The sequence below is a fragment of the Heptranchias perlo genome, chromosome 16 (assembly GCF_035084215.1).
Source record: "Heptranchias perlo isolate sHepPer1 chromosome 16, sHepPer1.hap1, whole genome shotgun sequence".
In the NCBI taxonomy this organism is placed as follows: Eukaryota; Metazoa; Chordata; class Chondrichthyes; order Hexanchiformes; family Hexanchidae; genus Heptranchias; species Heptranchias perlo.
The window spans coordinates 40,584,043-40,786,087 of record NC_090340.1 but is presented as its reverse complement, the minus strand read 5'-3'; the positions used below and the strand labels follow the sequence as shown (position 1 = coordinate 40,786,087).

Here is a 202,045-nt window from a genome sequence, read left to right as displayed (position 1 = left end):
CTCCTTTATTTCATAGAAAGTTGAATGAATGGAGTCATGATCGGATTCATTTAGTTCAACTGAATTGTTTACTATTTACAATCCTTGAGGAAACAACAGCAATGCTAGCTTATCAACATCTTAACGACTGGCTTAGAAATTCGATTATGCTGATTTTTAGATACTAAGCGGGCATGTAAGTATCCAATATGGCAGGCAGGAAGCATGTGCTCTTGAGCCAGCAGTGCGCCGCCTGCCATATTGGATTGAGCTTCTTTATAGGCGTCCAGGGCGCATGCCAGAACTATCGAAAGCAATGAATAAAATATTTAAATAAGAGTCCTATGCTTGTTGCAGGACCCTTTTCTGAAATTGGGCCGCCCCAGTGCCTGACTGATTTTCACAATAGACAATAATATGTCTGTTCCTCAGCATGGATGTAGAACTACAGTGACAGTTGTCACACTGAACCTGACTTACTGTGGCTGGAATCCTTGATGCATGTAGTTGGACTGCATAAATGGATGCAGCTGGCTTTAGTTTGGAAGAAGTGACATACACCATTCTGCAACGGATCCAAAGACCATGAGGGAAGAATCCTAATTTCTGTCACTTTATTTATTCATACCTTTGAGACCTCAATACCATTTAAACAAATCATTGAGGAGGTACAAGACCTTCACTCAGGGGAGGGACACTTCCAAACACCATCTCTAGTGCACGATAGAGGTGAAAATAAGTTTTTGTAGGTGGGAGGAAAGCATTGGAATGGAGTATCATTATACGCTATTCAACGGATCAGTAGAATAAAGCTTCACCACTTTAATTCCTGACACGGTGAGCTCCTGATCTTTACTCATGATCTAATGGCAGTAGCAAACCAGCAACACACTTTCTCACAGGGAGGGATAAAGGGAATAAATGAGGATTAATCATCCCACACTGCTGCCCTACTGCCCTACATATCTTTAAGGCTAAATGAAGAACGGCAGAGGTTTGGAAGCAGGTTTCCAAGTAAAATTAATTAGGAAAGGTGAATGGTTGATGTTTCAGTGGTGTTACCTCCATCAGAACCTAAGCAGCTACTCTCTGTTCACCACTATGTCTGGTGATTTAAAGTGCCCCTGTCATGAAAAACTTTCAGAGTTTTTTTTAGGCGGTGGGTGGGGGGGTGCGCGAGGTTAGCTAGGCATTCATTTCAACACAATGACATCACACACAATAGTGCATATTGATGTCATTTAGATCATTGTGTTTGCAAACAAATGGAAATTTAGTTTATTTGACTTTTTTGTTAAATCAGAACAATTATCCTTTAAAACAAACATCTTCCCCAGTAAATTAAAGAATAGGATGTCCCAAGGAGCTTCACAACCAAATAATTACTTTTGGAGTGTTGTTAGAATTGACAAACAAACCGGCCAATTTGCACACAGCAAGTTCCCACAAACAGAAATGAAGGAACTGACCAGATAATCTGTTCTGGTGGTGTCGAGTGAGGGATAACTGTTGGCCAGGGCAGCAGGAAATTTCCTTTGTTCTTCTTTGAATAGTGCCATGGGATCTTTTACATCCACCTGAAGTAGTAGAGAGGGCCTCATCTGAAATGCAGCATTCCCTCAGTAGTGCAGTGGGGACTGAATCCACAACCTCTAACTCAGAAGTAAGAATGCTATCACTCAGCCAAGTTGACATCTGCGCATAGAAATAAATATCTTGTCACTGAAAGAACAATGGGGATTCAGACTGCTGCTAACAACTAGTTCTACTTTATCATAACTGCCAAATTTAAATACGGAAATGAACACCCACTGGTAGTGTGGTAATATTTTGATCAGAAAAGTGCTAACCCCCTCTAGTGAACAAGAGGAAGGAGTCCGGTCGATGAAGGTAACTGAGATTGCAACTATCCCGCAATACCATTATAACACATACAGGAGTCCCACCCTACTGAGGTCATGTGATAGAGTTATGTTTACTGTCAACAGGAAGATCTCCATTAGTGAGTGGAACTAGGACAAAAAAAAGTATGTTGTGAGAAAACAAAGGACGGCTGAAAGAGTCATGAAGAGATTAGAATTTTGTAAAACCTCTCTGAGTATCAAAGCGTATTGGAATCAATGTATGATTTGATACGAACCCACACATTTTCCCAACGTAAAGAATGGCATAAAAGTCAGGATTGCCATCAGTCCAGTTTTGGATAGTTGAGCTTTTGAGTAGTTTGTCTGGAAATTTCTAAAATGTTAACAGGTGAGAAGGGGAGGGGTGAATTTCCTCATTGTTTTCAGTGCATTAGTGCAGAAAATTGTTTCAGGCAGAAAAATCAGGTAGAAGCCGTTTCTGCCCTATGTGCGTCATTAAAGCTATTTTTCCTGTGACCTGCCCACAAATCCCGACTGACTTCGTTTCTGTATGTCAAAGTGAGGGCCAGTGGCACTGAAGCTCCTAGTTTTAGGATTCTACACTCCTAATGCACTCTGGGTAAGTTCGGCTGAGATTTAAACAGTGCACCTGATGCCAGGTTCAACTGATCAAGGTGGAAGAGAGCAGTTTCTGCGTCAGAAGAGTCTGGGGCATTTGAATACAGATTTCTGTAGCTGGGAAATTATTTTTATAGCGTTTTTTTTTTGCCATTCTGCCTATGGACACTGGGACTTTTGCTTCTGACTGCTTTTCACAGGGTCAGACCACCAGCAATTCTCATACCCCCTACCTGCTACCGCAGTGAGGGTTCTCAGGAGCAGATATGGCATTTCCTGTGTAAGAACGTAAGAAACATAAGAAATAGGAGCAGGAGTAGGCCATCCAGCCCCTCGAGCCTGCTCCGTCATTCAACAAGGTCATGGCTAATCTTCTACCTCAATGCCATTTTCCTGCACTATCCCCATATCCCTTGATGCCTTTAATATCTAGAAATCTATCGATCTCTGTTTTAAGCTGAATTTGTGCTTCTAACTCACTTGTTTTATTTCTTATGCCACGTCGTTCATATACAGAACTCTTATCTGGGTTAACTGTCCCCACCTTAACCATATGTCCTGCTGGTCTTTTTCTCACAATCGTTGATTTACAATATGGATTTTCCCTTCCCACCCCCTAAAACTTTCCCCACCCCCTATTTATCCGTTTCTTGAGGAAACAAGCATCAGTATGGTTTAATTGAAGGCCATTCTGCCTGTACAGCCTTCCCTGGCCCCAAAAAGTGGTCCCAGTGTCCTAGGAATTTGAAACCCTCCCTTCTACACCATCCTTCCAGCCACGAGTTGATATTCTTAATCTTTCCCTCCCTGTCTGGTCCAGCACATGGTGATGGGAGTAATCCAGATATTACTACCCCACGGCTTCTTCTCTCTAATCTAGAATTTAGCTCCTTGAAATCCCTACTTCTATCTATGTCATTGGTTCCCAGATGAACCATAACCTCGGGCTGCTTGCCCTTCCATTCTAGAACCTTTTGTATTCGCTCTGTGATGTCCTGAACCCTGGCACCTGAGAAGCAACTTATTACTCGAGACTCTGGATCACATCTACAAAAGAAACTATCTACCCCACTGACGACAGAGTCCTCCCACAATCAGCACTCGCCTTTTCTTAATATCTGTACAGTTTCCCCAAGGGTAACCATTCTCTTCTCAGTGCCTTGTAGTCATAGTTACCTCTGTGTCACCCTGTATGTCCACTTCACTGGCACCTAAACAGGTATGCCTCTTATATAAATTCAGCTCCACAGATGACCCCCTGTCTACCCTCACCTGTCGCTTCCTGTCCTGTCTGCCGATGGTCACCCAGTCTCTCAGACCAACTTCTCTACTCCAAGCAACCTGTGGGATGACCACCCACTGGAAGTTTTACCCCAGAAAACGTTCTCCCTCTCACGTTGCGGTGTGTACAGTTGACTGTCAAGCTGGGCATCTTTCTGCTCGAAGAGCGCAACCTTCATACAATTCATACATACGTATGCACCCTGCATGGTATGCAAATCCAGGCAGGTCCACATCATGCATGCCACACACATCACTGCAGACTGTGATCCTGCCATACCTAATTATATATTTAACCCAACAGATGTTTTAAGTTATTGTTTATTCAATTATTTCTATTTACTCACTCCAATTCATTATTTTTACTTAATATATTTAGAAAATCTCTTTCTGTTCAACCTCTAGAAGCCATTTTACAGTAAAAATTGTAAATTAGAGTTCAGATGAACAATTACTTAAAAAAATACTTAGCTCTTGTCACTATCACTCCTCACTTGCAGTTTCTTGTTTTTTTTGGTGGGTGGGAAAAACAATGCAGTAATAGATTGTTGGAGCTCTTACAATGACAAAGAAGGCAGTTGACTTACCTGCTAAAACTCCGACATGGTGGTGACACCGTGTGCAAATACTTGGTCTATGATACACTGTGGGTTAAAATGGTTAACCCCTGAAAACGGGCACGGGGACCGCAGTGCGCAATGAACCCACACCCTGTCGTTGAGATGCAGGCAGCACGTAACATTCGTGCTGCCTGCTAATCTACATGATAGCTGCACTGTGAGTGGCTGCACGCATCAGCAGGGGGCTCCAATATCAGGACTGGCTAGCACTACTTAAAGGCAGCCTGCACCCCTTAAAGGGGACGTAGTCTGTGGCTGCAGGAAATGGTGTGAAGCGATTCCTGTGCTGGAAGATATTAAGGAATGGCTGTGCCTGCGAGATAGCATGCACCAAGGTTCTCAGAAGTGCACTGGAGGCCTTGATGGAAGAGGTGGACAGCCGGAGGGCCATCCTATGTCCACAGAGGGATAGGATGACCTCCAAACACAGCTGAAGAGGCAGTGGGAGGCTGTGACGGACAAGATCTATGCCAGGAGCATTGCTCCACATACATGGATGCAGTGCAGGAAGAAGTTCAATCATTTGACACGAGTGGTCAAGATGAGTGCATTCAACTGTCATGTGGCATATCCTACCAACTGCAACACTAGCCTCATCCACTGCTCCACGCATGACACCTCCACCCCCTACTCCGTCACCCACCTACCAACTTAACTCTTTCAATCAGTATGCAATCCTGCAAATCAGATGCTGCATCTCACCCTTACACATTACCACTCTTGCAAGCCGCACACCCACAACTCACAGTTCCCACACGCTGGCAACTATTCAACCATGACAGCGACATCACCCAAACATCTTGCAGGACACTCACTGACACACTTCCCTCTGTTTTGCAGGAGAAGGTGGCACATAACAGGCAGCAGGAAAGACCTGGGGAGGACCGGCCGCCTACATGTTCTCACCTCCATGGAGGTGGCGATCATTGGGAGGTCCGTCGCTGCAGCCGTGGCCACAGGCAGTGCTGGTGGTATCAATGATGAGGGTGTCTGCATACCTGATCACCCTTCTCGCTTCCCACTTCTCCCTCAGCCCACAATCTTTTCTGACTCACGTGCTGCAGATGGTGTCAGCACGCACATCTTACTTTCTCCTCTCCCCTCACCACAACTCAACCCGTGTCCTGTTGTCATTTCAGATACCCAAGACCTGGAACCAGCACCGTCAGAAGGGGCAGAGGAAGACGATAGTGATGATGCAGACACACCATCACTTGATCTTACACTCGCAGCCACCAGCTCAGAGACTGATGCTGTGCATACTTTAGAGGCTAGGATAGAGGAGGGATTTGCACATGGTGAGACACCTGGCATAAATGCGCAGGAGCTGGGAGGGGGGAACAGATAGCGCAGGTGCCAACTCGCTGGAGGGCGAGGTCACATACTAGTTCTGCTGCCGAGGAGTCAGATGATAACTTTGATGGGCCAGGCTACAGAAGAAGGGTAATGGGCACACACAACCAAATGCTTGGTGCACTGGAAAAACTCAGAAAGCCTGTGCACAATGTCAAGGGGCATGGAGGAGTTAAGCTCCAACTTGGCACAGGGTTTTGCGCAGAACTTGGAGCCCATCCTTTCCCACATTGAAGGGTGGTCACCTCCATCAGTGCACCTGTGGAACCCACCATGATGCAGCGTCTGATGACCAATGTCTCAGCTTCCATTGCAGCACAAACAGCTTCCATTGCAGCACAAACAGATGCCATCAAAGGTCTGCATGCTTCATTTGGAGCTCAGACTGCTGCTTTGGAAGCACAGACAGCTGTTATCCTGTCACTGGGCACCACTTTGGAATGGGGCTTCCAGGGCATCGCAGCAGTCCATCAATCTGTTCTCCAGCAAATCACCAGGGTTGCTGAAGTGCCGCCCTGGGAGAGTGGCAGTGGCGTCATGGGAGATGAACCTGCTGTCCTCTCTCATGATTTCAGCATTCCTGCTCCCACCCCTGCCACTCTGCCAGTGTCCTTGCTGTTGCCTGTCAGCCGGCCAGGCCAAACTACTCCAGCCCAGGCCGAGATAGTGTAGTCTGCAGCAGGACCCTCCCGGCCCAGAGCTGCTCGAGGTCATCCTCCAAGGCCATCTGCAGTCTCCTCATTTGAAGGTCAGCAGCCTTCCACCACCCATGCTCCATCCACTGGGGATGCACCTCATGGGAGCACTAGGAAAGGTAAAGGCATACGAACGACAGGCACTAAAGGAATGCACAAGGGTGAATGGTATCATTTTGTTTGTTTTATTGCATATGTTAATTGATGAATTTGGATTTACATTTGGTGTTGGCTTTCATTTCTGCAATGAGCTGAGGGAGGAAGCAATGTGTAATCATAAGGAGGACAATTTGATGGTCATGTGGGAGTGGAAAGGTAACGAGTGTGGGACAGTTGGTGAATGGGGAGGTGTCCTTGAGGTTACTGGTATCTCTCAATTATAATCTGATCATGCAGAGCCCTGGCAAACAGGGCCTGTCTACCTTGGTGTGCTCGATGATGTTCTGTGTGGCAGCATGGCTCTCGTTGTACGCCTGCTGTGCACATGTATGTGCGTTGTGAACCAGAGTCATGAGCCACTTCATGAAGGGATAACCCTTGTCACCCAGTAGCCAACTTTTGACTTGTCATGATGGTTGAAATATAGGTGGCACATTGGATTGCCGCAGAATGAAGGAGTCATGACTGCTGCCAGGGTAGCGGGCATTGACCTGCATGATGCGCTGCCTGTGGTTGCACATTAAGGGAGTGGAATCCCTTTTTGTTCATGAATATGGCTGAGTTCAGATGTGGAGCACACATGGTTTAGTCAATGGCAACCGGTACCATGGGGAAACCTGCAATGCGAGCAAACCCTCGTGCTTGCTCCTGCTGCTTGTCGCTGGCAAGAGGGAATGAGATGAATCTATTTCTGAGTGTGTACAGAGCCTCAGTGACCTCCCTTAAACAGCAGTGCACTGCAAACTGCAAGATGTTGCTTATATCTCCAGCAACAGCCTGAAAGAAGCCAGAGCCGTAAAAATTAAGCACCATGGTTAGCTTGACAGCCACAGGCAATGCTGTCCTTGCCTTGTTCTCAGGCTTGCAGTTGTGGCTGCAGCACTTGACAAATCTCAGTCACGACCTCTTTCACGAACCGCAGCCATCGGATGCACTGGTCGTCGCTGAAGTTGAGGTAAGAGAATTGGTCCCTGAAGGCCGTCCTTCGATATGGCCTCTTGTTGTGTGCCCTGCACCTCTTCCTCCTCCTCCCTCTTCTAGCAGATTGTCCTGCTCTGCGTCGCCTCTCTGCATGCTCCCAGTCATGTTCAATTCCCAGAGGAAGCACTAGCAGGCCACCCTGTCTGGAAGCAATGTTGTTTAGCACACTATTTTAAATGCCGCTAACAGTACTGCAAGATTACCCAGACCACTCTCTATACAATGATGAAACTTTCTCCAAGTATAAGAAACATCCACAAACACCTACAATTGTACCAGCGGCCAGAATAACTAATCTAGCAACTAACCTGTAACTCCTGCATGATCCCTTTAAATGGCGCTGGTGGGGGCTCCTTCATGATAGATAGATTCCTGATTAACAAGGGAGCCAAAGGTTATAGTAGGTAGATGGGAAAATAGGGTTGAGGTCACAATCAGATCAGCCATGATCTTATCAAATGGCAAAGCAGGCTCGAGGGGCCGAATGGCCTACTCCTGCTCTTAATTCGTATGTTCGTATGCTCTTTAACTCCTGTTCAGCTGTGCAAGGTTTGGACAGTGAGTTGGCTGGAGCGGGGAGTTCAAAAATGGCGCCGGCTGCTTCAAATCAGCATTGCACACTGATTAATATCATACTTTCCCTACTTTACATGCTGGCAGGGTTCATTAGGTGTACGCGCGCAGCCACCTTTACCAAGGTGGCGTCTTGCGCACGTCACGTTGGAAGTGTGCGCGCGCACCTCGGATGCCATTTTCGGGGCTTAGGAGTCCGCGTAGCGCCTACACAACGGGCCCTAACTTGGCCCAATTTAGCGTCCACTGAGTCTCGCTGTATCCTAATCAGCAAATTCAAGTTTTAGGGAAAAATACCAGCATGCATCCACACTGCCTCCAACATTCCACTGACGTGGTGCTCTGACAGGAGGCCTGGCATGTATTGCTGTCCTGAGAGATAGAACTTCAGAAGTATCAGGTAGGTGGATTCCTGATGTCGCCATTCCACTGTGCTCCAGATCTGTGGCCCCACCGATCAGCAGTTTGCCTGGTCTAATGGCAGCAATCAGATTCTGAAAGCACCGAGATACAGCATTTGCCACAGTCCGCGAAGCAAGCTGTGCACTATTCTGTACCCTAGTGCCTCCAGAGCTGCAGTCTGTGCTTCCGTGGAGGCGGAGGCATTGACTGGTCCCTGGCTGCTTTTTATGTGGAGGTGTGCTGCAGATTCCAATGCAGCTGCCGTTTGTTCCATTGGTGCTTTTAAAGGTCAGCTGTAGACGCGAGAGTAACGTCTATCAGTTGCTATCCATCCTCGGAGATTGACCTTAAAGCCTGTACGTAGATATGATATTCTGAAAATATCCTTTTCAGGCGAGTATTCATGAGTTCTGGGTCCCATGAATCCGAAGCCAATGCCAGCCTTCTCCTCAGCCTCTGCTGAGAAGATGTTACTTCCTCACCCACTCCTCCAGTTCCCGCACAAAAGTATCTGAGCTGGTGCCTGGGAGTGAGGGAGCAACTGCGGCAAGTGGCTTGGGCAGAGGAAGATGGAGGAGGATGAAGTAACTTTAATTTGTGGGTGGCCTGGTCCTCAGCCTGCTCTTCATTATCATATTAAGCGACAAGGAAGAAATAACTTCTATGTTGCTCCTCCTGATCATCATCATAGAAACATAGATAGAAACATGGAAAATAGGAGCAGGAGTAGGCCATTCGAGCCTGCTCCACCATTCAATATGATCATGACTGATCCTCTATCTCAATACCATATTCCCGCTCTCTCCCCATACCCCTTGATGCCTTTTGTGTCTAGAAATCTATCTATCTCCTTCTTAAATATATTCAGTGACTTGGCCTCCACAGCCTTCTGTGGTAGAGAATTCCACAGGTTCACCACCCTCTGAGTGAAGAAATTTCTCCTCATCTCAGTCCTAAATGTCCTTCCCTGTATCCTGAGACTGTGACCCCTCATTCTGGACCCCCAAACCAGGGGAAACATCCTCCCTGCATTCAGTCTGTCTAGCCCTGTCAGAATTTTATATGTTTCAATGAGATCCCCTCTCATTGTTCTAAACTCTAGTGAATACAGGCTGAGTCGACCCAATCTCTCCTCATATGACAATCCTGCCATTCCAGGGATCAGTCTGGTGAACCTTCGTTGCACTCCCTCTATGACAAGTATATCCTTTCTTAGATAAGGAGACCAAAACTGCACACAATACTCCAGGTGTGGTCTCATCAAGGCCCCGAATAACTGCAGTAAGACATCCTTGCTCCTGTACTCAAATCCTCTTGCAATGAAGGCCAACATGCCATTTGCCTTCCTAACCACTTGCCGCACCTGCATGTTTGCTTTCAGTGACTGGTGTACAAGGACACCCAGGTCCCTTTGTACATCAACATTTCTCAATCTATCACCATTTAAATAATACTCTGCCTTTCTGTTTTCCTTCCGAAGTGGATAACTTCACATTTATCCACGTTATACTGCATCTGCCATGTATTTGCCCACTCACTCAACTTGTCTAAATCGCCTTGAAGCCTCTTTGCATCCTCCTCACAACTCACAATCCCACCTAGTTTTGTGTCGTCAGCAAACTTGGAAATATTACACTTGGTTCCCTCATCCAAATCATTAATATAAATATGAATAGCTGGGGCCCAAGCACTGATCCCTGCGGTACCCCAAGTTTTACACAAGATTTACACCAATAGTTACTCCAATGGGTGTGCAAATGAGCTGATTCAGGGAATCCTTGTGTAAATATGTATCCAGGCCTAGGTGCAAATCTTTTTTCTATGGCAAACTGGTGTAACTTATCGTGTGGAAATTCACACCCCAAAGGTCTGGATACTAAAAAAGTATTTTTTCCACTTATTGTATGATGGGTAAACGTTCATTATTAAGGTTTTTAATTGATTTTCGTCATCAAGCAAAGAAAATATCAGAGGGTAGATTTTCTGAGTCCTTGCCACCATGAGCAAGTATTAGAAAATTGCAGGCAGAAAATCAACCCTCAGACCTCAAGCCATGTAACTACAGCTGTCCCTGACCATGTCCCCAGCATGCTCAGTTTTAAATTTGGCAAAATGTGCTACCCGTATCCCTATTACTGTAGCAACTTTGTACGATTAAATCTTTGGGTGGTACACTGCAATATCCTTGTATTACTGCAATCCATTAACATGGAAGCACTGCCTTGCTTTTGTGTCAGGGTGTTTTATGATTAAAAAATGTGGGCTTTGTTTGGAACAAGTATGATACAGCTACGGTTGCTAATCAATTAGAGTGGATGTGTGATAATGGCCGTGCAGCATTCTACCATACTTTTGAATGTAGTTATAGAGATAAGTGTGAAAAAGAAAACCATTGACCTAAATGTAAATAGCCAAACAGGTTCTCCTGCTTCTCAAAATATCCATTTAGATGACTCATGATTCGGAATTTTTAACTATTTGGCCTTGGAAGGATTTCACTTTCATTTATATTAAAATGATGCTGTTAAGGTAAATTCATCTCACAAGTTATTAAATTCACACAACATACCCTGGATGTCAGCTCAACAAGCCAAGCACTGGGCACACGAGAAGTGGGCGATGATCATAGGTCAAATCTTTGGCTGGCTGTCTAGTTGGAACACAGGAGGTGGAACTTTCAACTTTGGTGGGGGTGTAAAACGGGCAATATCTGATCGGTCGGCCAATGGAAAGAAATTATCAGGCAAGGTACATAATGCACAGCTGATCCAATATTGCCCATTTCATGCCATCACCACAAGTTAAAATTACCCTCAGTGTGTTCAAACGTAAACGAAACAAATTTTGAGGCTAATGTTACTAATCACAAGATAAAGAGCAAGGAACACTTTAAGTAGCCTGTTTATTCCAAAGCTGTTTCTGATTTTTTAAACTAAATTGCCAAAGCAGTGTTTTCCCCCATGACCTTGAACAGCTGTCACTGTGGTCCAGAGTGGATGCTACCATGCCAATATCAACAAAAACCCTTTGTCTTTAAAGCGGGTCTGATTACTTGTGAGCTAACCTTACAGAGTTATTATATTAACAAAGAATCAGATTTATTTCTGTAATTGCAAGGTCTCAAATAAGGACAAGCTGATGATTTTATGAAATACTGCACTCCCTATCAGTACTCTGCAGAGGCAAATGCAACAAAGATTGCTCCTAAGAGATATGGCCAGACTCATGGCTTGAGTTCTGAGTCTAAATTTTCCAAGTCCTAGGATTAAGAATTCTACCAATGTGAGGATAACTCAACAGATTAAAAACCTGGATGTAATCCTGTTCCGTATCCACAAGACATAAGTCTAGATGACCAACTACTGGTATAGATGCAAATAATATTGCTCTATTAATACTGTTCTCTAAAGGTTTATTTGAATTTGTGAATACGTTGTTTGCAACCATGTCTAACTTAGCGTATTAATGAGGCAGAATAAGTCAGAATGAGTCAAAAGTCTCAATTTGACTTTATTAGCATAGGTTCATCACTTCTGCTGAAAGCACAATTAATTATCTTTTTTGTATTAGGTTTAATGCATAAGGTGCAGTTGAAACCAAAGACCTAATGTACTGTACACTATGAGAAAAGCATGTATTTTGCCTCCATCTCAGGTCCACAAACCAGCTATTAAAACTGTACCTCGATATTGGAGGTTTCTACAAACAACAATTCCAGGCTCACTCTCATTATGCCATCTGACTTTCTGGTTAATTAGAATATCATAAGATAGATAAGAATGACATAGGTTATAATCCCTCTTAGCTCATCCATCCAGAAAGAACCCGCAGGCCCCCATTAAAGTATCCAAATGTTTCTTAAATTATATCAGGGATATTGTCTCAACTGCTCAGTTCACTCCATGTGTTGATCATGTTTTGTATGAGGAAGAACTTCCTGACATCAGCCATTTCTCTAATTTCAATCTATGTCTCCTTGTCCTACTACCATGCTTTAATTTGAAATTGTGTTTTGGATATATATACTATCTTATCTGTCTCTACAAGGTCACCCCACAGTCACCACCTTTCAGAACCAAAATGCCCAAGTTGCTCCAATCTTTCCCAGTAATTTATTCTACTGATGCTAAGGATCAGTCTTATAGCTCTGCTCTGCACTGTCTTCAGGGATTGAGGATCTCCCTCATATTTCAGAGACCAGAATTGGACAGAAAGGGGGTATTTTGAGCGCCGGGCATCATTACCCTGCTGCCAGTACACAGCACGTGCCAAACAGTGCGGCACTGTAGCTCAGCAGCTGCAAACTGATGCAATATCAGGCGATTCAGGGGTTGACCCGGTCTGCAGAAAGGTAGATCTGGTGTCGGGGGAGGGGAGAGTGGTTGATCACGGAGGGAGGAGTCTGGGTCAACAGCAGCCCACATTTTTCTTGTGGAACCCGGAAGAGCACTCCTGCTTCTCCTGCCCCCACAAAAATTACTTGAAACTTATATTTTTGTTGCCTTATCTGCAGTAGTGCCCAGTAAAACTGGGTGGAGAATCAACGGTGTGCGCTCTCCCAAGTTGGCAGTCAAAATTGCAATCAGGATCTTATATACATCATAGGATTCCGTTTTGCATATTAAACAACCAACCGCCTAAAACATGCGGGCACTCGGGCCACTCCGGCCACTCAGCGGAAGACCTCTTTGCAGATGGCCATTTTCAGCCTGCTACTGCTCATTTACATCGGGCAACCTAAGTTATAATCTACCCTAAGGTATGATCTTGCCACAGCCCTGTAGGATTTAAGCATGACTTCCTTCAACTTGCACTCTACTGTTTTGGCAATATAATTCAGCATTTTGTTTCCTTTGATGATTGCTTCTCCAAAGCAATTGGATATATTGAGCATCAAATCTACGAAGACCTCTCAATCTCTTTCAACTTTACTCTTAACTGTTTTGACACCATTTATGGAATACTTATTTAGATTATTTTTTTACATTTGTCTGTATTGAATTCCATCTTCTATTGGTCTGTCCATTTACATTTTGGAGTTACTGGGATGCCTCCTCAGATACAGCTGCCTCTCCTGGTTTGGTATTGTCTGTAAATCTACAACAACAACTACTTGCATTTATATAGCGCCTTTAAGGCCGTAGGGCGCTTCACAGGAGCATAATCAGACAAAAATTGACACCGAGACAAAGGAGGAGGTACTAGGATGGGTGACTTAAAGCTTGGTCAAAGAGGTAGGTTTTAGGAGGGTCTTAAAGGAAGGGAGGAAGAGGCAGAGAGGTTTAGGGAGGGAATTCCAGAGCTTAATGCTTAGATGACTGCAGGCATGGCCTCCAATAGTGGGGTGAAGGAAGTGGGGGATGCATAAGAGGCCAGAAGTAGAAGAACACAGAATTCTCAGAGGGCTGGAGGAGAATTCTTGTAAGGCTGGAGAAGGTTACAGAGATCAGGAGGGGTGAGCCCAATTCTATGTAAAACTACAATGGAAATCTGAGTTTGCATTATGATTCTGAACATATATTAAAAAGGTAAGTTGTCATGACATTTCTAGGGCAATGTACCTGTAGGTAGTGCTGTGAGATTCACATTATATGATTGATTAACTTAATGGGACTCATCCTATTATGTGACAGCTTGCTATGCTCTCCTTCCCCTCACCAGGCATTGAAAACTGCAAAGTATTATAAGAATTAGCAATAACCCCCATTTGTAAATTTGCAAACCTTTGCCTTAGCATAATTTGCACACAACTGGCAGAAAACTTAAAACTAGCTGTCCACATAGAAAAGTTAATTGGCACCAAAGCTGAAAATAGAAGTGCAAATAATCATCAACGATTTTTAAATGGGCCATGATATGAACTGCATAAAACAGTAAGTTAATCTTTGTGAATTTGTTTGAACAGGATGAATTATTTCCTTTCCCCTCACATTAAAACAAACTACTGGCACCAATGTGCAAACTGGAAGCACGTAAAGCCATCAACAACAGGCTACGTTTATATAGCTCTGATAAGATCGTGAGTTGATCATTGTGACGCCATGAAATCTCCCAATTGACCCTTGCAAAATAAACTCATACTTTGCTCATCTGAAAGCCACCCTTGCTTCTCTGATGGAATTCCATTATTCCCCCCTCTACTGAAAAGAATATAAGTCCTGCTACCCATTCTCCTTGACAAGGTTCCCCCCAACTGATACAAAATTTGGCCCATCCTGAATATAACAGCCAGAAGATTGGTATTTACTTTGGATTGCTCCAGCAGAGAGCCAACGCTGATGCGCTGAGCCAAATGGCCTCCTTGTCTGCTGTAAATTTCTATAGCTCTGTTTTATGAAGCACCTTGGGATTGTTGTCACATTAACGGGTCTATATAAATTTAAGTTGTTGTTGTTGAACACAACACGGTGCATAATTCAGGAATTTAAAAGCAAACTCTGAGATTTAGACTATTTTTAACAACATAAAAAGAACAGCCCCAAAGCTGTGAGATTAACCATGGCTGAGCTTGTTGTTGTAGTGCACAGAAATTTCAGATAGAACAGAAGTATTCTACATGAAGATACTAATTGAGTTAGACCATGCATTGTAGTGCAAAAAATGTCTAGTACTGTTGCAAATAACAAATTCCAACACCTGAAAACTCTTTGCAAAAGTAAATTTGATCAAAAAAGTTTTGCTGAATCAAAGTTAGAAGTTTCAGTTTTATTTAAATGCTGCTCACATTGCAGTGTTAAGAGTGAATTTATTGTGCTGCACCCCTAATTGATGACTATAAAAGCTCAACAACAATAACAAGAAAAATGAATAGTATTTGCTGGCATTTCCAGACGTTGCTCTCTTATCTTAAATATTGCAAATTTACATAGCAGTATCTTAACACTGGGAAACATTTGGTCATCCAGCTGTCTTGATTCAGTTACTTATCTTCAAGACAAGCTATGACATTCTCTTTATACCATTCTCAAGACAGCCACACAGTCAAAATGTCATATCCTGTCTTTTCTCTTAACAGATGCAGACTGACTTGCTATATATTTCCAGCATTACCTATTCTTATTGCATATTTTCAACATTTGCAGTTCTGCCTTTTTATTTTATTTATCTTGCTATCCTAGGTCTATTTACATGTCCAAGAGACTACACAAGCAAAACGCCATTTTTTCCCTTTGCCATCCTAAAGTTGAGTCACACCACAATTTTGTTGAAATTAATGAAAATAAGCAGCTCTTGAAAACAAATCACAATTTATATCTGCTCTTTTCAAGATAATAAAGTAGAACATTTTCTGAACCATGTTACATTTCTGTGCTGCCCACTCTCCACAGCCTCAATGGAGACCTTATAATAACACAGCTCTGTAATTCAGCACCAGAAACAACTTTTCTTTAAATACATGATATGCATTATGGATTTTTTTCTGTTAACGATTTCCCTCTTCCTGAAGATGCTGTCTCCTTGCTGGGATATAGTTCCATGGGGACTAGGCATCCTTCAGTACTTTGCACAATTGGCCATTAGCCTTGTCAGTGACAAGTCAGCATCGGCAGCGGTGGGAGGCCAACTCCGATCCTGTCTGCATCTCATCACGATACACATATGCATTTCATGCAATGGTTACCAGAAAGCAACCAGCTGCAGGCACTATGGCTGATTTTGCCCCTCCTCCTACCCAGAGCTCAGGCCAATTTGCTGCCCCAGATAAGCTCAACTAAGACACTACAGGCTGTGGATCAGTGGTCTGTATGGCTCACTTACAGGCTGGATAAAAACTCTGTGCCATTGGGGGTGCCTTTAACCTGTAATTTTTACAAAATTTACTCTCTTGTCCAACATCCAGTCCTGGATGAGGCACAACTTCCTCCAGCTAAACATTAGGAAGACCAATGCCATTGTCTTTGACCCCCATCATAAACTCCGTACATTTACCCTCCCTGGCCACTGTCTCAGGCACTGAGATTATTTGCAACCTTGAATTTGACCTCGAGCAGAGCTTCTGTCCACATATTCTCTTCATCATAAAGTTCCCTTGCTTCTACTTCCATAACGTCACCTGCCTCTGCTCCTACCTCAGCCCATCTGCTGCTGAAAATCTCATCCATGCCTTTGTCACCTCCAGAATCACGGTTCCAAAGATCCCCTGGCTAGCCTCCCGTCCACCACCCTCCGTAAACTTCAGCCCATCCAAAACTCTGCTGCCCATATTCTATCTAACACCAAGTCCTGCTCTCCCAATTATTCCTATCCTCACTGACCCACATTGGCTGAGTCCCCAAAGCCTCAAATTGAAAATTCTCATCCTCATGCTTAAATCCCTTCATGGCCTCATCTCTCCTTGTCGCTATAGCCTTCTCCAGTGCTACAACCCCCTATCCACCCATCGCAAACTCTCCATTCCTCTAACTCCGGTCTCTTGTGCATCTCCCACCCCTTTCACATCTCCATTGGTGGCTGTGCTTTCAGCCACTTAGGACCCAAGCTCTGGAATTCCCTCCTAAAACTCTTCCACATCTTCACCAATCTCTCCTACTTTAAGACCCTCCTTAAAACCTGCCTCTGTTCAAGCTTTTGATCATCCTTCCTAACTGGCTTGGCATCCATTTTGTTGCTGACATGTCTGTGAAGCATCGCGGAAATTCTTTCTGCATTAAAGATACTGTATAAATGCAAGTTGTTGTTGTATTAAAATGTTTTTGGTCATTACATTCAATATGAAAATATCACTTTTGGTTAGTAACATCTTTTTCCAATATTTAATCATAATTTCAGCAGCAAGCCAAATTTTTGGGAATGTGTCTTTAATGAGAAAATTCACTTACGAGACCAACACGTCCAAAGATTTTAGCACTCCACTGAACCCCTCTGTTCTTTCATATCAGTGGATTACCAAAATCCATTGAAGTGGTGCCCTCTTAATTGAATGAAGTTATCAAATATGGAATGGCAGAACATGGAATGCAATGACCACTAAAGATTACAACAGCGAAGATCCAAGGAATCTATCTCTTTATCCTCTCTCACAAGGGTAATCCCTTAACCTAAATCAGCTTGTGACCCAGCAGATTTTGGGGAATCTGGTTCCCCTCTCCTCCTGATTTTTCCCTTTCCTTTTATTTTCTTCGAGAGGCACCTGACTCCTTTTGTGAGGCACTCATAGATATCTTGAATGGTCTGCCACTCTCCCCTTCCTCTACCTACCATTTGATCTATCGAATGCCACCTCTATCTTCCTGCTGTACAAAATGAATATCCAAGTGTTTCATGCTGCCTCATTCTGTTCTTTTCACCATCTGTATATTGCATTGTATTATTAGTCACTACCCATGGTAGATTTTTAAAAGTGAATAAAGGCTGGGTGTTCCACTGGCTGCCAATTTGTTTTATACTCTTTGTGACATTCTTCAGCTGTTGATAATCGCAAAAGAAAAACATGGAACTATAAATTGAAACTGCATAAATTGCAGATGATACAAAACTTGGAAGGGTAGTAAACAGTGAGCAGGATAGTGATAGACTTCAAGAGGAAATAGACATGCTGGTGGAATGGGCGGACACGTGGCAGATGAAATTTAACGCAGAAAAATGCGAAGTGATACATTTCGGCAAGAAGAACAAGGAGAGGCAATATAAATTAGAAGGCACAACTCTAAAAGGAGTACAGGAACAGAGAGATCTGGGGGTATATGTGCACAAATCGTTGAAGGTGGCAGGGCAGGTTGAGAAAGTGGTTAAAAAAGCATACAAAAGTATGGAAGTCAAAATGAACTTCATAAAACACTGATTCAGCCACAACTGGAGTATTGTATCCAATTCTGGGCACCGCACTTTAGGAAAGATGTGAAGGTCTTAGAGAGGGTGCAGAAGAGATTTACTAGAATGAATCTGGGGATGAGGGGCTTTGGTTACGTGGATAAACTGGAGAGACTGAGATTGTTCTCCTTGGAAGAGAGACGGTTGTGAGGAGATTTGATAGAGGTATTCATAATCATGAAGAGTCCAGACAGGGTAGATAGAGAGAAACTGTTCCCATTGGTGGAAGGGTCAAGAACCAGAGGACATAGATTTAAGGTGATTGGTAAAAGAACCAAAGGTGACATGAGGAAAAACTTTTTTACACAGCGAGTGGTTAGGATCTGGAATGCACTGCCAGAGGGGGTGGTGGAGGCAGGTTCAATCATGGCCTTCAAAAGGGAACTGGATAAGTACTTGAAAGGAAAAAAAATTGCAGGGCTACAGGCTAGGGCGGGGGAGTGGGACTAGCTGAATTGCACTTGCGTAGAGCCGGCACGGACCTAATTCTAGGGAATGTGGCCGGCCAAGTGGAAGAAGTGCTAGTAGGTGAGCACTTTGGTGACAGTGACCATAATTCAGTGAGATTTAAGGTGGTCATGGAAAAGGACAGGGAGGGGCCGGAAATAAAGGTTCTAAATTGGGAGAAGGCCGATTTTAATAGGATAAGGCAGGATCTGGCCAAAATGGACTGGGATCAGCTGCTTGTAGGAAAATCCGCATCGGAGCAATGGGAGTCTTTCAGAAGGGAGAGTGAGACCATACAATGGCAACATGTTCCCGTAAAGGTCAAGGGTGGTCCCAAGAACTCCAGGGAACCTTGGATGTCAGGGGATATACGAGAATGGATTAGGAAAAAAAGGAGGGCTTTTGGCAGATACAAAAGGCTAAGGACGGAGGAAGCCCTAGAGGAGTACAAAAAGTGCAGGGGGATACTTAAAAAGGAAATTAGGAGATCAAGGAGGGGCCATGAAAAAACACTGGCGAGCAAAATAAAAGAAAATCCTAAGATGTTTTATAAGTATATTAAGGGTAAGAGGATGACTAGGGAAAAAATAGGGCCCATTAGGGACAAAAATGGCAATCTGTGTGTGGAACCGGAAGATGTAGGAGGGGTTCTAAATGAATTTTTTGCATCTATTTTCACTATGGAGAAGGACGACGTAGACATAGAAATACGACAGGGGGACTGTGATATACTCGAACATATTAACATCGAGCGGGAGGAGGTATTGGCGGTTTTAGCAGGCCTAAAAATGGATAAATCCCCAGGCCCGGACGAAATGTATCCCAGGCTACTGTGTGAGGCAAAGGAGGAGATTGCGGGGGCTCTAACACATATATTCAGAACCTCTCTGGCCACAGGGGATGTGCCAGAGGACTGGAGAACCGCTAATGTAGTACCATTATTCAAGAAGGGGAGTAGGGAAAAACCAGGGAACTACAGGCCAGTGAGCCTAACATCAGTGGTAGGAAAATTATTGGAAAAAATTCTGAAGGACAAAATTAGTCTCCACTTGGAGAAGCAAGGATTAATCAGGGATAGTCAACATGGCTTTGTCAAGGGAAGATCATGTCTGACTAATTTGATTGAATTTTTTGAGGGGGTGACTAGGCATGTGGATGAGGGTAACGCAGTGGATGTGGTATACATGGATTTCAGTAAGGCCTTCGATAAAGTCCCGCACAGGAGACTGGTCAAGAAGGTACGAGCCCATGGAGTCCAGGGTGCCTTGGCACTTTGGATACAAAACTGGCTTAGTGGCAGAAGGCAGAGGGTGATGGTCGAAGGTTGTTTTTGTGACTGGAAGCCTGTGGCCAGTGGGGTACCACAGGGATCTGTGCTGGGGCCCTTGCTGTTTGTGGTCTACATTAACGACTTGGATATGAATGTAAAAGGTATGATCAGTAAGTTCGCTGATGATACAAAAATTGGTAGGGTGGTAAATAGCGAGGAGGATAGCCTCAGTCTGCAGGACGATACAGATGGGTTGGTCGGATGGGCGGAACAGTGGCAAATGGAATTTAACCCGGAAAAGTGCGAGGTGATGCACTTTGGAGGGACTAACAAGGCAAGGGAATACACAATGAATGGGAAGACCCTAGGCAAGACAGAGGGTCAGAGGGATCTTGGTGTGCAAGTTCACAGATCCCTGAAGGCGGCGGAACAGGTAGATAAGGTGGTAAAGAAGGAATATGGGATACTTGCCTTTATTAGCCGAGGCATAGAATATAAGAGCAAGGAGGTTATGATGGAGCTGTATAGGACACTGGTTAGGCCACAGCTGGAGTACTGTGTGCAGTTCTGGTCGCCGCACTACAGGAAGGATGTGATCGCTTTGGAGAGGGTGCAGAGGAGATTCACCAGGATGTTACCAGGGCTGGAGCGCTTCAGCTATGAAGAGAGACTGGGAAGATTGGGTTTGTTTTCCTTGGAGCAGAGGAGGCTGAGGGGGGACATGATTGAGGTGTACAAAATTATGAGGGGCACAGATAGGATGGATACTAAGGAGCTTTTTCCCTTCGTTGAGGGTTCTATAACAAGGGGGCATAGATTCAAGGTAAAAGGCGGGAGGTTTAGAGGGGATTTGAGAAAGAACTTTTTCACCCAGAGGGTGGTTGGAGTCTGGAACTCACTGCCTGAGAGGGTTGTGGAGGCAGGAACCCTCACAACATTCAAGAAGCATTTGGATGAGCACTTGAAATGCCATAGCATACAAGGCTACGGACCAAATGCTGGAATATGGGATTAGATTAGACTGGGCTTGATGGCCGGTGCGGACACGATGGGCCGAAGGGCCTCTATCCGTGCTGTATAACTCTATGACTCTATGGGCCGAATGGCCTCCTTCCATGCTGTAACCTTTCCATGATTCCATGGAACAACCTGATCCATTTCACAAGCCTCACAAATTATCAACTTGATCAGTGGAAAATTAAACCAGTCTTTTATTTCTGTTTGTTTATTAAGTAAATGTTAAAGGAGGTACTATTATCTATTGAAGTACAATGTAATCTAGACATCGTAATCTAGACTCACAGCCTACTTCTATTGAAATACGCATCGTGCAATCGAGATACACAGCCCACACTTGAAAACAAACAGTGGTTTTTGAATCATGTATATTTTTTGATTTTTGACGTCTTTGTGTTTCCGAATCAAAGGTCACTTTTAGTCTCAAAATAATATTTTGTACTGTAAATATGGTTTTGAATATTACAGCGTACGGAACAGAAGTAACATATTCCTATTTGCAGCACACTCTGACAAGGATCTATTGCTTCAGTGCTCCTGACGCATGCTGGGAATGCACATCGAGAAATTCAGCATCCCCGGCCTTTGATTTTCCGACCTTTAATTTTAATGGCCAGAAAATCATGGGCCAATGGGTGCAGACTTTCCTGAAATGTGCTCCAGGCATGTGCCAAGAGCACTGAAGCAGAAAATCCCAGCCTTTTTTCTTTGTCTGGCCAAGGAGCTGTCAATTAATCCCTTTTCCCAGAAACAAAAGACATCAAAGGGTACCTTTCACAAGTAAATGAAGCTGTCAATCACAATAGACTTCAAAGATCTAAGGCTGGTCTACTAGAACCTGTTTCCAACCAACCATACAGATAGTTAGCAGGAATGTTCCAGTGAAGTAATAACATTAAGAATTTTGTAACTAAAACATGAGCATATGAAGTACCTTTAAAAACTTTGCAGCTTTCTGCAGCCGGGTTGTGTTTAGGACCAAATGCACTGACTTAATGAATGCGCAGCATCCAGACTGAGTATGGCATTTACTTTAAAAGAACCTATTTTAAACTCAGAAATATCAAAAAGAAAAGGAAGAATAAATCAGCAATAAAGCACTCATTTTTGTCACGCTGGACAATGGCTTCTTGGGGACTATCTTCTTAAGTCCTGGCATCGGGCTTTCTTAAGGCAGCCACAAACAAGCAGAAGAGCAACATAAACAAGGAGAAGAGCAACATAAACAAGGCACATGCGATTAGTGGGATCATGGCGAAATGTGTTACCAGAAAGTTAAAACAATAATTCAGATGCTTGGACTGAGGGGAGTGTTGCAGTATAGCTCTGCCAAGATCTTAAACATCATAGTAGCCTGGTGAGTATTACATAACTTTGCCATTCAAAGATACATTAAAATGGTGGAAGAGGAGGCCCAACAGTACCCATTGGCAGAGGCGGACAGTGCTCTTCGGTCCTAAATCCTCCAAAGTGAATGTAGCTGAACTGGTGCTTGGCATTGTCAGACTGAGTGAAGCTGAGTGCAGTGAGTTGCTGGGGACATGGCGAACACTGGCTTCTGCTTTCTCCTCCTCATAGGGATCAATAGAACAGAAAAAAAAATGTTAGAATGCTGGCAGTTAGACAGTCCTTGAAACAAAGATTCAATGGCAAGATATTGTGAGTCATGTTGCTGTGGTGCATCGTATGCCTGTGTGCCAGTAAGTCATAGAATCATAGAGTTACGGCACAGAAGGAGGCCATTTGGCCCATCGTGTCCATGCCAGCCGAAATAGAGCTATCCAACTTAATCCCACTTTCCAGCACTTGGTTCGTAGCCCTGTAGATTACGGCACTTCAAGTGCACATCCAAGTGCTTTTTAAATGAGTTAAGGGTTTCTGCCTCTACCACCCTTTTAGGCAGTGAGTTCCACACCCTCACCACCCTCTGGGTGAAAAAATTTCTCTTCAGGTCCCCTCTAATCCTTCTACCAATTACTTTAAATCTATGCCCCCTGGTCACTGACCCCTCTGCTAATGGAAATAGGTCCTTCCTATCCACTCTATCTAGGCCCCTCATAAGTTTATACACCTCAATTAAATCTCCCCTCAGCCTCCTCTGTTCCAAAGAAAGCTACCCCAGCCTATCCAATCTTTCCTCATAGCTAAAATTCTCCAGTCCTGGCAACATCCTTGTAAATCTCCTCTGTACCCTCTCTAGTGCAATTACATCTTTCCTGTAATGTGATGACCAGAACTGTACGCAGTACTCAAGCTGTGGCCTAACTAGTGTTTTATACAGTTCGAGCATAACCTCTCTGCTCTTATATTCTATGCCTCGGCTAATAAAGGAAAGCATCCCATATGCCTTTTTAACCACCTTATCTACCTGTCCTGTTACCTTCAAGGATCTGTGGACATGTCCCTCTGTTCCTCTACACTTCTATGTACCCTTCAATACATTGCGTATTCCCTTGCCTTGTTTTGCCCTCCTCAAATGCATTACCTCACACTTCTCAGAATTAAATTCCATTTGCCACTTTTCTGCCCACCTGATCAGTCCATTGATATCTTCCTGCAGTCTACAGCTTTCCTCCTCACTATCAACCACACGGCCAATTTTTGTATCATCTGCAAACTTCTCAATCGTGCCCCTTACATTTTAGTCTAAATCATTAATATATACAACAAAAAGCAAGGGGCTTAGTACTGAACCCTGTGGAACCCCACTGGAAACAGCCTTCCAGTCACAAAAACACCTGTTGACCATTACCTTTTGCTTCCTGCCATTGAGCCAATTTTGAATCCCACTTGGCATTTTCCCTTGGATTCCATGGGCTTTTATTTTTCTGACCAGTCTGCCATATGGGACCTTGTCAAAAGCCTTGCTAAAATCCGTGTAGACTACATCAAACACGCTACCCTCATCAACCCTTCTTGTTACCTCCTCAAAAAATTCAATCAAGTTAGTCAGACACGACCTTCCCTGAGCAAATCCTTGCTGACTGTCCTTGATTAATCCGTGCCTTTCTAAATGACGATTTATACCGTCCCTCAGAATTGTTTCCAATAATTTATCCACCACCGAGATAAGGCTGACTGGCCTGTAATTACTCGGTCTATCCCTTTCTCCTTTTTTATGCAACGGTATGACATTAGCAGTTCTCCAATCCTCCGACACCACGCCTGTAGCCAGAGATTTGAAAATGATGGTCGGAGCTCCACTATTTCCTCCCTTCTCGTAACCGCCTGGGAAGTGAGTCAGTCAGAAGAGGAGAGTGCTGAGATTGAGGAAGGCCACCAAACTCACTCTCCCCAAATCATCCTCTCGGATCAGAATCTGGGGGGCTGAATTGTCATACTGAGTCAATACGCAAAAGTGAGGATGCTTCCCTAGTCTACTGTTTGTTCTACTTGTTGTATTCATCCTTTTTCTGTGAGCAGATACAAAGCATATATTTTGCTGGAATATGGGATTAGAGTAGACAGGGCTGATGACCGGCGCGGACACGATGGGCCTCTATCCGTGCTGTATAACTCTATGACTCTATATGTTGAAATTTTCAAGAATATAGACAGTGTCACCCTACATTCTGTGTGAGTCCATGAAAATAAAGCATGCAAGTAACTTGTGTTGACTGCGTGATTGGTGGTCCTGACTTGCACGATTTCTGTGCAACATTTCTGTGCCAGTAACAAACTCTGCTCTGCAGCAACATGGGCATATGCATGTATCAAAGAGCTGATAAGTTGCTGCAGTGCTTTGTCTGTTGCCTCAATGAAGCTATACCAAGTTGATAGTTAAGTCTTTATGTCATGTGTTGTATGTCCATTTAGTTAGAGTTGGCACATTCTGCATAGCCTTACTTCGAAATGATCTTTTTATTTGCTCCTATAATCTATAGACATGGGAGTCTGCATTCACTAGCTCTGCCACCTCCCCCCGGATATTTTGGACACAGGACCTGATAGGAAGCATCCTTTGCTGCCATCCTGGGCAGCACCTCGAGGGCAGCATCCTCAAATTGGGCAGTCCCACTCCTGTGTCTTCTGCCTGCCATAGAGCACCACATAACTTTGATTTTCAGTGCAGCTCCCCTTTAAATGTGAACAACTGATCCTTTAAGAGCTTCTGACTCTGAAAATCCCACGCACACATGTATTATGTGCTTGAGCCAATTTGTGCAGGGAGCATATTAAATGTATTTAAATGAGCTGACCTTGCGAATTGAAGTGAGGTCAGCTCTCCGTGCACAATGTTCGCACAATTCAATGCAGTCCTGCTGACACTATGAAGTGACTGCATAATCAGCTCCGATATGTCAAAGAGAAAATTAATCAATATGAACACAGATATTTGGAATGTAAGTCATTCTTTCTGAATAAACTAGCAACTGAAAACATATTTCCTCGCAAACAAGTTGAACAATTTAATGCATTAAAATAGTGGCTCCTTTAGTTTTAGCAGAAAATAAAGCAAAATTAATCTATCTCACCCTCTCATCTGTACTTAGGGGCTGATTTTCCTCTGCTTTGCAGCCAGAGGACACTTCTTTCTCAGGAACAAAATGGAGGAAAATAGGGCAGCCATCCTTGACACCAGGGGGATAATTTTAACCCCAAAGAACGGGTGGGTTGGGGCTGGGTGGGAGGTTAATTTAACAGCTTTTTGAAGCGTGACCGCAACCCAGCTCCAATACACCCACATCCGGGTTCAACATGGCGCATTTGGATGCGCGTGCGCAGCTGAAACCCAGAAGTCACGTCCCCAGTTAATGTCGGCGGGCGGATCATTAAAGAGGCAATTTACCTACTTGAAATACTTAAGGTAGACAATTTTTTATTGATTCTGAAGCTGAAACAAATTTTACTTCACCTGCACGGGTTTCCCATGGCTTCTGAAACTCGCCATTGAAACGGAGGCGAGATGCAGCCGAAGGTGATTTGGCCCTTTAAACCTGTGATTGACACGTATCAGCTCAGGTATTGCAGCTGTTTTATCAGTTCTCTCAGGCAAACATTTGGCTGAGAATTCTTTGTGTTGGGTCTCTATTCACTCTTCCAGCCTTCAATCAATTAAATTAAAGATTCAGAAAATAATCAATTGTTAACATCCTGAATTAATCTTGAGTATTTGCACAAGCTTATATTTTTAAAAATGATGACAAAATCTGAAATATTGGAACATTCTGCAGCCAAGTTACTTGAAAGAATTGTAACATTTTATAAGAAAGGGTTGATGAGGGTAGTGCGGTTGATGTGTATACGGACTTACAAAAGGCATTAGATAAAGTACTGCATAATAGACTTGTTAGCAAAATTAAAGCCCATGGGATTAAAGGGACAGTGGCAGTGTGGGTACAAAATTGGCTAGGGAACAGAAAGCAGAGAGTAGTGGTGAACGGTTGTTTTTCAGACTGGAGGGAAGTATACAGTGGTGTTCCCCGGGGGTCAGTATTAAGACCACTGCTCTTCTTGATATATATTAATGACCTGGACTTGGGTATAGAGGGTGTAATTTCAAAGTTTGCAAATGACACGAAACTCGGAAATATAGTAAATAATGTGGAGGATAGTAACAGACTTCAGGAGGACATAGACAGACTGGTGAAATGGGCAGACACATAGCAGATGAAATTTAATGTAGAGAAGTGTGAAGTGATGCATTTGGTAGGAAGAATGAGGAGAGGCAATGTAAACTGAATGGTACAATTTTGAAGGGGGTGCAGGAACAGAGAGATCCGGGGGGTGCACAACACAAATCTTTGACAAGTTGAGAAGGCTGTTAAAAAAGCATATGGGATCCTGGGCTTTATTAATAGAGGCATAGAGTACAAAAGCAAGGAAGTTATGATAAACCTTTATAAAACACTGGTTAGGCCTCAGCTGCAGTATTGTGTTCAATTCTGGGCACCACATTTTAGGAAAGATGTCAAAGCCTTAGGGAGGGTGCAGAAGAGATTTACTAGAATGGTGCCAAGGATGAGGGACTTCAGTTATGTGGAGAGACTGGAGGAGCTGGGGTTGTTCTCCTTAGAAAAGAGAAGGTTCAGGGGAGATTTGATAGAGATGTTCAAAATCATGAACAGTTTTGATAGAGTGAATAAAGAGAAAGTGTTTCCAGTGGCAGAAGGGTCAGTAGCCAGAGGACACAGATTTAAGGTGATCGGCAAAAGAGCTGGAGGTGACATGGGGAAACATTTTTTTATGTAGCGAGTTGTAATGATCTGGAATACACTGCCTGAAAGGGTGGTGGAAGCAGAGTCAACAGTAACTTTCAAAAGTGAATTGGATAAATACTTGAAGGGAAAAAAATTACATGGCTATGGAGAAAGAGCAGGGGAATGCGACTAATTGGATAGCTCTTTCAAAGAGCCGACACAGGCATGAAGAGCTGAATGGCCTCTTCCTGTGCTTTACCCACTATGATTTGAAGATACTATGAAGAACTTGGCTCTTTTGCTGACATAAAGTATAGCACTCCAAGTATGTTTCCAATTCTCATCCATTCTTTACCTTTGTGCTGTCCATCTCTTCCCTTCTTTTTCTGGCTTTCTCTCTCTCTCCATCTTTGGCAATAGGCTTTCCATATATATTTATTACAAACTCAGACTCCCACAACTATTTGGATTGTGTTTCTTCCCTTCCCACTTCCAGTAAATACTTCATCCCTTTTTCTAATTTTCTCCCTCTTTGCCATATCTGCTCTAATAAATCTACTTTCCATACCAGAGTTCCTAAAGGTCCTTCTTTTTCCTCAGCTGAGTCTTCCCTCAGCAGTGGTTGACAGGCCCTTTGATTGAATCAACCACATTTCCCATATGTAGCAGAAAATAACTGCCAGGGACATCCGTTATGCTTTTCATCTTTTAATGCTTATGCTAGGAAGTTCAAAATATGAATGTTACTTATATTGCACTGATCATCAAATCGCTTCTCTCCTTACTCCTGGCCTGAATCTGGAGCTCTACATGCCCTCCTCCCCGTGCAGCCTCAATGCAGACCGGCATGTACTGCAATGGGTGCAAGATGCTGGTGGCTTCCATTGACTCCCTGTTCAACTTCAATCTGCCTTCATGGTTCTCACCCTCTTCAGGTCTTTTCTTGTTTAATATTGATATATATTGTCTGCTGGCTTCTCTCCACCAATATACGGTCAGTAATAAAAAACCTAAAATTGTTTGTGAACATAAGGAAGTGTAGAGTACCGTAAAAATACAGCAAGTGTGTAACCTGCAAAGAGTAAACGTCCATGGAAATCCAGTATGGTGGAAACACACACAGAATCAACAGTAGAATTCTCAGAGCAATAGGCAACCCCAAAGAATGAATCCCAAATAACATGTAACACAGAAGCCAACCAAAAATGAACGAAAAAGTTCGTAAACAAATCTACTTGAATTACACTTATGGCTGGCGGCGGCTGTACGTGTCCTGCAAATAGCTCGGCAAACTTCCAACCTGCCATGGAAACTACCAATCGGCTGAGTTCTAGGGAAGCACCAAGACACCCCCTGCAGAAATTGGATAAATCTCAAGCTCCTGCCTCGTTGCCCCTTCCCCTACTTGTCCCTCTCTCCCCCTCACCTGCTTCTCTCCCTCTCCCCATCTCCTGCTCCATCTCTATTCCTCCCCTCTTTCATTTTCCCTTTCTCCTCTCTCTTACCATGCTCCTCTGCCCTCATCTCTCCCTCACTCCACCCTCCCTTCAACCTCTATCCATCCTCTCTCCGCTCCCCATTCCTCCCCCTCGCTGCCTCTCCTTTCCCTACCCTTCCTCTCTCCCTCACTCAGTCTGCCTTCACTGTTCTCACCCTCTCCCTTTCTCTCACTCCTCCCCTCCCTGTCTTGATTCAATTATCTCCCTTGGTTGACCTGAAAAGTTTAATTGGTTTTGCCTCTCCATGTGCAATGCCGTGGGAGATCAACTGGCAAAAACTACAACCAATGAAAATAAATCTCTCCCCTGCAGCACCACCATTGCATCATTTTCTACATCCCCCGGTTGAATAATAACTGTGGCCCCCACTGAACTGAGCAAAACAAAAACAAATCAAACCCCAGCCACTAAGCAAAAGTTGGGAACCAAGCCAATAAGTATATATCCGAGAACAACCCCCCAAAAAATGACCATAAGCTCAAATGCATCCACACAGCATAGGACCACAAACACAGAGCAGAAATTCCAAGATAGGACAACAAATCCTCTCCTCCCCACTAATGAACAGGAGTTCTGGCATAGGATCACAAACTCTCATTCACCCCCAACCACCCCCATCTCAGAAATTGCTGGTTAGGATTTAAACCAACATTCACCCCGAGACCCCTCCCCCCCGATGGCCGAGACCTGTTCCCCGGTAGCAGAGACCCCCCTGATGGCCGAAACCCCCCTGGTGGTTGAGAACCCCCAGGTGGCCGAGACCCCTCCGATGGCTGAGACCCACCCCAATGGCCGAGACCCCCCTGGCGCCAGAGACTCTCCCGATGGCCAAGGCCCCCCCCTCCGATGGCTGACACCCCTCTGAGGGCCGAGACCCTCCCCACCGATGGCTGAGACCCCCCCGAGATGATCGACCCCCTCACAATGTCTCCTACCCCACCTCTCCGATCTCAGACTTACCTAGCATCTGCTCCCCAGCTGCTTTCCCTCCTGACAGGCAGCCAGCCTGTTAATCTGACTGGCTATCGCGCAGGAAACTCAGAAACAAAAATAATTGCCTTCAATTGAGTTGCGATCGCAGATTCTGACGCACTCACTTCACTTGCGGGTTTCCCACGCGGAAATCTACCCACCCACTGAGTTCCCAGCTGCAAGTAAAAATCATACCCCAGGTCTCCACCTCCTTTGTGTTAATTGGGTACTCCAGAGGTTCCCCAAGGGGACGTGGAAGGCTTGTGCAGGCGCATGAATTGCGATGCCATGCTAATAAGACGGGAGTAACCCTATGTATCTTCGCTTCTCATTTTACTCAGTTTCCGATGCAGGAGGCCCAAACACAGGGTTGCCCACTGATAGTGGCCTTGCTCTTTGTGTCCAGCCTGCTCAGGTTGGAGGACCTGGGTGCAAACGTAAGGTGCACTCAGCATGACTTGTGCCCAGGTGGAGAGAAAATTGGCCCTGCTGTTTTTTCATCTTTTAATATATTTCATAGTATCATATCATAGTGGGTACAGCGCAGGAGGAGGCCATTCGGCCCAATGTGCTTGTGCCAGCTCTTTGAAAGAGCTATCCAATTAGTCCCGTTCCCCATCTCTTTTCCCATAGCCTTTAAATTTTTTCCCTTCAAGTATTTATATAATTCTCTTTTGAAAGTTACTATTGAATCTGCTTCCACCACCCTTTCAGGCAGTGCATTCCAGATCATTACAACTCGCTGCGCAAAAAAATGTTTCCTCATGTCGCATCTGGCTCTATTGTCGATCACCTTAAATCTGTGTCCTAGGATCACTGACCCTTCTGCCACTGAAAACAGTTTCTCCTTATTTACTCTATCAAAACTGTTCATGATTTTGAACACTTCTATCAAATCTCCCTTAACTTTCTCTGTTCTAAAAAGAACAACCCCAGCTTCTCCAGTCTCTCCAAATAACTGAAGTCCCTCAACTTCTCGAGGGCAATTAGGGATGGGCAATGAATGCTGGCCTCGCCAGTGACGCCCACATCCCGTGAACGAATAAAAAAAATCCCTGGTACTATTCTAGTAAATCTCTTCTGCACCCTCTTTAAGGCCTTGACATCCTTCCTAAAGTGTGGTGCCCAGAATTGAACACAACACTCCAGCTGAGGCCTAACCAGTGTCTTATAAAGGTTTATCATAACTTACATAAGAACATAAGAAATAGGAGCAGGAGTCGGCCAATCGGCCCCTCGAGCCTGCTCCGCCATTCAATAAGATCATGGCTGATCTGATCCTAACCTCAAATCTAAATTCATGTCCAATTTCCTGCCCGCTCCCCGTAACCCCTAATTCCCTTTACTTCTAGGAAACTGTCGATTTCCGTTTTAAATTTATTTATTTAATGATGTAGCTCAACTTTCTTGCTTTCATACTCGATAAAGGCGAGGATCCCATTTGCTTTTTTAACAGCCTTCTCAACTTGTCCTGACACCTTCAAAGATTTGTTTATGTGCATCCGCAGTTCTCTCTGTTCCTTCACCCCCTTTAAAATTGTACCATTTAGTTCATAGTGCCTCCCCTCATTCTTCCTATCAAAATGCATCACTTCACACTTCTCTGCATTAAATTTCATCTGCCATGTGTCTGCCCATTTCACCAGTCTATGTCCTCCTGAAGTCTTACTATACTCCACATTGTTTACTACATTTCCGAGTTTCGTGTCATCTGCAAACCTTGAAATTATACCCTCTATACCCAAGTCCAGGTCATTAATATATATCAAAAAGAGCAGTGGTCCTAATGCTGACCCCTGAGGAACACCTCTGTATAATTCCCTCCAGTGTGAAAAACAATCATTCACCACTACTCTCTGCTTTCTGTCTCAAAGTCAATTTTGTATCCATGCTGCCACTGTCCCTTTAATCCTGCTTTAATTTTGCTAATAAGTCTATTATGTGGTATTTTATCAAATGCCTTTTGAAAGTCCATATACACAACATCAACCCTCCGTTACTTCATCAAAGAACTCGATCAAGTTAGTCAAACACTATTTTCCTTTAACAAATCTGTGCTGACTTTCATTTCTGCGCCCATGCTTTTCCAAGTGCCAATTAATTTTGTCCCGGATTATTGTCTCGAAAAGTATCCTCAACACCACCGTTAGGCTGACTGGCCTGTAATGCCGGGTTTATCCATCTCCCCTTTTTTGAACAAGGGTGTAACATTTGCAATCCTCCAGTCCTCTGGCACCATTCCCATATCTAAGGAGGATTGGAAGATTGTGACCAGAGCCTCCGCGATTTCCACCCTTACTTCCCTCAGTTAACAAGGATGCATCCCATCTGGACTGGGTCACTTTTCTACTTTGAGTACTGTCAATCTTTTAAGTACCTATTTATCTATTTTTATCCTATCCAATATTGCTACTACCTCCTCCTTACTGCTACAATGGCAGCATCCTCTTCTCTAGTGAAGACCGATGTGAAGTATTCATTTAGTACCTCAGTCATGCACTCTGCCTCCACAAGACAATCTCCTTTTTTGTCCCTAATTGGTCCCACCCTTCCTTTGACTACACTTTTACTACTTATATGTTTATAAAAGACTTTTGATTTCCCTTTTATGTTAGTCGCCAATCTATTCTCATTCTGTCGCTTTGCCCCTCTTTTTTAGATCTCCTCTGCACTTTCTGTATTCAGCCTGGTTCTCTACTGAATTATGAACCTTACATTCGTCATAAGCCTCCTTTATCTGTTTCATTTTAATCTCTATATGTTTAGTCATCCAGGGAGCTCTAGCTTTGGATGCCCTTCCTTTCCCCCTCATAGGGATGTGTCTACACTGTACCTGAACCAACTCCGCCTTGAAGGCTATCCATTGTTCAATTACTGTTTTGCCTACCAATTTTTGATTCCAATCTACCTGGACAAGATCTCTTTTTAACTCACTGAAATTTGCCCTCCTCCAGTTAAGCATTTTCACATTTGATTGTTCCTGTTCCTGTTCCATAACCATTCTAGACCTAATTAAAAATGATCACTGTACCCCAAATGCTCCCCACTGAAACATGCTCCACCTGATCCATTTATTCTCTCCTTTCTTGAGCAGCTGGGAAAATTCCTCCTTGTATGTAATAGGTTTATATCCCTGACATAGTTGCCAATTGTTTACTTTTGGAGCGGGCAAAACGTTTTCTCAGCTCCTATTTGTGCTGTCCGCGCGATGGCGGATAATTTGACTATTTTCTGGGTCCCATAATGCACCCAGAATGTACAATGTTTTGAGAGTTCATCCCTGTAGTACCATTGACAGCAGTTTGACCAACATTGAGATCCCTATCAGTAGCTTGTGATTGGTGGAACATAAACCATTTTGCAAATTGTTTCAAAAAGGTCTGTTCTAGACATCACCGTGTCAGGTCAGTCTGATAAAATCACGCTGGCAAATTGGGTTCTCCAGCAATAGTTGAGATCCTAAATTTATGCCAACAGAGATTTGTGGCAGTATTCCCATTTTCAGGTGCTGGGCCTGAGTTCCTGGAGGGGTGGGGAAGGGAGGGACGCGTGTAGTAAACACAACTGAAATACCAAAGATTGGATTCATTTTTAAAACTGGTTTAGTCCTGCAATCTCACTATCTTTTATCTTGGAACATTTATATTAGAAAATTTCATAAGATTAGTTCTGCCTTAAAATGAAATTTAAACAAGATTTCCTGGAACCGCCACTGCCCCCACCCCCCGCCCACAGCTGGCTGTGACAACTTTCTTATTTTTGTAAATTTTATATTTTTCCCAGTTCCAACTATTGCGCTTTCACAACTAGAAAGATCATTAGCTAGTATGCAATGTGCATTTTTGAGACCTTCAGGGCATTAGGAAGTACTGATAATAACAATAGATCTGAATTATGATGACATATTAAAGCAATTATTTCATGTGGTATTCATAATTGAGCCTTGATTTCCCCAAAAAATGTTTGATATACCTACTGAGCAGCTTTACTTTACCTCGCAATGACTTCTCTGTTCCTTTGGTGCACGCTTATAACCTTCACTTTATTAACTATTGATCTACATTTTTCAAGGATGCAAATATTCTAAGCTCTTTGCAAGTGCAACAGAAGCGGCTCTTATGTAAATTTTGCAAACAATATGAAACAAAAATGTGTGAGCTGCGCTATCAATGTATCAATCTCTTAAAACCAGGCCAATGGATTTTTATCATCTGTACTCTTTACAGTAGTCTTTCATGAGGTTTAATGCGTGTAGGTGAAGCAAGTTCCAGCAGGTGCCACAAGTGTAGGTTACAATGGAACTTCAATTCTCACGTTTAATACTATGAGTGTCCAAGCTTAAACATGCAAAAATAACAGAAATGACTGATTGACAGTAGGAATGCTTTTAGAAGTTATGGTAAGCAGAAAAGGCTTGCTTTTGGGAATACTGGCTACTTGAGCTTTGCGAGGGTGTGTTCCGGGTGTCATACTATTGAGATGATTTACAAACGATATGGAGAAGGGTGCTTTTTGTAATGGCATGTGATTAGAATAACATTTAAAAGATTAGGGCAGTATACAAAAGAGAACTGGACCAATTAAATAAATCAGCTAAGGAAAGGTATTTGAATAGGAATGTGGAGCACTGTATAGAATTGAGTACATGCAGGTTGCGTGGGGGGGAATTGACCAAGATCAAAGTCCATCCTTTTACTTGCGCTCAAAGAAAAAAGAAAACACTTATTTTTTTTATTGCCACTTTGACTTTTCTCCTGGGATGCTCGCACCAGTGTCCAGGAAATTAATCATTAATTCCTGGAGACTCCAGGACAACCCTGAAGGGTTGGCGACCCTACCTGCCGTACGGATGTGGACTTGTGCTAGTACAAGCACACCTTGCTATCTTGAACAAGGCACAAGTCAGGAGTGTGATGGAATACTCTCCACTTGCCTGGATGAGTGCAGCTCCAACAACACTCAAGAAGCTCGACACCATCCAAGATAAAGCAGCCAGCTTGATTGGCACCCCATCCACCACCCTAAACATTCACTCCCTTCACCACCGGCGCACAGTGGCTGCAGTGTGTACCATCCACAAGAATGCATTGCAGCAACTCGCCAAGGCTTTTTCAACAGCACCTCCCAAACCCACGACCTCTACCACCTAGAAGGACAAGAGCAGCAGGCACATGGGAACAAGACCACCTGCACGTTCCCCTCCAAGTCACACACCATTCCGACTTGGAAATATATCGCCGTTCCTTCATCATCGTTGGGTCAAAATCCTGGAACTCCCTTCCTAACAGTACTGTGGGAGAACCGTCACCACATGGACTGCAGCGGTTCAAGAAGGCGGCTCACCACCACCTTCTCAAGGGCAATTAGGGATGGGCAATAAATGCAGGCCTCGCCAGCGATGCCCACATCCCATGAACGAATAAAATAAAAACGGTCATTCCACACCTAAGGCCAATGGAAGCTGAACGTGAGACTGTTGACCCCGGAGATCGTCGAGGAACTAAAGAGGGATTACACAGGTTGGAGGCCCATGAAACCCCTCTTCGGCTCCATGGTGCACTGGTGGGAAGCAATCAAGGCCAACATCAAGAGGTTCTTCATCCTCAAAGGTATTCAGAAGGCGAGAGAGAGACAGAGGGAAGTGTCACAGCTCCAGAAAAGAATGCAGGATCTACTCCAGCTGTGGTCGATGGGGGTCGACATTGAGGAGGAACTCAGAGAGGTGAAGGGCCAGCAAGCCTTGCTTTTCGCCTCCAAGTACTCAAAGATCATCTTCTGGACCAGAGTCGGCTTAGTGGAGCAGGGTGAGACGTGCTCGTGCTCCTTCTTCCAGAAGCTGCACAGAGGGACCTCTGTGATCAGCAGCCTGAAGGAGGAAGACAGCTTGGTCACGTCTGGGCAGGCTAACATACTGAGGATCAGCAAATCCTTTCATGCCGGGCTGTATGACGTACAGACAGCACGGCCTCCCAGTCCTTCCTGTGCTCTATAACGGAAGTCTTAGAGGACAGGAAGGACTGGAAGGCCGTGCTGTCTGTATGTCATACAGCCCGGCATACCAGTCGAGTTGTACTCGGCTCTGTGGGACTGGATAGGCCCAGACCTACTGGAAGCGTACGGGAGTTTGCTTCTGGCAGGCAGCATGTCAGAGTCCATGAGGAAAGGCGTCATCACCCTAATCTACAAGTGGAAGGGGGAGAGGGAAGAAATCAAAAATTGGCGACCCATTTCCTTGCTAAATGTCGACTACAAGATTCTGTTCAAGGCCATCGCCAACAGGCTCAAGTCTGCTCTGGAGCGGGTGATGCACCCGGATCAGACCTGTACTGTACCCAGCAGGAAGATCTCTGATAGCCTTGTGCTGCTCAGGGATACGATCGCCTATGTGCAGGACACTGGGGTGAACACCTGCCTCATCAGCCTGGACCAGGAGAATGCCTTCGACAGAATATCCCACACGTACATGATGGATGTGCTCTCCAAAATGGGTTATGGGGAGGGAACCCGTGATTGGATCCGACTGCTCTATGTGGACGTCTGTAGCAGAGTCCTAATCAATGGGTGATAATCAGAGAGCTTTCCAATCAGATCTGGAGTCAGGCAGGGCTGTCCTCTCTCTGTGGTCATATTCGTATGTTGTATCGAGCAGTTTGCCGTGTCCATCAGGAAGGACGCAGGGATCGGGGAGGGAATGACGATCCCAAGCAGTGGTGGCGCTCAGGTTAAGGCCTCCCTGTACATGGACGATGTCACTGTCTTCTGCTCCGACCAGCAGTCGGTCCACACACTGATGGGCATCTGTGACCGTTTCGAGCTGGTCTCGGGGGCCAGAGTGAACCGAAGTAAGAGCGAGGCCATTTTCTTTGGCAGGTGGGAGACCAGACCCTTTTTCCCTTTCACCGTTAGGTCCGACTACCTGAAGGTGTTGGGGATATAGTTTGGGGGGGGCCCGTGGCCTGCACAAAGAACTGGGAGGAGTAGATCGCCAAGACCAAACAGAAGCTTGGTATGTGGATGGGGCGAACCCTCTCCATAACCGGCAGGAACCTGGTGATAAGGTGTGAGGTACTCGTTGTATTGCTCTACGTGGCCCAGGTTCTGACCCATTCCCCACAATTCTGCCGTCACAGTCACCCAAGCTATCTTCCACTTTGTCTGGTGGTCCAAGGTAGAAAGCGTCTGCAGAGTCACCATGTACAAGCCCCCAGATAAAGGGGGGAAGAACGTCCCCAATGCCGTTCTTATCCTGTTGGCTACCTTTGTGTGTGGCTGCCTCAGGATGTGTGTAGAGCCCCATTATGCAAACACCAACGGCTCAATTTTAAAAGGGCGGCGGGATGGCAGCGGTGGGGTGGGGGGTCAATGGGCGCGTGGCAAACCCGACTAATAAAAACTTACCTTTCCCCACGCGATCGCGAATTAATTGGTGGCCATTAATCTTGTTTCCGGGTTTGCTGTCCGAAAGCTGCATAGTGAGCGGACTGTGCACCTGCATGACAGGCTGTCAGCTGCAGCGTCTAGATTTAAAGGGCCATTGCTCCAATCAATTTTAGTGGAACAAAGAGCCAGAAGACCCAATGGAGCAGCACAAGGGCAAGACTGCTCCAAGATTCAGTGATGCCTCACTTCAGCTGCTGCTGGCCGGGGTGAGGGAGAGGAGGGAACTATTTTACCCGGCTGACAGGAGGAAGCGCCCTGCCTCTGCCACCAAGGCCTGGCTCAAGGTGGCAGGGGAGGTCACCAGCAGGAGCAACATATCCCGCACCTGGGTCATGTTCAGGAAGCGCTTCGATGATCTAACTAGGTCAGCAAAAGTGACTACACCTACTGATTCTCCTGCATTCCGTGGTGCACATCAACCCCCATCCCCCCAACTCATTCTGCACTGCCAAGACTACACCACCACATCACTCCTCACACCCACTTAAAGCTCAACTATTATCCTCAACTTACCTGCACTTCCTGAGCACTTCCTCACCTCCCCATTTGTGACCCCACCACTACCACTGACCCCAATCCTCATCCAATGTGATGTCTCTGTCTCATACTCACCCTCTGATACACTTCTTTCACGGTCAACCTTACCCAAAGCAATGCATTCATTGGTTGGCCACTTCACTATCACTCACTCACACATCTGTACTTTCTCCCCTTCTAGAAGAGAGCGTAAAATGCACGCGAGTGGGCGAGGATTGGAGGGGGGGCCATAACAAATAGAGGTCCTCACAGACGCGAAGCTCAGCTGCACCCTCGAGTGCCTGTTCGTAGGGGATGCCGAGACTGGCACCCCACAAACATCTGGTGACACAACTTTAACATTCATCACACACAACATGAATTGATGTTAACAATGATTGGTATTTTGAACACCTCAGTATGCTCATTGCAACATGACACTTCTGTGATAATGCTTAATATTGCCTTCTGTTCTCTTATTGGCCCATCAACGACCACAGTGATGGCAGAGGGCGATTCCTCAGAGGAGCTCCCGGCCTTTGATGATGCACCGTCACATCTCAGCGAGCCATCCACCAGCGCAGATACTCACATCTCTTTTGGTCCTAGTATTCAGTTAGTTGGGTTGGCACCTGGTGACTCACCACACACAAGTGAGCATGAGCAGACACTGGTGGCAGGGGCAGCTGTGGAGAGTCCACGTTGGTGGGCGAACGCCTCTCCAGGCTCTGCTCAGCTGGACACAGATGCTGAACCCTGGAAGCTATCCTTTAAAAGGAGAATGATCGAAAGTCATAGGAATATAGGAACAGGTGTAGGCCTGCTCCTATGCCTGCTCCGCCATTTGATAAGATCATGGCTGATTTGTGATCTAACGCCATATAACTGTCTTTGGCCCATATCCTTTAATACCTTTGGTTGCCAAAAAGCTATCCATCTCAGATTTAAATTTAGCAATTGAGCTAGTATCAATTGCAGTTTGCAGAAGAGAGTTCCAAACTTCTACCACCCTTTGTGTGTAGAAATGTTTTCTAATCGCGCTCCTGAAAGGTCTGGCTCTAATTTTTAGACTGTGCCCCCAACTCCTAGAATCCCCAACCAGCGGAAATAGTTTCTCTCTATCCACCCTATCTGCTCCCCTTAATATCTTATAAACTTCGATCAGATCACCCCTTAACCTTCTAAACTCTAAGAGAATACAACCCCAATTTGTGTAATCTCTCCTCGTAACTTAATCCTTGAAGTCCGGGTATCATCTAGTAAACCTACGCTGCACTCCCTCCAAGGCCAATATGTCCTTCCGAAGGTGCGATGCCCAGAACTGCTCACAGTACTCCAGGTGCAGTCTAACCAGGGTTTTGTATAGCTGCAGCATAACTTTTGCCCCCTTGTACTCTAGTCCTCTAGATATAAAGGCCAGCATTCCATTATTGATTATTTTCTGCACCTGTTCATGACACTTCAATGATCTATGTACCTGTACCCCTAAGTCCCTTTGGACATCCACTGTTTTTAACTTTTTACCATTTAGAAAGGTAGAAAGGTCAGCAGCACATTTGCGAGGTACTGGAACAGGTGCCACACACACTCTCCACAATAGCGCAGAGGATGGGGAAGTCCAACTCCTGCATTAGTGGAATGGTGGCACGGGTACGGGAGAGAATCTCTGAGAAAGTGTCACAGGGACGTGACAGAATCTCTGAGATAGTGTCACAGGGACGTGAGCAACTGTCTGAGATAGTGTCGCAGGTAACTGCAGAAATGTCTGAGATAGGGTCACAGGTAAGTGCGGGAATGTCCTGCAATGGAGAGAAGGCTAGCCTCCATTCAACTTCAAGCACCGCTCACAAATTAGTCCATTCGGGCCCTGACAACGGCCGTTCGGACTCACAGTGAACAACATTTTGCTGCTTTAAACAGGCAGACAGAAACTTTACAACTGGGCTTTCAAGGCATCATACATGTCCTCCAAACTGTTCTACAGCAGGGTGGTAGGAGTGATGTGGGCTTGGTCCAGGAGAGGGATGACGGCGAAAGGGGACATGGAAGTGGGACGCCACTCAAAGCGCTCCCACGTCTCACCCGTTGCCCCTCTCTCAACCAGTACCTGCAATGCTGCCTCCTCTCCAGGAGGCCGAGTCCGCCCCTGCACAGGTGCAGGTGGAGCAGTCTTTGAAGCGGCCCTCACGGCCTCCAAAACCTAGAGGGTGTAGGCCTAAAACATCTAAGCAATCCGGCCGTGGACATGAGCAACCAGCCACGACCTCTGCTGCAGCCACAGGGGATGCTCGACGTAGAAGCGGTAGGAAGAGAAAGGCTAAGGATTTGTGATCATGAAGAGTATGCACAAGGGTGTCTGACAGACTATCATGTTTTTCATTTATATTTGTTTTTTGTTAAAGTCATATTAAAAGTTATCATTCTCACCACTACTTCCATGTCTTGCCCATTCTTGACTGGCTTTTGTGATAGCGCCCTTTCATGTGCTTCATCATGAATGGCGACACTTGATGCCACCCAGTGGGTCACTTTACAGTGGGTGTATGTGTAGTTGCAGGGCTGTTTTGTGCAGGGGTGGGGGTGCTGGTGTTGGCACTGGTCTTTCCAGGTAGTGTGAGGACTGGACTCTTCTCACTTTCTAATCTTATGAGAACCGTTCATATATGAGTGACTCCCTGGCCTCACGAGCGGCTAGGTGAGCCGCTGCTCTGCCCATGGGTTCGTCCTCCTCCTCCTCCTGCTCCTCCTCAATATTGATGGTGGATGAGGGGATGGGGTCTCCTCAACCGATACCCCTCCCTGTTGCACCATGTTGTGCAGGACATAAAGCAACCCACTTTCACTGGTGCATATTGAAGTGCTCCCTCAGAACAATCGAGGCACTGAAATCGTAACTTGTGCAGCCCTATCGCATGTTCAATTATAGACCTGGTGGCGATGCGGCTGTCGTTGTATCAACGCTGTTGCTCGCTGATGGGGTTCCTCAGAGATGTCATGAGCCACGTGTGCAGGGGGTATTCCTCGTCCCCGAGGAGCCAGCCCTTAAGGATGTTCGGTGTGTGGAAAAGGCCCGGGTTGTTGGATTCCCTCAGAATGAATGAATTGTGGCAGCTGTCAGGGAATCTGGCGCACATGTGAAGAAATCTTTTGCGGTGGTCACAAATGAGCTGAGCGTTGATGGAGTGATACCCGTTCCTGTTGATGAACTGTCCTGGCTCGTGTGGAGGTGCTCAGATTGCTATATGCATGCAATCGATTGCATCCTGTACACGTGGGAAGCCAGCCACAGAGTGGAATCCCACTGCCGTCTCCGTTTGGCTGAGGTTGTCCATGGGAAAGTTGACGTATTGCGAGGCCCTGCGAAACAAGCCGTTGGTGAACTGCCTTATGTACTTGGTGCAGACGACACGACTGAGAGACCCTGGCGATGTCGCCGGTGGCAACCTGGAATGATGTGGAGGCGAAGAAGTTGAGGGCAGTGGTCACTTTAACAACTCGGCGTGAAGGAGGCTGCAGATGTCTGCGACCACCTGGCGACTCACTCTCAGCCTCCAGATGCACTGCTCCTCAGAGAGGTCCAGGAAGCTGAGCCTCGGTCTGTGGACCCTCTGATGAAGGTAGTGTCTCCTGTGACGTCGCTCCCTCTGTTGTTCCCCTCTGTGCTCTTGTGCAGGTGCCTGTGGTGCAGCACTGTGTTATGGAGCGCCAAGTGACAGAAGTGCACGCCGTGCCTGGCGAGGATGGTGATGTTGTTCGTCCTCGGATATACTGGTGAATGCAGCCATCGCACTCCCCCATCCTGATGGTGTCAGTTTGAGGGGGTCCGAAAAGTTGGTTAGTATGTGTAGACAGAACAATTCTTAGCGTAAACCAAGAATTTTTAGTCCCCAGAGCTGACAAACAGGCACCAGGTTGTAGCCTGAATGGTGGTGAGAAAAGCCCTCCCAGTGCGGTTCTTCCAACACGCACGGAATCTCAGCGCCACCGCGAGCTGCCCTCAAGGCCGTGGCGGGGAGGAAACTGTCATCTACCTCCTGCTGGGCTGCACCTTCACACAGAGGGTCTGGAGAGAGATGCGTTGGTATCTGTCCCAGTTCATCCCCAACAGTTCAGTAACACAGGACGCTGTACTCTACGGGCTGTTCCCCGGGACACACAGCTGGACAGACAGCACCTGCAACTGGAAGACCAGCAACTCGGTGAAGGAAGCCCTTGGGTCTGCCCGAAACCTGCTGGTCTTCCAGCTGAAGGAGCTGTCCACGACCGAGTGTTGCCGACTGGCACATTCCAAGCAGGAGTACGCTCCAGGAGTACATGCTATGGGATGCACTATAGCACGGTGCGACCCATGCAAAGGCTATATGGGGAAAAGCCACCGTGTAAAGCCACCCCACTTTATATTGTATTGTACACCATGAATCATAAGGAATATACTGTGATGAATTGTAATAATTGTAACAATGATCGCATTGTGTACGATCTGTAATGTATGGGTTTGAATTGTACTGGCTTGAAATTGTGATATTTACATTGAACTGTGTGTATCTTTAAATTCTATGAAATAAAGTATAGTTTGAAATTTAAAAAAAAACCTAAGGCCAATATACCATTTGAGAGTTAAGTTTTCCACCAATACTTCCAGGGAGAGGGGAAAACTGTAGAGCAATTTGTGTTTCCATTGAGACTACAGGCACTTAACTGTGATTATGGTCCCAATGTTGTTGATCAGATCAGGGATTATCTATTTATAAAGGCTGGTCCTCCGCAATGAGATGGAAACTCAGAGAGACGGTCCACAATGAGCCTTGACGAATTGTTGGGAACAGTCTAGGCTCACTAGCAAGTGGAATCGGAAATGAAGATAAAGGATGTAGGAGCTAGGAATGAAGGAGTGAATGTGGTGGACAGAGAACAGGGCAGAAATGGCCCAAGGAAAATGGGAGCGGTGCTGGAGAACAAAAAGCTTTGTTTTGCATGTAACCAAAAGGGCCATTTTGTCTTAGACCCTTATCGCCTGGCAAGAGGAAAGAAGTACAGGAATTGCAGGAAGATTGGCCACTTCGTTATTTGCTGCACGACCAGGAAAGCAAAAGTGAGGAATCAATTTATATGGAATGGGCGAAAAGGGAAAAGAGTCAGCAGTGTTGCCAAGGAAAAAATAGCTCACAAGTTTTCTGTTCTTGAAGGAGGCCCAAACGACAACAGGCGTATCGACTCAAGTCCGTAACATCATGGTGCAAGCATATTGATCGATAACAGCACTTTGTGTAATCTAGCCAACAAATCCGTGTGGGAAACCTTGAAGGAGAACAGGTTTAGGTGCAGGATCAATAAGTGCATGAGGAAGCTGTTTGCCGATGGAATGGTGATGCCACTGAAAGTGCAAGGGACTTTCATGTGCGTGGTGCGGTTCCGCCAGGCACAATGTGAGGGTGAGTTTGTCATAACCGATGGCAAAGGCAGACTGTTATTGGGCCGGTAGACGGTGGAGGAATGAAATATATTACAGGTTGGACCATTGGGAGTCAATAATATGGCCACCGAGAGTACTGCTGTTAGTGAGATTCACTGGAAATGGGAAGCTGAAAGACTTCAAGTTAAGGCTACACATTGCAAGCCGTATTAAGGCAGTAGCTCAGACGTTGAGGAGGAGATCATTTAGGCTCCATGATAAGTTGGACACAAAGCTGGACCAGTTTTTAGCTGCTGACATCATTGAGCCAGTGGATGGCCCATGGTTTAGTCCTTGGGGGTAATATATTAGCATGGATAGATGATTGGTTAAAGGACAGAAAACAGAGAGTAGGGATAAACTCATATTGATAATTCTCAGGTTGGCAGGCTGTAACTAGTGGGGAGCTGCAAGGATCAGTGCTTGGGCCTCAGCTATATTATTGACTTAGATGAAGGGTCCAAGTGTAATGTATCCAAGTTTGCTGTCGATACAAAGCTAGGTGGGAAAGTAAGCTGTGAGGAGGACACAAGGAGTCTGCAAAGGGATATAGACAGATTACATGAGTGGGCAAGAAGGTGGCAGATGGAGTATAATGTGGTGAAATGTGAAATTATTCACTTTGGTAGGAAGAATAGAAAAACAGAATATTTTTTAAATGGTGAGAAACTATTCAATGTTGGCTTTCAGAGAGACTTGGGTGTCCTCGTACAAGAAACACAAAAAGTTAGTATGCAGGTACAGCAAGCAATTAGGAAAGCAAATGGCATGTTGGCCTTTATTGCAAGGGGGTTGGAGTGCAAGAGTAAGGAAGTCTTACTACAGTTGCACAGGGTTTTAGTGAGTACTGCGTACAATTTTGGTCTCCTTATCTAAAGAAAGATATAATACTTGCCTTGGAGGCGGTACAACAAAGGTTCACTCGATTAATTCCTGGGATGACAGGGTTGTCCTATGAGGAGAGGTTGAGTAGAATAGGCCTATTCTCTCTGGAGTTTAGAAGAATGAGAGGTGATCTCATTGAAACATATAAGATTATTAGGGGGCTTGACAGGGTAAATGCTGAGAGATTGTTTCCTCTGGCTGGAGAGTCTAGAACTAGGGGCATAGTCACAGGATAAGGGGTTGGCTATTCAAGACTGAGATGAGGAGGAATTTCTTCATGCAGAGAGCTGTGGATGCTGAGTCATTGAATATATTCAAGGCTGAGATGGATAGATTTTTGGACTCTAGGGGAATCAAGGGATATGGGGATTGGGCAGGAAAGTGGAGTTGATGTCGAAGATCAGCCATGATCTGATTGAATGGCAGAGCAGGCTCGAGGGGCCGTACGGCCTACTCCTATTCCTATTTCTTATGTTCTTGGTCATGGTACCCAAAGCTGATGGGGATGTTCGAGTATGCGTGGATATGCATCGTGCTATTGCTGCAATGAAAAGAGAATGTCATCCATTTCTGATACTGGAGGAGCTCATTGAGGGAGTTTACGGCAGTAACGTGTATTCAACACTTTGGCATGGTCAGGCAGGAAATCCGACAACTGTCCAGGACCTGTGTGGAACTCAGAGAGGTTAAGGTCTGCATGGAGATCACAGAGTAGATCAGGGTCAGCATGAAGCTCGTGCAGGGTTGGCATGGAGGTTGGAAAATAGTTCAGGGTCAGTACGGAGGATTGGAGACTATTACAGGGTCATCAAGGAGGCTGGTGACCAAAGTATTTAAGAGTCATCAATGAGGATGACCTAAGTGGTGGAATAGCTTGCCTCTGCTGCATGCAGTGCCACTATGTTGCCAATCCCAGTCTGAGTATCAGGAAAATGCACTGGAGAAGCAAGATTAGTATCGGTTCAAGCATTGAGGTGTGTTGATAACTGAAGAGATGTGATGCCAATCAGAATATCGGCAGATGAGAAGCAGCTGTTCCAACGCTTTTCCCATCGTTCCTGCTGTTAACTTCACAATCATTGACAGAGACGCCCCTGTCCTGGAAGTGGTTTCCTGACTTAGTTACAGGACTGTGCACAGTTCGGTGATGGCTTCCTTTTAGAATCATAGGGGTCGATTTTAACTACCCCGCCGGGCGGAAACCATGGGTGGGAGGGCAGTTAAAACGGAATGGGGGACTTACCCACTCCTTTCCTGCCCTGATCCAGCCAATTGCAATTTTAAATTGCAGGCGACAAGGACACTTGCCTTAAGCTGGCGGGGCCCTCTTTAAATATGCAGATCGAGCTCCAATGACGTTATCGGGGCCTGACCGCAATATTAACGTGAGGCCTGAGCGGGGGACCAGTGATGGCTTCCCCACCAGACCTAATCTGTTGGAACAGGGACCGGAGCCAAAAGAGGTCCAGCCCAGCAAGGTGAGTTTAAAAAAAAATGTTTTAATTTCAACGTGGATCAGGAGGAGCAGGGGGGCTCCCCCATTTCACCCCTGCCCCAGGATTCCTCCCCATCTCCCCAACCAGGATTCCCCTCGCTGATCACTTAGCTTGTGCAGGGGACTGTCCCCCTGGATCCCTTATGACAGCCCCCTACCACCAGATTTTAATGCCCTGGCTGCCGCTTTTTTCTGACTTTCCGGCTGTTTTGGTCAGGCGCTCGTTTTGCTGTGTTCCTGTCTGGGATTTAACATCAGGCCCACAGATTCTGCGTTCAGGTATAATTGTTTGGCCCTGAACCCAGAGGTAGTAGCATAACGGTGGGTCCTAACTGAGCATTACAACAACAAATTGAAAAACGTCCCAAGGTGCTTCATAGAGGTGTATTCATAAGAATGGATGCCAAACCAAAGAAGGAGATATTAGGAGGGATGAACAAAATTTTGGTGAAAGAGTGGGTTTTAAGAAGGGTATTAACGAAGAAGGTGAAGAGGTGGAGGGAATTCCAGAGCATGGGACCTAGGTGGTTGAAGGCACGGTTGCCAATGATGTGGCAATTGTAAACAATTTTACAACACCAAGTTATAGTCCAACAATTTTATTTTAAAATCCACAAGCTTTCGGAGGCTTCCTCCTTCCTCAGGTGAAAGTGGAACATTCACATTCACCTGAGGAAGGAGGAAGCCTCTGAAAGCTTGTGGATTTTAAAATAAAATTGTTGGACTATAACTTGGTGTTGTAAAATTGTTTACAATTGTCAACCCCAGTCCATCACCGGCATCTCCACACAATGATGTGGCAAGGGAGGGAGGCCGGTCGTAAGGCTGGAAGAGGTTACAGAGATAGGGAAAGACGAGGCCATGAAGGGATTTAAACATGAGGATGAGATTTGAGACATTAGGGGACTGAGTAGCTAATGTAGGTCAGCAAGAAAAGGAGTGATGGGTGAGCGGGACTTGGTGCGGGATAGGATAAGAACCACAGCAGAGATTTGGATGACATGCTTTACAAAGGTCGAGAAGCCAGTCAGGAGAGCACTGGAATACTCAAATCTGGAGGATGGCTGAGGATTTCAGCAGCAGAAGTGCTGAAGTAGGGGCAGAGGCACGCAACATTTTGGAGGTATAAGTAGGCAGTCTTTGTGATGGTGATGATATGGGGTCGGATGCTCAGCTTAGGGTCAAATAGAATGTCATGGTTGCGAATCGTCTGGCTTAGATTGAAACGGTAGCTGGGGAGGGAAATGTAACCGGTGGCAAGAGTATGGAGTTTGTGGCAGGGGCTAAAAACAATGGAAGCTGACCCTATGGCTGCAGATGATGTTGCCGAGAGGCCCCATGTAGATGAGGAAGAGGAGGGGGCCAAGGATAGATCCTTGGGGAACTCTGGAGATAACAGTCTGGGGCAGGAAGTTGCAAACACACCTGTCTGGCATGCCATCTCTGATCCTTCTTCTCCTCCAAAATCTATAAATAGAGAAGAATGCCCATGCAGGCAGCTCACTATGAAATATTCCTGGGAAACAGGGGGAGCTAACAGAGACAGTGCAGCTTTCAGAAGCTGATTGTAAATTCCTATGTGGCAAAACAGCTGGACAGCAAAGAAGAAGTAAAAGAATCATAGAATCATAGAAATGTTACAGCACAGAAGGAGGCCATTCGGCCCATCATGTCCGCGCCAGCTCAATGCAAGAGCAATCCAGCTAGTCCCACACCTCCGCCCTTTCCCTGTAGCCCTGCAATTTTTTTCCTTTCAAGTACTTATCCAGTTCCCTTTTGAAGGTCATGATTGAATCTGACTCCACCACCCCCTCAGGCAGTGCATTCCAGATCCTAACCACTCGCTGTGTAAAAAAGTTTTTCCCGCATGTCACCTTTAGTTCTTTTGCTAATCAACTTAAATCTATGCCCTCTGGTTCTTGACCCTTCCATCAATGGGAACAGTTTCTCTCTATCTACTCTGTCTTGATCCTTTATGATTGTGAATACCTCTATCAAATTTCCTCGCAACCATCTCTGTTCCAAGGAGAACAATCCCAGCCTCTCCACATAACTAAAGTCCCTCATCCCTGGAATCATTCTAGTAAATCTCTTCTGCACCCTCTCGAAGGCCTTCACATCTTTCCTGAAGTGCGGTGCTCAGAACTGGACACAATACTCCAGTTGTGGCCGAATCAGTGTTTTATAAAGGTTCATCATGACTTCTATATTTTTGTACTCTATGCCTCTATTTATAAAGCCCAGGATGCCGTATGCTTTTTTAACCGCTTTCTCAACCTGCCCTGACACCTTCAACGATTTGTGCACATATACCCCTAGATCTCTCTGTTCCTGTACCCCTCTAGTTTATATTGCCTATTCTTGTTCTTCCTACCAAAATATATCACTTCGCATTTTTCTGTGTTAAATTTCATCTGCCACGTGTCTGCCCATGCCACCAGCCTGTCCATATCCTCTTGAAGTCTATCGCTATCCTCCTCATTGTTTACTACCCTTCCAAGTTTTGTCTCATCTGAAAATTTTGAAATTGTGCCCTGTAACTCAAGTCCAAGTCATTAATATATATCAAGAAAAGCAGTGGTCCCAGCACTGACCCCTGGGGAACACCACTCCCTCCAGTACGAAAAACAACCGTTCACCCCAACTCTCTGTTTCCTGTCCCTCAACCAATTCTGTATCCATGTTGCTACTGCACCCTTTATTCCATGGGCCGCAATCTTGATGATAAGCCTACCATGCAGCACTTTATCAAACGCCTTTTGAAAGTCCACGTACACCACATCAACTGCATTACCCTCATCCACCCTCTCTATTACCTCATCAAAAAACTTTATAAGGTTAGTTAAACACGATTTGCCGTTAACAAATCCGTGCTAGCTTTCCCTAATCAATCCACCCTCGTCCAAGATAGAACAAAACACAGCATATACTGGCAACAGGTCCAAAGGAATCAGGGCACTTCAACAGCAAAGACCTAACATAAAGGAAACGGCCTCCCAGCAGTATACATTTTATATGATTGTTGAGTGTTTGGAACACTGGTCAGGCATTCCAGCCACATTATGGAGTCTAGTCCTAACTTAAATCTCTTTGGAGTCTTTAATGAGCCCAGCACACAACATGTGTGCAGTCCCTTTGTACTATAAGTACTCTGGCACATTCTGGTGTGCAGTGCACACAGGCGCTCAGCAGGCCTCAGGCCTCAGAAAGCCACATGGATGCTGGCACCCAAGTTGCAGAAGTGCTCCTAATGCTGATGATTGCATTATCAACCCATTTTTTTTTGAAAGGCTGGTAATGCACATGATCCAATATCCTGAGGTCATGTGACATTATCGACAGTCCTTCCAGGTCTGAATAGCTCACTTGATTATAACCCATTGCTCAGAAAAACATATAATTATATTATGTGAACAAAATATTTAGAAACTAAAAATATGAATAAAATACTAAATCTAATAAAGTTATGGTTAAGCTATCAACTGTCCCAATCTATGTGCAGTTTTTGGGAAATATAAGCGCAGGTTTCTATTCGATGGTATTTTCAGATTTAAAGAATTAACTCAACCTACTGAGTAAGAAGATCACACATATGGAGCACAATCTTGCCCTGATAAGCCACACAGTACAGTCCACATCAGCTGACACTAATTCTCTGCTGGAGCTGTCTGAGTGATCCTAATTAAACTACATGCCGCAAGCACAATGCCAGAGGAATGAATGGGCTCGTGTGTGCCTAGACAGCGCACATGGTACAAGTTCGATGCACATGCAATAAGCTTACATCAGTAGTAATTACTGAAGAAATCAGTGCATCTTAAGTTTTAACTTATTGAGTGCTGTACAACAGTACACCAAGCAGATTCAATAGTAATATGAGTTTAGAATTCAGAATTCTCTCTTTTCCTTAAAGTGTATTATGGATGCATGTTTCATGTATCCTCTGCTTTGTTTCTATTGCGATCTGTAATATTGGGGCTGACCTTCCTCTCCTGGCACTACTTGGGAGCAATTCATTCGGAGCGCACCGGGACTGCGTTCCACCACACTGATATCCTCAATGCTTGAACCTCTGGGGCTTCATTACCATATGATCAGCACATTTCAGGCTCACTAATGCTGCCTAAACTGTAAAGGCACCAGCAACATTAAAAGGGCAAGTTCAGTTAAAGCCCCATTGGAGAGTTGGAAAGATTTTGATTTTTGTAGGTAATGGGGCAGGATTTTGTCCTGGATGCACTTTCACGAAAAGTGTTCAGTTCTGAAATTAACACACACAAGCCAGAAGCTGCGATTTGCATCTCGGTGGTCTTCACATTGATTTAAACGTTCTATTCCCTGTGAATGAGTTTGTGCTGCGGTACCATGGTGGGATAGCAGCAGCACCCTAAGCAGCAGTCTGGGTGCCCTACAGCCCATCTTGGAAGGAGCTGGTAAGAGAATGCGACTGAGGTGCCAAGCAGTAGATGGTGGAACAAGGGAAACAGGTGTGGATATGAAGAATGATATTGCAGTAATTAGGAGGAGGACGCTGGGTTGACTCTGAAGCTTTTCTTTTTATTTCAGGTGGGATGAGCAGTTGAAGGGTCAGGGGCAGTAATTCTTGCCCTGTGACAGGGAAACAAATGGTTTTGACTCAGGCGTTGGCCAGGCAACAATTACTAAAGCAACAAGACAATTTTTAATTAAAAAATTAAAAAATAAAGCCCTTTTCGACAATACCAGTCTGTCCCTTAAGACAGATAGTGCCTAAGTGGGAGCTCAGGAAGCAGCCGTGCCAAGTTTTTATGGGGGCAGTCTGTCCGTGATCTGCTATTACAGGAAATCTGTGTGCAAAGTCCTCTGACACCCATTTGCATGTAATTTACCTTGCTGCATCCTCTTCAGGTGCAGACATCAAAAAAGCCAAAGAGAAAATTTGGATGCAGCATTATTACAAGCGTACGACAAAGGACAGGAAAAGACATGCTGGTCCATCAAGCCAGTCCTGTCTAATATGGTGGATCCTGCATACACCATTAACCCCACCCCCTCGCAGCCACACAATTTCCTGGAAGAGGCAAAAAAATAGAGAAAAGGCTTAAGCCAATTTAGGGAAAAACTTTGGAAAATTCCTCTGCAACCCCTGCGGGTAATCAAGCAAGCTCCAGGAGACTTGGTGACTGGTATTATTATTCCCACTAGATTTGAAGTAGGCTAACATGATGTCTATATTCAAAAAGGACAACAAAACAGACACAGGCAGCTACAAACCCATTATTCTTACTTCAATCCCATTTAAAATAATGGAATCAATTATCAGAAGTGAACTGAAGATTATACACTTCAAAAAAAGTACTTAATTGATTGTAAAATGCTTTGCCACTTCCTGAGGTCATGAAAGGCACTTTATAAATGCAAGCCTTTTTTTTCCCTTAATCTGTACAATAATAATCTAATACACCATAGCCAACTGTAATTTAGGAGGGAAAAATCCTGCCTGATCAACCTCCTTCATTTTTTTGAGGAAGTGACATCCCATGTGGGCTGTGGTAAGCACTATTACATGGTACATCTACACTTCCAAGAGGCATAGGTGTTGGTAGAAAAACCTGTTAGCTGCTGCTGCCTTGGATGCTTGATTTGAAGTAGCCATGCATTTACCACTGAGAAAAATGCAAAAACCTCTGAAGTATTGGCAGTTGTGGGTGAGTATATCAGACATTCTAGCATGAAGGTAGGATTTAAATCCCTGTCGTTTGTTATTTGAAAAGCCTGTACAGTTTTGAATGGCCTTGTAAAGGAATTACACATTTTCCAGGCATTAGTTATGGCCAAGGGCAGTGCTACTGCCAGATCGCTGTGTACTTTCTACCAGTTCCCAAGATTTACTTTCAGTTTTTCTCCCACCAGCTCTGGATAGAATAATGAGGTATACTGATGAAACTGTCTGATCTTCAAGTAACTTTTCTTTTGATATTGGATAAATCCAATTAGAGGCTAGCTGAACTCTGGATTGCTTTTTCCATATTCTTAAAGTACCTCTTTGATTGGCCGTGCCTAGCTCATGTCTGACTTTTTAAAAAAATAAGCCATCACCTCTCAGACACAGTGTGGTAACACTTGAGTTTCACATTCAACTGACATTAGGAGGGAGGCATTTGTAACTAAGAGATTTTCCCTTGTTGCAATTTAGTCCCCACTTGGCACTGAGGTAAATCTCTTGCCCCTTCTTTACCACCAGCAATGACCATGTCTAAATATTTCCAGAACAACACTGGTTGGTCATTTGAATAACAAAAGCTGTCGATGGGGTAAAATAAACCAAGCAGTTGGTCTGTTGCCTGCCAACAGGATTATCAGCCAGCAGCTTTAATTCTCTTCATCGCATTCATACTCAGTTGGAAAAATTTAAGTACTTGCTGACCACTTAATTCTTTCAGACTTTTTGAATTTCACAATAACTTCAGCTCTATTTCTGATATAAAAACTATTTCCTTCAATTAAGTTCACTTTAGAAATACAATTCAAAACAAACAAATATATTAACACATTAATTCAATCAATTACCACAGGAACTATTTCTTCCAGTGATCATGCATACTCAGAGGCTGAGAGCACTTTAACCATGATTTCCTACTGGGGACGGTAACCTTGATTTTCTGCTTGTTAGAACCTACTAGAAAACATTCAACTTTAAAAATTTCTTTTGTTTAGCACGAGTAGTGATTAAAAAACTGACGCCAGCTGTGATAGAAAGGGCGGAGAGCTGTGGTATAGTGTTATAAGTGCACTAAATGGATGGTGTAACCGGTGGTGAAGACAAGTATCTTCTCTTGTATCATTAGTTAACCCTCAGGAGTAGTGATTGTTAATTCTACCCATTTGGTAAGGAAGTTTTTTAAAAACTTCCTTACCAAAGTGCATCACCTCGCACTTTTCCGGGTTAAATGGAATTTAACCCGGAAAAGTGCGAGGTGATGCACTTTGGAGGGACTAACAAGGCAAGGGAATACACAATGAATGGGAGGACCCTAGGCAAGACAGAGGGTCAGAGGGATCTTGGTGTGCAAGTTCACAGATCCCTGAAGGCGGCGGAACAGGTAGATAAGGTGGTAAAGAAGGCATATGGGATACTTGCCTTTATTAGCCGAGGCATAGAATATAAGAGCAAGGAGGTTATGATGGAGCTGTATAAAACATTGGTTAGGCCACAGCTGGAGTACTGTGTGCAGTTCTGGTCGCCACACTACAGGAAGGATGTGATCGCTTTGGAGAGGGTGCAGAGGAGATTCACCAGGATGTTACCAGGGCTGGAGCGCTTCAGCTATGAAGAGAGACTGGGAAGATTGGGTTTGTTTTCCTTGGAGCAGAGGAGGCTGAGGGGGGACATGATTGAGGTGTACAAAATTATGAGGGGCACAGATAGGATGGATACTAAGGAGCTTTTTCCCTTCGTTGAGGGTACTATAACAAGGGGACATAGATTCAAGGTAAAAGGCGGGAGGTTTAGAGGGGATTTGAGAAGGAACTTTTTCACCCAGAGGGTGGTTGGAGTCTGGAACTCACTGCCTGAAAGGGTTGTGGAGGCAGGAACCCTCACAACATTCAAGAAGCATTTGGATGAGCACTTGAAATGCCATAGCATACAAGGCTACGGACCAAATGCTGGAATATGGGATTAGAGTAGACAGGGCTGATGGCCGGCGCGGACACGATGGGCCGAAGGGCCTCTATCCGTGCTGTATAACTCTATGACTCTATGACTCTAATAACTAATGCTTGTCATGTACCATTAACAGTAAATTCACTGCTGCCAACTATGGGGAAAACATCATATTAATTTGTTCTTGTTAACATGGAGCTGGAAATAATGCACATTGAAGTAAACAACCAGGGAGAAAATCGGGTGCTACAGCTGGCCTCAACAAATTAGGGAGAGGAAAATTAGCCAGGGATCAAACTCTGGGTCACTATCCAGCAACATCTACAGGAAGTGCATAGATGTGGGGTGTCTCAGCTGCAATGACTCCATCCTCCTCCTGGGCCACTCTCTCAGGCTGAACCAGACTGTTAACAACATGGGCATCCTATTTGACCCTGAGCTGAGCTTTCAATCCTATGTCCTCTCCATCATAAAGACCACCTACTTCCACCTCTGTAACATTGTCTGCCTCTGTCCCTACCTCAGTTTATCTGCCGCTGAAAGCCTCATTCATACCTTTGTCACCTCTGGACTCAGCTATTCCAATGCTCTCCTAGTTGGTCTCCCATCCTTCACCCTCCATAAGCTTCAGCTCATCCAAAACTCTCATCCATCACCCCTGTCCTTACTGACCTACATTGGCTCTTGGTTCCCCCAAAACATCAAATTTTAAAATCTCATCCTCGTTTAAATCCTTTCATAGCCTCACCCCTCCATAACTCTGTAACCTCTTCCAGCCATACAACCCCTCCAAACTCTCTGCTCCTCTGAGTCTTTTGCCTATCAGCCCCTTCACTGCACCATTGGCAGTTGTGCATTCATTCCCTCCCAAAACCCTTCCGCCTCTCCTCCTTTAAGGCCCTCCTTAAAACCCACTTCCTTGACTAAGATTTTGGCCACCCCTCCTAATATCTTCTTTTTGGCTTATATCTATTTTTTGATTGCGCTTCTGTGAGATGCCTTGGGATGTTTTTCTACAATAAAGGCACAACATAAATGTAAGTTGTTGCTGTGTGGAAGAATTAAGGCACTGGAAGTGAAGCCATATTTGTAGTAGCATGGGAAGACGTAGACAGGACTATTGGTGCAGTGAGCACATTTTCAGCTCGAGAGAAAGTCTCCTGTATGAGAGCTTGGCAAATGATTCTCACAGCTGGCATTAGGTTCTGTTCTGCAATCTCTTCAGGTTCTTCTGCAACTCTTGGTCTGCTAGCTGCATCCACAGCCTGCCTTCTCCAGAACCTCCAAAATGATGCCTCTTTGCAGGGCAAAGTTGTGCAGCATGGAGCACGCTACCATTATCCTTAAAACCTTAACTGGTCTGTATTTTAAGATGTTCTCAGATTATCCAGCCACTTGAAGTGCTGTTTCAAGATGCTAATAATGTGCTTCATGCTTACTTGGGTGGGTGTCATTATCCCTGTGTTAACTTACTACCCTAGTATATAGCAAAAGTGTTCATTTGGTGTCCTGGGATAGCAAACAAATGTCAGAGGCAAAGGCTTCATAGGATAGCCACCCTGATGTTTGCCTTTCTGGATCAAATATTGGTAGGACTATAAGAACATAAGAATATAAGAAATAGGAGCAGGAGTAGGCCACATGGCCCCTCGAGCCTGATCCACCATTCAATCAGATCATGGCTGATCTTCAACCTCAACTCCACTTACCTGCCCGATCCCCATATCCCTTGATTCCCCTAGAGTCCAGAAATCTGTCTATCTCGGCCTTGAATATATTCAATAACTCAGCATCCACAGCCTTCTTGGGTAGAGAATTCCAAAGATTCACAACCCTCTGAGTGAAGAAATTCCTCCACATCTCAGTCTTAAATGGCTGACCATTTATCCTGCAACTATGCCACCTAGTTCTAGACTCTCCAGGCAGGGGAAACAACCTCCCAGCATCTGCCCTGTCAAGCCCCCTCAGAATCTTACATGTTTCAATGAGATCACCTCTCATTCTTCTAAACTCCAGACAGTATAAGCCCATTCTACTCAACCTCTCCTCATAGGACAACCCTCTCATCCCAGGAATTAACCTAGTGAACCTTCGCTGCAGCGCCTCGAAGGCAAGTATATTCTTCCTTAGGTAAGGAGACCAAAACTGTACACAGTACTCCAGGTGAGGTCTCACTAAAGCCCTGTACAATTGTAGTAAGGCTTCCTTACTTTTGTACCCCTTGCAAAAAAGGCCAACATTCCATTTGGCTTTCTTAATTGCTTGCAGTACCTGCATGCTAAATTTTTGTGTTTCTTGTACAAGGACACTCAAGTCTCTCTGAACACCATCATTTAATAGTTTCTCACCATTTAAAAAATATTCGGTTTTTCTATTCTTCCTACCAAAGTGAATAACCTCACATTTCACCACATTGTACTCCATCTGCCACCTCTTGCCCACTCACTTAACCTGTCTATATCCCTTTGCAGACTCTTTGTGTCCTCCTCACAGCTTACTTTCCCACCTAGCTTTGTATCGTCAGCAAACTTGGATACATTACACTCAGTCCCTTCATCTCAGTCATTAATGTAGATTGTAAATAGCTGAGACCCAAACATCGATCCTTGCGGCTCCCCACTACTTATAGCCTGCCAGCCTGAAAATGACCTGTTTATCCCTACTCTCTGCTTTCTGTCCGTTAACCAATCCTCTATCCATGCTAATATGTTACCCCCAACCCCATGAATTCTTATCTTGTGTAACAACCTTTTACGTGGCACCTTATCGAATGCCTTTTGAAAATCCAAAAATACGACATCCACAGGTTCCCCTTTATCTACCCTGTTAGTTATATCCTCAAAAAACTCCAATACACTATTTCCTTTTCTTAAAACCATGTTGACTTTGCCTAATCATATTATGATGTTTTAAGTGCCCTGTTACCACTTCCTTCACAATGGATTCCAGCATTTTCCCGACAACTAGTGTCAGGCTAACTGGCCTGTAGTTCCCCGTTTTCTATCTCCCTCCTTTCGTGAATAGCGGGGTCACATTTGCTACCTTCCAATCCGCTGGGACCGTTCTAGAATCTAGGGAGTTTTGGAAGATCAAAACCAATGCATCCACTTTCTCTGCAGCCACTTCTTTTAGAACCCTTGGATATAGGCCATCAGGTCCAGGGGATTTATCAGCTTTTAGTCCCATTAGTTTCTCAAGTATTTTTTCTCTACTGATGTTAATTACTTTAAGTTCCTCACTCGCATTAAACCCTTGGTTCCCCACTATTTCTGGTATGTTTTTTGTGTCTTCTACTGTGAAGACAGATACAAAATATTTGTTTAATGCATCTTCCATTTCCTGATTCCTCATTATAATTTCTCCTGTCTCAGCCTCTAAGGGACCAACGTTTACTTTTGCTACTCTCTTCATTTTTACATACTTGTAGAAGCTCTGACAATCCGTTTTTATATTTCTTGCTAGTTTACTTTCATATTCTATTTTCTTTCTTTATCAATTTTTTTGGTCGTTCTTTCCTGGTTTCAAAAACTCTCCCAATCCTCAGAATTACTACTCTTCTTAGCAACGTTATAGGCCTCTTCTTTTAATCTAATACTATGCTTAACTTCTTTGGCTGGCCATGGGTGGATCACTTTTGCCATGGAGTTTTTATTTCTCAATGGAATCTTTATTTGTTGAAAATATTGAAATATTTCTTTAAATGTTTGCCATTGCTTTTCAACCGTCATACCCTTTAATTTGGTTTCCCAATCTACCTTAGCCAACTTGCCCCTCATACCTATGTAATTGGCCTTTATTTAAGTTTAAGACTCTAGTTTCTGACTTACGTATGTCACTCTCAAACTCAATGTGAAATTCTATCATATTATGATCACTCTTCTTCAGAGGATCTTTTACTGTGAGATTACTAATTAACCCTGTCTCATTACTTAATACAAGGTTTAAAATAGCCTGTTCCCCAGTTGGTTCCATGACGTATTGCTCTAGGAAACCATCTCGAATGCATTCCATGAACTCGTCCTCCAAACTACCTTTGCCAATTTGATTTGCCAGTCTATATGAAGATTAAAGTCCCCCACGATTACTGCATTACCTTTGTTACAAGCTCCTATTATTTCATGATTAATGCTACTATTAGGGGGCCTATAAATTACTCCCACCACTGCTTTCTGCCCCTTGTTATTTCTTATTTCCACCCATTCTGATTCTACTTCCTGATCTTCCGAGCCAAGATCCTTTCTCACCACTGTCCTTATGTCATCCTTTATTATTAGGGCTGCACCTTTTCCTTTTTCATTCTGCCTATCTTTTCTAAGTGTCATGTACCTTGGAATATTTAGTTCCCAACCTTGGTCACTTTGCAACCATGTCTCTGTAATGGCTATTAGATCAAACCCATTTATCTACACTTGTGCAATTATAAACTGCCTTAAAATTAAGGCATCATCACAGGTGCCTGGGAAGCAAGCCAATGGTTGAAAAACATGTTGCACATATAGAGTGGAATCCTTTTGGATTCATGCAAATGGTGGCACATAGGGTGATACTGGGGCCCTGTGCCATTCAGGAGTCATGCCACTTAGTTAAATTGCACTGCCCTGTCATGGTAATGACAGTTGTCTATGGGGATAAAATTGCTTGCTTGAGCAAACAAGGTATTGTCACTTGCTTTATACACCTATGTACTGCAGATTGATTAATGTGGTGATGTCACCAATGGTAACCTAGAATGATCTGGGCATAGAGGTTAAGGGCTTTTGTGGCCTTCACAGTCATTGGCATTGCCATATCCGTGGATATGTTTGGCTGCAGGTCACTTTGCAGTATGCAGAGTATTTAGTTACAGCCTCTCTTGTTAACTATAGTCGATATAGGCACTGCTTCTCTGACAAATGTAGTTATGTGTGCCAACATCTGTAAAGGGTACCAGCGAGTGGGTACAAAGTGCCTCTGATGCAGCCTGACCAGCCTTGCATTCTTCTTTTGGTCCTCCTCCTCTTCTTCCAAAAAATACAAGTACAAGGGATTCACATGGGGAAAATCATTGTGTTACGTTGATAAAGTGAGAACAGAAATGGCTCGAGCCCAATAATACAGGTATGGTAGCATAGTGGTTATGTTCTTTCATCGTCGCTGGGTCAAAATCCTGGAACTCCCTTCCTAACAGCATTGTGGGAGAACCTTCACCAAATGGACTGCAGCGGTTCAAGAAGGCGGCTCACCACCACCTTCTCGAGGGCAATTAGGGATGGGCAATAAATGCTGGCCTCACCAGCAACACCCACATCCCATGAACGAATAAAAAAAACTAGTAATCCAGAGGCCTGGACTAATAATCCGGAGTCATGAGTTCAAATCCCGCCACGGCAGCTGGGGAATTTAAGTTCAATTAATTAATAAAATCTGGAATTAAAATACTAGTATCAGTAATGGTGGCCATGAAACTACCGGATTGTCGTAAAAACCCATCTGGTTCACTAATGTCCTGGCCTATATGTGACTCCAGACACACAGCAATGTGGTTGATTCTTAATTGCTCTCTGAAATGGCCGAGCAAGCCACTCAGTTGTAAAATCTCGCTAAAAAAAGTCATAATAAGAATAAAACCGGACGGACCATCCGGCATTCGACCACTAGACACCGGACACGACAAAGGCAAACCAAGCCCAGTCGACCCTGCAAAGTCCTCCTCACTAACATCTGGGGACATGTGCCAAACTTGGGAGAGCTGTCCCACAGACTAGTCAAGCAACAGCCTGACATAGCCATACTCACAGAATCATACCTTTCAGCCAACGTCCCAGACTCTTCCATCACCATCCCCAGGTATGTCATGTCCTACCGGCAGGACAGACCGACCAGAGGTGGCGGTACAGTGATATACAGTCAGGAGGGAGTGGCCCTTGGAGTCCTCAACATTGACTCTGGACCCCATGAAATCTCACCACCTACCACCCTCCCTCAGCTGATGAATCAGTCCTCCTCCATGTTGAACACCACTTGGAGGAAGCACTGAGGGTAGCAAGGGCACAGAATATACTCTGGGTGGGGGACTTCAATGTCCATCACCAAGAGTGGCTCGGTAGCACCAATACTGACCGAGCTGGCCGAGTCCTGAAGGACACAGCTGCCAGACTGGGCCTGCGGCAGGTGGTGAGCGAACCAACACGAGGGAAAAACTTACTTGACCTCGTCCTCACCAATCTACCTGTCGCAAATGCATCTGTCCACGAGAGTATTGGTAGGAGTGACCACCACACAGTCCTTGTGGAGACGAAGTCCTGTCTTCGCCCTGAGGATACCATCCAACGTGTTGTGTGGCACTACCACCGTGCTAAATGGGATAGATTCAGAACAGATCTAGCAGCTCAAAACTGGGCATCCATGAGGTGCTGTGGGCCATCAGCAGCGGCAGAATTGTATTCCAGCACAATCTGTAACCTCATGGCCCAGCATATTCCTCACTCTACCATTATCAACCAGGAGATCAATCCTGGTTCAATGAGGAGTGTAGAAGAGCATGCCAGGAGCAGCACCAGGCGTACCTAAAAATGAGGTGCCAACCTGGTGAAGCTGGAACACAGGACTACATGCATGCTAAACAGCGGAAGCAACATGCTATGGACAGAGCTAAGCAATCCCATAACCAATGGATCAGATCAAAGCTCTGCAGTCCTGCCACATCCAGTCGTGAATGGTGGTGGACATTTAAACAACTAACGGGAGGAGGAGGCTTGTAAACATCCCCATCCTCAATGATGGCGGAGTCCAGCACGTAAGTGCAAAAGACAAGGCTGAAGTGTTTGCAACCATCTTCAGCCAGAAGTGCCGAGTGGATGATCCATCTCGGCCTCCTCCCAATATCCCCACCATCACAGAAGCCAGACTTCAGCCAATTTGATTCACTCCACGTGATATCAAGAAACGGCTAAGTGCACTGGATACAGCAAAGGCTATGGGCCCCGACAACATCCCGGCTGTAGTGCTGAAGGCTTGTGCTCCAGAACTAGCTGCGCCTCTAGCCAAGCTGTTCCAGTACAGCTACAACACTGGCATCTACCCGACAATGTGGAAAATTGCCCAGGTATGTCCTGTCCACAAAAAGCAGGACAAATCCAATCCGGCCAATTACCGCCCCATCAGACTACTCTCAATCATCAGCAAAGTGATGGAAGGTGTTGTTGACAGTGCTATCAAGCGGCACTTACTCACCAATAACTGATGCTCAGTTTGGGTTCCGCCAGGACCACTCGGCTCCAGACCTCATTACAGCCTTGGTCCAAACAAAGACAAAAGAGCTGAATTCCAGAGATGAGGTGAGAGTGACTGCCCTTGACATCAAGGCAGCATTTGACCGAGTGTGGCACCAAGGAGCCCTAGTAAAATTGAAGTCAATGGGAATCAGGGGGAAAACTCTCCAGTGGCTGGAGTCATACCTCGCACAAAGGAAGATGGTAGTGGTTGTTGGAGGCCAATCATCCCAGCCCCAGGACATTGCTGCATAGGTTCCTCAGGGCAGTGTCCAAGGCCCAACCATCTTCAGCTGCTTCATCAATGACCTTCCCTCCATCATAAGGTCAGAAATGGGGATGTTTGCTGATGATTGCACAGTGTTCAGTTCCATTCACAACCCCTCAAATAATGAAGCAGTCCGAGCCCGCATGCAGCAAGACCTGGACAACATCCAGGTTTGGGCTCATAAGTGGCAAGTAACATTCGCATCAGACAAGTGCCAGGCAATGATCATCTCCAACAAGAGAGAGTCCAACCACCTTCCCTTGACATTCAACGGCATTACCATTGCCGAATCCCCCACCATCAACATCCTGGGGGTCACCACTGACCAGAAACTTAACTGGACCAGCTATATAAATACTGTGTCTACAAGAGCAGGTCAGAGGCTGGGTATTCTGCGGCAAGTGACTCACCTCCTGACTCCCCAAAGCCTTTCCACCATCTACAAGGCACAAGTCAGGAGTGTGATGGAATACTTTCCACTTGCCTGGATGAGTGCAGCTCCAACAACACTCAAGAAGTTCGACACCATCCAGGACAAAGCAGCCCGCTCGATTGGCACCCCATCCACCACCCTAAACATTCACTCCCTTCACCACCGGCGCACAGTGGCTGCAGTGTGTACCATCCACAGGATTCACTGCAGCAACTTGCCAAGGCTTCTTCGACAGCACCTCCCAAACACGCGACTTCTACCACCTAGAAGGACAAGACCAGAAGGCACCTGGGAACAACACCACCTGCACGTTCCCCTCCAACTCACACACCATCCCGACTTGGAAGTATATCACCATTCCTTCATCGTCGCTGGGTCAAAATCCTGGAACTCCCTTCCTAACAGCACTGTGGGAGAACCTTCACCACACGGACTGCAGCGGTTCAAGAAGGCGGCTCACCACCACCTTCTCAAGGGTAATTAGGGATGGGCAATAAATGCTGGCCTCGCCAACGACGCCCACATCCTATGAATGAAAACAAAATTGCCCCAGAGGTACCCAAACACATAAGTGACAAGAAGAAACCAAAAGTAAACACAAGAAAAAGAGCTAACAGGCAAGTCGTAAATTTTCCTTGTAATCTTCAGACAGGTTGCTTAAAAACAATTTTGGTAGCAGCTCAGATCCTATTATATGAAGGCTTGTCTTATCGGAGCAAAGTGATGCAACAGCAATATCGTGGTTGGAACACCAGGAAATTGCATGAAGGATATTAATGTTATTGGAGACTCAGTTACGAATGAAAACTATCAAATCAGTAAGTGAATACTGGTGTAAACCTACATGGGGTGCTACGTGGAAAAAGAACATCAAGCTAGTTTTTCCCACTTTACACCCATTTTTGGGTGAAATCGATTGGAAAATCCAGACTATCAACTTTAAATCCCGTTAAATCTTTTAATAGTTTCCTTTTTAATGTACATGTATCTATTAATGGTTCTTCTTTGTTTTCCTCTGATATTCCTGCAATAGTTTTTTCACATTGTTCTGTAAATAGAGAGACGAAATATTTGTTAAGCATCTCTGCCATCCCTTTATTCTCGACTGTACAATTAATGACCTCATCCTTTCAAAAGCTGCCTTGTTGCTTTTGAAGTGCTTATAAAAACCAGTGTTTGACCCTTCATATTAATTACTGGTCTTTTTTCATAAACTCAGCCCTTTTAATCCCCCTTTTGCTTTTTTTCTATCTTTTGGTATGTCTCCTGTTTTGTTTAATGAATTAAGTTTTATTTTTATCACATGCCTCCTTTCTAAACTTGTCTGCCTGAAAATCTCTTATGCTGATGTTTTCTTATGCCTGCAGTCCTCTCTATAAAATGGCATAATGGTGTAATTTGACATTTAAGCCCCAATTTTTAATCTAGGGCATGAGTGTGACATGTGGGGGCCAGAGCGGGCAGGAAGTGCCCATGACATCACTTACTTGAGGCATGGGCCATTTTAACTCCCGGGCCTCATACCATGTTAGAGGACGGACTCCGGCCCAAACTCTACGAGGATCACTAGGTGGCTGGTGGATGGGAGTGGGATTTCGTGCTGCAGGAGGCCACCGCCAGGGACCTGAGGGAACTGTCCCTGGCACTAATGTAAGTGATCAAACTGGGGGGCAGGGTCCAGAGGTGATTGTGGTCGGTGGAGGGGGCGGGAAGCCGGGGCCAGGGGAGGCCCCAGCTTTCCTTATGAGGCCCAGAGGAACACTCTTTAAAAAAAATTAAAAATTCAAACTTACCCGGCTACTTCTAGTCATGGCACTGCTTGCTGCCAGGTTTCACTGGCACTTCAAGCACTGTGCGCAACCCAGGATTAAAATGGAGTGGGGATCTGAATGATGTCATCAGACTGAGACTTTTACATTTTAGTGAGGCTCCCACCTGCCTGGCGGGCCCCTTTCCTGATCAGTGCTGTTAAAATGGTGGCGGGCGGAAACGTGTCGGGAATGCAGCGGGAAGCACCCGTCCGTCATTTTAATCACCCGCCTGCCCTGTTCACGATGGGCTGGCAGGGTTAAAATCAGCCCTTTAGAATAAGAAGTTCTCACATCATTATTCTGGTCCACATCCATCACATAAACAATTGTATCATAATCTCCATAGTGGAATGTATGCTTTTGATTTCATGGAAGCTAGTTTTGAATATTCAGGTGGAAGAAGACTTGTCACATCCTATAAAGTTACTCAAGCATGAGGCTGGTGTGAGTTTGGGAAGAGAGCCGAGAGGGAAATTGCTTTTTGTATTTCTGCATTCATATCATTTTGAAATACTTTTAACTTTTAATTTTTAAAATGAACTTTGCAAACTTCTTCAAAACAGATCTGTCAAGTTTGATTGGCACCCCATCCACCACCTTAAACATTCACTCCCTTCACCACCGGCGCACTGTGGCTGCAGTGTGTACCATCCACAGGATGCACTGCAGCAACTCGCCAAGGCTTCTTCGACAGCACCTCCCAAACCCGCGACCTCTACCACCTAGAAGGACAAGGGCAGCAGGCAGATGGGAACAACACCACCTGCATGTTCCCCTCCAACTCACACACCATCCCGACTTGGAAATATATCGCCGTTCCTTCATCGTCGCAGGGTCAAAATCCTGGAACTCTCTTCCTAATAGCACTGTGGGAGAACCTTCACCACACAGAATGCAGCGGTTCAAGAAGGCGGCTCACCACCACCTTCTCAAGGGCAATTATGGATGAGCAATAAATGCTGGCCTCGCCAGCAATGCCCACATCCCATGAAAGAATTTTTTTAAAGTTTGTAATTTTTAAAAAAATCAGATATCAGAATTGCTGTAATAACCTTTCAAAGGATGAGTCATACTCCTTGTTACTTTGGGATTTGGTGTACACAGCTTTAATTATCTTTATCAGTCTCTATGCATCTCATTTGAAAAATGTATTGTTGTTTAAACACATTGGAGTTGATTTTCAACTTGCTTCTCAAAAACAATGGAAATAGAAATCGGGTGATTTCGATAATAGGCGGCTGATCTGTAACACCAGTTTTATGTCTGGGTAGAAAGTTGAAAATCTCCCCCTTTTAGTTTACTATAAGGATGAGAATATTTGGCAAGACATGCACTTATATTTTCCCTCACCCCAATGACAGAATTGACTGCTCTGCGCCCGATGCTGTTCTATTAGTCAGCGAGAGTTGGCAGCAGTCCTGCCATCATTTCCTCCTTAGGCATTGTTACCAACAAAGGTTTCATTCAGCAACCTAACTGAGAGCTGCTGGACCCTTGTAATTTTTAGTACGATTGAGTTCAAATAACAGTCGAGATCACATTTTTAACAAATGGCTTTTATATGGGACTGTAGAACCATTTCTGCCAGAAGATCTATGTATGACAAAACCATGAATCGGCCATTCTGTATATCTACCCATTATATGTTAAAGACGGTGAATGATTCCAAGATTTTAAAGGTATTGCACCGAGAGGGTATTGCCACTTAACGTTATGCAACTGCTCCAGTGTTCGGAATTTTCCCTTACCAGTCAGCTGCACCAAATAACGATTGTGCGAAACTACAGGAAACTAAAAATAATATATCACTGAGCTGTATCGCAGGTTTAGTCTTCTGGCTTCAAATTCAAAGAAAACATTAACATACCTACCTGTTCCTCAGATGTTTGGCAGCAGAAGAAATTACCGCGGCCAACATGCCTTTTCCCTGTCGCAACACGAAACCGTACGATCAGGTAAGTATAGCCTTCACTGTAGATTTATTTTAATTTAGTAGTTCAGAGCCAAATTGAATCATATCAAAAAGCTTTCACAAGACCCCGACATTGAACTATTGAACAGCATTGGAGCCAGCAGTGGGAAAGCTTAGAATCGAAACTGCGTGATCCATCTCAGCAATAGAAAAAGATGCAAAATATGACCAGCCCACGGCATCTTTATAGAATCATAGAAGTTTACAACATGGAAACAGGCCCTTCGGCCCAACATGTCCATGTCGCCCAGTTTATACCACTAAGCTAGTCCCAATTGCCTGCACTTGGCCCATATCCCTCTATACCCATCTTACCCATGTAACTGTCCAAATGCTTTTTAAAAGACAAAATTGTACCCACCTCTACTACTGCCTCTGGCAGCTCGTTCCAGACACTCACCACCCTTTGAGTGAAAAAATTGCCCCTCTGGACCCTTTTGTATCTCTCCCCTCTCACCTTAAATCTATGCCCCCTCGTTATAGACTCCCCTACCTTTGGGAAAAGATTTTGACTATCTACCTTATCTATGCCCCTCATTATTTTATAGACTTCTATAAGATCACCCCTAAACCTCCTACTCTCCAGGGAAAAAAGTCTCAGTCTATCCAACCTCTCCCTATAAGTCAAACTGACTTATAGGGAGAGGTTTTCACATCGTTCACCTGACGAAGGGGGAAGCCTCCGAAAGCTTGTGAATTTAAAATAAAATTGCTGGACTATAACTTGGTGTTGTAAAATTGTTTACAATTATAAGTCAAACCATCAAGTCCCGGTAGCATCCTAGTAAATCTTTTCTGCACTCTTTCTAGTTTAATAATATCCTTTCAATAATAGGGTGACCAGAACTGTACACAGTATTCCAATCTTTGTCACCTAAAATGAAAATCTGGCCACGGCCACCCTCAAACAGGAAAAAAGGAACCCCCCCCCCCCCACCGGGAATAAAATTGGACCTCCACCCCGCGTTCCCCCCGATACCTGCGGCCTCCCTCAAGCGCATAAAGTGCCGTGCTGAAACCACCATACTGAGGAGATGACCTGACCTTGAAACCACTCCACCACCCACCCCGCCCCATTGAGATCTTCTAATCTGGCAACTGCCTTTCTCCCACTGAGAAGGAAATCTGTCAGCACCCCACCCCCCACCCCAGAAGAAAATCTAACCTGTCAACCCCCATCCACCGAGCATATTTTTTGACCCCTCCCCCCAAAGTGAGTATGTTCCCCTTCCCTCGTTGAGAATACAATCAATCCCTTGCTCTGCACCCACAGAAAAGGAAATGTAACTTGACACTCTTCCCTCTCCCACACTGACTAGCAAATTGGCTCTGGAACCCATGCCTGTGTTTCTTTCGATGGTAGTCATGATGTGGAGATGCCGGTGATGGACTGGGGTTGTTTACAATTGTGTTTCTTTCAGAATTCGTATTGATATTCCACATCAATGGGACACTGCATCAGTAAATATTTTGTTGAGGAAATAAATGTGAAATTGGTCTATTTAAAGAGTTAAGAATACTATTAGAGACCTTGCAGCTGTAAAGGCAGGGATATCTGAGAAATGAATTTTTAAATTATTACATCCTACAGATCTTGTATTGAGTTTTTAATATATTTCCCCTGTAAAACAGAGGACGTGCGCTTTGAAATGAATTTGCCCACTAACGTCTCAAAATGATTACAATTTAGAAGCTTTCAGTTATCTCAGGTAGCTGCAGCCAGACATGCTGCTCATATTACACCCAGAAATTATGTCTCCACAACTTTAGAAACCAAAATAAATAATCTGGCTAACAGATTTGTGGTAACTTTGTGAATCGGGACTCACAATTCACATACATGCTTTTATAAACCAGAATAAAAAGTGGAGCTATATTGAGATACTGTTCAAGTAATTCAAATTGGAATTGATAGCAAACATTTGTCATTGGCCATTGGCTGCGCCACTTCCAAATTGCCACAATTCTCGCTGTGGTGCACTCCATTGAGTTCTCCGGCAAATTGTGACGTAAATTTGCCAACTTATTGGCATTAGGGGGCAAATGTGCTGTTCCAGGAAATTCCGGGTCTTTAACTCAGCCCAGTACTGTCAATCAATTTGTCTGTTTTCATCTCCATAAGCAAAATTTGTTTTGGTTAAATTTTAGACACAGAATTATCTTTTGTCAGAGTTTATCAGACCAGACTGATCATGCATTGATGAGGGCTAAAATGAACTAATGACCCATTAAATCAGGATTTTAGAAGCTTTCCCCGAGTGACTGTTAACAGTCTTGGATTAGGCCTGTAAAACAGGCTGCTTTCTCACCCTGAGGGAGGGATTAAGGTCTGCTGACTTGGTTCTTGTTGCTCGGGAGATGTGTGGAGCACAAAACACTCTTTTTCAAGTCATTGCACAAATTACTTTAAAGTATGGAAAAAGGTTCAAGCAAAAGACATTATATAATTTATAATTTTAGATTTTAGGGCTAAAAAATTTTAAAATGGTTTAAAAAATCAAGTTAAATCATATAATATGAATAAATTACTTGCCTCAAGGATATTTACTTAGAACCATAGAAGTTTATAACTCAGCAGGAAGCCATTCAGCTGGTTCTTCGCTACAGCAATGCAACAGGAATTCATTTCTCCGGCTATTGTGTGTGATCCATGAGAACATTTTTGGTATAAAGTTGGCTGCCATTAAAGGTTGATTCAGCATGTTGCTATGACATTGTGGGAATGGAATGTCCACTGTATCCTTCAATATACGCACTTCTCATGCAGAATCTGTGCAGAATGACTTCCTGTTCTTTTTCATGGTAAATAGCATTTGAGTTACTGAAATTTATATGAAATATTTTGAAATTCAGTGTTCTTCGAAAGCTCAAGACATGCAGGGGCCAATCAGTGTGTGGTGGACAGTCACTTCACCAACCCATAAGTGCCTCGCAGTACCTCACCTTGACCCTGTACACCAAAATGGCTAATCGATTTCCTGCATGTAGTTCTGGAGTGATTTTGAGGCCAACTTAAAGTTTCCTTAAGTAGTGGTTCAACTATGTAAAAGTTTTATTTTAAATTTATGCCTCAGAAAGAAGCACAGGTGGAGTGTAATAGATTATAAAGATAGATGGAGATCGGTCCTGGTGGACTGCCATACATTTTGTGTCCAAGCAAGTTTCCAGTGGGTGTAGCATCCGCCAGTAGTAGCTGCCACCAGAAAAAAGCAGGAGGTTCAAAATAATATTAAAATGAAGAGAATATGATGTCATTTGGACATTAATGCAAATTTCTGGCCTTTACCATGGAGACAGATCTGTTCTAAGTGTTTTCCATAGAAATTGGAAAGCAGAGATGCAGGACATTTAAAGGGCTGGCCTGCAATTTCCAGGTGTGTTTAAAAGTTGTTTATTTTTTGGACTTCAGAATTTTTTCTTCTTGTTCTCCATTCTGAATGTGAAAGTGATTTGTAGGAGTGCTTTTGATGCTCCAGCTTTTGAAAGCTACCTAACCCATTTGTACAGTAGGTGTTCTCCTATGAAACCCTCTTTATTTGGCTTACTTAGATGAACAGAAGGAGGAATAATGCATGGATGCTGGTCAAAGTACCATAATAGAAGAATTGTGCTCACCCGCCCTTACTCTTCCAAACAAATGTACAGACAAAGGCAGATATTCCTGGAATTGTCAGAACAGCAATGTTAGTGGAGGCAGTGGCAGAGTTGTTCATGCTGCAGGATGACAGCCAACCTTCAGAGCAGGCATGCCAATGCCTGTTGCTGTAAAGGCCACTGCAGGACTAATCTTTTTCAATTGGACTCTTTCCAGATTGCCATAGGGGGCATCAGCAATATGAGTCAATCTGCAGACCACACCAGTATAAATCAGGTAACTGATGCATTGTTTGCCAGGCCAAACAAGTTAATCACTTTCCCAATGCACAACAGGAAACAACAAAAGAGGGCAGACAGGAGTTCCAAACAGTGGTTTGTTTCCAGATTGCAGGACTTCCCAAAGCTAATCATTGATTTCACATATGCAACCCTGCATGCTTTTTCACAGGATAGTAGAGCCTTCATGAACTATAAGGACATTCACTCAATGGGGGTAATTTTAACTTTGGGCGATGGTGTAAATCGGGCGATATCAAATTGTCCGCCCATTATACACCCCATCCGATTTTCCCTTCCATTGACTACAATGGGAAAGGAAAATTCGGCATGGTGTATGGTGGGTGGCTAATTATCTATCACCCGTTTTACACCATCCCAAAGGGCATTAATGAACCAGTTGGGTTTTTATGAAGATCCGATGCCAGATTCTTATAAAACTGAATTCAAGTTCTCAAACTGGGATTTGAAATATGGTTTGCATTTACATCGGTCATTACATCCTGCCAAGCATCCTGACCCACTCGGTACAACAAACAATTCAGGGGCCCAGCAACGAGAAGAAAACTGCTTGCTTCACACAAGCAACTATATCGGGTGTTGTAAAGCCTGCCAAAGAGTTTCAGCACCATGGCTGAAAGTACGGGGCAGTCCATTTCTACCCTGTGTGATGTCATCTTGCATGGCATCAGCCATGAAGTGGGGATGTTTGCTGGTGATTGCAGTGTTCAACTCCATTCGCAACCCCTCAGATAATGAAGCAGTCTGTACCTACAAGCAGCAAGGTCTGGACAACGTCCAGGCTTGGGCTGATAAGTGGCAAGTAACATTCGCATCGCAAAAGTGCCAGGCAATGACCATCTCCAACAAGAGAGTCTAACCACCTCCCCATGGCATTCAACGGCATTACCATCGCCGAATTCCCCACCATCAACATCCTGGGGGTCACCATTGACCAGAAACTTAACTGGACCAGCCACATAAATACTGTGGTTACAAGAGCAGGTCAGAGGCTGGGTATTCTGCAGCGAGTGACTGACCTCCTGACTCCCCAAAGCCTTTCCACCATCTACAAGGCACAAGTTAGGAGTGTGATAGAATAGTCTCCACTTGCCTGGATGAGTGCAGCTCCAACAATACTCAAGAAACTCGACACCATTCCTCACTACCATTACCAACAAGCCAGGGGATCAATCCTGGTTCAATGAGGAGTGTAGAAGAGCATGCCAGGAGCAGCACCAGGCGTACCTAAAAATGAGGTGCCAACCTGGTGAAGCTACAACTCAGGACTACATGCCTGCTAAACAGCGGAAGCAACATGCTATAGACAGAGCTAAGCGATTCCACAACCAACGGATCAGATCAAAGCTCTGCAGTCCTGCCACATCCAGTCGTGAATGGTGGTGGACAATTAAACAGGAGGAGGAGGCTCTGTAAACATCCCCATCCTCAATGATGGCAGAGTCCAGCATGTGCCGAGTAGATGATCCATCTCGGCCTCCTCCCAATATCCCAACCATCACAGAAGCCAGTCTTCAGCCAATTCGATTCACGCCACGTGCTATCAAGAAATGGCTGAGTGCACTGGATACAGCAAAGACAACATCCCGGCTGTAGTGCTGAAGACTTGTGGTCCAGAACAAGCTGCGCCTCTAGCCAAGCTGTTCCAGTACAGCTACAACACTGGCATCTACCCGACAATGTGGAAAATTGCCCAGGTATGTCCTGTCCACAAAAAGGACAAATCCAATCCAGCCAATTACTGTCCCATCAGTCTACTCTCGATCATGAGCAAAGTGATGGAAGGTGTCGTCGACAGTGCTATCAAGCAGCACTTATTCACCAATAACCTGCTCACCGATGCTCAGTTTGGGTTCCGCCAGGACCACTCGGCTCCAGACCTCATTACAGCCTTGGTCCAAACATGGACAAACGAGTTGAATTCCAGAGGTGAGGTGAGAGTGACTGCCCTTGATATCAAGGCAGCATTTGACCAAGTGTGGCACCAAGGAGCCCTAGTAAAATTGAAGTCAATGGGAATCAGGGGGAAAACTCTCCAGTGGCTGGAGTCATATCTAGCACAAAGGAAGATGGTAGTGGTTGTTGGAGGCCAATCATCTCAGCCCCAGGACATTGCTGCAGGAGTTCCTCAGGGCAGTGTCCAAGGCCCAACCATCTTCAGCTGCTTCATCAATGACCTTCCCTCCATCATAAGGTCAGAAATGGGGATGTTCGCTGATGATTGCAGTGTTCAGTTCCATTCGCAACTCCTCAGATAATGAAGCAGTCCGTGCCCGCATGCAGCAAGACCTGGACAACATGCAGGCTTGGGCTGATAAGTGGCAAGTAACATTCGTGCCAGACAAGTGCCAGGCAATGACTATCTCCAACAAGAGAGTGTCTAACCATCTCCCCTTGACATTCAATGGCATTACCATCGCTGAATCCCCCACTATCAACATCCTGGGGGTCACCATTGACCAGAAACTTAACTGGACCAGCCATATAAATACTGTGTCTACAAGAGCAGGTCAGAGGCTGGGTATTCTGTGGCGAGTGACTCACCTCCTGATTCCCCAAAGCCTTTCCACCATCTACAAGGCACAAGTCAGGAGTGTGATGGAATACTCTCCACTTGCCTGGATGAGTGCAGCTCAAACAACACTCAAAGGCTCAACACCATCCAGGACAAAGCAGCCCACTTGATTGGCACCCCATCCACCACCTTAAACATTCACTCCCTTCACCACCGGCGCACCGTGGCTGCAGCTTGTACCACTGCAGCAACTTGCCAAGGCTTCTTCGACAGCACCTCCCAAACCCGCGACCTCTACCACCTAGAAGGACAAGGACGGCAGGCGCATGGGAACACCACCACCTGCACATTCCCCTCCAAGTCACACACCATCCTGACTGGGTCGCTGGGTCAAAATCCTGCACTGTGACAGTACCTTCACCACATGGATGCAGCGGTTCAAGAAGGCAGCTCACCACCACCTTCTCAAGAGCATTTAGGGATGGACAATAAATGCTGGCCTTGCCAACGGCATCCACATCCCATGAATGAATGAATAAAAAATCTCTGCAATCTACCTTGTGTGAGATATATAAGATAGCAAACAGTATGGTAAAAGTAAATCTTGAAAATTACTTCAAATTAAATTGTGAAAGTAGGACAAGGGATTGCAGGTTCAAACTAGTAAAAGGCAAATTTGGGACCGAGATCAAGGCGTTCATCTTCAAACAAAGAGTGATTAATGCATGAAATGTACTTCTGATAGAGTAGTGAAGGTGAAAACCCTGGAATCACTTAAGAACCAATTAGATGCTGCAGCGAGCAGAGTTTACGGTCAATCTGAATGGTTCAACTAAGATCAACCTATTGGCCTTCCTCGTTCGTAATTAACATGTGATCTTGTGAAAGGGACTGAAGGGTTCTCTTCATCCAGATCTATCTTTTCATCTTGTGAGAAATGATGGAGCAACAAGCTTTTATTTTATTTTTTAAAAAATAAGGCGTATCTCTCCTTTAAACTCCCTAGCAAAGAAAACTGAAAATTGAAACTCCAAGAAAAGATCTTTAAAATAAATTAAACTCATGACCCATGGATGTAATGTAATAGGCACATTCACTGATTGTGCTTTGAATACTGCAACCTAGCAAGCAGCACCACCCTGAGGAGAATATGTAATGCTACACTTGTTTCAAGTATTTGCTGCAAATCTCCATTACAGCAAGATGCAGTTTTAGCCAATATCAAGAACCATTTAGAGCTTGTTCTATGTATTTTTTTTATTTTGCTCTTCATTTCTCTTTGGGATTTCTATGTTGTCCACTATTCCTAAGTAATTTCAAGTGATTCATTTCCCAACCTAAAAATTACTTTAACACATGCATTCAAATTATTTTTATAATGTAACATATAAAACAAATGTTATAAACAGCACAGTGTATTACACTGAAGTCATTATTTTGGTTTGTTAGGCAGAACATAACTTAGTGGTGACTGTAACTCATGTAAATTTATTGTTCATGTTGCCCACCATTATATGGTGCCAGAAGTGCTGAAGACTGTGAACTGTACCTCAATAGAAGAACTGTTGGCAGAAGCTGAATGGAAGATTTAAACACATGAAAATAATTGTTCAAAGATTTTCACCACCTGAACAAATGCAAATGCAATGGCATGGACCTGTTGGGCCAAATGGCCTGTTTCTGTGCCGTACTTTCCATGTAATTTCCATGTAATTCTTGTAGAGAATTCCTTATTTCCTGTGATTCTTGGACACTGGACGAATAGTCAAGCAAAGAAAGTCACCCTCATTCATGGTAGTTTCGTTAATCAAAAGTAATTATTTAATGATGTTATCATTCATACGAGCATTCATGAAGCAAAATCAAACCATACACATGACTTTCCTCTATAAAATCCTGTTATACACTTAATAATTCACAACATTATTATGTCATGACTTAACAATTCATACACACATCAGGCAAATCATTAATACAGATACAACCTTTAAACCAAGGATTTTGCTCATCGAGGCCTGAAGGTTGATCAGCTCTTCAGTCCTTGAGGTCCTCTTCTTGCGTGATGTTCAACTGCAGTGTGCGTTCCTTGTGACTGCCGGGTGGTGAAGAGGTTGTTCTTCTCTCAAAGTCATCTTTTTATATATTTTTTTGTACCAATAGGACGTAGGATTGGGGAGGGTCATTCTTTTTGAACAATCGCTCCCTGTTGCGATGCCTCAATCATTAACAAACCTAAATGATTGACAGTCCAGACTTTGATCATGTGACCAGAGACTCCTTTGATGTAGAAAAGACCATGTGCTTGAACCATTGATTGTAAAAGGCCCCTTTACTATCTCTGTTTATGGCCTTTCATGTAGAGATAGCCCCTTTCAATTCTATGCACAGACATTCTTAATGGTCCTGATGTCTCCAATTTTGATTGCTTCAATGGCTTCAAATCCATTCCTTATACCATTTGACCATGTGCTGGATGCAATACTATTTGATGTTTTACAAATCCCAGTTCTTTTGAACAGATTACCAGATAGGAATGAGAGGCCCATGCTTTTTTCACATCTATCGTTGCTTTCCCAACCTAAAGCCTTTGATGTATGCCCTTGTTGCCTTTTCTTACATTACCCCCTGCTGTGTTGAAAAGCTTGTGTTTCCAAAAGCCTATATATTTTGAAAGCCTGACAACACTTTAAGCTCAATATTATCCATCTAACTTATTTATTTAATAATCTAGATATCCATACGCAGTACAATGTCTTCGATCCCGAAAGTCGTACTTCTCCAATGCCATTAGCATTTGAAGGAAAGCAGGATTTGTGAGAACAAAGTTTGCTACATTACTGTGATTGCAGGTTTTCAAATGTCTTTGTTTAAAAAGGGTACAGTTAACCCTTTCCTTCAAATGTCTTTTATTAAAGGGGTTTTGAACCCCACATTCTATGTAACTCCTAAATGGAAACCCAATGCAGAACTGGAAGAAGTTTAAGCAAAGATGGTTGATTACAATCTAGCTGGCGGTGTACAGAGAAAAGAACATAAGAAGTAGGAGCAGGAGTAGGCCATATGGCTCCTCGAGCCTACTCTGCCAGTCATTAAGATCATGGCTGATCTTCTACCTCAACCCCCTTGCAATAAAGGCTAACATACCATTTACCTTCCTAATTGCTTACTATACCTGCATGTTAACTTTCTGTGATTCATGTACAAGGACACCCAAATCCCTTTGACCACCAATATTTCTTTGACTCTCACCTTTTAAGAAATATTCTGCTTTTCTATTCTTCCTTCCAAAGTGGATAATTTGATATTTCCCCACATTATACTCCATCTGCTACCTTCTCGCCCACTCACTTGACCTGTCCATATCCCTTTGCAGTCTCTTTGCGTCCTCCCCACAGCTTACTTTCCCACCTAGCTTTGTATTGTCAGCAAACTTGGATACATTACACTCGGTCCCCTCATCTAAGTCATAGAATATACAAGTGAAGGCCTGAAGGTCACAAATGCTTCTTACTATAATCGGTGATGACAAGAAGTTCATGTAGATTCCGTGGGTGATAAAAAAGAACCTACATAAAGTTACAGAGAAATTTGAGAAATATTGTCAAGCAAGAAAAATTGCTTTCTCTGAAATAGATGTTTTTAATTCAATAAATTACAAGTGGGGAGTTGATTTTCCACTATATTACAGTGTTGAAGAATCTTGCCGACATTTGTTATTTTGGTGAACCGAAGGAGCCACTAACTTATGATAGAATTGTGTTGGAGTGAAAGGTGGATCCTGGCAAGGTAAGTTGGATAAAGAATGAAATGTATTGACAGCCTTCTGTACATCATTTGAAAATTACCAGTAACAGCACATACTATTTGGTAATGCATTGAAGAGGTTAAAACCCTAAGCAATGTAAAATAACAGTATATGCAGAAATTGCTGAACAAGTGCAAAAGTCAGAAATAGAATCCAGACAACTGACAAGCACTAAATGAGTCAGACACCTCATGATAGAAGATTGTGATTTAAAACTATTGAACTCAAAGAGGTGGCTGCAGAGATAATGGGCCTGATTTTAGCAGGCCTGCGGGTTTCCAGCGGGATGGGTTTCGGGTGCGTGGCCTCCGCGCCCGGTGAAATTAGTGGGTTGCCCGCGCGATCGTAGCAGGCAAACCACTAATTGGAGCCACTTACCTGCTCCTCCGGGGTCCGCGCTGCTGGTCTGCACGTCGGGCGGGCTGCGCATGCGCAGTACGATCTGTCAGCTGGAGGCTCTCTAGTTAAAGGGGCAGTCCTCCACTGACAGATGCTGCAACCAATGGAACAAATTACAGCATGGAGCAGCCCAGGGGGAAGGCTGCTCCCAGTTTAATGATGCCTCACCCCAGGTATCATCAGATGGGGTGAGGAGGAGGGGGAGGACAGAGATCTTCCACCCGGCGGGCGGGAGGAAGCGGCCTGCCTCTGCCACCAAGAAGGCCTGGCTCGAGGTGGCAGAGGGGGTCACCTGCACCACCAACATATCGCCCACCTGCATACAGTGCAGGAGGCGCTCCAATGACCGCAGTAGGTCAGCCACAGTGAGAACACGTAGTCTTTCCCCTACACTCCGTCTGCCACAACACTGCCCCCACCCCACATCTCCTTCGGCACCGCCAACACTACTCTGTCACATCACCCCTCATACCCACTCAAACCCCATCCTCATCTTACCTGCACCTACTCACCTCGCCAGTACTCACCCCGCCACTAACACGCAACCCAATCCTCATACAATCTCATGGCTCTATCCCATACTCACCCTCTCATGCATCTCTCTCACGACCAGCCTCACTCAACCTGCCACCACCTGTGCTGCAGCCACAGGGCACGCATCGCATATGTGCAGTAGGCAGTGTACGGCAAACGTGTCGTGAGCATGAAGGGGATGCACAAGGGTGTCTGAGGGTTTGCCATGGGTGTTACCTATATTGAATTTCTGAGCAACAAACATCACACATTATATTGGCACCACCACTGCCATGTCTCCGCGAATCCTGTCTGTTGTGTCCAATAATGCCCGCTCCTGGGTATCACTATGAGGACCCACCACTGATGCCACCCATTGTGTTACTGCAGAGTAGGTGCAGGTGTATTTGCAGGGCTCTTCCACGCAGACAACTGAGAGACATCGGCGGTGTACCCGGCTGCACCCTGGAAGGATGCGGAGGAGAAGTTGTGGAGGGCAGTGGTGACTTTGGCAGCGACAGGTAAGCAGATGGTGCTGGGGCCAGCCAGGAGCAGCTTGGCATGAAAGAGCCTGCAGATCTCCACGACTACATGTCGAGTGAATCTGCGCCTCCGTGTGCACTGCTGCTCGGAGAGGTCCGGGGAGCTGCGCCTCGATCTGTGGACCCTGTGGCGAGGGTAGTGCCCTCTGCGACGCGTCTCTCTCTGCGGTAGCCCTCCCTCCTGCTGTACAGGTGGATGTGTCACAGGACCGTGTTGGGGGGCTCCACGTGTCAGAGGTGGACGGCGTGGATGGCGAGGCTGGTGATGCTGTTTGCCCTCCGAGGGGGTCATGACTGCAGCTACGGCGGCCCCCATCCGCAATATGTACATCTGAGGGGGTCCGCAAGGTAGGCACATGTCTCCGGACCCCGGGGTGAGTGTGCAGGTTGGTGACTTTGACCGTCCGGAGGGGGGTGGTGGAGGCCACACTTTGTCCCAAGTGACAGAGCGGCCTCCTGCAATGGGTGAGGGTCTCCCCCTCACCCCCACCTGTCAAATGGACCTTTGCAGCTGCCACAGGCTGACGGCTGCAACACGTCCAGTTCAACTAGGACTGTTTCCCCCAGTGTGTGAAACAGTCCCATGTTTCCCCAAAATCACACACAGTCCCTTAATCAGGTCAGTTAATGACCTGAACATGCGAAATAAATAACCTCAATTGGCATCCCGCTGGCTTTAATTGCCTGCGGGATTCCCACCAGCGGGGGCCACGCACGCACCCCCGCACGTCATCGGGGAACCCGGAAGTGGGCGGGATCGTGGTGCGATCCGGTCATGTGACTGGATATCGGGATTTTCGGGGCCCCCCCGCTGGAAACCCACAGGAAACCCGACGGTAAAATCGAGCCCAATGGATGCATTGGTTATGATCTTCAAAAATTCCCTAGATTCTAGAACAGTCCCTGTGGATTGGAAGGTAGCAAATGTAACACCGCTTTTCAAGAAAGGAGGGAGAGAGGAAACAGGGAACTACAGGCCAGTTAGCCTGACATCAGTCATTGGGAAAATATTGGAATCTGTTATAAAGGAAGTGGTAACAGGGCACTTAGAAAATCATAATATGATTAGGCAGAGTCAACATGGTTTTATAAAAGGGAAATTGAGTTTTTTGAGGATGTAACTAGCAGAGTAGATAAAGGGGAACCTGTGGATGTAGTATATTTGGATTTTCAAAAGGCATTCGATAAGGTGCCACACAAAAGGTTGTTACACAAGATAAGGGCTCATGGGATTGGGGGTAATATATTAGCGTGGATAGAGGATTGGTTAACGGACAAAAAACAGAGAGTCATTTTCGGGTTGGCAGGTTGTAACTAGTGGGGTGCCACAAGGATCGGTGCTTGGGCCTCAACTATGTACAATCTATATTAATGACTTAGATGAAGGGACTGAGTGTAATGTATCCAAGTTTGAAGCTAGATGGGAAAGTAAGCTGTGAGGAGGCCAATATTTAAGGGGGCTGCTCCTCAAGTTCTGGCTGCACTTCAGTCCCACGCTCCTGATCTTTGGCCGCCGGGTGAGGTGGGGGGGGGGGGAGGCAGGTCGGTGGACGTCTTCATGGTCCTGTTCCTGGTCCTGTCCAAGGTGGCTATCCACAGGTCCAGGTTGGTTGTGGCCCGTGGGGGCGGTCGCTCCGACTGTCTGCCTCTCTTCCGTGGAATTCTCCGCGCCCGGGTGGCCCTGGAGATGGAGCACGCGGCGTCTGCCGGAACGCTTGAGGCTTTCTGCGACCGGTGGGCACCGCAGGGACTGGAGTGCATCCTGGACAAGGATAATAAAATTTTAATTTGACACTTGGTTTTGGTTTTTCTTTTGGATTTTCACACATGAACACACCCTAAACCCCCCCTTCTTATAAAAGGGGGGGCTAAAAACACAAAAAAAAGAATAAGAAAAGAATTAATGCAAACAGGTCAGGTCAGAGCAGAGCTCTGAAAAAAAGAAGAAAGAAAGATAGAAAAAAGCTCCGATTGTGTCATTTCAAGGTTCTTGAACTAATTGTGGAAGTGTCTGTTGGACTGGAGCTGTGAAAAAAACAATATCCAAGTGACTCATAATGAACTTAGGAACAGAACTGACCCAGCACCCCCAGAACAGACCCCAAAAAAAGCTGTGAGGAGGATACAAATGTTCATTCGACATAAAAGAATTGCATCAATTGATGAATGGTTAGGTTCAGGTGCGTGTGCAATTGGGAACTCTCTGGCTCCCATATATAAGGGGGTAGGCTTTGGGTAAGGCAATTTTAAAATCCATTTATTCATGGGATGTGGGTGTTGCTGGCAAGGCTAGCATTGCATGTATTGGGTTTCATGTGACTCAGCAAATGAAGTTTATAAGCAAAGAAAGTATTCAGTCCTTCACTGTCTGGTCCAGCTATCCAGTTCTAACATGGTAGCAAAGGATGGTTGCCTAAAAGTGGAAACAAAGGAAAAGAAAAAATTTTGGATATAGAACTTGAAAGCCAAGTGGCCATTATGAAGAAAACAAGAGTAAGTTGAAGTGTGATTTTGTTCTAATGTTTTTGGAGTTTGAACCATATGACTAATGGAAAAGTGGTTGATTTGTGGACACAGGTTACTGTTCTGCTGAAGATAGCAAGGGATGGCTTTGGCATTGTTGCTTCCTGAATGCAGTAAGATTAGAAGTGAAGTGTTTTTGGAGCTGGAGGTTGTTTGTTTGGATGATGTTGACTACCTAATAAGATTCCTGGAAAAAAATATTGAAGATTGAGAGCCTGAGGCCTGGTCAGAGTTTGATTGATTTGAAAAACAAATGGTCATTCCATGGAAGAGTATATCATAGATTTAAACAAACTATACCAAAGGTTCAAATTAGGAATCTGTGAATTGGTCCTTGTGTTTAAATTATTGGACTGTGCTGAAGTATCTCATATGGACAGGTAACTGGTGTCCAGATCTTGGATAGAGACTGTCTGTTAGATCAGATGTCTGCTGGTTTTTTAAAAAAAAATTCATGGGGAAAACATTCATTCTGTTTGACCCTCATGGATCATATGTGGCCTTCTGCTGCAAGAGTATGGAAAAGTCCATGGTGACCAAGTTTAGAAATAATGTGGCTACTGAATGCAGGTGCCAAACTGGGTTCTGGAATTGTTAGAAGACTGGATAGAGATGTTAATGTGATGAATGGATTAAAGACAGGCAGACCAGTGATGAATGCCAGCAAAGCAAATCTGGCTATATAGACAGATAGCAAATTTGGGACAGGAATTATGGATGACCAAGGACAAATCAGGTGCTTTTGTTATAACCCTCTATTATGCCTTGAAATGCCCAGAGTGCAGATGCAGGGTATGTGAGATGATCCATGTTGACAGTAGCTGAGGCAGAGGGTGAAGCTAGTGATACATTTGAACAAATGATTCTGGTCATGAGGTGTGTTAATCTGGTCATGAAGGTGTTAGTTGTGGATTCTTTCAATTGAGCAGTGCTAGATAGTGTGTACTTTGGGTTGGATTGGTTAATGTTATGTTGACACTCATGATGTGGAGATGCCGGTGATGGACTGGGGTTGACAATTGTAAACAATTTTACAACACCAAGTTATAGTCCAACAATTTTATTTTTAATCCCACAAGCTTTCGGAGGCTTCCTCCTTCCTCAGGTGAACGGTGTGGAAATAACATTTTCGAATCCTTCGCATTTTAAAATCACAGAACAATGCCTGGTGATTACTGCCCGTTGCCAAGGCAATCACAGTGAGCAGACAGAAAGGTGTCACCTAAAAAGGCCACCGAATATACAAACCCCCAAAAACAAAAAAAGAGAGAGATAAGGAAGACAGTCAATGACCCGTTATATTAGATCCGACCAAAGAACACACCCACCAGCTCAACAAACTGATCAAGACCTTCGATCCAGACCTTCAAAGCATCCTACGCACTCTCATCCCACGTACTCCCCGCGTGGGAGACTTCTACTGCCTCCCAAAGATACACAAAGCCAACACACCCGGACGTCCTATCGTATCAGGCAACGGAACCCTGTGTGAGAACCTCTCTGGATACATCGAGGGCATCCTGAAACCCATCGTACAGGGAACCCCCAGCTTCTGTTGCGACACTACAGACTTCCTACAAAAACTCAGTACCCACGGACCTGTTGAACCAGGAACACTTCTCACCACGATGGGCGTCTCGGCACTATACACCAGTATCCCCCACGATGACGGCATCGCTGCGATAGCATCAATACTCAACACCAACAACAGCCAATCTCCGGACGCCATCCTACAACTCATCCGCTTCATCCTGGATCACAATGTCTTCACCTTCGATAACCAGTTCTTTACCCAAACACACGGAACAGCCATGGTGACCAAATTCGCACCCCAATACGCCAACATTTTCATGCACAAGTTCGAGCAGGACTTCTTCACTGCACAAGACCTCCAACCAACACTATACACCAGATACATCGACGACATTTTCTTTCTATGGACCCACGGCAAGGAATCACTAAAGAGACTACACGATAACATCAACAAGTTCCATCCCACCATCAAGCTCACCATGGACTACTCCTCAGAATCAGTTTCTTTCTTGGACACACGAATCTCCATCAAAGACGGGCACCTCAGCACCTCACTCTACCGCAAGCCCACGGACAACCTCACGATGCTCCACTTTTCCAGCTTCCACCCTAACCACGTCAAAGAGGCCATCCCCTATGGACAGGCCCTGCGAATACACAGGGTCTGCTCAGACGAGGAGGAACGCGATGGACACCTACAGACGCTGAAAGACGCCCTAGTAAGAATGGGATATGACGCTCGACTCATCGATCGACAGTTCCGACGGGCCACAGCGAAAAATCGCATAGACCTCCTCAGGAGACTAACACGGGACGCAACCAACAGAGTACCCTTTGTCGTCCAGTACTTCCCCGGAGCGGAGAAACTACGCCATGTTCTCCGCAGCCTTCAACATGTCATCAATGAGGACAAACACCTCGCTATGGCCATCCCCACACCTCCACTACTCGCCTTTAAACAGCCACCCAACCTCAAACAGACCATCGTTCGCAGCAAATTACCTAGCTTTCAAGAGAACAGCGTCCACGACACCACACAACCCTGCCGCGGTAACCTCTGCAAGACATGCCAGATCATCGACACAGATACCACCATCACACGAGAGGACACCACCCACCAGGTGCATGGTTCATACTCCTGTGACTCGGCCAACGTTGTCTACCTCATACGTTGCAGGAAAGGATGCCCCAGAGCATGGTACATTGGCGAGACCATGCAGACGCTGCGACAACGGATGAACGGACACCGCGCAACAATCGCCAAACAGGAGGGTTCTCTCCCTGTCGGGGAACACTTCAGCAGTCATGGACATTCATCCACCGACCTTCGGGTAAGCGTACTCCAAGGCGGCCTTCGAGACACACGACAACGCAAAATCGTCGAGCAGAAATTGATAGCCAAGTTCCGCACCCATGAGGACGGCCTCAACCGGGATCTTGGGTTCATGTCACGCTACACGTTACCCCACCAGCGAACAAATGTTATCTGTTTTTAATATAACGGGTCAGTTGCTGTCTTTTCTATGTTTCTACCTCTCTATCTCTGTTTTTTTTTGTTTGTTGTTTTTTTTGGTGATTTGTATATTCTGTGAGACCTGGCAGGTAACACCTGTCTGTCTGCACACTGATTGCCTTGGCAACGGGCAGTTGAAAAAACTGTCTGTACTCACCAAGCATTGTTCTGTGAATTATAAATGCGATTTCATTTCGAGGATTTCATTTTCACATCGTTCACCTGACGAAGGAGGAAGCCTCCGAAAGCTTGTGAATTTAAAATAAAATTGCTGGACTATAACTTGGTGTTGTAAAATTGTTTACCGTTATATTAAAAACAGATAACATTTGTTCGCTGGTAGGGTTACGTGTAGTGTGACATGAACCCAAGATCCCGGTTGAGGCCGTCCTCATGGGTGCGGAACTTGGCTATCAATTTCTGCTCGACGATTTTGCATTGTCGTGTGTCTCGAAGGCCGCCTTGGAGTATGCTTACCCGAAGGTCGGTGGCTGAATGTCCATGACTGCTGAAGTGTTCCCCGACAGGGAGAGAACCCTCCTGTTTGGCGATTGTTGCGCGGTGTCCGTTCATCCGTTGTCGCAGCGTCTGCATGGTCTCGCCAATGTACCATGTTCTGGGGCATCCTTTCCTGCAACGTATGAGGTAGACAACGTTGGCCGAGTCACAGGAGTATGAACCGTGCACCTGGTGGGTGGTGTCCTCTCGTGTGATGGTGGTATCTGTGTCGATGATCTGGCATGTCTTGCAGAGGTTACCGTGGCAGGGTTGTGTGGTGTCGTGGACGCTGTTCTCCTGAAGGCTGGGTAATTTGCTGCGAACGATGGTTTGTTTGAGGTTGGGTGGCTGTTTAAAGGCGAGTAGTGGAGGTGTGGGGATGGCCATAGCGAGGTGTTCGTCATCACTGATGACATGTTGAAGGCTGCGGAGAACATGGCGTAGTTTCTCCGCTCCGGGGAAGTACTGGACGACGAAGGGTACTCTGTTGGTTGCGTCCCGTGTTAGTCTTCTGAGGAGGTCTACGCGATTTTTCGCTGTGGCCCGTCGGAACTGTCGATCGATGAGTCGAGCATCATATCCCGTTCTTACTGGGGCGTCTTTCAGCGTCTGTAGGTGTCCATCGCGTTCCTCCTCGTCTGAGCAGACCCTGTGTATTCGCAGGGCCTGTCCATAGGGGATGGCCTCTTTGACGTGGTTAGGGTGGAAGCTGGAAAAGTGGAGCATTGTGAGATTGTCCGTGGGCTTGCGGTAGTGTGAGGTGCTGAGGTGCCCGTCTTTGATGGAGATTCGTGTGTCCAAGAAAGAAACTGATTCTGAGGAGTAGTCCATGGTGAGCTTGATGGTGGGATGGAACTTGTTGATGTTATCGTGTAGTCTCTTCAGTGATTCTTCGCCGTGGGTCCATAGAAAGAAAATGTCGTCGATGTATCTGGTGTATAGTGTTGGTTGGAGGTCCTGTGCAGTGAAGAAGTCCTGCTCGAACTTGTGCATGAAAATGTTGGCGTATTGGGGTGCGAATTTGGTCCCCATGGCTGTTCCGTGTGTTTGGGTAAAGAACTGGTTATTGAAGGTGAAGACATTGTGATCCAGGATGAAGCGGATGAGTTGTAGGATGGCGTCTGGAGATTGGCTGTTGTTGGTGTTGAGTATTGATGCTGTCGCAGCGATGCCGTCATCGTGGGGGATACTGGTGTAGAGTGCCGAGACGTCCATCGTGGTGAGAAGTGTTCCTGGTTCAACAGGTCCGTGGGTACTGAGTTTTTGTAGAAAGTCTGTAGTGTCGCGACAGAAGCTGGGGGTTCCCTGCACGATGGGTTTCAGGATGCCCTCGATGTATCCAGAGAGGTTCTCACACAGGGTTCCATTGCCTGATACGATAGGACGTCCGGGTGTGTTGGCTTTGTGTATCTTTGGGAGGCAGTAGAAGTCTCCCACGCGGGGAGTACGTGGGATGAGAGTGCGTAGGATGTTTTGAAGGTCTGGATCGAAGGTCTTGATCAGTTTGTTGAGCTGATGGGTGTGTTCTTTGGTCGGGTCTGCGGGTAACCGTCTGTAGTGTTCCTGGTTGTCCAGTTGTCGGTATGCTTCTTTGCAATAGTCCGTTCTGTTCTGTATGACGATGGCTCCTCCTTTGTCCGCTGGTTTGATGACGATGTTGCGGTTGGTCTTGAGAGCTTTGATGGCGTTGCGTTGTCCTCGGGTGACATTCTGGACTGTCTTCGAGTGCGGCTGATGAATCTGGCATAGACGTATTTCCTGACAGCTTGAGCATACATGTCAAGCTGAAGGCAGCGACCCTCTGGAGGAGTCCAGTCTGACTCTTTCCTCTTCGGTTGCTGTATCGACCAAGCTTCCCCTGGTGCCACGGTTGCAACCACAGGGAAGTCTATCGTCAATTTGTCCGACCACACCCTTCAACCAGACGAAATCGAAGTTCTCAGCCGAGGGCTCAATTTCTGCCCCACTACCAAAATGGACCCCACTAGTCTCGCGGCAGACACAGAGGAATTCATCAGGAGAATGAGGCTCCGGGAATTCTACCACAAACCACAAAATTTCAGCAGCGAACCCAATGAGACAATCAACGATCCGGAACAGCAGACAGAGGGATCCGCGATACAGCAACCGAAGAGGAAAGAGTCACACTGGACTCCTCCAGAGGGTCGCTGCCCTCAGCTTGACATGTATGCTCAAGCTGTCAGGAAATGCGTCTATGCCAGATTCATCAGCCGCACTCGAAGACAGTCCAGAATGTCACCCGAGGACAACGCAACGCCATCAAAGCTCTCAAGACCAACTGCAACATCGTCATCAAACCAGCGGACAAAGGAGGAGCCATCGTCATACAGAACAGAACGGACTATTGCAAAGAAGCATACCGACAACTGGACAACCAGGAACACTACAGACGGTTACCCGCAGACCCGACCAAAGAACAAACCCATCAGCTCAACAAACTGATCAAGACCTTCGATCCAGACCTTCAAAACATCCTACGCACTCTCATCCAATGTACTCCCCGCTTGGGAGACTTCTACTGCCTCCCAAAGATACACAAAGCCAACACACCCGGACGTCCTATCGTATCAGGCAATGGAACCCTGTGTGAGAACCTCTCTGGATACATCGAGGGCATCCTGAAACCCATCGTGCAGGGAACCCCCAGCTTCTGTCGCGACACTACAGACTTTCTACAAAAACTCAGCACCCACGGACCTGTTGAACCAGGAACACTTCTCACCACGATGGACGTCTCGGCACTCTACACCAGTATCCCCCACGATGACGGCATCGCTGCGACAGCATCAATACTCAACACCAACAACAGCCAATCTCCAGACGCCATCCTACAACTCATCCGCTTCATCCTGGATCACAATGTCTTCACCTTCAATAACCAGTTCTTTACCCAAACACACGGAACAGCCATGGGGACCAAATTCGCACCCCAATACGCCAACATTTTCATGCACAAGTTCGAGCAGGACTTCTTCACTGCACAGGACCTCCAACCAACACTATACACCAGATACATCGACGACATTTTCTTTCTATGGACCCACGGTGAGGAATCACTAAAGAGACTACACGATAACATCAACAAGTTCCATCCCACCATCAAGCTCACCATGGACTACTCCTCAGAATCAGTTTCTTTCTTGGACACACGAATCTCCATCAAAGACGGGCACCTCAGCACCTCACTCTACCGCAAGCCCACGGACAACCTCACGATGCTCCACTTTTCCAGCTTCCACCCTAACCACGTCAAAGAGGCCATCCCCTATGGACAGGCCCTGCGAATACACAGGGTCTGCTCAGACGAGGAGGAACGCGATGGACACCTACAGACGCTGAAAGACGCCCTAGTAAGAATGGGATATGATACTCGACTCATCGATCGACAGTTCCGACGGGCCACAGCGAAAAATCGCGTAGACCTCCTCAGAAGACTAACACGGGACGCAACCAACAGAGTACCCTTCGTCGTCCAGTACTTCCCCGGAGCGGAGAAACTACGCCATGTTCTCCGCAGCCTTCAACATGTCATCAATGATGACGAACACCTCGCTATGGCCATCCCCACACCTCCACTACTCGCCTTTAAACAGCCACCCAACCTCAAACAAACCATCGTTCGCAGCAAATTACCCAGCCTTCAGGAGAACAGCGTCCACGACACCACACAACCCTGCCACGGTAACCTCTGCAAGACATGCCAGATCATCGACACAGATACCACCATCACACGAGAGGACACCACCCACCAGGTGCACGGTTCATACTCCTGTGACTCGGCCAACGTTGTCTACCTCATACGTTGCAGGAAAGGATGCCCCAGAGCATGGTACATTGGCGAGACCATGCAGACGCTGCGACAACGGATGAACGGACACCGCGCAACAATCGCCAAACAGGAGGGTTCTCTCCCAGTCGGGGAACACTTCAGCAGTCATGGACATTCAGCCACCGACCTTCGGGTAAGCATACTCCAAGGCGGCCTTCGAGACACACGACAACGCAAAATCGTCGAGCAGAAATTGATAGCCAAGTTCCGCACCCATGAGGACGGCCTCAACCGGGATCTTGGGTTCATGTCACACTACACGTAACCCCACCAGCGAACAAATGTTATCTGTTTTTAATATAACGGGTCATTGACTGTCTTCCTTATCTCTCTCTCTCTTTTTTTTGTTTTTGGGGGTTTGTATATTCGGTGGCCTTTTTAGGTGACACCTTTCTGTCTGCTCACTGTGATTGCCTTGGCAACGGGCAGTAATCACCAGGCATTGTTCTGTGATTTTTAAAATGCGAAGGATTCGAAAATGTTATTTCCACACCGTTCACCTGAGGAAGGAGGAAGCCTCCGAAAGCTTGTGGGATTAAAAATAAAATTGTTGGACTATAACTTGGTGTTGTAAAATTGTTTACAAATGTTGACACTCAGCAGTGATGAATGAGGCAAGGTTAAAAAGTATAAAAGTTTGACCTGCTTTAGATTTGGTGATGACAACACCTTGAGGTCACAAGGGAGAATAGCTGGAGTAAGCCATTTTATCAGCAGTAGTATGATCTAATCCCAAGTGAGATACCTATGCTTTTAGGTAAACTTTCCATGAAAAGTGAAAATGACACACAACATGGAATGTGATAAGATAATTGTTTGGAAAATCAGTTGATCTACAGTTTACCCAGACAGGATATTATTGTCATCTTAATGAAACCTGATTTTTCTCATCAGCATATCAGGCAGGTATTAATGGTATCAGGTGTTCAGGATAGGTGAGACAAAAGACAAATTGTCCTGAAATTAAAATAGACAATTTGACTACCCTACTGGCCAATGTTTAAAAATGCAGTCATGAGGATTTTTAATCCGGTGATGAAGGTTTTAGTTGCAGATTCTTTTAATTGTGCAGTGCTTGATAGAAGAAATTAGTGATAATTGTGACATCTCTAAAAAGTATAGACTGACTCCCCCATGTCTTTTTGTAAGTGTTCCATTGGCATTGGACTTTAACAAGGTCATGGCCATAGATTTAAAAGCAAAGCTCTGAAAGCTTGTGATTTCAAATAAAGCTGTTGGACTATAACCTGGTGTTGTGTAACTCCTTACACTGATTTAATAGTATACAATGTTAAGTCTCTTAATGCTCGGGACAAAAATCTTGTATGGTACAACTTGAAATCAACAGTCCTATTTAGTGTTACTCCCTGGTTAATCGTACTAGGTTATCACAAAAAGGTGATATCTAAAGAGACAGAAATTATGAGGTTTGATTGGTCAGTTGACCTGGTTATGCACTCAGACTGGACTAATTGCTGGTTTTGATGTGTTGGAGTTAAGTACTTCAATGAAACACCCCATAGTAGAGAATGTTTTTAAGGGCAAATAAAACATTACAGAAACTAAATATTGATAAATGTGTACTTAAGTTCCCATCCTTAGGTGACCCAAAGAAAACAAAGCTAATTATCTTTAGCAATGTTTCACATGCAATTTTTTCCTGATGGGTATTCTAGTGCAGCTGATTTCATAGTGTTTCTGAAATGGGGTGAAAATGGGAAATGTTATCATTTTTAGCTTGGGAAGTAAGAAAAAGGGTTGTTAAAAATACTCTTGCTACTGAAACACTGGCTCTTGTAGACTAAGTGGATATGGTATTCTATTTGGCAAATATTTTGAGTGACATCCTGTACAATGGGAGTAATGACTATTGTCTAAATAACATTCTATGGGTATACTATCAGTCATTGTGGGATAATGTACACACTACCAAAAATGTAAGTAAAAATGTCTACAGATTTATCTTGCTGGTTTGAAACAAATGCTGGAGAAAGAGAATCTCAAATTAAATGGGTAGATTCAAGCCATCAACTATCAGATTGTTTTACAAAGAGGTATGTGTACAAAGAAGCTTATTGTGATCAACCCTTCTCCAGGATCCCTATTTAATCTTGAGTATAAGATTCTATCATGAGCAATTGGGAACACACTGGCTCCCATGTATAAGGGAGTAGGTGTGGGTTTGTGAGGGGTGCATTGGGTGAATCTCTGCAAATAAAGTTTATAAGCAACTGAAAGTATTCAGTCCTTCACTGTCTGGCTATCCAGTTCTAACAGTCTGCAAAGGGATATAGGAAGGATATATTTGCCTCAGACAGTGCAATGAAGGTTCACTAGATTCATTGCTGGGATGAGACAATTGTGCTATGAGGAGAGATTGAGTAAAATGGGCCTATCCTCTTGTGTTTAGAAGAAATGAGGTGATCTCATTGAAACATAAAATTCTTAAAGGGCTTGACAGGGTAGAGGCTCAGGATATTTCTTCTGGCTGGAGTCTAGAACTAGGGGGCATAGTCACAGGATAAGGGGTCAACCATTTACAACTGATGAGGAATTTCTTCAGAGGGTTGTGAATCTTTGGAATTCCCTACCCCAGAGGTCTGTGGATGCTCAGTCATTGAGTATATTCAAGGCTGAGATAAATAGATTTTTGGACTCGAAGGGAATCAAGGGATATGGGGATCAGGCAAGAAAGGAGTTGTTCACAGATCAGCTATGGTCTTATTGAATGGCAGAGCAGGCTCAAGGGGCTGTATGGCCTACTGCTTATGTTCAGTTGGAAACTGTTTGGGGGAGGAAGGAAACAGGACATGTCTAGACAAAAATGAGGGAAATGGTTCGGGCTGCACCTGGCTTAACATAATCTCAGGATGCACAAATAAACAGCTAACTGTCAGTCATTGATCAAAACTTCTTAACTTTTACCCACTCCCCAACTGGCAAGAACAACATAAAAAGACATCATGGCAAGACCTTTTTTACAGCAGTCAGTGATGTGACCAGAAGCTTTTCGAGAGGGAGAAACTCCCAGAAGAATTTAAGTAACAGACCTCAGTAAAAAGGTACATGTATTGTTTAGATTCTTAATGTCTGTGTGAAATTGTTGAATCATTAAAACAGAACTTTTTGATTTAAGACAACCAAATAGCATAAGTTTCTTTGTCTACTGCTTGGATCCATGAATCACTGAAAAATCTGGTTTCCTACAGCTCCAGAAGAGAAACAAAGGCAAATGCATAAAACTGTTGTTTAGGAGCAAAATGTCTTTTAGGAACAGATACCATTTTGATTTAGAGAGCTAATCTTAAGAATGCAGCAGCCTGCCATGATAAGAATCTCCATAAGTTGCTTGAGAGCATGAGAAGTCTGAAGTTAAATGAGAATTAATCTGTAGCTTATGAAGGTGCCATACTTGTTATCAGCTCCAAGCATTACTCACCATGAGAACAAATTTTTTAAAAATGCTAACAGTCAAAAACTTCAGATGCTGTATATCTGAAAGGAAAACAGAAAATGGTGGAAACACTCAGCAGGTCAAGCAGTATTTATGAAGACAACAGACCAGTTAATGTTTTGGGTGCTGACTCTTCAAGTATTTTGTAGAAAAGTCCAAACCTGATATGTTAAATGGTCTGTTATCTCTACAGATGCAGCCTGACCTGGTGAGTATTTCCACCATTTTGTGAAAGAAAATTCTATTACATTTACAGAAACACACACTGGAAGAGGAGTATCTTTAATATAACCCCTCCCTCTTTCACCAACTTATAGCTTTGCTACTTATTCAAAAGCCCAGTATAATTGGTATTTTTAATCATTGAGGTAGGTGAATAATAACACCAACAAATCTATAATATAGAACTCATTGATCTTCCATGTCACTGTCCATGGTGAGTAAAGACTAAGTGTAGTCTTCCAATCAATTAGGATTGGAGAGCAGGGGATAATTGAACCAGGTGTAATTTAATCACTATTTTAAAGTCACCATTTTTATAATTGATTTTATATTTATAGTGAAGTAGCAAAACAAACAATTTGGAAAGGAGTAGTGGAATTGGTTAGAATTTCTCTGCAGCACAGGCTGAGGAACTGAGATATTTATAGTGCCACCATTGGTGAGAATGTGAAGTTTATACTAGTCGTCTCCATTTATAAATAGAAATTAAAGTTGGCCAGAAGTGTGGGCAGAATTTTTTAATCTAATCAATTATAGATGGGACAGTTTTCAACCACAATTTAAACCCCTCAATTTTAGCCTTGGATTTCATGCCCAGCTGTTGCCATCTTATGAAGAGAGAAAGAATTTCAATTCATACAGCATATTTCATGCCTTAAGAGCATCCCAAAGTGCTTTACAGCCAATGCAGTACTTTTTAAAAGTATAATCACTGTTGCAGGAAACATGGCAGCATTTGCACCAAGCAAGATCCCACAAACAGCAACGTAACAAGAACCAGATAATCTGTTTCTTTTAGTGATGTTGGTTAATGAATAAATATTGGTTCAGACACTGGGGAGAACGCCCTTGCTTTTGAAATAGTACCATGGAATCTTTTACATCCACCAGAGGGCAGATGGGGTGTCAGTTAAACATCTCTTCCATCATAATTATAAAGAACCTAAAGCACAAACAGGCCAGTCAACCTAACTGGTTTATAGTCCACATGAGCTCCTCCCACTCAAATTATCTCCTCACCTTGCCTCTAAACCCCCTCTCCCTCATGAATGCACTAATGCTATCTTTCTGCTTCAAACACTCCACATGGCAGCAAGTTCCACATTCTCATTATGAATATGAATGTTATTGCACAAATTCCTAGCACTTCAATGTCACCTCATAACCCACTAACAACACTTCTATTGCTTGGGAATGATCCAACCAAATTAAATTGACCTTTGTAAACCTCAAATCTAACCAAGAATAACCAAAAATCACAAGATTAGCAAGGTATCAATATAAAATAAGCTCTCCACTACTTTTGTTGTAGAGTGGACCCACAAGAGACCAACCACCTCCACCAACAGAATTACTCCCATATGCTCTCCCTCAATGACCAAAACAGATGACTTCCCTAGTTTGACATATAAAGAGCAGCAGAGGTGGATTACTTCCTTTGCCACTGATGCCTGTCCACTGGTACATAAGAAATAGCAAGTGATTTCTTCCCCTTGGGTCACTTGAAAGGCAGAATCACCATTGCAGGAGAGCTATTTACTTGTACTTCATTGGCTGTTCCTTGGAGCTGGATTCTATCACTGTTGCAGGTGGTCAGCCAATAGCCACAAGTGGACTGGAAATCAGGTTGTTAAAGACTTGACTTGTGGAATGTACATCTTAATCCTATACAGTTGTTTGTTCAACTTTACACAATCACTTCTATTCTCCCCCTTCCCCCACAGCTCAATGGATGGCAGAGGTACTGAATTGTATAGATGCTGTGACTAACATTTCAAATTTAGAATGCTGGGCTTTTAATTCAGATAATTTGCTTAATTAGGTGTGGGTTTATTGCAAAACTCATTAAGTAGACCTTTAACTTTTACAGAGCTGTACTTACCACTTTACTCAACATAAAACAAGAATTGAATACATCTGTCAGGAAACAGTATTTCATGCATATATGCATCAACAAACATGTACATTTATAAGTTAAATGGATACCATCTATTCTAAGCAAACTTTTAGTGTTTTTGCATAGCTTCATTATTTTCTATTTTTCATCTGTGTATATTGTAAATGAATGCCAACATTTTTTTAAAAACTAGACATCTGGGGATGCAATAACTGTAAGTCATGACATCACACTCATGATTCCCCATCTGGTGGGTTATCTTCTTTGTCTATGTCATTGTCAAAAAGTATTGAACAGAGATTTTTAACATAATTATGATGTAGATACTTTCTAAATACTTTTTTTGTGTGCAGCACAAAGGACCACTTTCATAGGCAAGCCCATGCTTATGAACCAAAATATCACCTTATCTCAAAGTAATCAGGGAGGCAATTTGCCCAGGATGAACAATACACCCCCTATGCTGATTAGTTCACTCGTAGCACGAGATGCTGCATACTTTCTGGATCACTAACATACTGTATTGTGCAGGCTATAAGCTATGAATCAGATATACTAACAAATTAAACAAAACCAAGAAAAATACTGCAGATTTCACTAGATTGGAGGCCTTTACTACCTCACAGGAACAGTTAAACAATTAAATTGTCTCAAAATCCTTGAGGTTCTTTAAGATTCACAACTTGGACCAGCACCCCCAATGTGAAGTTTATATGCGAAATGGGGTATTCGCTGAATCTCGCTGCGCGCCCCAGTTTGTCAACTGCCTGCTAAAGTAGAAATCCATTCCAGTGCCTAGGTACAGAGTCTTTGCTTTGCAGACTGAACTGTGACAAAAAAAAATCTCAATAGTATCTTTCATAGTCAGGTATAGCTATCAATCAAAATTGGGATCAAAGGCATCAGCCTGGCCTTTCAAAAACTTGCCTCCACATATACCTCTTTCAAGGACAAAGCCAAGCTATGAGTGCCCTGCTTGCAGGACCCCAATGTGCTTCCAATTCTAAATGAGCTCTATCTCCTTCTTGCAACTGGTAATTAATAAAAGGTTGCCAACTTTTGTCTCATTTCTTACTTACATTAATTATTTTCCTGCTCTATTATTTTATCTTTCCCTCCTCAGTCCAGTCATGGCACCCACACTCATTGTGCATTCATAAGTCTTTTGCATAGCTTCCTTCCCAGAGCACCTGTTGTGGACTTAGGGCAAGTTTTAGTGTTTGAGGGTGCTGAGCATACAGTCTTTCTGTCCTGTGAAGTGATCAACATTCTTGTCTCCTGTATCTTTAAGCACTTCACCAGAATGTTGATCACATCGCTATGTAAGTTCACAGGACAGAAAGACTGTACGCTCAATGCCCCCATAAGAGTAACCTTAAGTCAATAATGGGTGCTCTGGGAAGGAAACCAAACAATAGGGCATCCACTCTCATAGCAGCATAAGCTTAAGAGAACCACTGTGGATTCCTGAAGAAAAATTCAAAAGTCAGGGAATCAACAGTTCCAAGGCATGAATCCATAAAATGTTCGGAGGGGGGGGGGGGGGGGGAGTGAAAACTCAAAGTATTCAACAAAGGTGTTCTCTCAATTTTTGACATTGTTTTAGCTTTGTGAATGGGAATTTTTTCCAGATATGATGAAATATACTATGTGTATTGTGAGTACTTAAGTGTTGCATTTCAGCTAATATGAAATTTGAGTCAATCCGCAAATATATATGGCAATAATCTACACGCACTTCCTGTCAACTTTTTCCACTATAAATTTCTATGTCCACATTATCAATGGAAACTGACTTTGCACAACTTGTTAGGCTACATTTACACACTCAACCAATGGAGGCACTACAGTGCTATTACTGGCAGGACAGTGCAATTACAGCCATACAAGTTTACAAAGAGATCTTCTGTTTTAAATATTGAGATAGGAATTTAAATTGAAAATATAAAAATAAGTACAGAATGTACCACTATTAAAAAGGGGATAAATGCCCCTGATTATCCCCTGCCCTCAAACCAAGCTTGAGCTGAACAGTGCACTTGGTCATAATTCCTTGTGTGAAACACCAGATTCAGTATTTATAATGTCCTTACTTTGGAGCCATCCAACATTGTACGGTGCACAGATTACACTAAGGGAAGGATACTAAATTATACAACAATGCCAGAAGCATTCCAACGGTATTGTTTGCAAAAACGATCGATTGCTCAAGCAACCCTTACAATGAATTCAATTGTTTATATAGGCTTATGCTATCAAACCTGGATTTTTAGCAGCAACCTATTTTAAAACTGCTTCCCAGACAAAAATAAACCTCATCATGCAAAAACTTCTCTGTTTTGTTACTAATCACAGTTAGCATAAATTGGAGTTCACAATGCAATACCAATTTCAGCATATCTGTTCTGAAGTTAAGGCGGTTAGGCCCCACAGTGGTTATTTTCTGTAACACAGTAGTGACCTATTCAAATTTTTGTGGTAAATGCCATGGAAGTTAATAGTTACTGTTGTAAATAAAAACCGTTCTACACTCTGAAGTTTCCAACTAAGAGATAGATCTGTGATTTGCAGAAACATGGCTGGAACCCACTGAAATTAGGTTTACTAGAAATGATACCCGAACTTCAAGGGTTAAGTTACGAGGCGAGATTACACAAATTGGGGTTGTATTCTCTAGAGTTTCGAAGGTTAAGGGGTGATCTGATCGAAGTTTATAAGATATTAAGGGGAACAGATAGGGTGGATAGGGAGAAACTATTTCTGCTGGTTGGGGATTTTAGGAGTAGGGGGCACAGTCTAAAAATTAGAGCCAGACCTTTCAGGAGCGAGATTAGAAAACATTTCTACACACAAAGGGTGGTAGAAGTTTGGAACTCTCTTCCACAAACGGCAATTGATACTAGCTCAATTGCTAAATTTAAATGTGAGATAGATAGCTTTTTGGCAACCAAAGGTATTAAGGGATATGGGCCAAAGGCAGGTATATGGAGTTAGATCACAGATCAACCATGATCTTATCAAATGGCGGAGCAGGCACGAAGGGCTGAATGGCCTACTCCTGTTCCTATGTTCTTAAATAATATTTCTCCAATGGGAACATCCATCATAAAACATTTGTAACTGCATTATTCACCACTACTTTGCGAGGACTGCTTGTTGGTTAAATACTATAGTTAGTGCGTCACAGCCATGTTTTTAACATACCACTGCAGCACTAAGTACCATCTGGCATAACATTTGTCCTCCATATCAGAGAAGACAGACAGTTTTATCATTTGCAGCTGCCCCAAAAACAAACTTTTTTTGCATTACACATAGGCTAACGAAGGAAGCCAGGGAGGAAATAGCGGATGCTCTGAGGATCACTTTCCAATCCTCACTAGATACAGGGGAGGTACCGGAGGACTGGAAGACCGCAAACGTAGTACCATTGTTTAAAAGGGTATGAAGGAAAGCCGAACAATTATAGGCTGGTCAGTCTTACCTCGGTGGTGGGCAAACTATTAGTTTATCCTATCTCAAAATTGATTCTGTCACTTGGAAAGGCGTGGTTTAATCAGGGATAGTCAGCATGGATTAGTTCAGGGAAGGTCATGCCGTACAAATCTGATTGAATTCTTTGAGGAAGTGACAAGGAGGATTGATGAGGGTAGTGCAGTGGATATTTTCTACATGGATTTTAGTAAGGCATTTGACAAGGTCCCACATGGCAGACTGGTCAGAAAGGTAAAAGCCCATGGGATAGAGGGAAATATGGCGAATTGGATCCATAATTGGCTCAGTAACAGGAAACAAAGGGTAAAAGTCAATGGATGCCTTTGCGAATGGAAATCCGTTCCCAGCGGTGTGCTACAGGGCTCAGTGTTAGGTCCCTTGCTGTTTGTGGTCTATAGTAATGATTTGGACTTGAATATAGGGGGCATGATCGGCAAATTTGCAGACGACACAAAAATTGGCCATGTAGTTGATAGTGAAAAGGATAGCTGTAGACTCCAAGAAGATAATCAATGGGTTGGTGGAGTGGGTGGAAAAGTGGCAAATGGAGTTCAACCCGGAGAAGCATGAGGTAATGCACTTAGGGAGGGCAAACAGTAAAAGGGAATATCCAGTGAACGGGAATATATTGAGGGGTAGAGGAAGTGAGAGACCTTGGAGTGCATGTGCACAGTTCCCTGAAGGTGGCAGTACAAGTAGATAAGGTTGTGAAGAAGGCATATGGAATGCTCTCCGTTATTAGCTGAGGTATAGAATACAAAAGCATGGATGTAATTATGGAACTGTATAAAACGCTGGTAAGGCCACAGCTGGAGTATTGTCAGCAGTTCTGGTCACCATATTACAGGAAGGACGTAATTGCTCTGGAGAGAGTGCAGAGAAGATTTACAAGAATGTTGCCAGGGCTTGAAAATTGCAGCTACGAGGAGAGATTGGATAGGCTGGGATTGTTTTCCTTGGCGCAGAGGAGGCTGAGGGGAGACTTGATTGAGGTATACAAAATTATGCGGGGCCTAGATAGAGTAGACAGGAAGTACTTGTTTCCCCTAGCGGAGAGTTCAAGAATTAGAGGACATAGATTTAAGCTGATTGGCGGAAGGATTAGAGGGGACATGAGGAAAAACGTTTTTACCCAGAGGGTGGTGGGTGTATGGAATTCGCTGCCTGAATTGGTGATAGAGGCAGGGACCCTCAACTCTTTTAAAAAGTACCTGGACCTGCACCTAAAGTGCTGTAAGCTGCAGGGTTACGGACCGGGTGCTGGAAGGTGGGATGAGAATGGGCACCTGGTTGTTCTTCGAGCCGGCATGGACATGTTGGGCCAAATGGCCCCCTTCTGTGCTGTATCGTTTCTATGGTTCGAACAGATTTAGAGCCTATTTAAATATGTTCATTACTTTGTTCAAAAAAAACGACTAAACTTTTTTCTGGCCTCATTTTTGTACCTCCAGGTTCCCATCAATCATTTATGAAGTGGGATCTACGATAAAAAAATTAGACTCTGATTAGCTGAAAAGCAGCGGCAAAGACTATTTTGAGTCAATGTACTGGAGAACTATTAGTGTAGATATGTTATCTCGTCTGTAGTAGAAGCAGCCCAATTGTGCCAAGACTAGAAGATTCATCCTTGATATATCAATTGTTAAACAATATAATACTAACACAGTAAAAAAAAATCAGAAACTCTTCCCTATAATACTGTAACTAGGTACAAAAAAAGTTCTTACTTGATTTGTTCCCATGTCTTGCTGGTCAGATGCAGCACCCAAAGAGCCTTATAATGGTAAAATTGTTCACCATTAGGGAATGCAAATTCTCTTCCAAACACCCAAAGTTGTCCACCAGCTTGAGAAACCACTACAACATATCATGGCAATGAAAGAAATGAGTCAGTAGCTTCTGTGCAATACCCTGTGTCATGCTGAATGGTTTATACATTATTGGAAAAAGCATGGCAGTGCAGCATTTTTAGAGTGAAAAGGATGCCATTTTTTCTTTTTACACTATATTTTATAAAAGAAATTTTCATTGTACCTTTAATTCAAACTCCCAGTCTTCTGAGCTCCTGATCTCAACCTAAGCGAAGAGGTACCAAACTGAAAAACTGAGCCTCTCCACTGGCAAGTGAAGCTTAATTTTATGCTGTAAGATCCCACTTACTGGAACATATCAACACTAAAATATAGCTTTTGATTAAGACAATTACTTGACACCAACATATTCAGAGTGTGAGGCAAACGGTCATTTTTTTGGTTGAGGGGGGGAATAAGATCAAGTAGGTCAAATAAATGCAACTGATCTCACCTTTTTCAAAAAAAGTAAGGATACTCCCCAAACATTTTTCAAAATGATAGTTACCATAAAGACAAAATGGTACTGCCAAACCCACCATTATTATCACGTTGAAAAGAAAATTTTAAAAATCCAACTGGATGAAGTCCCCACTTTGATTAAAAAAAAACCATAAAAACTTTTTTTTAAGACAGGTAAAAGGTTATACATGATCAGCAAATTGCTTGCAAACCATCATAATTGCTTGAATTATGGGGGAAAAAAAACCTCTCTTGTTGCCCAGATTTCTAGACTCAAGTTTACCTGATGGGCAGAGCGAGGAGCTGGTGGATTTCGGATTCCCAGCTTTGTCCATGAGTTCTTCTTGATGTTGTACAAATATAGCTCATTGTAGAGAAAAGTCTGCAATAGTAGGAAAAGATTAACAAACCTATTATCACCACTATATATTGAAAAATCATTTTTCTCCATCCACCCCACCCCCACCCTCCCCCTTCCATCACACACCATTTCCCAACTGGACAAAGGAACGACTGCTCTTAGGCTTCTGTCAGTGCAGAACAACTTGGGGGTAATTTTAGCCTAACCCACGCGGCAGGAAACTGACAAGATCAGATCGGCCGCCTGTTTCACATCCCACCTGATTTTACTTTTTATTGACTTCAATGGAAAGTAAAACCGGGCAGGATGAAAAACGGGCAGCCGATCCGATCCCATCAGTTTCCCGCTGGGCGAATTTTGGATTTTCAAAGACAGAATGAGTGAAACTAAGAAATAGTACTGACCCATATCCTACCCAACTGCTCTTAGATTTTTTTTAATTAGAGGTTTAGATTATATTACAAATTCACACTTCAATGTAAAGTACTCACTTGAAAAAGATTTTCAAAAATTAATCTTTGCCATATTCTCTTCAGGGAGGAGTTTTTTTTGAGTCATAAAGGAAACCTCACAAATATTCACACCATCTCACAAAAGGGCCTACTCAGATGACATATCTGATAGATGTTTCTCCATTTCCCTGTCACTGAAGTAAACACAGACGGACATCCAGCAGTGGTAACAGAAGTCAAAGGCTGAATACTAACTGGCTGATGTATTAATTAAAATTTAGTACAGAAGTTTGACAGTTCTGAAGTTAAGATAATCAGAGATTTTACTGTCAAAATGGATGAAGTGCATGTATGGAATGTGTAACTTCTGACATTTCTCTTGCTCAACAACAGAAGTCACTTATAAATAGTACAGACTGAGGAGACAAAAGAGAAATACAGAAAGAGAATGAAAGTTGAGGAAAGATTATAGTAATGTCACTTGGCCGCTCCCTGTGGCACATGTGACAAATGCAGCTAGCTGCATTTAACTATCTTTATGTTTTTTAGAACGTGCTAATATCTCAGGCATTTGCCTCACAGCTGGAAATTTCACACCTAACAATACTGGCAGTTCTGGAAATACAAGGTACAAGACACACAAGCACCTGTGCTGCACCATCAGATGAAACGTTACACCGAGGCTCCGTCTCAGGTGAACGTAAAAGATCCCATGGTAGTATTCGAAGAAAAGTAGGGGAGTTTTCCCGATGTTCTGGCTAATATTTATCCCTCAACCGTCATCACGAAAAAAACCAAATTATCTGGTCATGATCACATTGCTGTTTGTGGGACCTTGCTGTCTGCAAATTGGTTGCTGTGTTTCCAATATTACAACAGTGACTACGCTTCTAAAGTACTTCATTAGCTGTAAAGCACTTTGGGACGTCCAGATGTTGTGAAAGGTGCTATATAAATGCAAGTTCTATCTTTCTTTTAAATCACAAATCTTGGAAGCCAGCTGAACACTTAGAAGTGAGAGACAATGACTCAGATCATAACAAACTGGTAACATCAAAATATGGCACTCCTGAAGATGCTTTTCTTTTCCAACATCAATTCATCACAAAGTTTCAAGTCTGGGGAAACTACCTGCAATATCTGTGCATGCACACCATTATCTTCTTCAGAATTGGCTGAAGACTGGCATCTGTGATGGTGGGGACCTAAGGAGAAGACAAACGATCATCAATCGCCATTTCTGGCTGAAGATGGTTGCAAATCATGCTTCAGCCTTGTCTTTTGCACTCACGTGCTGGGCTCTGCCATCGTTGAGGATGGGGGGAGTCTCCTCCTCCCCTTAGTTGCTTAATTGTACATTACCATTCACAACTGGATGTGGCAGGGCTGCAGAGCTTTGACCTAATGTGTTGGTTGTGGAATTGCTTAGCTCTGTCTATAGCACGCTGCTTTTGCTGGCTAGCATGCATGCAGGCAGTCCTGTGTAGTAGCTTCACCAGGTTGGCACCTCATTTTCAGGAGCGCCTGGTGCTGCTCTTCTATACTCCTTATTGAACCAGAGTTGGACATCTGGCTTGATGGCAATGGAGGAGTGAGGGATATGCCTGGCCATATGATAAGATTGTGGTGGAAAACACTCCTGCAGCTGGTGGTTCAGATTGGACCACATGGGTGCCCAGTTTTGAGGTGCTAGATCTACTCTTGATCTATCCCACTTAGCACGGTGGTAGTACCACAGGATATGATGGAAAGTGTACTCTATGTGAAGATGACACTTGGTCTCCACAACTACTGTGCGGTGGTCACTCCTACCGATGCTGACATGGGACAGACGCATCTGCGACATGTAGATCCGAATGTTGACATTCCCTTTTTTAGTTTCCTTTTAGGAAATTTCTCATGGGCCAAAAACCATTCAATTTTAATGCTGGAATTTATTCTCAATAATAACTTGGATTAATATAGCGCCTTTGATGTAGTAAAACGTCCCAAGGTGCTTCATAGCAGCGTAATCAAACAAAAAGTAACATCAAACCAAAGAAGGAGACATTAGACAGATAATTAAAAGCTTGGTCAAAGAGGTAGGTTTTAAGGACCGTCTTAAAGGAAGAGAGAGGTGAAGAGGCAGAGAGGTTTGGTGAAGGAATTCCAGAGCTTAGGGCCTAGACAGCTGAAGGCATGGCCACCATTGGTGCAGCGAAGTAAGTAGGGGATGAACACTAGGATGAGAATGTTAAAAATCGAGGCATTGGTGGACTGGGGGCCCATGTAGCACAGCGATCACAGCGGTGGTGGGTGAATGGGACTTGGTGTGAGATAGGATATGGGCAGCAGATGAGTTTAAGTTAATGGAGGACAGAAGTTGGGAGGCTGGCCAAGGGAGCATTGAAATAGTTTAGCTTGTAGGTAACAAAAGCATGGATGAGGGTTTCAGCAGCCAATGGGCTGAGGCAGGGGCAGAGATGGGCGATATTAAGGAGATGGAAGTAGACGGTCCTTGTGATGGAGAGGATATGGGGTTGGAAGCTCAGTTCAGTCAAGTAGGACGCTGAGGTTGCGAAGTGTCTGGCGCAGCCTGAGAGAGTGCATTGGGGACGGAATCAGTGCCTGTGGTGGGGGCCCATGACAATGGCTTCAATCTTCCTAATGTTTAATTGAAGGAAATTTTTGGCTCATCCAGGATTGGATGTCAGACAAGCAGTCTGACAACACAGAGGCGGTGGAGCAGTCAACAGAGGCGGTGGAGAGATAGAGCTGGGTGCCATTAGCGTACAGGTGGAACCTGACGTTGTGTTTTCGGCTGATGTCTTAAAGGGGGCAGCATGTGGATGAGAAATAGGAGCCAGGGGTAGATCTTGGGGGACTCCAGAGGTAACGGTGCGGGGATGTGAAGAGAAGCCATTGCAAAAGATTCTCTAGCTACGACTTGATGGGGAAGAGTGGAACCAGGTGAGGGCAGTTCCACTTGGCTGGAAATTGGAAGAGGATTGTGTGGTGAACAGTGCCAAAGGCTATAAACAGGTCGAGAAGAATGAGGAAGGATAGTGCACCACGGCCACAGTCACATAGGACATTATTTGCAACTTTGATTAGGGCTGTTTCAGTGCTATGGCAAGGCCAGAAACCTGATTGGTGAGGTTCAAAAATGGAGTTGCGGGAAACATGGGCATGGATTTGGGAGGTGGCAACACGTTCAAGGACTTTGGAGAGGAAAGGGAGGTTGGAGATGGGGCGATAGCTTGCAAGGACTGAGGGGAAAAGGGTGGGTTTTTTGAGGAGAGGTGTGATAACAGCAAATTTGAAAAAAAAGGGATAGAACCGTTCACAATATCAGCTAGCATGGGGGCCGGGAGGGAAGTTCGGTCGTCAGCAGGAGGAGGATCTCATGGACATGACGAGCTCGAAGAGGGCATGAGGGGAGAGCGGATTGAATGATGAGAGTTTCATGTTAGGGTAGGGGAAAACCATATCTGATGTATGTTAGAGGCCTTCAACTATGCTGGGATATGGAACATTTTCTATTTCTGTACGTTGCAACATTGAATGGGTATGTGTAAAACAGTTTAACATAGAAACATAGAAAATAGGAGCAAGAGTCGGCCATTTGGCACTTCGGGCCTGCTCCGCCATTCAAAATGATCATGGCCGATCGTCTAACTCAGTACCCTGTTCCTGCTTTTTCCCCATATCCCTTGATCCCTTTAGCATTAAGAAATATATCTATCTCCTTCTTGAATACATCTAATGACTTGGCCTCCACTGCCTTCTGTGGTAGAGAATTCCACAGGTTCACCACCCTCTGAGTGAAGAAATTTCTCCTCATCTCGGTTCTAAATGGCACGCCCCGTGACTAGTGGGATACCGCAGGGATCAGTGCTTGGGCCCCAGCTATTCATAATATATATCAACGCTTTGGATGAGGGAACCAAATGTAATATTTCCAAGTTTGCTGACGACACAGAACGAGGTGGGGTTGTGAGTTGTGAGGAGGATGCAAAGAGGCTTCAAGGTGATTTAGACAAGTTGAGTGAGTGGGCAAATACATGGCAGATGCAGTATAACGTGGATAAATGTGAAGTTATCCAGTTTGGAAGGAAAACAAAGGCAGAGTGTTATTTAAATGGTGATAGATTGGGAAATGTTGATATACAAAGGGACCTGGGTGTCCTTGTACACCAGTCACTGAAAGCAAACATGCAGGTGCAGCAAGCAGTTAGGAAGGCAAATGGTATGTTGGCCTTCATTGCAAGAGGATTTGAGTACAGGAGCAAGGATGCCTTACTGCAGTTATACAGGGCTTTGGTGAGACCACACCTGGAGTATTGTGTGCAGGTTTGGTCTCCTTACCAAAGAAAGGATATACTTGCCATAGAGGAAGTGCAGCGAAGGTTCACCAGACTGATTCCTGGGATGGCAGGACTGTCGTATGAGGAGAGATTGGGTCAACTAGACCTATATTCACTAGAGTTCAGAAGAATGAGAGGGGATCTCATTGAAACGTATAAAATTCTGACAGGGCTGGACAGACTGGATGCAGGGAGGATGTTTCTCCTGTCTGGGGGTTCTAGAACGAGGGGTCAGTCTCAGGATACAGGGTAGGACATTTAGGACTGAGATGAGGAGAAGTTTCTTCACTCAGAGGGTTGTGAACCTGTGGAATTCTCTACCACAGAAGGCTGTGGAGGCCAAGTCAGTGAATATATTTAAGAAGGAGATAGATAGATTTCTAAACACAAAAGGCATCAAGCGGTATTGAGATAAAGGATCAGCCGTGATCATACTGAATGGCGGAGCAGGCTCGAAGGGCCAAATGACCTACTCCTGCCCTAATTTCTATGTTTCCATGTTTTGATTTAGCATTATTGATTACACAAGTGTATTTTTAATCCACCCTCCTCCATTTCTTCACAATTAAAACATAAATCAACCTTTTTTTTTGCAGCACAGCTCATGATCCTTGTATAAAAATGTACAGGGCATACCAACCTATTGTCCACTTCAATCCTATAATTTCCGTTAGTAGATTTATTTATCTAAAACTTCTTCCCCTGCGATTTGAATACATGATCTATCTAGGTTGGCACTCCAACGCAGTTGAGGAAGTGCTGTATTGTCAGAAGTGCCATTGTTTAGGTAAGACATTAAACTGCTCATCCGCCTGATATGCCGGATGTTTAAAGATCCTTTGACACAATTCAAGCAAAGCAGGGCATTTCTCAAATTCCTGGTCAACATTGCTCCCTCAAACAAAACCGCCACAACATAAGAACATAGGAGCAGGAGTAGGTCATTTAGATGCTCGAGCCTGTTCCACCATTCAATGAGATCATGGCTGATATGTGACCGAACTCCATATACTCACCGGAGCCCCATATCGCTTAATACCTTAGGTAAACAAAAATCTATCAATCTCAGATTTAAAATTAACAATTGAGCTCGCAGCAGCTGCCGTTTGCGGAAGAGTGTTCCAAACTTCTACTACCCTCAGTGTGTAGAAGTGTTTCCTAACTTCACTCCTGAAAGTTCTGATTCTAATTTTTAGGCTACGTCTCCTAGTCCTAGACTCCCCAACCAACGGAAATAGTTTCACTCGACCTACCCCATCAGTTCCCCTTAATATCTTGAAAATTTCGATCAAATCAACCCTTAATCTTCTAAATTCCAAGGAATACAACCCTAGTTTGTGTGATCTCTCTTCGTAATTTAACCCTTGGAGTCCAAGTATCATCCAGGGCAGTGTCCGAGGCCCAAACATCTTCAGCTGCTTCATCAATGACCTTCCCTCCATTATAAGGTCAGAAATGGGGATGTTCGCTGATGATTGCACAGTGTTCAGTTCCATTCGCAACCCCTCAGATAATGAAGTAGTCCGTGCCCACATGCAGCAAGACCTCGACAACATTCAGGCTTGGGCTGATAAGTGGCAAATAACATTCGCGCCAAACAAGTGCCAGGCATTGACCATCTCCAACATGAGAGTCTCACCACCTCCCCTTGACATTCAATGGCATTACCATCGCTGAAACCCCCACCATCAACATCCTGGGGGTCACCATTGACCAGAAACTCAACTGGACCAGCCACATAAATACTGTGGCTACAACAGCAGGTCAGAGGCTGGGTATTCTGTAGCGAGTGACTCACCTCCTGACTCCTCAAAGCCTTTCCACCGTCTACAAGGCACATGTCAGGAGTGTGATGAAATACTCTCCACTTGCCTGGATGAGTGCAGCTCCGACAACACTCAAAAAGCTCAACACCATCCAGGACAAAGCAGCCCGCTTGATTGGCACCCCATCCACCACCCGAAACATTCACTCCCTTCACCACTGGCGCACAGTGGCTGCAGTGTGTACCATCCACAGGATGCACTGCAGCAACTCGCCAAACCCGTGACCTCTACCACCTAGAAGGACAAGGGCAGCAGGCACATGTTGAACACCACCACCACCTGCATGTTCCCCTCGAAATCACACACCAACCTACTTGGAAATATATCGCCGTTCCTTCATCGTTGCTGGGTCAAAATCCTGGAACTCCCTACCTAACAGCACTGTGGGAGAACCTTCACCACACGGACTGCAGCGGTTCAAGGCGGCGGCTCATCAGCACCTTCTCAAGGGCAATTAGGGATGGCCAAAAAATGCTGGCCTTGCCAGCGACGCCCACATCCCATGAACGAATAATAAAAAAACAAATTGAGGGGCCATGGTAGATTTCCTTGACTGTGTTAGGACCGTTGCTATTTACTACTTTCATTGATGATCTACCTCTAAGTGTTGGGGGAATGATCAGCAAGTTTGCAGATGGTATTTAGATATGTACGAGTCAGGACTGTGGACAATGCTCGACTACTACAAGCAGATCTAGACGCGCTGGGGATTTGGCCTGTGACTGGTGAATGATGTTTAACTTAGAAAAGTGGCGTTATGCAAGTGGGCAGGGCAAATGCTGAACAGACATACACCCTTCAGGGAAAAGAATTAAAGCCGATGGTGAGGGAAAGAAAGAGATCTGGGCATTCTAGTGCATAGATCTCTCAAGGTTCATGACCAATGTTGTGACGTAATAGCTAGAGCGAATCGGGTGCTCGAGTATGTTTACAAGACAATTCCTTACAAAACAAAGCACACTATTTTGTGCTTGTTAGGCCCCCCCCCCACACCTTAAAGTATTCTGTCCAACTTTGGTCTCCAAACATGCTGGGTGATATTGAGGCTTTGAAAAGGGTGCAGAGGAGGGCCACAAAATTAATTCCCAGTTTAAAGCATCTTAGATATCAAGAGGTTAAAAGAGCTGGGTGTCCACACTTCACAGATGCGTAAATATCAGGGTTGTTTGATCGGGGTTTATAAAGGGAATAGACTGTGTTTGTGTAGTCAATTTGTTTCAACTAAATAGATTAGGAAGGAACAGGGGTCACGATCTCAAGTTATGCAAAGGCAGAACTAGGTTAGATGTTAGGAAGTGGTTCTTTATCCAGAGAATAGTGGACCTGTGGAGCATGCAGCGAACACTGATTTGCTAAATTTATTCCAGCGAGAGTTGGACCTGTTTCTGGCTGGGGCGAAGGTTATCTTATACAAGAGGTAGGTATCGTATAACATTAATCAGGGCCAGGGTGGTCTCCTGGGCTAATTTCGAACGCCTATTGGGGTCGGAGATGAATTTTCCAAATTTTTCAAACTCCTCTCCACCGCCACCCCCCCCCCAAAATCGGCCTGAGTTTTTAATCTGGTTTTACGTCTCTCCAGGGAGATTACATAGGGTGGGGGTGTATGTATTGTGATGCATAAGACATCACAACTACATGGGATGGGCAGAATGAACCAGTAGGTCTTTTCCTGTCATTCATTTTTCATATGTTTGTATGAAAAGGCATTCACCAGGCCAAATGGTCTACCTGTCTTTTCTTAAAATTGAATTGTAGGATAATTTAATTAACTGCACCACGCTGGTTTACAACTATCTTCTAACATCTGTCTCACCTTCCGCTCACTCCTATGCCAGAAAACAATCTACCCAAAATCATTCCCGAAACACATTAAATTTCCCTATATTTCAACAGTGGTTACATCAATTAAGTAAGTACTTTTGAAGTGTAAAGTGTTTTGGGACATACAGAGTTCATGAAATCTGCTATATAAATGCTTTAGGGCTGTTTTTCTTTCAATTTATCTAATACTAACTGTACACTTCTCATTACAATATTTAAAATAGTTCCTTATCTGATCTGCTATTTCCATTGCACGAACAGATATGGTGAAGTGTGAGAGACTTTGTTTTGAAACTGCTGCCTCAAGCTCTATGAATGGGGATTCAATAATAAACTTCCAAAAGGGAATTGGATAAGTACTTGGAAGTGGGAGAATTTTCAGGACTGTGGGGAAAGGGCAGGGGAGTGGGACTAATTGGATAGCCCTTTCAAAGAGCTGGCACAGGCCGAATGGCGGCCTCCTGTGCTGTATCATTCTATGATTCAATTATTCTATGAAGCTGGACTCACTGACTATAGTATTGACTCATCATCTTTTCCAGACCCCCTTCAGAAGCAAATCTTTTTTGAGATTCCACTTGTAACAAGTGGAGATATGTATATATTTTAACATCCACATTAACTGTTCACGTTATAAAGTCAGAATCCTTGCACTTATATCATGCCTTATCACATCTCAAAATACTCCACACAATGAATTATTTTTGAAGCGCAATGGTTGTTGTTATGTAAGCAGTAAGACAATATGGTGACTTATCACCCGGTCCAGATGGGATGCATCCTAGGTTACTGAGGGAAGTAAGGGTGGAAATTGCGGAGGCTCTGGCCACAATCTTCCAATCCTCCTTAGATATGGGGACAGTACCGGAGGAGTGGAGGATTGCAAATGTTATACCCCTGTTCAAAAAAGGGGGAAGAGGGATAAACCCGGCAATTACAGACCAGTCAGCCTAACGTCAGTGGTGGGGAAACTTTGAGACACATTAATCCGGAACAAAATTAATTGGCACTTGGAAAAGTATGGGCTAATAAATGAGAGCAGCACGGATTTGTTAAAGGAAAATCGCGTTTAACTAACTTGATTGAGTTCTTTGATGAAGTAACGGAGAGGGTTGATGAGGGTAGAGCGGTTGATGTTATGTATATGGACTTTCAAAAAGCATTTCATAAAGTACCACATAATAGACTTGTCAGCAAAATTAAAACCCATGGGATTAAAGGGATAGTGGCAGCATGGATACAAAATTGGCTAAGGGAGAGAAAAGAGAGTAGCGGTGAACGGTTGTTTTTCAGACTGGAGAGTATACAGTGACGTTCCCCAGGGGTCAGGATTAGGACCACTGCTTTTTTTGATATATATTAATGACCTGGACTTGGGTATAGAGGGTATAATTTCAAAGTTTGCAGATGATACGAAACTCAAAAATGTATTAAACAATGTGAAGGATAGTAACAGACTTCAGGAGGACATAGGCAGACTGGTGAAATGGGCAGACACATGGCAGATGAAATTTAACACAGAGAAGTGTGAAGTGATATATTTTGTTAGGAAGAATGAGGAGAGGCAATATAAACTAAATGGTACAATTTTGAAGTGGGTGCAGGAATAGAGAGACCTGGGGGTTCACATACACAAATCTTTGAAGGTGGCAGGACAAGTTGAGAAGGCTGTTAAAAAAGCATATGGGATCCTGGACTTTATTAATAGAGACATAGAGTTCAAAAGCAAGGAAGTTATGATAAATCTTTATAAAACACTGGTTAAGCCTCAGCTAGAGTATTGTGTTCAATTCTGGGCACCGCACTTTAGGAAGGATGTCAAGGTCTCAGGGAGAGTGCAGAAGAGATTAACTGGAATGGTACCAGGGATGAGGGACTTCCGTTATGTGGAGAGACTGGACAAGAAGCTGGGGTTGTTCTCAGAACAGAGAAGGTAAGGGAGATTTGATAGAGGTGTTCAAAAATCATAAACGGTTTTGATAGAGTAAATAAGGAAAAATTGTTTCCAGCGGCAAAAAGGTCGCTAACCAGACAACACAGAATTAAGATGATCGGCAAAAGAGCTAGAAGCGGCATGACGAAACATTTTTTTACGCAGCGAGTTGTAATGCACTGCCTGAAAGGGTGGTCATGATGTGGAGATGCCGGTGATGGACTGGGGTTGACAATTGTAAACAATTTTACAACACCAAGTTATAGTCCAGCAATTTTATTTTAAATTCACAAGCTTTCGGAGGCTTCCTCCTTCGTCAGATGAACGATGTGAAAATGAAATCCTCGAAATGAAATCGCATTTATAATTCACAGAACAATGCTTGGTGAGTACAGACAGTTTTAAAAACTGGGCAGTTGAAAAAACTGTCTGTACTCACCAAGCATTGTTCTGTGAATTATAAATGCGATTTCATTTCGAGGATTTCATTTTCACATCGTTCACCTGACGAAGGAGGAAGCCTCCGAAAGCTTGTGAATTTAAAATAAAATTGCTGGACTATAACTTGGTGTTGTAAAATTGTTTACAATTGAAAGGGTGGTGTAAGCACATTCAATACTAACTTTCAAAAGAGAATTGGATGAACACTTGAAGGGAAAAAAATTACAGGGCGATGGGGAAAGAGCAGGGGAATGAGACTAATTGGATAACTCTTTCAAACAGCCAGCACAGGCACAATAGGCCAAATGGCCTTCTCCTGTGCTGTACCTACTACAATATTATGTTACTATGATTATCCAAAACTCTCTCATTTCCCCACCTCCTTACACAATTATATGGATGTGCTGGAAGTTAAGGTACACCTACACAATAGGTATTTTTAACATGAGTTATTGATAAATTATTTTGTATTGATAAAAATAGCTAATCTTTTTTGCACTCATCAACTCTAGAAGAATTTGGTCTAACATTACAACTCCTTGCTGGTCAGTGTTGGCTCAGTGATAGCACTCTTGCCTCTGAGGCAGAAGGTTGTGGATTAAAGCTTCACTCTAGAGACTTCAGCATGTAAAGTAGGTTGACACTTGAATGCGGTAATGAGGAACTGTTGCACCGTCTTTCAGATGAAAGATCAAATGGCAGTCCTGTCTGCCTGCTCTGGTGGACATAAAAGATCCCATTCAAATATTCAAAGAAGAGTACGGGAGTTCACCTGGTGTCCTGGCCAACATTCAGCGATGCCAGTAAAACACATTATCTGGTCATGTATCTCACTGCTACTTGTGGGATCCTGCTATATGCAAGTTCGCTGCCACGTTTGCCCAAATTACAACAGCAACCACACTTCAAACATACTTCTTAGGCTGTGAACTACTTTGGGATATCCTGACATCCTGAAAGGCACTATAAGTTCATATATATGTTCTTCCTTTCTTCTTATTAACCCACCACAAATATTAAATGCCAAGGCAAGCCCCAAAACTCTGCTATCATAAAACAGTGAAATATTTTACTTTTTGGCCATTGAAATATTCACCCCCAAAGAGGATCAATTCATCTTTCTTGGGTAAGATGACAATGATACATTCAACATGCCAGAAAAACAGAAAAGGAAAAAAAAGTAATGTTAAATTTATAATTGTAAAACAAATTGCATGCTCTTCAAAATGAAGGATACTAATGCTGTGAAATGGAGTGCTTTGCACTTTGGGCACCCAGTCACAATATGAGACAGCTCAAATGATCCAAACTGCTCCAGAGACAAATAATTAGTTTGGCTCAATGTAAAACAAAGTTAGTTATAACAGATATAATGATTGGAAGACAAAAAATATTTCAGAAAGCTTGGCAGTTCAGAATCTTATGCCATAATTTTAACTGCCCCTGCCTGGTGGGGGTGTGGGGGGGTCTGTCACTTACACACTCTGATCTATCTGCCTCCCCGCAGGAAGGGAGCTGGGTCTTTCTTTAAATATGTAGTTCAGGTCCAATGATGACATCAGGACCTGATCTGCAATTTTACTGAAAGACCTGAGCGGAGGAGCAGTGACTGCTTCCCCATCAGGCCAACCCTGTCAGGAGCCAAATTGTGGGCCAGAAGAGGTTCAGAAGTTAAGTTTCAAACTTTTATTTTAGGTTTCCTTGTGGGGGCCAGGAGGAGCAGGAGTGCTCCTTCAAGCCTCACAGCCAAGCCTTGGGCTCCACCCACTTCCGTTTGCAGCGAGCATCCCCCCTCACCAGTTCGGCCAGAGCCTTCCCCCTCCCCCCATTGCGGCTGGGTGGGACTGTGGAATGATTTATTTAAATGAGGCAATGCCGTTAAGATCGTCAGGGCCTCCAAGTCCCCAACCTTGCCGGATACGTTGCCCAATACCAGGCTCGCACGCACCCTTCTCGCACCCCCTACTCTGTAAAAATCGAGGCCTTGAAGTCAAATAAGGTACAAAGCATTTCTTAACAACAATTGATTTTTCTCTGCCTTAAAAGTGTGAGCTTCACTATTGTTTGTTTTAAACATCAAGTAAACAAAACTTAGAAGGGCTTCGCTTTCCCCCACTCCACCCCCAGCATCAATGTTTTGTTTAAACAATATAGATGAATATAAATGATACATTGGTCAGAAATGGCTTACAATAGTTACCGGGCCTGAAAATACAATGGAGCTGACGTGATGTCTGAAGCTCCCTGGGTTAATGGATAGCAGGGATTTTCCAGCCAGCAGGTGGTGTGGACTTACCACCAGTGAAAATCAGTAACAACTGCATCTATTTCCCACGGCCAACAGTAAATCCACTACTTAAACATTCATTATTCACCAGTGCTATCCATACCATTTTTAACAACTGAAACACCATCGACAAATAAGGGAGTTGAACTAAATACTCCACCACAGAAAACAAACAGGTGCAGTCCTGCAAGCTGAGAACTAAAAAATAACAAAAGGTAATATGGTAAGAGTTCTGATGCCACTTTACTTTGCCCCCTCCCAATACTGATTTTACTATTGAAGACCATCATAAGTAGCCAGTAATTCCACAAACAAAGCAGTAATGCTATTCATACCCACTCCAGAGACCTGAGTACATAATCTGGGCTGACACTTCAGTGTAGTACTGAGGTAGTGCTGCACTGTCGAAAGTGCCTTCATTCAGATGAGACGCTAAACTGAGGCCAAGTCTGCCGTCTCAGGTGGACGTAAAAGATCCCATGGTACTGTTCAAAAAAGAGTACAAGAGTTCTCCCAGTGTCCTGGCCAATGTTTATCCCTCAACCAACATCACGATAACAGATAATCTGGTCATGTATCTCATTGCTGTTTGTGGGATCTTGCTGTGCGCAGGTTGGCTGCCACGTTTCCCTACATTAGTGAATTCACTTAAAAAATACTTAATTGGCTGTGAAGTGCTTTGGGATGTCCTGAGGTTGTGAAAGGAGCTACATTAATGCAAGTTCTTTCTTTCATATCACATTTTACCATCAGCTATGCATTAAGTAGAAAAACAGTAATTTAAAAACAGTAATTTAAAAACAGTAATCCTACCGTACAGGAAATGCCATCATTTTAATTTCATTAATGAATGCTCTCACCCTGTGGGGGCACACTATTTTATCTTGCACAAGGAAAAGCTTGAACACAATTAAGGGTAGGTGAGCCCAGCTCCATACAGTATCCCAGACACAGGACTGAATGTCATTCCAGAGGCAGCAAACCAGAAAACATTAGTATGATAGAATCCAGATATGGTGATGAATCAACAAATTTATATCTGTATGCCTGCACACATGTTCTGTCAACTTTTTCTGAAATAAATTCCTGTCCACATTTATAATGGAAACTGTGTGTAAAACTTGTCAGGCTGTAATTACATAGGAACAGGAATAGGCGTTTTAGCCACTCGAGCCTGTCCGTCATTCAATGAGATCATGGCTGATCTGTAACCTAACTCCATAGACCCTCCTTAGCCCCATATCCCTTAATACCTTTGGTTAACAAAAATCTGTCAATCTCAGATTTAAAATTATCAATTGAGCTCGCAGCAACTGCCAATTGGGGAAGAGAGTTCCAAACATCTACCACCCTTTGCATGTAGAAGTGTTTCATAACTTCACTCCTGAGAGTCCCGGCTATAATCTTTAGGCCATGTCCCCTAGCCCTAGACTCCCTAACTAGCAGAAATAGTTTCTATCTATCCCATCAGTTCCCCTTAATATCTTGAAAACTTCGATCAAATCACCCCTTCCCTCAATTGAGGCACTCCATACCTTAATCCCTTACTGAGGTAGTTGTTAGGACCTAGGTGCCCCCCGCCCCCAGATAATGAGGTTGATTGTTGGCCTAACCCCTCTTGCTCCCATCAGTCTCCTCCTCCATTCCCTGCCCTCATCCAATTATCACCCTATCCTCCAACCCTATTTAAACTGAAAACTGAACCTAGTCTGCGGTCCCAATGTGCAATGCCATGAGAGATTGACTCGTGAACGCTATAACTGACTAAGCCATATATTGCAGAGGCAAATATCCTGCAATCCTTGTATCCTCCATGATCTGTGACGGATTGCGTGACCGATTGTATTCATTCATAAAGGATTGCAGGGCACAATTTTATTAAAAATCTGTTGTTGTCAAAAAATGTAAAACTTTAAAATAAGGGAAGTGTTAAAACATTTGTTTATTAAAAATAGTCTGTCACTTGTACGTGTTTTGTAGCTGCCAATGAATTACTTTTGAAGTGTAGTCCTTGTTTTTGTAAGCAAACGCAGCAGATAATTTAGTGCACAGCAAGGCCCCACAAACAGTAAATGAAATATATAACTAATTAATCTGTTTTGGTGGTGTTGAGGGATGAACGTTGGTCAAGACAATGGAAGAACTCGCTGTTCTTCTTCAATTAGTGCCACAGGATCTTTTATGGACATCCGAACAGGCAAACAGGATCTCGGTTTAACGTCTCATCCAAATTATGATACCTCCAACAATGCTCCCTCAATACTGCAGTGAAGTGTAAATGTAAATTGTGTTCTCAAATCCTGGAGTGGGGCTTGAACCCACGACCTGACTGAGAGGCAAGAGTACCACTTCCAATCCAAGCGGACATTTAAAGGAACTAAAATGTTAAAATAATTTTTTGCCTGCATCTTCAAGAGGCTCCTTCTTTCTCTAGAATTCAGTGTAAAATTTACACCACTGTTGTTTCCCTGCTTGTTTGCAAATTATGTTCAATTTTGATGGCAGTTTCATCATCCTGATCCTCATCATTACTGACTTTATGTCATTTACAATGTCTGCAAAAAACTTGCCCCAATTTCGGAATGTCCCTGATGTGCTAGCAAATTGAACTTCTCCTCTGTCATTCCAGATGAGTGATTGTTTTCCCCTCAGTTACAGTGTCTTTCTTTTTGACCATTCTGTAAGGAAATGTAGTACTTCTAGGGGTAGGGTAGCGTGGTGGTTATGTCACCTAGAGAACTTGAGTTCAAATGCTACCATGGCAGTTTGATCATTTGAATTCAGTTTTTAAAAATTCTGGAAATAAAAAGCTGGTAACAGTAAATGTGACCGTGAAGTTGTCAGATTGTCGTAAAAACACAACTGGTTCAGTATGTCCTTTAGGGAAGGAAACCTGCCGTCCTCATCTGGTCTGGCCTTTATGTGACTCCAGTCTCAAATCAACATGGTTGATTCTTAACTGCCCTCTGAAGTGGCCTAGCAAGCCACTCAGTTGTATCAAATCACAACAAAGCAATGGTTCAAGAAGAAGGCCCACCACCACCTGCTCAGAGTAACTAGGGGTGGCCAATAAATGTTGGCCTTGCTAGTGATGCCCACATCCTGAGAATGAATTAAAAAAAACACTTGTAGAAGCGGTTCACAATTCAAGTCTGGGAAACTGCTCTCCAAACTGTCAATCATTTGGCCTGCATCCAGCATGTTCACCATCCTCTGAATAAATTGAAATGCAGTCACATTGTCATCATAATGAACACTAGTAAACAATGCAACACAAAGTAATGTATTTTAAAAGGACTGTGTGATATCCATCCCTAATACACTGCTTGCTGACAGGAAAGCAATTTTGACATTAGGGTGATTTAGATGGCTGTCTCCTGAGAAAAATGACTACGACCAGAGCAATCTTTATCCATTGGTGGCCAAGTTCTACATTCCACTTCCACTGCCAATCACAGAATAGTCTGTCATTCAGACATTTTTATTGTTTCTACAGTTAATAGGTAAGCTTCCCATGCTCCAAAAGATTTACTCATGACCATAGCACACCTCTTGTCTAACCTCATGATGCAGCAGTACAAAATCACTGTGAGCCTTTCTTTGAATTTTGTCCCTCCTGGCTTGGGAATGTGCTTAAAAGTTAGAATGTCATTTTCAAACACTCCCCAAAATAGCCTGGTTTCTTCATATTTGTCGAAGATTGAATTTTAACAAACAGCTTTGTCAGCACATCACTTTTCTGAGCTTCAGAAGCTTTGCCATCACTTGAAGCTTTTTCGAAACAATATAGTTCTTGCTTTCCCACCAACTAAGCCAAGATTCTGATCTTCCCGTTACAGATGCCAGGTCCATTGCTTTTAGTCTCACCAGTCTGACCACAGAGAAGTGCACAACAAGACAATGCATGTTTTGTCCAGTGTAACAGAGCACTTTCAACATCGGGACCTTTCCCAGCCCACTTTCTTTTTTTGTCTGGGTTTTTATTGTTGAATCATTCAACAATAAATTGTTCTCCTTTATTCCACAGAATGCTTGCCAGCAATGATTGAGGGACCTTAAAGCACAAGAGCTAAATCCCTCTGACTCATTTTCAGTATTGTTCCTGTCTTCTGCAAAATCTGCACCTTTCTGTGAAAGGATAAAAGTAAATGAGATTCACCTGCCCTGCTGAGTCTCTTATGCAACGCAGGTAAGTAAACATGATCTGAAGCCTCTTTATAGTGCCATTTTGACATTTCCAGGCTGTGGAATGAGCAAGTAACTGGATCCAAACATCTGAAATTTTTCACAGGCAGAAAACAATGGGGAGCCCGACACAAAGTGATCATTGCAATCTGAATAAATGGTATAAAAAGTAAAGACTGCAACGCAACCAGGGTTTGGAAATCACGATTTAAGCAACACATCCATACGATCCCTGCAAACTGTCAACACAAAAGCAGATTCTAGTGCACAACACTACCTAATCAATACTAAATTTTTCCAGATATGTCCCACATGCTGATTTCCACATTATGGATACATTTGAAAGGAAAAGATTTGCAGGACTACGGGGAAAGGGTGGGGGAGTGGGACTAGCTGGATTGCTCTTGCATAGAGCCAGCGTGGACTCGATGAGCTGAATGGCCTCCTTCCGTGCTGTAACCTTTCTATGATTCTATGATTTCCTAAGTACTTAAATTACCAGAGCAGCTCCTGGTGCAGGAGGAGCCTCAGAATGGTGGTTCTCCATAAGAAAGGAGAATTCAATAATAGAATACAAATCATTGGTCAGGCTGTAGTTAGACTATTATATTCAGTTTTGGGCAGCCCACTTTGGAAAAGATGTCAAGTACAAAAAGATTCATTAGGATGATACAAGGGATGAGAGGCTTTAGTTGTGAGGAGAAACTAGAAAAACTGGATCTGGACATGTTGCAAGGATGCTACCAGAATTGAGGGGATGCAGCTATCAAGATTGAGCAGGATCTTTTCTCTAGAACAGAGAAGACTAAGAGGAGACCTGATAGAGGGCTTCAAAATTATGAAAGGGTTCAATAGATTGGATGTGGGGAAATCGTTTGCACTTGTGTGTTAAGTCCAGAACAAGGGAGCATAAATATAAGATAGCCACTAACAGATCAAATAAAGAATTTAGGAAACATTTCTTTACAAATAGAATGGTGAGAACATGGAACTCGATGCCATATGGAGTGGTTGAAGCATATACCACTGATGCACTTAAGAGGAGGCTTGATGCATACATGAGGGAGAAAGGAATAGAGGGATATGGGGATAGAGTGGGATGAGACCCATGTGGAGTATAAACATCAGCATAAATCAGTTGGGCCGAATGGCCTGTTTCTGTGCTGTAGATTCTCTGTAATTCTACGTTCAAAATCATTAAGGGTTTTAATAAGTTTGATGTGGAGATACTGTTTCCACCATACAGTGTCTCGATAATTAGAGGGTATAAATTTAAGATCATCATTTTAAAAAAAAGGTTAAGAGGAATAATTTTCATAAAGGGCTGTTCGGACATGGAATGCCCGACTAGAAACACTGCTGGTACACAAATTCATTATACCTTTTAAAACAGAAGTGGATAAAGTGAAAAAGAAAAAAATTAAAGGGTCTGGGGAAAGGGAAGGGGAATTGACCCAAATGGATAGCTCTTCAGAGAGGCAGCACAGGTGTGAAGGGCAAAAGAGCTCCCTTCTGTGCTGTAAAATTCAATAATTTTATGTCCTGCAAGGTAGCTGTTCAAAGCATTTTTTGATATTACTGTATATGTACTGAAAGTACTTTCTTATGCTAGCCTTCTTCTTCAGTAGTCAGATCAGGTTCTGAAACAAGACCAGAAAGATACAGTGAGCTGAATAGCCTTTTCTTATTCCTTTGTTGCTTTATTTGTAACTGAAAGGCACTGATGTAGTACTTTAACATAAGTAATTTGTTCAGAAAGAAAAGAGAAGTGACACAAAGATTAATTTGAAGAACATGACTTGCATTACTTACCAGGGCAGCTCTGTTACTTGGGTCTTTTTTGCATCAAGTTGTCTGAATTCAGCTATCAGAGTTTCTAGATTTTCCTGAGTAAAACAAATAGAATTTCTTGATCAAACCCTCTTCTGGACTTCAATGATAACTGACAATATGATTAAACACAACCAACATTATAAAATAAAAATGAAAATGAAATAAAGGAATAAAAAATGCAATAGATATTAGATTTGTTCATCATTAATTCAACACAGGTTTCCTTCTATTATCCTTCCTCCAGCACTACATACCATTCCTTGCTCCCAGGCAATTGTCTGTAGCATGAAGTGTCAGCTGTGGATCAGTGGTATCACTCTTGTCTATGAGTCAGAAGGTTGTGGGTTCAAATCCCCCTCCAGGAATATGAGCGCATAATCTAGGCTGACACTCGAGTACAGTACTGAGGGAGTGCTACATTATAGGAGGCGATCTCTTCCAGATGAGATGTTACACCGAGGCCATGTCTGCTCTTTCAGGTGGATGTAAAAGATCCCACGGTATTATTTCGAAAAAGAGCAGGGAAGTTCCCTCTGGTGTCTTGGCCAATATTTAGCCCTTAACCAACATCACTAAAACAGATTATCTCATTGCTATTCGTAGGACCTTGCAATGCACAAATTGGCTGCTACATTACAATAGTGACTACTCTTCAAATGAAGGTACTTAATTGGCTGTAAAAACGCTTTGGGATGTCCTGAAAGGCACGATATCAATGCAAATTCTTTCTTTCTTTACTGCAATGATCACTCTGTAGGTGTACAAGTGCGGCACCTTTGGCTGTGGTCTGCCCTGTGGAAAATTAGCCTCCTCTTCAAATCCCAACTGAGATTGGGAACTGACAAAATTCAGACACAAACCCATAACTATCATTCATTCTATAGTCATGTTGTTACATCTGGGAGAGCAAGACACTGCTGAAGTAACATTTTTTTTCAGTTGATGCTGAAGTGGGGAGGGTGGGTGGGGGGTGCTGGGGAAGTATATTGTCATACATCGTTCCTGGGCGATAATACGTAGGGCAATGTGCTCAGTACATACTGAATGTCTATTCAGTATAAATTAGCCATTTAATGCCTTGTACACTTTGTAAACATGCGAATCCCAGTCTCTCCTCGAGAGCATACATGGAAAACTAACAAAAGATAATGAACTGCTTCAAAAAAGCTGACAACGCCAAATCAGCCCTGAGTTTAAGTTTATGATCCATGAAAACAAGCAAGTATGCTGAAAGTGCAGCAAGGACATCGCTTATCACTGAGGATCGTTAGTTGATTTTTTAATCACCAAATCAAAAATATAAGGTTTTTCAAGTTCGATTTTAGCATCAAATTATGGGTGAAAATCAAAGGAAACAATTGGACCACAAGAAATGCAGGTAAAATTAAGATAATATAAAAGATTTGGTACAAACTAATACTTGAGCAAAGATAATTAAAAACAATACAAATTTTCTATTTTTTCTGGTGCAGAAAAGAGAATTCAGATATCTTTCAGTGCATTCAGGAGACCATCTGTTTACCACTCCATCAACTTGAAAACATCTAGAAACTTATGGGGGAAAAAAGACTTTAATAATCCTTATTACTTAAGTTTCAGGTGTAACAAACATTCATTCACTTGTGCTGGAGGAAAAAACGTAAGCACATGAAACCCTGAAGGGCTATACAAGTGTTCTAGGCACTTTCCCCCACCAAGTTCCACTCCGAGCTTCTCTTTTATCAGTCCCCCAACCAAAGCGTTGCTCCCAACTTCCCCCTTTCTCTCCCTCACAACAGCTGCTCTCTCTCACCAAATAGTACTGCTCCCAGATTCTCATCTATCCTTCCCCAAAAGTGCTGTTCCCAATTCTCCCCACCCCAAACAAAGAACTGTTCCTGAGTTCCTACTTGCTGGAATTCTTACAGCGATTGCCACTGCTGCACAATGTTTGCAGGAATACACGATCTCATGAGAACATCTCTCCAGTGTGCAACAACATCAATCACTTACAGCAGGAGCACTGGTGTGTAGGAACTTGGGGAAGTGGCCTGGTCCATGCTGATTTTCATTTGCAAAAGTGTGCACGCAGTGTCCCCAAACGCAGGTGGCTGGCATGAGGGAGAGGTACTATAACTTCAGTAATATTTCAACCTTGGCTATGAAGTAAAAACAGAAAATGCTGGAAATACCCAGCAGGTCAGGCAGTAGCAGTGGAGAAAGAAACAGTTAATGTTTCAGGTTGATGGTCTTTCGTCAGAATTGGAAGAAGTTAAAGATTTAACAGTTTTCAGCAAGTACATGGCCAAGGAAAGACGGGGGTGAAAGAAGGGGAGGGGAGGAAAGAACAAAAGGGAAGGTCTGAGATAGGGTGGAGGGAAGGAGTGATTAAATGACAGAAGGAATGATGATGCACGGCAAGGAGGGTGGTAGTCGGACCAGAACTTTCAGGAGTGAAGTTAGGAAAAACCTCTATACGGAAAGGGTGATAGAAGTTTAGAACTCTCTTTCGCAAATGGCAGTTAATGCTAGCTCAATTGTTAATTTTAAATCTGAGATTGATAGATTTTTGTTAACCAAAGGTATTAAGAGATGTGAGGCTAAGGCGGGTATGTGGAGTTAGTTCACAGATCAGCCGTGATCTCACTGAATGGCGGAACGGGCTCAAGGAGCTAAATGGCCTACTTCTGTTCCTATAAGTAAAAAAACAAAAGATGTGTCGAGAGGAGCTGTAAATGGCAACAGCAGAACCATTACCAGCACCTGCTGTCCGAAAAAAATGGGAGCAGTGGTTATGATCTGAAGTTATTGAAATCAGTGTTGAATCTGGAAGGTTGTAATGTGCCTAATCGAAAGATGAGGTGCTGTTCCTCGAGCTTCATTGGAACAGAATTGGAGGCAGAGAACAGAGAGATCAGAGTAGGAGTGGGACAGAGAATTAAAATGGCAAGTGACCAGAAGGTCAGGATCACGCTTGCAGACTGAACGGAGATGTTCAGCTATGAAGGATTATTTTCTGATAAACTTTGCCTTGTGTTGCTGCAAGTCCAAAATTGGATCAGGGGACAGGCAGTCGAGGATGGCATTATAGCTTGAGGGTTGGTGTTCACTTTGCTGATGATAAAATTCATTAATAAACTTTATCACTAATGCTACCACATCATAAGTGGCAAAACTAACTTCTATTTTGAAAACTGGAATTTTGATATTCTATTTACATTTTAGAAATTTCCACCAACTCTTTTGCTCAACATTAATATTTGGAATAATCTATCAATTGTGGTAATAAAAACAATGTATTCATTCAAAGTACAATTAGATGTCAAGATAATGTACTAGAGAAATGATCTTTGATGGGCCAAAAAGCTTTTTCTCATCCCTAACTATTCTGTTCTTAAAAGTGGGCAGGTGCAACCCAACAAGTGCAATTACTATGCCACTCTTACATTACTGCAAAACACAAAAAGTACAGTATAACTCCAGAATCTGACCCTGGAAGGGAGCAATGCAGGACCCACTGGAGGAGTTGAAGTGCAAACCTGGTTTAAAAGTTTGAGAGTCCCTTGGAACACAGGGTGCTTCGTAGTTACATAAAATCGTTGTGTTAAATATTTCCGAGCTGTCTCCTGGTCTTGAGGTCAATCTGGAGCCAGACAGTATAAACGAGGTACTGTCTGGCTGGAATAGATCCTATAACTCAGACCAGCAGTTACAGCACAAACCAGTGGTTTCAAACTTTTGTGTGAGGGCGCCATGCAAATACTGACATATTCCTGGTGACCTCCTTGACCTAAAGACTGGGTCAGCTCCTCAAAGGACAAAAGCAATTGCCATTACAGAATTTTTTTTTATTAGTACATAGACAGCAACAGAAAAAATGCTAATAAGATACTAAATGTGTATAAAATACCGATTTCTCAACACCCTGTGCACTGTATGCAAAGCACTAGACTGATAGAATCTGATCACCTGGTGGACCCTCAAACACACCTTAACTCCACCTACTCCCTCCACCATCCCCTTCATTAATTTAAAACTATTGATAATGTCTCGAGAAAAAAATGCGGGGGAAAATGGACAAATATGGTGCTGTTTTCAAAACTATTACTGCCAACGACAATAAAAGTCATCTCTCCACAGTCTGAGGCCACAAAACAGGAGATAAAGCCTCAATTTCCAGAGCCTGTTTTGTGTCTCGGGGACTATCTCAACCTCTCCCAGTTTCCCTCCTCACCTCTTTTTTGAACCGTTTGGAGACCTTTTTCTCCATTTTAGTCGCGGTTTTCTCAGCTTTCCCTTTCCCTTCTTGTCCTTTTTACTTTTTTTGCCCATGGTGCCTCCCTCCCAGTCCTAATCCCTCACTGTTAGCCGGTTACACACTCCCAACTCACATGCGGATCAGACCCGATCACTACCGGCGGCTCTGATCACACACGCAGGTTAATGTTAATATTATAAATACAACCGCCAGCGTCGCGCTGCCTTTCCAATGTATCCGAGAAACAATAGAAACATTAAACATGCGCAGAAGAAGCCCTCTTGCGGCTTCAGGCTCCACTCCCCAGCTCGCCGCACTCTCAACGGCGCCACCAACCGGCGAACGGCCTCACAGCCGCGTCGAGTCTTCAATTTTTGGCATAAAGGCCGTGAATTGAATTCACTACATTTGAAATTCCCCATTTTTCAAAAAAAAACTATTATTCAAGGTCTCAGCCTTGGCTCAGTGGTAGAACTCTCGTCTGTGAGTCAGATGGTTGTGAGGCCCAGACCAGAGCATACAATCTCGGCTGACACTTTTAGTGCCGTACTGAGGGAGTGCAACACAGTCAGATGTGCTCAAATCTCTGGACTGGACCTCGAAACCACAACCTTCTGACTCACAGGCGAGAGTTCCACCACTGAGCCAAGGCTGACATCATGAATGATATTAGTTGAGAGTTTTTTTTTTAAATGGGGAATTTCAAATGTAGTGAATTCAATTCACGGCCTTTATGCCAAAAAATTGAAGACTCGACGCGGCTGTGAGGCCGTTCGCCGGTTGGTGGCGCCGTTGAGAGTGCGGCGAGCTGGGGAGTGGAGCCTGAAGCCGCAAGAGGGCTTCTTCTGCGCATGTTTAGTGTTTCTATTGTTTCTCGGATACATTGGAAAGGCAGCGCGACGCTGGCGGTTGTATTTATAATATTAACATTAACCTGCGTGTGTGATCAGAGCTGCCGGTAGTGATCGGGTTTGACCCGGATATGTGGCGAGAGCCTGACCGCATGTGAGTTGGGAGTGTGTAACCGGCTAACAGTGAGGGATTAGGACTGGGAGGGAGGCACCATGGGCAAAAAAAGTAAAAAGGACAAGAAGGGAAAGGGAGCTGAGAAAACCGCGACTAAAATGGAGAAAAAGGTCTCCAAACGGTCGAAGAAAGAGGAGGTGAGGAAGGAAACTGGGAGAGGTTGAGATAGTCCCTGAGACACAAACAGGCTCTGGAAATTGAGGCTTTATCTCCTGGTTTGGGGCCTCAGACTGTGGAGAGATGACTTTTATTGTCGTTGGCAGTAATAGTTTTGAAATCATCACCATATTTGTCCATTCCCTCCCCTCCATTTTTTTCCTCGAGAAATTATCAATAATTTTAAATTAATGGAGGGAGTAGATGGGAGTTAAGGTGTGTTTGAGGGTCCACCAGGTGATCAGATTTTATCAGTCTAGTGCTTTGCATACAGTGCCGTGAGCACAGGGTATTGAGAAATCGGTATTTTATACATATAATTAGTACCTTACTAGCACATTTTTTTCTGTTGCTATCGTTATACTAATAAAAAAACATTTTCTGTAATGGCAATTGCTTTTGTCCTTTGAGGAGCTGACCCAGTCTTTAGGTCAAGGGGGTCACCAGGAATATGTCAGTATTTGCATGGCACCCCCACACAAAAGTTTGAAACCACTGGTTTGTGCTGTAACTGCTGGTCTGAGTTATAGGATCTATTCCAGCCAGACAGTACCTCGTTTATACTGTCTGGCTCCAGATTGACCTCAAGACCAGGAGACAGCTCGGAAAAATTTAAAACAACGATTTTATGTAACTTTAAGAAGCACCCTGTGTTCCAAGGGACTCTCAAACTTTTAAACCAGGTTTGGTACTTCAACTCCTCCAGTGGGTCCTGCATTGCTCCCTTCCAGGGTCAGATTCTGGAGTTATACTGTACTTTTTGTGTTTTGCAGTAATGTAAGAGTGGCATAGTAATTGCACTTGTTGGGTTGCACCTGCCCACTTTTAAGAACAGAATAGTTAGGGATGAGAAAAAGCTTTTTGGCCCATCAAAGATCATTTCTCTAGTACATTATCTTGACATCTAATTGTACTTTGAATGAACACATTGTTTTTATTACCACAATTGATAGATTATTCCAAATATTAATGTTGAGCAAAAGAGTTGGTGGAAATTTCTAAAATGTAAATAGAATATCAAAATTCCAGTTTTCAAAATAGAAGTTAGTTTTGCCACTTATGATGTGGTAGCATTAGTGATAAAGTTTATTAATGAATTTTATCATCAGCAAAGTGAACACCAACTCTCAAGCTATAATGCCATCCTCGACTGCCTGTCCCCTGATCCAATTTTGGACTTGCAGCAACACAAGGCAAAGTTTATCAGAAAATAATCCTTCATAGCTGAACATCTCCGTTCAGTCTGCAAGCGTGATCCTGACCTGGTCACTTGCCATTTTAATTCTCCGTCCCACTGCTATTCTGATCTCTCTGTTCTTGGCTTCCTACACTGTTCCAAAGAAGCTCAACGCAAGCTCGAAGAACTTTCGATTAGGCACTTTACAACCTTCCGGATTCAACACTGATTTCAATAACTTCAGATCATAACCACTGCTCCCATTTTTTTGGACAGCAGGTGCTGGTAATGGTTCTGCTGTTGCCATTTACAGCTCCTCAAGACACATCTTTTGTTTCTTATAGGAACAGGAGTAAGTCATTTAGCCCCTTGAGCCTGTTCCGCTATTCAGTGAGATCATGGCTGATCTGTGGACTAACTCCACATACCCGCCTTAGCCCCATATCTCTTAATACCTTTGGTTAACAAAAATCTATCAATCTCAGATTTAAAATTAACAATTGAGCTAGCTTCAACTACCGTTTGCGAGAGAGTTCCAAACTTCTACCACCCTTTGCGTATAGAGGCGTTTCCTAACTTCACTCCTGAAAGTTCTGGTCCGACTACCACCCTCCTTACCATGCATCATCATTCCTTTTGTCATTTAATCAATCCTTCCCTCCACCCTATCTCAGACCTTCCCTTTTGTTCTTTCCTCCCCTCCCCTTCTTTCCCCCCTGTCTTTGCTTGGCTCTGCACTTGCTTAAAAACTGTTAAATCTTTAACTTCTTCCAGTTCTGACGAAAGGCCATCGACCTGAAACGTTAACTGTATCTTTCTCCACTGAAGCTGCCTGACTTGCTGGGTATTTCCAGCATTTTCTGTTTTTACTTCATAGCCAAGGTTATTTGAAATATTACTGAAGTTATAGTACCCCTCCCTCATGCCAGCCACCTGCGTTTTGGGAACACTGTGTCCACTTTTGCAAATGAAAATCAGCATGGACCAGGCCACTTCCCCAAGTTCCTACACACCAGTGCTCCTGCTGTAAGTGATTGATGTTGCACACTGGAGAGAAGTTTTCATGAGATCGGGAATTGCTGCAAACATTGTGCAGCAATGGCAATCGCAGTAAGAATTCCAACAAGTTCTTTGCTTGGAGTGGGGAGAATTGGGAATAGCATCTTTGGGGAAGAGCATCTTTGGGGAAGGATAGATGAGAATCTGGGAGCAGTACTTTTTGGTGAGAGAGAGCAGCAGTTGTGAGGGAGAGAAAGGAGGAAGTTGGGGGCTGATAAAAGAGAAGCTGGGAGTGGAACTTGGTGGGGGAAAATGCCTTCAACACTTGTATCCCCATTCAGGTTTTCATGTGCTTACGTTTTTTCCTCCAGTACAAGTGAATGAATGCTTGTTATACCTGAAACTTAAGTAATCAGGATTATTAAAGTCTTTTTTGTTCCTCCATAAGTTTCTAGATGTTTTCAAGTTGATGGATTGGTAAACAGATGGTCTCCTGAATGCACTGAAAGAAATCTGAATTCTCTTTTCTGCACCAGAAAAAATAGAAAATTTGTATTGTTTTTAATTGTCTTTGCCCAAGTACCAGTTTCTACCAAATCTTTGACCTGTGTTTCTTGTGGTCCAATTTTTTCCTTTGATTTTCACCCATAATTTGATGCTAAAATCGAACTTGGAAAAACCCTATATTTTTGATTTGGCAATTAAAAATCAACTAACAATCCTCAGTGATAAGCGATGTCCTTGCTGCACTTTCAGCATACTTGCTTGTTTTCATGAATCATAAACTTATACTCAGGGCTGATTTGGCGTTGTCAGCTTTTTTGAAGCAGTTCGTTGTCTTTTGTTAGTTTTCCATGTATGCTCTCGAGGAGTGACTGGGATTCGCATGTTTACGATGTGTACAAGGCATTAAGTGGCTAATATTTACTGAATAAACATTAAGGGATCCAGCTGAGCACGTTGCCCTACGTATTATTGCTTGGGAATGATGGATGACAATACACTTCCCCAGCACCCCACCACCTCGCCCCACTTCAGCGTCAACTGAAAAAAAATTTTACTTCAGCAGTGTCTTGCTCTCCCAGATGTAACAACATGACTATAGAATGAATGATAGTTATGGGTTTGTGTTTGAATTTTGTCAGTTCCCAATCTCAGTTGGGATTTGAAGATGAGGCTAATTTTCCACAAGGCATAGAAAAAGAAAAGGTGCTGCACTTGTACACCTACAGAGTGATCATTGCAGTAAAGAAAGATAGAATTTGCATTTCTGTAGCGCCTTTCAGGACATCCCAAAGTGTTTTTACTGCCAATTAAGTACTTTTATTTGAAGAGTAGTCACTGTTATAATGTAGGAAACGTGGCAGCCAATTTGTGCACAGCAAGGTCCGACAAATAGCAATGAGATAATATGTCTTAGTGATGTTGATTGAGGGATAAATATTGGCCAGAACACCAGGGAGAACACCCCTGTTCTTCTTCGAAGTAATACCGTGGGATCTTTTACATCCATCTGAGAGCAGGCGTGGCCTCGGTTTAACATCACATCTGGAAGACATCACCTCTGACAATGCAGTACTGCACTCAAGTGTCAGCCTAGATTATGCGCTCAAATTCCTGGAGTGGGATTTGAACCCACAACCTTTTGACTCAGAGACGAAAGTATTACCACTCATTGCTAACAGCTCGTACTATAGATATTTGCCTAGGAACAAGGAATGGTATGTAGTGCTGGAGGAGCTATAATGGAAGGAAACCTATGTTGAGTTAATCATGAACAAATCTAATATCTATTGCATTTTTATTCCTTTATTTCATTTTCATTTTTATATTATAATGTTGGTAGTGTTTAATCATACTGTCAGTTATCATTGAAGTTCTGAAGAGGGTTGATCCAGAAATTCTATTTGTTTTACTCAGGAAGATCTAGAAACTCTGATAGCTGAATTCAGACAACTTGATGCAAAAAAGACCCAAGTAACAGAGGTGCCGTGTTCTCTTCCTCTGCCCCGGTAAGTAATGCAAGTCATGTTCTTTGACTCCGCTAACAATTTTGTCCTTCAGATTAATCTTCGTGTCATTTCTTTTTTCTTTCTGAGCAAATTACTTATGTTAAAGTACTACATCAGTGCCTTTCAGTTACAAATAAAGCAACAAAGCAATAAGAAAAGGCTATTCAGCTCACTATCTTTCTGGTCTTGTTTCAGAACCTGATCTGACTACTGAAGAAGAAGGCTAGCAAAAGAAAGTACTTTCAGTACATATACAGTAATATCAAAAAATGTTTTGAACAGCTATCTTGCAGGACATAAAATCATTGAATTTTACAGCACAGAAAAGGGCTATTTTGCCCATCACGCCTGTGCTGCCTCTCTGAAGAGCTATCCGTTTGGTTCAATTCCTATCCTTTCTCCATACCCTTTAATTTTTTCCTTTTCACTTTATCCATTTCAGTTCTAAAAGATATAATGAATTTGTGTACCACCAATGTTTCTGGTAGGGCATTCCACGTCCGAACAGCCCTTTATGAAAACTATTCCTCTTAGCTATTTTTTAATGATGATCTTAAATTTATACCGTCTAATTATCGAGTCACTGAATGGTGGAAATAATATCTCCATAGCTAACTTATTAAAACCCTTAAGGATTTTGAACGTAGAATTACAGAGAATCTACAGCACAGAAACAGGCCATTCGGCCCAACTGGTTTATGCTGATGTTTATATTCCACAGGGGTCTCATCCCACTCTTTCCCCATATCCCTCTATTCCCTTCTCCCTCAAGTATGGATCAAGCCTCCCCTTAAATGCATCAGTGGTATATGCTTCAACTACTCCATATGGCATCAAGTTCCACGTTCTCACCACACTATTTGCAAAGAAATGTTTCCTAAATTCTTTATTTTATCTGTTAGTGGCTATTTTATATTTATGCTCCCTTGTTCGGGACTTAATGCACAAGTGGAAACAATTTCTCTACATCCACCCTATTGAACCCTTTCATAATTTTAAAGACCTCTATCAGGTCATCTCTCAATCTTCTCTTTTCTAGAGAAAAGAGCCTGCTCAATCTTTCTTGATAATTGCGTCCGCTCAATTCTGGTAATATCTTTGCAACATGTCCAGCCCCATTTTTTCTAGTTTCTCCTCATAACTAAAGCCTCTCATCCCTTGTATCATCCCAATGAATCTCTTCTGTACTTGACATCTTTCCCAAAGTGGGCTGCACAAAATTGAATACAATATTCTAACTACAACCTGACCAATGATTTGTATTCTATTATTGAATTCCCCCTTTCTCATGGAAACCCACCATTCTGAGGCTCCTCGTGCATCAGGAGCTGCTCTGGTAATTTAAGTACTTAGGAAATGTATCCATAATGTGGAAATCAGCATGTGGGACATGTCTGGAAAAATTTAGTACTGATGAGGTAGTGTTGTACACTAGAATCTGTTTTCGTGTTGATAGTTAGCAGGGATCATATGTGTTGCTTAAATCATGATTTCCAAACCTTGATTGCAATACAGTCTTTACTTTTTATACCATTTATTCAGATTACAATGATCGGTTTGTGTAGGGCTCCCCATTGTTTTCTGCTTGTGAAAAATTTCAGGTGTTTGGATCCAGTTACTTGCTCATTCTGCAGCCCGGAAACGTCAAAGTGGCACTATAAAGAGGCTTCTGATCATGTTTACTTACCTGATTTGCATAAGAGACTCAGGGCAGGTGAATCTCATTTACTTTTATCCTTTCACAGAAAGGTGCAGATTTTGCAGAAGACAGGAACAATACTGAAAATGAGTCAGAGGGATTTAGCTCTTGTGCTTTAAGGTCCCTCAATCATTGCTGGCAAGCATTCTGAGGAATAAAAGAGAACAATAAAAACCCAGACAAACAAGGAAGTGGGCTGGGCTGGATGTTGAAAGTGCTCTGTTACACTGGACAAAACATGCATTGTCTTGTTGTGCACTTCTCTGTGGTCTGACTGGTGAGACTAAAAGCAACGGGCCTGGCATCTGTAACGGGAAGATCAGAATCTTGGCTTAGTTGGTGGGAAAGCAAGAACAATATTGTTTTGATAAAGCTGATACTGATGGCAAAGCTTCTGAAGCTCAGAAAAGTGATGTGCTGACAAAGCTGTTTGTAAAATTACAACCTTCTACAAATATGAAGAAACCAGCCTATTTTGGGGAGTGTTTGAAAATGACATTCTAACTTTTAAGCACATTCCCAAGCCAGGAGGGAAAAAACTCAAAGGCTCACAGTGATTTTGTACTGCTGCATCATGAGGTTAGACAAGAGGTGTGCTATGGTCATGGGTAAATCTTTTGGAGCATGGGAAGCTTACCTATTAACTGTAGAAACAATAAAAATGTCTGAATGACAGACTATTCTGTGATTGGCTGTGGAAGTGGAATGTAGAACTTGGCCACCAATGGATAAAGATTGCTCTGGTCGTAGTCATTTTTCTCAGGAGACAGCCATCTAAATCACCCTAATGTCAAAATTGCTTTCCTGTCAGCAAGCAGTGTATTAGGGATGGATATCACACAGTCCTTTTAAAATACATTACTTTGTGTTGCATTGTTTACCAGTGTTCATTATGATGACAATGTGACTGCATTTCAATTCATTCAGAGGATGGTGAACCTGCTGGTTGCAGGCCAAATGATTGACAGTTTGGAGAGCAGTTTCCCAGACTTGAATTGTGAACCGCTTCTACAAGTGTTTTTTTAAATTCATTCTCAGGATGTGGGCATTGTTAGCAAGGCCAACATTTATTGGCCACCCCTAGTTACTCTGAGCAGGTGGTGGTGGGCCTTCTTCTTGAACCACTGCTTTGTTGTGATTTGATACAACTGAGTGGCTTGCTAGGCCACTTCAGAAGGCAGTTAAGAATCAACCATGTTGGTTTGGGATTGGAGTCACATATAGGCCAGACCAGATGAGGACGGCAGGTTTCCTTCCCTAAAGGACGTACTGAACCAGTTGGATTTCTTTGACAATCTAACAGCTTCATGGTCACTTTTACTGTTACCAGCTTTTTATTTCCAGAATTTTAAAAAACTGAATTCAAATGATCAAACTGCCATGGTGGCATTTGAACTCAAGTTCTCTGGATTGTTAGTCCAGACCTCTGACATAACCACTAAGCTACACGACCCGTAGAAGTACTACTTTTCCTGACAGAATGATCAAATAGAAAGACACTAACTGAGGGGAAAACAATCACTCACCTGGAATGACAGAGGAGGAGTTCAATTTGCTAGCACATCAGGGACATTCCGAAATTGGGGCAAGTTTTTTGCAGACATTGTAAATGACATAAAGTCAGTAATGATGAGGATCAGGTGATGAAACTGCCATCAAAATTTAATATAATTTATCAACAAGCAGGGAAACAACAGTGGCATAAATTTTACACTGAATTCTAGAGAGAAAGAAGGAGCTTCTTGAAGATGCAGGCAAAAAATTATTTTAACATTTTAGTTCCTTTAAATGTCCGCTTGGATTGGAAGTGGTACTCTTGCCTCTCAGTCAGGTCGTGGGTTCAAGCCCCACTCCAGGATTTGAGAACACAATTTACGTTTACACTTCAGTGCAGTACTGAGGGAGCATTGTTGGAGGTATCATAATTTGGATGAGACGTTAAACCGAGATCCTGTTTGCCTGTTCGGATGTCCATAAAAGATCCTGTGGCACTAATTGAAGAAGAACAGCGAGTTCTTCCATTGTCTTGGCCAACGTTCATCCCTCAACACCACCAAAACAGATTAATTCGTTATATATTTCATTTGCTGTTTGTGGGGCCTTGCTGTGCACTAAATTATCTGCTGCGTTTGCTTACAAAAACAAGGACTACACTTCAAAAGTAATTCATTGGCAGCTACAAAACACGTACAAGTGACAGACTATTTTTAATAAACAAATGTTTTAACACTTCCCTTATTTTAAAGTTTTATATTTTCTGACGCTCAACAACAGATTTTTAATAAAAATGTGCCGTGCAATCCATTATGAATGAATACAATCGGTCACGCAATCCGTCACGGATCATGGAGGATACAAGGATTGCAGGATATTTGCCTTCTGCAATATATGGCTTAGTCAGGTATAGTGTTCACGAGTCAATCTCTCGTGGCATTGCACATTGGGACCCCAGACTAGGTTCAGTTTTCAGGTTAAACAGGGTTGGAGGATAGGGGGATGGAGGAGGAGACTGATGGGAGCAAGAGGGGTGAGGCCAACAATCAACCTCGTCACCTGGGGGCGGAGGCTGGGGGCATCCAGGTCCTGACAACTACCTCAGTAAGGGATTGAGGTATGGAGTGCCTCCATTGGGGGAGGGGGTGATTTGATCGAAGTTTTCAAGATATTAAGGGAAACTAATAGGATAGTTAGAGAGAAACTAGTTCTGCTGGTTGGGGAGTCTGGGGCTAGTGGACATGGCCTAAAAATTATAGCCAGTACTTTCAGGAGTGAAGTTAGGAAACACTTCTACATGCAAAAAGTGGTAGAAGTTTGGAACTCTCTTCTGCAATCTGCAGTTGCTGCTAGCTGAATTGTTAATTTTAAATCTGAGATTGGTAGATTTTTGTTTACCAAAGGTATTAAGGGATATGGGGCTAAGGAGGGTCTATGGAGTTGGGCCACAGATCAGCCATGATCTCATTGAATAATGGAACGGGTGCGAGAGGCTAAATGGCCTACTCTTGTTCCTATGTAATTACAGCCTGACAAGTTTTACACATAGTTTCCATTATGAATGTGGACAGGAATTTATTTCAGAAAAAGTTGACAGAACATGTGCGCAGGCATATAGATATAAATTTGTTGATTCATCATACTAATGATTTCTGGTTTGCTGCTTCTGGAATGACATTCAGTCCTTGTGTCTGGGATACTGTATGTAATTGTGTTCAAGCTTTTCCTTGTGCAAGATAAAATAGTGTGCCCCCACAGGGTGAGAGCATTCAATAATTAAATTAAAATGATGGCATTTCCTGTAAGGTAGGATTACTGCTTTTAAATTACTGTTTTTCTACTTAATGCATAGCTGATGGTAAAATGTGGCATGAAAGAAAGAACTTGCATTAATGTAGCTCCTTTCACAACCTCAGGACATCCCAAAGCACTTCACAGCCAATTAAGTATTTTTTAAGTGAATTTACTAATGTAGGGAAACGCGGCAGCCAATCTGCGCACGTCAAGATCCCACAAACAGCAATGAGATACATGACCAGATTATCTGTTATCGTGATGTTGGTTGAGGGATAAACATTGGCCAGGACACTGGGAGAACTCTTGTACTCTTTTTTTGAACAGTACCATGGGATCTTTTACGTCCACCTGAGAGAGCAGACTTGGCCTCAGTTTAGCATCTCATCTGAATGAAGGCACTTTCGACAGTGCAGCACTACCTCAGTACTACACAGAAGTGTCAGCCTAGATTATGTACTCAGGTCTCTGGAGTGGGTATGAATAGCATTACTGCTTTGTTTGTGGAATTACTGGCTACTTATGCTTTTCTTCAATAGTAAAATCAGTATTGGGAGGGGGTAAAATAAAATAGCATCAGAACTCATCATATTACCTTTTGTTATTTTTTAGTTCTCAGCTTGCAGGACTGCAGCTGTTTGTTTTCTGTGGTGGAGTATTTAGTTCACCTCCCTTATTTGCCGATAGTGTTTCAGTTGTTAAAAATGGTATGGATCGTGCTGGTGAAGAATGAATGTTTAAATAGTGGATTTACTGTTGGCCGTGGGAAATAGATGCAGTTGTTCCTGATTTTCACTGGTGGTAAGTCCACACCACCTGCTGGCTGGAAAATCCCTGCTATCCATTAACCCAGGGAGCTTCAGACATCACGTCAGCTCCATTGTATTTTCAGGACCGGTAACTATTGTAAGCCGTTTCTGACCAATGTGTCATTTATATTCATCTATATTGTTTAAACAGAAAAGTGATGTTTTTCTGTGGAAGTGGAGTGGGGGAAAGTGAAGCCCATCTAAGTTTTGTGTACTTGATGTTTAAAACAAACAATAGTGAAGCTCACTCTTTTCGGCAAAGAAAAATCAATTGTTGTTAAGAAATGCTTTGTACCTTATTTGACTTCAAGGCCTCGATTTTTACAGGGGGAGGGGGTGCAGGAAAGGTGCGTGCGAGCCTGGTATTGGATGATGTATCCAGCAAGGTTGGGGACGTGAAGGCCCTGACGATCATAATGACAGGGCCTCATTTTAATAAATCTTTCTGGAGCCCCGCCCAGCCGCAATGGGGGGAGGGGAAGGTTCTGGCCTGAATGGGGGAGGGGGTGGCCGCTGCAAAGGGAAGGGGGGTAGCCCGCAAGGGAGTCCGATGGCTTGGCTGTGAAGCTTGAAGGAGCACTCCTCATCCTCTGGGCCCCCACAAGGAAACCTAAAATTAAAGTTTAAAACTTAGCTTCTGAGCCTTTTCTGGCCCACGATCTGACAGGGTTGGCCTGCTGGGGAATCCGTCACTGCTCCTCCGCTCAGGTCTTCCACTAAAATTGCAGATCGGGTCCTGATGACATAATTGGACCCGAACTGCATATTTAAAGTAAGACCCCGCTCCCTGCACGGAGGCAGATGGATCAGAGGAGGTAAGTGACTGACCTCATTTTAACTGCCCCCACCCCCACCCCCCAACCGGTTACCACCAGACAGGGGCAGTTAAAATTGGGGCATAAGATTCTGAGCTGCCAAGCTTTCTGAAATATTTTTTGTCTTCCAATCATTATATCTGTTACATCTAACTTTGTTTTACAGGAGCATGCATTGAGCCAAACTAATTATTTGCCTCTGAAGCAGTTTGGATCATTTGAGCTGTCTTTTATATTGTGACTGGGTGCTTACCCTTGCTGGGTGCTCAAAGTGCAAAGCATTCCGTTTCACAGCATTAGTATCCTTCATTTTGAAAAGCACAGAGTTAGTTTTAGAATTGTAAATTTAACATTAATTTTTTTTCCTTTTCTATTTTTCTGGCAGGTTGAATGCATCATTGTCATCTTACCCCGAGAAAGATGAATTGATCCTCTTTGGGGGTGAATATTTCAATGGCCAAAAAGTAAAGTATTTCACTGTTTTATGCTAGCAGAGTTTTGGGGCTTGCCTTGGCATTTAACATTTGGGTGGGTTAATAAGAAGAAAGAAAGAACATATATATGAACTTATAGTGCCTTTCAGGACGTCAGGACATCCCAAAGTAGTTCACAGCCTAAGAAATATGTTTGAAGTGTGGTTGCTGTTGTAATTTGGGCAAACATGGAGCCAAGTTGCACACAGCAGGATCCCACAACTAGCAGCGAGATATATGACCAGATAATCTGTTTTACTGGTGTTGCTGAAGGATTAAATGTTGGCCAGGACACCAGGTGAACTCTCGTGCTCTTCCTCGAATACTTGAATGGGATCTCTTATGTCCACCAGAGCAGGCAGACAGGGCCACAGTTCAATCTTTCTTCCGAAAGACGGTGCCTCATTACTGCATTGAAGTGTCAACCTAGTTTACACGCTGAAGTCTCTGGAGTGAAGCTTCAATCCAAAACCTTCTGCCTCAGAGACAAGAGTGCTATCACTGAGCCAAAGCTGACCAACAAGGGGTTATAATGTTAGATTGAATTTTTCTAGAGTTGATGAGTGCAAAAAAGATTAGCTATTTCTATCAATACAAAATAATTTATCAATAACTCATGTTAAAAATACCCTTAGTGTAGGTGTACTTTAACTTCCAGCACATCCATATAATTGTGTAAGGAGGGGAGCAATGGGAGAGTTTTGGATAATCATAGTAACATAATATCGTAGTAGGTACAGCACAGGAGGAGGCCATTTGGCCCATTGTGCCTGTGCTGGCTGTTTGAAAGAGTTATCCAATTAGTCTAATTTCCCTGCTCTTTCCCCATATCCCTGTAAATTTTTTCCCTTTTGAAAGTTACTATTGAATCTACTTCTACCACTCTTTCAGGCAGTGCATTCCTGATCATTATAACTCGCTGCGTAAAAAAATGTTTCGTCATGTCGTCTCTAGTTCTTTTGCCGATCACCTTAAATCCGACCCTTCTGCCACTGGAAACAATTTCTCCTTATTTACTCTATCAAAACCATTCATGATATTGAACATCTCTATCAAATCTCCCTTAACTTTCTCTGTTCCAAGGAGAACAACCCCAGCTTGTCCAGTCTCTCCACGTAACTGAAATCCCTCATCCCTGGCACCATTCTAGTAAATCTCCTCTGCACCCTCTCTAAGGCCTTGACATCCTTCCTAAAGTGTGGTGTCCAAAATTGAACACAATATTCCAGCTGAGGCCTAACCAGTGTTTTATAAAAGTTTATCATAACTTCCTTGCTTTTGTGATTTGTGTCTCTATTAATGAAGTCCAGGATCCCATATGCTTTTTTAACAGCCTTCTCAACTTGTCCTGCCACCTTCAAAGATTTGTGTATGTGCACCCTCAGGTCTCTCTGTTCCTGCACCTCCTTTAAAATTGTACCACTAAATTTATATTGCCTCTCCTCATTCTTCCTACCAAAACGTATCACTTCACACTTCTCTGCATTAAATTTCATCTGCCATATGTCTGCCCATTTCACCAGTCTGTCTGTGTCCTCCTGAAGACTTTTACTATCCGCCACGTTGTTTTAATAAATTTTTGAGTTTTGCGTCATCTGCAAACTTTGAAATAATACTCTGTATACCCAAGTCCAGGTTGTTAATCCATATCAAAAAGAGCACTGGTCGTAATACTGACCCCTGGGGCACATCACTGTATAATTCCTTCTAGTCTGAAAAACAACCATTCACCACTACTCTCTTTTCTATCCCTTAGCCAATTTTGTATCCACGCTGCCACTATCCCTTTAATCCCATGGGCTTTAATTTTGCTGACAAGTCTATTATGTGATATTTTATCAAATGCCTTTTGGAAGTCCATATACATAACATCAACCGCTCTACCCTCATCAACCCTCTCCGTTACTTCATCAAAGAACTCAAATCAAGTTAGTCAAACGCGATCTTCCTTTAACAATTCCAGGTTGCTATCATTTATTAGCCCATACGTTTCCAAGTGCCAATTAATTTTGTTCCGGATTATTGTCTCTAAAAGTTTCCCCACCACCGACGTTAGGCTGACTGGTCTGTAATTGGCGGGCTTATCCCTCTCCCCCTTTTTTGAACAGGGGTATAACATTTGCAATCCTCCACTCCTGCAGCACCGTCCCCATATCTAAGGAGGATTGGAAGATTGTGGCTAGAGCCTCTGCAATTTCCACCATTACTTCCCTCAGTAACCTACGATGCATCCCATCTGGACCGGGTGATAAGTCACCATATTGTCTTACTGTTTACATGACAACAATCATTGCACTTCAAAAATAATTAATTGTGTGGAATACTTTGAGATGTGATAAGGCATGATATAAGTGCAAGGATTATGACTTTATAACAAATGAACAGTTAATGTGGATGTTAAAATATATACATATCTCCACTTGTTACAAGTGGAATCTCAAAAAAGATTTGCTTCTGAAAGGGGTCTGGAAAAGATGAGTCAATACTATAGTCAGTGAGTCCAGCTTCATAGAATAATTGAATCATAGAATGATACAGCACAGGAGGCCGCCATTCGGCACATCGTGCCTGTGCCGGCTCTTTGAAAGAGCTTTCCAATTAGTCCCACTCCTCTGCCCTTTCCCCACAGTCCTGAAAATTCTCCCACTTCAAGTACTTATCCAATTCCCTTTTGAAAGTTATTAATGAATCTCGATTCATAGAGGTTGAGGCAGCAGTTTCGAAACAAAGTCCCTTACACTTCACCATATCTGTTAGTGCAATGGAAATAGCAGATCAGATGAAGAAATATTTTAAATATTGTAATGAGAAGTGTACAGTTAATATTAGATAAACTGAAAGAACAACAGCCCTAAAGCACTTATATAGCACATTTCATGAACTCGGGGATGTCCCAAAGCGTTTTACACTTCAAAAGAACTTGCTTAATTGATGTAACCACTGATGAATGCCTTTTCATACAAACATGTGAAAAATGAATGACAGGAAAAGACCTACTGGTTAATCCTGCCTGTCCCATATAGTTGTGATGTCTTATGCATCACAATATATACACCCCCTCCAACCCATGTAATCTCCATGGAGAGACATAAAACCAGATTAAAAACTCAGGCCAATTGTTGGGAAAAATCTGGAAAATTCACCTCCGATCCCTATAGGCAATCGAAACTAGCCCAGGAGACCATTCTGGCCCTGATTAATGTTATACAATACCTACCTCTTGTATGAGGTAACCTTTGCTCCAGCCAGAAACAGGTCCAACTCTCGCTGGAATAAATTTAGCGAATCAGCATTCACTGCATGCTCCAGGGACAACTATTCTCTGGGAAAAGAACCACTTCCTAACATCTAACCTAGTTCTGCCTTTGTGTAACTTGAGATTGTGACCCCTGGTCCTTCCTAATCTATTTAGTTGAAACAAATTGTCGACACAAACACAATCTAATCCCTTCATAAACCTCGATCAAATGACCGCTAAGTTTACACTTCTTTGAAGTGTAGAGACCCAGCTCTTTTAACCTCTTGGTAACTAAGATCCTTTAAACTGGGAATTAATTTTATGGCCCTCCTCTGCACCCTTTTCAAAGCCTCAATATCACGCACCATGTGAGGAGAGAAAAATTGGACAGCATACTCTGTGAGGCCTAACAAGCACAAAATAGTATTCTTTGTTTTGTAACGAATTGTCCTGTAAATATACCCAAGCACCCGATTCGCTCTAGCTGTTGCTTCACGACGTTGGTCATGAACCTTTAGAGATCTATGCACTAGAATGCCCAGATCTCTTTCTTTCCCTCTCCATCGGCTTTCGTTCTTTTCCCTGAAGGGTGTATGTATGTTCAGCATTTGCCCTGCCCACATGCATAACACTGCATTTTTCTAAGTAAAACATCATTCGCCAGTCACAGGCCAAATCCCCCAGCGCGTCCAGATCTGCTTGTAGTAGTCGAGCATCATCCACTGTCCTGACTCGTACATATCTAAATATCATCCATCGTTCCCCCAACACTTACAGCTAGATCATCAATGAAAGTAGTAAATAGCAACGGTCCTAACACCGTCAAGGAATTCCACCATTGCCCCTCAATTTAGTTGAAGCATGATGAATTATATTGAAAATGTGGTGTAATTGTCAGTGTAACGTCTTTGTTGAATAAAATATATTCCTAACGAGACAAGCATGATGGTAACATTTTAAGTGGCATGGTCTCAAGATGCTCGTTTGTTTGTCTTCTAATCTTTTTATTAATTAATGAGGTTGTAGCTGATCAAAATGAGTGATAATATGCTAGGCTATAGGGATTTATTAAAGTTCTTCATTAAGGGTTTTGAAAGGGGTTTCTTGAACTTGAAAAATTAAAATGGGAAACCATCTTTTCCTGGGCCATCCTATTTTATATGTTTGGAACTGTCCATAAATTCCTTAGCCATACACGGCTGATTCAGTCCTAGTGCATTGTTTGAGCCAAATTACCTGGAAAAAGAAGTCTTCAGACTTTGTGTAAGGTAGGAAATAAAGACGGACTTAAATTTATATACGTGTAGCACATGTAGCTTCTTTCAGAAACTCCTGCAGTGCTTCACTTTTTTTTTTATTCGTTCATGGGTTGTGGGCGTCGCTGGCGAGGCCAGCATTTATTGCCCTTGAGAAGGTGGTGGTGAGCTGCCTTCTTGAACTGCTGCAGTCCGTTTAGTGAAGGTTCTCCCACAGTGCTGTTAGGAAGAGAGTTCCAGGATTTTGACCCAGCGACGATGAAGGAACGGCGGTATATTTCCAAGTCGGGATGGTGTGTGACTTGGAGGGGAACGTGCAAGTGGTGTTGTTCCCATGTGCCTGCTGCCCTTGTCCTTCTAAGTGATAAAGGTCGCGGGTTTGGGAGGTGCTGTCGAAGAAACCTTGGCAAGTTGCTGCATTGCATCCTGTGGATGGTACACACTGCAGCCACAGTGCGCCGGTGGTGAAGGGAGTGAATGTTTAGGGTGGTGGATGGGGTGACAATCAAGCGGGCTGCTTTGTCCTGGATGGTGTCAAGCTTCTTGAGTGTTGGAGCTGCACTCATCCAGGCAAGTGGAAAGTATTCCATCACACTCCTGACTTGTGCCTTGTAGATGATGGAAAGGCTTTGGGGAGTCAGGAGGTGAGTCACTCGCCGCAGAATACCCAGCCTCTGACCTGCTCTTATGGCCACAGTATTTATGTGGCTGGTCCAGTTAAGTTTCTGGTCAATAGTGACCCCCAGGATGTTGCTTGTGGGGGATTCGGCGATGGTAATGCCGTTGAATGTCAAGGGGAGGTGGTTAGACTCTCTCTTGTTGGAGATGGTCATTGCCTGGCACTTGTCTGGCGCGAATGTTACTTGCCACTTATCAGCCCAAGCCTGGATGTTGTCCAGGTCTTGCTGCATGTGGGCATGGACTGCTTCATTATCTGAGGGGTTGCGAATGGAACTGAACATTGTGCAATCATCAGCGAATATCCCCATTTCTGACCTTATGATGGAGGGAAGGTCATTGATGAAGCAGCTGAAGATGGTTGGTCCTAGGACACTGCCTTGAGGAACTCCGGCAGCAATGTCCTGGGGCTGAGATGATTGGCCTCCAGCAACCACTACCATCTTCCTTTGTGCTAGGTATGACTCCAGCCACTGGAGAGTTTTCCTCCTGATTCCCATTGACTTCAATTTTACTTGGGCTCCTTGGCGCCACACTCGGTCAAATGCTGCCTTGATGTCAAGGGCAGTCACTCTCGCCTCACCTCTGGAATTAAGCTATTTTGTGCATGTTTGGACCAAGGCTGTAATGAGGACTGGAGCCGAGTGGTCCTGGTGGAACCCAAACTGAGCATTGGTGAGTAACTGCCGCTTGGTAGCACTGTTGACGACACCTTCCATCACTTTGCTGATGGTTGAGAGTAGACTAATGGGCGGTAATTGGCCGGATTAGATTTGTCCTGCTTTTTGTGGACAGGACGTACCTGGGCAATTTTCCACATACATACAGTGAGTTATTTTGAAGTGTAGTGATTGGTATGATGTAGGCAAATATGACACTATTTTGTGGATAGCAAATTTCCATAAACAGGAATCGATGACAATTTAGTCTGTTTGCACAGAGCGGGCATCGCAAAGATAGTGGATCGTGAACCAAGTGGGAACTTGAGAATTTGTTGAGAGTGGGACTCTGGTAAAGTAGTGGGTGAATTGAAATTGAAGCTTAGTTTAAATTTTAACTTAAAACTTTTAAGGAAACTGCAAGTTAGTTAATGGTTAACAAAAACTGCAAGTCAATGGCAGTTAACAGTCAATCAACTGTAAGTGATTGCCTGAATAGAGGATTATTACTGTGAGCTGGAAGCTGATTGAGCAGTTGTAACTGCTGTTCTCAAAAGGTGTATGAAGCAGAAGGTTATCTAATAAAGCACAGAGTGGGCATCGCAAAGAGATTGAATCGAGTGGGAACTTTGGAATTTGTTGAGAGTGGGAAATAGGTGTAATGGGGGAAGGAGGTGCTAAATTAAAAAAAATAGGGGAAAAAACCCCAAAACAGACGAAAAAGTAATTATTTATAAATAAATATAGACTAAGATATGGTAGAGCAGGTTGTGTGTCTGGACTGCAGTATGTGGGAGTTTGTGGACATCGCGATTGTCCCAAGCAAACGCATCTGCAGTAGATGTCTCCACCTCGAATCTCTCCAGCTCAGAGTCACTGAACTGGAGTGCGAGTTGGAGACGCTCCGACACATAAGGGAGGGGAGGAGTATCAGGACAGTTTGCTCCAGACCTTGATCACACCTTGTAAAGAGGTGGGGTTGTGACCGATAATGTACAGGTGAGTTAGAGAATGAGGAGCCGCAGAAACTGATTCTTTCAGGTGCAATGTACTTGCTACCTGTGAGGATAAGGATAAAGACTGTCAGAAGGGCAGCCAGAATGCTGACCATGGCATCCCGGAGCAAGAGGCTGGCCAAAGGGAGGAGGATGAGGTGAAACATGATGTGGTAGTTGTCGGGGATTCAATAATTAGGGGAACAGAAAGCATCCTTTGTAAGCAGGATCGAGAGCCCCACATGATATGTTGCTTACCTGGTGCTTGGGTGAGGGACATCTCAAAACGGCTTAAAAGGATATTGGAGAGGGAAGGGGAGGATCCGGTCTTTGTGTCCATGTTGGGACCAACAACATAGGAAAGAGTAGGCAAGAGGTCCTGTTCAGAGAGTACCAGGAGCTAATTTTTTTTTAAAAAGGACGTCAAGGATTATAATCTCTGGATTATTACTTGAGCCACGTGCAAATTGGCGTAGGGATAAGCAGATTAGGAAGGTGAACATATGGCTGAAGGAGTGTGGGAAATAGGGGTTCCATTTCATGGGAGACTGGCATCAGTACTGGGACAGGAAGGAAATGTACCGTTGGGACAGGCTCCACTTGAACCGGGCTGGGACCAGGATCCTAGCGGAAAGGATAAATAGGACGGTCGCAAGGACTTTAAACTAGTAAATGTGCGGGAGGGCTTAGGTGGAAAAGGTAGTATAAATAATAATTCTAAAACAAAAGAAAAGGAAGAGAGTAGAGTGATAGTCAGAAATTATGCTTTAGGCACCACAAGTAAAGGGAAACTAAAAGATGTAAAGTAATCAAATTAGGAGAGAGAAACAAGACATGTGCGAGGAAAAACAACATTAGAGCAGAAGGACAGGTTAGCGTGTGTGGCCCAAATAAGCATTTTTTATACAAACGCACGGAGTATAAAGAACAAATTGAATGAATTGCAGGCGCAAGTTCAACTTGGAGGGTACGACTTGGTAGCCATTACTGAGACTGCAAGACGGTCAGGACTGGGAATTGAATATACCAAGTTATAAGGCCTATAGGAAGGATAGAGAAACTGGTGGAGGGGAGGAGTAGCCATAGTGATTAAGGATGAAATTACTTCAATGATAAGAGGATAAACAAGAGGTAAGCAGACAGTGGAGACTTTTGGGTAGAATTAAGAAATAGAAAAGGATTTAAGACTGTAGTGGGATTTGTGTATAGGCCCCCTGGTAGCAGCTGTTAAGTGGCAGAATATATAAATGCAGAGATTAGACAAACATGCAGCAATGGCAGAGTGGTTTTAATGGGGAATTTTAACTTTCATATTGATTGGGATAAGCAGATGAGTTCATGTCGGAGGCCAAAATGGCAGAGGAATTAAACAGATATTTTGTATCTGTCGTCACAGTAGAAGACACTAATAATATACCAATAACAGTAGAAAATCAAGGGGCAAAGGGGAGGGAGGAACTTAAAACAATCACTATCACTCGAGAAAAAGTACGAGGTAAACTAATGGGTCTAAAGGTTGACAAGTCCCCTGGACCTGATGGCTTGCATCCGAGGGTCTTGAAGGAAGTGGCTACAGAGATAGTGGATGCATAGGTTGTAATCTTCCAGAATTCACTAGATTCTGGAAAGGTCCCAGCGGATTCGAAAACCGCAAACGTAACGCCCCTATTCAAGAAGGGAGTGAGACAGAAAGCAGGTAACCATAGACCAGTTAGCCTAACATCTGTCATTGGGAAAATGCTAGAATCCATTATTAAGGAAATAGTAGCAGGACATTTGGAGACTCATAGTACGATCAAGGAGAGTCAACATGGTTTTATGAAGGGGAAATCGTGTCTGACAAATTTATTAGAGTTCTTCGAGGAAGTAACGGGCAGGGTGGATAAAGGGGAACTAATGGATGCAGTATATTTGGATTTCCAAAAGGCATTCGATAAGGTGCCTCATAAAAGATTATTGCAGAAGATAAGAGCTCATGGTGTTGGGGGTAATATACTGGCGTGGATAGAAGATTGGCTAACTAACAGAAAACAAAGAGTCGGGATAAAAGGGTCATTTTCAAAATGGCAATCTGTAACTAGTGGGGTGTCGCAGGGCTCTGCTGGGGCCTCAACTATTTACAATATATATCAATGACTTGGATGAAGGAACAGAGTGTCTTGTGGCCAAATTTGCTGCTGATACAAAGATAGGTGGAAAAGCAAGTTGCGATGAGAACACAAAGTGTCTGCAAATGGATATTGACAGGTTAAGCGAATGGGCAAAAATTTGGCAGATGGAATATAATGTGGGAAAATGTGAAGTCATCCACTTTGGGAGGAAAAATAAAAAAGCAAAATATTATTTGAATGGAGAAATACTACAAAATGCTGGGTGTCCTCGTACATGAAACACAAAACGTCAACATACAGGTGCAGCAGGTAATCCGGAAGGCAAACGGAATATTGGCCTTTATTTCTAGGGGGATGGAATATAAAAGGAGGGAAGTCATGCTACAACTGTACAGGGTGCTGGTGAGACCACACCTGGAGTACTGCGTACAGTTCTGGTGCCCTTATTTAAGGAAGGACATACATGCATTGGAGGCAGTTCAGAGAAGGTTCACTAGGTTGATTCCGGGTATGGAAGGGTTGTCTTATGAGGAAAGATTGAACAGGTTGGGTCTATACTCATTGGAGTTTAGAAGAATGAGAGGAGATCTTATTGAAACGACAAGATTCTGAGGGGACTCGATAGGGTAGATGCTGAGAGGATGTTACCCCTCATGGGGGAATCTAAAACTAGGGGGCATAGTCTCAGAATAAGGGGTCGCCCGTTTAAGATGGAAATGGGGAGGAATTTCTTCTCCCAGAGGGTCGTGAATCTTTGGAATTCGTTACCCAAAAAGCTGTGGAGGCTGAGTCATTGAATACATTCAAGGTTGAGTTAGACAAATTTTTGATCAGCAAGGGAGTCAAAGGATATAGAGAAAAGGCGGGAAAGTGGAGTTGAAGTAAAAATCAGATCAGCCATGATCGCATTGAATGGCGGAGCAGACTCGAGGGGCCAAATGGCCTACTCCTGCTCATACCTTTCTGACATGACCATAAGAGATAACGAATTTCTTGTGTGTTCAGGATGGCTTTCTGCAACAATATGTCCTAGAACCAACAAGGGGGCAGGCCATGTTAGATTTAATAATGAATAATGAGCCAGATTTAATTAATGGATTAAGTAAATGGGCAAAACTGGCAAATAGATTTCATTGTCGGCAAGTGTGAGATCATCCAATTTGGTTCCACCTGTACGGTAATGGTTCCCAGCTCTACCTCACCACCATCTCTCTTGACCCCTCCACCGCCTCTGTTGACCGCTCCACCACCTCAGTGTTGTTAGAATGCTTGTCTGACATTCAGTCCTGGTTGAGCCGAAATTTCCTTCAATTAAACATTGGGAAGATTGAAGCCATTGTCATAGGTCCCCAGCACAGGCACCGATTCCATTCCCCTCGCACTGTCTCAGGCTGCACCAGACACTGTGCAACCTCGGCATCCTACTTGATTGAACTGAGCTTCCGACCCCATATCTTCTCCATCACAAGGACCGCCTACTTCCATCTTCATAATATCACCCATCTCCGCCCCTGCCTCAGCCCATCTGCTGCTGAAATCCTCAATCATGCTTTTGTTACCTACAAACTAAACTGTTCCAATGCTCTCCTGGCCACCCTCCCATCTTCCGCCCTCCATAAACTTAAACTCATCTGCTGCCCGTATCCTAACTTACACCAAGTGCCATTCACCCACCACCCCTGTGATTGCTGTCCTACATGGGCCCCTGGTCCACCAACGCCTCGATTTTTAAAATTCTCATCCCCGTGTTCATCCCCTACTCCGCTGCACCAATGGTGGTCGTGTCTTCAGCTATCTAGGCCCTAAGCTCTGGAATTCCTTCCCCAAACCTCTTTGCCTCTTCACCTCTCTCCTCCTTTAAGACGCTCCTTAAAACCTACCTCTTTGACCAAGCTTTTCGTTACCAGTCCTGAAGTCTCCTCCTTTGGCTTGGTGTTAATTTTTGTTTGATTACGCTGCTGTGAAGCACCTTGGGACGTTTTACTACATTAAAGGCGCTATATTAATCCAAGTTATTGTTGAGAATAAATTCCAGCATTAAAATTGAATGATTCTTGGCCCATTAGAAATTTCCTAAAAGGAAAATAGAAAAGGGGGTATCAACATTCGGATCTACCTGTTGCAGATGCGTCTGTCCATGTCAGCGTTGGTAGGAGTGACCACAGCACTTGTGGAGACCAAGTCTCATCTTCACATGAGTGCACCATCCACCATATCCGGTGGTACTACATGGAATAGATTGCAAGCAAATCTAGCAGCACAAAACTGGGCATCCATGAGGCAATCTGGACCACCAACAGCAGCAGCAGAATTGTATTCCATCACAATCTTTCCATATGGCCAGGCATATCCCTCACTCCTCCATTGCCATCAAGCCAGATGTCCAACTTCGGTTCAATAAGGAGTGTAGAAGAGCAGCACCAGGCGTATCTGAAAATGAGGTGCCAACCTGGTAAAGCTACAACACAGGACTGCATGCATGCTAGCTAGCAAAAGCAGCATGCTATTGACAGAGCTAAGCAATCCAAAACCAACAGATCAGGTCAAAGCTTTGCAGCCCTGCCATATCCAGTTGTGAATGGTGATGTACAATTAAGCAATTAGTTGGAGGAGGAGGCTCCCCCATCTTCAACGATGGCAGAGCCCACACGTGAGTGCAAAAGACAAGGCTGAATCATTTGCAACCATCTTCAGCCAGAAATGGCGATTGGATGATCCTTTGTCGCCTCCTGATGTCCCCACCGTCACAGATGCAAGTCTTCAGCCAATTCTGAAGAAGATAATGGTGTGCATGTTCAAATATTGCAGATAGTTTCCCCAGACTTGAAACTTCGTGATGAATTGATGTTGGAAAAAAAAGCATCTTCAGGAGTACCATATTTTGATGTTACCAGTTTGTTATGATCTGAGTCATTGTCTCTCACTTCTAAGTGTTCAGCTGGCTACCAAGATTTGTGATACAAAAGAAAGAACTTAATTCATATAAGCACCTTTCATGACCTCTGGACGTCCCAAAGCACTTTACAGCTCATAAAGTACTTTTGAAGTGTAGTCTTTGTTGTAATGTGGCAGCCAATTTGCAGACAGCAAGGTCCCACAAACAACAATGTGATAATGACGAGGTAGTTTGTTTTTCTTGTGATGATGGTTGAGTGATAAATATTGATCAGAACACCGGGAAAACTCTCCTGCTTTTCTTCGAATAGTACCATGGGATCTTTTGCCTTTACCTAAGAGGGCAGACGGAGCCTCGGTTTAACGTCTCATCCGACGATGCAGCACAGGTGCTTGTGTGTCTTGTACCTTATATTTCCAGAACTGCCACTATTGTTAGGTGTGAAATTTCCAGCTGTGAGGCAAATGCCTGAGATGTTAACACGTTCTAAAAATATAAAAATAGTTAAATGCAACGAGCTGCATTTGTCACATGTGCCACAGGGAGTGGCCAAGTGGCATTACGATAATCTTTCCTCGACTTTCATCCTCTTCCTGTGTTTCTCTTTTGTCTCCTCATAGTCTGTACGATTTATAAGTGACTTCTCTTGTTGAGCAAGAGAAATGTCAGTAATTACACATTCCATACATGCACTTCATACATTTTGACAGTAAAATCTCTGATTGATTATCTGAACTTCAGAACTGTCAAACTTCTGTACTAAATTTTAATTAATACATCAGCCAGTTAGTATTCAGCCTTTGACTTCTGTTACCACTGCTGGATGTCCGTCTGTGTTTACTTCAGTGACAGGGAAATGGAGAAACATCTATCAGATATGTCATCTGAGTAGGCCCTTTTGTGAGATGGTGTGAATATTTGTGAGGTTTCCTTTATGACTCAAAAAAAACTCCTCCCTGAAAGAGAATATGGCGAATGATTAATTTTTGAAAATCTTTTTTAAATGAGTACTTTACATTGAAGTGTGAATTTGTAATTTAATCTAAACCTGCAATTAAAAAATATCTAAGAGCTGTTGGGTAGGATGTGGGTCAGTACCATTTCTTAGTTTCAGTCATTCTGTCTTTGAAAATACAAGATTCACCCGGCGGGAAACTGATCGGATCGGCTGCCCGTTTTTCATCCTGCCCGGTTTTACTTTCCATTGAAGTCAATAAAAAGTAAAATCAGGTGGGATGTGAAACAGGCGGCCGATCTGATCTTGTCAGTTTCCTGCCGCGTGGGTTAGGCTAAAATTATCCCCAAGGCATTTATCTAGATTGAAAGAAAATTAAAGGACGAGTAAATTTGTTAAGTTGTTCTGCACTGACAGAAGCCTAAGAGCAGTCGTTCCTTTGTCCAGTTGGGAAATGGTGTGTGATGGAAGGGGGAGGGTGGGGGTGGGGTGGATGGAGAAAAATGATTTTTCAATATATAGTGGTGATAATAGGTTTGTTAATCTTTTCCTACTATTGCAGACTTTTCTCTACAATGAGCTATATTTGTACAACATCAAGAAGAACTCATGGACAATGCTGGAAATCCCAAATCCACCAGCTCCTCGCTCTGCCCATCAGGTAAACTTGAGTCTAGAAATGTGGGCAACAAAAGAGGTTTTACCTGTCTTTTTAAAAAAAAGCTTTTATAGTTCTTTTTATCAAAGTGGGGACTTCACCAGTTGGATTTTTAAAATTTTCTTTTCCACGTGATGTTAAGTAATGGTGGGTTTGGCAGTACCATTTTGTCTTTATGGTAACCAGCATTTTGAAAAATGTTTGGGGAGAATCCTTACTTTTTGAAAAGGGGGGTGAGATCGGTTGCATTTATCTGACCCACTTGATCTTATTCCCCCCTCAACCAAAAAAATGATCGTTTGCCTCACACTCTGAATATGTTGGTGTCACGTAATTGTTTTAAACAAAAGCTGTATGTCAGTGTTGATATGTTCCAGTCAGTGTTGATATGTTCCAGTAAGTGGGATCTTACAGCATAAAATTAAGCTTCCATTTTGCCAGTGGAGAGGCTCCGTTTTTCAGTTTGGTACCTCTCCACATAGGCTGAGATCAGGAGCTCAGAAGACTGGGAGTTTGAATTAAAGGAACAATGATAATTTCTTTTATAAAATATGGTATAAAAAGAAAAAATGGCATCGTTTTCACTTCATGCATTGTCACTCTAACATGCTGCACTGCCATGCTTTTTCCAATAATGTATAAACCATTCAGCGTAACACAGGGTGTTGCACAGAACTACTGGATCATTTATTTTGTTACCATGACAGGCTGTGGTGGTTCCTCAAGCTGGTGGACAACTTTGGATGTTTGGAGGAGAATTTGCATCCCCGAATGGTGAACAGTTTTACCATTATAAGGACCTTTGGGTGCTGCATTTGACCAGCAAGACATGGGAACAAATCAAGTAAGAACTTTATTTGTACCTAGTTACAGTATTATAGGGAAGAGTTTCTGATTTTGTTTTTGCTGTGTTAGTACTATATTGTTTAACAGTTGATATATCAAGGATGAAACATCTAGTCTAGGCACAATTGGGTTGCTTCTACTACAGATGCACTAATAGTTCTCCAGCACGTGGACTCAAAACTAGTCTTTGACGCTGCTTTTCAGCTAATCACAGTCTAATTTTTTTATCGTAAATCCCGTTTCATAAATGATTGATGGGAACCTGGAGGTACAAAAATGAGGCCAGAAAAAAGGAGTGTTTTTGTTTTGAACAAAAATGTATTAAAGATATTTAAATAGACCTTAAATCTGTTATGCATTGAATGTGCTTAGGGTAATCTGTTTTATTTACAAGAATTAGCTTGGCCCATTTCTGAGGTCCCACAAACGTCAGTGAAATAAATAATCAATTATTCTGTTTTGCTGGTGTTGGTTGAGGGATAAATGTTGCCCATGACACCGGTAGAACTCTCCTGATCTTATTTGAATGGTGCCATGGGATCTTTAATGTTCACCTGACCAGGCAGACGGAGCCTTGGCTCAACTTCTCATTCAAAAGCATCCCCAAATGCAGCACTAACTCAGTGCTTCACTGAAGTGTCAGCCCAGATTATGTGCTCAAATCCTGGGTGGGGCTTGAACTCACAACCTTCTACCTCAGAGGCAAAAATGTGACCAGTGAACCAAGCCAAGTAGGCATACTGATAGTTTCTCGGGTACATTAGGATAACTACATCAGGAGAAATTCTATTTATGTTGTTAGTACAACCAACGAAGAACCCATTGCACGTCCCATCACTCAAACCCTTCATTAACCAGGTTAGTCATGTCAGGTGTTCATGGTTTTATCCATCAACCCATTGCATTGCTAACTGCGATATTGTGTAGTTCTCCACTGGAGCTGCTAATAGGGATATCTACCACATTCAGATCATTCTCGGGGATCTGACTCTCTAACTTTGGAAGTTGAATGCATACAGGAATCGTTCTTCTGTATCTTATTAGAGCTTAGGCATGATATATAGCCCTGTCAGTAGGAATTTAGTTCCTGTATTTTATCGCATCCATCTGTGACAGACAATCTCGTTAGGACAATTTCCCTGTTGGGCTGCCCATCCAGAAGGAAGTGCATATATTTTATAGAAGAAATCTAATCATTGGGCCTTTAGTTTCTTCCTCTAGAGTTGCAATCTAAATTGGAGATTTAATTCGACATTTCTGAAAAGAGGCTCCACTTTGCAAAGACTGGGATGCTTCTGTTGGATTAGTATTTGTTCAGTGTCCCCGCTGGAGAGATTCCCAGGATACCATTAATTGACACCAGCAGCATGCTTTCTCAAGTGATTTACTTTTACAATATTTATAATATGATAATGAAATGCCAAAAAAGTTAGGTTTTGGGGCAGCCGCAAAAGATGATAAAGCTGTCTGTCTTTTCTGATATGGAGGACAAATGTTGTGCCAGATGGTACTTAGTGCTGCAGTAATATGTTAAAAACACGGCTGTGACCCACTGACTATAGTATTTAACCAACAAGCGGTCTTGGCAAAGTAGTGGATGAATGATGCAGTTACAAATGTTTTATGATGATGGATTTTCCCATTGGAGAAATATTATTTCAGTGGGTTCCAGCCATGTTTCTGCAAATCACTTAGATCTATCTCTTAGTTGGAAACTTAAGAGTGCAGAACGGTTTTTATTTACAACAGTAACGATTAACTTCCATGGCATTTACCACAAAAATTTGAATAGGTCACTACTAATATGTTACAGAAAATAACCACTGTGGGGCCTAACCGCCTTAACCTCAGAACAGATATGCTGAAATTGGTATTGCATTGTGAACTCCAATCTTTGCCAACTGCGATTAGTAACAAAACAGAGAAGTTTTTGCATGGAGGTTTATTTTTTGTCTGGGAAGCAGTTTTAAAATATTGCTGCTTAAAAATCCAGGTTTGATAGCATAAGCCTATATAAACAATTGGATTCATTGTAAGGGTTGCTTGAGCAATCAATCGTTTTTGCAAACAATACCGTTGGAATGCACCTGGCATTGTTGCATAATGTGGTATCCTTCCCCCAGTATAATCTGTGCACCGTACAATGTTGGATGGCTCCAAAATAAGGACATTATATATACTGAATCTGGTGTTATAAGAACATAAGAAATAGGAGCAGGAGTAGGCCAATCGGCCCCTCGAGCCTGCTCCGCCATTCAATAAGATCATGACGGATCTGATCCTAACCTCAAATCTAAAGAACACAAGAAGTAGGAGCAGGACCCGGCCACTCAAACCCTGGGCCCGCTCCGCCACCCACAGGGCCTTGACCGATCCGAACTCAGCTTCATGTCCAATTTCCTGCCTGCTCCCTGTAACCCCTAATTCCCTTTACTTCTAGGAAACTGTCGATTTCTGTTTTAAATTTATTTAATGATGTAGCTTCCTGGGGCAGCAAATTCCACAGACCTACTACCCTCTGAGTGAAGAAGTTTCTCCTCATCTCAGTTTTGAAAGAGCAGCCCCTTCTAAGATTATGCCCCCTAGTTCTAGTTTCACCCATCCTTGGGAACATCCTTACCGCATCCACCCCGATCAAGCCCCTTCACAATCTTATATGTTTCAATAAGATCGCCTCTCATTCTTCTGAACTCCAATGAGTAGAGTCCCAATCTACTCAACCTCTCCTCATATGTCTGCCCCCTCATCCCCGGGATTAACCGAGTGAACCTTCTTTGTACTGCCTCGAGAGCAAGTATGTCTTTTCTTAAGTATGGACACCAAAACCGTATGCAATATTCCAGGTGCGGTCTCACCAATACCTTATATAACTGCAGCAATATCTCCCTGATTTTATATTCTATCCCCCTAGCAATAAAAGCCAACATTCCGTTGGCCTTCTTGATCACCTGCTGCACCTGCATACTAACTTTTTGATTTTCTTGCACTAGGACCCCCAGATCCCTTTGTACTGCAGTACTTTCCAGTTTCTCGCCATTAAGATAATAACTTGCTCTCTGATTTTTCCTGCCAAAGTGCATAACCTCACATTTTCCAGTATTGTGTTGCATCTGCCAAATCTCCACCCACTCACCCAGCCTGTCTATATCCCCCTGTAGGTTTTTTATGTCCTCCTCACTCTCTGCTTTCCCTCCCATCTTTGTATCATCTGCAAACTTTGATATGTTACACTCGGTCCCCTCCTCCAAATCATTAATATAGGTTGTAAAAAGTTGGGGACCCAGCACCGACCCCTGCGGAACACCACTGGCTACTGGTTGCCAGTCCGAGAATGAACCATTTATCCCAACTCTCTGCTTCCTGTTAGATAACCAATCCTCCACCCATGCCAGAATATTACCCCCAATCCAGTGATTCTTTATCTTGAGCAATAATCTTTTATGTGGCGCCTTGTCGAATGCCTTCTGGAAGTCTAAATACACTACGTCCACTGGTTCCCCTTTATCCACCCTGTACGTTATGTCCTCAAAGAACTCGAGCAAATTTGTCAGACATGACGTCCCCTTCGTAAAGCCATGCTGACTTTGTCCTATTAAATTATGTTTATCCAAATGTTCTGTTACTGTCTCCTTAATAATAGACTCCAAAATTTTACCCACCACAGCTGTTAGGCTAACTGGTCTATAATTTCCAGCCTTCTGCCTACCACCCTTTTTAAATAAGGGTGGTAGGCAGTTTTCCAATCTGCCGGGACCTTTGCTGAGACCAGAGAATTTTGGAAAATTATTACCAAAGCACCCACAATCCCTACTGCCACTTCCCTAAAGACCCTAGGATGTAAGCCATCAGGTCCAGGGGATTTATCCGCCTTGAGTCCCATTAATTTACTGAGTACCAATTCCTTAGTGATTTTAATCGTATTTAGCTCCTCTACCCCCCCCCCCCCCCCCCCCCAGAGCCCCCTGTTTGTCCAGTGTTGGGATATTCTTAGTGTCTTCTACCGTAAAGACTGAAACAAAATTTGTTCAGCATTTTTGCCATCTCCGTGTTTCCCACCATTAATTTCCCGGTCTCATCCTCTAAGGGACCTACGTTTGCCTGAGCCACCAATTTTCTTTTTATATAACTATAGAAACTCTTGCTATCTGTTTTTATATTTTTTGCTAATTTATTTTCATAATCTATCTTCCCTTTCTTAATCAATTCTTTAGTTACTTTTTGCTGTCTTTTGAAGACTTCCCAATCTTCTATCCTCCCACTAAGTTTGGCTCCCTTATATGTCCTTGTTTTTAGTCGGATACTATCCTTAATTTCTTTGCTTAGCCACGGATGGCTGTCATTTCTTTTACACCCTTTTTTCCTCAGTAGAATATATATTTTTTGAAAGTTGTAAAATAACTCCTTAAATGAACACCACTGCTCATGTGTACCGTCTTACCCTTTAATCTATTTTCCCAGTCCACTTTAATCAATTCCGCTCTCATACCATCATAGTCTCCTTTATTCAAGCTCAGTATGCTTGTTTGAGAACCAACCTTCTCACCCTCTAATTGGATATGGATAAGGTTGCTTGCCCCCTTGTCGGATCAGTTACATACTGCTCAAGAAATCCATCCCTAATACACTCAATAAACTCTTCCTCAAGGCTGCCCTGCCCAATTTGATTTGTCCAGTTAATATGATAATTAAAATCCCCCATAATTATAGCTGTTCCCTTATTACATGCCCCGACTATTTCCTGATTAATCCTTCTTCCAGCAGAGTTGCAACTATTAGGAGGCCTATATACTACGCCCACTCGTGTTTTTTTCCTCTTATTATTCCTTATCTCTACCCAAACTGTTTCATTATCCTGATCCTTTGTCCCAATATCATTTCTCTGTATTAGTGATTCCTTCCTTTATTAACATAGCCACCCCACCTTCCCTTCCTTCCTGCCTGTCCTTCCTGATTGTTAAATACCCTGGCATATTTAATTCCCAGTCGTTGTCACCATGCAGCCATGTTTCTGTAATGGCCACAAGATCATACCCATACGTAGTTATTTGTGCCGTTAACTCGTCCATTTTGTTGCGAATGCTACATGCATTCAGATAAAGAACTTTCAAATATGTTTTGTGACACTTAGTTCCTGCTTTTTCCTTTTTTAACACTTTACCTTTTACTCCATACCTTCTGTCCCTTCCTGACACGCTTTCCTCTGTCTCCCTGCTCAGGTTCCCACAAGGAGTTATGACCAAGTGCACTGTTCAGCTAAAGCTTGGTTTGAGGGCAGGGGATAATCGGGCGTGCATATGTAATTTATCCCCTATTTTATAGTGGTACATTCTGTACTTATTTTTATATTTCCAATTTAAATTCCTATCTCGACATTTAAAACGGAAGGCCTCTATATGAACTTGTAAGGCTGTAATTGCACTGTCCTGCTAGTAATGGCACTGTAGTGCCTCCATTGGGTGAGTGTGTAATTATAGCCTAGTTGTGCAAAGTCAGTTTCCATTGATGACATGGACATAGGAATTTATAGTGGAGCAAGTTGACTGGAAATGCATGTAGATGTAGATGCGGATTGACTCAAATTTCATATTAGTTGAAAATCAACCAATGAAGGAACACTTAAGTACTCACAATACACATAATATATTTAATCATATCTGGAAAAAATTCCTATTCACAAAGCTGAAACAACCAGTCAAGAATTGTGAGAACACCTTTGAATGCTGTGACAGTTTTCACTTGCACCCCCCCCCTCATCCGAACATTTTAAGGGTTCCTGCCTTGGAACTGTTGATTCCTTGACCTGTGCATTTTTCTTCAGGAATCCTATTAAGGATTCCATAGTGGTCCTCTGTTAGGGCATCTACTCTCATAGCAGCATAAGCATATTGTTTGGCTTCCTTCCCAGAGCACCCATTATTGACTTAGGGTGACTTTTATGATGTTCTGGGGGGCACTGAGCACTTACAGTTTTTCTGTCCTGTGAACTTACTTAGTGATGTGATAAACATTCTGGTGAAATGCTTAAAGATACAGGAGACAAGAATGTTGATCACTTCACTAAGTAAGTTCACAAGACAGAAAGACTGTGTCTGCTCAGTGCCCTCTAAAACACCATAAAAGTTGCCCTAAGTCAACAACGGGTGCTCTGGGAAGGAAGCCAAACAAAAGACTTATGCTACAATGAGAGTGGATGCCATGATTGGACTGAGGAGAGAAAGATGAAAAAAATAGAGCAGGAAAATAGTTAATATAAGTAAGAAACAAACGAGACAAAAGTTGACAACCTTTTATTAATTACCTGGTTGCAAGAAGGAGATCGAGCTCATTATTTAGAATTGGAAGCACATTGGGGTCCTGCAAGCAGCGCACTCCTAGCTTGGCTTTGTCCTTGAAAGAGGTATTTGTGGAGGCAAGTTTTCGGAAGGCCAATCTGATGCCTTTGATCCCATTTGTGATTGACAGCTGTACTTAATTGTGAAAGAAACTATTTTAAGATTTTTTTTGTCACAGTTCAGTCTTCAAAGCAAAGACTCTGTACCTTCGAAGCAAAGGCACTGGAATGGATTTCTACGTTGCCAGGCAGTTGACAAACTGGAGCTCGCAGCGAGACTCAGCGAATACCCCATTACACATATAAACTTCATATTGCGGGTGCTGGTCCAAGTTGTGAATCACAAAGAACCTCAAGGATTTTGAGACAATTTAATTGTTTAACTGTTTCTGTGAGATAGTAAAGGCCTCCAATCTAGTGAAATCTGCAGTATTTTTCTTGGTTTTGTTTGATTTAATTTGTAAGTTTGTCTGATTCATAGCTTATAGCCTGCGAGATACAGTATGTTAGTGTTATTTGTCTGTCTATGTTGTTGATCCAGAAAGTATGCAGCATCTGGTGCTATGAGTGAACTTATCAACAAGATAAGGGGTTTATTGTTCATCCTGGGCAAATTGCCTCCCTGATTACTTTGTGGATAAGGTAATATTTTAGTTCATAAGAAGCATGGGCTTGCCTATGAAAGTGGTTCTTTGTGCTGCACACAAAAAAAGTATTTAGAAAGTATCTACATCATAATTATGTTCAATCTCTGTTTAATACATTTGATGATGACATGGACAAAGATAACCCACCACATGGGGAATCGTGGGTGTGATACCATGAGTTACTGTTGTTGCATCCCCAGATGTCTAGTTTTAAAAAAATGTTGGCATGCATTTACAATATACACAGATGAAAAATAGAAAATAATGAAGCCATGCAAAAGCACTAACAAAAGTTTGAATAGATGGTATCCATTTAACTTATAAAAGTACGTGTGTGTTGATGCACGTATGCATGAAATACAGTTTATCAACATAGATGGAGGTGTATTCAATTCTTATTTTATGTTCTCAGTAATGTGGAAAGTACAGCTCTGTAAAAGTTATTTAATGAATTTTGCTATAAACCCACACGTAATTAAACAAATTATCTGAGTTAAAAGCCCAGCATTCTAAATTTGAAATGTTCGTCGCAGCATCTATGCAACTCAGTACCTCTGCCATCCATTGAGCTGTGGGGGAGGGGAGAATAGAAGTGATCTTGTGTAAAATTGAACTTTTTTGGTGATAATAATTGAGCAAATAACTGTATAGGATTAAGATGTACAGCCCACATATCAAAGGTCTTTAACAACCTGATTTCCAGTCCTTTTGTGGCTATAGGCTGACCACCCCCACAGGGATAGAATCCAGCTCCAAGGAATAGCCAACAAAGTGCAAGTAAATAGCTCTCCTGCAATGGTGATCCTTCCCTTCCAGTCTTGATTCTGCCTTTCAAGTGAACCAAGGGGATGAAATCACTTGCTATTTCTTATGTACCAGTGGACAAGCATCACTGTGGACGCTTAGGCAAGGGAAGTAATCCACCTCTGCTGCCCTTTGCATGTCAAACTAAGATTCTCCCAAAATTAGGAAAGTCATCTGTTCAGGTCATTGAGGGAGATCGTATGGGAGCAATTCTGTTGGTGGAGGTGGTTGGCCTCTTGTGGGTCCACTCTACAATAAAAGTAGTGGAGAGCTTAACATTGTTTTCTGATATTGAAACCTTGCTAATCTCATTTGTGATTTTTGGTTATTCTTTGGTTAGATTTGAGGATTACGCGGGTCAATTTGAATTTGGTTAGACCATTCCCAAGCAATAGAAGTGCTGTTAGTTGGTTATTGGGTGACATTGAAGTGCTATGTATTTGTGCAGTAACATTTTCATAACTGTAGTGAGAATGTGGAACTTGCTGCCACGTGGAGTGGTTGAAGCAGAAAGATAGCATTGATGCATTCATGAGGGAGAAGGGAATAGAGGGGTACAGAGGCAAGGTGACTAGAGGTAATTCGAGTGGGAGGAGGCTCGTGTGGACTATAAATACCGACATGGTCCATTTCGGCCGAATGGCCTGTTTTTGTGCTTCAGCTTCAATATAATTCTATGTAATCTACAATGGAAGGGAATTTATGCTCGATATTTTGTGAGTCCAAAAAAGTTGTCAAGATTCTGCCCAGTCCCAGATCTGCTGTATTTGAATCAAATTCTTAACAGGTTCAAAATTGTCACATTGCCACACATTTTTAGATAAGTCTGTCTGGGAAACAAGATGACAGCTGTGGATCTTAAAAATTGCATATTTGTTTACAACACTGGAAATTCCTCAAATTCCTGTTCAACCTCGTAGTGCACGGTACTTCCATTTAGGCTTGAATCGACATTCTCCGGTTGCAGTACCAGCATCAGAACATGAGCATTGCTGTAAGCCTTTTTAAATATTTGAATTACTGTTCTTTGTCAGTCACTTAAGTTGCTGGGAGAAGCCTTGTCCTGGAACAAGTTCAGGTCTCCAGGAGATGTGTGGGCGGTTAACAGCCCTGAAGACTTGTTTGGTTGGAAATAATACAAAAATAGCCTGTAATTTGATATGATTCAGAGCTCTTTCCCTTTGGCTGTTGAAAATTGTTTGCGTTGCCATCAGCTGTTTGACAATGCTGCACTAATTGCATTATTCCTACAAAATACGAGCAACTGAACGTGTCCAATACTGGGTTACTATCGTGGAAAAATAAACATTAAGAAATTAATCATACAAGCAGTATGATTTTAAAAATCCTATTCCATGAACAGAAAAAAAATAATTCATAAAGGTTCAGGACACTTGAAGATGTACACAATATTTTATCATAAAACAGAATGCTGACCACTTGGTAAATAGTGTCTGCTGTATTACAAGCAAAATGCCACAGGTTAAAATGACAAGATTCCCCACTTGATAAATTGAGAATACTCAAGTGACTTGTTACTAAATAAAATCTTGTTTCGCAGAGAGACAGTAAATACTGTGTTGAGTTTATCATAATTTTGTGAGCAAGTTTGAAAAATGTATTTAGTCATAATACCCTCTGCACCTGCACCTCATGCCACTCACTTTGCGCTATGCCCCTATCGTTGGGCACGATGATTCACTGTTTTACCCTTCCTACCTTATAACCTCGCAGCCTCTCCTTTCCTTTGTGCCTCGGCCTTGCCTCTTACCATGCCGACTACATCTTCTCCGTCTGTCCTTACCCGTTTCAATCCTTTGCCTTGCACAATGATGATTGGGCCCTCCCACTGCAGCCTTCTTGCATTCCTTTGTGTTCTATTCCCTTTATCTCCCCCACTGTTAGGGCAATGGTATCCAAGTCAGCCCAGTTCTTTTGCACCCTCTCTCTGCAATGATGCCCCCTGGGCCCCCTTTAAGAACCACTTCTATTCCTGTATCTCTATCCTCTTTTTGTCTGTCTTGACTTTCTGTTTATCCCCATCACCCCACACTCTCTGTTCCCCCACCCTTCTTGTGCTTGACCATTCCTTCTCTGATCCTTAACCTCCTCTGCCCACTTCACATTCCTCATCCCTCTCTCCCTGATCTCCCCTCTCAAATCTCCATCACCACTTCCCTCTTTGCACCCTCACTGTTTGTTCCCAGTCCCCCTTCCTGAACTTTTTTTTTAAAAACTAAAATATTGGCCAGAGGCCTTCAAGAGTGGGGCACAGGCCTTAAGTTTAACAAACAATGTGGTGCAAAGATGGAGAGTGGGCAGGACAGGCCCTGAAGTTTTACATTTTTTTGAGGGAGGAACTTTTAGTGGAGAGCAGGGCTGGATGAAGCCAGAATTTTTACATTTTTGGGGGAGGGAAGCAGGCAATGGAAAGTAGGGTCGGATGGAGCCGACTTATATTTATTTTTGCAGAAAGTGGGACAGTTGACTCGGACCAGAGCTGAAGAAGTGGGGCCAGAAGGAGACATTAAATATTGAGTGTGACTGGGGCTGAAAGGATTTTTTTTAAACTTACAGTTGATGCTTGTAATGGGGTGACGGGCACAGAGAGTTGTGGCTAGTAGAGGCACAATAGCTGGGGTGATGGGATGGGAAGGTTCTGCAGCAACAAGTAGTAATGAGAGGGCTAATTACAGTGCAGCCAAATGTTGACATTGTCCCATTGTTTATTTAGCAATTTAACAGTTTAAGTGTTGACATACAAGCATTACTGAGAAATTGTGACTCAGGAATTACGGGTAATTTGGACACTAAGTGTAGGCAGTTGCAACACTTAATAATATACCAATGAATCTTCCATGGCGTTGCACATGGGGAGTCGATACCAACTGCAGTTTCTAGGCCGAGCGGGTTTAGAGAATTAATTTGAGCAGATATGAAGGGAGGTGGATGGAGAAGAAGGGGGAAGGACTAGAGGGAGAATATTAAAATGACCCCGTCCTCTACTACTTCTCCTGTTGAGCTACGCGTTTAGCCACTATATCTTCCCCTCTCTTTCCCTACCCCTGCCTTCACATCATCCACCTCTTCCTTCCGCGCCCTTCCCCTTCTCCCCGCCCCACCCCCCCCCCCCCAACTCGTCCTTTCCCTTCTCTTCCTCTCTTGCCCCCTTTCTCCCATCCCCTCCTCCTCCTCCTCACTTCTCCTCGACATCCGCCCCCACTCTCTCCTCCCCTATGTGGTGTTCATATTATCAAACTCTCTGCCCCTCTTTGCTGGGGTTCTGGAGAAGAGATTGAAGTTTACTTTTCTCTCGAGTTGTATATACTGTATGGTACATAGGAGTGGGCCATTCAGCCCCTTGATCGTGTTCCGCTATTTAGTTAGATCATGGCTAATCTGTACCTCAAATCCATTTACCTGCCTTTGATCCATATCCCTTGATACCCATACCTAATAAAAATCTGTCACTCTCCGTCTTGAAAATTTCAATTGACCCACCATCCACAGCTTTTTGGGGAGGGAATTCCAGAATTTCACGACCCATTGTGTGAAAAAAATGCTCCCTGATTTCATTCTTAAATGGCCTATTTCGAATTTTAATATTGTGCCCCCTCCTCTGTTCCCCACAAGAGGAAATAGTTTCTCTGTATTTACTCTTTTATCATTTATCATTTTAAACATTTCAACTAGATCACCCCTCAACCTTCTAAACTTGAGAATACAAGCCCAGTTTATGCAACCTGTCCTCATATTCTAACCCTTTAAGCCCTGGGATCATTCTGGTGAATTTGTACCGTATCCCCATCAAGGCCAAAATGGCCTTCCTGAGGTGTGGCACCCAAAACTGAATGTAGTACTCAAGATATGGTCTGACCAAGGCTCTATACAACTGAAGTATAACTTCCTCCCCTTTGTATTCCAGCCCCTTTGAGATAAAGGCCAACATTCCAAGAATATTTTGCCCTTGGAGGGGATACAGTGCAGATTCAGCAGAATGATACTGGGGCTTAAAGGGTTAAATTATGAGGCCATTCCATTCGCATTTTGCTTACTTTTTGCACCCGTGCACTGGCACTTAGCGATTTGTGTACCTGGACACCCAAATCCAGTTGCTCCTCCACAGTTCGTGGTCTCTCGCCATTTAGAAAATATTCCAGTTTGTCTTTCTTGGATCCAAAGTGGATGACCTCACACTTTCGCACATTGAATTCCACCTGCCACAGTTTTGCCCACTCACTTAATCTGTCTATTTCCCTTTGTAGCTTTCTGCTCCCACCTACACAACTTATTATGCCTCCAAACTTGGATAAACAACTCTATTCCTTCGTCCAAGTCATTGATATATATGGTGAAAAGCTGAGGCCCTGATACAGATCACTGGGGAACTTGTCACGTCCTGCTAATCAGAGTACATTCCCTTTATCCCTGCTCTCTCTCTCCTACCTATTCCCAAGGTTACCTCCAATTTTTTTTTAATTCATTCATGGGATGACAGTCAGCATGAATTTGTTAAGGGGAGGGCGGGTCTGACGAACTTGATCGAATTTTTTGAGGAGGTGACGAAGGATTGATGAGGGTACTGCAATTGATGTAGTCTACACGGATATTAGCAAGGCTTTTGACCAGGTCCTGCATGGCAGATTGGTCAAAAAAGTATAGGCCCATGGGATCCAAGGGAATGTGGCAAATTGGATCCAAAATTGGCTCAGTGGCAGGAAGCAAAGACGGGTGTTTTTGCGACTGGAAGGCTGTTTCCTGTGGGGTGCCGCAAGGCTCGGTACTAGGGCCTTTGCTTTTTGTGGTGTGCTTCAACGTAGGGGGCATGATTAAGAAATTTGCAGATGATACAAAGATAGTCCGTGTGGTTGATAGTGAGGAGGAAAGCTGTAGATATCAATGGACTGGTCAGATGGGCAGAAAAGTGGAAAATGGAGTTCAATCCGGAGAAGTGTGAGGTATTGCATTTGGGGAGAGCAAACAAGACAAGGGAATTCACAATAAATGGGAGGATACTGAGCGGAGTAGAGGAAGTGAAGGACCTCTGAGTGCAAGTCCACAGATCCCTGAATGTAGCAGGACAGTTAGATAAGGTGGTTAAGAAGGCAAATGGAATGCTTTCCTTTATTAGCCGAGGCATAGAATATAAAAGCAGGGATGTTATGCCGCATAAAACACTGGTCAGACCACAGCTTGAGTACTGCGCACAGTTCTGGTCACCACATTACAGGAAGGATGTAATTGCACTAGAGAGGGTGCAGAGGAGATTTACGAGGATGTTGCCAGGACTGGAGAATTTTAGCTATGATGACAGATTAGATAGGCTGGGGTTGTTTTCCTTGGAACAGAGGAGGCTGAGGGGAGATTTGATTGAGGTGTACAAAATTATGAGGGGCCTCGATAGAGTGGATAGGAAGGACGTATTTCCCTTAGTGGAGGGGTCAATAACCAGGGGGCATAGATTTAAAGTGATTGGGAGAAGGATTAGAGCGGAAATGAGGAATTTTTTTTTCACCCAGAGGGTGGTGGGGGTCTGGAACTCACTGCCTGAGAGGGTGGTAGAGGCAGAAACCCTCAACTCATTTACAAAATACCTGGATGTGCACCTGAAGAGCCGAGACCTGCAGGGCTACGGACCAAATGAGGGAAAGTGGGATTAGGCTGGGTGGTTCGTTTCTCTCCGGCGCGGACACGATGGGCCGAATGGTCTTCTTCTGTGCCGTAAATTTTCTGTGATTCTATGTGGGTGTTGCTGGCAAGGCCAGCATTTATTGCCCATCCCTAATTGCCCTCGAGAAGGTGGTGGTGAGCCACCTTCTTGAACTGCTGCAGTCCATGTGGTGAAGGTTCTCCCGCAGTGCTGTTAGGAAGGGAGTTCCAGGATTTTGACCGAGCGACGATGAAGGAACGGCGATATATTTCCAAGTCGGGATAGTGTGTGACTTGGAGGAGAACGTGCAGGTGGTGTTGTTCCCGTGTGCCTGCAGCCCTTGTCCTTCTAGGTGGTAGAGGTCGCGTGTTTGGGAGGTGCTGTTGAAGAAGCCTTGGCGAGTTGCTGCAGTGCATCCTGTAGATGGTACAGACTGCAGCCACGTGCGCTGGTGGTGAAGGGAGTGAATGTTTAGGGTGGTGGATGGGGTGCCAATCAAACGGGCTGCTTTGTCCTGGATGGTGTCGAGCTTCTTGAGTGTTGTTGGAGCTGCACTCATCCAGGCAAGTGGGGAGTATTCCATCACACTCCTGACTTGTGCCTCATAGACGGTGGAAAGGCTTTGGGGAGTCAGGGGGTGAGTCACTTGCTGCAGAATACCCAGCCTCTGACCTGCTCTTGTAGCCACTGTATTTATGTGGCTGGTCCAGTTAGCTTTCTGGTCAATGGTGACCCCCATGCTCTTTTATTTTTGCTAATAATCTCTTGTGTGGAACCTTATCAAATGCCTTCTGGAAGTCCATATAGACAACTTCCATAGACACTCTCCTATCCACCACATTAGTGACCTCAAAAAATTCAACCAGCGTAGTCAGAAATGATCTACCCCTCACAAATCCGATGCTGACTCTCTTTGATTAGCTTATACTTTTTCAAGTGCTCAGTCACTCTGTCCCTGTGATAGATTCCAGTCACTTCCCCATAACTCATGTTAAACTGATAGGTCTGTAGTTTCCTGGATTCCCCCTCCCTCCTTTCTTAAATAATAGTGACATTTGCAATTTTCCGATCCAAAGGCACAATTCCTGAATCTAGAGAGCTTTGGAAAATTATGACTATTGCACCTGCAATTTGCCCACCTGTTTCTTTTAATCCCTAGGATAAAAACCATCAGGTCCTGGAGATTTGTCTATTTTAAGCCCCATTATTTTCTCCAATACTACTTTCTTATATTAAATCCAATAAGTTCCTTTCCTTGACCTATTTTTGGTTCCCTTATATTGCTGGTATTCTGTCATCTTCCTCTACTGTGAAAACAGATACAAAGTATATTCATTTGACAAATCTACCATTTCCTTATTGTCCATTATAATATCACCTGCATCTGTCTTTAATGGGCCCACATTCTCCCTTACCATTCTCTTTCTCTGAGTAAATGTTTTTCTAAATATATTTGATAAGCAAGTTTTTTCTGGTGCTCCTTTTTGCACCTCTTATTACTTTCTTTGTATCCCTTTGTTGCTTTTTATAGCTCTTCAAGTCTGCTGGATGGTATTAAATAACTTTATTTTATCAATAACTCCATTACATTTTCATCTCTTACCCTTCAAAGCTGCACTTACCCCTTCCTATACCCACTCCATCCTGCATCATTGCTGTGTTGAAATCAAGATTATTTGCACACTCTCTTACTCTAATATTTTCGCAGGACCTAAAGACTGGAACTTCTCGTCTTTCTCAGTCTGTCCTTGCATTCTTCAGGCTTTTAAAATACAAGTTTAGCGTCACCTGAGCAGTACTTTGTGATTTACCTTGTCTTTCCGTTTTTGACCTTGGTGATGTTCTGCACTGGGCTTGGTGCTTCACCTTGTTTTTTCAATTGGAAAAAGTGATAAGGCACCAGGGGAAAAACTTGCATTGTTTATACTGTTGCAGAATTTTTGTGAGTGTTTTTTGTTTAACGTACTATGATAGCTGATGTTTGCTGTTAAAACAGATGACATTTATGGAACTACATTGACTATTTTGATCTAAATATGTGTAGGTCTAACCCAGTGTTCTCAATGGAAAAAGGAATGCCCAATGGGTGCAAGAGAGGTGTTGGAGCTGGGAAAGAAGCTGATATTTTGGAGTGGTGCAACTCTTGTAATAATAACTGTGCCTACGAGATTTCTGCAATTCATAAGATTTTTACCTGCAAAGAAAAGGTCCCATAGTGGTTTAAAATACTCAGGTGGATGAAAAAGATTTGTTCTATTTGTTATTTGTAGCAAAATTGTAAACATCTACGTAAAGAACACATTTACAGTCTTGCTATAAATATCGAGTAGCGGAAATCTTCCCCCTTGGTGGCATCATACTTTCCAACAGGAAGTCTTGTCACTGGAGGTAGATTTTTTTTCGATAAGGCACCTTAATTGCACTGTTGTGAATAGTATTATAGCCAAGCAGTTACTGAATATGCATGAATGGTTTTGTAGGAAAAAGTCAGAAAAGCAAACACTTTGAAGTTTGTGAATATCTTCAAGGAAGATCATTCAGGTAACATTTTAGAGAGTATTTCTTCACAATTGTAAATTATAACAGAGTCATTTGTCCCTTTATGAATAATTTAACACTTAATTTCAGTGTTGTTGCTGTTTATTCACTTTCAGTCATGCCCTGTGGGAACCCTAGTAGGAAACAGCAGCTTTATTGTACATGGTATCCACACCAAAAATTTACAACAGCTAGGATGGGTGGGTATAACCTTGGAGCAATAATACATTGTTTGTAATTTTTAGCAGTTAGAATGGTGTTGCCGGTAATAAATTTAAGTGATTCAATGAACAGATCTGTTCAGCAAACATAGTGATGGAGTGATATTGATTGTTTGCTTTTTTATATATATATTATATATATATTATATATATAACTTCAGTATAAATTAGTAAAAGACAGACTGCCTCCATTTGATCTGCATTGTGAAATTAATGTCCTACCATGATGAAAAACTAGCTGCTGTCTCACTTCATGTATTTCTGCTGTTGAATCTCAAGCGCAGCTTGTGAGTTGGAAGCTGTTCAGGATCTGTTGGCGTTACTGTGTTTTGCAACACTTCCAACTGTCATTTAACTATTTCTGTCATTAATAGGGCAACAGGTGGACCGTCAGGTAGAAGTGGACATCGGATGGTTGTTTGTAAGAGACAGATCTTAGTATTTGGTGGATTCCATGAGAGCACAAGGTAAGTTACATTTTGAAAGTGACTACTATTCTAGATAAAATATCTATTTAACACACTGAGTAGCAAAACCAGTCAATGTTATGTATATTTATGAATTGAAGAAATACACCAAGGATTCTTCATAATTTCAGCGTTATTGAAGCTTCATTTCTTGCAGCTGTTTTGGTCCATTCCACCACAATCTTAGATTTTCACAGACTTTTTTCTGTAGCAAAGACATATTAGAAGCTGCAAGTGAAGTGAGAACTGGGAGTCTGATATGGAATTGACACAAATGTTAAACAGCTTGAGAATGGTGTATTATTAATTATTTGCAATGTGAGGCAATTGACTTAGTGTGTAAAGAATTGGTGTGATTAACTTATCTACTGAGAATATTAAATTGCCCATAATTTATTTTACTCAGGAACAATAAAACATGAGCATAGAACTAAGTAGGAAATAAAGTACAAATATATACAAGGAATGTACCACCAAACAGCCTATAGACTGCAATAACATCTAATGGCTGTGTGAGGAATTCTTTCGACATATAAGGCTTACATCACCATAGTAATGAACACATCTGCATTGGTCCAGAGTGTTACTATTTTGCAGCACCCTCAGTTTTTAACCTAATTACTTAGTTTAAAATAAAACACAAAAATACTTCTGTTAAACAACCAGAACTTTTTTTTAGCAGGGACCATAACACCCAGACACAATATGTATTTTTCTTCTATCGGTGGAGACACTTGCTTTTTAAAAATTCATTCTCAGGATGTGGGCATTGCTGACAACGCCAGCATTTATTGCCCATCCCTAGTTGCCCTTGAGAAAGTGGTAGTGGGCCTTCTTCTTGAACCGCTGCAGTCCATGTGGTGAAGGAGCATCCACAATGCTGTTAGGTACGGAGTTCCAGGATTTCGAGCCAGCAAGAATGAAAGAATGGTGATATATCCAAGTCAGGATGATGTGTGACTTGGAGAGGAACTTGGAGATGATGGTGTTCCCATACACCTATTGTCCTTTTCCTTTTAAGTGATAGAGGTCGCGGGTTTTGGAGGTGCTGCCGAAGAAGCCTCGGCGCGTTGCTACAGTGCATCCTGTAGTTAGCACACACTGCAGCCATGGTACGCTGATGGTGGAGGGGATGGATGTTTAAGCCAGTAGATAGGGTGCCGAACAAGCGGATTACTTTGTCCTGGATAGTGTTGAGTTTCTTGAGAGTTGTTGGAGCTGCCCCCATCCAAGCCAGTGAAGAGTATTCCATCACACTCCTGACTTGTACTTGGTAGAGAGGCTTTGGGGAGTCAGGAAGTGAGCCACTCGCCACAGAATACCCAGCCTCTGACCTGCTCTAGTAGCCACAGTTTCTGGTTTCTGGTCAATGGTGACCCTCAGATTGTTGGTGGCGGGGAACAGAGTGATGGTAATGCCATTGAATGTCAAGAGGAGGTGGTTATTCTGCCTCTTATTGGAGATGGTCATTGCCTGACATTTGTGTGGCGTGAATGTCATTTGCCACTTCTGGAGCCCAAGCCTGGATGTTGTCCAGGTCTTGCGACGTGCAGGCATGGACTGCTTCATAATTTGAGCAATTGCAAATGGAGCTGAACACTGTAATCATCATCGCACAACCCCACTTTTGAACTTATGGTGGAGGAAAGGGCATTGATGAAGCAGCTGAACATAGTTGGATCTAGGACGCTGCCCTGAGGAACTCTTGCAGCGGTGTCCTGGAATGCAGATGATTGGCCTCCAAAGACCACAACCATCTTCCTTTGTGCCAGGTATGACTCCAGCCACTGGAGAGTTTTCCCCTTGGTCCCCATTGACTTCAGTTTTACTAGGGCTCCTTGGTGCCCCACTCGATCAAATGCTGCCTTGATGTCAAGGGCATTTACTCTCACCTCACCTCTGGAATTCAGCTCTTTTGTCCATGTTTGGACCAAGGCTGTAATGAGCTCTGGAGCCGAGTGGTTCCAGCAGACCCCAAACTGAGCAGGCTTTTACTGAGTAAGTGCCACTTGATCGCACTGTTGATGACTTCTTCCATCACTTCGCTGATGATTGGGAGTAGGCTGATGGGGTAGTAATTGGCGGGGTTGGATTTGTCCTGCTTTTTGTGGGCAGGATTTACCTGGGCAATTTTGCAAATTCCAGTGCTATACTGGAACAGCTCAGCGGCTAGTTCTGGAGCACAGGTGTTCCGAACTACAGCCAGGATATTGTTGTGGCCTGTAGCCTTTGTTGTGTCCATTGCACTCAGCCATTTTTTGATGTTATGTGGAGTGAATTGTATTCGCTGACGTCTGGCATCTATGATGGTGGTGACCTCAGGAGGAGGTCAAAAAGGATCATCCCCTCGGCACTTCAGGCTGAAGATGGTTGCAAACACTTTTAGCCTTATCTTTTGCACACACATGCTGGGCTCCACCATATTGAGGATATGGATCTTCATGGGTTTTCTGCTTCATGATGGCTGGATTAAGATTTAGATGCAGTAACCTGGGATGTTATCCATTTGCTCCATTATCTGCAAAGAATTCTGGATCCAGGACTAAGGGGTTTAAGTTCCTCTAATGGTTAATTTTAATAAAAAAGTAGATGTGAGCATGAAGCACTGTTCCTTGTTTTATACTTCTGTGTTTTTGCTAAAGTGGCTGAGTTGAGAAAAATATAGCCCAAAAATGGGTCATGTTAATGCAGCCACTTTATCACCTTTTTTCTGCCAGGTATTCTGTTTCCTGGTATTTAGTTTAATGAAAGGGACTAGACATACTGGGATAGAGATTCTGCTAGATTGTGTTGGTTTTATCAGCGCAATCCGGCCGAATCAGCACATAAGTTCAAGGAATTTCTAATTACGCTGGGCATAATTACGTCCAGTGTAACTTGAGTTTCCATGATCTTTTGCGCTGGTTCAAAAATGATTGTGCTGAAGCCGGCCCCACCCACAAAACTAGCCACCCTCCACCCCCCCACAAAATAATGAGAATGGCAAGTTTCCGTCAATTGTGCCTGTCTGCAGCTCTTTGAGGAGGATCTTCAAATTAAGCTAGTTTTCTTAGATGCACAGGCACCCGCAGGCACATTTTCAACGTTTTTACATGTTAAAAAATACTTAATTTACTAAGATACTGATTAGTGTACACCAATGAAAGTAGTAAATGGTTCAATATAGTATTTTTAAGTCATTTTCAGTGATTTAAAATCAGGTTACTCACAGGTGGAGGACGAGACACTCTTATTAAAAATGTTTATTTTTTGTGATACATCCATTTTCAGCTGCATTAATAAAACTGCACCAGATTACCACTGTTCAAAACATCTATGAATATTTTTATTACAAAGAATAAAATAAGCGATTATGCTCTGTTAAGCTTCCAGATTGCGCTGCCTCAGGGAAGATTTTACGTTTGTGATTATGCAAATACATTTTAGCAGAAATTTGAACTGGAACCTCACTGGCACAATTTTCTGATGCAATTGCTGATTGCACCCAAAACAGAAACTCTACTCCATTGAACCTAACATCAAGCATCTAGTTCCAGATTGGGACTCTAACTCAATCTCACATGGCCCCTCTTTGAGCCAATTGCCACAATGGATCTTAAGTTTTTGTCATGGAAATCTAGGAGATTCGGTCACTCTGTGAAGGGTGCAAGAAGGGAGGGTTGCAAACAGGGTTGCCAACCCACTTTGGAGCAATCCAAAACATCCTTTGTTCACATAGTGCTGCTGAGACTGAATATGCCTGTACCCTTGTCCTCAACTGATTATGGAAAGCCTCTCAGACCACAGCCCCTCCCACCATAAGGCATCATCACTTCCCACCAAACCTCTGGATGTAGTGGCCACTGCTGCTGCAATTTTTAACCCACCTGAGTCCCAATCCTGCTGCGTCACCTCTGCAGAGAAAAACTAGAGAAAGATTAAAAATACAAGACTAAGAAAAGGAAAGGGAAAAAAGTAAAAGAGCAGGGATAGAGAGACAAGAGAGAAAGACAGTAGTGAAGAAGAGATCAAGAGAGTCAGAAGTGAAGGGGGCAAGAGAGAGAGAGATGGAGACAGAAATGAAGGGAGCAAGAAAGGAGACAGAGCGTTAGGACGAGAGAGAAATTGAAATGAAGGAAATGGAATTCGCTTGGACCAATGACTCAAGTGTAAAATATATTGGGAGTTGAACAGAGCATTTAATCATGATTTTGACTGAAAATTAATTTAGTCATATGGAATCCACTCCCTTGTTATTACACATGATTTGACCCACTACCCCAAAAGGTTTGACATCCCTGGTGTAGGGTACTCATTGTATGTGGAGTGTAACAAAAAAAGATTGTTAGACAACCTAGCTTGAGCATAGAGTCATCATTCTTTGAAGGTGTGCTTATGCTATGTCATGTGATAATTCCTGCTGGAAACGCTCTAGACTTTGAGTGGAGGAAAAAAGGGTCATATGATTCCTGCCCACATAAAAGCTGGAATGTAAGAAGGCTTTCAGCTGATCAAGCTTATATTTTCTATTGACTGTTCTATGTGTCTTATCGACCACTTTTTTAAAAATCCCGAGGGAAAGTTTTTCATATAAGGACAGATGATCCTCTGAAGATTTATTTCAGGGAGCTATAATATGCTATTTCTTTCTTGGAAGAAACTCAAGAAAGGAAGTGTTGAACATAGTTATTACATTTGTGAAGGAGACAGCTTATCTCAACTGATATTAATTGTGCAGGTCTCCTTCAGAATAAACATATCCAGCACTTCCTTTACTGTGTCCTGCTTATATGATACATGTTTAATTTGTGTATTGTGCAGTTAAAAATTAACAACATTTTTGTAGTATTGATACATTTTGATGTATTCACTTCGCACAGTATAGTAGTACTGAAGTAGCAGCATCGAATGCTTCAGGATAATTGTACACACTGTCAGTTGCTGTTTCGTTGCACAATGCCTCACAGTGCAATCATGTTTGTTATCAGCATGTGGCTTTTATTTAAAGTGCTTTTTATTTAGGTGGAAAGTTTCCTACATATTTTTGTGCATGTTTTAATTGTCACATGCCTGTAACTGATTCTCAATAAAGTTCAGGGTTGTCACTAGGATTTTTCAGACTTCTCAATCAGATAGTTAAACACTTTATTGTACTTTCATGATACAAAAATTAAGCCTTAAATACCATCAACATATAATAATGTGTTAATTCCTCTGGAGAGTATTCAAAAATTAAGCACATACCATACTTCTCTTCCACCCAACCCCTGTGACTTCAGAACAAAGTCTTTAAGTTTGCAGTTATCCCAGGAACAGTTTTAAATTCGGGAATGCTGTTCTAAATTTGGGACAATATAACAAGAATGAAGATGACCCCAAAATTCAGACATTTCAATTATATCTGGATAATTGAGAGGTACGAAGCTTACCCATACCGTGCAGCATGAATAAAAGTATTCTATAATCTACAATGATACGAATGCAGGCATAGTTGATTCACAGTCCTTAGCAAGAGTGAAATCACTAAGTTATAGAATGATTTCAGTATGGAGAAATTCTGCTTTATATTCGTATTAAATTGACTTTTTCAATATTTGTAATAATAGGAATATCACACTATTGTTAAAGTATATGGGGCCATATGAAATTGGCTACAGTTTGATACTCACTGAACCTTGTGAAAGCTTTGACCTTTATGAAACTTTTATGCAGGTCATTTATAAGTGTTTTTTCTATTTGCAGTGCCATTTGCCTATTTTTATCCTCATCACATTTGTACTGTTTAGCTTTCTGATTTACAATTTTTTTTCTTTCCAAGGAAGAATTCACATTTCCACTTATCTGCAATTATAAATACAAATGTCATGGAAAATACTGCACTAACTGAAAGGGTTAACTGCTCACCATTTAGCCAGAAAAGGTTTAATAAACAATTCTTTGTTTTAGGGATTTTGTTTATTACAGTGACGTTTACTCCTTTAACCTGGATACATTCACATGGTCAAAGTTGTTTCCATCTGGGACCGGTCCATGCCCTCGCTCAGGCTGTCAAATGGCTTCTACTCCAGATGGCAACGTAGTAATTTATGGAGGTTATTCAAAACAGGTAATTTATCAAGGTTCTTCTATTTGTTCAGTTTGGCATAAAATAATACAAGAGATAGTTATATAACAGTAACAATTGCCTTGAAGAATTTATAGACATCCATGGTAATTTTCTCACTGATTTGCTTGGAAATCAGGATATCAATATTTTTTGTGTCACAGTTGGGATTCTAGATAGCTCAAAAATAATCAAATTTCACAGTCGTCACTGATGACTTGATATTTTCACCTCCATTTTGAATGTACTGTAGGTAGTTGAGAGCCTTGGGAAAAATGATATAGCCTTTAGGGAAGAAAAATATAGTAAGCTTGGGGAAAGTAGCCTTGGACTAGGGATTGATGATGTCAGAAAATAATAGGCTTTCCTGGTTAAAATTAATTGGTTTTTTTTGTTATTGATAGTCTGTAACTTGAATGTTTGATAACATTTGAGTGCTGTCATCATTTTTGCAGCAGTATTGTTAGGCGCACCCATGGTTCATTTGATTAAAGCATCGAGTACTTGTGCCACGCAGACATGGAAAGTCCCAGCAAATCTTAGCTGGGGAGGTGCTAGGAGCTCCAATTGGTTTCGGTGTCCGAGTTAAGCAAGGACACACAAAGGATATGGGCCCTGACAACATCCCTACTGTAGCACTGAAGACCTGTGCACCAGAGCAAGGCGCTCCCCTAGTCCAGCTGTTCCGGTACAGCTACGACACCAGAATCTACTCGACAATGTGGAAGACAGGATAAATGTAATAAGATCATGTAACCCTGTCGGTGTCCTCCTAATCATCAGTAAAATGATGGAAGGATTAATCAATTGTGCCATTAAGCAACATCCACGCACCAATAACCTGAAATAATGGAGAAGATTGATGAAGGTAATGTATATGGACTTTGAAAAGGCATTTGATAAAGTGCCGCATAATAGACTTGTTAGCAAAATGGAAGCCAATGGGATTAAAGGGGCAGTAGCAGCGTGGATACGAAATTGGCAAAGTGATAGAAAGCAGAGAGTAGTGGTGAACAGTTGTTTATCAGACTAGAGAGGAGTATACTGTAGTATCCCCCAGGCTTTGATCAGGAGAAACTGTTGCCAGTGGCAGATAACTAGAGGACACAGATTTAAGATAATTGACAAAAAGAACCAGTGGGCAGATGAGGAGACATTATTTTACACAGCAAGTTATTATGATCTGGAATGCACTGCCTGAAAGGGTGGTGGAAGCAGATTCAATAGTAACTTTCAGAAGGGAATTGGATATATATTTGAAAGGAAAAAAAGTCATGGCTATGGGCAAAGAGCACGGGAGTGGGACTAATTGGATTGCTTTTTCAAAGAGCCGGCACAGGCATGATGGGCCAAATGGCTTCCTTCTGTCCTGTAAGATTCTATGATAATCTGCTCATAAACCTCAGTTCGGGTTCTGCGAGAACCAATTGGTTGTATCACAGCCTTGATCCAGACATGGACACAAGAGCTGAATGCCAGAGGGGAGCCCTCAACATTAAGGCAAAATTCAACTGAGTATGGCAAAACTGACCTCAATTGGGGTCAAGGGGAAAACTGTTCAGTGGCAGGATCCACTCTTAATGATTTTACATTTTTTTAACAAATGCCACCTTAGGTTTTGGCTGCCACTAGAACACTCTGGCTTTAGCACACATTGAGAATCTCTGCAGTGGTGTGTTTTGAGCAAGTCAGCAATATTTAGGGAAAACGTCAAAAAATCTAGGAAGATACATCGGTGTCCTCCTAATCATCAGTGAAATGATGGAAGGATTCATCAATTGTGCCATTAAGCAACATCTACTCACCAATAATCTGAAATAATGGAGAAGATTGATGAAGATAATGCAGTTGGTGTTGTGTATATGAACTTTGAAAAGGCATTCGATAAAGTAGCAAAATGGAAGCCAGTGGGATTAAAGGGGCAGGAGCAGCATGGATATGAAATTGGCTAAGTGATAGAAAGCAGAGAGTAGTGGTGAACAGTTGTTTATCAGACTAGAGAGGAGTATACTGTAGTATCCCCCAGGCTTTGATAAGGAGAAACTGTTACCAGTGGCAGATAAATTTATAAATGGGCAAATTTTTCAATCACCTACAGCATTACAACATATCCAGTTGTACTTAAAGTGGGAATTGTCCTTGTGAAAACCATTCTTTGGGGAGTGAAAACAGCTAGAGAGACAGTCATTGTCTTTGTCATTATTAAATCTGCAAGTGACAATGCATTTCAATGGATTTCATATTGTATGACCACACACGTGTCAAGAATTGATTTTAAAAGGACCCCACTATATTGGAATTTACTGTTCATTGCACGGTATAGCTTTGAAAATTATGTGAATAAAATATTGTTTTATTTGTACAAGATGGTAATAGAGCAAAATACATTGTCACATAATCTATGTCTTAGGGTTTGTTTACTGTCTTTGATCAAAATATTAGAACAAAAGTATACTGATTATGAGTGAAATAATACTAATATTCGGTATCTTATTCAGTCTTTCCCAAATCGCAGATCTTGTTATTCAACTTTTAAAAACAGCATCTGTGATCCAGCCATATGCTAAACAAAATGAACCTATCTCTGCTAGTCTTGAGCTTTATTTTTTTGATCAGTCCATGATATGAAAGGGTTAATTCTGAGTATATGAAAAAAATCCCCAAGAGCAATGCATATTAGTTCATGCAAATGGTCATACTGATGGCCCCTCTCTGTAGGCCACGGTTTCATTCGCAAGACCTTAGAAACCACAGGTGAAATCCCAACCTCAGTTATAACCTTTACACGTGACACAACCGACAGAAGGTAACAGCAGGTGTTATTCATTGTACATCTTAATGATGTGGAGATGCCGGTGATGGACTGGGGTTAACAATTGTAAACAATTTTACAACACCAAGTTATAGTCCAACAAATTTATTTTAAATTTCACAAGCTTTCGGAGGCTTCCTCCTTCCTCTGGTGAATGGTGTGGAAATGAAATTTTCGAATCCTTCGCATTTGTAAATCACAGAATAATGCCTGGTGATTACTGCCCGTTGCCAAGGCAATCACAGTGAGCAGACAGAAAGGTGTCACCTAAAAGGCCACCGCATATACAAACCCCCCAAAAAAAAGAGAGAGAGAGAGGGAAGACAGTCAATGACCCGTTATATTAAAAACAGATAACATTTGTTCGCTGGTGGGGTTACGTGTAGTAGTGTGACATGAACCCAAGATCCCGGTTGAGGCCGTCCTCATGGTTGCGGAACTTGGCTATCAATTTCTGCTCGACGATTTTGCATTGTCGTGTGTCTCGAAGGCCGCCTTGGAGTATGCTTACCCGAAGGTCGGTGGCTGAATGTCCTTGAGTGCTGAAGTGTTCCCCGACAGGGAGAGAACCCTCCTGTTTGGCGATTGTTGCGCGGTGTCCGTTCATCCGTTGTCGCAGCGTCTGCATGGTCTCGCCAATGTACCATGCTCTGGGGCATCCTTTCCTGCAACGTATGAGGTAGACAACGTTGGCCGAGTCACAGGAGTATGAACTGTGCACCTGGTGGGTGGTGTCCTCTCGTGTGATGGTGGTATCTGTGTCGATGATCTGGCATGTCTTGCAGAGGTTACCGTGGCAGGGTTGTGTGGTGTCGTGGACGCTGTTCTCCTGAATTTACTGAGGGGTGGGGGAAAGAGGAGGTTTTAATTAAACAGGGTTGTGCAATAAAATACAACAGCCTTTACAAACTGGCATGTTCCGCAAATACTGCGGTCCTGTATGTGGGTTCAGAAGCAAAGTTTTAATTGTTTCTTTGGTTTTGGAGGCTAGATTTTTGCACAGCATTAAAGTAGTTACTTGAGTCGTAATTTAAATTATTGATCTTGGCCTTCATACCAATATGATCAGTAACTATTAAAGATATTTCGATACTTTTTCTTCCAGTATTCAACAGAGCATCCTGTTCTCACTTACAACTTATTTTAAAATTTTAGCCACTGAACACCACAGTTTGTTTTTAGAGTTGCCACAAGTCATTGCTAATTTAAAATAACTATGAAACAAATTTGACCACTTTTCTCCATTCTATACAAAATTATGGGAACTATTCTGAATTTAATGAAATGTGAACTTGAGTGGGAGGGGTTAAGATGCTTAAAAAGACTAAAAAGACTGAAAATACTGGAAGATAGAAGTGAGAATTTAATCACCAATGAGTTATGATCCTGTTAATAAACATAAAAAAACAAGCTTTTATAAATGAACCAGGCAGGCTATTTAATTTAACAGAACAATTGCCAATGATGTAATAACCTGAGCAAGCCCATTCATTAGTGAACCTCATGCATGACACTCCGTCTGTCTCATAAAGCAGTCCACCATTGATCTTTTGCTCTTGTGTTGCATTCTGTTTGGAATGTTTCCCACTCTCTGCAGCACTTCTAAGTATTCCGTTGTGACCATATGCAGCTTTAAATGCTGTTGTGTTAAGAATAGATGTATAAATGTATATGCCTACCTGCCCATACTTGTGGTTATATATGTTTTGTGCTTGGACTATAGTTAATCTGATTTTCTGTTAGTCACAAAATTTGTCAGTTTTTTCAATCAAAACGAGAACGTCAGTCTTAAGGATTGAAACATATTACTGCTGCATGACATCTTTGTACTTTGGCAGATTTCTGTGTCACCTGACAGACACTTTATTAGCTTTAAAGAAAAGACAACCTAAAGATTTTTTTTTTGTTTAAACATGTACATAGTGCTGGATATCCAGTGTTTCAAACATACTTTGAAGTTTTAGCACTTTTAGCACCTAATGAAAGAGGAATTAAATAAAACAACTTGTCATAAATATGAATGAATATATATATTCATATATAATGGTGGATTATTTGGCTCAATTATTTTTATTACCTTTTTAAATTTAGATTGAATTCAATCTAATAGTATTTCAGAATTGCTTATTTGTTGTATATCATATATTGTCATATTTGTGCATAATTTAAACCTGTAAGGTCATTTTTTTAACACAAAAATCGATTTGTTTAAGGATAATTGAGTATTGAGCCGTTGGATGGCGTGGTACAGTAAAGCCTTTTTGGAAATACTTTGCGGCTTGTTTCACCACAAGTAGTAGTAATTGGACGATCAGACTTCACAGATAATCGTTTTTCATCACAAAGTTCTTGTGATGCAAGGAATATAAATATAAAAGAATTAGCGCTGGTGAGGTGAGGACGAGCTTTCCATGAACCTAGATTATCTGTTTCGTATTTTTTTAACATCAGCAGTAAAGAAAATAGAAAAATAAATAGGTCACTGCCAGCATTAAAATAATGTTGATTGGAAAATCTAGACTACACTGTTGGTTTCTGCATGGCTTTTCAGTTTCTAACAACAGTAGGTTGTATATTATACAGAGGAAGACAAATATGGAGGGGAGAGAGAATCACAGTGAACATAGCATTGCAAAGCTCCAATCAAGCAATGTCATAAATGTGGGCTCTGTGTTGTAACATTAGAAGAGTTTTACACTGAATTCCTGTTCCCAGGCTCTCATGAGCAGCTCTACATCACAAAGTAAAGAGATGACTGAGAGATGCTGATAACTAGAGTTATCCCACTTACAAATTTTGGAAATCATGTGATCATTGTGTAGAATACTCTTCCCCTTTAAGTTAGCTCTTGTGGTGTTCAACATTTCTGCAAGGGATGGTGTTTGTGGACTATAAGTTGAGCCTACATTATTTTTGATTCGGTTGTTGCACACTTGCAAAAAACATATCAACAACTTTTTACATTTAGTTTGCATTCTATGAGTCGCACAGAAAGAAAGTAATTTTTCACGTATAGATTTACAATGTGTATACGTTTTGTGCTTCTACTTTTTGAAAGCCTTCCACAACCTGATCTGCTAATATTTTTATGATAGATTCTTTAGAATGTTGATCACCTCAATAGTTTTTTGCACCAATTCTCTTTCATTTGAGAGTTTTCCAAATTGTTTGCAACTTTTCTAATATTCCCATTGCCAATAATATTTGGTGCTTAGCTAACATATAGGCTCCCTGTTAAATTAGACATAGGACGTATTATCCTTCCACACTCACCCCGCCCTCTCACAGGAAGATTCTGCTTATGTGCAACATTGTTTTAACTGCTAAGCTGCCAGGCCATACAGATTTTGTCTGTTATATTCACATTTAACCTAAATTGTCTAGCAAGAATGAGAGTGCTGTGTGAGTATGCCATGGAAAGACTGATTGTCAAATTCTGCAGGTTAACATACTAAATGTTCATGCAGATCTCCTTAGTGCTGTAATTCATCAGCTACAGCAAGAAGCTGTAGAAAATAAAGCATAGACACCCCAGTGGATTGGAGAGTGCTGTTGCTAAGCAACTGTAGGCCAAGACAGGCGATTGCTGAGATAGACCATGGCAGAACAAAGTGAGGGCAACATTAATCTAGCAAAAGACTAGTGCTTAACTGGGAACTGTCAGTCGCATGATATATTCATTGGAGCAATGTGGCAATGATAAGAATTGCTGTATTTTAATTTGGTAAGCTTTTAAAAAAACATTTTTAATTTCTTTTTACTGGAATGAGTTTTATTTACGCAACATTTCCATCGTAAACAGTTTACTTCAGAGGAATAAACCTGGAGGGGTGAGTGGCATTGATACCAGGTCTGCCATGCTTGACAGGCTTCTAGGTGATAGAGATCTCTTTACTAACCAATTCTTACTACTTTGGGTTGGGAAGAAAAGTTACCAACAAGGCAGTATTTTAACACATGTTTCCTACTACCCATTGGAAGAAGCCTCTTAATCATCACACTTTTTACTTGTTGTGAATTAGGAACTCTTTAGACCTGTATAGTGGACTTCTAGCATTTAAACTTGAGGCCTCAGCAGTGTAAAGCAGACAGGTTACATACTTCACTATGCCATTGCTATATATTTTTTAAAAATTAAATTACCTTTATTACTGTGTTTCATTGCTGTGGCTGCAAAACACAGCTAGAGTTTATGATCTGGTATTGTTCCCTTGTGTAAAGTTAAATGATTACCTAATTAATTTTAAAACATCTGAACATTGATTTGCTTTGGTCTTAAATTGGGCTTGATGTGCATCTTATTGGGCATTTATAATCATTCTGCCCATGATGCATCAATAACTAATGCACCGTAAGTTCATTTTGAAGATCAGTTTGCTCAGTGTCGTCTGTAAAGTTGCAAACATTGAATTGTCAGCTTAATACATTAGTTAATTACTAAACACTCTTGGAAATACTATAGTCTTTGAAATAATGCAGACTGTTTCTATTTCCTGTTGTAATAGAAACACCGATTAATATATTTTCCCTATGACATCTTTTTACAGCGTTCTTAAAGATTGCCTAATCAGGATGACCGATGAGAAGCTTTCATTTGTTTGCACTAATCCTTATAAGCAACTTGCTGTTATCAGACACTATAGTTTCCTTTTGAAAATGAGCATGCTGCCTAAGCTTTCTTTATAAGTATTGGTGTGGCACCTTCGTAGCTTAAGAACTGTTAGCTTGTGATCTGTCTCCCACTCTCCTTATCTCAGTCAGTAATATTTCCCTCCTGCTAAGTTCACATTACCTCAACATGTCCTTTTTGGTTACTTTTACTCACTTGTGCAGACCCCCGCCAATCTAATGTTTTATCCCAGGTATGAGTCCCTCCTGAATGGGCCCATATCTTCATTCTGCTCCAAACTAGATATCCACAGCTGTGCATACCACAGCACCACTGCTGGCTGTCCCAGAGCAGCATCGCTAATTATCCAACTTCCGTCTCCCGACACATATCCCATCAACCCCTCTTCCTCGGGTAAAATTCACCAATCGGGTATGTGCTGCAAACCCGCCCAGGGGCACCCATCTTAAACTGACATTAAGCCCACGATGAATGCAAATCTGAGACCGAACACCTATTTCAGGCCCCTTTATGAAATTGGTCACCGACTGTAAGTTTGCTCAGACGAAATGCAGCCAAACCAGCATTCTTTAAAGGAACCACTGGAGGCTGCCAGCAAAACAGTATTTTTTGTACTTGCCTGAATGTGGAGCCACGAGGAGCAGGGGTGCACCTCCTGGCTCCACATTAAAACTGCTGGCCACCACAACTCTCTGCTCTTCCAACCCCCCACCCCGATCTCCTCTCCGGTTAGATATGTTATTTGAAATGGATAGTTATGGTAGGATTACTTCTTTTCGTGGAGCATCGTCTCCCTCTGGAACAATCTGTAGAGACATGGTCAATGTCCTTCAAGAGCAAACTTGATAAATCCTGAAGAGAAAAAAAAGGACATCTCCAGTAATAGGTGGTAAGTTGCTAGTTAGATGCAGTTATAGTGAGTCATGCACAACCAGTCTCCTGGACCTTGCCTTAGTGAGTCAGGAGGAACTTCCCAGAGTTCTTCCTGATTTGGCCGCAGAATTTTTTTCTCTTTTTTTGAATTCCCAGGAGGCCGCATTGCTAGGGTTTGGGTGAACAGCGTGTACAGTTATCCTGTAGGCCTCATGGCCCTGATTGTCTTTTCTTGCATGTTTTTTCTCTTTCTCTCGTACTCTCATTCCCTTCCCCATCTCTTCCCTTCCACTCCCTCACTCATTACCCTCTTTCTAATATTCCCCTTTCCCATTGCCCTTTCCCCATCTGTCTCTGGTCTTTCTATCATTCCTTTCCTCTGTGTGTTTCTTTCTGTCACACGTTCCTTTCTGTTTCATACTTTCTCTCTTTCCCCCTCTATCTCCTTGTCTCTCATTCCTCCTTTTCCCTGCTGTCATTTCCTTTTTCCCTCCTATGTCTCAAACCCTCATCTCCCTGCTGTTCGGCATTCTCATTCATTGCCCTTTTCCCTGTTTCTAATTACCCTTTTTCCCTGCTCTCACTCTTTTTCTGATTCCTTGTCTCTCATCCTCTCCCCTGTCACATAGTTATTGGTAGTGTCTTGTTCTATGACTTCAAAGCAGATAACAGCATCTTTTTTTCCACTGCAGGTTTGCACTGTGGCAGTAGGAATGCCATTCCGTGTTCCCTCTGCAATTAGTTTTTAAAAGCCAAGTGTGCAATACAAGCCTCATCAACCAATATGATGGCGCATTTTGAGATATTGTGATCAATTCAAAATATAATTTAGCCAGGTCAGAATCGAAGAAAAGGTGTCAAATTTATCATAGCTAACCTGTATTTCTCACGTGAACATTCGGTGAGTAGGTGGAAAGAACGCAGTTCAATCACAAAAGAGCAACATGGGGTTTGCGAGATGCTGACTGTCCATCCCTGGCTTAAATGAATGATTAGCATTTTCAATTTCTTGTTTGGTGGCAGGGAAATTAATTGGGGATGGTACAGGAAGCAACAGACTTCAGAATCAAAGGACAGAATTAATTCAGGACACCTTTATCAATTAAATAGAGAACTGCATTTCCATGGCCTCATTCATGTAATAGCAGCATTGGAGTTGTGTAGGAACTGTGATTACAGTAAGCACTTTGTCAGCTGAGATGAGGGCCTAAGAAAAGGAGGAAGAATTGTTTTATGATAAAGCATTGAAATAAAGAAACATCTAATTGAAATGGAATGGTAGTATTCCAAAATTCTAACATAATGGAGTTGTCAATGTCGGAACAATTCTGATAACTTTATAAACATTCCATTATACAAGTTCAATTTATTGGACTATTTAAGGATTTTTGAGCATTGTGAATATTCTCAGTATCCTTCAGTTCCAGAATACTATCATAAGGCGCACTTTTTATCTTGGGGATTGAAGCTTAAATCCCGTTCCAGCAGAAGGTACAGAAATTGAGGCAGGCTTAATCGAATTCCTCACAAATTAACTTTCTTGAAATTGGCAATTTAAAGATCATTACTAATAGTTGCTGTGGCATTTTAAAAGTCAGCATCAGTATATAAATTAGAAGTTAATAATAAAGTCGGCACATTCTACCTGTTTTCTCCTCTTGCACATTATTTGTTACATTGTGCCCTTCTGTATTAAAGGGAGCAGGACAGTCTTTGCTACAGATTTTGGCAGATCTGTTGCTTCAGTTCAGTAGGAAGCCTGATTCAACAGGGGCAAAACAGACATGGCTGGTGTTACTTGTTTCTACCTCGCATTTGAATTAACAAGCTGCCCAAGAACTGCTATTACTTAACCAACTGATGCAGTAGAGTTCAAGTAGCAGGCAATCCGTGGACTTGAACTAGTGAACTGATTGATTGGGAATGGAGCATTCGACCTAATAAATACTAATTTTCTTTTGTTTTTAAACTATGAGGAACTTTCAGAAGAAGACATTTTTCAATCTTTGGGCATGTGCACACAGTTACACATGTGAAGATGTTAAAAAGATACCTAAGTATTTGTCAAAGTACTAGCAGACTAATGAGTACTCGTCCCTGTTTTTTTCCATTTGGAGCAAGGAAATGTTGCCGCTTAACAAAGCAGAGAATACTTGTATGTTTAAAAAGTTACATTGAGTTTGGCATTTTTAAAATATTTGTTTGTAAATGATTTGTGTTGTGTATTTTTTCCTTTTCTTCATGCAGCGAGTAAAGAAAGATGTAGAAAAGGGCATTGTTTACACGGATATGTTCCTCCTGAAAAATGAGGGGAAAGAAGGTGAAGGTATGTGCATGTGTACTGATATGCGTTTGTTGATATCATACCAACTGTTAACTGATGGATTTGTACTGTATAGTTCTAGGATCAAAAATGGGATTTCCATTCTAACTGGTGCGCAATTTTTATACACATTAAGTTCAAAGTTTTAAAGGACAAAATACCATTGCATAGCAAGAGCCAAAATTGGCACTGAAAAGATGCAAAATTTTTATCTACCAAAGCATTCTGAATTAAATCACTGACTCCATGAAGTTATTTATGGTTGTGTAATCACTTGAAAATTGCAATATGGAAGAAGTGTTGTTTCTGGAAGAGTGTGTCTTGCCTGAACTGAATTAAGTTAGATTCACGTTGTGGACTGATTATGTCTTGTCCATTTTTTAAAAAAAACATGCTTACTATGTACACGTGGGGGAAAAATTACAAAACTCATGTAGATAGCTTTTTCAGAAAGCAAGATTGGGTGGGATAAAAAGCCTGTTGCTGCTTGATCATTTTGGCTTTGGAACTCAGAACTGCCTCCCCTCCTAAACTATGAGAAATTGTCTTTCGTGCTTCTTTTACATTGAGTTACATTGGGCTCGATTTTACACGTAAATTGGGGGGCGGGGGGCTGCGAAAATTGCAGAAATGCAGAGCGGGTTCTGAAGCTGGCTCAAACCTGCTGACTTCCGAGTTCCCCACGGACACATGCGGGCGTCCCGAATCCGGAAGTCCTGCTGGCATTTAAAGCCGGTGGGATAATAGTTAAAGAGCCAAATGTATCTCATTTAGGTACTTAAGATACTTTACTTGTGACATATTAGATAGAACAATTTTTAACTTACCTGGGCGGCTTTCCCATGACTTCCGATTCACGCCTGGTTTGGCTGGATCAGGCAAAAATAAACTAAATAAATTAAATAAAAAACCATTGCACAAAGTTAAAACACAAAATCAACCTACCTTTCCACCCTTCTCCGATGTTCGATCTTCCCTTCTTCACCCGCCCGATCTTGCCCCCTCTCTCCCAGCCGATCTTCCCCTCCATCTCTCCCCCACCTCTCTTCCCCCTCCATCTCTCCCCCACCTCTCTTCCCCCTCCATCTCTCCCCCACCTCTCTTCCCCCTCCATCTCTCCCCCACCTCTCTTCCCCCTCCATCTCTCCCCCACCTCTCTTTCCCCCTCCCCCCCCCCCCCCCCCCCCATTGTCACCTCTCCCCACCCCCCAATCTCCTGACGGTAGCCAGCCTGTCAATCAGGCTGGCTGCCAGGGACGAAACCCGGAGAGCACTTAATCACCATCAATTACGATGTGATCGTGTCGGAAACGGTAAGTTTTGTTTATTCGGGTTTGTCATGCACACCTTCGCCGCCCCCCCCCCCCCCCCCCCACTGCTGCCAACTCGCCACCATTTCAAAATTGAGCCCATTAAGTCTACAGCATAGAAACAAGCCATTCAGTTTCACTGGTCTATGCTGGCATTTATGCTCCACTTGAGCCTTCTCCCTCCCTTCTTCATCTACCCCTATCATCATATCCTTCTATTCATTTCTCTTTCATGTGCTTATCTCGCTTCCCCTTAAATGCATCTATGCTATTTGCCTCAGCTACTCTTTGTGGTAGCGTGTTCCACATTCTTAGCACTCTTTTTGGGTAAAGAAGATTCTCCTGAATTCCCTATTGGATTTATTAGTGACTATCTTATATTGATGACCTCTAGTTTTGGACTCCCCCCACAAGTGGAAACATTTTCTCGATGTCTACCCTATCAAACCCTTTCATTATCTTAAAGACCTCTATCAGGTCACCCCTTAGCCTTCTCTTCTCTAGCCTGTTTAGTCTTTCCTGATAAGTATTTCCTCTCAGTTCTGGTAACATCCTTATGAATCTTTTTTGCACCTTCAATGCTTCTATATCATTTTTATAATATGGAGACCAGAACTGTGCACAGTACTTCAGGTGTGGTCTAACCAAGGTTCTATACAAGTTTAACATAACTTCTCTGCTTTTCAATTATATCCCAGTACTTGGTTTGCCTTTTTTATGGCCTTATTAACCTGCATCGATACTTTTTGTGATTTGTGTATCTGTACCCCAAGATCCCTTTGCTCCTCTACCCCATTTAGACTCATATTTTCCAAGGAGTATGTGGCCTCCTTATTCTTCCTACCAAAATGCATCACCTCACACTTATCTATATTGAAATTCATTTGCCAATTACCCGCCCATTCTACAAGTTTATTGATGTACTCTTGCATTTTGATGCATTCTTCCTTTGTATTAGCTACACCCCCCAATTTGCTGTCGTCTGCAAATTTTGAAATTGTACTTCCGATTCCTGAGTCTAAATCATTGCTGTAAATTGTGAACAACAGTGGTCACAGCACCGATCCTTGTGGAACACCACTTCCCACCTTTTGCCTATCTGAGTAACTACCCTAAACCCCTACTCTCTGTTTTCTCTTTTGTAGCTAGCTTGCTATCCATTCTGTTACCTGTCCCCTGACTCCACATGCTCTGACCTTAGTCCTGAGTCTACAATGCGGTACCTTATCGAAGGCCTTTTGAAAATCCAAATATATTACATCTACAGCATTACCCTTGTCTATTCTTTCTGTTACTTTTTCAAAGAATTCAATAAGGTTGGTCAAACATGACTTTCCCTTCTGAAATCCATGCTGACTACTCTTTATTATATTTTGTTTTCTAGATGTTTTTCTATTACATCTTTGATTATCCAAAGACCCATATTGCCCAAGTTTTAGTGACGATATCACCACATTAACTTAATATATTAAACACCATGACATTTATATAGAACATCAGTATAAAAAATAAAGAAAATATTGCTGAAGACATGTGCTGCATTTAACATGGTACAAGTTGGATTTAATTTGATCGTGAACTTCAATTTAGAGGGCATCGATTCCCACACCCAAATATGTTGTGATTCTGCATGTATGAATACGTAGCATAGGTATTTTCTTTGCCTATTGCGTTAAAGTTAAATTGTTGTCCAGCAGATATTCTTCCCTTGTCCGTCTGATACCATTATCACTGACCACTTCTCATCTTGCATTCGGTGTTGCTGCAAGATTTGCACCATTTTAGTACCTGTTAAGAGAATAAAATGTATAAATGAATCGATGCATTGAATTATTCAAAAAAACAAAGGGACACTAAATATTCAGGCAGAAAACTTACAGACTAAATTAAAAAGCATATTTTACCAACATGAAGATAAATAATTGTCTCCTGTATTTATATTGAGAAATCATCTGGTATCAAAGAAGAACGTCTTTGAAACATTCTGTGGGCTCACCCACATTTCTGTAATCCTTATTTACAGTTTTTTTTCACCTCTAACATTCCTCACCTTTATTGTGTACTCTGTGCTTATTCATAAAAAAGAAAAACATCGCTTAATAGAGACCTACATAATTGAAACTCACTTTAAGATGCTCAACAGGAATGATTGAATAGAGGGAACATTTTACTCACCGCTTGGCATTCCCATTTATAGACATCAACTATGTATACAAAATAATAACCACTTATCAATTTCTTCCTCCTACTGGTATGACCTGCTATGGAAGTTTAGTTTTTTGAGTATATTTTTTGAATCAGAATGACCAGCTATGTTTGCTGTACCTTCTATAAAGTTTTGTCAATGTTATCAACATTCACAATGCATTGTGTGGTGTGGCACTGGACCATACAGACCAGGAAGCCTCGGGTATAATCCCTCATGAACTAGGATGAAGATGAGGATGCTACAGTTGGCTTCAGTTTTTCCAGAGGAGGGAACATGATTGGGGTTCAGTAACCCCTGTTGGAATTGTATGGGCTTCAGGGGAAGACAGATAGGGTCATGATGGCCCTATGTTCACTTTGCTTGCTGCTGCTTCCTGTTCAGGTTTGTATGTAAAGAATAGCAACAAGGGTGAGGTACCAGTGCAATTTCCGTGCTGTTGCTCATGGAAACAGCATAACCCACTGACTTCAAGAGAAGAAGGGCAGTGGCAGGATATTGGAGATAAAAAAAAAACAGACCAACTGAAAATCAGAACATTGCTTCATTGGGATTTTTAGACAGTTAAATATTTGTTGTCTTGAAAAAATTTTTGTTTAGTTTAAATAAATGAAACATTTATCCTTTATAATTCAGGTATGTAATAGTATTTGATATAAAATTTCTTTGATCTCAAAACCTCAATGTATTTATCACTTATTTTTTCTCAGACAAATGGACTTGGGTTCGCATGAACCCTACAGGAGTGAAGCCATCACCACGATCCGGATTCTCTCTGGCTGTTGCCCCCAACAATCGCGCTGTTCTTTTTGGGGGTGTGTATGATGAAGAGGAGGAGGAAGACATCCAAGGAGAGTTTTTTAATGACATTTACATGTATGATATGGTAAAGAATCGCTGGTTTTCTGGGAAGTTAAAGGGACACAAAGGAGAAAGAAAAAAACGAAGACGTGGAAAAAGAGAGGGAGAAGGAGCAGAAGTGAAAAGTGAACAGCAAGGATCCCAAAGTTCAACAGAAATAGTGAAAGAAGTTGTTACTGAAGATGGTACTGTCATGACTATAAAGCAGGTCATAAACAGCCCTGAGGCCAAACCAGACACAGAAAGTGAGGAGGAAGATGAGGATGATTCTGAAACTGGCCCAATCATTGAGCCATGTCCCCGGTCCAGTGCCATGGCAGCTATTAAACAGGGGGTGTTTTACATCTACGGTGGGATGTTTGAGGTGGGAGACAGACAGTTTACTTTAAATGACCTTTACTGCATTGACCTGCACAAGATGGATGAATGGAAGGTTCTCGTGGAAACTGATCCAAGTAAGTTTGTGATTTCTACTGGTACTAGGCAAAACCCATATGTTTTCATTTAGACTCAACCAATTTGATATTGATACACCATTTGTCAGCAACAGGTAGCATAAAATAACTTGTGGAACTATTTATTGTGAATTTTCAGGTGGTTCATCCCACTGGACTATAATAAACTGAGGAACTGTCATCACAATATAGCAAGAAACACATCATAAAGCTGGGTGAATGAATAACAAGTATACCCCAGTACTGATTAAAACCATTATAAGTTTTGGTCCATAAGGTACTATTGAATGTAGTTATTTTTAATCTACAAACTTGGAGGTGATTCACACACTGGAACATTGATGTTTCTCCAATCGGTATAAACATTACAGGAACAACTTTTGCACAGATGCAGCAAATACATCAGATTTTATGGAACTTTTTTTCCCTCTTTCTCTTTTTGATTTATTTTCAGAAATCACAAGGAAGTAAAACATATGGTAAGCCTGAGTGAAAGTTATATGCCACATTTAAAAACAAATTGACTATAAGGCACACTGGAATATTTGTTGCAGTTTTTACATTGAAGTAATATGAGATTAATTGGATATAAAGCCCAGAATAAAGAATCAATCTCTTCTGATTAATTATTGATAGACTTCCACAAAATGTTAGCACTTTTATCCTAGTAATCATTTGAATGATTTTTAAATGCAAGATTGCTTTATGCTTCATAAGGGTGTAATTTTACATGGATATAGAAAAATAGGTATGGAGGAAGGTTAGCACGCTGTTTGTGTTTAATACTACAAAGTGGGATTTAGTAGTTTAAGCAAATGTAGATAGTGACAGGATGGCTCATTGCACATTATTGCAGTTTGGAGCAGCTGGTTCCTTGTTTAAGTATTGTTTAAGTGTTTATTATACCAGTCAGGTGACACCATGAGATTCAGGTTACATTTCAGGATTACTGGTCCAGGACTAGCAGCAGGTGAATTCCACAGGCTCACATTTTTAAAGAATATAACTACTTTTAAAAAAATGTTAAAGAACGCATATGAATGTTTGAATCTATTGTAGGATTATTATTATTATTTTCATTTGCTCCATGTTTAGGGAAATAACCCTATCACTAGTTCTAACCTTGAGCAGAGATAACAACCACAGAAACTGGTACTAAAATTACTAAGCATTTTATTCGATTGCCAAACGACAATAAGCAACTGATTTAGATAATATTCACAAATGAAATACAGTTCAGAACGCAGGTTGACCGAACCATTTTGTTCTGGAGGAGGGAGCCCTGGAATGTCTACCGATGTGATTCTTCCTTGTCTTCGTCTTCTACCTCTTCACGTTGGCTCATCGTGTTGCTGCTCCCTGATGATTGCCTTTCCTCTCCTAAGAATAGATCAATTTGTTCTCCTTTATATAGAGTTTTGAGGTATCCAGATCAATACTAAATACGGAGATTCTCTTTGTCTGAGCCTTGTGGTCCCTGTCTACCATAAAAAGGTTTCTTCTGTCATCTTGCTGATCATAATCTATTTTGGTTTCATAAGTTTTTTTTATCATCAAAGATCTATGGTATGCGGTTATCTGGACAAGCTGAGTATCCTTTCCATGAATAACACATCCAAAGTTAAAAGTGGCCAAGCTGACGAATTCCAAAAATTCTATATCCTACACTGTCATATCTGCGAGTGCTGAAATATGCAAAATCTTCAAAAACACACAGTTCAATTGACTTGAGATGTTAGGATTTCCCTGATGACTCTAGTGACTTAGCTGATGAGCTGATCTCAGCTGGGGTGGGGCTAAGGGTGTCCTTGGGTTAGAAGAGGAAAATCAGCCAAAATTGCTGCTTTTGGCCACTGTTTAATGATCTCTGCAAGAAATGCTGAAATTTGGATATTGGGAAGGATAGCCTTAGTTTCAGCTGTGATGCCCACTGTTGATGCTCATTGTTGGGTTTGACACAAATAATGGCTACTTAGTTGATGACTGGTAACGGAGTAACCAAAGCCTATATGTCTTAAGATAAGGAGAGAAAGTTAACAAAATAAAAGCTAGATGAACTTGTTTTCCGTTGCAAAAAGAGGAATGGGAGATGAAAGCCAGGGCTGATCCCTGTCACTTTGTGTTTGTTGATTTGGCAAGATTGATCGTTACTGGAAAGCCAATGCAGGCTGGCTCGTTATTCAGCTCAAAACCTTTGGCCATATCAAGCAATTGTTCCAGTAAAAGTGGACAGTTGATTACAGAACTCAATTTTCATCACGGTCATCTTTGAAATTCCTCTCATACAGCCCACAGTTAATGGTGGAACTACCATTATGTACTTAATCAGATCAAGAGCATCAGCAAAAAGCACTCATTTATGCCTCAATCTCTGTGAAGTAATTTTCGGCAAGAGAGCTAGTTTAGAATTATTTCAGATATCCCAAGGTGCTAGCTACTTTTTTTTGCTCTCAAAAGACATATTATTAGGTATTTGCACATCTGTTTGTCCTGCTGTACAATGTGTAACCTGTTATATTTCCAGAGGCAATTTGTAAAAATTACAGACCCTGCAGCAAGCTGTTGGGTGCCTCAAGGAGATTGGCTGAGATATTGGCCCAGAAATTGCTCCGAGCGGTGAACAAATGGCGCTCGCTGCTCCATAGATTTATACTAATCCACTAGCTTACTTTACTGCGGGCACTTTCTCTAATAGGAAGTTGAGAAGAACCCACCGTTGGCTCCAGTGAAGCTAGGACCCATGGGAGAAATGAGAGGATCGAACTCTCCCCAGTGCAGCATCCTTGAAAAACCGCGAAGAGTCAAAACCTTGAAGTACAAACTGCAGTGTGAAAACCAGGAAGTGAAAACTTCAACAATATAATCATTTGTAAAAACAGTTATAGACAGGGAAAAAGAGAGGGTAAGAAATAATTGAATTAAATAAAAGAGACAGAAGGGAAAAGTTTTTTTAAAAATTTTTAAATTTAAAAACTTTTTTTAATGACCAAAAACTATTAAAATAAGGAGTAATGAGATTCCACATTTTTAAAAGTTAATTTTTGGTTGTTTGGCAGTCGTCAAGACTTACCGTGCTGTTAAAACTTCGACAGGGACCCCATCTTGCATCACTCAAGTGCTCCTCTTGGGCTTCATTGAACTGTGTACGAGCTGGGCTGTCCTCCCAGTGAAGGAGAACATGGAAAGGGAAAAGAAATTGGAAAATAAATTCTTTCCTGAAGAAGTAACTAAAGAAATAAAATCTTGAGTTATGCCAAATTAAGAATGCTGTTCCAATAGGCAATCTTTATAGAGAGAATACGATATGCGTTTTGTGGATTTATATTTTTATATTTTTATATTGGGACCGATTTTTCTTCGGCACCATGTCCAAACAACACTCAGTTCCTGGACGCAAAACCGAGGAAAGGAGGCTAAAATCTGTTACGCCAGATCTCTGCCCCCAATCCATTGCCCAGGTGTTTCCTAGCGTCCCAATGGGATGTGGAGTGGTTATGCCCACAGCAGGCACAAGCCTAGAAACCCCATACAAATGATATCTCTCACTTCATTTTCCTTTGTGTATGTCAGAATTACATCCATTGGGGGCTGCACCCACTGATAGTGGGCCATGGGCCTTGTGCCCAGTCCTGCTCAGCCATCTCTTGGAACCAGGCAGAATGTAAGTTCCTTTTTCAGGTGCAGCAAGAGGGGGAATAGGCCTAGAGCTTTTCTGGCCACTGTTGAAGAATAGCAGCGAGAAGGCTCCACAGGCAGCACCGATTACCATTGCTACAAGCCTGCTGACTTCTTCTTGTGCTTAATGTGCAAGGCTCTGTGCCAGGGTAATATCCAGCCTATTTAAATGACTTGGATTCAGAAATACATGTGGGTCAGGTGGTATGTACTTCAGGATGGGGAGGAAAATTAGATCTGTTGTGTCTGTTGATATTACAAAGGTTTCTTTGGTCTAAAATGTGTCTTGGATATGCTTTAAAGATTTTTTTTAAAAGGTCTTTGTTTCACTTGCCTTTGCCTTTGTGCAGAGACCCAGGAGTGGCTGGAGGAAGAAGAGTCAGAGGGCGAGGAAGAGTGTGAAGGAGCTGCAGGAGGAGAAGATGAAGAGGAGGAAGAAGAGGACGATGACAGCAGTGAAGAAGAGGGTAATTACTTTGAATAAATCTACATTGTTCTTAAGTATGTGGGTAGCCAGTCTGTATTGTGTCTATGGATTCTTTGGAAAGGTCATGCACAAGGTTCATGTAACAAGAACCAGCATGGCTCAGTGGTAACACTCTTGCCTTTGTATCACAGAGTCGTGGGTTCCAACCCCACTCCAAGAGTTGACCACGTAATTACAGCTGACACTTCAGTGCAGTACTGAGGGAATGCAACATTGTTGGAATTGCTGTCCTTAAGCAGTGCCCTGTCTGACTGTTCAAGTGGATGGCACTTTTTAAAGGAAAAGCAGTTCTTACATTAGAACATAAGAAATAGAAGCAGGAATAGGACATTCGGCCCCTTGAGCCTGCACCGTCATTCAATCAGATCATGGCTGATCTACCTCAATTCCACTTTCCCGCCAATCCCAATAACCCTTGATTCCCTTAGTGTCCAAATATTTGTTTAACGTCTCTGCCATTTCCTTATTTCCCATTATAATTTCTCCTGTCTCTGGCTCTAAGGGACCCACGTTTACTTTTGCTAATCTCTTCCTTTTTACATACATGTAGAAGCTCTTACAATCTATTTTTATATTTCTTGCTCGTTTACTCACATTCTGTTTTCTCCCTCTTTATCAATTTCTTGGTCATCCTTTGCTGATTTCTAAAACCCTCCCAATCCTCAGGCTTACTATTCTTTTTGAAAACATTGTAAGCCTCTTCTTTTAATCTAATACTATCCTTAATTTCCCTAGTTAGTCATGGTAGGATCATTTTTCCCATGGAGTTTTTATTCCCCAAGGGAATGTGTTATTCGTCTAGTTTCTTGACCAACATTCATCCCTCAACCAACATCACCAAAACAGATCAACTGGTCATTGATTTGTTGTTTGTGACGCTGTGCTGTGTGTAAATTGACTGCCCCTTTGCCAAAAAACAAGACCAACTGTGCTTCACTGGCTTGAAGCACTTTGGAACATCCTGAGAATGTGAAAGGCATTCTATAAATCTTTCTTTCCTATACAAATGCAAGTTTGTTTGTTCATTCACAACTCTCTTCCCCTTTTCTGTTGAAGGATTATTCAGACTACAGAAAATTGATCAGTTTCTATTGTATACTCGCCAACACGATCAGCTGGCAGGTGTTCCAAAACATGTGCTACTGTATTGTGGAAAATTTGAACTTGCAACATAAAGTTCTGGCAATAAAAAAGTATTACTACCCTTCAGATTGAATCCTCCATATACATACATTTTTAATCCCTGTTGTTTTTGAGTGACATGTGAAAGACTGATCACGTGGTATGAGCTAACTCCCTAAATAAGTGTCCCAGCAAGTATTGGAACGTTCTTATTCTTCTATCAGTTTTGAATGCGTGGGGGAGGGATGCAGAGCATTCTTGACTATTTGAAGTCATGATGGTAATCCTCTTTGCAAGGAATTTCCTTTCACTTCATTGTTGTTTATTGCTAATATTTTGGGTTAGCCAACCGTTTCCCAAACTATTTTGGCTCCTACCCCACAGTAGTGAAGGTGAGCACTCTCGTGCCCCCTATAAATGTAAACATTATATATTTGCTGATAATTTGACTAAATACAAAACCTAAAATAAAATTCAATAAATCACAAGTATAAAAATAGAACAAACCGTTTTCCTCAGTGACTTGGATGGACCTGCTTCTCTCTGCAAAGTTTTTCTACACGAGGCTGCAGTTTGGAAGTCGCTACTCATAGTTCTGGTTCGATGTTCAGCTGTAACCTGTACTTTGTTTTGATGGAGGCAACTGCAAAGAAACCAATTTCGCACAAATAAGGAGTTGCAAATGGAAGAAGTATGCGCATGGCCTTTTTGTTTAAAAGTAGACACTTCTTCTATACTTGACCAAAATTCTTGGTCGGAAACTGCACTTTTAAAGTCGAATCTGAAGTCATGTCTATAAACTGTTCTTCTTCAAGAGTATTAAAATCATCATCAGGAGTCCTTGTGCTGAATGGGTTTCTAATCCAGTCATATTTTCCAATATCGGTGCCCAAAAAGTATTTCTGAAAGTGAGTTCTCAATGATGAAAGTTGTTTTTTTATGCAATGCAGTACTTCTTCGAAATTCTGCGACTTGTTATTTTCGATGAATGTTTTGAGATTTGGGAACATGCCCATGTTATCCTTTTCTAATCTGCTGCTCCACATTTTCCAGTTTCGTAATAAATGAATTTATCTTATCTGCAAGCTGAAGAATGTGAGTGTGAGTGCCTTGTAACTGTGTGTTCAAAACATTCAGTTTATCAAAAATATCACTTAGACATGCCAATTTAATTACAAAGTCTCCATCATGGAATTTCTCTGCACATGTGTGCTTTTCTTCTTCCAGAAACATGCCTACCCTGTGTCTGAGCTCAAACACACGTGTCAAAACTTTTCCATGTGATAGCCGTCGAGAGTCACAATAAAACAACAGCGCTTTGTGATCGGCTCCCATTTCTTCACACATAGCTGCAAAAAGTCTGGCTTTTAAAGGTCTTGTTTTTATGTAGTTCACACGATAATGACAGTTGATAGCACCCCTCATAACTCCGAACTTAAATCACTTGAAGCCAGCGCCTCTTGATGGATCATACAGTGTGTCCAAATAGCATCTGGCACTTCCCTTCTTATCAAAGCCTGAAGGTCTTTATATTTGCCAGCCCTAGCCTTTACCCCATCTGTACATATTCCAACACAGTCCTGCCATTTCAAATCAGCCTGTTGCATACAGGTTTACAAAAAAGTAAGTCCTCGTTCACGTTTTATCCAAGTATCGCACATGTGTAATCAGCTTGACAGTCTTTGTTGCTGTCAATGGCTTCATCCACTTGAATAGTAAAGCGATTGTTACAAAGCTTTTCAATTAGTTGCTCTTCTAAGTCTTCTGATAAATCACTTATACGTCGAGTTATTGGGTTGTTAGACAAAGGAACACTTCGGATTTGTTCAGCGCTTGCCTCACCAAGCATAGTTGACACAATATCGATTGCAGCAGGAAGATGTAATTCTTCTGCAATAATATGAGGTTTTTTACACCAAGCTACTCTGTATGCAACCTGATACGAAGCTAATAGGGCCTCTGCAGGGATGGACGTAGTTTTGATTGGACGATTGAATATCGTGGTCAAAACATTCAGTTTTCTAACGAAGAATGTGCGAGGCTTTCCCACAAGATCTCTATGCTTAGTCTCTAAATGTCATCTCAGTTTATTTGGTTTTAAACTATCAGCTGCAAGTATATTTAAACACACAACACACTGGGGTCTTTCTTCACCACTTACCATGGTGTAAATCCGAATGAAAGATATGCCTGATAGTATTTCCTGGATTTTGATTTAGAGGTTGTTTCTTCCGTCCCGCTTGTTGATGATATTTCTGAATCTGTTTTTCTTTTTACTCTGGTTAAAAACTTATTTATTGTTAGGAATATATATATATGAAAAAAAGAAATACAGTCTGCAGGAATGGCACTTCAACTTGGCACACACTTCCAACGCACGAAATAAACGTTACATTGGCTAACAAGTGTGGCGGGCAAAGTGCCTCCCACACACATAGCCCGTTGGTCGTTTGCCAGAACGAAGTAATTACCATTTCACGGGACTTCTGGAGAGGGAGGAAGAGGGAAAGAAATCAAAATCATGCTGCTATGATAAAAGTCTCTTTGTGCGGAGGTGAGCGAAAGGAGCCTCGCCCTCTGATTTTTTTTTTCACTCTCTCTTGCTGCTCCCCCCAGAGAACAGGAGCTTGTGTAACCTCCGTGGGAAGGGTGAGGGACCAGGAGATTGTTGAGCCCTATGAGTGAGCTGGCACATCACCACTTGGTGTTCATTGGATTTATTTATTTCACCATTCCACAGTCTCCCTCCCTCTCCCAACCTCTTCGCGCCACCCTTTGGAATCTTTCGGCGCACCCCACAGTGTGGGAAACGCTGTGTTAACCTTTAAACCTTTGGCATCAAATTCGTGCTGATATTTGCATGCACCAAAGCTCTTAATGCCAAGAATAATGACATCAGTGACTTTGACATTCTGGGTTTCTCGGCTGTGTGGGATTCATCACTGAAAAGACGATCACTGAATGAGACCACCTTCACGGCTCGTACTCTGGTTTCACCCTTTCCCAGTATTGGTTAGGTCTCTATGGTCCATGCACTTAAAAGAAGTCTAGGCCATAAAGTTTGAGGAATATTTTCAGCTGTCTCTAACTGACAGAATTTTCAAAGCTCCCTGGCTCAGATTTCTGTGACATCATGGGCTTAGTTCACTGCTGGTCAGGCAGATATCCTTACATATACTGAACCTTATTTCAGGGACAGTCCTGAGATGTAGCGGGGAAGGATCTATCCATTCCTTACTAATGAATCCCTCCAGAAGACATGAATTTTTGGACACTGCCAGTCCATCCCTGCTCTTTACTAGTGATTTTATTGCATTTTTAACATTCCCATGTTCATAAAAATGACCAGTTGTGTTTCAAGGCATCAGATGGCAATGATTTAGATTTCCAAAATTGAACATCCATCTCAAGACATCATTGTGTATCGAGGGTTATTAATTTACTTGTGCTACAAGCTATATTGGTTTTCTCTATCACAACACATTGAAAATCAAATAAACACACTATAAAATTTTATAGTTCACCAAGTACAAAGTCAAACCAATGCATGCGTAATTTTATCAGATATTTTACCCATATAATATTTAGATGAGAAAGGTTTATCAAGTTATATGCCACCATCTGCAACAATTAAAATATTTTTATTTGAAATATATTTGTTCTTCTGAAATAAAATATTAACACTCATTTTTCCATAGTACCATGGGTATCATGGATTTGTATGGTTTTTTCTGGGTCAAGTTAGATCAATTTAAGCAACAAAAACCTTTAATTGGATGGAATTAGCACTATACAGTTGCTTTTATTGCCTCCTTTTTGAAGACTCTTAAGAGTTAATGTTAAATCCAATCCCATTTAATTTGCAGTTTTGGTCAGGAATTATTTAATACGAGCTTCTGACATATGAAAAAGAAACAAGACTTGCGCTGTCATTTAGCTGTAGGTGTTTTGTCAATGTGCTTCTATGGCCAGTCTTAAGTTCTGGGTAGTATAAACAAACCCAGTAATACTGCTTGTAAGTGCCATAATTAACCCTGGAGTGCACAATATCATTATTGAATATAAAGAAGAAAAATTATTCCATTTTTTGTGATGATTAGTTTTCATTTTGATTAACATCAAAAATATTTCTGATACTGGAACATATAATGGGGATATATATGGGGACCCGGTTGAGCTGAGGTTGTTGTGGCTTTTGAGGTTGTAAGAGGGTGGGAAGCTGTTAACCATTTGTTTTGTTTTGTCAGGAGATGATCATCCTCCAGTCCAACCAGCAGAACCTTATTCAGAATATATGTCACGCACAGAATCGTACTGGATTAAACTGGCCAAGGATAATATGGGCCAGAATGCCAAAGAGAAAAAGACTTTGAAGGTGGCACAAGCAATGGCAAAGACTTTTTATGATGACATTGTTTGACGGTCAGAAGTTATCCAGAACTGAACCCTTGCCAGTATTCATTTGTTAATATGCTGTAACTATTGCCTTTGAGCTCAACTGCAAAATGAACAAGTTCATTTAATTAATTGCAACTATTTTATTTTTTTCTACTTTGTAAATCTTAAAGCTAATTTCAGACAGATTCAACATTGTTACCTTTGCTACAATTTTTTTTTCTAAATCTGAAGTTACAGCAGAGCTATTAGCTTTAGTTTCTCAGCAATCCATTGCTTACCATGATTGTACTGCTTTATTGATGTGTTTTGCATTCAAATATGTCTTGTGTTTTTCTAAATTCTTAATGCCAAAGTGAAGGCTATTTGTGATTGTTCCTTTCACCTTACTGTGATATAGAAGAAAAATAAAAACCTCTCACTTGACTATTAAATTTATTCATTTGCTTATATAAGATAAGGTAATGCTAATCAATGAATAGAAAATACTTAGTTTGTGTGATTTGCATACAGCAGTTAAAGACAAAGAAATCAACAAGAAAATAAAGTTAAATTGTACTTCAATCTTAGGCTTAAGCAATCAAATATACATGTTATGATTAGGGCTCTCCCCAGATACCTTTCCCTTGCCTGGTGCAAAGAACCACTTCCACACAGAAGGCCACACTTCCTCTGAACTCAAACATGACATTATCGTGCCAGTATGGAAAATAAACCCCTTATGTTGCTGGAAAACTCACCAAATATAGCGTAAGCCATCTTGTACTCTGGATCTCTTTGATAAGCAAATAAAACTGACAGTTTGTAGTCACGTTTATTGGGCAGTACAGTTTTTTTGCAAACAAACTACAACACTAAAGAACAAAAAAGACATTGTTCCAGCTCACAACAATAAAGGATACCAATAAAAGATTACCATTAAACATTGAAGGTTTACATTGAAGCTCAATGAAGATTTTTTTTTTATAGCATTAGCCTCGAAGTACTATTAGCAAATAAAGCATAGTGCTGTCCCGAGGCCTCAAACACGCCATGAAAATGGAGGTGAGTTGCAGCCGACCCTCATTTGGACCTTTTAAACGAGCGATTGACACTTGAATGAAAGGTGAGCTTTTGCAGCAGGGCACTCAGTTCTCTCAGACAAACCTTTGGCTGGGAGTTCTTTTTGTTTAGACTGAGATTTTCTTTGTTGAGACCGAGAATTCTTGTGTTCAAACAAATTAACCTACATTTTGGACCCCCATCAAACTGACGTCAGGAGGGGGGGTGCAATGGATATATTCCACAGTACATCTTGAGGAGAAAGCACATCACCATCCGTGTCAGGCACGGTGTGCAGTTCTGGGAGTTGCAGGTGCGCCACAAGGACCTGGAGAAGAGCAGAGAAGGGATCAACGGAGGGGTTGAGATCACAGGAGGCACTACCCATGTGAGAGGGTCTATAGGCAGAGACTGAGCTTCCTGGACCTCTTTGAGGAGCAGTGCCTATGCTGGCTCAGATTGAGTGGCCAGGTGGTTGCAGACATCTGCATGCTCCTTCATGCAGAACTGCTCCAGCTGGGCCTGCTGGTCACGCATTCCCCATCACAGTTAAAATCACCACTGCCCTCAATTTCTTCGCCTCCATATCCTTCCAGGGCATCACTAGTGACATCTCCAGGATATCTCAATCGTCTGCACGTAAGTGCGTATAACTTGCTGGCTTGATGGATGGCTTGTTTGCCAGGGCATCCGACTACGTCAACTTCCCCCGCAATGACGTCAGCCACAATGAGAGGGCAGTGAGTTTCAACTCTGGCTGGCTTCCCATGGGTGCAGGACGTAATTAATTGCACACGTAGCAATACGAAGACTTCCACATGAGCCAGGACTGTTCTTCAACTGAAAGGGATATCCCTATCAGTGTACAGCTGGTTTGTGACCACTGGAGGCGGTTTCTGCAGGTTTGTGCCAGATCCCCTGGCAGCTGCTATGTTTCCTTCATTTTGCATGAGTCCACCATTCCGGACCTCTTCCACGCACAAGACAGATTTAAGGACTAGCTCCTTGGAGACAAGGGAAAACCCCCTGTAGATGTGGCTCATGACACCTGTGAGAAACCACACCAATGAGGCACAACAGGCTAGTGAGGAGATGTGGTGCTTTCTAAAGCCACGGGTGATTCTGCCTGCCTGCTTAAGTTGGCAGACATTTTGGCATTCAAAGTCTGCGTGGCTGTTGTCATGGCCTGCATGAATGCATTTGAGAGCCATGCTTGAAGCTCAATGAATGCTGCCACTCTCCATCGAAGACATACCCGCACTTACCTGCGTCACCAATCCACTAGCGATGGAGTTGGACTCCTCCATCCTATCCGCTATTGTGGAGAGTGTGTGTGTCGTCTATTCCATTACTTCGCAAAGGTGAAGCTGTGTACCATGATCATGCTCACTCTCAACAATGTTCCCCAGGGTTTAGCATCTGTATCCAGCTAAGCAGAGCTTGGAGAGGAGTGCGCCCCACTACGCGGACTCTCCACAGCTGCCCCTGCTACCAGTGTCTTTTTGTGCACACTTGTGAGTGTTGAATCACCAGGTGACATCCCAACTATCTGTGGAACAGGACCCACCAAAGTGCCAGTATCTGTGCTGGTGCATGGCTGGATGTGATGTGACGGTGTGTCCTCAGAGGAATTGATCTGCTCTGAGGAATCTTCTTCTCCCATGGCTCCTGCCTCCTCATCAATCCGTGAAAGCCCTGGAAGAGAACATAAAGCAATATTAAAAAATCATCGCAGAAGTTAGTTTGCAATGAGCACACTGAGGTGTGCAACAGGTCAATCATTGTTAACAACAATTCATGATGGGCGTGAAGGATGTTAAAGTTCTATCACCAGCGGCCTGTGGGTTGCCAGTCTCGCCATCTCCGATGGCCAGGCATGCAACCGTGTGACTTATGTCCAACGTCTTCTCTTCCGCATCTGTCAGGGGTAGTATTTGTGGTGGGCCCCCTCCAGTCCTACTCCTCCCCCATGCATTTTGCACTCTCTTCTACAAGGGGAGAAAGAACAGACGTGTGAGTGAGTGAAGAGGACGTGTTCACCTGATGGATGCTTTGCTTTGGGCAAGGCTGACAATGAAGCAAATACATCAGAGGGTGACTATCAGACAGATTCATCACGTTGCATTAGGATTGGGGTGAATGGGAGTGGTGGGTTCACAAATGGGGAGGTGAGGAGGTACACAGAAAGTGAAGGTAAAGACTTAAGTGGCTGTAAAAAGTGATGTGATGGAGTACGCTTGGCAAGGCAGCGTGGTGTTGGGGTGGGGGGGGGAATGGTATTGTACACCACAGGATGTAGGTGAATCGGTAACTGTGTTCGCTTTTCCTGACCTGATTAGGTCATTAAAGTGCTTCCTGCATTGCACTCATGACTTTGCCACAGCGCTCCTGCTGATCTCACCTGCTACCTCCAGCCACACCTTCTTGACGGCAGAAGCAGGGCGCTTCCTCCAGTCAGCCGGGTATAGTATTTCCCTCCTGCTCCTGACACCAGCCAGTAGCAACTCAAGAGGAGTCGCTAAAATGGGGTGCTCCCTTCAACCAACGATACTGCATTTTTCAATTTTCCTCCTTTCTCCTTCAAAATCAATGGTTGCAATGGCCCTTTAAATACTCCAGTCCACAGCATGCCATTCGGGTGCACAGTACGCCCACTGCTCAGCTTGGAAGCGCAAAACCCAGAAGTAAAATTAAGGGCCTTCAATTTAGTCGCGATCGCTCAAACCGACACGCAGAAAAGTTTTCCAGCTTTCCCACGTGACTGTTCACCCACCCGCTGACTCCCTGCCGCCATGTTAAAATCATGCTCAAGGTGTGGGAATATGACTTCCTTGCCTAGACTTGACTTTCCTTGCTTGTTGCTTTTAATAACTCAAACTAATTTAACTATTCCCTGTGAGGCTGTATATTTTGTTCAGTAGCCAGCAAGTGGAGAAATTAAGGCATTTCAACATAATCCAGGATCATCTGAGTACCACAGCATGTGGGGAAAATTACAGATCTGTGTGCGGGACAGCCTTTGCAGCAAGAAAAAAATAATTGCAGTAAGATAAGTATGAATTTAGTTTTTGGTTGAGGAATGTACAATCATTGTTTTTTGGCTCACAATATGATGTTTAGTTTGCAAAGTAGATCATATGCTTTTGTTTATTGTGTGAAGCTCGCTTCACTTTTAACCAAATTTAGTGATTTATTTCAACTTTTTTCTTTGAAACCATTCAGTTGATCATCACTAAACTATCTTATCAAAATTTCATTTCCATTGCAAATAACGCAACAAGCCTTCATCCAGATGAAGTCCAATATGACTACCAACTATATATTTTTTAATTGTACCTTTCATTGTAGGGATCAAATACACCTGAAATTCCAAACTCTTGTTAAAAATATATTTTATGGGGTAACAGAATAAGTGATATTTCTAATTGGTGGAAATATTATTAATGACCTTGGAATTGTAAGATGTGGTTAGTTCCATCCACCTACTGTTCCCTTGACCCCATTCCTACTAAACTGCTGAGCACCCAAGATCCCTTCTTGGCCCCCATGCTAGCTGACATTGTAAATGATTCCCCTTCCTTAGGTACCACTCCCCTCCCTTTCAAAACTACCATTGTCATCCCTCCTTAAAAACCCACCTGCGATCCCCCTGTCCTTGCGAAGCATATTTCATCTCCAACCTTCCTTTCCACTCTCTAAAGTCTTTGAGCATGTTGACGGCTCCCAAATCCATGCACATTTTCCTGCAACTCCATGTTTGAACCTCTCCAATTAGGTTTCCGTCCTTACTACAGTACTGAAACAGCCGTAATCAAAGTCACAAATGACATCCTCTGTGACTGTGACCATGGTGTAGTTTTCTTCCTCAAACTCCTTGAGCTATCTGCAGCCTTTGACACAGTCGACACCATTCTCCTCCAATGCCTGTCCTCCATTGTCTAGCTCAGTAGCACTTTGTTGTGGTGTCCATTTTTGTCTGGTTACGCCTCAATGAAGTGCCTTAAGGATGTTTTTCTACGTTAAAGGTGCTATATAAATGGAAGTTGTTGTATATATGAAACAACATTTGATATTTTGTTTCATATATACAACTTGGCATGAACAGGTTCCCCCTATAGTATATACAACATATTGAGTATGATACTACAGAAGCAACATGAAGTTGTCTGGTTACACCTAGGAAATATTCTGGGATACCCTTCTTTATGGAGATGCTGTGTTTTAACCATTTTTATTTGTAACATTGCTTAATTTCAAGAAATTCTGGTGGTAGCTTTGTTCAGGAATATATGTCCTCAGATTAACAAATATCGATTTTAACAATTGTAAACAATCTTACAACACCAGGTTATAGTCCAACAATTTTATTTGAAAATCACAAGCTTTCGGAGGCTTCCTCCTTCGTTAGGTGAATGTCAGGAAATCCTTGAACGTTTCGCATTTATATTCAGAGAACAATACCTGGTGATTACAGATAATCTTTCCAACTGCCTGTTGTCAAGGCAATCAAAGTGTTCAGACAGAGAGGTGTTACCTACAGGACCACCGAATATACAAACGGCCAGACCACAAAACAGAGAGCGAGAGGGAGAAACATCCAAAAGGGAAAGAAAGACAGAAAATGACATGTTGAATTAAAGACAGATAACTTTTATTCGCTGGTGGGGTTACGTGTAGCGTGACATGAACCCAAGATCCCGGTTGAGGCCGTCCTCATGGGTGCGGAACTTGGCTATCAATTTCTGCTCGACGATTTTGCGTTGTCGTGTGTCTCGAAGGCCGCCTTGGAGTACGCTTACCCGGAGATCGGTGGCTGAATGTCCTTGACTGC

General features: G+C 42.8%; 1 protein-coding gene and 1 long non-coding RNA gene across 7 annotated transcripts; one reads left to right on the top strand and one right to left on the bottom strand.

Annotated features, from left to right (window-relative positions):
• Positions 1-75,911: 75,911 nt before the first annotated feature.
• Positions 75,912-121,700, bottom strand: LOC137333334 (uncharacterized). 3 transcript variants are annotated; one of them, XR_010965864.1, is made up of 6 exons: positions 121,672-121,700; positions 117,281-117,354; positions 98,097-98,195; positions 97,536-97,577; positions 97,229-97,358; positions 75,912-78,278 (listed from the first exon to the last, which is right to left on the bottom strand). It is a non-coding gene; the product is annotated as an uncharacterized lncRNA (long non-coding RNA). The 3 variants fall into 3 exon arrangements; XR_010965863.1 differs by lacking the exon at positions 121,672-121,700 and adding an exon at positions 121,515-121,662; XR_010965865.1 differs by lacking the exon at positions 121,672-121,700 and adding an exon at positions 120,820-120,899.
• An 849-nt stretch (positions 121,701-122,549) lies between these two features.
• Positions 122,550-196,599, top strand: klhdc4 (kelch domain containing 4). Of its 4 annotated transcripts, XM_067998002.1 has the most exons (12): positions 122,550-122,701; positions 126,817-126,908; positions 133,905-133,983; positions 147,343-147,441; positions 148,146-148,282; positions 164,850-164,942; positions 170,868-171,027; positions 181,587-181,665; positions 185,889-186,494; positions 189,551-189,717; positions 190,520-190,636; positions 196,026-196,599. In XM_067998002.1, exons 1-12 carry the CDS (start codon positions 122,603-122,605, stop codon positions 196,149-196,151), a joined length of 1,854 nt encoding a protein of 617 aa, XP_067854103.1. In that variant the 5' UTR covers positions 122,550-122,602; the 3' UTR covers positions 196,152-196,599. The 4 variants fall into 4 exon arrangements, 3 of the variants coding, with proteins under 3 accessions (XP_067854103.1, XP_067854104.1, XP_067854105.1); XR_010965967.1 differs by lacking the exons at positions 190,520-190,636; positions 196,026-196,599 and adding an exon at positions 189,190-189,396 and having other exon boundaries at positions 189,551-189,637; XM_067998003.1 differs by lacking the exon at positions 189,551-189,717.
• The last annotated feature ends 5,446 nt before the right edge of the window (positions 196,600-202,045 follow it).

What these genes read in the sequence shown, in the direction of transcription:
- klhdc4 (XM_067998002.1), top strand. Translation starts at nt 122,603, where the DNA reads ATGGGCAAAAAAAGTAAAAAGGACAAGAAGGGAAAGGGAGCTGAGAAA. An exon ending in ATGGAGGTTATTCAAAACAG is followed by an intron (nt 171,028 to 181,586) that starts GTAATTTATCAA and finishes TTCTTCATGCAG; the next exon opens with CGAGTAAAGAAAGATGTAGA. An exon ending in TGAGGGGAAAGAAGGTGAAG is followed by an intron (nt 181,666 to 185,888) that starts GTATGTGCATGT and finishes ATTTTTTCTCAG; the next exon opens with ACAAATGGACTTGGGTTCGC.